Consider the following 288,358-nt stretch of genomic DNA (forward strand, 5'->3'; position numbering starts at 1 on the left):
TTATTCATCCTTATAGCTGCAACAATATTACTACTAATGAAAGTAGGGCTCTACATCCAAAACAGTTTAACCACCTTTTCCTGAATAAAGAACACAATAGAAATGTTTATCACTAAACCACACAGCCAAGCACCTTACCCTGTCTAACCTTCATTGCCACCAAATACTTTATCACTAGGATTGCCTTCCAAGACAACAGATCAAAGACACAGAGGGCACGCACCCTGGTGGCCACAAGAATGGACTCCCTAACATCCTTTAACAGCCTGTTTTTAAAAGGGAAGGAACCAAAAAGAGAGAAAACTAACAAAACATGACTGTCAGCCTTAATGGCATTGACATGTTTTCATAGGAAACTCCCTATCAGCACATGGCATAGCATACTGGTCACAAGAAATTCACATCAAATATCAGTGGGTTCAGATTTAAGTTGACAGATATAATTCACCTTTTGGAAAAAAAATAAATATAGTGGAATGAAAATTGAAATGAAGGGGAAGAATAATGATTACCATCCATCAGACAGCACACGTGTGTGTGCACTGAAATAAATCAGTAATTTGAAAGAATCCTTGAAAATTTAAAAAAAAATCATTTGTACTTATTTCTGGTCAAACAACCTCACAAAACCTCACTTTTGGAACTATTCAAATTGAAACTACACACTGAATTTATTAATACAGTATAAGTTTCTTTATGTAAAAAATCTTTATACATAGTAATAAAAAAGATAGAGGCAAGATGCATCAAACAGAAATCCGCTGGTTGTTTTTCCTCTGTTCTTACAGAGCCACTGATGACTATCTGTGCTAAAAAGAGAGTTGTATTTCTGACTATCTGTCTCAAGCATCTTCGCCTTTGCTTGTGGTAAGGATTGTTCTGTCCAAGCATCCAGAAGGACAGATGCTGGTGATGATTTTTGGCACTTACGCTGGCAAACTGAGCTTCTTTCCTTTTAGTACTAGGGAAAAAAGAGAAAAGTTACTAAACACATAGATGTATCCATGGACACATTGTTGAAGTATGTGAAGGAACACAATTTATTCGACAGAATCACTTCTTTGTAAGGAATGCTCTATAATCAGGTCCTCCTAACTCTCATCGCCCTGCCATTAAATTCCCGGGGAGAGTATATGGAAGGAATAGACTGTTCCAATCTTCCCCCTTGTGTACACATGGGAATTCTTAAATTCTAGCATCATGAATTTTGCCAGGCTATGGTATGCTAACATCAATGAACCAGTAGTGGTGATCTAACAGAGTGGGCCTGACCAAAGTAATAAGATTCACGATTATGCAACTTTGGGGTGACACAATGGGGGGAAATACGAGGAGGGGCAGAACAGATTCTACAGGGCTGATGGTTTCTTGGATCAACATAAAATACACTCAAATCTTATTTGTTCAGGAGGTGTTCTCCATCTTGAAAGACACTCCTTGGGACTTGTACTACCAGTTTAAAAAGTGTGGAAGAGCTGTGCCGATTCTACAGGGTTCAGGAAGCAGGGATGACTTTTTTTTTTTTTGGAACAAAGTGTAATGTGGATACACTGAATTACATTAGTTTGAGCTATGTCCGAGGGGCTAATCAGAACCATGGTCCCACCTGTAGTGCAGACAGGCCATCAAAAGGCCCAGAACTACCAAAGAATGTACTGTAATAATTTACACATAATATTAACAAGTTCGTGACCTCAGTACAGAGAATCAGTAGAAAAAAGTCAATTTAACCATGCCTGACACTACAGGGTATTATAATACAACCTGATGCTGCCAGTTCCTGTACTACTTACCTTTTGTAACATACAAATAGAAGAAGTCGCAGTAAAGAATGGTCTGGACCACACCAGCAACAACAGCTATGAGGTCAAAGAATCCTTCAAAATAGTAGCGCCAAATCCAATTGATTAGGTACAAGGCACGGTACAGGCCCAAGAAGAAAAGATAGTGAGTGGTGATGGTCTCTGCTTCTCCAGTTTTACTAATCATAAAAAGCTGGGGGAGGATAGCAACTGATTCAAGATAGATGGAGAAGGTCCACAAGATCTGAAAGAAAAAAGGCAGGTACATTCAATACCACTAATTTTGCTCCATTCCTATGGGTAAGGAAAATGTTTGGTTTGACCTCAGCTTTTACCCTCTAACAATTTTATGAATACAGTAATTTGACGAGTCCTCCTTGTCACAAATCCAGACAAAACCTTCTCCAATCAGGCCAAGTAGGAAAACTGCATACACTTGTTCCCGAGATGAGTCACAGCCAAAGTGACTGTAGACAAGAGAATCTCTGAATCAATTACCTAATGAGCTTGCAGCAGTAGTTTGCAGATGAAGTCAACGTTTCCTAGTATGTGCCTTTCACTTAAAGATTTGCAGCACCCTGAAATCCATTTAAGAGACTTGATTCTGTGAGATGCTGAGGGCTTTCTACACCATGCAGCTTTTAGCGACAAGGCTGTGTCGACATAGCCTTGTCCCTAAAAGTCAGTGTGTGTAAACACTCCTTGTTTGAACTTTGTCAGCACTTTTGCTGACAAAATACTTCCAGCCCCGCGAGCGGCGTTAGCTTTGTCGGCAGAAGAGCACTCCTGCGTTCACACTGCCACTTGTGTCAGCAAAACTTTTGTTTTGCGCATGCGTGTGGGGGGTAGGGGTGGGATGCTTTTTTAAGTACCCGTGAAAGACAGAAGTTTTGTCGACAACTTTGCAGTGTACACATACCCTGAGGGTCTCCAAATTGTTGAGGCCATTTTTCATCTCTCTGGATCAGCTTTTAAACAAAGACTCTTAGGCTAGTAAATTGAGAGTAAGTTCCTCCTATTTTCTTTCATCACCACCACCACACAATTAGGGCCTAATCCTGCACAAACTGAAGACAGTGGCAAAACTTCCACAGACTTCACTTGTTGCAGGGCAAGGCCCTAATTGTGAAAGAAGTTTAAAAAAAAAAAAAAAAGGAGAGAAAAAATGTCAGTTGACTAGAAGATAATTCTTATCCATTTACCTTATAAACTGAGGAAAGCAATTATCAATCTACAATTGTTGTGTGCTCACCAGATAAAAAGCAGACAAAAAGGTAAAATTCCATTTTATGCCTAAATGGAAAGAGCATCCAGCCTAAAGTTTTGCAACATCAATGTAAATCAAAATAATAGAGTATTTTAACACTGGCTGAAAGCTCACTAGTCAACAGAAAAAAAGAAAGATTTAAAAACAAAACGTTGCAATGAAGGCCATCAAGATAATATTAAGACACTTTCCTTAATGAAATCTGCCAACTCTATGGTCTAGAAAAATTCAACTTCACTCCAATTAAAATATACACAGGAAGGTATATTTTATACTATAATGGGCACAGAAAATAAATGCTTCAGAAATGATAAACAAATTTACTGTATTTCTAGTGTGGCTACAATTCCTGCAAATACTCTAGAAAGTTTGCAATACAGTATAATGATGCAAAATTTCAGAATTTTTGCAATTCTTTTTGGTTTCACCAGATGGCACCAAATTCTCACCTGCTGCCAGTCTGGTAAGCTTGAAAAATGCCCCAAAACATAAGACAAATGATACTGCTGGATTAATATCACAGCCATGAGCATGAGGGAAACAATATATGCTTCTGTTTTATAAAATAATGAAGTGACCATCAATTTGAGCACTACATTCAGTCTTTAAAGTGCCATAACCTGTATTCTTTATACACACCACATTCTGACTGAAGTTCAGAGAGTTTAAAGGTGTGTTAAGGGTGCAAGACCACCATATCTGTCACAGGATGTATTTTACGAATGGGCTTTTTAGAAGCGTCTCTTATGTCCAATACACCCTCAAAATATTTTTTCATATTGAAACATTTCTAACTGTTGAAAGCATATTTTAAATAAAATTACATCATCTTTACATTATTACAGAAAACCAACAAACTTAAAATACCAGAAATAACCTCAACCAACCTCTAGAGGGGAGAAGTCATGATTGACAAGAAACGAGAGTCCACCAACAGGAACCACCAGAAACTCCACTCGGAATGTATCATGGTTTCCATCGTAGGTAGCCTTAAATTTCATGTAGATCAGGTATACAGTGGCATATGAGCAAGCGACGTAGATAAGCTAATAAGAAAAAAAAACCAGAACATAATTATGATTGTGCAGTCCCTAACAAAGAAAAATACATTACTGTTTATAAAAAACCCAAGCTTACTGTTTGTCTATATGACACTGCAAAAGAATACAAGGAGTGAATGGTGTTTTGCTCCTCTTGGTAGAGTACTAATTCAAAAGCCAATAACTTTTGGTTCTACATTTTTAACCTAAATAATTATGCAAGTTATAACCTGCTGACTTCTGTCAGACAGGATGTAAGGCAGTTTCCACTATAACCCTCTATTTTCATATTTCTCCTTTAGTTCTACATTTTTCCACACCTTACTTCTGGCTAATGGGGACTAAAGGAAGTTTCAGCAAAACTCTTTCAGATGTTTGGGTGGAGAGGATTGGAAGGAAAAATACATTTTCCCTCTTGTAGAAAAATTGTGAAGGGGATACTAAAAACTGCCAAACATTTAAACTTAAAATTGCACATATGCATAATCCATTACTACTATGTGCTTTGGGACTTCTGAAAAATATGAAGTTATGAATGGTTGAAAATTACAGTGCAGCATGCACATGGATATTAGAAAGCGATCTGAAACACAGGTCTGATCCTCATGTATGCTCTGTCATGTAGCTATAGCATCATGCTTACTCAACAGAACCGATCTAACACTTTAAAAGACACATAGCCTGGAGAAAGAGCACATGGCTAGGGGCCCTGAACTGTTGATTTCTATTTCTTTTTCCTTTTTCATCACAGACTAGCCATAATACCATACATAGTATGCTTTGTTCCACTGCTTTGTCAGACTCTATGCAGAAAATAACATGTAAAAAAAGGCAAAATTTACATGATAAATATATTCAAATATGCCCAGAGTAACAAAACATGACTCCATCAATGTCCAGAGTCCACACATCAAAGTGAACATGAAATTTGAAGAAATATAAGCTACTGCTGGTTAAAGTGTTGGACTGGGACTTGAGATTCCGGGAGTGTGTTCCTGACTCTGCTGTTAACTTCTTGAGCAACCTTGGGTAAGTCAATTTACATGTTTGTAAAAACAATATATGGTTTATCTTACAATGTTGTGTTAACTGATGTTCATAAAGCTCCAAATACCATGATGAAAAGTCCAGTTTATTACATAGCTTTTAACAAATTACTCCTTTTCTATAGTTGCAGCTTCATCTGATCTAGATGTCGTATTTCCTCATATTAACAGCTTATAGAAGGTTTCTTTGGTGGGAAAGAGTATTTGTACGGAGTGCAAGTTTCCATATACTTTGTCTGAAGCTCCTTTGTCCTTTAAGTTACCAATGCAGTAGACCATCACCTACCACAAGAGGCTTATGTTAAGGGAATTGTCTGGGCAAAACAATGACTAGCCTTTCTCACTTATGCAGTATACTGTACCTTCATAGATGTGTTATACAATGAAATGAATGAAGTGAAGAGATCCAGATAACGGGTAGTGAAGACCAGAGCAAAGAGAAGCTGGCTTTTCCCAGAAATACCTAAAGCAATAAATGAAATAATTATTATATATATCAAAGGACAATGTTTGCTGATAAAGGTGTAGAAGTAAATGGTGAAAGTGCAGGAGTGGATTTCCCTGCACAACTGGATTTCCCTACACAATGAGGACAGAGACTGACTTCTCAGAACTAAGAGAAGCACCAACAGTGTCAGGAGCTTGTGCATGTTAGTGATATCAAACTAACGTGCACTGGCATCACTAAACTATGCAGTGGAAAAGGTGCCAGCATGATACAAGAGTTAGTTAAAGTTATTAGAAGCCATACAGTTTGCAGATCATACTTTTGGAGGTTATGCCATCTGTTCAGTATCACCACTAGTAGCTTATATATAGCAGAGCTCAGTTATACTAGTAAGAATTAGCTTTGTATTGTAACCAGTGTTGTCACATGCCCCCCTATACATTAGCTACATACTGGATAGCTCCAAAGATGCAAGGATAGAGCATGTAAACAAGAGATACTGCATATTTCAGGGATCAGAGAAGCACACAAACACCAGTTGCTTAGTGACTTGAAAGGAATTAAAGCTATTTTAACAGTGAATATGGCAATCTAATCTTACAGTTGAATTGCTCCACATGATTAGGCAAATAAATTTTATATGGAATAGTCAGAAAGTGTGCTTAACAGTACATACAGTAACATTTATGAAAGGACTTAAGTGACCTAATTGCCTAAATCTTATTTTAAAAATGGGATTTAGGCTTGTAAAGCCAATCCTGCAAAGACCTTGCATGTGCTTCACTTCAGGCACTGTGAGTAGTTCCACTGAAGACAGTAAGTCTCAGGTTCTTTTGAAAATACTCAGGTACTTTAGTGTCCTTGCCTGATATTACCATTCTGATCTGATACTCTGATGTGAGCAGTGACACTACCTGCTCTACATTTCTCTGACCATATGACTAGCCTCATTTCTGATTGTTTTGGGTGAAAGTAGTTTACCCAATATTTTAGCTAAACAGATTAATCTGTTAAAGGCTCAGAGACAGAGGGTAAGAAATATCTAGCATTTATAGATCTGTCCTGTTTTATGACTTGCTATAAAAGTTAAAACTTGGCACTGCAAATCTTTACTCCTCTTTATTAAGGTCCATGAAATTAATTTCCTAGTAATGGCTTTTAGGATCAGGCCCTTAAAAAATACAGAGAAAGGTCAACCATGATGCTCTCCATGCAGGGAGGAAATGCTTTGAGTAAAGTTTCCCGCAAAAATGGGCATTTAGAATATTTTGAATATAAAAGTAAATCCATTTATTTGGCCCCTGAAGTCCAGACCAGCCAAGAATACCTGGCATCAGACCAGGTACAGAACCTACTGTAGACTTGAATCAGCCTACTGTGAAAAGTCAAGATTTGCAACAAACAAACAAACCCAAAATAACCACCTCCAAACCGCTGTAGGGTTTTGTTTTGTTTTTTAAAAATCTTTCTAAAATGGCATTTTTTGGAGAAAATTTGGACTTGTCTTTCCCATATAAGTTGGCTATAGCCTCTAGTAAGGTTCAGTGATGAGTGTGAAGTCATCAGCACAGTGTAGCAGCTGGTCCCATGGAAGGTATTGATTCCAGGACCTACCAGATGAAAAAAGGTCCATTTTATATTAAAAATGTGCATAATGCCCCACTTACCCTGCTCATTTAGGGTATATACATCATGTAGTTTGATAACCTGTAATTGCACGGGCTATCTTTAACACTTGGCAAGGGATATTGCAGAAGACCAAATCAATTTCATAAGTTAATTTGCAGAACAAACAATCTAATTTGAAATGGATTACAGAAAACAATCTGTACATGACAGTTTTACTCCTGGGAAATTCTGTGCCAAAAAATTAAAAATTCTGCAAAATTATTTGTCAAAATAACACAATATAATCACGCCAGTTTCAATTATTTTGGCAATTTATTTCAAAATATCTGTCAGCAAGTATGTCTGTAACAATATAGACAGAAAAAAAAAATACAGGAAATGTGGGGTTTTTTTGTTTTGACAAACAGATTTCTTACTAGGCATATTAATACAGAACTCTAAGTAATACATTTAAACTACAATCCAGAAATGTATTTCCCACATCCCTCAGAAGCAGTGCAAAGGCTTGGAGGAGTGAGGGGTAGTGGAGGAATTGAGGGAGACGGAAGGAGCCTGGGAGGGAAGCTGGAAGGCTGCTGGATGTGGGTGGGAGAAGTATGGCACATTTTTGAGTGTGTGTGGGGGGGCGACTGTTAGGGAGCATCCCCTATGCAGACTCGGACTGACCTCTAGCCCCTCCCATTCAGTCATGCACATCTGCCCTGTCCCCATGTGTCCCTGCGCCCCACCCCCTTCTGTCCCTGCAGCCCTCTACCCCCTGCACCCTGGGAGCTTCCCTTCTCCGTCCCCATGTGGCCCTGCAGCCCTCCTCCCATTTAGCTCAATACAGTCACCTCACTAGCTCCTTAGCCTGCGCCCATCTATCCCACACCACTAACCCTTCTGAACCCCAGAAACCCCACATGCCACACTGTCTGTCCCCGCCTCCTCACCTGTCCCCACAGTGAGGACTGCAGCCTCTTTCCCCTCCCTCTCTGCTGGCTGCCCTCTCTTCTGGTGCCACAGCAGCCCCTTGTAGGCAGAAGTGTAACTGCAGTGCCTCTCCAGCAGAATCTATATTCTGCAGAGGAAAAAAAAAATCTACAGAGGACATGAATTCTGTGCCTGCGCAGTGGCATAGAATTCCTCCAGGAGTATAGTTCATGGAAGCACGTTATTTAGCATGTTATATTGACTTTCATGTAATAAAAAGGAAATTTATAATGATATTAAATAAGGTCAGCAGCAACTTCCTGTATGGAATTCAACACAAAGATTCCTAGTAATTATTTCTGTGTTGCTGTTTGGTGTGGTAAATATTTTTCTGAAGCCTTAATTCAAAAGCTGAAATAACCAGTTTGGCGATCCAAAATCTGGATTGTTTTTCTGCCAAAGCTCTAATGAGCAGCACTACCTGAATTAATTTGCTATCCCCTTGGACTCCTTCCTCTAACTTAATCTAACACATTACCAGAACAATTTAAGGCAGGGGTTCTCAAACACGGACAGTGTGATCCACTTCTCATATAAAGAGATTGTCTTGTGGTCTCCCCTTTCCTATCACAAACTACCTCTTCTTTGTGGCCTCAATCCCTCCAGTGTTCTCTTAGGAATCACTGGCTCAGAGTAGAGGTACATAAGCTGTCTCCCCCTCATTTCCAGCTGCTTTTTCAGGACTTCAAGCTCTTCTTGGAACACAGACCTTGGACACACACAGACAGAAAAGAGTAATCAACACTATGACTTGCCAGCTCTCCATGGACCATAAACTACAGTTTGGGAATCACTCATTTTGGGGCTTTTGTTTAATTATTTCTAATTTTCTCCTTACTTTGGGGGCACACAGTTAAACCATCTGTCAGTTTGCTCACACCCTTCCTTAAAATCTGAGAAAATCATAGGGTGCATGCATGTTTGGTATTACGTTACAAACAGCTCTAATAAACAAGCTTTGTAAGTGATAGCATAAAGCCCTCAAGATGACAGTTGGGTATTCATCAGTGACTGCTGAAGTGTTATCTGGTACCATTATAATGGGTGATGTGCTTCTGGAATGGCCTTACAGACAAATTTGTGTAAACTGATATTTACAGAATTCTTAGAATATAACACATACTGATATGACAAACTCCCAAAGGGAAAAATCATAGAATCATTGAAATGTAGGGCTGGAAAGGACCTTGAGAAGTCATCATGTCCAACCCCCTGTGCTGAGGCAGGATTAAATAAAACTTAAACCATGCCTCACAGGTGTTTATCTACCCTGTTCTTAAAAATCTCTAATGATGGAGATTCCACAACTTCCCCTGGAAGCCTTTTCTTGGTCTTAACTACCCTTATAGTTAGAAAGTTTTTCCTAATATCTAACCTACATCTCCTTTGCTACAGATTAAGCTCATTATTTCTTGTCCTACCTTCAGTGGACATGGAGAACAACTGATCACCATCTTCTTTATAACAGCCCTCAGTCTTTTTTTCCTCAAGACTAAACATGCCTAGGTTTTTTTTAAACCTTTCCTTGTAGGTCACATTTTCCTGAACGATTTACCATTCTTGGTGCTCTCCTCTGGACTCTCTCCAATTTGTCCACATCTTTCCTAAAGTGTGGTGCCCAGAACTGGACCCAGTACTCCGGCTGAAGCATCAACACTGCTGAGTAGAGCGGGAAAATCACCTCCCATTTCCTACATAGGACAGTCCTGTTAATACACCCGAGAATGATACTACACTTTTTTTGCAACTGTATCACATTACTGATTCATATTAAGTTTATGATCTATTATGACCTCCAGATCCTTGTCAACAGTACTACCACGTAGCTAGTTGTTCCCCATTTTGTAGTTATCTATTGATTTTTCCTTTCTAGGTGAAGTACTTTGCGCTTGTCTTTACTCAATTTCATCTTTTTGAATTCAGACCAATTCAACAATTTGTCAGGGTCATTTTGAATTCTAATCCTGTCCTTCAAAAAGCTTGCAATCCCTCCCATTTTGGTGTCATCTGCAAATTTTATAAGTGCACCGACCACTCCAATATCCGAGTCATTAATGAAAATATTGATTAGCACCAGATCCAAGACTGATTCCTGCAGGACCCCACTAGATACACGCTCCCCATTTGACAGCAAGCCACTTAAAACTACTTTTTCAGTAGTCTTTCTACCAGTTGTGCACCCTCATAGGAATTTCATCTAGACAGCATTTCCCTGGTTTGCTTATAAGCATGTCATGTGGGACTGTGTCAAAAGCCTTACTAAAATCGAGATATAGCACATCTACTGCTTCCCACATCCACTAGGCCAGTAACCCTGCCAAAGAAGGAAATTTTGCCATGGTTTGACATGACTTGACAAATCCATGCTGGCTATGCCTTATACCCTATTAATCTCTAGGTACTTAAAAATGGATTGTTTAATAATTTGTTCCAGTATCTTTCCAAGTATCAAAGTCAGGCTGATTGGTCTATAATTCCCTGTGTGCTCTGTTTTCCCTTTTTAAAGATAGATACTATCTTTGCCTTTCTCCAGGCCTCTGGGACCTTACCAGTCCTCCAAGAGTTTTTAAAGATAACTGATAACAATTTCAAGATTGCTTCAGTTCATTCCTTATGTGCCCTAGGATGAATTTCATGGAGCCCTGCCGAGTTGAATATTTTTAACATATTTAAACATTCTTGACCTTGGTCTTTCCCTATTTTGGCTTGCATTCCTTCCCCTTTCTTGTTTAATATTAACTGCATTGAGTATCTGGCCACCATTAACCTTTTTAGTGAAAACTGAAGCAAAATAGGCATTAAACACATGATGTCACCAGTTATTAGCTCTCCTTCCCCACTAAACGGAGGACCTACACTTTCCTTCATCTTTCTCTTGCTCATAATGTATTTAAAGAACTTATCACCTTTTATATCCCTTACTAGGTGTAACTCATTCTAGGTGTAACTCATTTTGTATCTTAGCTTTTCTCATTTTGTCTGTACATTCTTTTGTTTTTCTTTTGTACGCATCCTTGCAACTTGTCCATGTTTCAACTTTTTGTAGGATTCCTTTTTGATTTTCAGGTCATTAAAGAGCTCCTGATGGAGCCATATTGGCCTCTTCCTATCTTTCCTTCACATTGGGATAGTTTGCAATTGAGCCTTCAATACTGTCTCCTTGCAAAACTGCCAGCTCTCTTGAACTCCTTTTTCCCTCAGATATTCTCCCCACATGACCTTACCAGTTCTCAGAGTTTGCTAAAGTCTCCTTTTTTGAAGTCCATTGTCCTTATTCTAGTGCTCTCATTCCTTCCTTCCTTCCCTTAGGATCATCAAATCTATCATTACATGATCACTTGCACCCAAATGAACCTCAGAAGAGATGAGCCTCTGAAGACCACGGTGAATTTATTCTTACTCACTGTTGTTAGGGCTCAGAGGCTAGAGCCCTGAGAGAAGAGAAAAGAAGGATCTGAATTCCTTCTCCGAGTCCACCTGACTTTTCTTTAAGAATATAAACCCTGGTAAATATATCCCCATCTCACAAAGAGGAATAGATAAGAGCATAAAGCAGATTTTTCCTACTAAAAGAGCTAAGGAAAAGTAGGCAATTAATTTCCTTTTAGAAGGGCATTCTGGGAGTGGAAGGAGTCTTGGGCCCTATAAAACACAGGCTATTTCACTGCTTAGTGCTAGAAAAAGCAGCCCCCAGGAGAGATGTTACAACTCTATAACTTACTGGAGACAAAGTTTATTTGTTTCCAAAAACCTACTAACTCTCGAAAAAGTGACTTTGGGGAATTGATAGCATTTTGATCATTAAGCACCTAGGGAGATGGGACTACATTCTATTTTATATTATCTGTTTGCTGATATAATAAGTACCCCAGTATTCCAAAAAGATCACATAAGTAGTCCGGTGGATCAGAGAATTGAATTGGGATCTTCTGGATATCAGGTCAGCACCTTAACCACTCAAGCAGTAGAAAATACAACCTTTCATCTTAGTCACTGGTTTCAATATAGCCCTTCTTCAGCATCTCATATGCCTGGGTTGGAAGTCTTTTTAAACTCCCAAACCATAAGCTTTTCTCTGCATTTGTTTCTTGACATTGGGCCCAGTACTCCAAAACTCTTATTTGTATGACTCTCATCAAGAAGGATTTGTAGAATTGGGCTCTTTGACTGTAAACTCTACTGGTAAGGATTATATTTTAAGTAACATTAACCTGTAGGGCCCTTTATAAATAGTTCTGAACTGCTGTTCTATCTACATCCTAAGTTCACTGCTAGATATCCTAATAAAGATTGTTAGAAAACAAGTTACTTTTGTATTGTGACAAATACTGTACCTCAAAATTGGTAACTTTAAAAAACAGTTTCCCCAAACTACCAAATGAATAGTGACTGTAGCTGACACAAAGTATCAGTATTTCCATATTCTTCACCTTTCCACATCTAGCTTGCTTGTTTATAGACTGCTAAAGAAAAGCTCTATAACCTACCTGCACAGGGTATTAAACATTTTTTAATTTGGTGAGCGTGGCTTATAGATGCTTCACAACATACTACCTGTACCTTAAGTCATTTTATTTCCCCATCCTCAGGCCCTCTGGGGCTCTTAATTTACAATAACTCTCCAATTGTACTTTGTTAGTCCAACATCTTAGCCATTCCTGCTTCGCTATAAAATTAGTACCTAGGCAATGCTTCCTGCCAACAAGTGACAGCAAGGACTAGTTACAGGAATACCTGCTCTCACAGAGGGCCAAAAGAAGCTCCAGTTGAAGGCCAGGCTTCTTGGAGAATTGGTATTACATATAGCTGCTGACTGGGCAGATTATTTAATACATGTATATGAACCACCTAGATTGAATTACTGGAGCAGCAGTAGTTCTAGCTTTCTGGAACAATGTTCAATGGTAGAAAACTGCTTCCAAAGCTATTTCCAGATAGCTCTACTGTTCACTGAGTGAAATAGTAGAAGCCTCATCACTTTTCTCTATGGATACATATTCCATGGTGATAATTTAGTCTGACCTCCTGTACAACTGTCCCCAAAATGATTCCTAGAGCATATCTTTTTAGAAAAACATCCAATCTTGATTTAAAAACTTCAAGTGATGAACAATCCATCATGACCCTTAGCAATTTTTTTTTAAATCATCATCCATGGGATCCCTCCACACACTGGGGTTCCCCCTACTTAAACACACACCAGTCCAGGGAAGCCCCACTCTGTAGCAGCAGAGAGTTAAGACTTGACTAGACAAAGCACTAATACATGTACAATAGGAATCACGCCTTTCCACAATGCAGTGATAGTGAATCGACACAGCTAAATTACAGACGCATGAGAACAGTGGTTCTGAAAAGCTGACACCATACAGCCAGAATTCAACATCATCCCTCTTCCTAGCAGCTCAATCCACCACACCTTCAGTTAGCTGCCACGTCAGACTAGGCCAGGAATCCCAATTGAGAGCCTATTCTCAAGCCCGGATTCAGTCATTCGCTTCCAATTTTCTATTGCAGTTGGCAATATAAGTGAGAGACCGCTCCAAACCCTCGAATCTAATAGGATGGCAACGTAACGCCATTTGAAAAAGGAATAAAGAGTGCAGATTAGTGTGATTATATCTAAAATACAAAGACTGCAAGAGAAAATTCAGGATTTGCAAACTGCAATGTCAGCTACTCCAAACATCAACACCAAAGCCTGCCCTTCGAAAATTAGATCTGTGTTGCAAGAAAGAAAGCATACACAGACAGAGAAAAATTTACGCTGGACACTGCTAGAGAATGAGTACAGCTCGCTTAAAATTAAGAAACTAATCTTATCTCTGCAAGTCTGATTTAGTTGTGCAAAGTGACACTTGCCTGCCTTCCAGGAGACTCATTCCTTCCTCCTCCAAACCAGCCCCCCATTCATTCGCTTTCCACTGGGCAGTTACATAAGGAATGAGCTGCACAACTGTAGGATGGAGGAAAGTACTGGTGCTTTCTGCAGCGCGTCAGGGGCTGAAGCATGAATAACTGCAACTGCTTAAAGCCACTAAATCTTTAACATGATCAGAGCTGTCACACGAGGCGGCAACGGAAGCGCATCGCCCTTATTTGGAGCTAGCCCAGTCCTAGGGTGTTTTTCGGGGGAGGAAAGGCAAGGACGAGTGTCTCCCTGATTCACATCAACCCAAGCCTCCCACATTTGGGAAGGGGAAGTCTGCATGTTGTCTACACGCGGGACAGCTCTTCAGAGAAAACTCCCCCTTCACCCTGCTGCTGGGGATTTTGTGAGTACCCCATGAAGTCAGGGCTCTCTCTCCAGCAGACAAATACGCCCCCCGCGAAGAAATCCCCCCTCCTCCCATCCCCAGCAAAGGCACCGCTCCTCCCCTCAGTGCCCCAGGGGCGTGAGGGCCAAAACGCCCTCGCCTCCCCATCCCCGGCAACTGAGGCAACTCCTGGGGGGAGCGGGGTGTTGCCCCACACCAGGAGGGGAGGGCAGAGGCCCCCGTGGAAAAGCGGGTTTCCCCACAGAAGGGGCTGAGAGGAGACCGCGAGATCGATCCACGCCCCCCCACCCCCGGTCGGTCTAGTTCCCTCCGTCCCCCTCCCCGCAGCGGAGGATCAGGCCCCGCTCCCCCGCGCAGGGTCGGTCGGGTCCTCCCAGGGAACATCAGGCCCCGCTCCCTCTCGGGTCGGTCTGTTCCGCCCAGGGAGGATCAGTCCCCGCTCCCTGGGGTCGGCTCTGGTCAGTCCGGTCCGGTCCGCCCAGGACGTATCAGGCCCCGCGGGCACGCACCGGCGCAGGAGCGGGTCTTCCAGATCTTGAGCAGCAGGATGATGATGGCCGCCAGGTGGGACAGGTCCCCGGTGAGGCGGAAGATGTTCATGGCGGAGGCAGGGGGAGCCCGGAGCCGGGGACCGAAGATGGCGAGAGCTCAGCGGACACCGAACGACGTGGCCCAGAGACGTGGCCAGACAGCCAGCGCGCCCAGTGCACCCTGGGAAACCGGAGCGGGAGGCCCCGCCCCACCCACCGCGAGGGACACACCCCCTCCCCGCCCCCGCCTCGGGGGCTGAGCGCGCTCGCACGCCCCTGGGTCCCCAGGCCCCGGCGCGGCGCGCGCGCCCCGTGAGCAGCGGGCCGCAGGCCCCCTCGGCGCGCTGTTCGTGGGGCCCCTCCAGACGCGTCACTCACGCCCAGCAGTAGCTCTGGCCGAGCAGTGAGGAGCCGGGTGCACGAGGTAACCCGCTCCCCCAATACAGCCCTCACACACCTGTGTCCTCTGCCTGCCGCCCCCCACCCCCTCAGCCAGCAGCTTAATCTGCACTCCGGGCATGACTAGCGCTGCCAAACACTAGCTCGGGGCTGTGCTTGAGCGCCCCGGGGTGCAGGTAAGGGGGGAGGGGAAAGAGCTTTTGCAGAAGACTGTCCCCATCCCCAGGGGTGCTGGACAAGACATGCTGGTCTTGGGCCAGGGACTGTGCCTTTCTTTCCCTGTGTTTCAGAAAGTGCCTGCCCCCATTGGGGCACTCCGGCACTCATCTGTCTCGCTCCCTGTATGGGGCACATCACTGGACTAGCTGACTTGCTTGGAGTAGGTTTCCGTTGACTTGGGGCTGACTAGCTTCATGCTGATTTTTAGGGTCCGGAGTCGTGCAAGTCAGTTTAATTGCAAGTGCAGCATTTGTCATAGTCACTAGCACTCCCTGCAGCGGGGTAAGGGTATTACCCTTGTGTAAGGCTTGATCTGTTAGCCACTTACATTGGGAACTCTGTGGCAGGGAAGACGTTCCAAAGTAGAGAGGTCATAATTAATCTTGGTCCAGTGGTTAGGGCACTAGCCGAGGATGTGGGAGACTGTTCAGTTCTCTGCCCCACCACAGACTTGTGTGTGACCTTGGGCCAGTCATTTGTTCCTCTTTGGGCATGTCTGCATTGTCCTTGCCCCAGAAAAAAAACATGTTCTTAACTCAGTTAGCTAACCCACATCAGCTAACTTGGGTTAAAATAGCAACCTCAGGCTCCCCAAAGGTTGAACTCAAGCTGCTAACCTGAGGTAAAAGCCAAGTTGCTGTGTCATCACTGCTATTTTTACCTGAGTTAGCTAACTATCCAGAGTGAGGAACACACCTTCTTTTGCAGTGTAGACATTCCCTATAAGTGTTCCCAAGCTGTAAAATGAAGATAATAGCACTTCCCTACGTCACCTTTTATTGTTGTGACAATAAAAACATTAAAGTTTGTGAAGTACTTTGAGATCTACTGATGAAAAGTGTTTTTAAGATTTAGGTATTACACTTACTTGAAGCAATATTAGGCCTCTCTCCTATAGGCTAGACTCAGCATGACAATAGAGGTGGACAAATAATTCACAGCAGATAACAATGATTTTTGCTTTTGTTTACAAACTGTCCAGGAGCAGACTGACTCTTGCACTTATTAATCACAATTATTTTGCATAATTTTTGTGAATATTTCTGGGGCTGTAGTTCATTCATTAACAGCTTGTGAGTACTCAAAATTTAAGCTGTGGCTGGCAACATGTTATGTTGCCCATCTGCATTTGGATGACTATAGCCCCAGAATTGTGTTTTTGATGTGAATATTTGCTATTCCAAACCTAAATCTTACTTCCTCAGAATGGTGAAGACTAAGCTTAAACGGAAGGGGGGCAGAGCAGTAGGATCAGAAGTCAAGGAATAAAAGGCTCCTCAAAATGATTTGCCTGGTTTGAGAGGAAAACACATGGGGATAATCTTGCCCTTGTAGAAACTGGTGAATAATCATCTAGGGCAGTGGTTGTCAACCAGGGGTCTGGGGCACCCCTGGGGACTGGGGGGGGCTACAAGCAGGTTTCAGAGGGTCCGCCAAGCATGACCGGCGTTAGACTTGCTAGGACCCAGGGCAGAAAGCCAAAGCCCCACCACATAGGACTGCAGCTCAGGGCCCTGAGCCCTGCCACCCAGGGTTGAAGCTGAAACTTGAGCAACTTAACTTCACAGCGCCCCCTGTAGTGTGGAGCCCTGGACAGGTGCCCTGCTTGCTACCCCCTAATGCCGGCCCTGGCTTTTGTATGCAGAAAACCAGTTGTGACACAGCTGGTCCCTGGAGTTTTTATAGCGGGGGAGGGGGAGGGTCAGAAAATAAAAGGGTGAGAACCCCTGATATAGGGTTTCATGAAATCATAACTGGAAGTGGAAAAGACCTTTTAGGGCATCTAACATCATCCCCTGCCAATGCAGGATTGTTCCCTGCACTAATAACTCTTTCGTCTTCAAAGTGCTTTACAATATTGGATACCACAGTCATGGGTGCTTTATACATATGCTTAGATTGAAGTAGGCTTCCTAGTGCTTTGTCCTTATTGTGTCTAGTCTCGCACATTCTTGGCAAAGACCAAGCCAGTCATGCTGGGGTGATGTAATTACCAGACAGTTGGACAACATATGTAGATAGGAATCTCTTTTTAAAAAGCTCTATTTGTACAAATGGGATGGGGGCAGCTTTCCTCACTTTCTAGAAAACCTGTTCAAATGTCCATATTCTGACTTCTAATATGATGTATGGTGTACTTGATAAGTATTTGCATAGTGATGTTTGTTTTCTTCTTAAAGATAAAGTTGGGGTTTGATTCTAGTTTAATGGTGCAAGGAAGAGAAAACTCAGAAACCTTTTATGTGCCTTTCAAGTAGACTAGTGATATTGTCACCTGCAACATTTAACATTGCAAACTTTCACCTAGTGTTTTGGAAGAAATGAAATCCTAAACCTGAAGAAAGGTCCTACCTAGGCTCTTATGACATTCATCACCATGTACGTGCCCAATATCCAGATCAAAGATACATCTACTCCAAAGTAGTACTTTCACTCTTTCCAGCTCTTGCTGTGAAAAGGCAGTCAGGCAGGGGACAACTGTTCCTTTAGGCAAAGTAATCTAGGGACGCTTTCATATGAGTAAGTTGTCAAAAGACTACTGAGAAATAGGAAGTAGGTTCTCCCAGCTAATTTTTTTTTTTTTAAGTCCTAAACTCATGGAAGCTTTTCAAGAAACATATTTTGCACTCCAGTACACTCACCCTGAGAAAATAACATAACTTCTTTATTATTGTAGAAAGCTGATATCTGTTACAAAAGGGTTGCCATGCTTGAGAAAAGTCAGAAAATTCTTCAAGCAAAATATTTGTATTTTCAAAAAAAGAAAAGGAGTACTTGTGGCACCTTAGAGACTAACCAATTTATTTGAGCATGAGCTTTCGTGAGCTACAGCTCTCTTCATTGGATGCTCACGAAAGCTTATGCTCAAATAAATTGGTTAGTTTCTAAGGTGCCACAAGTACTCCTTTTCTTTTTGCGAATACAGACTAACACGGCTGTTACTCTGAAACCTGTCATATTTGTATTTTGTCACTTGAAAAATAGTGAAACGATTCTAACTGCAACTTTTTGCCTTTTCCATGTTTATCCTGAATAAATTGTAGTTAAACTCTTTAAAGGGTTTACTTAACACCTGAGTGTAAGTAGAATGATGATTTCATGTCAAATTATAATTGAGTTTATTATCCTTCATTATAAGAAGCACCCATGTTGTGACAGGAACATTATTACATATTTTCAAAGATGCATTATCAAGACAAATAAGACTGTTGTCATGCTCTAAATACCAAAACTCTCAAGTCCAGCATTACAGCCCTTGACAAATTCCTTGATATCTTTAGCCCCTCCCTTCCTGTAAAGTGCCTCAGGAAAGATGGGCTTAGAAGTGTTTGGAAAGCTATTGGATTTGGGCAGCCATCCTAAATAGGTGGTCAAGTAACTTTTAGGCACCATCAAATATGTTTGTGTAGATGGCAGCAAGTAGGACCACATTTGAGGGCACAAGTCTGGTGTTGGTTACTCAAATCTAATATTTGAAGAAACATATTGAAATTCCCATGCAAATGGGACTACAGCAATCATGCTAAGTGATAGCAACCATTCCATAGAAAAACAATGTAAGTTAGACCATCGGTGTCTGGAGTGGCACCCTACACCTGTTTTACACTGATGTTAAGAGAATCAGGTCTAGTAAGTACAATTTTCTTTCTTTCTTAGAATGATACTTAGTTGAGCAACCAGATCTTGTTGATCCCTGGAGAAGCTGCTTGATCCAGGATTAATTGTATGGTATCTGGCATTCTAGGCATTGATAATTCTCTGTTCAAATGCCTCTAAAGCTATGAGTAAAATAAAAGTACTTAAATGTACAACTGGAACTGGAGGCACAGCTGGAACAGATAATAAATGTATCAAGGACACAGAACTTACATCCTTCCTCTAACTGTCAAATATTCTCAGTTCATGCAGTATGTATGGAGAGCTTGTGTCTAACCCACTTTTTTTGACATCTGATAAATATTCAAATACACCAAAACCCAAATTAAAGATGACCAGGGGCAGCTTGAACTTGTGCACCAACCCATAACTGAAGCAACATTTAATCTTAACCACATTACAAATAAAAATTGTATTTATCTAACAGAAAATTCTGTGGAGGATTGTACCACCAAAAAAAGTGTCCCATGGCTATTTGTGAAAGCTTATGTTTAGTGCTTCTGTTTTTTCAGGGTTTATTAATTTAATTTTTCAGGATTTATTTTCTGCAATTTTTGAGTTGCGTGTAGATGTCCAGAAATTGTTTTTCCCAGGGCTTTCTTTGTATACGCCGTAAAGAGTAATGTATATAATTACTCATTTACAACTTAAACTGCTGTAATGAGTAATCTCTTTGTAACTTTCCCTAGTGCACTTTAACATCATAGTGCTGTTTGAAACAGCAGTGTGTTAAAGTGCACTAGGGAACCTTTAGTGTGCACCAGCAGGGTCTACTCTACACAGACCAGTTAACGCACTTTAGAAATCATATCCTGAAGTCCACATTACTGCTCTGTGTAGACAAGGACTTAGATACACGTAACCATTTCTGGTGGTTTTTCTGGTGTTTACAGGATAAACACAGGAGAGGTTTTCTGTTTTTTTTGGTGTGTGTGTGTTTTGTTTCAGGGGTATTAGGGTTTATCAGTTAAAACCGAAAATGAGAAGCCCTATTTAGTTCTTCTGTTCTCCACCTTTTCCTCTGGCAGTAAAAAAATAAAATTAAAAACCCCAAAGAGACTTCAGAATATAAGTGAGATGCTGTTAAAACAAAGGTTTTAAGGTTAATAAATACCCGCTAAAATCTTGAAGGTAAATGTGGCATGCTGCCATTGCTAGCCAACCAAGAAATGCTCCTGCATTTAGTACATAACTGCACAATCATTCTGATTGTGAGCCCTGCACAACAGGACTGAATCACGAGAAGAAGAAAATCGTCATTAACCGGGATTACAAAAACAGACTGAAACTGAAGTACAGCTGATGGTCAAAAAGAGGGGGGCAAGCACATAGACAGTTGTATATTGCCTGTTTGCTAAAGTAAGGAAACAGATTTGTTCTGACAACTGCAATGATTTATCGGCTTCCTGGTACAAGTAAAGGATCAGGTGTTAACTTTGATAAAGCCTTACATGGTGCAAGCCAGCTGTTGTCCCTGATTTCCAGTAAGGCAGTTGGGGTCAACTGGAATACTTGAGATAAGACCCTTGATTTAACTGTGTAGGGGCTGAGTAGAGATACTAAAGTCATTCATGACAGACAGGACACTTGACATAATAAAATAGAGCTATGAGCACTTGGAGGGTACAAAATACTTACCTTGTTCTTGGGAAAGTTTGCTGGCCATCTCTATACTGTATTTCAATGGAGGCTGTATATGCTGATCCACAAGAGAGCCTCTCTTTCTGAAGAAAGCTTAAAGACATTGTTGGGCCTGAGTGGGTTTGGTTAGAAGCTCTGCTTGGGTATGTCCACATTACGAAATTAGGTCGATTTTATAGAAGTCGATTTTTTAGAAATCGATTTTAAACAGTCAATTGTGTATGTCCACACTAAGCGCATAAAGTCGGCTGAGTGCGTCCTCACTACCCTGGCTAGCATCGACTTATGGAGCAGTGCACTGTGGGTAGCTATCCCACAGTTCCCGCAGTCTCTGCCACCCATTGGAATTCTGGGGTAAGTTCCCAATGCTTGATGGGGCAAAAACATTGTCGCGGGTGGTTTTGGATACATGTCGTCAGTTGCCCCTCCCTCCGTGAAAGCAACGGCAGACAATCGTTTCGCACCTTTTTTCTGTGCAGATGCCATACCACGGCAAGCATGCAGCCCGCTCAGCTCACCATCACCGCCGCTGTTGTGTCCTGGGTGCTGCTGTCAGCAGATGGTGCAGTATGACTGCTAACTGTCATCATCCACCGCTTCCGCTGCAACTCTGCTTTCCTGGTGCCATGAATCCACCTCACAGGTCCTCTTGTCGTTCTGTATAAATATCTATTCTCGTGCCATCTGTCATCATCCACCGCTTCTGCTGCAACTCTGCTCTCCTGCAGATGCCATACCACGGCAAGTATGGAGCCTGCTTAGCTCACCACTGCTGTTGTGAGCATTTTAAACATCTCGTGCATCATCCTGGAGTATATGTAGAACCGGGCTAAGAGACGCCAGCATGAGGACAATTTTGATGAGGACATTGACACAGACATTCCTGAAAGCACAGGCTGTGGCTATTGGGACATCATGGTGGCGGTGGGGCTGGGGCCCGGCAAACAAGCCCAGACTGGTGGGACCGCATAGTGTTGCAGGTATGGGATGATTCACAGTGGCTGTGAAACTTTCGCATGCATAAGGCCACTTTCCTGGAACTCTGTGAGTTGCTTTCCCCCACCCTGAAGCACAGGAATACCAAGATGAGAGCTGCCCTGATAGCTGAGAAGTGAGTGGTGATAGCCCTGTGGAAGCTTGCTACGCCTGACTACTACCGGTCAGTTGGGAATCAATTTGGAGTGGGCAAATCTACTGTGGGGGTTGCTGTGATCCAAGTAGCCAATGCAATCATTGACATTCTGTTATCAAGGGTAGTGACTCTGGGAAATGTGCAGGTCATAGTGGATGGCTTTGCTGTAATGAGTTTCCCTAACTGTGGTGAGGCAATAGACAGAACTCATATCCCTATCTTAGCACTGGACCACCTTGCCAACCAGTATGTAAACCGGAAGGGGTACTTCTCAATGGTGCTGCAAGCGCTGATGGATCACAAGGGACATTTCACCGACATCAACATGGAAAGGTGCATGACGCTCGCATCTTTAGGAACTCCAGGCTGTTCGAGCTGCTGCAAGAAGGGACTTACTTCCCAGACCAGAAAATTACCATTGAGGATGTTGAAATGCCAATAGTTATCCTTGGGGACCCAGCCTACCCCTTGCTCCCTTGGCTCATGAAGCCGTACACAGGCAGCCTGGACAGTAGTAAGGAGCAGTTCAACTATAGGCTGAGCAAGTGCAGAATGGTGGTAGAACATGCCTTTGGGCATTTAAAAGCTCGCTGGCGCTGTTTGCTGACTAGGTCAGACCTCAGCACAACCAACATTCCCATTTTTATTGCTGCTTGCTGTGTGCTCCATAATATCTGAGAGAGTGCATTTACCAGCACAACATCCTTGTGAGGTAGACAGTGATATTCTCCTCATTTTACAGAAGGAGGACTGAGGCAGAGCAGCAAGTGACTTGTCCAAGGTCTCAGAAGAAGTTCATGATTAGGGCCCTACCAAATTCACAGTGCATTTTGGTGAATTTCATGGTCATAGGATTTTAAAAATCATAAATTTCATGATTTCATCTATTTAAATCTGAAATGTCATGGTGTTGTAATTGTAGGGATCCTGACCCAAAAAGGAGTTGGGGGTGGGGTTCATAAGGTTATTGTCAGGGAGGTTGTGGTACTGCTCCCTTACTTCTGTGTTGTTGCTGGCAGCGGGGCTGCCTTCAGAGCTGAGCAGCTGGAGAGCGGCAGCTGCTGGTCGGGAGCCCAGCTCTGAAGGCAGAGCCGCCGCCAGCAGTAGCGCAGAAGTAAGGGTGGCCTGGGATGATATTTCTGCGCTGCTGCTGGTGGGGCGCTGCCTTTAGAGCTGGGTGTTTGGACAACAGCCATTGCTCTCCGGCTGCCCAGCTCTGAAGTCAGCGCAGAAGTGAGGGTGGCAATACTGTTACTCCCCTAAAATAACCTTGTGATCCCCCTGCAACTCCTTTTTGGGTCAGGACCCCCAATTTGAGAAACACTGGTCTCCCCCATGAAACCTGTATAGTATAAGGTAAAAGCCCACAAAAGACCAGATTTCATGGTGGGGAGACCAGATTTCACGGTCTGTGACATGTTTTTCATGGCTGTGAATTTGGTAGGGCCCTATCTATGGAGGAGCAAGGGAATTGAATTTGGGTCTCATGTTCCAGGCTAGCATCCCAACCACTGAACCATTCCTTCTCTCTCCCCACTTCAAACTTTTTTTTACCATGAAACCAGAGTTTAAGAAGCCATGACATTAAGCCTGGTTTAATAAATCACAGACCTCACAATCAGCAATGGGGTTTAACTTCTTTCATGCAAAATATTAAAATGGTGGTTAAGCGAAAAGGGATTTTCTACCTGTTAACATCCTGGATTTAACTATTTTACTTATATGGGCGTGTCCTCTTTTACAAGAATACTCAATAGTGGAAAGAAGAAGTTACTCACCTTGTGCAGTAACAATGGTTCTTTGAGATGTGTGTCCCTGTGGGTGCTCCACTTTAGGTGTCGGTGCGTCCCTGCGCCGGAGATGGGAGATTTTAAGTAGCAGCGCTTGGTCAAAGCATGTGTGCGCAGCAGCTGTCTCACGGTGTTGTTGGCGCCTCTTGTAGTGCGTGCACGACCCAACTCCTCAGTTCCTTCTCTACTGTCCTCGGCTGCAGTCAAATGATGACTTCGCTAATTATGGCAAACTGCAGGAACTCTTAGGGGATCTTCCTGAAGACAAACATCCCCAGCTCAAGGCTGTCATGACCAGGGGACAAATAATAGCCTGCACAGCTCTACAGGCCTCAATGGATGTGGCAGACACAGCCATATGAACAATGGCCACAGCATCTCTTAAAACTGGGTGAGCCTGGCATTGTGTCTGATGACGTTTCCCGCAACTGGGAAAGGAAATGTGAAGAAAAATATAGAAATTGGTTAAAAGAAAACTCTATTTCTACTGCTAAACTAAAACTGAAGGGAAAGAGATTTTTTTTTTAAATAACTGGCTAAGTAAAGTCTAATCAAACTACCTAAGAGCTAAGAAGCTAAAATTACGATGTAAACGATTTTCTTTTCTAGAGATGTTCGAAGAGGCAGCACTGCCACTAAGCTCTGTCGGCAGCAGAGGAGGGCAGAGAAGGAACTGAGGGGTCGGGTCATACGCGCGCTACATGAGCCGCCACCAACACCGTGAGACAGCTGCTGCGCGCGTGAGCCCTGACCCAGCACTGCTACCTAAAATCTCTGGCGCAGGGATGCACCGACACCTAGAATGGAGCATGCACATGGGGGCACTACTCAAAGAAGCAGCAGCATTCAGCGTCAGATGCTGATCTTATGGCTGGAGGTACGCTGACTTTACGTCAGTGTAAAACATCAGAATGTGGCCCATGGTTTTGTTGCCACAGGCCATTTTTATCTTGCAAAATGAACTGTAAAGCTTAAGGACTGCCTAGAAGCATGAGTACACTGGCTGTGTGAAATACATGATTCTCATTAGAATTTATTTGAGCACTGGTTGATTTTAGGTATAGTAATGAGAAGGGAGAAGCACCCATCTTGACAATGCAGTCCTCATGCTTCCTCAAAGTATGTATTATTGTACAATGACTTCATGAGCTATGTAGTTTGAGCTGTTAGCCAGGATGGGCAGGCATGGTGTCCCTAGCCTCTGTTTGCCAGAAGCTGGGAATGGGCAACAAGGGATGGAGCACTGGATGATTACCTGTTCTGTTCATTCCCTCTGAAGCACCTGGCATTGGCCACTGTCAGAAGAATGGATACTGGGCTAGATGGACCTTTGGTCTGGCCCAGTATGGGCGTTCTTATGTTTCTTGTTTTTTATGTCTTTAAGTGTATTGGGTGCTGTGTAAATGACAGTGACAACTTAAAGGAAGGGATTGCTATAGAGAAAATTCCTTCTTTCTCAGCTTAATACATAAAACCTCACTCTCACTGCTTTATAGTGTAGCTTCTAGTGTGTGGTAGATTGGCTGTACATATACAAGTGTGATGGTGACACTTCGTTTGATGTTCACAGCAGAGGATATTCTCAGACACCAAGTCAACAAGCACACTTGGAATCATCACACGTTAGTCACAAGCCAAAAGGACACCACACTCAGTAATTAAGTTACTAGCGTGTTGAATGGAAACTCCTATGAATTCCATTGTTGAAGACCTGTTCTACAGTAGTGTTCTCTAAAAGGGGTACACTGGGGAAGAAAAACTTGCATTTCTCCAGAGCCTTTCATCCAAAGTGCTCATATTACTTTACAAACAAAAATTATGCCTCATGACCTTCCCTTGAGATAGATATTGCTGTATCTACACAGTTGGTACTACTACTCTACCTAATTTTGTTACTATTAAAATGTATATGCCCAAGTGTTTACTGTAATACCAAAGGTATCAACTACTGACTAACTTCACAAAAATGAATCAAGGATCTTAAGGTTTTAAAACCATTTGCATTTAAGTTTACTCCACAGACTGTACAAAACAAAGAGCTCAGTTCCACTCTGATTAAAGTTAAAGGCTGAACAACTTCTGATGTAATTGGAAGCAGAATCATGCCCAGGCACCTGGGCAGAGGAACCGTGTCCTTCACTAGTACTATAGGTATTTGAGGTTCGTAGTGTGGCTACTCTTTCTGTGACTTATTACCTCTAAATGGAAGTGCCGACTGTCATCTTGAATATAAAAACATTTTCTTCTGCAATTTAATTGACATGCAAGTGGAATTCCACTCGGGTAAACTGTGGAGCTCAAACTTTTAGTGCTTTCACATCTAATTGAGACAGGAGTTTTTAATAAGACTAAACAGCTGAATCTTTAAATATAGTAGTTGATCCACTGACACAATTTAAGTGCACTTCTGGGGTTGATTAAAAAATAAGATCCTTTATATTTAAATAAATGCAACAATCTTCTTTCATACAGAAAATGAATGCAATGGGATAACTGGCATCTTAACTACTGCAGCAGAGAAATAGATGTGAGAGAACCTTTCACAATGGTAGATATGTTCATAAAGCAATACCAAAGGACATAAGACTGCCCATAACACTGTCACATTTGAAAAAAAACAAAACGGACATGAACAAATATTTGAAATATGATTTATTATACTACAATCTAACAGGAATAACAGTATTTTCTAGACTGTATTGTCCTATCTCTATTTCAATGTACTTAAACAGAACACTGTCTTCTTTTTCCACAAACTTTTGCAATTGCAAAATGAATGTTTGTCTTTTGCTTGTGTTGCTGACAAGAATCCATAACAATTATGCAAAGCAAGAGGTAAAGGATTGTTTATTTATCTGTCACTGTTTAAAATATTAGGACTTGCCATGAAAATCTTCCTATTTTAAATACTGGACACAATCTATATGTTGATAAAACACAATGTTTTCTGGATTAATTTTTTTTAAGAAGTGTGAACTTAGTGTACTGGGAAGCACTAGCGTGCCTCTTCTGAGAACTGAAGTTCTTTTTCCCACAAGAACTACAGCATGAGAAGCAGCAGAGCAAGTTTACTCTATGCTGCCCCAGCCATATGCTTCAACCCTAGGCAGGAGTGGCACTTCTAGGGATGAGGATAGCGGAGTCTCCATGGCCCATTCAATTCTCAGCCATTGAATGGTAACAGCCTGTCACTACTTATGTGGAGAGGATTCAAACAGCAGCCTAAAGACGAAAGACTCTATATTGTGGTAACAACTAGGGTCCCATGGCACTGTACAAGGACAATCCCTACCCTGAAGAGCTTACAATCAAAATAGAAGAAGAAACAATAAATGGCTAAGGCAGACAGGGAAGTACAAGGAAGCAATGAGACTGAACTGGTCAATATGTAAAGCCATGGCCACAGCACACTGGCTGCCTAACAATCTATATCGCTGTATCCGTCTCCTGAGTCAGTGAGGCTCCTCTGTAAGGTGTATAAATCTGAAGCCTTCACTGGTCTTTTCATGAGACACCAACTTGTCATGAAAGGATTGGAGGAATCCTAAAACTCTTTAATCTATGGCAGCAAAATAGCAGCTGCTTTCTATACTTGTATCATGAAATTGTGTGCTGGATCAGTTTGTTGCTTTTTAAGACACTATTATGCTCAAGCATCCCAGAGAGACTCAGCCTCCATAATTCTTGCTGAGCTGCAGCTCTTTATCCACTGAATTTTCATAGCTTGATTGGCTTTCTAAACGATCTGTTCTATCAACTCCCATGTGAGTTCTAGGCTTCTGGAAAACAAACAAAAAAGCAAATTAGTGCTACAGAATGTTAGCATTTTTAAACAATGGGACAATCGGGCAGATATTTGCTAAACTACAACTCTGAATTTTAGTCTGTCACTGTTTTGGTTCAATAACAATATGGAAAAACCAATGAATGTTATCACTAATGCTTAAAACAGGAGTTTGTGTGGCAGGATATGAAAGCAGCAGAAATTGAAATATATATATATAGATATAGATATATTTCTCTCTCTATATATATATAATATAAGCAAATTAACTTTAGGATAATAGTGCCTGCTGCTAATTTACAAATTACTTGAGTGTGTGTGTGTATATGTGAGAGAGATCTTAAGTATTCATCCTATCAAAGGTCATATTTACAGTAATGGGAGTAAGAAAATGCTTTTTGATACTAAACTAATCTACCTCTAAGACACAAGTAATCACAATAATTAGTAATAGTATTCAGGAACTTTATTCTTTACCCCCCTCCCACTTCCCAGATAAACGATTACTGCCATGTTTAACTTCTGTCTCTGCTTCAAAGAGCCATATATTGAATGCACAAGGCTGTGCAGTGTCAAAAAAACCAACTGCCCTCCCCCCACAAAGCCCCAAACCTCCCTATTGATATGCTCATCCTTCTACAAAGAATTTTTTGTCATTCTCCCACTCTTCAAATGACTAAATTAAGAACATCAGAATGGCCATGTTGGCTCAGACTAATGGTCCACTTAGCCCAATATCCTCTCTTCCAACAATGGCTTGTGCCAGATGCTTCAGAGGGACTGAACAGAACAGGGCAATTATTGAGTGATCCATCCTGTTGTCCAGTTCCAGCTTCTGGCAGTCACAGCCTGGGGTTGCGTTCCTGACCATCTTGGCTAATAAGTCCATCAATGGCTGTCTTCCATGAACTTGTCTAATTCTTTCTTTGAACCCAGTTATAGCCTTCACAACATCCCCTGGCAATGAGTTTCATAGGTGACTGTGCATTGTGTAAAGAAGTACTTTCTTATGTTTGTTTTAAACCTGCTGCCTATTAATTTCATGGGATGGTTCCTGGTAAATGACACTTCCTTATTCACTTTCTCCACGCCATTCATGATTTTACAGACCTCTATCGTATCCCCCCTCATTTGTCTCTTTCCTAGCTGAACAGTCCCAGTCTCTTCAATCTCTCTTCATATGGAAGTCATTCCAAACCCTAATAGTTTTTGTTGCACCTTTTCTGTACTACTTCCAATTCTAAGAATCTTTTTTGACATGGGGTAACCAAAACCATGTGCATTTGTTCAAGGTGTGGTTGTTCCATGGATTTATATAGTGGCATTATATTTTGTGTCTTATTATCAATGCCTTTCCTTATGGTTTATAACATTCTACTAGCTTTTTTGACAGTCACTGCACAGTGGGTGGATATTTTTAGAGAGCTATCCACAGTAACTCCAAGATCTTTCTTGAGTGGTGACAGCTAATTTAGACCCCATCATTTTGTATTCACCGTTGGGATTATGTTTTCCAATGTGCATTACTTTGCATTTATCAACACTGAATTTCTTAAGCCATTTTCTTGCCTAGTGACCCAATTTTGTGACATCCCTTTGTAACTCTTTGCAGTCATCTTTGGACTTAACTATCTTGAGTAATTTTGTGTTGTATTGTATTTGTCTGCAAAGTTTACTACCTCCTTGTTGACCCCTTTTTCCAAATCATGTACGAATATGTTGAACAGCACTGGTCCCAATACAGATCTTTGTGGGACTCCGTTATTTACGTTTCTCCACTGTGAAAACTGACTATTTATTCCTACCCTTTGTTTCCTATTTTTTAACCAGTTATTGATCCATGAGAGGACCCTTTCCCCCCCACCACCATCCCATGACTGCTTACTTTGCTTCAGAGCTTTTGGTGAGGGACCTTGTCAAAGGCTTTCTGAAAGTCCAAGTACACTATATCACTGGATCAACCTTGTTCACATTTGTTGATGCTCTCAAAGTATTCTAATATATTAGTGAGGCATGATTTCCTTTTACAAAAGCCATGTTGAATCTTTCCCAACATATTGTGTTTATCTGTGTCTGATCATTTAGTTCTTTGCTATAGTTTCAACCAATTTGCCTGATACTGAAGTCAGGCTTACCAGCATGCAGCTGCCACAATCACCTATGGAGCCTTTTTAAAAAATCAGCATCACATTAGCTATCCTGCAGTTCTCTGGTACAGAGGCAGATTTAAATGATAGGTTGCATACCACAGTTGGTACTTATGCAATTTCATATTTGAGTTCCTTCTGCACTCTTGGATAAATTACCATCTGGTCGTAGTGACTTACAACGGTTTAATTTATCAATTTGTTCCAAAGACGCCTTCTACTGACACCTCAATCTGGGACTGTTATTCAGATTTGTCTCTTAAAAAGAATGGCTCAGGAATGGGAATTTCCCTCACATCCTCTTCAGTGAAGACCAATGCAAAGTATTAATTTAGCTCAGGGGCGGGCAAGCTTTTTGGCCTGAGGGCCACATCGGATTTCCAAAATTATATGGAGGCTGTGCCTCCCCAAACAGCCAGGCGTGGCCCAGCCCGCACCCCCATCTGACCCCCCCTGCTTCTCGCCCCCTGATGGCTCCTCCGGGTCTCCTGTCCCATCCAACCCCTCTGTTCCCCGACTCTTGCCCCATCCAACCCCTCCATCCCCTGACCGCTCCCGGACCCCCCGCCCCTGACCGCCCCCGGGACCCCTGCTCCCATTCAACCCCCCTGTTCCCTGCCCTCTGACCACCCCGCCCCCTGATCACCACCCTAAACTCCCCTGCATTCTATCCAACCCCCCGTCCCCTTACCGCACCGCCCAGAGCACCAGGAGAGGCAGCTGTGCCACCCGGCTGGAGCCAGCCATGCCACTGTGCAACACAGAGCACCGGGTCAGGCTGCGGCTTTGCAGCTGCGCTGCCCGGCAGGAGCTCACAGCCCCACCGCCCAGAGCATTGCGCCAGTGGTGCAGTGAGCTGAGGCTGCGGGGGAGGGAGAACAGCAGGGAAGGGGCTGGGGGCTAGCTGGCTGGGCAGGAGGGTCCTGCGGGCTGGATGTGGCCTGCAGGGCGTAGTTTGCCCATCTCTGATTTAGCTTCTCTGCAAGAGCCCTTGTCTTCCTTGAATGCCCTTTTAGCACCTTTATCGTCCAGTTGACCCACTGATCAGAGGCTGTTTGGCAGGCTTCCTATGTACTTTTTTTTTTTCTGTTAGTTTTTGTGTCTTTTGCTGGTTGCTCTTCAAATTCTTTTTTTGGCCTGCCTAATTATACTTTTACACTTGACTTGCGAGAGATTATGTTCCTTTCTAAATTCCTCAGTATGATTTGACTTTCAATTTTTAAGGATGCCTTTTTGTCTCCAACTGCCTCTTTCACTTGTTTAGCCATGGTGGCATTTTTTTGATCCTCTTACTGTGTTTTTTTTTAATTTGGGGTATACATTTAGTTTGAGCCTCTCTGATGGTGGTTTTTAAAAAGTTTCCATGCAGGTTGCAGGTATTTCACTTTTGTGACTGTACCTTTTAATTTCCATTTAATTACCTTCCTTATTTTTGTGTAGTTTCCATTTTTTAAGTTAAATGCTACTGTGGTGGATTCTTTGCTATTTCCCTCCTACCAGGCTGTTACAGTTAATTACATTACAGTCGCTCTCACTGAGCACTTCAGCTATATTCACCTCTTGGACCAGACATTATGCACTACTTAAAACTAAATCAAGAATTGTCTCTCCCCTTGTGGATTCCAGAATTAGCTTCTCCAAGAAACAGTCATTAAGGGTATCTAGAAATTTTCTCTTTGCATCACGTCCTGAGGGGACGTACCCAGTAAATATGGGGATAGTTGAAATCTCCCATTTATTATTGAGTTTTCTCAGAATAATGATTCTCAGAGTTTTGTAGGCTCTCTACTCTCCCTGACCATTTCATAATCAGTGTTGCCGCCCTGGTCAGGTGGTTGGCAATATATATCCACTGCTACACTTTGATTATTCAAACATGTAATTTCTATCCATAGAGATTCTATGGTACAGTTTGATTCATTTAAGATGTTCACTAATTTTGACTCTCTGCTTTCTTTCACATGTAATACCATTACCCCACCAGCATGACCTACTCTGTCATTCCTCTATATGTTGTATCCTGTATTACGGTGTCCCATTGATTATCGTCATTCCACCAACTTTCTGTGATGCTTATTATATCAATCCTCATTTAATACCAGTCACAAATGTACTATCCAATAATGTTTAAGTGAAAGGATCATGCTTACAGTAAGTTTAACAATCACACTTCAGGAAGTGGGACAAAGGATGTACAGAGCACACAGCGAAATGCTGAAGCCACTGGAAAAGTGAGCACCTGGAAAGTACAAAGCATTATGTCTTAGTGTCATCTGGAATGTGTACAGTGCTGTCTTACTTTCCCAACTTCACCCACTAAAACAGAATTACAAACACTTAAACAAGCAGAAAAACCCCAACCCACAGTGAAGCAAACTGCAAGAATCTGAATATTCAGTTGCTCAGAAGGCTCCCCTTGCTATGGCAGCTAGAAGATTCAATTTAATATCCACACATCCAACAGAGAAGAGTCTCAAATGGGTAGCTCCTGCCACATTTCTGTTATAGCAATAAATGAATGAAAAGCCTGAGTAAGTAGGTGAGCTTTATGCCATGTTGAGATCATCAGGAAACTCCTGCCTCTGGTAGAACCACAGAGGGAGCAGATTGCACAGGTGAGGCAGTGGTGCTGAGAATAATTTTATTGGGTCTAAGAAGTTCAATTCCTGAGACAACAAAAGCAACCTAGCAGCTCTTACCTCCCTGCAGCGCTCATGTGAACCCCCACGCCCTGATAACAGCTACTGTTCCTCACTGGGGAGGGTGAGTAGTGGCAATAAGAGCAGTACCTGCCCTCTCTTGGGATGACTTCCCTCAGGAGTGCAGAGATCTGGGCTGGAGATGTAATTTACACCCCACTGCACCAGCTTGTGTAAATGCAACCTACGACAAACTGAAAGATGTTTGTGAGCATTGCTAAAACTTTGATCAATTAACTTTCAATACTGAGGATTAATAATCCAGTCACTGAAGCTCATATCCTGGATGGCTTTTTCCCTATGCAGGAGACAGAAACGGGAAATGCTACTGCAATGGCCCAAACTCTCCTTGAAGGAGGAACACTAAAGCAACAGGCATGATCCCTTCCTCACTTCCAGCTCTGCAGGACAACCTTACCCATGTGATCTCTGCACACTGGGACTCAGTGTCTTTTTAGGGGAGGCTAAGAGAGAGCAACTGTCTACAGTGCATGGAAGGCATGCTTTGAGTTTAAATCTTTCAGGGAGGGGGTATGAGAAGGAATCAGAGAGGGAAATGACGCTGTCTGTGGACTGTATTTTACACCAGCTAGTGGTTCCCATTTGTTAGCATGGTGTGACACGGCCAGCTGAGTTTGACTGCTAACACCACCCCATGCTGTCCCTCTATTGGCTCCTGTTGCTGGTGAAATTCATGTGTTGCATCACCCTGATTGTGTCTACAGAATCCTAGCCCACACTACTGCTCTTCAGTGATGGAGACAGGGTAAGATTTACTCTTGCAATATGAGAGAAGATGGAAATACTGCTTTCCACTCTTGTTTGTGTGAGAGCAACTGGGGACTGTAAGGGGGTGAAATAAAAAACCTGGTAATGCACATGGACCAGTTTCCCAGAGTTTAAGCCAGTGGTCACCAACCAGTAGATCGCGATCAACTGGTCGATCGCGGTCTCTGGCTACTAAAAGTCTGGCGGCGCAGCAGGGCTAAGGCAGGCTCCCTGCCTGCCCAGGCCCCATGCCGCTCCCAGAAATGGCCAGCATGCCCCCACAGCCCGAGGGGAGGGGAGACGGGGTCTCCGCACGCTGCTCCTGCCTGCAGGTACTGCCCCTGCAGCTCCCATTGGCCGGGAACAGGGAACTACAGCCAATAGGAACTACGGGGGTGGTGCCTGCAGGGAGGGGCAGCACACAGAGCCACATGCTGCCCCACTCCCTCCTGGGGTCACAGGGACTTACTACTGGCTACTTCTGGGAGCGGTGTGGGGCCAGGGCAGGCAGCCTGCTTTAGCCCCACTGCACCGCCAATCGTGGTAAGTGCTGCCCGGCAGAAGCCTGCACCCCTCACCCACTCCTGGCACCCCAACCCTCAGCCCTGAGCCCCTTCCTGGAGCCTGCACCCCAACCCCCTGCCCCAGGCTCAACCCAGAGCCCTCTCCCACACGCTGAACCCCCCAGCCCCAGCCCAGAGGCCACATCTCATCATGCACCCCAACCCCCTGCCCCAGCCCAGTGAAAGTAAGTGAAGATGGGGGAGAGCAAACAATGGGGGCTGGAGTGAGCGGGGCGGGGCCTCAGGGAAGGGGCAGGGTAGATCCTGGGTTGCAGTTAAATTCAGAAAGTGATCTTGTGCTTAAAAAGATTGGCGACCACTTCAATACTGACAATAACTGTCATGTCTGCTTGGCTTGGTTCTGGTAACTAAATAGAAAAGGAGTACTTGTGGCACCTTAGAGACTAACCAATTTATTTGAGCATGAGCTTTCGTGAGCTACAGCTCACTTCATCGGATGCATACCGTGGAAACTGCAGCAGACTTTATATACACACAGAGATCATAAAACAATACCTCCTCCCACCCCACTGTCCTGCTGGTAATAGCTTATCTAAAGTGATCATCAAGTTGGGCCATTTCCAGCACAAATCCCGGTTTTCTCACCCTCTACCCCCCCCCCACACACAAACTCACTCTCCTGCTGAGGTCACTTTGGATGGGCTATTACCAGCAGGAGAGTGAGTTTGTGTGTGTGGGGGGGTGGAGGGTGAGAAAACCTGGATTTGTGCTGGAAATGGCCCACCTGATGATCACTTTAGATAAGCTATTACCAGCAGGACAGTGGGGTGGGAGGAGGTATTGTTTTATGATCTCTGTGTGTATATAAAGTCTGCTGCAGTTTCCACGGTATGCATCCGATGAAGTGAGCTGTAGCTCACGAAAGCTCATGCTCAAATAAATTGGTTAGTCTCTAAGGTGCCACAAGTACTCCTTTTCTTTTTGCGAATACGGCTGTTACTCTGAAACCTGGTAACTAAATGCTACTCTGTCTTTTATAACTGTAAAAGTGGAGGCCAATATTTCCGAATATAAGTGCATAAAGTTAAGCATCTATATGTAAACTTATAAAACTGAAGAAATGGTCCATTTCCCCTTCCGCCCCCTCCCCCAACAGCTGATTACCCAAAGCTCCCCCTCCCCCAACAGCTGATTACCCAAAGCTCCCATTTTAGTTGGCTGGAGTAGTGTGTACTTGGCATCTCGGGGTGGGGGAGAGGGAGGGGCGGGAAATCAGGCTACTTATTTAGGTGTTTGATTTTAGGCACCCATGTTCAAACATGTTGCCCAGAATTTTCATTATAGTACAACTCCAAAACAAGGGCCTGTGCCTGACGGGTGTTGAGCCTCTGCAATCCCTACTGACCTCAGTGGGATATGTTGATGCTCATTATCTCTCAGGATCAGCTCCAAAGTGTTCTACTCACAATTTGAGGCTGGTGTATGTGTTGACTGAATGGTGCTTGCATTAGTTTGTGTATCTTGGACACCTGTCCTTGCGCCATCTAGTGCCAGCTGAAGACTCTGTAGCTGTAATGCATTCAGAAGGTTTCTCTGCGATTCAGTAACCATGGCTGCATTTTCAGGGCCAAGGTTTGCTATTTGTTCTGGGGACAGCACCTTGAGGAATAAGTTCAAAAAAACAAAAACCCCTGCTTTAGGATGTCCGCTGCATTACACAAGTAATGAATCAGAGGTCCAGACTGCCTTGTACTTAGAGTGAGGAAAATAGCCACACTCTGTATTGCTGGAAAAATGCTCAGTATTGTTTTATTCTTTTTAAATATCTGCATATCTGTTTACCTGACTGGCCATTCATCTAGCTTTCAGCCTTCTCCTTTGGTTGCAACAGTACCTAGGTTCTGGAGACACTTTCTGTGCTACCAGTGCATTTGTCAACCCTCTGATATTGGAGTCTCAGCTTTAGTTGCTTTTGGGGGGGGGGGTTATACCCTACGACTGCCAAACTATTTTTTTCTTTCCTCTTGCATCATCTTCCAAACCTGCCCCATTCTTGCCTGCCTGTGATATAGACACAGGATTCCACTATCTATACAGCAGCAAGATGAAAAGATGCCGTCGTTCCACCCCTGGATTTTTCCTTCTAGATTGAAAATCTTCCAACTGTGGTCACATTGTCTTGTTTTAAAAATGGAACAAGATAATTACTGTATGGTTATGATTATCTTTCAGTACGTGGTGATTAAACCAATTTGTAAAACAGGCATCTACAATGCATCCTGTATTGCCTTGATTATAGTAACATTCAATGTTTAGCTCCACCATGGAGCAAGCTCTTTTTGCTGCAGCAGCTATGCATCCAGGTTTAATTTTAATAAAGGGCCACATTTTAGTTTAAAAGTAGGCCCGGTGACAGATCAAAATTCCATTCCATATTAATTATAATTGTCTGTCTGAGACTTTGTCTACATAAGCCAGTTGCATTTGTTAAATAAAGGTTAAGTAGGTTTGAACCTACTTAATTAAATTGGTGCAAACCTCTGCATAGAAGTGCCAGTAAATTTTAAAATAAACCCCTCAAACGAAACTAAGTTTCCACAAAGTGATAAATCTGCTTATAATCAATACCTTTAGTTAAACTGGTATTACTTTTTCATGTAGAATGCCTTAAGATAAAACTGTAGCTACACAAAGCCACAGTAAAAATAAATGCCACTTCGAATTGCTAAAGAAGAGCATTAAGCTCTTCTGGGTAAGGATTCTGTATTTTTTGTGTAAAGAACTATGTCGATCTAGAAATTTCATCACATGTCCCTCTCTCTCTTCTTGTGTACATCTGCTGAATTTCTGTTGAGAATCTCTAAAGGATACCTTCAACCCTCTGCTTTGTGGATTTTCCCGAGCACTGAAAAGTGTGACACAGTGAGGCTGCAGACTTATTGGAGCTGTCAAAGGTGCAGCATAGAACACTTTTTTGCAGCTTGTGGTCAAGGAGTTTCTCCTTTTATGGAAGCTGACAGTTAAGTTGTCTGGCTCATCTATCCATCACTACATTGAGTGACTGACCTCATGAGTGTCTGAACCAGAGGTGGTTGGGCAGAATTTTAATCTTCTCTCCACGTCAAACAACGTCTGGGTCAGAGACTTCAAAATCCATGTGCTAGTCTCTGGGCCATATTCAGAGCTGACATAAGCAGGATGAATTCCAATGAAATCAGAGTGTAGCTGCTTGTACCAATTCTGAATTCAGCCTTTCCCCGTCTGTCTGTCTGTGTCTTTCAGAAATGCTGCATAGGAGAATGCTATCAGAATTTAGGGTTAACAAAAAAGCCCAAATACGACCAAGGGGGTTGCTTGTAGCTGTGATAGTATGGATGAATGCGTTCACTGTCCTTAATAAAAGAGAAGAAAAGGAAGACCTCAACAGAATATCACTAGAGACACAGACCTTACTTTAAGCCATCTGCCCCTATGTACTCAGGCTGCAATTTTAGAACACTTTCTTAATGCTTTTTCCCTTGGGACACATTTTGCACTGAGCATAAATAAAATAAACGGTTTGACATTTTATGTGCATCACAAATATAGATGAGATAGCTGTGAGTTAATGCTTCATACACTTAACTGCCTCTCACTTAATAATCAAGCCAGAAAGGGTCTTGCAGAAACCCAAATTGAAGCATAAATTAGTATTGCAGTTTGTTTATAATAGAGTAAAAGTGATGGAATATGACTTCTTCAGTAACCGAGCACTTACTTTGAAAACTTCATCAGGTATATGTCTTATGGCTGCTGGTTGGAAATATGGCATCACATCTTTGTCAAGAGCTGTCAACTCTCTCTCATTTAAACCAGCTTTTAAGACAAAATAGGAATAGAGCTTAGTTCACACATCCTTTTCATTATGTTACGTTTTGACTAATTTACATTAATACATTATTTGGCCAATATTTGTCTCTGAACTCTGTTCCAGTAAAACATGAGGAAATCAACACTCTGAAATTAAACAGAAAAAGAGACCCTTTTGTGCACTTGAATGAATGCTCAAGTTTAACAGACATAAGAGGTAATTAAGTTATAAGTAAAGACAAATACACAATTCCTTTTCCTGCTTTCTTTCATAGTAACCACCACCACCAACCAGCTTACAGACAACTGTAGCACATAAGAAACAAATATACTATGACTGAAGTCCATTAGTAGTATTCTTTGCAATACAAAATTAGACAGTAACCTCCCTCTCCCTGAAATCCTAAATACAAAACACAATGTGGACTCTGTTCACCAATAAAGGGAAGCTTCTGCTTTTGCAGAAGGCTATCCCTGGAACACACATACATCATATTAGTGCCATACAACATGTCACTATTAAACTGACCACATTCTTGGAGTAAGCAGAAGAACTTTAATATTGACTTGGCATGCCTGCTCTCTAAAAATGGGTTCCATGAACATGCAGGGAGCAGATCAAGGGCCCAGTCCTCCAGATGCTGAACACCCTCAACTCCTGCTGACTTCAGATGAGACATTCAGTCCCTTGCAGGACTGAACCCTAAGGTAGGATTCTGGGACCCTGTAAATGGAGAGACAGAGCAGCTGTGGGCAGTGCAATGCTCTGCTGGATAACTGTATGCTGGAAAGCTGGTAGGCACCTCACTTAGAAGGAAGATCAAGAACTTAACGGTGAAAGGAAGAATAGTCCCTCCAGAGGGGTGGCCCTGAAATTTCAATTTGACTCAGCCCTGCTTAGCCAGGTTAGCTCTCTGAAGTATGTACAATGCCAAATTCACTCCAGTCTGCCCCAGCAGAAGCTGGTGCAGATTCTGGCAGAGGTCCCCCAGCAGTGGAAAGTCAGAGCACCCTGTGGAGACTAACAGTGTTTTTCTTTGGTGGGGGAAGGATGTTAATGGAAATGCTGCCTGTCTTTCCCCGGAGGGGTGACTCCTGTCCTGTCCCTGCCAGTGCAGAGAAGCACAATATGGGGTGAACCTGTCCTGTAATGCTTTTAAAGATGGTGTTTCAGAAATGTCACTGATAGAACTTGGTCTCATTACCTGCTATGGTACCAATCTCATGTATAATAGAACTGTTCCACCCTGCAGCAATTCCAAATACAGATTCTGCCACCTTCTTAAACTCTTCCAGAACAGGAGTGCTACATGGCAACAAGCCAACTCTTGCAATCACAGCACTGCAAAAGGGCAATGGGGTTAGCATGACATACTGTCATTACACCCTACATTTAAAATGTTTGAAATATGCTTAATCTATGCCAACAGAGTTGTAAACACAGTTTCAGGCCCAAATATAGATGAACACATTGCAAAGAAGTTAGAACGGTCAGCCTTAAAAAAAAAAAAATCTACAATGCTTTAAGCAACAAATTTGAGTTTCTCACTTCAATAGCTACAGTGGATCACAGTGGAATCTGTCTTAAACAGCCACTCAAGGCTCCACTGAAAATCAGTTGCTTGATCCAGGTGTTTTCTAGCCTAAGGGCTGAACAAATTTATAATTAAATATCTGGGAGTATTTTAAAGGGTCACTGAAGGTGGCAAAGTTGCCTATTCCAAATGGCCCTTCAAGCAGATTTTTCTGGGTACATGGCTTTCGTTAATGGAGGTGGCCTCAGAGAAAACGTTAACAGAGCACAGTTCAGTGGCTATGGTTTGACAGCTTCCCAAAGATTACAGAATGCCCAAAAGCTTTTGAAGTGTTGGAAAAGAGCTCTTTAGACATAGTGCTTCTGGAAATCCTTGAGGGGAGACAAATTTCACCACTAATATCATTAGCAGAGACTTAAAAATAAAACTGTATTTAATTTTGGTAATAAAGTATTTCTACCTGAATTCTGTAGCCTTTATGGTCTTGATGTCTGTGGTGTTCAGAGCACACAGATTAGCTCCTAATCCTGCTAAATCAAAGCTTTTCAGCCCATAGACTGTCTGACCAGAGTGTTCAAGAAACCCTTGTAAAATGGATTTAGCCTGCAGAGGCAATGAGATGAAGAACAGTTATAACTGTAAAATAGGGGTCTACAACTGGAAGCTGCTACTGATATCAGCTGTTACGAACTGATCTGTAATTTTACTAAACTGAGCCTGAGCCTACTCCCGCTGAAGTCAATGGGAATTTTGCCATGGTCTTCAGTGGGAGCAACGTCAGTGCCACTTATGGGCACAGTGCCTCCTGAGAAGTGCTGAGCGCCACTGCCTACCAGTACAATCAATGTGACTTGAAGGCATATAGCACCTCTTACGAAAGACTTGGCACCTCCCATGACTGGACCACAAATGAACACTTTACCAGAATAATCAGCTATTGAAGCATCTAACACAGGGGTGGGCAAACTTTTTGGCCTGAGGGTCACATCAGGGTTCCGAAACTGTGGAGGGCTGGGTAGGGATGGCTGTGCCTCCCCAAACAGCCTGGCCCCCACCCCCTGACTGCCTCCCTCAGAACCCCCAACCCATCCAACCCCCCCCCACTCCTTGTCCCCTGACCGCCTCCTCCCAGGACCCCCCCACCACAACTGCCTCCTGGAACCCTACCCCCTATCCAACTCTCCTGCTCCCTGTCCCCTGACTGCCCCGATGCCTATCCACACCCCTGCCCCTGACAGGCCCCCTGGGACTCCCATGCCTATCCAACCACCCCCTGCTCCTTGTCCACTGACTGCCCCCCAGGACCCCCTGCCCCTTATCCAACCTCCCTGCTCCCCGCCCCCTTACCATGCGGCTCAGAGCACCAGGACTGGCAGCCATAAGTAAGCAGCACATTCCTAAGGGGAGCAATTTAATATACTACACCGGTGGCTCCCGTAGCCGCGCTGCCTGGGCAGGAGCTTGCAGCCCCGCTGCCCAGAGCGCTGGGGGCACGGCGAGCTGAGGCTGCGGGGGGCTAGTCTCCACAGCCAGGAACTCAAGGGCCAGGCAGGACGGTACCTTGGGCTGGATGTGGCCCGCAGGCTGTAGTTTGCCCACCTCTGATCTAACAAAACTTCCCAATTTCAACTTAACTGAAAAGAGCTAAATCATAGATAAGTTTTTCTCTTCCATAAATGGTCAGTATGAAGCATTGCAAAATTAGAGCCTTCCTGTACTGTTTAAGTGTCTTATGTAGATGCTAACCTATGCTTAATCAGTATCATTTATTAAAATACAACAGGAAATATCAAAAGTGAAGTACTGTGTTAAAACACGCCAGTTCCTTCTGTTTCCTTATAGTGCCTCTTCAGCATAAACATCTGTTACATAGATTTCTGACACTGAGCCAGTGCTAGCTACCATCAACCTAATGTCATACGCTGAAGAGAAGTGATGGCAAGACCACATGGACAGAAATTTGCTGCTAGTTGCATATGCAAATAAAGGATTTTAATCTTCTTTTATTCACTATGTAAATCCTACTGGCATTAATGGGAGTTATTCAGGCATACTGAGAGAACAGAGTGAGTACTCGAGCATCTGAATGGAATAATTTGTAAATAACAGCTCATCTGTACAAGTGTCTGGATGTATTTAATACTCCTGGGGGCATTCTGTGCCAAAAAATTAAAAATTCTGCACATAATATTTTAAAATTCTGCACATTTTATTTGTCAAAATAACACTACATAATCACACCTGTTTCATTTATTTCAAAATACCTGTCAGCAAGTATGTCCGTAGCAATACGGATACACAAATTCCCCCAGGAGTAGAGAGTTAAAGAAACCCATATGACAACTCAGTTCCTGTTTCTCTGCCGCATTTCCTCCTCCCCTCCACCCTGAGCCCAGCTGCAGGGCCCCTCCTTGCCCAGATACCCAAACCCCCTCCCCCCCCTCAGAGCACAGCCTTGGCTGCCCCCAGCCCAGCCATCCCCATCCCCTCCCCCGAGCCCAGGGATCCAGAGGGGGAAACAGCCTGATGCTTGGTCCCAGGCTTGTATGGAGTTTCCTGTGTGTTGTCCTCTCCTTCCCTTAGGGGCCAGGGCATGCTGGGAATTGCAGCTGCCATGAACCTTCTAGCTCCCTCCCCCTCTCCCCAGCAGCATCTTCTGTGTACAAGCTGGGTTCTGCCGGGTCCATCAACCCCTAGTGGTGGCTAGCAGCACTGCAGCCCATTTCTGTGGGGGAAAGGAAATTCTGCACGCGCATCAATTTCTGCAAAATTCTGCATTGCGCATTGGCACCAAATTCCCCCAGGAATAATTTAGGGTGGTGGTAGTAGCAATACAGAATCCAGCCTTGGTCAATAAGGACTAATTGTTTTTACCAGTTTGTGTCTATTCAGAGACCTGGGTGAAATGAGTTGATGGTCTCATTCTAATCCCTAATGGGCAAGTGGTCAAAGCATAGTGAACATTATCATAATTGGTACATATTGCCACCCTCCTTGGTCCTCTCACCAGAGAGGCTTAGGACCAAGTAGGCATGAACATTTAACTACCTTCTCACCCTTAGAGGTGGCACTGGAGATCCTGGCTGAGAAAAACTGGAAGGGCAGCATGGGGAGCTGTATTTGTTCTGTAGGTGATTTCAGGTCTTGGAGGGTCATTCATCCCATGCCTTTTCACCAGCAGTAAATTTAATAAAATATTTACCTGGACAAGAGTCCATTCTGTTTGTTGACTAAGTGCCGCAACGGTGTCAACAGAACTTAAATCCAGTGCTTCTATTTCACGCTCACTCAGAGCTAGGGCAATACGTCCAAGGGAAACGATATGGTAACTCTTCCAGCCCGGCAATGCACCCCAAACCTTTAAAATAAATTAACATACAGCATCTATTAGTTCATAACGAACACTCACTTACATGCTCCATTGTCTCTACTTCTGATTTTAAAGTAATAATTAACAAAATAAAACTCTATGGGCTGGATTGTGTGGTCTGCTAATCCCATTCTTCACTGTGTAAGCAGAGGTTGGACAGTGCAGAGAATTGAGCCCTTCATATTTCTAGGGTGGTGACGCTCAGTTGATCTAAAAATACTTACATTGTCACACAAGATGACTTCTGGTTAATAAGTATAAATTGGTTGAATAAGCGGGTATGATTTTCCCTTTGGTTTTTTGTTTGTTTGTTTGTTTTTAAATCTTTTTTCCTCAAATTCCTGGGTTTTAAAAAAGCCATTATTCTGATTTTACTGATTTTCATCCGAATTTTGGAAGTGCTGGAACTCTCCAGATGTGGCTCCCTGCTCTAGAAGGAGAGATGGTGACCTGGTCTCCCTCTCACAGAGTCTTCTGACCTGCTTGAGGACAGTTTGTGGCTGCTGCTTCACAGTAAGAGGGACAGGGAGGGAGGGAGAGGGACAGCGAGCTGGGTCCTGGCAGCTGAGACTGCTTGACTGCTGCAGCAACAGGCTCGCAAGGAGGGAAGACTTGGTCACTGCTACATTGTGGTGAGTAGCAGGCACCCCTAACCCACTTCCCCCGCCACAGATACTGGGCACTCCCTCCCACACAGAGCACCCCACACCGCCTGCCCATCACTGCCCCCCATGAGTACCAAGCATTCCCATCCCCCCATGCTAACTAGGAGTTTTGGAATTTACAGTGAAGCCCCTAATATCAAGCATAAGTCACCAATAGTAAACTAAAAAGAAAAGTTTTATTTCTTTAGGATTAGAGATAATAATAGTTTTGTAAACATTTTTGTCTCTCTTTGTTGCTTTTTTTTTCTGTCCTCCCATCCCTCAGTATTAATGCCAATATTTATTTGGAAAACTGAAGAAGTTACTCGCCTTGTGCTGTAATGATGGTTCTTCAAGATGTGTGTCCCTGTGGGTGCTCCACTCTAGGTGTCGGTGCGTCCCTGCGCCGGAGATTGGAGATTTCTCACAGCAGTACTCGGTCGGGGAAAGGGCACGCACCGGAGTCGTCTGGTGCAGCCGTTGGCACCTCATGTAGCACGCGCTCCCCGACCGTCCCCTCTGTTCCTTCTCTACCGCAGAGCTTGGCTGTGTGAACTCCGAAGTAGAGGGGAGGAGGGTGGGTAGTGCAGCACCCACAGGAACACACATCTCGAAGAACCATCATTACTTCACAAGGTGAGTAACTTCTTCTTCTTCAAGTGGTGTCCCTGTGGGTGCTCCACTCTAGGTGCTTGTAGAACAGTACCCCACCAAAGGTGGTAGGGGTTCGGAGTTATGTATAAGTGTGTGATGAGAGCACTGTCAGGCCAACGACAGAGTCTGAGACAAGGCCTTGGGTGATAGCATAATGCTTTGCAAAAGTGTGCTCTGATGTCCAGGTTGCAGCTCTACAAATATCTATTAAGGGGACATTGTTCAAAAATGCAATCGATGTCGCCATGGATCGCTTCGAGTGGGATCTGATGCTCACAGGGGGTTCTTTGTGATGCAGGTGGTAGCAAGTCTGAATACAGGTAGAGACCCATTTGGAGAGTCTCTGGGTCGATATTGTAGAGCCCTTGGAGTGCTCTGATGTAGAGACAAATAGTCTTGGTGACTTGCGAAATGGTTTAGTTCTGTCCAAGTAAAAGGCTACAGCCAGTCTGACATCTAGCATGTGCAACGTTGCTTCTCGAGAGTCGTTATGTGGCTTGGGATAGAAGGCAGGTAAGTGTATGGTTTGATTAATACGAAAATTTGTAGCCACTTTGGGCAAGAATTTTGGGTGAGGACGTAACGTGATTTTGTCTTTGGTAAATACAGTGTATGGTGATTCAGCTATCAATGCTCCTATTTCACTGAAACGTCTGGCAGACGTGATTGCCACTAGGAACGCAACCTTCATTGACATATGAAGGAGCGAGCAGGTTGCTAGAGGTTCGAAGGGAGGTCTTGTGAGACATTTGAGCACAAGATTGAGATCCCATGGTGATGCAGGTTGGTGTACTTCTGGGTACATGTTCTGTATACCTGCTAGAAAGTGCCGTGTAATCAGGTGAGTGAATATTGAAGCCCCTTCTATCTGTTCGTGGAGGGCTGTGATGGCAGCCAGGGGTACTTTAATAGAGCTTATGGCTAACCCCATTTCCTTCCGTTCTAGTAGGTAGTCTAGGATCATAGAGAGAGGCGCCTTGGTCGCGTCCAGCTGTTTTTGGTGACACCAAAGGGAGAATCTTCTCCACTTGTGGCAGTAAGTATTTCTAGTGGTGAGGGGACGGTTATTTAGTAATACCTGTTTTACTTTCCCCAAGTTGGAGCCAGAGAGGAACCACGCTTTGAGATGGAGTTTCGCTGGGTCTGGATGGAGCGTCAGGCCCTCGTTCTGGACAGAAGGTCCGTCCAGAAAGGCAGCGGTTGTGGAGCACAGACGTAAGAGGTACGGAAACCAAGTCTGTCTGGGCCATGTGGAGACAATGAGAATGATGTATGCTCTGTCGAGTCGTATCTTGTGGATGACCCGTGCGATCAGTGGTATCGGCGGGAAGGCATACATGAGTGACACGTTCCACGGGATGAGGAAAGCATCCCCTAACGATCCCAGTGCCAGGCCTGCCCTGTAGCAAAATAGTGGACATTAGTGATTTGTTGCTGAGGTGAAAAGGTCGATTACTGGATGACCCCATTTTTGGAATATTGTGTAGAGAACACGGTCATGGATTTCCCACTCGTGTTCCTGTGAGAAGTGCCTGCTGAGGTTGTCGGCTGTAGTGTTTTAGCACCCTGGTAGGTATGATGCTGTGATGTTTATATTGTTATGGACGCAGAAGTTCCATAAATTCATGGCTACTACGCATAGCGAATGAGACCTGGCTCCTCCTTGGCAATTGATGTAAAACATGCACACCACATCGTCGGTGAGAACAGAGATTGAGGTTTCTCGTCTGAGTGGGAGGAAATGTCGGCAAGCATTGTGTACCATGTGGAGTTCCAGGAGACGGATATGTAGCCGGGTTTCCGTAGCAGACCACTTGCCTTGAACATTGTGGTGACACAAGTGGGCGCCCCAACCTATCAGGGAGGCATCTGTTGCAATAGTCACTGATGGGGGGGGTCTTGTTGAAAGGGAACCCCGGAGCATGCATTCCCTGGCTGTGTCCACCCTTGGTGGTAGTGTCACACATCTGTTGAAAGAGTGTCCCTATCCTGCCCCGACCACCCCCCAAACTCCCCAGCCCTCTATCCAAACACCCCCCCATTCCCTGCCCCCTTACCGTGTGGCCTGGAACACCAGTGGCGGGCAGCACGGCTGCACCAGGGCAGGCAGCCACGCAGCATAGAGCACCGGGTCATGCCAGGGTCTGCAGCCCTTCCACCCAGAGCATTGCGCCGTGCGGTGGCGGGGGGACAGCCTCCTGGGCCAGGATCTCAGAGGCCAGGCAGGACGGTCCCGTGGGCCGGATGTGGCCCACAGGCCGTAGTTTGCCCACCTCTGCTCTAAAACAATGGAGCATATTATTTTATGACTAATCTTAGATTATTTCCCCAATAAGCAATGGATATTACTGCAGCAATAGAGATTATTACAGCAATGGTGGCTTTAGAAATGCACATTTTAATAATAGTAAATTAAATTATGTATTTATGTTTCTTTCACAGACATAATAGCTACCTGCTTAGCTTTCTCCTTCAAGACAATAAGCTGGGATCTGTTGAAACTCATCACAGTCCCAAGGAATTCCACATTTTTGATAAAAGTATCTGTATCCAGGCACTGCAGTTCCTGAACTGACCAAAAGGCATTTGCTTCTGCTAATTTAATTATCTCATCTGAAGAGGGAGCTGTGATTCCTGTGCAGTCTGGGAAGAAATCAAAACACAGACTGAAAGGACGACTTCTTTCCTTGAAGAAAACTAACAAAAATGCAAAGCAGCAAAGACTTTTGCTCTCTCGTTACGATGTTGATGTATTATGTATTAACTGGAGCCAGAACAATCTTGACGTTAACTTAAGCATAAAATATTTTTGCAATGAAATAAAAATGCATTTTTTAAAAGTACAAGTGCAATTAATGTTCTTGCTACAAAATTAGTGTTTACCTAAATTTAGGTAAACATTTGCTCTGACCCTGTAAGGCAGCACATGCTGGAAAGGAAAGGAGGAGCAAACACACTTTTTAAAACTGTTACCATATAAAGGTATCTTAATAAAATGTAATTTGCATGCAGCAGCTAGAAAGCATCTAACTGTCCTACGCACTGCTCAAAAAAATGGCACCCTACATTATTAAGAGTCAAATACTGAGATAAAGTCTTCCATTGACCTCAGTGGGAGTCTTGCTTGAGTCAGAACTCAATTAAGTTCCTTAGTTTGGCCTCAGTTTAAGTTTCCACATAGCTGTAGCTATGTACTTTTGTTCACACTTTTGTACTATGTACAATAGCTGTATTGTACTTTTGTTCACACACAAATTTCAGCTGAATAAACCTGCCTATCTTTGTTCAAACAAGACTTGGTGAAGTCCAGCTCATTAGCTATTACATACAGTAGCAGGCCTCTTCAGTTTGAAAGGCACGGTCAGAGATGTATGACTGTAAGCGTTGCCTGACATTTAAACAAGGCAAGTAGATTGGTTTCCAGAACTTAAATGTGAGAGAAATGCAATACTCATGTCAAGCATGTTGTTAAAGTGCCAAGAATTAGGAAAATGCAGAAAGGGATGCTTATTTACAATAGAAATGTTTGGTCTGCCAAATTGTATTGGTTAAATATCTGATATAAGGGCAGATTCTGCTTCTTTTTTTATTGTGCATTTTGACAAACTCAGGTCTCTATAGCAGGGGTGGCCAACCTGTGGCTCCGGAGCCACATGTGGCTTTTCAGAAGTTAATATGCGGCTCCTTGTACAGGCGCCAACTTTCCAATGTGCCCGGGGGGGGGGGGCTCATTACTCAACCCCTGGCTCTGCCACACGCCCCGCCCCCTCCCCGAGCCTGCTATGCGCCCTTGCTCCTCTCCTGGGGCCCCCCGCCCCAGAACCTCCTGCATGCCACGAAACAGCTGATCGGGAGGTGCGGGGAGGAAGCGGGAGGCGCTGATCAGCAGGGCTGCCAGAGGGTGGGAGGCACTGGGAGCGGGAGGGGCAGGGCGGAGCTGATGGGGGGGCTGCTGAAGTATTACTGTGGCTCTTTGACAATGTACATTGGTAAATTCTGGGCCCTTCTCAGGCTCAGGTTGGCCACCCCTGCTCTATAGGCTTAATATCCCTGATACTGATGCAAGGGAGAGCCTAGCATCCTAACATGGTCTCTTATTAGCCACTCTCCTGTCCCTAATTTAGCAAACGATTGTTCAGTCATTATCTAAACCAAACAATCTCTGAATGTCTTCAGATTTGGCCATCACCAGTAAAAAGCAGAACTCCACAGATGCTGCCTCTGAGCTGAGCTTCCAGAGCTAAACAAATTAAAGCAAGGACGTACAAAATAACTTTGTACTTTAAAAGGAAGCAGAGGACAGATTTATTTGAATCAAATAAAACTGCGGCAGTGGGTAGAACCCTGAGAAGGATGAATCTGTAGGCAAACGGAAAAGCTGTTTGACTTCTGTACCAGGAGACATTACTGCTTTCCCTTTGTCCATAATAGAAACTGGCCTCTTGTAAAGCTAGATTGTTTCACTTTCCTCCACTGCAAAAGGTCAGTTTTTCTTATGTAAATGTTGCCCACGCAGAGACAATACAGTTCCATGCCCTTGTCATGAAAACCTAATGTTTTTGGTTCTTGGGAAAAAAAGCCTTAAGGAGTTCATTTCTTGTAACACACCAGCTCTGCTGGCAAGTTTGCAGATGGCAGTATTCATTACAATCCTGGCAGCATTTCCTGTGTTTGATGCTGATTCATTCTTGTTGTTGCTGTAATCAGATTTCACACTGATCAAGCATGAATGGGGCAGATATGTGAAAATGCTTAGATCTGAACATACACAATAGTATTTCATGACGCTGAGCCAGGAGACCTAGCTTTTATTCCCAGCACTGCCGTTGCTTCACTGTGAAACCTGGGGTAAATCACTTAATCTCTTTGCCTCGGCTCTCCCCTCTGTAAAAAATGTCATAGGACACTCACTTTTATTTTAAATAATATTACTGAGAAATAGAGATTGAAAAAAAACTACAGTCCTAAGCATGACTGTTGTTATGACAAATCCGCAACTGGATATTTTGAAAGGCAAACACTGGGCCAATTAGCATGAAGTTTGAGGAGCAACATTAGACCACTGCAATCCTGAAGGTGTTTTCATAATAATCCTGTTTTTCAGGGATTTAGAAGTCAGTCACTGTAACAGGGTGGCTTCCCCCGTTAATGGCTAGAGGCCTGGGGCCAACCAACCCTAGTTACAAAGTAGACACACCTGAGTCCTCTAAAGAGCAGTAGGAATCTGCAAGAGGAGGGATGCTCAGAGAAAAACAAGCAGAGTCAGTTGTAGCTGGGAGCAAGAAGGCTCCAGCCAGGACCGGCTCTAGGCACCAGCAAAGCAAACACGTGCTTGGGGTGACACCATTCTAGGGGCGGCATTCCGGCCATCCGGTTTTTTTGTTGCTTGGGCAGCATTCTGTCCACGCCCCCGTCCCCCCTTTTTTTTTTTGCTTGGGCAGTTGTGCTTTCGGAGTTTGGGATGGCAAAAACCCTAGAGCCGGCCCTGGCTCCAGCAAGGCACCCAGCAGGAAGATTGGAGCAGAAGCTTGATGGGGATTGGAGAACTTTTATTTTGAAATGTTATGTTAATAAATGCAGCCGCAGGAAGGAGTGTGCTGAATTTAATAGGAGTTTGTGTGTGTTTAAGAATCCTCTTGAAGGGGGAAACAGACGCAAGGTGCCTGCAGAACAATCTCAGACCACAAGGGTACATTAGTGAGGCAGCTGACCTGATGACAGCCATAAAACTTCACTTCTGGCTGAAACTTGCTACGTGAGCTCTCTATAAACTGTGTGTGATTATGTTGCAGAACTTCATTAAAATTAATTCAGTCTTTCTTTCTTGTGTGTGTCTGATGACAGCACAAACTCTACACTTCAAGGCTCTCCCCCAGCCAAATTATTCATATTTGTTGAAGAATGAAAGGCCTCCACGGCACTGGAGCACCATGATGGTCTTCGGTGGGGAGCGTGGCAGCACTGGGGGGTTCTGCATTGGCTGCTCGTTGCCCCTGAATGCAGAGGGGGCCACTGGGGTGAGCCAGAGTGGCTTCTAGATCCATGTTACTCATAGACTTTAAGGTCAGAAGGGGGGACCATCGTGATCATCTAGTCTGAACTCCTGAACCTCGCAGGCCACAGAACCTCACCCATCCACTTCTGTAATAGACGCCTAACCTCTGGCTGAGTTATGGAAGTCCTCAAATCATAGTTTAAAAGACTTCAAGTTACAGAGAATTCACCATTTATACTAGTTTAAACCTGCAAATGACCTGTGCCTCATGCTGCAGAGAAAGGCGAAAACCCCCCAGGGTCTCAGCCAATCTGACCCCGGGGAAAATTCCTTCCCAGCCCCAAATACAGTGATCAGTTAGACCCTGAGCATGTGGGCAAGACCCAACAGCCAGACACCTGGGAAAGAATTCTCTGTAGTAACTCAGAGCTTTCCCCCATCTAGTGTCCTATCACCAGCAGCTGGGGATATTTGCTACTGGCAGTCGTAGCAGTCCCATCAGACCATCCACTCCATAAACTTATCAAGCTCAGTCTTTAAGCCAGCTAGGTTTTTTGTCCTCCATTGCTCCCTTTGGAAGACTGTTCCAGAACTTCACTCCTCTGATGGTTAAAAACCTTCAACTAATTTTGAGCCTAAACTTGTTGATGGCCAGTTTATAGCCATTTGTTCTTATGTCCACACTGGCGCTTAACTCCTCTCCCTCCCTGGTATTTATCCCTCTGATGTATTTATAGACAGCAATCATATCTTCCCTCAATCTTCTAGTTTAGGTAATCCCAAAACACTACAGATACTTCAGTACAGGTGCTGTGACCCAGTAGCCTGAAAACTATGTTCTAAATGACATAAAGGCAGGCTGCACTGCAGACTTGTGGCCACTCGCTGGGTTACTTTAAGCTCGTTTTATGCCATAAATCACTACCTGTGCAGGGAGGGGTGAATTTCATCCACACTACACAATTTCATCCACACTACACCACAAAACAGTAGTGTTTTGGTACCTGTAGTGTTTAGACTACCTAAACTAAAACAGATTTTGCTTTGTTACGCCAGTGTAAATCTGGAGTGACTCCACTGAAGTCAGTGGAGTGGATGGGGGGAGGCAGTGTACCCTAGAGCACTGGACTCGGTTCTGCATTAGGTTCTGTTTCTGACTCTGCTACTGGCCTGCTGGGTAACCTCAGGCGAGCCACTCAACCGCTTTGTGCCTCAGTTTCCCCATCTGTAAAATGGAGATAATGATACTGACCTCTTGTAAACTTTTTTTGAGCTCTACAGATGAAAAGTGCTAAATAAGAGCTAGGTATTATTATTGTTTTGCTGTACTGAGGCAAGAATACATCACTCCAAAACTACATTTATTGTTCCTCCTTTGTATATAAATATAGTATGATAAGGGCCAAATTCTGATCTCAGATACACCATCATAAATCTGGAATCACTCCACTGGATTTGAGTGGGGGTCCATGCAGATCTAAAGGTATCGAGCACAGAGCTCCATGAAAGATAGGGGCCTATACTATATTAAACAAAGAACCCAGGGTGAAGCTTTCGAAGATGCAAAAGGCAGGTAGGCATCCAACTCACAATGAAAACATTGGGTGCCTAATCCACATGTATGCCTTTGAAAATCTACCCATAGCAGGAGCAGGTATGTCTTTCAGTCCATTAGACTACATAGTTTAAATATTCTCCCTAGGTCATTGCACGTGATCTTTTAAATTGCCAGAGGTTACAATGTAGTTATAGACTCACACATAATCAAAGTATGTGAAATAAATACATGGGATAGACTTCATTTGGCACAAGAGTTTCTGATAAGCAAACAATTGTGTTTTTCCTAAAATTTATTTTAACCTGTAGCAACCAATATAGTCTGTTTAGACAGACCACAGTACACTGATGTCACATTTAGAACAGCTGAGTTAATCCTTTATCAGACATCAGTGTATGTTAACTGGACAGTATCTTTTGGCTCAACATTTTGGCTCTCTGCTGTCTTTCTATTCATTAAACTTTCACTTATACTACAAGTCAAGCAAAATAATTCTAAAATGCAAAATCTGTATGCAACCAGATATGTTTCAGCCCTTGTTTAGTAGTGTATTTTTAATGAAGTAAAGCATTTCATTAGTTGATCATTAAAAAAGATAAGCATGTTAATGGTGAAAGTCTTTGCTCTAATGTTTCTAAAAGACTGAACCTCTTTAAAATACTTGGCATTTTGCTTTTTGTCACACTGCCTCTCAAAACGCATTTGACAACAAAGCAAAACAAAGAGACCATTCAGGTTGCAGCAGCATAGTCAAAAATGTCATGACTGTCAATCCAACACATTGACATTGGACAGGTACCTGTGACATACTCACCAGTTGTGGGGTCAGATGCTCTAATGCTATTAATGGAGTTGCGAATAGGTTCAAATATAGCAGATAGAAACTCTTCAGGTGGAGACGCTGGCCAAGCCATCTTTGCTATTTGTAAAATTGTATTTGGGAACTTAAAGAGGGGAGATAAAAGCAGTAAGACATTTTCAGAACTCCCTCCCATTTGAAACAAAGCAGTTAGGATGTGACAAGGGGCAGGAGCACTGCCTAGGCTCCAGCGAACAAGGGGTTAACCACAACTCAGCACCCTCGTCTTTTGTTACAGGTGTTCAGGGGAAAGGACTGTAAATTGGCTCCTCGCAGATAGAGGGAGCATGATTTGCGGGAGGCTCCTGTTACATGGTCCCATGACCGGCATGAACCACAAGCTAGCAGTTTTCAGTAACACTTCTTGCTGATTTCAAACTTGTCATCTACCTATATAACTCACAAGGTGGGTGAGGTAATATCTTTTATAGGAAAAATTTCTCTCACCAACAGAAGTTGGTTCAATAAAAGATATTACCTCACCCACCATGTCTCTCTTCTATCCTGGGACCGACATGGTTAATACTACACTATATATAGTTCACAGTATGTGCCCACTGTTAATAATGAGTTAGGAAGAGTTTTAATCCAAGCAAGGTGACTCTTCACATTTGGATAGCATGATGGGGGAGCAGGGAACACTGCACTGTCTGAAGCTTTGAAAGCATGAATGTGTACAGGCTGTGTACAGATCCATAAACATATAATCTCTTCCTATATAACAGTGTGCACTTATCTATGTACAAATACAGATAACTCTTTACATTACGTGCTAAATCCCAGGAGTTTTGACTGAGTAAGGAATGCAGGACTGGGCAAAAATATTTACAAGGTTCCTTGCAAGTAGAATTAAACACCCACTAAGTACTAGAATGCACATATTTTAAATTGAATTACAACATTTACTATAGCAAAGCTTTAAAATGATCTTCTAGAAATTAAAATAAGAAGATACCTTTTCAGCAAGGACAGTTAATTCATCTTTTGACAAAAGAGCTACGAATGGTCCAATATCCTGTGTTGTTTGAGCCGTCCAGTTCTTTGGGGTGCTGAGAAATTTTTTTGGAAAATTATACACAAAATACCAAATGACTGCAATACCATCCTGACTCATAATAGTACTAAATCTGCATGTGTATCTTATACTGTGTACAGTCGCAAAGATAGATGCCTATTTACCAAAGTGACTTTTTGGGTTTTAACATCCGATCACATTTTCCTGGAATTCCTTGATTTATGGTGAATCTACAAAGCTGTCTCTCCCTCCTTAATCAGAGAGTGCTTTCCCCCCTCTTCATACATCTCTCTTAGTATTTATTGCATGCCTATTACCATAATATCTGATGAAGGATGAGTCTCTCTCCTTTTAAAACCTCTGTTCTTTTTCATTATAACAGTCTATCATATTACACAGCACCAAAATTGAGTTAAGAACTTTATAAAACAAAAATAGACACATTCCCTGTCCCACAGAAATTACACTAAGGACCCAATCCTCCAAATAATTAACTACTTGAGTAACTTTACTCACATGCTTAAATATTTGCAGGATTGGCCCCTAAAGGTACACAGGCCTGATTTTAAGAGATGATGAGCACCTGCCACTTCCTTTGACTTCAGTGGCAGTTGTGGGTACTCATCTCCTCTGAGCATCAGGCCCATATACATTACAAAAGCTAAAAAAAACCCTAGTGTTCAGTAAAACTGACATTCAACTTACATTTGAAAAATAAAGTAATTTTTAATACTTTCTTTAATATATTCAAGTTCCAAGCACTTCATTACTAGAAAAATACTGACATCTTGGAGGAAATTCAAAGAGGAGCAACAAAAAATAATCAACTCAAGTGACTGAATGTAAGGGGAAAAGACTGCAAGCACAGCTTAGCTAAGTGATGACTAAGGAGCAATGACTTTGTTTTCAGGCTCTGCCTTCAAACATGAGATTCTTCTAAAGGGAACGAGAGACAACAAGAGAGAAATTGTGTATTCCTGTAAAGTGGGGATTTGGGATAGTTTTCTTTGTATAACTGATATATGAGTTAGGTTCAAATTAGTCTTCTAGTATGACAGCTATGAATTAACATTAGTGGGGCTCACACTTTGTTGCTTCTTTAAACTGTGCTGATTGCACACACTTGGGGCTCCCCTTGCATCCCACTACTCCCCTGCCCCAAGCTTCCTGTGTGCTACCCTCCTGATCCCCTTTTTCCTTCTATTTGGCATAAGGGACTTGCTGCAGCCTCCCCACCCCTCACTCATACCAGGAGCTCTGCATGCCCCCCCATTCTCTCCTCCTCCTATTCCAAGGTTCCCCCTTCTCCCCCAATGCCAGAGGCTGACTCTGTGCACTCTGATTCCCTCCTTCCTCCCATACTAGGGTCTTCCATTCTCTCCCTGCCAAGGAATCTGTCTGTCCCCCACTCCCGCTCCATGTCAGGGGCTCTGTGTGAAACCCCATTCCATCCATGCCAGGAGCCCTGTGCTCCCCTCCCATTCCTGGGGCTCTGTGTGCCCCCCTCCTTTTCCCACCCTTCTTATTTCTCTTCTTTATGTCCAGGAGGCAAGTCATTCAGTGTCAACATGTTCAACGCTATTGGGAGGATAAGCAGAGATGAGCAGGGATATTGTGCAAGAAGACATTAACTGGTGCCATCAACCAATTGTGATCCTCACAATTCCAGAGGTGCTTGAAGCTGGGGCTCTGATGAACAGAAGGCAGGGCCTCTCTTCCATTTTCCCCCTTCCAATTTTCCACTTCCCCCAAAAATGAGTAGGGTTCTGCCCATTGGTTTCTAGAACAATCTCTGAAATGTTGGAACTGATGCATCATTCAAAAGTTATCATGTTACAGCCAAACAGAGAAATGCCATCAATTGAGTGTAGGGCCTTGCAAGGTCAGACAAGTACATAGGGTTAGGATTTTTTAAATGCAGGTTGGTTTGGACAAAGCAAATAGCGAGTTTTTATATGGATTAACCCCAGCAAAAGCAAAACTGCATGTCTAATATCTTACCCATATAACTCAGTAAATCTGTATTTAATTTCAGTCTTCTGTTCATGGCTGAGCCGTTGGCAGAATCTGAATTGGTGAAGGGCTATTGCCATGGCCCGCAGGGATATTCCATCACGTATAATTGCCGGAGGTAAATGGCAGATTAGATTTCCAAGTATGTCCACATCGTATTCATCACTGATGGAACCGTTCTGAAACAAAGAGGCCACAGTTGATGTGTTTACCTCGCTGGTAGAGTTAATATCAGGTATTGTACTGCACAGCCCAACAGTACCACAGTATGTTCAGCCTGGGAGTTTCAGTAACTGCTTGCTCACAAAACAATGGCAGATGCGCAGGTGGGTTAATCCAGTGGCTCTCAACTTTTCCAGACTACTGTATGCCTTTCAGGAGTCTGATTTGTCTTGTGTTCCGCCCAAGTTTCACCTCACTTAAAAAATACTTGCTTACAAAATCAGACATAAAAACACAAAAGTTTCACAGCATACTATTACTGAAAATTTGCTTACTCTCTCATTTTTATCATATAATTAAAAAAAATAATCAAATTGAATATAATATTGTTCTTACATTTCAGTGTATAGTATATAGAACAGTATAACCAAGTCATTGTGTGAAATTTTAGTTTGTACTGACTTTGCTAGTGCTTTTTATGTAGCTTGTTGTAAAAATAGGCAAATATCTAGATCAGTGGTCTACACACAAGATCACTTTATGAATTTAAGTGCAACCCAGGATCTACCCTGCCCCTTCCCCAAAGCCCTGCCCCGCTCACTCCATCCCCCTGTCTCTGTCGCTCACTCTCCCCCACCCTCACTCACTTTCACCGGGCTGGGGCAGGGGGTTGGGAGTGTGGGAGGGGGCTCCAGGCTGAGCCAGGGGCAGTGGGTTGGGGTGCAGGAAGGGGTGCAGGGTGCAAGCTCTGGGAGGGAGTTTGGGTGCAGGAGGGGGCTCTGGGCTGAGCCTGAGGCAGGAGGGGGTACGGGGTGCTGGCTCCGGGAGAGGGCTCAGGGTTGGGGTGCAGGGTCCCGCTGGGTGGCACTTACCTTGGGCGGCTCCTGGTTGGCAGTGAAGTGATGCAAAGGCAGGTTTCCCTTCCTGGCCTGGCCCAGCCACACGCCACTCCCAGAAGGGGCCTGCGGCCCCCTGGGGGAGCATGTGGCTCTGTGCGCTGCTCCTCTCTGCAGGCACCACCCCCACAGCTCCCATTGGCCACAGTTCCCCGTTCCCGGCCAATGGGAGCTGCAGGGGTGATGCTTGCAGGCAGGAGCAGCATATGGAGACCCCTGGCTCCCCTCCCCTGGGGCCGCGGTGGCATGCTGGCTGCTTCTGGGAGTGGCATGGGGCCAGGGCGGGCAGGGAGCCTGCCTTAGGGGCAGCCCGACTGCACCACTGGACTTCTAACAGCCAGAGATCACGATGGAGTGGGAGAGTCTCCAGGATCGACCAGTCGATTGCGATCGACCAGTTGGTGACCACTGATCTAGATGAGTCGATGTAGCTCCTGGAAGACCTCTGTGTACCACCAGGGATACACGTGCCCCTGGTTGAGAACCACTGGGTTAATCTATGGCTTCTCTCAGGGTTGCTTTGCACTCTTTTCCATTACTAACAAATGACAACAGACATCTGGCAAAGTTTAAGATGTTTTGTTGTATCTTTATGTATAATGTTGTCCTTTAAATACTGAACCAAGCAAAACAACACACACAGATCTCAATTAGAGCAAAATCCTGCCCCCTCCTCCATATCCACTGAGCACCTTCGATGCAGCAAAACTGGTGAAGCTCTGCCATGTGGAGACCAGGTAGCAGGGTTTCCTGGAGTCTGTGCAGGAATGGGTGGGCACAAACCCTGGGTGCCAAAGAGCCTTCCTCTGCAGGGTCTTTCCCTGCATGCCATTGCATTGAGGTTTATGGTGCAGAGCAGTACTGTGTGATGGGATGAGCATCTGCTGCTATATGGATCAACCAGCCAATTTCCCCCATCCAGCTCAGATGCAATAGCAGCAGGACTGTTACAGCCTCAAGGTTTACAGCAGCAGTCACAGAACAGTACTGATGCAACTTTGCAGCCTGGGAGAAAAGACCATCCATTTCCCTCTCCTCGGGAATGCCCTGTGCCTGGTACAGCTGCTCAGGATCAGCAAAAGTTAGAGAAACAGGATGTGTTTCTTGGTGTAAAAACTTTCCAGGTCTATGCTGTCCTCACCAACTCAATGCATGCGGCAATGGCTTCTCATGAAATCACTTTGGTCATGCGGGGGATTGAATATAGCTTTTAAGAAATGTTTACATCTTGGACGGAGAAGAATAAACATCATTGGGAAGCAGAGAACATAAGAATTCATACAGTCTAGAAGAGAACACAGCTGAATAGATACTGATATGCTTATAAGAAATACAGTACTAGCTACAACAGAGAGGAACAAGCAGGAAATATAGGCTTTATTTTGCTTTAAATTTTATTTGCTGAGCTAAACAGCTTTAACCCATAAAAAAGCATGAGCAATAATCCCCCTGAGCTGTACCGAAAACAACTCTGCAAAATCAGGGAGTTGCAGGAATTTTTGGCCCTTCGCAGCCATCTGACCTTTGTTCTGAACGAACTGGCAGCCTGCTAAGCCAGTATCTACAGTCTGCTATGGGGCTTGATGGTCCAGATCATCACACATATTTTGCACTAGCTTGGTCCTAAGACTAAAGTGGAGCTCTAATGCTTGGCTCGACTGGAATTTCTAAATGGCAATTTCGCTTACTCCTTAAATATAAATGCCTCTTTTTTTCAGCATGTGTAGACACGGACCCAATTCTGCAGTCCTTACTCATGTGTGAATCAGAAAGATCCTGACTACACTACAAAGCTAAGCATGTGTAAATGTGGTTATGGAACAGTTGTGGCCTAGCCTTATTATAACATATATCCTGTTCCTACCCATGTGGATGAAAAAAAAAATAACGTTATGTTATTATTACTATTCAAAATTATTTGTATTATGGTAGGGTCTAGAAAGCCCTAGGCATGGCCCAGGACCCCATTGTGCTAGGCACTGTACAAACACAGAAAAAAAGACAGTCCCTGCACCAAACAGCTTGCAATCTAAGTATAAGACAAGAGAAAACAGGTGGATACAAACCAATGGAAGAGCACAAGGAAATAATGAGACCTTGTTATAGATAACAATGTTTAAACCCTGGTAGAAAGCCTATGAGATATGGTTCTCTAACATGGTTATAACACGTATTTTCTATCCACTTAGCATCTAATGCAGAGAATTTCCAAGAAGTCTCCCACCATATGGCTAACACCAATGCAGCTCCCTAAGTGCTAGCAACGATGGGAGCACTAGCCTAGACGAGCTGCTAGTGTCTATACCACTGTATTGTCTAACTCTGAGGTCTAGAGGACCATCCCTAAGCCATGTCTACTCTAGCTCTACCACCACTGCTACCGCGGGTAAAGCTGCACCTCTGAGCGATTTCCTGAAAGATGCCAGTACAGACAAGGCCATAGACAGGAACAAGCCATACTGTAACATGGTTTGGCCATACCATGTGTCCCAGCCATGTCTCAATATGGTTATTTCTGTAGAGTCCATGGATTATAAGATCAAGCACAATATGAAATTGCAAGTACTGTGTTACAGTGAAAACACAAATCTGACAAAGCCACAAAGCAGAACTTCCTATGCAATGTTAAAGTAGCACTTATTTTACTTTGTGAGGCAGAAACCATCCCAATTTATGGTAATTGCAGAAGTGGCTTTTGTTTTGTTGCACTTTTTCCCCACCCAAAAGAAAAGTACCACGCTTACCAGACACTCCTGTACTTTCTGTAGGACTGTATTCTTTTTGTGCGAGTCTAGAATCATAAGATCCAGTTCAGTCTTCCCCAGACTTATCAGGAAAGGGACACACGAAGTGCCTGAAATGGATTCCAGATACTGAGCACTGGAGAAGGAGTTACAAAAAAACAACAACACTTAGTTTGTAAAGCTGGATTTCAGCTCAACCTAGTACTGCATGTGAAGTGAGAGGGCCACATTCAGAGACGGGTAAATTGGCATAACTTACATACTGAGGAGCTAGAAAAAGGTGTAAGTTAAAGTAGTCTCCACTTACACAGAGGGAGCTGGAACAATTTTTATAGTGGGGGTGCTCAGAGCCATTGAACCAAACTGTAAACCCTGTATATAATGGAAACCACTTCAAGCCAGAGGGTGCGGCAGCAACCCCAGCACCCCTACTTCCAGTACCTATGCTTACGCCTTCTTCCAGCTCTTCAGCATGTAAGTCAACTTATCTTCCCTTAAACAATGCCAGAGTGGGCATAAGCAGCTCTGAGGCAATCTGAGTTTAAGGGAGTTGAACTCAGGGGTTCTCAACCTTCTTCTTTCTGAAGCACCCCCACGACATGCTATAAAAACTCTATGTCCCACCTGTGCCACAACTGTTTTTCTGCATATAAAAGCTAGGACTTGTGCTAGAGGGTAGTAAGCAGGGCAACTGTCTGGGACCTCATGCCATAGGGGGTCCCCGCGAAGCTAAGTTGCTCAGGCTTCATCCCCAAGTGGCAGGGCTCAGAGCCCTGGGCTTCGGCTTTCAGCCCTGGGCCCCAGCAAGTCTAATGCCAGCCCTGCTTTGCAGACTCCCTAAAACCTGCTCTCCCGGGGGGCCCCGGATCCCTGGTTGAGAACCACTGGTCTAACTTACATGTGGCTTCTGAATTTGGCCCACAATTATAAACTTATTACCACATTCAAGCAGCACTGTTCATATCCTTCTCTGTAAAGGGGTTCTATGAAGTGGTGTTGTAGGTTCTTTGAGATATTTTGATTATATCTAGAGAGGAATTTGAACTAGACCCCTGGATAGGAGCTCTCCAGAACATTGGAGAAGTTCAGACCGCATCTGTACTTGGTGGTTGGTCCAGTTCTCTAGAATGGGCCAAACCAAACTCCTGGATTTGAGCGCTCTTGAACTCTGGGGAAGTTTGGATCCCAATTTGAACATTGTAGCTTGGACCACTCTCTCATTATAAAACTTACATTTGAGGGGTTACATCAGTAACACAGGGAAGATCACAACCGAAAAGTAGGTGTGTGCATGTTCCTATATGCCAGTATCTTATCCTGAGCTGAACTTTTGCAGGTCATTATTCCAAAATGTAAATTAATCCCTGTAGGTATTTTGGAAGCCTCTCCTCAAAGTCAGACACAGGTTAAGCAGTTACTGTCTGTGAACATTAACTTTCTTTAACAAAAATACCTCCCCAAAACTCAAATATGCCTTCTTACCTACAAGAAATGAAGTGTGTGTGTGTGTGTGTGTGTGGGGGGAATAATATACTGTTAACTCAAGGTGTACATCAAAGTCACCATGTGAGCTTTTCCTGGTCAGCCTTGTCCTTCCCTCTCCCTCTCTTTTCATCAGTTCTGCTTGACCCTCACTTATTGTCATGTCAAATCTAGATTGTGTGCTTTCTGGGACAGGGATTATGTCCACACTCTCATCTCTACCCATCTCAGTACTTCACATCTTCCCCAATCCCAGGACAGAAAGAGCACACCAGATCAGAAGACTTTCTTCATGAAAGGAAGGCCAGCAGGCCTTGTTCTTGTTTTAGGAACTTTGTTTCTCATCTGAGATTCCGGAACCCAGTCCTCAGCCCATCAGTGGAGATACCTAATTACCTGCACTGCAGGGGTGCATAAAATATCCTGTTCGGTTTCCCTTCCCTTTGTGTTACTTTCTGCTCCCTTATTTTCTCCTATAATATCTCTCACTTTCTTGGCTTTTCATTAGCTCTTGAAATCAACTGCAACAAATCAGCACAGTGAGATGAAATGACCACAACCCTGCCCTGTCTAAGGAAAAAAGGCCCAACCAAATGACATCTCTGACTGGAGTGTGAGCCAGGATCCAAGCACCAGGTGTTGTGGTTGACTTGCCAGCCAAAGCATCCATTCGTAACCCTGGTGTAGATGTGCAGGCTCAGGTTGGAGCGCAGGCTTTAGAAACCTGCAAGGTGGGAGGGTCCCAGAGCTTCGGTTGCAAACTGAGCCCTGGAACGTTTACACTGCCAATGAAACAGCCTTGAGGCCAGAGCCATGCAAGCCTGAGTCAGCTGGCATGGGCCAGCTGCAGGTGTTGCAGTGTAGACATACTGTATTGCAAGAGGAACGAGCGCTGCTGTTGTCAAAGGACTTGTCTCCTCCTCATTTTTATTTTATTTAGAAATGGGTAAGACAAATGCATGAACATAAAGGTTATAGAAGGTTTCCACACTGGCAGCTCTCTTTACTGGTTACTCATTATATAGTGTAAAAGAATGGGTGCAGGCTCTGAAAAGACTCCTGGGTTGGCAGAGGGATTGCTGGAGAGCAATGCAAGCCTACCACAATCACCCTGTCAGGAGTAGTGCGTGACACCGCTAGAGACTCAAATTGCTGACCACTGACAGGCCACAGAGACAAGTTTGAGAACCACTAATCTGCTGTGCTCCCAGTCTCTCCCTATGCTGGAGCAAAGGACCAAACATCATCCAGTTTTGATTTCCCATATGGCAATGTGCTGTGCTATCTAGACAACTGGGCTCACTAAGAAGCTTTACTACATAACGACCATTGTGATAAAGTCAGAATACATTCCAAAGTCACCCTTTGCAAGTGAACTCCTCAAAGGTAGTTTTTAATTTATTTTATAAAATAAAATGCAAGTATGTAGCAGAGCTTGACAGCACTACCAATGCAGGCATGGCCAACACAGCTAAGTGAACAGAATATTTTATGGGGGGGCGGAAATACTCCTGTAAACTGTTAACACAAAAACAATAAATCCTCCAGCTGGCACCTTTTAGAGGACTATAAAGTAAATATAGCTTCAAAAACGTACAATAGAGGCGAGCATTTCTCATCTCTCTAATGAGTCAAGATGCAGTGGGTGGATTACTGATAAGAATTTTTGGAACATGTCACTCTTTTACAATGGTCTAAGAAGGGCTGCCAAATGAAACCAAAGTTATGTGGTTTTCCATCTGAGTGGCAGACAGCCTTTTAGAATTGAATCCAATCCCAAAGCTATACCAGCCATGCTCTCCAAATGTTTCTGTTCTCTGAATGAGCAGTCCTTTGAAGCCAAGAGCATCAGAGTATACCAGCTGTTTCTGATGGAATAGAAGAAGATGCAGCATAAGGGGGTCTCTGTCAGACATTCCTGGTACCAGAGTTTATTCAAACATTTCCATCAAAAGTTTTTTTCCCCTGATAGAAAGCCCTCTTTCAATCAAAAGGAATGACTTACATTTAAGTCAGAAATTTTAGTTCTTCATTACACATTTCATGGGTGGGAGGAAGGAAGGGAGAAATGGACCACTGATTTTTTCACCCTGCTCTTCCCCCGCCCCCCAGAGAGAGAGAGAGAGTTTTCCCAGCAGGACAAACAGAAATGTTTTGAAAAATTAAAAAATCTTTTTTTTTTAAATTTGTCACAAAATTCCATTTCACTGAAAATTTCAAATGAAATTAAAAAATTCGTTTTTCAAATTTTTCCATGAGGCATACTAAACTCCGCCACCCCCCAACAGCTCTACTTGGTAAGTTAGGCATCACAAAATGTCTGTATCTTTAAACAAAAAATAAACAAACAAATGTAAGTGAATTTAGCAACTATGAAAGGTGATGAACTGAAAGGCCTAGAGAATTAAGTCCTCTGTTCATCCATAGAGCAGGTAGAGTGCAAGCTGTCCACACAATACCCTGTCAATGTGCCTCAGTCCTGCCTGGAGAGAGACCGCTTCAAAAGGGTGAGAAGGCAATTTAGTCTTTATAACAGTCCTCCATGTACCAATAAATTCCAAGTGTTATGGTTCTCATGAAGTGAATGGAACCAGGGATTAAAATTGACTTGTTTCACACAAATCCCTTAACACACATCAAATGGTAACAACTTTTGGTTGATACTGATTTGGCTGGAATCAGGACTTACGTATAAAACTATCATTTGCTTGAGTCATACACTTTTCTGGCACTAAATGGTTAAGTAAAAAAAGCTGTTGAGGATTAAATGGAACATACTGCCATGCATACTACAAGAAGAACTTACGGAAGCACTGATAAGAGGAAGGGAGGGATAGATGTGTTGGAGGTTTTCCAAAATTTCCAAGCCAAACAGTTAACCTGAAAACAAAATATTTAGAATCTTAGGCACTTATGAATTCTGAGGAAGAATGCAGATATGGTGTTTATTACATTTTAAAAATGAGCATATGTAGGATTATGCTTATCCTCAGAGAGTTTTTTCATGTACACAATTTCTGCAAAGTTGTTTGTAGCTTCCTCTTCCTGTGTGCCAGAGATGAAAAGGCCCATGCTTGGGTGCATATCAGGGTTTGTATGAGTTTTAAATAGATTATTCATGAATTAGCTCCAAATCAAGAATGAACTGCAGAAATTATTCTGCAATTAATTCTTGAACAGCAAATGAAATAGTGAAATTTGAATCTGTTAATGGACAGTTCACACAGAAGATTTGAAATTCCCTGAAAAAAAATTATGAATTCACCCTGCCCTGATCACCCTACAGTTTGTGTATTAGATTATGTATATAGAAAAATATACACACACTATTATGATTCCAATTTTACCTGATATGGAGAAAGCAACTGGAGATTCTTTTCAAAGAATCTGAAATTATTTAGAAAAGAGTCGGTGTTCATACGCTCAATCTGCTGGCACGTTACTCCTTTCACCAACTGCCCTATACTGATAGAGAGAACATTGCATGATCTCATGAATTTGTTAGCATGCTTCAGGGCAGAGGATCTTCATCTCTTTCACTCTACAGACCAAATCCCAAGAAAGAACCTCTTCTGGACCCCTCTTCATTCCTCCCCACCTCCTTGTGCTCTCCTCTTAATTTTACCTCCCGCTCCCCCCCGCCTCTTTGTGTCCTCTTCATTTCATCTCCCCTCCCCACCTCCTGCCTCTTCATGGCCTTCTCTGATAACGAATCATTAAAGCCATCGGAAAGCAGAGCGGAGCCTAAACTAAAAAGTGTTGATCAAGATCTTTGGGGGTCTTTTCATATATGTTTTGAGCTTAAGGGCTCCTCTTTATGAGAAAGATGAAGGGGCTTGGGGTCCCATGAGATGAAAGGTGTTATATAAAGTAAAATATTTTGAGAGTTATAGAAGACTGTTTGCTTCATTGCCACCTGATGATAAAATGAGGCTTCAAATGCATTTAACCTGGGTGTGAAACAGTGAGACTAGTATCCATACCTTAAGAGGTCAGCAGGAGCTGTTGTTTTCTTAGACAATAATTCATACAGAAACAAGGCCTGAAATTAAAAATACATGACAGTGCATCCTGGGTAATTTGTATGATAGCTCAATGAAATACTGTAGTATCTTTCTTATGAATTTTAAAGGCATTAAACATGATTGTGAGGCCCCAGCCCTGCAACCCCTATTCACAGGAATAGTCATTATCACTGACTTAAGTGATGGCATGTAGGTTAAACGACAGTGATCATGATACCTCTATGTATAGACCACAGGATTGATTTCAAATGCAAGTGGCAATTACACAACGTGCAGAAAGAAGAAATATGTGGCAGAATCTTGACAAGCTGTGTGCCTATTATATTAAAGAACAGTTTATCCTTATATAAAAATTCCTTATAATGCTGACCAGGTCAGTGAGACCTTTGGTTGTGAGTGTCCTCAAAGCATATTTGGATTGATTCTTTCCTTCTACCCATATTCTCCAATCTCATTCTGAATATATGCTTTTCCATCTCTACTCTCTTCCCATTCTCCAGTAAGCATCAGAACACACCTCTGAAAATGGAGTAGGAAGGGAAAACAACAGTAATGACAACTTTTTTGGTATTGGGGAAACGTGGCCTGGGATCCTAATCAAGAGAGGAGCCCCTTTAAAAATTAAAAAAATTGCCTTTGAAGTGTTTCACTGTGTTTTAGAGGAAATCTGTTTTTTGTATTTATAAAGGCATCAATCACAGCTGAAATGGAAATACGATAACTACTCAATACCTGGCTCTTTCGTAATTCCTTTTCTTTTACTATTGAAGAGTTAAAACCGGTTTCCTTCCATAAATCAGAAAGACATACTTCTTTAAAAAATGCTCCTTGTATATCTGTGACTGCTGAAGAAAGCTCTCTAGATGCAAGCATCTAATAAAGAGGAAAAAAGACATGGGACTTAGAGCTTATTTCCAGATTCATAGGATTTGACTAAATTCTTTCAATTCAATGTAATATGCCTTAAGAGACTGCAGGTAAAGAGTTACTTCATTACTCAAAATTAACATGTACTGAATGACAGAGAGTAAAGTACATAACTTTTTAAGTGTGTTTGGTGTTTGAGAGGAAAACAGAATACAAATAGGAGGTAATTATTTCAGCCAACAATTAAGCCAAAATCCACATGTAATTGACAGTATTTAGAAAAAATCATGTTCTGCATACAAGGTCATTGTGCTTTGGTGTACATGGAGAGGGGGATTAAGAATTTATTATTACCTTAGTGAGGATACCTTGTTGTTGTGCAGGTGATAAATCAGAAGCATACTGGGATAAGGTGCCTCTAATAACTTGAGAGAGCTCCTTTGGATTCATGTTGTAGAATGATGGAGTACTAATTCCAGTCACCAAAGAACCCATTTGACTAATATTATAAAATGATAAAACCTATCCAGAGAGCAGAGGAAACAAAAGGGGGAGTTTACAAATCCACATATAGCAGAAATCTTTAAAGTAAAATTTCAGAACCATTCATATTAGATGTGCAATATACGTTTCTTGGCTAAAATTCATCTTTCAACATCCTACTCTTTGGAATGGAGAGCCTCCAGTAATAGTTTTAACATTTCTTAAAGTTCAGCTAATTGTGGCAGCAACTCAGAACTGAAAGTAAAATTGTGTACTAAAAATGCACATTCTTCCTATATCAAGTGGTATCTTAGGCACTATATTTTCCTATTGTGTGTTAAAACACTGTTTAAACAGAATTTTCTGATCAGCTCTGTCAATGACAGAATTACAGAAATCTTGCACTGAAAATAAATTACAGAGTAAAACTCTGGATTCCAAACTTTTCAAAATCAACAGTTGCAGTTGAAAAAAAGGTTGCTGCACTTCGTTTTTATCAAATGTGATAAAGTTGTATCAGAAAAACCCAAATGTACCTTTTCGTAAGTGAGGTATTTGCTGGATAAAATCATAATTTGGCTTTTTGCCCATCCAGAGACTTGGTTTAATGTTGAAATAGCATTATGCACGGCTTCAGGTGACAAAGAGTCCAGCTGACTTGAAGTCAATCCAATCACCGCGTCTGACAGAGACCCAAGGGTATCATTCAAGGTCTGGTTTTGCATGGCAATGTCTAGGAGTTGAGCTTTGAGCTACACCAAGAAAAGGCAGATGCAGAGCATGAATTGTATTTAAGAGCAGGGAAGCTTGCCAACAGTTAATTTCCATTGTTACCTAAACATTATCAGGGGTTGTTTGACTAACCATCAGCACCAGAAGCAAGCATTTAGCAAGAAGCCACTTCACAAAAATCCTGAAGTAGACCCACAAATGGCAAATAAATATGAAGAGTGAGGAAACAGGCTAAGAGGACTAAATGCTGTTAAAAGCGTCAGTGGGCTTTTATCTTTTGCATTACTTATTCAAGTACTTTTCTATGTATTTCTTGGAGGTCAGTGATTTGTCACTCTTTTCTTGTTGGATTCTAAAGATGAAATTTATCCTAGCTAGGGGAGGGTGGGAAACATATTAGCTGGGATAGTTCATGCAAGAGTGAACAAATACGCACCTTATAAACATCAGCCTGGAAGCCTCTCAGTTGATTGCATTTCATCATTTGATGAAGTAAAACCTGTGCCACAATGGCATCCATTTGTTCCATATTATCATAAAAACAAACCAACAAGCCTAACCTGTATGGGAGACCAGAAATGAGTTAGCTAACTGCAAATACATGAATCCAGCTCCTGTGCTCAAAGTCTTTAACTAGCTTCCTGATCACTTCTAGTTGTCACCAACACCTTGAATTACAATCTTTATAGCTCTGAATGGTCTGAGACCTACACTCTCTTGTACTCTGTTAAAATCAGTTGGGAAACACTTGCTGTCAGAACTTAGGTTAATGACTCAATACGTTGTAGCAGGATTCTCTCAGTTGAAGGACTCCAGTTTTGGAATCTGCTCCCTTTGGAAGGATTTTGGGTATAATCCCCACTTTAGAAAGGATGAAGGGGTGAATAGGAGTCTCTGTAGGTGTCTGATAGGCTGAGTTCCTGTTGGAATTATTAATTTAATGCTGCTGGGATTTCACTGTATTGTATAATTAATTAATGTGCTGGGCATCTAGAGTCTTGGATAGGTTTTATTTTATAATTTTAAATCTAAATAAATAAAAATCTACCATGTTTCACATCTAGCATAGCTCCCTATCCACCACACAGCCAGAGTTATGTGGCTGCCCCACTGGACGTAGATTTGTTCAACAGCAGTTGTAAGAAAATCCAGTTGATACCCAACAGAATGACTGTAGCCATTTACAATGCTCTGTTGTACTATTTACCCTCACAAGACAACCATTTTCAGAGGCGGGGAAGGCGGAGGATATTTGACATGCTATGTCAAACGTGCCTTTGTTTCCTAGCATGGGCAGAGCACACAATTGTGTGTATGGCTGAGGATTACATGCCTAATATCCTTCTGTCTTAGTCGACCTGGCAACTGAAACTATGTTAAGAACACAATAAAGTTCAAACACAGTTACTACAAGCAGGGATGTGGTATGTTTTCTGTAACTGTGATAAAGAGGGATATTTTTCTTAACTGTTTTACAAAGCTTCCCTACAGACTATTTCACTCAGCACCCTTCTGATTAAGTTTATAGCAGAGTTTCATAATATAGAAGGAAAAAAAGCTGTCCACACTGGTTAGGAAAATAGTCCCTCAACAGCAAATTGTTTAGCAATGTAACAACCCACTGTTTTAGTGGCCCAACAGAAGTCATGGGACATCATCATCAGATTAACAGGAAAATCGACAAAGTATCTATAACTGCATTTGTATAACAGTTACCATCTGATGCATTACTGCATAGCCACCAAAGGCTCCTAATCTCCCTTGGGATTAGCAGCAATAAATAATGCTACTTCTTAAAAGAGCATTTTAAATTATTAATAGAGTTAAAATGTGTAAAATAAAATAAGGGTGTTGTAAAAATGGAATATATTAAGGACTTTGGAGCGTGACATTCCTCCAGTTTGTAAGAAGTTGGCACCTTGTATGGGTAGTAAAACTATTTGTGAGGTTTCTTTTCCTCATTCTTGACACAGAAATATACATGGTGGGCCTGGTTCTCCTCTCACTTACCACCAGTGTAATTCAGGATAACTCCACTGAAGTGAATAGAGCCCCACTGGTGTAAGGAGAAAAGAATTGGAGCCATAAAGCCTATTCTTTATAAGTTTGAAAAGTCCAAGGAAATGCCTCAGGGTGCTGCAAACAATGCCAGATAGTGGTGTTTTGGGACTAACTAGGATCATTTATGTGACAAAATGTAATATAAATGTAAAGGAACAAAATGTTCTTGCAGGTGGTTCACACTGAGTATTCAAGGGAAAGGTTCGTTTTCTTTCGTATTGCTATTATTGTTAAAGTGAGTTTAGTGCTGGTTTGACAGCCCTGAAGATGGAGGTCCTCTGTTTATCAACAAAACAGCCACAAGATGGTCAACAAGGCATGCAAATGTGACTCACTGCTATACTGAGGGCACAGGCTGTCTTTATGAGTTGCTGTGGTGTGCTCAACCCCTGCTCCACCTCTCCACTACCCCCTCCCCCAAGTGCGCCCCACCCTCACTCCTCCCCTGCACCTCCTGTATGCCGCTAATCCAAGGCAGGCAGGAGGTGCTAGGGGGCGTGGGGGAGAAGCTGGTCTGCAGGGCTGCCGGTGGGTGCTGAGCACCCACTATTTTTTTGGAGCACCCACAGAGTCAGCACCTATGCCTCTGAGGGCTCACTAAAGTGGGGAGGCTAGAGCATTCTTTTAACCTATTTCCTCCTTGGCCTCTCTGCTGCAACTGGTAATGTAGGTATCAATTAATGACACTTGTGGTGGTGGTGGCTAGTGTCGTGTGATTCCCTCCTCAAAGTCTATTCTGCCATAATGCCTACAGATTGATATCATCAGGCAATGGTTAGGCAGGTGGCTAGCTGAGTCGTCTTTTCTGGTAAAAACTAATTTGTTTTATTGTAACTTCATCCTCATAACCTACCCCCCCCCACCACCACACACACACACTTTTTTATCCACCTGTGAAATTATTCCTGACATATAGGTTGCAGACTCTCTCAGGCAGGGAATATCTTATGTTATTTGTCTATATGATGCCTAGCACAATGGAACCCTGATTCTTGGGTGCTACTAATAACATGGACACCTGTCCACAAGGAAGCTGGAGTAAGACCATCAGGTTATTTTAGAAGCACCTTCAAAAATTCATCAGAGGGCAACAACTCTTGGTTATTACTAACCAGTGGCAGTTTTCAACCAGCAACCTAGAAGCAAAAGACTATGATGTTCTAACAATCCCATGCGGCATCCAGTCTCTCCCTTCCCTTCGCTCCACTTTGCTCCAGAAAAGCATTTTCAAAGACAGCTAAAAATGAAAGTAAGTCTTGCTTGCCTGTAGATAGTTGAAGTGTTTCTCAGATCAAATCCCGATGAGTTTATTCTTTCTAGAAAAGCTTGCGCAAGTTCTGGTGTGATGTCATACACTGTATCCAGCTGCTTTGTTGCATTATCATAGCTTATGAATAGTCTCATCTAATTAGTACAAACAAAAGCATATTATCAGGAATCTATACAAACTAAAGACATTAATATACATGTTGGATACTATAAACAATCATCTGCCTCCATTCAGATTACACAGATGGCACAAAGAGCAATTTGGATAATACAAAGTTTAAGAAGGCAAAGACCAGTAGTTCTGTATCACACCTAAATAATTTGAAATCTAACATGGGCCTGATCCTGCCTCATCTGAAGAGCTCCCGGTGCAGCTCATGGAAGTTTTGATGCAGATAGATTGTGGGAAAGAGACAACGACAAGAATACGCATCTTATTAAGTACTTATGAATGTTGTACATTTTTCAATTTTAAAAGAGGCAGTGGAGTGGTTCATTAACAAATGATCAACTGAACATTCGGATTTAGTTTGCAACTAAGTAATTTTAATACACATTAATCTTTCATTTTTAAGTTTGTGCTTGTGATCATTCTAGCTGTGCATCACATCATTGGATAACTGATACATCCAAACACATTTTTCTACTTACCTCATTCAGACTAATTTTCATAATTTCTTCTAATGGAAGATGGACCATATATCTTCCCAAAATCCATAGATTTTCTGCACTGACCCAGGAGGATGAATCATTTAACTCTGTTTTATACAAAAATACTCATTCAAATGTAAAGAATGTCATTGTGATTACACAAACATTATACTCTATACATCTTCATTGCTGGATAATCAAAGGATCTCTAAAATCATAACACTACTAGGTCCTGCTTTTAAAAATGGACAATGTCAGATAGTTTAAATCCATAAATGGTGGAGAGGAGATGAGTTATAACCAACATTTTACAAACACTATAATAGAAGTATATTCATTAATATTTTAAATGTCAATAAATCAGCTTTGTTTGCTTTTAAAACTTTCCACTAAGGTTTGTGCACCCATCTATTGCAACTTCGTGCTAATAATGAGAATCAGAAAGTGAAAATGACTCATCTGTCTGTACTGTCTAAACTGAACAAAATGGAAAAGTAAAAAGTAGTCTGAAGTAGCAGTTTTTCTGAAATTCAGTTTCATAATCAGATGTGTTATTTGGTAACATAGGTAAAGCACTTTATAGCTGTATATTATTAACCTGACAAGGTTCCTTTAAACGACTGATTATACACTATGACTATACAGAACACTCTCATTGTTAACTGAACTGATATTAACCTCAGAGAAAGTAAAAAATATTTAGTACAGCCATAAATTAGGATAAAGGCTGAAGAAATACAATACTGTATTATAAGAAGAACAATCATTTGCATTTATATAGCATAATCCAAGGACCTCAAAATGTTTTACAAATAAACAATCACCACAGCCCTGGGAAATAATTATCCCCATTTAACAACTGGAAAAACTGAGGCACAGAGTAGCTAAGGCTTAAATTTTCTAAAAGTGGCTATGAATTTTGGGTGTCTCAATATTTGCATGCTCAGCTTGACACTTCTGGGGCCTGATCTGCAGAGATACTGATCACCCACAACCCTAGTTGATTTCTATTAATAGTAATGAATACACTTGAGGAAGTTTTCAAAATCTCTGAAAAATCAGGCCACAGGTTTCTCAAACTGAGGCATCCAAAATTAGTGGGCATTTTTGAAAACACAGCTCTTAAGTGACTGCCTTATGATGGCTGACATGGTGAAAGAGTTCAGAATAGACTCCAAAAGTCCTTGTGTCCAGTCACTTGCTTTCATCATTAAACTATACTATCTCCCACGACCAAGCACATTAAGAGACAGAAAGGGAGAGAGAGAAGAGGAAAGAGAGGGGGAAGGAATTTTCACAATGTTAAGATCCTGACTGCACCGTTTAATAGAAGAGGAAACTTGCTTTTGGCAACACTGGAGTTTAGGGTCCCTGGAACCTTTTTTTGTTCTTTAAAAAGCAGGCAGAAAATATAAAACACATCAGCACCTGTTTTTGTAAAAGCCACCAGAGTTTTTCATCTTTTGAGAGGTTGGTATTTTTAATAGGAAAGAAATGAGAATTAGCTGAGTTACTTAGAAACAAATCTCTAGTCTAGAGAGACGTTTTTGAAACATTAAAACAACGCGTCATCTCATGTTGATCCTATGACCTTGGCACAATTGGGCAGGAAGACATGCTGTTATGAAATAGCTCTCTGCTTTTCCACAGGCACAACAAATATACAAATGAGGAAATATCTGTAACAAAAACTAGCAAAAATGTCGGGAAGGCAGCCTACTACATAACATAGATATGTGGTATGTTTCAAGATCCTTGCATTGCTGAGTTGCAGTGGAAGGAGGGGATACTGCAGATGGGTGTGAAAGCTCCCTGCTTCCTGTTGTCTTCATACTGTTCCTAATCCATAATGGTCATGGGAGCAAGCAAGAGACCATGACAACCAAGACCATTTGCCAATGCTAGAACTCTTAGGTGGGGCACTGTAACTTTCAGTTACTTCTTGGCTGTATAGTCACTTGTTAATTAAGGGAGGATGTGTTTGTATTTAACGCACAAATCTGGAAGTCAGAAGATCTAGACTCTTTACAACTCTGGCTCAGACTTGCTGTGGGCAAGTAATATACCTCTGTTTCTCAATCTGTAAAATGGTGCTAATCAGAGGTGAAAGTAAGCCAGTACGGTATGCCGGTAAGAAAGAGGCCGCCGGTACAGGCTGGTACACAGCTGACGTTAAAGCGCTGCCATGGCAGTGCTATTAGCACTGTACTGGCAGGGCCACCAACTGATGGGCGGGGGGGGGCAGTTACCCCAGGGCCTGGCGGTTTAAAAGGGCCCAGGGCTCCTGGCAGCGGCCGGAGCCTTGGGCCCTTTAAATTTCTCCCAGCCACCACTGCCGCTACCATGGCAGCCGAGAGAGCCCTGAGCAGCGCAGGCTGGGCAGCGCTGAAGGGCTGGCTGGGTGAGTCTGGCCCCAGCCCCGCCCCTTCCGCCCAAGGCTCTGCCCCTTCCGAGGGCCCAGAGCCACCACCCCACCTTCCCCAGGAGCCCAGCCGCCTTGCATACCAGTAAGTCCTTTAAGGTACTTTCACCCCTGGTGTTAATACCTACCTATTTCTCAGGGGTGTCTGAGGCTCATTCATTGTCAATATTTACAGATTACTCTGATATCTTTAGATGGAAGATTGCACAGGAGCTTGATCCTACTCCACTGAAGTCACTGGGCATTTTGCCATTGATTTCAATGGGAAGAGGATCAAACCCTGGAAGAGCAAATTGCTACTATTACTCGGGTGACCAGACAGCAAATGTGAAAAATTGGGACAGGGCTGGGGGGAAATAGGAGCCTATATAAGAAAAAGACCCAAAAATCAGGACTGTCCCTTTAAAATCGGGACATCTGGTCACCCGAACTATTACTACTAAAGGGCTGCTAATGTGGTTAATGAAGTGTAAGCGCCTTCCTGATGTCTTGTTGCTGTTGCTTTGGTGCCCCCTAGTGGAACGTGTGCTGTACTGTTGGGCCCTGGAATAAGCACCTCATCCACAGGAGATAAACAGCTGCGAAAGGCATATAAAATTGGGAAGGAGGTACATTTATTTTACTTTGCTTTTAATTTTGTAATTTCTCTGAATGAGCCAGTGCCCCAGTGGTAGAACCCTCATAGCCTCCTGTTGTGTTTAAAAACATGGTAGCTAACATTTTCAAAGATCACCTATTTTCCTAGTGTAAACAGGGTACCACAGTGAACTTCACCTCTGTGCAGAGAGCCTGTACTAGGATAATACACCACTTAAATCCCATATAAGCCTTAGAAACAGGACCAAAGGGGCACACAGTCCTTGTGTATGGCCCTCTGCACAAGGGTGGAGTTCACCTTTAAGAATAAGCATATTTTATAATTTTATCTGCAGTGCAGTTCTAGCAAAGGACATATGTTTACTGTATGCTGGAGAGATGTACAGTATTTAAGAGGGCTACCCTTAACACAGCACTATTCATAATGAGGAAAAAAGTTCACTAGGAAAGATTAACCCTTTCCTGGCCATGTTTTTAGAGAGATAAGCAAGTCCTCCTTTTAATGTTCAACATACCATTGGTGATACAGGATTTTTGCAGAATCTGCTTCATCCAGTCATACACAGTACTTTGTGCATTTGCCGTTGTCTTGTCATAGAGGTCCTTGAATACTGCTGATCTAAATGATAAAATGGCACATGCAAATTAACTGATAAGTGGAATTTCTTTTAATGGTATAGATTAGCATACATGCATTTATAGCATCAGAATGAATGAAAACTAAATAGAAAATTGTATCTTGATGCCAGTATAGAGTCCCTATATCAAACTCTTTTTTAAAAAAAGTATATTTAATCAGAAGACAATAGAAATGATTGTTTTCATTGGGAAATAAATGGCTTACAAGTTTCTGAAAGTGTCTTGTGGAAGATCTTTAGGGAGGCTTCTAATGACATCAGGTTGGAGATAGCTCACTGACGACACCCGCAGAACTTGGCTTAGTATATCCACACATTCCATAGAGCTCAAAGCTGGAAAGCATTTCTCCAATGTAACAAGGAACAAAGTCCTATTTCCTCCTGGGCTTTGGAAAATTCTCTCCCTAATCCTGTCCAGATCAATAACAATATTTCCCAATTCCTGCAGGTATCCAAGAGTTAAGAGAATATATTTACTTTCATCATTAATTTAATATATATTTTAATTTGAGGCCTGAGAAAAAGAAGCATTGATACAATATTCCACTATTTCGAAATAGAGCAGCAATAAAATACTGTGGCTGATTGCATAACTGGAGATTATTCTTTTCTCCTATGGGCCAAAAATCAGCTTGAATATCTCAAGCAAAGTGAAAAGCAGAAAAAGGCTACTAATGGCTGGAGATTACGGAGTATTTGCCCGGATATGAGGGAAAATGTGAAGATTTGTGGCAACCGGTGCATAAAGTATGTATGTATGCAGATAGATAATCACCTTACCCTTCCTGCCCCCCAGAATGGATCTTTTCCACATGCCACATTTCTTGCAATGTCTATCCAAACATACGTCCTTCAGAAGACTGGACAAACACTTAAAAATATATTGATAGAGGGATGGACTAGAACTAATAGGGCCATTTTCCAGATTAAATGTCTGTGGTTCAGAGGCAGCACTTTCAGGCCTGATGTTTCAGTACCAGTTCGAGGGATGGTGATTTGGCACCACGATCAGTCCTGGAGGTGCCTGGGAACACCATGTGAGAAAATGCCATTTGCAGCTCTGATTAGTATTATTTACATAGCTCCCAAAGTGTTCTAGGCACTTACCTGTGCGCTCTGACAATGCAATCTGAATCGCAACTGTCTCTGTCTGAATAAAACAGACTCTACAATACACTGATGTCTTATAGATTCATAGATATTTAGGTCAGAAGGGACCATTATGATCATCTAGTCTGACCTCCTGCACAACGCAGGCCACAGAATCTCACCCACCCACTCCTGCAAAAAAACTCACACCTATGTCTGTGCTATTGAAGTCCTCAAATCATAGTTTAAAGACTTCAAGGAGCAGAGAATCCTCCAGCAAGTGACCCGTGCCACATGCTACAGAGGAAGGCGAAAAACCTTGAGGGCCTCTTCCAATCTGCCCTGGAGGAAAATTCCTTCCGGACCCCAAATATGGTGATCAGCTAAACCCTGAGCATATGGGCAAGGTTCATCAGCCAAATACTACAGAAAATTCTTTCCTGGATAACTGGGATCCCACCCCATCTAATATCCCATCACAGGCCATTGGGCCTATTTACCATGAATATTTAATTACCAAAATCATGTTATCCCATCATACCATCTCCTCCATAAACTTATCGAGTTTAATCTTAAAGCCAGATAGATCTTTTGCCCCCACTGCTTCCCTTGGAAGGCTATTCCAAAACTTCACTCCTCTGATGCTTAAAAACCTTCATCTAATTTCTAGTCTAAATTTCCTGGTGGCCAGTTTATATCCATTTGTTCTTGTGTCCACATTGGTACTGAGCTTAAATAATTCCTCTCCCTCTCCTGTATTTATCCCTCTGATATATTTATAGAGAGCAATCATATCTCCCCTCACCCTTCTTTTAGTTAGGCTAAACAAGCCAAGCTCCTTGAGTCTCCTTTCATAAGACAAGTTTTCCATTCCTCGGATCATCCTAGTAGCCCTTTTCTGTACTTGTTCCAGTTTGAATTCATTCTTCTTGAACATGGGAGACCAGAACTGCACACAGTATTCCAGGTGAGGTCTCACCAGTGCCTTGTAGAACGGTACTAAAACCTCCTTATCCCTACTGGAAATACCTCTCCTGATGCATCCCAAGACCGCATTAGCTTTTTTCACGGCCATATCACATTGGCAGCTCATAGTCATCCTATGATCAACCAATACTCCAAGGTCCTTTTCCTCCTCCGTTACTTCTAATTGATGTGTCCCTAGCTTATAACTAAAATTCTTGTTATTAATCCCTAAATGCATGACCTTACACTTCTCACTATTAAATTTCATTCTATTACTATTACTCTTGTATTATTCGGGCACTCATCACATGTCTCCAGGGGAGTATCCTCCATTTCTCCTGGTTTGCTCTCCCCCATGTCCATGTCCTCCTATGTTGCAGGCCTTTCCTCCCATCACGGAAGACCCTCTCTTCCCTATCCATAAACACCATGTAATGGCCCTAGTCCTGCAAAATGATACATGTGGGTGGACCCCAAATGCCCATGTGAAACCCCACTGATTTCAACAAGACTCTGTGTGGGCGTAAGGGTCTCTTGCATGGATCAAATTACAGTATCAGGTCCTATATTGGTAGAAGAGAGTGCTCTGTCCCCTACACAATTGTTTAGTGCACTGTTCTCATATTCCCACACCCAATCAACAAGGGATGTCAAACACCACACCTGGGAATCTAATCCATGTCTGCTGTGTTACAGCGTGAAACATTCACAAAAACCCCCACAGTCTGGCCTTCTTTCCATTTCTATTTAAACATCAAAAGGCAGCTCTTACTTTTCACACAGTGAGTGCAAAGTGACTTACAAAATGGTTCTTTTTGCTCCTGAAGAGATATTTCACTGCAGTTTGAAACTGCTGATGATTAATCTGTTGAAAATCTGACAGCAGCTGTTTGGGCTGGTATAAAAGGTTCTCCAGGTAGTTTTTTATAGACATCTGCAGACAGGAGGGGAATAATAATATACATATACACACCCCCACACCCCCTCCCTTAATCTTTTACTCCCGGAAACTCTCTATTTAAACGCTCCAGGCTGAAAGGATAGGAACTCACAAATTCTAACCCTGGGTCCGACGATGACTCCCTCTGTGCCAGTGTGTAAGTCATTTTACATCTACGCCTCAGTTTCTCCATTTGTAAAAAAAAGGCAATAATAATACTTATCTACTTTACAGTGGGCTGAGATGATTAATCCCTTAAATCATTTTGAAGATTAAGAATACTGAGCACTATTAATAATAATAATGCAAAACCAAAAGAAACATGCAACTGGATGGGAGGGAAAGTACATGCCAGGTCCTCAGTCAATGAGGCACATCACACCCCACCATTAGTGTACAAAGTCCTATGTGTTTTGGAACTCAGAGGGAACAGATAACATTAAGAGAAACCATTATAAGTGTGATTAGCACTGGCATCTCACCTTTACTCTTCCCTGGACTGGAGTAAGAATTAATACTACACTGAATTCCAACAAGACTATTTCAAAACTAGTTTGAAGTTGTAATTTTTTTGTTGTTTTCTTTGCTTAGGGTGGAAAACGATCCGCATTTCAAACAAAATACATTTTACCATGCTTAGACTTCCTGGAGCAGAAGGTATTTGCAATCTCTAAGGCTGACTACACTGCTTGGAAGTGTTAATGAAGCTAATCAGTATAAACTGATTTTAAAATAATTAGAAACAGATGGGAGAAGCCTTCCTTATAAACAGAGCAATATGAGTGACATGATTATCTTTTCAGTTGCTAATGATATATTATGACTGAATATTACTAAAGCCATTTTTCCTGTACCTGTTACTGGAATACAGCTGGCTCTGTGTGCAATATAAATCCTTAAAATACTGTATCCTTCATACCCAATATGTACAAACTGCTTCACAGTTAGCCAATTGATTTACTAATAATTCCTAGAATAGATTCCTAAATATTTGATATCAATATAATCAGCTGAAGGCCTAACTCCAGATACAACTTTAACCAGAACTTCATCTGATGTAGATCTACATAGCTCTATTGACATCAGCTCAGGATCTCTAAATGCTCCCTACACTGATGATTACCTTACGCATTAAATCTTTTTTGTAACTTTTATTTCTACTTTAATTCATATCCTTTTATATCTACTTAAAATCAATAACCCTTATGCCTGTGACTTTTCACAGTCATCTAAGACTACTTCAAACTCATATCATAGCTCTCCATGAAAGCCTAAAAAAATAAAATTAAAAGCAAAACCTTAATGTAACTCTCTATAGTTTTGGAAGAGCTATGATGATGAAATGGAGTCATGGGACACTGATTCATGTGCTTCTGAATGGCCATGGGCTTTTTGAGAAGGTTAAGAATGCAAATTGGACATTAGATGTTTTTTATTATACAGGGGGGCCAAATGCAGATCTGGTGTAAATGGTGCAGCTCCACTGATGCTGATGACATTGCTCCAAGTCTGAACTTGGCCACCATCATTTGTAATGACTGTGGATAACGAATGGTGTGAACTTCCTGCACTACTTATGCTGCCACAAGAAGTTTTGTTTTTTTTTCTAAACAAAACAGAGTTCGGTGAAGTCTTGAAAGGAGAGAGAGTTTTGTAGGAAATCTAGCATCCCACATTCCGTAGAAGTAATGCAAAGCACAGCCAGGCCTGAAGTATGGGTAGGGAAATCATCTGTTTTATGGAGAAACATGGTGTGGCTAAGTTACTTGGCTAGCAGTTACCATACCAAACAGCGCATGCAAGCCCACAGTGCAAACATTCAGGCCCTGCCTTGCCTCCAAAAGAGGAGCAAAAGGACCCTTTTCTTTATTATTTGTGTCTTAGTTCTTTGCAAACTTCTGAAGGCTATAAAGCAAAGTACTCTATCCTCAATTTAATACTGACCTGCAGTATTATGCAGACTTATTGGTCAACTCTATAATTTAAGGTTTCAACTTAGACAACAGACGCTAGTTTTCTTAATATTTTCTCCCTCTCTCTTTAGTAAGAAAGTTTGGGCTCTTAAAAGGGTACTAACCTGTAGGCTGCTAATAGTAAATATAACATTCTGAGCATGGAAATATGCCATGATTTTTTTAGGCATATCTGTTGTCCATACATTAGTGCTACAGCAGAAAAAAAAAAGTAAAATACAGGTAAAATAATAAACTACTTTTGCTTACAAGAGAAAATAAATACGACAAACAAGTACTATTACCAATAAGACAGTGATGCAAGGATTTAGTTAATCTTTTTGCCAAAACAGATTTACACTTAAACCCATGATTACAGTGGAAAAAAAAGAACAAAGATAACTACCAAAAAGGTTTTGAAATACAGTAATGTAGCATGTATTTATTCCCAGCCTCATTCCATGTATATTTCTGTTTTGGCATGAGAAATTGTTTTATACTTGTTAAGAGGAATTAACAATTTTAATTGTAGTTCTGAATCATAACAACTAGATGCACCTATTCAATGATTTGGTGGTTTAGAATTCTGTATGCAGAGCCTGTAATAATGCAGGTCACAGAGCTAATAGTGTATTTTCTGTACATAATACGTTAATGTTCGTGAACACTAAATATATATCCTTTGATTACACTTTTTTTCCATAATGTTCTATTCTAGTGCATACACATATACTATCTACAGTACAGGATGTCATACATTACCCCTGAAAATGGAGTATATCAAGGAAAGCTAAACAAGAAAATAAAGCAAAAAGAATTAATATGTTGCATGATATTTGAAAATGTTTTCAACACATAGGTAGGGACAGTTCTATACATTACCATGCAGATATTTTCCTGCTATTACTTCCTCCTAAAGGGCATAAACAACAAATACATGTAATAACACAAACATTTTTAGATTATATTACAGAATTTTGGAAGATGGATAAAATAAAAATACTCACCGCAGCTTTTTGTAATAATGGAGGCAAATCTGTAAGAGATTATCCAATTACTAAAATTTGATTCAACAGCCTTTTAAAATAAGAAAGTATAAACATAAAATAAATGCATCATAAGTAAGCTAATTTAAAGAAAAGCTGCTTTGATCAAATGTACCTACAGTGGATGTATAGTGCTAATAAAAGTTGCTTAATGAAAGGTCTTTGCTTTTAAACAAAACTTTTATTTATTTATTTATTTATTTGGCCAAATTCTCAGCTAGTATAACTCATGAGTTATGCCAGCCGAGAAACAGACCCCATATTTCTCAATTGTACTTAATCTATTTTACTACATATAGCATTTTCAATACACAAAACACTCTTTCCTCTACACAAGATTTCTGATCTTACCTTTATCAGACTTCTGACCACTTGTAGTCCCTGCATGATTCATTAATATCAATAAGAAACATATCTTCAGATTTTTGGACATTTCTTCTACTGTTTATTAGAGTCAGAAGATATTTGGATTGCAAAAGAAAATAAAAAGACAATGTCAAAAGACAATATTTATCCTAAAGATTCAGCTATAAATTAAAGATGGCTCTGCGATGCAAAATTCAGATTGAGATCATAACTTCTCTGAGATTCAGGACTGTTTGGACCACGGATTTTAGTTTAGACTTCTCTACAGCATAATAATAAATAAAATAAAAATAATAATAATATCCCCCAAACTTGATGTGTGCACAGTCCGTCTTACTTCCCTTGTATTCGGCAGTTCTTTTAATTTTACTCTCTGTGGTATACATTATAAACAATATTCCAGCTAAAGGATTAACCCAGTTTAGTAAAAAGGAAATATGCATCTTTCTTTGAAATTATGTAATATTTTTATTTTATTTATTCTTTTTAAAGCTATGGAAAAGTAAAGAGAGGCATATTGATGTAATTAGGCTCCCAAATAAAAATGAGAATGTATCAGTCCTATAACACTTCCCTAGAACAAAATGAGCAATAAAATTGTATAAAAAGAGCCTAAGCCTGTTGCTAGCATTAGAAAGTTGGACTGTCCTGATGGTTACTCCAATATCCCCACAGGATCTTTGTATTCACACAATCCCCCAGTATGGAAGCCCTTCACAGCACTTGCTGATCCCATTCCAGTAAGAGATGCTCCAGGCAGGGCAGGGCACGGTTCACGGATCACAGGGAGACCGTTGCTGCAAGTATGAGGAGGCAGGTGCTTTCCTTTCCTCAGACATCCAATGTCATCAGTCTTCTAGCAGGAGGGTTAGCTTGCATCATAACTAGAGGAACATCTTAGCTACCACAGGGCTCTGCTTGACAGGTAAGTTAGGTAACAAGCTTCTGGAAATGGTGTCTATGCAAATGGAAACATGCAACTTCACTGTCACACACTGATTCTGAGTCTCTGGATAATGATGATGATTTGTATTATGCTAGTGCCTAGGAGCCCTAGGCACGGGCCAGGACCCCTTGTGGGGGAAGGGTGGGAACCCATTTATTCACCACCAGTTGGGATACACTGAGCAAAATGTACATACTTTGCTATGCGTACACTATCCCTAAGGCACAGGGCTCCATGCCACAAAGATTATTTGAAAGACCAAGTGGCTCAGGGGCCAGGTAATGGAAAATAGACTTTCCCTGCTATAGCACTGGTTCCTAATGCAGCCAAGACTGATAGTGACCCAAAAATCATCCTATGTGAAATTGGTTTGCTGATCTTAGTCCAGTTCCCAAGGGACATTTATCCACATCACAACAATTAGCACCCTCATCAGCAATCTCAACACCAAGACCAAGGAGTGAAAGGGAACAGTGACTGAACTATCCTCTCGCCTACACACATAGTACCTCCAGATCAAAGTAGGAACATATTCATTGAGCAATGTGGGGAAGCCTGTTCTCTGGAGAATCAGAGGATTTTCTTCTCCAGGACTCTCAATCTGGCACCTAGCCCAAGCACTAACTTGAGCTTCCCAATAGCTAAAAGAAAAGAATGAATGAAAAACATAACTCTGTTTGAGATATTAAATGGTGCCCTCTCCTATAGATTGAATCTTAAAATAAAGATCCGTTCATTATTTTAAAAGTAATAATACAGATGATCATGCACACTGGACCATCCGGCACCTAACTTTGCGAGAGATCATTGTGTGGGTTTGCCTGCCTTGTTTCTGGTTAGTGCTATAGGGTGACATTTTAGCTGCATGCACATTCAAACACCCTGTCCATTTTTATTATAACAGAATTTGGACACATTGTCTTTTCTTCTGCGTTAAATTCACTGTTGCAAATGGTATTCGGATTCTGAAATTAGATGTTTATCTCTTTACTAAATTGCATGCTTCTACATTTTCATTTCTTTACATAGTGTGTATGTGCAAAGATTTATAATATTCTGTTACCATAACAAGTTTCCAGTTGCCTTCTACAAATGCCTCTATTAACTCTGTAACACGGATTATAAAATTAACAATGAACCAAACTTTTGGATGATGAAAGATTTTAAACATTTGGTTTTGAGAAGTTGCAGTCTCATGAGTCCTGTTCATTCTGCACAGACTAAAAAGCTCTGTGCACTTCCCTTTCAGCTATTCCATTCGGAGTTCTACAGGGCACCTGTCTCATTCAAACGTATCCAATTTCCCAGACAATGAACTTTCTTGTGTTAGTTTCTGCATTTGCCCTATTAATTTGGCAGTAAGGTTTAGAATTACACTGCACAGTTTAACAAATCATTCCACCACCTTTCTCAATCCTGATTTAGTCGTTCAAACTAACTTGATCTGATGTGTATGATTTTGTTTTAATTAAAGCATGTGCAGTAAACCTATAAGGAGGCTGAACTGAACTGGACAACTAACAGTTGCATGAGAAAACACTGCCATTAAATGGCCTTATTTAATGACAGTTTTGTAGTGTTCTGCTAAACACTGAAACTATCAAACAAAAATCAGTCAAAAAGAGTTCATCTTAAATTGTAAGCAGTTTTTTTATTTTATGGCTATGCCATTCCCGCCTTCCAAGGGATGACATGCAAGAAAGCTGCAGAATGTGTTTTGTCTTCAGATCTAGAATGCTTCCTTTTCATGATTTTGTTACAGGGACCTGCCATTGTCTTTATTTGCCCTTTTTATTCCAAATGGCAGTGTAGAGAAATTCCTGACTTTTTATCACAGTATTATTTGACTCAGTGCCCTACTGAAGCCTAATTGCTTTGTGTTAGGTCAGTGTTACCTCAGATAGCTATTCTCAATACTCACAGGCATGATTACTGATACAGAAACACAATGATAACACCTTTCATCCAAATTCTCCAAACCAGCGGCTCTGAATCTTTCCAGACTAGTCCTTTAACACTTAAAAACTACTTGCTTCCGAAGTCAAACATAAAAATACAAGTGTCACAGCACATTACTGAAAAATTGCTTACTTTCTCATTTTTACCATATAATTATAAACTAAATCAACTGGAATACAAATATTGCACTTACATTTCAGTGTACAGTATATAGAGCAGTGTAAACAAGTCACTGTCAGTATGAAATTTTAGTTTGTACTGACTTTGCTAGTGCTTTTTATGTAGCTTGTAAAACTAGGCAAACATCTAGATGTGCTGATGGACCCCCAGAAGACCTCCGCTGCAAGCCCGCAGTGGTACACCTACCCCTACTTGAGAATCACTCATCCAAACGGTTCAGCAATCTTTGCAAACTATTACCAGCGGCAGCTACTATATAGAGGGATCACTACAGGACCCAGCCGGGAACACAGCGGCATCTAAACAGTGCATGGCCGCACCACCCAGCAGGGTGGGGATGAAGCTGAAGAAACACCTTGCTTATCTGACTGATCTGAGAGGGGATGATTATTAATTATCATTAAGGACGGCCGAATACGGTTACCCAACTGGACTTTAGCCAGAATCCCAGCCTGAACACAACCGGAGACAGGTGCCCCAAACCTGGGCATGTTCCCGCATGTGAAGACGCTCCCTCACCCCTCAACGCGTCGCTACGAACTTTCCCCACCTCCCCCACCAGAGGAGCCCAGTAGCACCGGGTCGCCGTCGCCAGCCGAGGAACTTCCAACGCCCTGGCTTCCCTCCCGCGCTGAGGGCCCCAGTGCCAGCCCCGGCTGACCGGCCCCTCTGGCGGGGGCGCCTCGGAAAGGAGCGTGGGGCGAGGGCGGGACGTGGGCTGGACGGCGGAGGAGGGTGGAGACGGGAGGCTGAGTGGGGAGGGGAACGGAGGGGCGAGGGGCTGGCGGAGGAGGGAGGGAGTTGGCGCCAATGGGTCTCTCCCAGGGGATCCCCTGGCAGCCTCCGCCGGCCCCTTGACCTGCTGCTGCGGCGGGCGGCTCCGCTGCACTGGGCGCCCCCCGGGGAGGGCACGGACGCGGGGCTCGCCCAGGAGGGCAGGGAGGCGGCGGCCTCCCGGAGATGGCGGGAGCCAGGGCGCTCTGCTGCAGCCTGGCGGGCCGGGGGCTGGCGCCGGCTCCCTCGCAGGGAGCCCTGCCCGGCTCGCCGTGTCCGTGACCTGCACCGGGGCCCTCCGCTGTTCCTCGGAGCGGGGGACCTCGGGCTACTCAGCGGCGGCTGGGCTGCTTTTTCCCGTTCACAGCTTTTTCTCTTGTTCTAACCCGTTTTAATTTGCTCCCCAAACCATTCAATAAAAACCCTTATTTGAACACGAACCAAAAATGAAGAGGTAGACAGAATGATAATCTATTATACAGTGCCTTTTGTCCCGAAGGATCCCAAAGCAATTTAGAAGCCGAGCGCCTCCCTGTTTGTTTATTACACGTTAAGGGCGACACTTTCACATCGTTAATATATATAAAAGCAGCTTGCTAGTTTTAACTTTACCAATATTCGCACCCCAAAATGTACACAACCCCCTTTACTCTGCCAAAATTTAAACAGCAGACGCTTTGCTAAAAGCTAAATGCTGTGTGGTGTAGCTATAGCCTTACAAAAGACTTCATTACTGTTACAAAACATTTGCTACTCCATGGAAAAAATTAATTGCCATTAAGGTTGTATAATGAAACCTTGCCAACACGGAAGGTACAAAAGTGAAGGTAATGAACAATTACATAAAGATTACAAAGGTGGCCTGAAATGTCTAGAAACTGCTTAAGATTCCCAATCGCTAATTGAGTTTGTTTAGACTTAAAAACCAACAACAAAAGACACTAGATAAGTCAGTACAGTAGAACCTCAGCGTAATGAGCACCAGAGTTCGGAACTGATCTAACCACCCATCTCATTTGGAACGGAAGTACAAATCAGACAGCAGCAGAGAAAAGAGGGGAAAAAAGGCAAATACTGTGTAGTACTGTGTTAAAGGTAAACTAACAAAAAAGGGAAAGTTTAAAAAAAGATTTGACAAGGTAAGGAAACGATTTCTGTGCCTTTTTCATTTAAATTAAGATGGTTAACAGCAGCATTTTTCTTCTGCATAATCAAGTTTCAAAGCTGTATGAGGTCAATGTTCATTTGTCCTCTTTTGAAAGAACAACCATAACGTTTAATTCAGAGTTACGAACAACCTCCATTCTCCAGGTGTTCCTAACTGAGGTTCTACTAATTCTTTTACTTACTTGCTAATATTAGAGTTCTGAGCTCTGTGTTCTCTCAAAAGAGTTAGACACACCGTTTGCAGCAGAAGGTATGCAGCTGCTGTATCTGTATTTGGTGTTGGGGAAGCAGCTAATTGCTGCAATGAAATACAAAATCCTAAATGCCTGAACTTGGCTTAGTAGATGGCTAGCCTTTTTGTTCACCTTTTATTATAGTCAAGAATTGTGCCAAGTTAGTGAGAACTTTTAATTGCCTTATTTGAGAGGTCATATTTTTCACCAATGCTGCTCTCAAAATTAGATGTTCAAGAAGTAAGATTAATATAGTTCTAGAACCATTAAATAATGACCTAGGAGGTGAAAGGCTGCTGCCTCTCATTATCCAGCCTCTGAACTGTGCAATCCTCCACTAGCTTTTTTCCTAGCACACAATATACTTTAAACTGCAATTTTTCATATTTGAAAAAAAAACCAACTCTACTTAACTAGCATTTCAAACAAAGCTCAGATAATCCTCCTCTGAGGCATTCTGATGTGGCAGTTCTGGTCTCAACCAGCAATGAAAACATGGCTCTGAAAAACAGACAAATCTGTTTTTACTATATTATACTATATATACTATATTACAGTGCAGCTACCAGTCAGAGCCAGAAGTCCCATGTACCTTAGAAACAAAAGTTTCCTTTTGATACAATTACATATTTTTGGGGGTATTGTATCAGGTTTATTAAAATTAGTATTATACAACTCAAACTGGATACCATCAGATTAGGCCTGAATAAAGACTGGGAGTGGTTGGGTCATTACAAAGCCTAAACCTAATTTCCCCAATACTAATTTCTCCCTACTATTTCTCACACCTTCTTGTCAACTGTCTGTAATGGGCCACTCATTACCACTTCAAAAGTTATTTTTCCTCCCTTGGTATCCTGCTGTTAATTGATTTATCTCATTAGATGGACCTCAAACTTGGTAAGGCAACCCCCATCCTTTCATGTAATTTATGCCTGCTCCTATATTTTCCACTTCATGCATCTGATGAAGTGGGTTCTAGCCCACAAAAGCTTATGCCCAAATAAATTTGTTAGTCTCTAATGTGCCACAAGGATGCCTTGTTGTTTTTACAACTCTATATATAGTCTTCCTATATGTCAATCAGATTCCAGATGATTAGGAATATTAATCAGTACAATCTATATAGTTCATTATCCAAACTATTCTTTCCCACATAAATGATATCAGGACAACATAATCCAGTTTCAGCAAATCAGGGCTTTCAAATCAGATGTTTGGATAAATGAGGTTCTACTGTAAGTGAGATTTTGCCTTGTGCAGTTAAGATGATCTGTGGCCACCAGGAACCAGTTTCTAGGGCCAGATTTTAAAAGGTGTTTAGGCACCTCAAGGTGCAGATAGGTACCTGTAGGAGTTACATGTCAAAATTCTGCATCGTTAGGCACCTAACTTCCTTAAAAAATTTGGTCCTAAATCAATTAAAACAGCTTAGTTTTTATTTCAGCTTTCCCCAGGTAGGGTGTGAAACCTGAGATGGCAGATGTTGGGTGAGTCAGTTTTAATGGCTTGAAACTTCAAAATCCTTTTATTGCTAAAGTAACTAACTTCATTTATAAATAAGTTTAATGTAAAATCAACCTGAACTGTAGAAATCCAAAACACACAATGCTTGAGAACAAAGAGGAAGCTGGCAGAATAGGCATCTTCAAACTGTGGCCTGCATTAGATCCAATAGTGACATAGGACAAGACTGTACCCAGACCCTGCCTGGCTGCAAGGAGCCACTTCTATCGTCTGCAGTGTCAGTGATGTCGGTGTCAGTCCTTGTACCCTTAGACTGAGATTTTGTGAGCTACCTGAAAAATTTAGACACCCAATTTCTGTTAATGAAAATCCCTAGGTAGTGTTGAACATCTCAGCTTTGAAGTGGAAAGACTTTATAGAGCTGGTGTCACTATCTTCTCCAGCGGGGATAGGGAGAAGAGCCATGGTCCCACCCTGGTCTGCACAAGCGGCCAGGGACAGTGGGTACTACACCTTCTTCAGGGGTGCCACACCAGCTATGCCCCTCCAGTGCTCCTTAGACTCAGGGAAGCATTATTGCTACTGCAGGTACAGTGCTTTCCAGAGCTCTTGCCAGGGTGGCTGGATATCTACACTTCCCTTATCAAGAAGCTATGTCTACATGCCACGATCTAGTTCAGAGACTCTTCCAATTCATACAGCCAGCATGTCAAAGACAGCTTCTGGAGAAGCTTTCTTTGACAAAAAAAAAAAAAAGCTGGAGCTGATCCCTTCTTGGGCAGATTAAATTAAAATTTTAGTGAAACTCCCTGGAAGGGGAAGATTAAACTGTTTAATTTAAACTAAATGTTCAATCAAGCATGTGGAAGACTCCAAACAGACACCATAACAATGTTGCAGGGAAGGTAATTATCCTAGCATAAGTGTGTGTATATGGAAGTGGTGATGGAGGATCTCAGGTGAAAATTCCTACCTTAGTTCTTGAGTTGGAATTCTTTGGAGAAAATTTGCTCAACCTGTGGAAGTCTGTCATATCCATCAGTTTAAGGAACAGCTTTCATAAGTCCTGACTAACCCTCCTTCGCTGGAAATTGGTGTGTGCAAAAGCAAGGAGGATTTATGAGAGAGGAACATGGAAGAACCCCTCCAAAAATGATTTTTTAATATTTGATTATATTAGTCTTCTACACAATAGTTAAATGCTTTTAAATGAATTCAGTTGTACTGCTACAAGGTTCTTTTCTCTATATACGTAACAGTTTGTGCAAACAAGCATGGCTATGTTTACATAAATGAACACAAAAATTAATGCAAAGGTCATCTCAAAAAAAGTTTATTAGCATGATTAAAAAGATGTGTTGAAGAATGACAGTCAGAGATAAAATAACTTCTTAACATGGAAGAATATCCATTCCAACTCTATATTCAACAATGTTCTGAACTGAATGGACAGCTGTATTGCCAATTTTCACTTGATATCTTAAAGAACAATCCATACTGTGTATCGGTTCATGTATCATCATAACTACTGCTTTTGTCTGGTTATGATCCCTACTGCAGTTAAGTATAAAAAATATCTTCCATTAATGTTGGAATGCAGACTGCATTGTTGGGCTAAGAGTTGGTAAAAATTCTCAACTGAAGTCTGTTTTAAAAAAACTGTCCTTTTTAAAGATACTACAAAGAAATACATTAGTATTTTGGCCTTTAAAATTCTTACATGATATTTATTTAGAATGGCAATCCCAAAATTCCCTCCCATTAAGTAATCATAAATCAGACACCTCTATCAGAGGCTGCTTCTTGGGTTTGACTCTGGAGACTTCTACTTCGTATACGCTTACATGGGCTTGAGGACGAAGACAGCATCATCTAATACATAGTAGTCATTATACATATCACCTTCACATAAGTATGGCAGTCTGGTGAAAGCCTCTATGGCAAAACCAGCTTTTCTGAAAACTTCTGGCAGGCTATTCACCTGTTCTTCCCAAGTCTGCCCCTTGATTTCCAAAACTTCTGAGGGTTTTTCCCACTTGCCACCTACTGAGAAAACAAAACAATTGTATTTAAATTTTAAAAGGATCCTTTTCAATGTATGGCAGTCTCTTAAAGAAAGCATGCTATGCTGCTTACATTCCATTTCGGACTTTATGATCCATATTACCCAACACATGGTGGGTAGAGCATTTTCCAGGTCTACCTGAAGACCACAATATTCAGGGGTCTTGTTTGAGTATAGAGAGGGTTGCCACCCACAAAGCTCAGATTTTTTTTAAATCCTCTACTAATAGTTCTATGTGCAGGCCCACTTGACCAAATAACTATTTGACTAACAATAGTAAGATCACCTAGTGAAACTCAAATCTGGCAGATGTAGTCTGAGAAACTCTAAAATCTTGGCTAACATTAAAATGCCTTCTCATACTTATCTGTCATACTTCCGTGCTGGAACTGGCTTCAATTAGTTATAATAAATAAAGCCAGACGCTAACCACCATAATTTGTTATGAATTCTTCAGGAATACTGTGGTCATACTACTAGCTAAAAACCAAAATCAATCCCTTAGCCCCTCCCCCAAAAAATCCACCTCAAAAGACTCCACACCAAACTAGGAAAGAAATCCTAAGTCGGTCCTGTGGAACAGCATCTACAGAACTTCTGTTCATTCAAGGGCCATTTTGATAAGTGAGAAGAGAAGGATTATTTGTTTAGGGTCCTCTCAAAGAGGAAATGGAGTTCTGGATAATTTTATATAATAAAAAATAAAGTTGTCATTTGTTATAGCCAATGAAATCATCAGAAGCAATCGAGCAATGTAGTCGTTTTAAAATTTAAAAAAAAACAACTCGCTGTCAAAAAAATAGATTTTTACCAATCCCATCTAACTGAAAAGTGTAATTGATTATGTTTTAAATACATACTGTATCTTTAAGAAATTTACTGAACACAATGTTTAATTCCTGTAAATATATGCAAGTAGGAAGTATCTGAGCATGAAATTTAGAGCATTATGTAACTCCTAAAGTTTCCTAATTAACTTCCTCTTTTTTTGAGCAGAAACATTTCTGGACAAACACACAAAGAAATGGCAACTTTCAATAAATGCAAAGTCGTGCTACTGTTGGAATTCAACTGGATTCTATACTATGTCGGTAAGACTTTTTTCCCCCCCCCCCCAATTTACTGTCTTCTTCACCTGTTTTAAAAGATTCATATGTATTTCTTACAAATAAGATTGAAAATGCAGTGCTCTCATTTGGAACAAGTCTGTAAGATAAGAGGGGCAGGAAAAAATTCTGCTTTGGAGTTAGCTAATTTCTGCTGTCTTCATAAAGTTTCCTAATCAAATGAATATTAATGAAAGATTGTTCTTCCAAAGGATTATACAAAATGCCCTCATAACCTATGACCATCAGTCCAAATCCTCTGCCTCTTGTATAGCAGACCCCAGATGCAGCAAAATGGCTGCAGGTATGCTCTATGGAGTTGGTAAGAGGAAGTTTCTGGGAATCCAGCACATGGTGTCTGCATCAGCTGCAAGTCACAGAGTTCTGCTCCATAGGGGCATCCTCCAACCCAGTGAACAGTGGGCTTAGGGCAGGGACAGAGAGATTAGCTACTTGGTGGATATACTGTACCAGCCAATCAGTACCTTTCACAGAGTGGGAGTGCAGCAGCTGCTAGGGCTACTGCAGCCTCAAGGAAACAGTTGTGACCATGGGGTGGCTCTGCTGCTGCTTTGTGGCACAGAAAAAAAAGAAAGAGAATGCCCTCTCTCTGTTCCTGTGGAACCCCTATGAACTCAACCTGCCTGCATTTGGTCCACCAGGAGCTCGGACAGTACAAAGATGAAGAGTCACATAAGTATCCAGACTAAGGTGACCAGATAGCAAGTGTGAAAATCAGGACCGGGGGTGGGGAGTAATAGGCCCCTATATAAGAAAAAGCCCCAAATATTGGGACTGTCCCTATAAATCAGGACATCTGGTTACCCTAATCCAGACAATATTAAGTAGTAACATTCTATGCTACCCTAACTTTACATTTTTATTGTATTGATTACATACAATACATAATTTGTAATAATCCAAATCTGATCAAAGATGAGTCCACTTCAACTTATTTTTTGTTTTGTAATTTGTTTGCTAAATACTTTCTTGAAAGTAAAACAAAATAAAAAATGTTGGTTTAGCAATCTCTCATTTCTAGAGTGTCCATTCCAATTATCTAAATTTTAGGTATTTAACCATTACTTTGATATAATAATTTTGTCATATTTAAGTTTATTAAAGTTATTTATTTCTATAAGGTCTTGGTAAAAAAATGCATTTGTCATAACAGTTATAGTAAACAAAACTTGTAATTTGCTGGTGATTCAGTTCCTTAATTGAAGTTCTCTTTCGTGTTTAACCTTCCCTTGCCTTCTTTTTTCTGTATATTGCTTAATTTTAAAATGTCAGTATCAGCAAGTGGCACTGCTGACATGTGAAACCCATGATCAGTTAGCAATCACATTCATATTTTCCTATGTATATGAAAAATAATGAATAAAGTTCAAAATAGTATTTAGCCCATGAGGCAATCTTCTAAGAAGAAACTTAATGAAAACAACCGAAAGAGGTCCCACAGTGGAAATATCACCGCTTTCTCTCTCTTCCCCCCCTTTCTAAATTCAAGGTCACATATTTAATTTGCAACATCCCTTACTCTTAAATTCTCTCTCAATCAAGTATGTGTTTATTCTCAACAGGTCATGTTGTAGATACCTGCAAAGTTACCGTAAAACAACACCAATTTAAGGAAGTAGACGACAGTGTCAGCACTGTGAATGTAACATGCAGTTTCTCTGCTTCCGGATGTCATGGCTCCCCTCAAATGCTATGGTTTCGCTATAATGATTTTACACATGAGGCTTTGTGTACACCTCAATGCATAGAGAAGTTCCAAGTGATTGAATCACTGTCCGATCATAATGTTTTACTTCAGATCAACAAACTGACTGTAAATGACAGTGCCATTTATATCTGTGGAATAGCATTTTCAGATTCAGATACACACACATCCAAGCAAACCGGGGGAGGAACGATATTGGTGAAAAGAGGTCAGTCACTACTTCCCATGAACAATCGTAAAAAAATACATTATTTTGTTTTCTAAATATTTCTAATTATTTACACTTGCAAAATATGGTACGTTAATAGTTTACTGGAAACCTTGTTGATTTTACTATCAATTTGAACAGCAAATAAGACCCAATGTCATACTCTGGGTATGTGTGTTAAAGTCAAACTGACATGAACTGGAGTTCCAGGTGCAGAATTAAGATCAACTAGGGAGATACTTTGTTAACAAAGCTAAAAATCAGCAACTTTGTATGGTTTACTAACCAGATGCTGTACTATCATGTAATGCAAGTGACCCTTCAGAGATGTTCTATAGTAATCCAGGAGATTGGATGCTGTATTTTCCTTTTTGTTAACTGTCAAAACTGAACATACAAATACTCCATGTCAAGCTTCATGGAGGGTTTTGGGACTGGCACACAATAAATCATACACCAACAGTAATAGTCACAAACAAGTAAATGGCTTCTGTTGAGAAACTGCCATATTCAGGAGGGACTGTGTCTAGCAGACAGAGCAGGATTCTGGGACTCTGGGCTGATTCTCTGCCACTGATTCATTGTGTGAACTTGAGCAAATCATTTTACTTTGGTGTCTTTAGTATCTCCACCTATGTAACAGGGATAAAGATATTCACAGGGATGAGGAGGCTTAATTAACTAAATTTCTGGTTACATGTGCTTCAATAACAAGCTCTAGAAATATGTACAAAAGTTAAAAAAACCAAAACCCTAACTAATGGACTCTCTCTCCCCCTAACCGAGTTCCATACTCTCCCTGCATTCACCCCACCACTCACACTGCTAACGTCTGAACAAATACATGAGCCTTCTTCATACTTGTTACTTAAAAGTTAGATTTTAGACCAGAAGAGGGCTATGGTGGGAAGAAAACAAAATCCCAAATCAAGGGCTCTCCAGTCCCCAGCTGTTTGAGTCTAGTGACCCTTATCAAGTGAGTTCCTCAGATGAAAGTGGTTATAATACAAATATTATTCTTACTAAGAATATGATCAAAATAGAACAGGTTCCCATTATTCTAACAATTTTTTATTATGACTAAAGGGTCTGAGAAGTACAGCACTGAAGAATACATCCCCATGATAGTCCTCTCATCTTTGCTGTTTCTATACAGCACTGCCATACTTGCAATCTTTATATTCTATAAGGTGGGTTTAATTTTGACTTTTCTTATTTGGTTGTTTTCATTCTGACTTCTCAATAGCTTTAATGTTTTCCTCAGGATCCAAGGGTCATCATGGATTTTAATTACTTTTGCATCACAGACAGCAAACGAGTTTTACAAAGGTTGTGGTTGATGATTACATCTCATATGCATCTGCAGACTCTCACACATAGATTCAGATTAGATACTCATTACATCTCACACACATCACTTACCGATTTTTTTTTTTTTTAGAGAGAGTTTCAAGAGAAAAGCAGCAGAAACCAAACTATCCTTGGAACAATTTACAGCAAGTTTGGTATATATTGCCAGAAGTCACTTTGTAAATGAGACAGACTATCAAAAATACAAAAATATGATAAGATTCAAATATTTTGAAAGAAAAATAGTTATCAAATAAAGAGCATTACTACCAAATACACAGGTTGCAAGCTCCATGGATTAATGTCTATTGATAAACAAATAATGAAATTTATATAACACTAAATGCCAAGTGCAATGAAATTATTTCAGGCAATACTCTTACTTACATAATGAAGTCCTATTCAAATGATTGTAGGATGCATGGAAAAGGGAGTTGGAGGAGGGTTACAGGGCATCCTAAACTTGGAAAAGCTCCCCCAGAACCAGAGAGAGGATGTTTGCATGTTTAAAATGCACCCAGTTATTGAAGACACTGACATTGGTCTTTATTAAGAAAGTGTGGTGGTTTTTTGTGTGTTTTTGTTTTTAGAACAATCATCAATATTTGGAACCCTTAAATGAACTTGATAAATAATGAGATATCCCTAAATGTTATGAGCAGGCAATACATTTTGCTACAGTACCTCTTCAGTTATTATTTGGCATGGAGGGCTATGTAAATAAAGTTGATTTTTGTTTTGCAGTCAAAATCCAAACTGGTAAAGAAAACCAGGAAAGGAGATGTGAAAGGAGAGCACCATGTATGTTAATATTCACTTAACTTGTCTTGGGTGTCTTTGATTCATAGATTTTTTGTTTTTTAAATATAACCTTGAACACTTCCAGGGACATTAAATTGGCTAACTGAAGGCTCAGACAAAGGGGTTACCTGGGCTGGAAGTATATAGAGCTCAAACTGTAGATGTAAGTGATTAAGGGCTCCTGTGCTGAAGATTTATAGAAAACTATTTGCTGAATTTAGAGTCGGAGTTTAAAGATGAGACGGTCACCAACACCACCTAGCCACTCCCACACCAACCCCAACAACTAGAATTATATCAAAGTATCCTTCAGGAGACTAGGCTGTTATGTGCCACAGGCAGAAAACAGGAGAGACCAAGGTGCACCAATGCCCAGGTCCCCTATAATGGCAGGGAACTGATTAAGTAAGATATGCCCAGATGATCTAGCAAGTGACCTCTGCCCCAAGCTTTAAAGTTTCTGTTCATCGGTCCTTTTTGGCTAATTGGACAGTGAGAACTAAGCTAAGGGCCACCTCCAACAGGCAACTTCTTGTCTTAAGTGATGGCTTTTCAGTAACATCAAGATTACAAGTAAACCATGTTTGAACTATAGTTAAAAAGCCAACCTCTGCCATGCAACTGATTTTTCCTGGTCCCTTGGATGGTGGCTTTGGCTTTAGATGGGTTCCACCATACTTAAATCCTGTTTAGAATATATACTGCAACACCCTCTTGGAAAAAAAAAATCCACAAGTTAAAGAAGGAATTTAACTCGACAGTGAGAAATCATTACTGTTCTACAGCCAGGGCTCCCTTTGGCCACGAAACTTACTGTTTTGAAGTTGTGGTGACATCTTGATTAAATTTTAAAAAGTTAAAAAAAAAAAAGAAGAAATTAGCAAAGATATATCATAGAGGCAAGTGCATTTTTCCAAATCTGTCTCTAATGTAAAATTGTTGTTAACCACATTTTAACCACTGCAGAAAAATACGAGTGGGCGAACAGTTTGTCGAGCAATTGTACAAGAACTGTACAAGAAGAGATATGCTGAAGACCATCATCAGCCTGTGAGTAATGAGTAACATGAAAAGGGGGTTTCCAAAATCTTGTGGCTATTTACTGTAGTTCATTGTATGTGGAAAAAATGGAGAAGCAAATTTCAGAACTATATTACATTTTCTACAGAACTAGACTTCTTCGCTGTCTGAGTGTCAGGATTGGCAAGATTTAGTCCTGAACCAGCAATAGCTTTTCTATACTTACAATGCTAAAAGTTTCAGAAGTCCAATACTGTGCATCCCAGCAGGGTTAAATTGGGATCTACATACTGTTGCGGAGTGGAGATACCCCTCTTTCCAAAGGGATTTTGAACTCATTTTATGTCTGAGAAGGCCTGAGATGCCAGTCTTTAAAGCCATGACATATTTTAGGTATAGAAAAACATTGCAGTTCACTTTTGGAGGCATTTTAATTTAATTTTAATTTCTCTCCCCCTCTGAACACTGAATAGTTGGACCCATGGTAATGAAGGCACATGGCTTTACAAGTGGAGAGTTACAAAAAGTTACAATAAAAAGTTTTTTAAAAACCTCAAACATTCCTAAAACACTTATTGTAATATATGCAACATATACAGAATACTTCATGGTATTGTATCACAGAATGAAAGTTATTTCATCCTCCCAAATTTATAACAACATTTTTTAACCAAATCATAGTGTATTTTGCCATGTAAGTTACAGGAGAACTATTGTAGAAAAACTCACCACTTTCAAGTTAAGAAAACTACTCTTGAATCTACACTGCACAAGCAAAACAGCTCCTTTCTTATTCTAATCAGGGAGCAGAACATACACTTCCCAGATTAAGTACAAAAATGAAACAGGCATTCAGCACTGACAGGTCAAACACTTGCCCTCCCATAAAGCCTGTATTTTAATATTCTTACCCCTGACAGTTTTCCTCTATAACTGCCCTCCATAAAGCCATCAAACCCCTACTGATGTAATCCAGGACCTGGCAGATGTGGGCATACACATAATGTAAACATGACTGTCCTGCTGACTCTTTGTGCTCCCCTGGGAGCTGTATTCAGGGTAGTCAACAGTGAACGAAAAAGGTTAAGAATCCTGCAGATGCCACAAGTATGAAGGCATCTGGATAACGGACAGAAGGAAGGGGGAAGTATTCTTCAGCAGTAGCAAAGGAAAGGAAGTTTGCCCCACTAAGGAAATCTTTTTAGAAAGCCAACTATTACACAAACATTGTAACCTTTTACAATATATACTTTTTTTTTTTTTTTTTGCAGGAGTGTTTGGAACCAGATGACACCATCTATCAAAACAGATGATAAAATTCAAAGTACACACATACTCAAGATCCTTTATGTGAAATACAACTGAACATGTCTGAGACTTCAAAAATTAATTTTCTGAAAGAGTCGTACCTTGCTAAAAAAAATATGAATCCTCACTGAGCAGTGCTTTTTTTTTTTTTTAAAGTGTTTTGCAAATAGATCATCAAATACAAATGACAGTATTCCAGCTAAAGTGTGAATATTAATTATTACAGTCCTATGTTTAACATTACCAAGCCCTCTCCCTCTGAAAAATAAAAATATTGTAAAAGGACTTTATTTTCCATTGATGAACTACTAATACTTCATGGAAATTTTCATATTTAGGGTTAGTTCTACACAATTTTTTTTTTAATTTCTTTTGTGAATTTAATGCTTCTGAAAGGTTTGTGATAGGCACAAAAAGAAAATGATGCCTTGAGGTCAAATTCTGCTCTCACATTGGTGTAAATCAGCTATAACTACCACTGATGTCAATAGTAACTCAGGATTTAGACCAGAGTAAGAGGAGAATCTGGCTGGCTGTACGCAGAACAGGTACAAAAAATAGGCAATATAAAAGCATACACACTAATGTAATGTCAAAACTGATCCAGAGGGACCGTATGGCAGGTTAGGAAGGTAGCTTAGTCTACATGTCAATCCAAGGACTGCTCTTCTTTCAATGTTTATATGTATATGTGTTATGCAGACAGTATCCCCAAGTGCTAGCCAGAAGCAGTGCCTCATTCCCCATTAGAATGACACCCAGTCTCTACAAGGACATGAAGGGCATTCTATGAACCCTCTCCTTCTTCCCTTTGTGCATCTGCACAGAACTGGATATAACTTAGACTGTTGGACTACAGTCACGCTTCACCAGTTCTCACTTAGCTAATCTGCACACCTCAAGAATCTTACAAGATACCTGCTGGTCTCACCCATCCTTTCAGCAAAGAGTTAATTGTGTCCCGTAGTGAGGCCTCATCTAACATTTTGCAACTTAAGAACACTGGAACTGCCAGACTGGAGCAAAGCAGAGATCCGTCTAGTCCAGTGTCGCCTACATAGGCAAGTACCAAATATTTCACAGGAAGGTTTTAAAATGCACAAAAATCCACATTACATAATGGACAAATATAGGAGCAACATGTCTAATAAACTTTCTTCCTAATCCCAAGCAATTAATGGCTAGCTGCTTCTCTCTTCAAGCATGGTATCTTATACATTTTTATTCTAGTAACTAAAGTTATTCTTATTTGTATAAATATCAAATCCTTTTTTAAACCCTAAGCTTTTTGCCTCAATGATACACATAGGAGTGAGTTTCACAGATTAATTAGATAAGAAAGCATTTCTTTATAACACTCATTACAAAATACCTACTAGTGAAGTATAAATATTAAAGTACAAATGAACAGAGTACGTTTTGTAATGCACTATGATTAACTTATTAGTAAGATTTCTGCTTGTCAATTCATAAAATTTTGAACTCCACAATAACTTTGTGTTAGGGTGAATTAGTGAGGTTTTATGTACTTTGGAAAATAAAAACAAAGGTGTATTTCTCTCAAACTCTTTGGTAATAACTTGTGAATAAGCTACTTTGGACTCTAGATGTCATTGTAATTCCAGAAACATTTGAAAGAACAAAGTAATATTTCTTTTGTTTCTTATAGTTTTATAAGAACATTTGTTTCGGTCATTTAAAAAAATTAAGAACAAGGAAACAGAGGCTGTGTCAAGCATAGCAGAGTATAATTCTCATTAACAGTATAGTTAAATTATTCCATTTTCAGGCTCCAATCGTGCCATTGGATCCACACATAGGCTGACCCATTTGCTTACACATATGAGGTCTGAATCAGAGCTCATATCTGTAAAATAATAAAAGACTTTTCTAAAAGGGGTTTAAAACTCTTTAGTACAGTAATTGAAATACATGCTTTCTAGGATCTTCCACATGTTCCGAGTGTTTGTTCTTGTTTACAATGTACATATAGTGAATTCATTCTTTGCTTCTTTTAACATATCTTGTAAAATAATAAAAAGCTTTGATATCTTAACTACAACGTTTAGAACACTACTTGGTCTGACACAGAGCTTTTTGCATGACATACAATGTCATCCCAGTCTTGCACTGGAGAGTAGGTTAGACGGTTCAATGGGGAGAGTTTTAGTGGAGTATCTTCTGCTGATATTGATTTAAAATTTTCTATAAAAAGTTGTGTATGGGTCCAGAGTTCTGGACAGCCGGATTTACAAAATGGAATGAAAAAACCTTTGGAATGTGGGGAACCACCACTACATATAGTGGTGACCCCAGTCTATCATAATGGCATCTCTCTTTAAACAGAATCATAGACATCTGAGTGAATCAAATGGTACAATAATGTTTTATGAAATGAAGTTAATCACATCAATTAAGGAAGTCAGATTCTTATTTTGTGTTTGACATTTTAACTCAACTAAACATGTACAATGACATGATTCAAAATATTGACCTGGCCAGGATGGGACAGGGGATTGGATTGACATTTAAGTGATTATATAGTTTATGGTTAGTTTGCCTCTTAAAATAGACAGTTAAAATTGAAATTTAAGTCTAATTCTATTTTAAGGACCAGCTTTACATTAAAGCCATTGTTCTTTGTCTACTCTGCAAAAGTCCTAAGAATCTAGTGGTCCTGTCTGGTGCTTGCCTGATTTGATTATCTGAAACCACATATATAAGAGATTCTTCTTTCATCTGGATTTAGTAAGAGGTTTGTGGTTATTTAATTGCTGAAAAGAAGGAAGGCATTTCTTGTTAGAAGTTTGTAACAACTTGGAACAGGTTTTGTCCTAGCAGTTTGCATAATCTGAAGGTACCAAATTCAACTTTTAGAACATAAAGGTCAAAATTAATCAAATGCAATGGCTGCTTCACTATTACCATCTCCATTCCCCCAAGCAAAAAAAGTGCTCTTTACTTATTTGCTATTGGTCAATGTCTCATCAGAAATTGCTTTTAATACAATTAAAATATATTGAGAACCAGGCATGTTCAAAACTTAGAGACAGATAATTACTTCTTTAAAAATATCCAGATGTACATATACACCAATGGAGATATCCACTTTCAGATAGACAAAACTGGAATATCGAAGTGCTGCTGATAGCCAGTCTATAGCAGTGGGTAACAAACATGCTGGATGTGTTTCAAGATAAACAAAGGGTTCCCAAACTTGGATTGCGGCTTGTCCAGGGTAAACCCCTGGCGGGCCACAAGACACTTTGTTTACCTGAGCATCTGCAGGTACAGCCGCTTGCAGCTCCCAGTGGCCGTGGTTTGCTGTTCCCGGCCAATGGGAGCTACAGGAAGTGGTGCGGGCCGGCCCACCGCTTCCTGCAGCTCCCATTGGCTGGGAACGGCGAACCACGGCCACTGGGAGCTGCGAGCGGCCGTACCTGCAGATGCTCAGGTAAACAAAGTGTCTCGCGGCCTGCCAGGGGCTTACCCTGAACAAGCTGTGAATCAAGTTTGGGAACTTGAGATAGACACTGCATAACTGGAGCAGCCTTCACTGATAAGGGCTTACCAAAGCTATCATGACACACCACCCTGCAGGTCACACAAGACCATCAGGGAAAGCATTGTGATCTGATCTGAGATTAGAGAAAAGCAGCAACAACAAAGCAAGGGAAATGAAGCTGTCTGAAACAAAATGTCTCGTTTGCCACTGATCACCAGCACAAGCAAAGCTTCTTTCTGGTTTACAAGATGCCATACAGAAGATTCTAACAAGAAATGTCTTGAAGTTCCATATGCAGAGAACATGTTTTCAAGTCCTAGTGGCTTATTAGTCCAATAGCCAATTCTCCTTCCACTAGATACTAGGGGATTGAACCATGAGAAAGTAAAAGTGGATTCCTCAGATTTCTCTCTCTGTTTCTCCACCATCTGTTTTGCTAGAAAGTTGCATTAATTTTTTTTCAATATTGTTGTTACCTAACATGATGCAGGACTCGGAAAGAAAAAGACAGGAAAGCAGGTCCTGGATGGATCAGTGATTGCAAAACAGAGAAATTAAACTTAAGTGTATAATTATAAGGTACACAAGAAACAAGATAATATACAATCACTGCATATCACAGACTTTGCTTATATTTTTTCAATGTAGAATATAAAAGACACTGTTACACAGGCAGAACTGTATTTTACTATTAACTTGAATCTTATAGAAAATTTAGGACAGGAAGAAAATCTTTTCCATATTAAACAGAATAAGAAATTGTATCCAGATATGTTTGAAACATTGTATAGGTTCATTAAAAAAAATCCAGATTGGGACTCCTAACAGGGGCTGGATTTTTAGAAGTGCTGAACACCTATCCTCTGAAAAATCAGCCCCAGAACTAAGGCACATAAAACCACTAGTAACTTTTAAAGATTTAGGCCATGATGCTCATGATACTCATTGAGGGAAAAAACAGATATATTTGAAAAGTGCTCTCAGATTCTTCTCCAAAACTTAGACAAAGGGATAAAAGTTAATGATCAAACGTGAACCTCAAAAGAGATATGCTGGATCATTTAATACAGAGTAAAACAAACATGATCAGGTATTTATATATATATCAGTAATACTGTTTTAATTACTACTCACTCTGATGAATTTCTTGATGCAACTGAAGTCACTGACACTGAAGTATAGCGCTGTAAATAGTTTGATCCTAGCTACCCAAGAGACATCTCACCCTATGCACTACTGCACAGCAAAGATCAGTTAAGGTACTCTTGTTCACAGTATCTAGATCTAGATATCTGGGATTGCTTGTACCATGAATTCAGTGGAGGTCCCTTGTCTGAAATTTGCTTCCCGCATTGCTCCAACAGAGCCCAAGTATGAGAGCCTTCAGGATATGGTATAGGACCCATACATTTGCTCAGTCTTTCACTGATGGTAGTGAAAGGAGGGGGGAGGGGCAGTGAACAGTTTCAGTCCAAGTGCGTCCATCTACTTACAGTATATGTTTTATGTACAATTCTAGGAATTTTGAACATGCAATTAAGAGATATTGATCAGAACATTTTAAGTCTGATAAATATAAAGTTATTTTAGACAGTATTAATTCACAACACTATAACCTAAAACACCTTTCCCCTATGATCCCAAGTATCTTTTAATCTGTATCTACTTACCATTTTCCACATATGGATGAAAAGGCAAAACTAGTGCAAGAATGACTCTGCCTCTAGTTGGCTCCAATACACTTCTAATATCTTTTAATACAGTCAGTGGCTGATCACAGCGATCAAGCAAATTCAAGCAGCTGATAACGTCATACTGGAATCCTGTGTTCTGCCATTCATTTATACCGAGCACTCTAAAGAGAGAGAGAGAGAGATGGAAAGTGTTACAGTTAAACAACTGCAGGCTGAGTGCAGAGTTCTCAGTACACAGCCTGCCTATAGCAATTAGGAGAAGGAGATAATTCCCTACCACTGAGGCTGACCTTACCTTTATCAGACACTCTCTTTATACTGACAGGTTTCAGAGTAGCAGCTGTGTTAGTCTGTATCCGCAAAAAGAAAAAGGAGTATACTGAGAGCACATAGGGCTTGTCTGCATGGGGGACTTAGTTCGCACTGAGGGGATACACTGGTTGGTGTGCAATACGTAAGCCACACTAAGAGCATGCAGATGGGGTTGCTTTGCCCTCTTTTAATTTGCATCATTGTGTGTACACAGCAGGAGCTGGATGTGCATTAAGCATGCAGTATACTGTGTGCATTCTGGGATTTTTCTTGCTGAGCATTGTGAGATGCATAGCAGAAACCAGGGGAATTCTGGGACTTGGGGGGGGGGTCAAACTCCAAAAATCCCATGCTTTTACTTCTTCCATTCCATACTTCCCCTCTTTCTGGGTGGGCTAGCACCATTTTTGAATCACTGTCAGCTAGCATGGATTCAAGAATGCAGTGCATTACTTTGCTAGTACCTGGAATTTGCAAAACACACAGAAACTGTTTGTGCTCTATCTGAACTCTCAGAGCAAGGTAGCTTCAGTTTTGGAAGCCAACAGCAGCACCTGCAGTAACACCAGCAGGTGGAGAAGGATGATGACGATGACGACGACACTGAGGAAGAAGAGGTTACTTACCTGGTACAGTAAATGAGTTCTTCGAGATGTGTCCCACTATGGATGCTCCACTTGAGGTACTCATGTGCCTTTGATCAGTTTTTTTCAGCAGCAATGCTTGTTTGGTCCACACATGTGCCCTAGCCATCCTCATGTCCATACTGAGGATATAGGTCGGCATGGCACATTAGCAGCTGCACAGCAGAAGAGGATGCAGCCAGAAACCCAATTTAGAAAGTCTAGGTGGACACTGGTGTTACTTTAGCTCTCTGTGATAGAGAATAATAGTCTTGGAGAAATTTTAATAGGCTAGGTCCTCTCCAAATAGTAAACTAGCACCCTCTAATGTCTAAAGTATGAAGGGCAGCATCCTCCCTAGTCTGATGGGATTTAGAGTGGAAAACAGTGGATGAAAAGTCTGATATGTAAATTGGAGACTATTTTGGGTAGGAACCATGGGTGGTTGGAGGCATACGTTATCCTTGAAGACCATATAAGGCAGATCAGCCATCAAAGCCCCTAATTCACCAACTCTTTGAGTGGAGGTAATTGCCACTAGAAGGGCTGTTTTCATGGAAAGGTTTAGAAAGGTACACGTAGCTAGCAGCTAAAAGGGAGTTTTCATCAGAGAATTAAGAACTAAGTTCAAATCTCAGGCTGGGATGGGCTCTCTGACATTTAGGAAGAGGTTTGATAATTCTTCGATGAATCTCGAAGTTGCAGAATGAGCAAATACCAAAAAACCTTCCACAGGAGAATGAAAAGTTGTGATGGCCTCTAGGTGGACCTTAATGGAGCTTTAACAAAAGACCTCCTTTCTTCAGAGTGAACAGGAATTCCAGGACCTCCAAGAGGAGTGAGTCGACAAGAGACAGGGCAAAGGTAGGCGTAACAGTGGTAAAATCTCTTCCATTTCTGAAGGTAAATTTTCCTGGTGAGTTCCTTTCTGCTGTTCGAAAAGACTTCTTGAATCTCTCTGAAGCAAGGGAGTTCTAATCCCGAGACCTATCTAGGTACCAAGGCTTGAGCTGGAGAGCATCCAAGTTGGTATAATGAACGTTTCCCGAATCCTGAGGGAGAAGGCTGAATGTCAGCAGGAGATTGATGGCTAGCTGGGATGAGAAGTGAATGAGGTAAGGAAACCATACTAGTTTTGGCCAGGTTGGTGCAATCAAAATTACTGTGGCTTTGTCCTGTTCTGTTTTGTTTAGAACTCTGAGGATCAGAGTTGGAGGGAAGGCATATAAGGAGACTCTTTGACCAAGAGAGGAGAAAGGCATCCCCCATTTAATGGCAACCAAGATCTCCCCTTGGCAGAATTCACACATTTCCTTTTGGCAGCAGTGGCTGAAAGATTTATGTTCAGAAGACCCATACTCTGACAGATTTTTCTTACTTGGGCTCTATTGAGTTCCCACTCATGATCTTGGGTGAAGTGTCTACTGACGTAGTTGGCAATAGTGTTTTGGAGTCCAGGCCAAGATAAGGATACATTGAGCTATGCATTAGTTCCATAACTTGATTGTCTTTGAGCAGTGTGTGTGTGTGTGGGGGGGGGGCGGAATCTAGCACCCCTTTGTCAATTTATGTGGTGCATACTCAACTTGTTGTCTGTCATTATATGGAGCGATTGACCTATCATGGAGAAGAAGTGCTAGCAAGTATATCATATTGTTCTGAGCTTCAGAATGTTGATATGTAGAGTAGACTCCTGGGCAGACCATCTTCCCTGGATAGTGTGGCCCCATAGAAGAGCTCCCCATCCCAGGAGGGATGCGTCCAAAACCATTGTGAAAATGGGAGGAGGAAGACCGAAGTGAACCCCTGAGCACATGTAGTCCAGATTCTTCAATTAGTTGAGAGAGACTAGCACACAGCTAGGAATAGAGAACAACTTGTTTAGACTGTCTCTGTTGGGAATATGAGCTGTCCTGAGCCAGGCTTGGAAGCAGCATAGATATCAGTCTGTGTGCAATGTGACAAAGGTACATGCTGCCATGTGCCAGAGGGGCTGCAGGCACAATCTGTCAGTGACCTGTGGGCTCATTTGGACTCATGCTATTTAGTGTGTCAGAGTGAGAAACCTGTCCTCTTGGTGGTAGGCTCCGGAAGTCCTGGCATAGAGAGTGGCCCCTATGAACTCTATCAACTTTAGAGTGAAGAGGGAAGACTGTGCAGTGTTGAGTTGAAGGATGAGCATGCAGAAGAGAGACATAGCTTTCTTTGCAGTAGTTCGAACTTTGATGTAGGAATGCCACTTGAGATGTTTGTTGAAATGAGGAAGATAATTACTTCCCATTGGTTAAGCTGTGTGGTGATTAATACCATAATTTTTGTAAATATTTTGGTAGTAGTAGGGAGTCTGAAAGACAAGACTCAGTACTGATAGTGGTCCTGACACTAGTGGTAGGCATCTCTTCTGAGAGAGATGTATTGTGACACGAAAGTATGTGTCCTGAAGGTAAAGGGTTGCAAAACAGTCCCCCAGATTCATGGACGGAGTGATAGCTGCAAGTGTTACCATCTTTAACCTCTGTATCTTGACAAAGGATTCAGTATTGTGAGATCTAGAAATGCCCTCCCTTCTTTTTGGGAATCAGAAAGTACTTTGAATAGAATCCCCTTCCTGTGTACTGAGTGGGTACTGGTCCCATGGCCCCTATGCAGGAAGGAGAGAACCTCTTGTCTCAGGAGAGGTTTGTGAGATGTGTCCCTGAAAAAAAAAGAGATGGAGAAGTGGGGTTCAAGGGGGCTATGGAGTGGAAGTGGATGGAGTAGCCCGATGTTATAACCTCCAAAACTCATCTGTTGGAGGTAATCTGCTCCCATGAGGTGTGAAAAAGGGAGAGATGATCCCCAAAAGGTGGGAGGAAGGAAAGGGCAAGATAATTCAGCATCAAATCCAGATCATGGAGGTGTTTGAGGCTCTTGACTGAGACATCAAAACAAGCACTATGTAGATGGTGGCTGTTGCATCGATTCAAATTCAGCTGTTGAGAATTGTTCCCTCTGCCTTCTGGGTTTCTTTTTAGGCAGCTACTAGGCCTTATAGTAGATGGAAAACTGAGCTGGGTGGGATCTCAACTGTCTGAGACTAACAATCTCCTCTTGTTTGCCTGATGCAATATGCCCAGTGAACGAAGGGTCACCCTGGAATCCTTCAGAGAATGCACAGACTCACCTGTGGATTCATTAAATAATTGAAGACCATCAAAGGGGAGATCCTCTACAGTGTTTTGGACTTCACGCAGAAATCCTGATGACTGCAGCCATGAGGCTTGACACGTAACTACAGCTGTGGAGATGCAGTAGTGTCAGTGTCGACAGAGACCCATAAAGCTGTTCTGGCTAGGAGCTGTCATTCCACAATAATGGCCTGAAATTGCTCTTGTGAAAGGTGTTCAATACAGGAAATAAATTTCATATAACTAAGATAGTTGTATTTTTCCAAGATCACCTGATAATTACCAATTCTGCACTGCAGGACAGCAGAGGAATAGCTCTAATGATCTAAGCACTTGTGATCCTTATGTGAAGCCTCTGAATGGTGCTGCCTCCACAACCAAGGAGTTAGAGGTAGGGTAGGAAAATAACAATTCTGAACCCCTCGTCTGAACATACTACTTTCTGTCTGCCCTCTTGTTGGGGCGGGAGGAAGTGGGGTAGAGTACAGTCTGCTAAATTGTCTTGGCAGATTCAAACAATGCCTCATTTATGTGGAGAACCACATGGCCAAAGATGGTATAGAAAGAATGTCCAACAACTTAAGCTGTGTCTCTTTGAATTCTTCCAGCAATATTTGAAGAGTGTCTGCCACTTTCTTCATCAAGTCTTGAGACTGTTTGAAGTTGTCCACAGCAGATAGAGGGGGCATAACAGCTTCATCCAGGGAGGATGAGGAAACATTTGTCTGAGCAGTAGCAACCTCACCAGCCCTCGTCTCTTGCTCTTCAAACTTCTCCTGAAGTGGGGAGAGGATATTGGGGAGTATTGACCCTGCCATTCCCCATAAGCACTGGGTATCTCGGAGAATTACTGGCAGTATAAGAACATAAGAACAGCCATACTGGAGTAGACCAAAGTCCATCCAGCCCAGTATGCTGTCTTCCAACAGTGGCCAATGCCAGGTGCCCCAGAGGGAACGAACAGAACAGGTAAACACCAAGTGATCCATCCAACGATGCCCATTCCCAGCTTGTGGTTAACAGAAACTAGAGACATCATATCTGCCCATCCTGGCTAATAGCCATTGATGGACCTATCCTCCATGAACTTATCTAGTTCTTTTTTTGAACCCTTTTATAGTCTTGGCCTTCACAGCATCCTCTGGCAAGGAATTCCACAGACTGACTGTGCATTGTGTGAAAAAATACTTCATTTTCATAGAATCCTAGAACTGGAAGGGACCTCAAGAGGTCATCTAGTCCAGTCCCCTGCATTCAAGGCAGGACTAAGTATTATCTATACCATCCTTGACAGATTTGTCCAACCTGCTCTTAAAAATCCCCAATGATGGAGATTCCACAACCTCCAAAAGGCAATTTATCCCAGTGCTTAATCACTCTGACAGTTACAAAGCTTTTCCTAATGTCCAACCTAAACTGCCCTTGCTGCAATTTAAGCCCATTGCTTCTTGTCCAATCCTCAGAGGTTAAGAAGAACAATTCTTCTCCCTCCTCCTTGTAACAACCTTTTATGTGCTTGAAAACTGTTATGTCCCCTCTCAGTCTTCTTCTCCAGATTAAACAAATCCAATTTTTTCAATCTTCCCTCATAGGTCATGTTTTCTAGACCTTTAATCATTTTTGTTGCTCTTCTCTGGACTTTCTCCAATTTGTTCACATCTTTCCTGAAATGTGGAGCCCAGAACTGGACACAATATTCCAGTTGAGGCCTAATCAGCGTGGAGTAGAGTGGAAGAATTACTTCTCATGTCTTGCTTACAATACTCCTGCTAATACATCCCAGAATGATGTTTGCTTTTTTTTTTTTTTTTTTTTGCAACAGTATTACACTGTTAACTCATATTTAGCTTGTGATCTACTATGACCCCCAGATCCCTTTCTGCAGTACTCCTTCCTAGGCAATCATTTCCCATTTTGTATCTGTGCAACTGATTGTTCCTTCCCAAATGGAGTACTTTGCATTTGTCCTTATTGAATTTCATCCTATTTGCTTCAGACCATTTCTCCAGTTTGTCCATCATTTTGAATTTTAATCCTATCCTCCAAAGCACTCGCAATCCCTCCCAGCTTGGTATCGTCCACAAACTTTACAAGTGTACTCTCTATGCCATTATCCAAATCACTGAAGAAGATATTGAACAGAACTGGACCCAGAACCGATCCCTGCAGGACCCCACTCGTTATGCCCTTCCAGCATAACTGTGAACCACTGATAACTACTCTCTGGGAATGGTTTTCCAACCAATTATGCACCCACCTTATAGTAGCCCCATCAACGTTGCATTTCCCTAGTTTGTGGATGAGGTCACGGAAGACAGTATCAAAACTTTACGAAAGTCTAGATGTACCACGTCTACCACTTCCCCCCCAGCCACAAGGCTTGTTACCCTGTCAAAGAAAGCTATGAGGCTGGTTTGACACGATTTGTTCTTGACAAATCCATGCTGACTATTATTTATCACGCTACTATCTTCTAGATGTTTGCAAATTGCTTAATTATTTGCTCCGTTATTTTTCCAGGTAGAGAAATTAATCTGACTAGTATGTAATTCCTCAGGTTGTTCTTATTTCCCTTTTTATAGATTGGCATGCCTTCCTTACTTTCTCCACAACCAGTCATGATTTTATAGACCTCTATCACATCCCCCTTAGTTATCTCTTTTCAAAGCTGAAAAGTCAGTCTTATTAATCGCTCCTCATATGGAAGCCATTCCATACCCCTAATAATTTTTGTTGCCCTTTTCCAATTCCAATATATCTCTTTTCAGATGGGGCGACCACATCTGCACTCAGTATACAAGATGTGGCTGTACCATGGATTTATATAGAGGCAATATGATATTTTTGGTCTTATTATATATCCCTTTCTTAATGATTCTCAACATTGTTTGCTTTTTTGCCTGCTGCTGCACATTGAGTGGATGTTTTCACAGAACTATCCACAATGACTCCAAGATCTCTTTCTTGAGTGATAACAGCTAATTTAGACCCCATTGTTTTATATGTATAGTTGGGATCATGTTTTCCAATGTGCATTACTTAGCATTTATCAACATTGAATTTCATCTGCCATTTTGTTGCCCAGTCACCCAGTTTTGAGAGATCCTTTTGTAGCTCTTCGCAGTCTGCTTGGGACTTAACTATCTTGAGTAGTTTTGTATCATCTGCAAATTTTGCCACATCACTGTTTACTCCCTTTTTCCAGATCATTTATGAATATGTTAAATAGGACTGATTCCAGTACAGACCCCTTGGGGACACCACTATTTACCTCTCTCCAGTCTGAAAACTGATCATTTATTCCTACCCTTTGTTAACTATCTTTTAACCAGTTACCAATCCATGAGAGGACTTTCCCCTCTTATCCCATGACAGCTTACTTTGCTTAAGAGCCTTTGGTGAGGGATCTTGTCAAAGGCTCTCTGAAAATCTACGTACACTATATCTCCCTTGTGCACATGCTTGCTGACCCCCTCAAAGAAATCTAGTAGATTGGTGAGGCATAATTTCCCTTTACAAAAACCATGTTGACTCTTCCCCAACAAATTATGTTCATCTAGGTGTCTGGCAATTTTGTTCTTTACTATAGCATGCAGCCCAGGATCCCAATGTGGTCATTTGAGAGGCCATATGGGAACAGGGGAGGGATCCAGGATTCATCATACCAAGGAGGATGCTGAGGAAGTTGGGGCCTCGTGAGCCTTGAAGTATCCCTTGATGGAGTAAGCTCAGGAGAGTCTAGTCTAGACAGATAATCATAAGATCCCTGAACAGATATTTGAGAGTCTGAAGAACTCTCATCTACAAAGTCTAATGGAGGAGGAGATGAAGGAGGAGTGATGGTTTGTCTCTCTGTACACATGAGTAAAACGGTATTAGGCAGTACTGGTGATAGGCAAGGTACCAAAGATAGCAGAAGTCTAACTGAGTTCAATAAAAGGACATTCAGATTTACAGGAGATTAACAAATCCCTGGAAAATCTGAACTCCTGCAGCATCAGGTGAGGTTGCACAGGAACCTGGTGAACTGTGAATGTAGAGGCCTGCAGCACCGAGGGCAGCGCATATGGTGCTAATATTTGCTGCTCTGTTGGTCAAGATATTAAACATGCTGCAGGCAGTACTGACTTCTTTGGTGCAGAGCCCATAGAACCTCGGTCATGCTTCTTTGGTACTGACCAATGGGTACCTTGTGATTTAGATGAGCTCGAGGACTTCAATTTAGTGCTCTTGGCTTGGGATCTCCAATACTGCAGATCTCTTAGAGCTGTGTTTTTTCTGAGGAGATTTAGTACTCCTCTAGATAGAAGTCTTTCCTGCATCACTTGCAGGTCTGCCAGAGGCTGACAGAGCACTGTGGTCGCTTAGAGGCTGCTATACCGGGGGCAGGCGTTGGGCTCCGTAGTGGCATGACAACTAAAAATCTTGTCCGGCTCCTCAAGAAATAGGAAGATTGAAGAGACAGCACTGGATTTTCTGTTCTATCTTTGTAACATTTGCTTTAGCTGTTTGGTTTTTATATGGCACTGAAAGGCGTTCCAGCTGTGACCCTTTTTGGCCATCTGTTTGGAGATCTCCTTGAAGAGTTTCTTATTGCTGTGGCTTGTCACAAGAGCTACTTGCACTGCTGATTGTCCTCAAATGGTGAGGAGATCAAGGACTAGATCATGGTTACAAGCAGCTGCTTGAGGAATGTTGTACAGCTTCTGGATAATATCACATTAATACTGATACATTTGAATCCAGCAGCAAATGAGCAAATTCTGGCCCTGGTCAAGTTTTTTAAACAGGAGAGGGGACATCTGGTCAATTTGACCCCAGAGCAGCAAAGGGTACACAGGTAAACAGGCAGGTGGATCACAGATGCCCACAAAGCAGTGGGATAGCAGGTGGAGGATTGCCAAAGTACTCCACAGCAGCATGGCGTCCACACAAACAGTCCACACTAACTCAATTTGCAACAAACTTTGTACACTTTGCAAGAGGACTGCAAAATTCACACCATACAGGGGGTTAGTGCGCTTTAAGCATTTGCATCATGTGTATGCAAGCTTTTTCAATCCATACTAACTCGAGTTCGTACGAACTAAAACCCAAGTGTAGCCATGCCTATAGATATGGTCTTTCCACTCCTCTAGGCAAGAGGGAATTAACATTCTCCCAGCCAACCACTGGACAGCTTTATATACCCCACCACAGAAACATCTGAGTTTGGACCTTCTTTGGAATTACTACATAAAAATATTTACAGAAATGTGCTACCCTGGTATTAAATTTGATACAATTTGGAGAAATAGCAAAGCTCAAGTGTCACAGTAGCTACGTCTTGGTCTCCTCTCAGTCTCTGAGAGTGCGACCCTTCAGGTGTTAGGCCTCTTGCATTCACCTGTTCTGGGGTGGAACCTCACACATCCCCCATTCTTTAGACTGGCTCCTGAGATATAGTACCTTGTGCACTAACTGATTACTCAGCAGGCCTGACTGGATTCAGCTACCTGCAAGACTTCCTTTCAAGAGCTGTGATTACAGTGCCACAAACCAACACTTTCAAAACAAAACAGTGTTTAATCTCAACACTACAAACAAAGCACAACAACAAAAGCAAACACAGCACAACAGTCTTTAAAACAACAAAAAGTCTACACGCATAACTGTCTCACCTAAAGCTTAGATGTGCCTCACTTATCCAGACATTTCCACTTCTCAGAATTGGGGTTCAGTCTGTTTCCCCGAAATCCCTGTCTCTCTCATGTCTCAGAGCTGTCCATTTATCGGTTCCAAAGCTCTTTGCCAGTCTATATCTCTTGAACCTGTTTGTCACCCTGCATCTCTTATGCACCCCATCGTGGGGGTCAGGATAGACTTTAAAGCCGTTGTTCTCTGCACTGCATTGATAAATGGTGTTTGTCTGCCTTCCTATCTATGTGCAGGTCAGCTCATGCCTCAACTATCATCCCCTGAAATCATATAGCAAGCAAGACAATAATAAAATAGATGGAACACATAATAGTCATAAAATATTAAAGGCAGTTGCTACGTCCTTCACATCAAGTATTACATCAAGTCAACCTATGTAGTACAATACCTGTATTTCTTTTTCTGAAGCTGCCATATCATAGTTTCAGACAACTCAGTGGCATAGATTTCTTCAAAGTGAGGACTCATGACTTTAGTGACCTCTCCATCTCCAGCCCCTAAATCGAGAAGTCTGTGGGATTTCCACTCTGGGTTTATTTTGAGTAGTCTCTGAAATTGTTCTGGTGAAAATACAAACATTGAGCCTCTTCCCAGCAACCTGAAATGTAAAGATGGCAGTGTCTGATTTTGTGCAAACTTAAACAGGGAAGACTTTAAATTCTTGATGCTCCTATTGCACTCTGTAAATTATTTCAAACAAGTAACAGATAAGGTCCCTGCTCAGAGGAATTTGCAATCTAATTTAGACAAATGCAATACGCAGGTTGAAAGATCAAACAACAAATGCATGCAGATAGCATTGGTGTGGGCTTTACGAAGAAATCTGATGGGCAGAGGGAAGTCATTTGGTTCCTGGAAAGAGGGACGCAGTTCTAAGAGAAGGGAGTCATACAAAAAAGGGACAAAGCCAAGAGCGGGAAGAAGAGACAAAGCCCAAATCCTGCTCTTTGTACTTGCATGAGATGACTCTCTGGCTTCAACAGGCAACTGACCTCATGTGAGCACAGCAAGTGGGATTTGGCCCTAAAGGACCCGATAAGAGGAAATAGGAGGTGAAAGCAGAGATGTAGGTAGGCACAAAGCATGAAGAATTTTATGTGGAAATGGAAAGGAAGCCCGTGAAGAAATGTGAAGAGCAGACAGGGTAACATGTTTGGAATAGTGGGAGAGAAAAAGGATTATTTTTAGAACTGTATGATGTAGTGACTCAACTTCAGTGGTCGAGGCTGCTAGATGAAGCTCCTATATGTGACAGAAAAGGATGTGGAATAGAAAATGAGCAATTCATTAAGGAATTGGCTGCAGGTGACAATTGGATTCTCTACAGATCATGTCAATGACATCTCCACCTGTGACTGTTTGAAGAGTATATATTGTAAGATTACAGCTGTTGTGACAGAAGTTCAGAGGATGAAAGAGTTTGGACAGCAGATGGGGAAGAAAGAATTGGTCAGTAACTGATGCAAGGGGGAATAAAGAATATTATTTCTGTCTACCTTGAGGTATGAAGTCAAACTTAGGAAAGACAATGACTAGTACAAATAGGCCATAGCAGTATACAGATTTATGATCAAGAGCAAGGGCAAGGAAACTAAAGAGAATAAGCAGCAAAGATGATGTAACAGGATGATGGGTGAGAAAGAAGTCACCCAGGAAAGGTAGAATTTATTAGTAATGGATACACACTGAATTAAGTGAAATAGAAGAAACCATCAGTTAAATTTCTAGCACAGAGGCTAAGGGGGGGGGGAGTGTTAAATGTAGAGTACAGCCCATATAAGCAGAGCCCTCTTGCAGTACATTTATATCAGTCTACACTGTATAATTGGCTCATGGCTATTGTTCCTAAAGTCACTGTGAGGTGTCATTCAAAGCACTAGAAAGTGTTCGAGAAAAAGAAAGATGGAGGAGAAAGGAAAAAGGGGAGACCAAAGGGACCTATATATAAAGCTACAAGTAACTAAGAACTCCACAGGAAAGCTCACTTGAACATCTGGTTGGAAAATAAGGTGAAAGATAATTTTTCTAGCCATAGTAACGAGACACTATTCTCAGATCATACTGTGTAGCCAAACAAGGGAAGTTTAAAAAAAAAGGTCAAGCATGTAGCTATAATAAAATGCATTCTCCACAAAGTATCAGACCTGAGGTGAACTTGGACATATGCCTGATTGTGGTGGAGTGGGGTGGGGAAGGGAAGAGATTGTAATAGTAAGGGAATTTTTGTATAGTCTGCAGAAATGAGGATACCAAATGAACAGCCTTCAGAATCTGGAATTTGGGTTCACTGTGTAATTTTATGTCCATCTGAAGCCAATCAAGGAAGAGACCAACAGAATAATATTGGCCAAGCTTGCCTGTTTAATAAGCTTCTCTTCACTCACTCTCTCTCCCCCCAGCCCTAGCCAAGATACCCACCAGTCAAGCTTGACATCTTGTTTGGGATGGGTTCCTTGACTGCCCAGAAACAAAATGATACACAAATAGATTTTATATTTTAAAGCACGTGTTCCCAAACTGGGGGTTGGGATCCCTGAGGGGGGTCATGAGGTTATTACATGGGAGGTTGCGAGCTGCCAGCCCCCGCCCCAAACCCTGCTTTGCCGACAGAATTTATAATAGTGTTAAATATATTAAAAAGTGTTTAATTTATAAAGCGGGGGGGGTCGCATTCAGAGGGTTGCTATGTGAAAGGGGTCACAAGTACAAAAGTTTGAAAACCACTGTTTTAAGGGTTAGAAGATAGCACTGAATATTGTGCTGACCAATTTTACAAGCTTAAGTGTACCACAAAAGCTTTAATATAGCTTTAGGCCTCCAAGCATCCCATGTGGTGTATAAAATTAAATTATCAAAACATCACTTTTTCGGTTTGAATTTGTTTCATCATCAAGTTAGTTAATAAATGTTAAATAATAAAGTTGAAATCAAAATGAATTTAAACAAAATGTTTCAATTGACTAGATCTGAAGGTTTTTGCATGGTGGTGTTTTTTTACACTATCAATTCATAAAAGTTTGAGATTTTGACTTTTGTCCCGATTCAGGAGCGGAAAATTATTTTAAATCTCAAAAATTCTCATGGGACAAAATTTTTTTCCCCCACTGAGCCCTAGTGGACACCCAAAAAGACTGATTTCCAGAGTGGGGTTTGAGTCTAAGCCCATGGCCCTGTGGTAACTGTTCCATATTGTATTATGCACGAAATCTAGGCTAGGTTTCTGTATCTTGTCTCTTGCTCCATTCCCAGTAGAACTACAGAGGCAATGCACGCAGCCTTGAAAGGAAAGTGGAAGAAGAATTTTCAAATGCTCTGCAGCAATCTCACCAATAAATGCAGGAGCTATCCTCCTGGGTTGTGCTGCAGAGATGGTTTCATACAACCATCTTCAATTAGAATAGTCACCACCACATATGCTCTCTAGAGACGGGAAGGTAAGTAAAAATAGTGGGGGGAAATAACTGTTGAAGCACGAGGAGGGCACCCCTACTCTATGGTAAATTTGGGAGCAAACGGAGAAAAAGTAGCCCTTATGTTCTAATTTAGAGTCCCATGATCTTCTTTTGCCAATTTTTTTTTTAAAATAGGAGGTAGGATTCTTTATCATTTAAAAAGGTACAGGCTTTTCTGACCTGCTAGATATTTACATTTTTCTTTTATCACAGCCTAACTGAAATTAGTAAAATGTCATTGAATACATAGATCAAATAATTTACATAAAGGTAGTTTAGATGCATTTGACAGAATGAAGAAAATGAAGCTAAGTGTATCTTGGAAAAGACCTGATTACTCTCTGCATGGCGGGGCATCAAGTGGCAGGACGGAGCACCTGGTAATCCAAATCCAGAGTTTTCTTATCCTATCTTCGTTTACAAAAAACTGAACTAGTACCACCTTTTCACTTACCCATTGATAGATGTCCTAGACATAAACAGGCTAAAAACTGAGGACACGAAAGAGTGATAGAGCTGGATAAAGAGCCAGCCTGATTTCTCAATGCTGTTGTTTAAGAAGATCTGTGTTCCCTGGTCAAGGTAACTCTGGACAAAGATAGGTTGAAGAGATTCACACAACTGCTCTGTGTTGCACATGTACCACTACAGAGAAAGAAAGGAACAACATTTTAAAACTTAAGCAATAAAAAACAGTAGTTCAAAAAATAATGAAAATCACATATGACCAAAATCAAGCTGTTCTATAAATAACAGGAACTCTATAGACTAATAAATTCAAGATGAATTTAGGTTTGGATTGTAATCAAACGCAGGCAGACTAATCTTGAAGAAATAATACTTTAAAACTGCATTTTACATAGTATTCTGGACAGTTATTTCACAAAGTATCTTCTATAAAAACAGCTGAATGATTAGACTCCACTGGGTAACTTCCATTTTCTAACTCAATCATTCAGCCCTTCATGGGGCCTCCTACCAAACGGAATTCAGGAATACACCTGCAATGCCTTCCCTGGAAAGAAAATAAAGTATCTAATCTATATTGCAAGCCAATACCCTTCCTCTCTCCACTGACTCTATATGTTACCTTTGAACACTCCTTGCAAAACTGACAGTTTCCTGCTATTCTGGTACCAACAAGTTGGTCCACAAATCTTGCTAAATGACTATTGCTATGCTATACAGCTTCTTCCTGACATCACTATTAAAAACACTAAATAGATAGGTAAGTTTTGCCATGCAAAGCAAACATTAGCATCAGGTAAATGGCAGCACTATCCTTTCAGCCTGGTGGACAAATGAAATCTGGATAGGAGAGCTCCTCTCATCATGTGCTATTTAACAACAATCATTTCCACACAAACTGTATAAGACATTTCTAGTTGCAACCAGGGCATTGCTTCTCTGCTTCAGTGACATCTCTGACTGTATTCTCGATTTTTGCCTTCCACTATTAAATTAACAATCACCGATTTATTTCCCCACTACTTTTGCTCATTCTTCCATGCCATTAAATATTTATCACCTACACATCCACTGGCTCTTTACACCTCACCATGCAATTCCATCCTTGCTAATCACTAGCTATTTTGTATTATTCTTCTTGTCCTCCATTCCTACTTGAGTCCTCCAATGCTGTCTTTGTCTAAACCTTATTTCTCATACTTCCCTGTTAATAATTAAGATGAATGTAGCCAAAAAAATAAAATAAATAAATAAAGGCCTGCTAAATAGGTCATTTGCACAGTCTAGCCAGGACCTACTATGAGCAAAGTAGAACCATTAATAAAAGACCTCAAGACAGCAGTTGTTTAGAGGTAGTGCACCACCAAACCCAGGGAACCCTGGGTTTGAATGCTGAACTAAATCCAGCTTCTTGTGCCAGCAGGAACAGGCAGCGCTACAAGACAGTGCTCTCAGATGTGAAAGTGAACCTCATTTAATGATCACCACCACCACCACCTTCCAGCCAATTAGGATCAGCATTATGTCTAGAGAGCACAGTTCAGCCTGATCATGATTCCAGTTGCACAAGCCTAGGGAAAATGGGGAGATGGGAGTGACAGAGGAAGGGAGCAGCATCAGGGAGAGATTAAACAAAGGAGGCGTGCTTTTCAGTCTCCCCTGCTCAGCTTTATCCCAGCTCTTTCTTGGGCCCCAATTTCATGGCTCAACCCTGACTGCACAGAAGAACTCCATTCTAAAAGAAAGAGGACTCAGTGGGCTGGAAGGGTAGTTATACCACTGGGAAAGACAAGGTTGCTCCTCCATAGCTTGCAGCACCACACTTAAATCCCACACCCCTTAATATGCAGATGTTGCAACAATTTTGCCAAACTCAGAACCTTTACAATACACGGCCACTAGGACAGATTGCTCTGCATATTTTGGTCTTGTTTACTTTGATCAGGGTGACCACCTTTACCTTCCTACTGTATTAAAATCAAGGCCTGGTGATAGCCCTTAATCTAGGAATTCTAAAACCTGTGGAATCGGTGACTTTAAGTATTATTCCCTGTGACCAAACCGCTCTTCTGCTAAACTTTCCATTCAGGATGTGCCTACAAATAGATCCAAGAATGAGCAGTTTTCAGATGGAATTTTGCTTTGGTCTCTCTTTTAAAGAAGTTAAAGTCTCTGGGGGTAAAGAGTCATTTTCCTGTTAAAAATTACTGCAAACCCTCAGCAAAGCCAATTACTGGTATGAAAATCTTTGTTAAGACCCTCAGAACTGCTGATACACCAAACTGTGATGAGGGAAATTTTAAGAACCTCCTGAGGCATCAACCAATCAGAATTTGTAGGCACATATTTGCCAGATCCAAAGAAGATATCAAAGAGTTTCCATCACAAAGTTAGCAAATTTAATCGTTCAGCCTTTTCATGATCAGGGTTTGCTTTAATACTCTATTTGGGATGGGGGACAAAAAAAAAAAAAGAGCACAGTATAACCCCAAGAATGTCCAGAATTAGTTCTGCTGTTCTTATCCATTATGAGCTAAATTTGAGAACGATGCAAGTCTTTCTTGCACCTACATCTACTAATTTACCAACATGTCTAAACTGATGTAATTTGCAAACTGAGGAGCTGGAATAAAGTGTAATTCACACCCTCTTACTAGTGATTTTCTTACTTCACTGTTTTCTTTTGGCCTTTCAGCACGGACGCTGCAGCCTTTTTACACATGAAAATTAATCTGGAATAAGAAAGGGTGTGAATTAAAAGTGGATTAATTATTCATTCCTCATTAACTAATGTGTGGATGCTCTTATACCAGAGTAAGAGTCTTTTTCCAAATTAGTTCAACTCACATCCAAAGTGGATTAAACTAATTCTGGAATAGGGCACTAATTCTGGAATAAGAGAATCCACACATCTTGTTAATCAGGAGTACCTAATCAGAAACAGCAAATCCTGAAAACCTCCAAATGTAGATAAGCTTTTAGATTCAACTGCCCAAGTCCAAAAGTAATGTGAAGGGGGAATGCAAGTTTCATGGTAAGGTGATACAACGATAAGGTCCCAATCCTGAAATAACAATCGACAAGAGTGCAGACTTGTGCCAATGTGGTCCCCTGCAGAAGTCAACATGGCTCTGTGCAGATCTGGCTACAGGAGTGAGGCCTAAGCAAGCAAGCCAGAATTTTATGTTAGCATAAAAGACATGGGAGTAAATTATGCAAACTGAGGGATTCCCTGTTATCGCTCTGAATTTGCTCTGATGTTATATTGTTGATTGGCTTCTTTATTAAATTCCTTAGTGGGGGAGATTGATGGAAATATGACATGACAGAGACGATGTCTCTCAATAACATGGGTCATGAAGGTAAAATGAAGGAAACTTACTAGCAGCAGATGGCCTGTAATTAGTCCTACCAGTTTTTATTCAAAGTACGGGTCTACGTCTTTCAAAAGGGACAGTGACAGTGACTCAGATATTTTGTGTGCGTGTGGAATAATTTCTGCTGATTTAATTTAATCATCAAAGTTGAGGATACTTTTCCCATCTTGTGCATCATCAAGATTGTTTACTAAGGGCACATCTACACTTGCAAAGTTACATTGCCAGCAGTTACAGCGCCGAAGGAAAACCGCTGTTGTGTGTTCACACTGACAGCTGCCTGCGCAATAGCATGTTCACACTTGTGGCACTATTCTGAGTGGTGCACTCTGGGCAGCTATCCCACAGAGCACCTCCTTCTCTTTTGCCGCTAAGACTTGTGGGAAGGCGGAAGAGGCCACAGGGCATCCTGGGTACTGTCCCAATGCCCCGTGATGCATTGCTTCGCATCCCAGCTTCTTTCCACATGTGCTTCCTTCCACATTTGGCGCCATCTTTCAACCATTTGTGTACTGTGCGCTCTGCCCTGCCTCTTTCGGGCTGCAGGAATGGATCCCGAGCTGTTGACCAATATGCTGCTCGCACTGACCAACACATCACAAGTGGCAGTGGAGTTATTCCTTAAACTACAAAGACAAGAGGAGTGTGACATTGATCTCACCATGCATACTAGCTACAACATGAGTGTGCTTGTGGCATTCACGGAGGTGCTGACCACAGTGGAATGCTGCTCTTGGGCTCGGGAAACAAGCACTGAGTGGTGGGATCACATTGTGATGCATGTCTGGGATGACAAGCAGTGGCTGCAGAACTTTCGCATGAGGAAAGCCACATTCATGGGACAGTGTGATGAGCTCGCCTCAGCCCTGTGGCGCAAGGACATGAGAATGATAGGTGCCCTGTCGCTGGAGAAGCGTGTGACAATTGCACTGTGGAAGCTGGCTACTCCAGACTGCTACCAATCAGTCGCTAACCAGTTCGGAGTGGGAAAGTCGACTGTTGGAGTCGTGTTGACGGCAGCGTGCAGGGCCATTAATCTCTGAAAGACCGTGACTCTGGGCAACGTACATGACATTGTGGATGGTTTTGCACAAATGGGCTTCCCTAACTGCGGATGGGTGATTGATGGCATGCACATTCCAATTCTGGCACCAGACCACCTAGCCACCGAGTATATTAATCACAAGGGGTATTTCTCAATGGTTCTCCAGGAGCTTGTGGATCACCGTGGGTGTTTCACAGACATTAACACAGGCTGGTCCGGAAAGGTGCATGATGCAAGCATCTTTCAGAACACTGGCCTGTTCAAGAAGCTGCAAGCAGGAACTTTCTTCCCTGACCAGAAGATCATGGTAAGGGAAGTCGAAATGCCCACTGCGATCCTAGCAGATCCCGCCTACCCCTTAATGCCATGGCTCATGAAGCCATACACAGGGCGACTTGACAGCAGCAAGGAGCAGCTCAACAACAGGCTGAGCAAGTGCAGAATGACTGTGGAGTGTGCATTTGGCCGTTTAAAAGCCCGCTGGTGATGCCTGTATGAGAAGCTGGACATGGCAGATGACAATATTCCTATGCTTATGCTCCATAATATTTGTGAAGAGAAGGGTGAAAGCTTCACTCAGGGCTGGACTGCAGATGCTCAGTGCCTGGAGGCTGAGTTTGAACAGCCAGAGACCAGCCCTATTAGAGGGGCACAGCGCGGGGCCATAAGGATGAGGGATGCTTTGAGGCTGCAATTTGAAGCTGAAAGCCACTAATGTTTGTTGCTGTGCTCTGGATTGCAGTGCTTGTAATGCTAGGAGGCGATTGGTGCACATGATGCAAGAAGGGGCCTTAACATAATTGTATGTTGCTTTGCAGTGCTTTTTGCTTTCACTTAATAGAATACAGATTGCTTTCAAACAAACACAATTCCTTCATTGAACAACAATAACCAGAGGAGAGAGTCAAATGAAAAAAAAATCATCAGCAGGGAGGAGGATGGGGGAAGGGAAGGTCTCAAGAGGAGGAGGGGTCCCGGGACGGCTACAGATTTGTGTATGTCCAGGGATCATACCCAACCTTCTCCTTTGGAGTACGATGCAGCAGGTGCTGTACTTCAGCATGGGCAAACTGCAGAGGGATGGGTGTTGAGTGCCGTGGGAGTCCACACTGCTGGATTATGAGGAGGGAGGAGTGGAATGCTGCGGGGAGAGAGTAGAGCCAGGAGGTTGATAAGAGTGTGTTGGCCATGGGGGGGGGGGGGGGGGAGAGGAGTTTTGCGACAGTGGCTGCAGGGGAGGGCGGGTGAAGAGCTGCTTGGTTTGAAGAGCTAGTATGGCCTAGAGCATGTCTGTTTGGCGCTTCATAACTGTTAAGAGCCGCTGCGTGGCTTCTTTCTGGTGTGCCACGTTCTCCTTTCGGTCTCTCTTCTCGCTGTCCTGCCACTCCGTCAATTCCTTTTTCTTGGTGGCAGAGTGCATCATAACCTCACGCATAAAGTCCTCCTTAGTTCTTCTTGGACACTTTCTAATTCTGTGCAGCTGTTCTGCCACCGATAACAAAGAGGGAGGCTGTGCTCCCAATGTCATCTCTGTTAAGTTTAAATGCAATATTTTACAGAAACAGTATTGTTTGCAACACAGACAAAGATGGTTTCAGTGCTTTAAAACACAGCCAGTACTCACACACCTGTCACTAACTGGCTGACCCCAGGCAAGCATACATGAGCCACAAGACCCCCAAATGGTGAGTAGCTGCAGGGGCAGGGTAAATCACTGTTCCCAGACCCTGCTGTACACTGGGGACATGGCTCTTGAGCACTTGGGGAGAGCCAGCACCATAGGGGGGACTTGATAATCATTCCTGTCCCCACACTTTCCACAGGAGGTGATCATTATGGAAGATATCTCGCTGCTGAGGTAGAGCAGGGAATCAAGGGAGGGTCTTCTCCAAGCCTGTGGCTTCTGCCCTGGCACCTATGTGGCTAGCTGTGTGCAGCAATGGTTCCCCCACCCATCATGGCAAAGTAGCGCAGGAAAGTTACCGTTAATGGAGCAAGAAACAAAGCAGCTCTGCTGAGGAACCTGCGGCAACGGATTGCCTAGTATTTCCACAAGAATTTTCTGGAGATCTCTGAGGGAGATTCCTGTGATGTGAGAGAGTGTATCAACAGCTTGTTCCACCACTCAGACTAGACATGAGGTGGGAGACAAGCCTGCTTCCTGCAACTCTCCTGCTCCGAACAACCTGCTTCAACAGTTCCCAAAATCAGATCCACTTACCAGAGGCATCCTCTCCTGTTTGCACTTCACCAAGATCCGACTGCTGTGACTGGCTAGGCTCCTCCGGGGTAGAAAAGAGCTCCTGACTGCATGCATCTCTGGCCTCCGAGTCATCCTCTGCTTCTGGATCCCCCTCCCCCTCTTCGTCCAAAATTGCCTCCTCCTGGCTCGGTCCACTCTTGACTGGCACGCAAGCCAACGAAGTATCCACAGGGTCCTTTGCAGTGGAGGTGGAGTCACCACCGAGTATTGCGTCCAGCTTTTGTAGAACCAGCAGCTCGTGGGCACAGCATTGGAATGGCTGTTTGCCTCCCACGCCTTGTGGTAGGCGTTCCGCAGCTCCTTCGCTTTGACCCTGCACTGCAGTGTGTCCTGGTCATGGCCCCTTTCTATAATGCATCTAGAAATCTGTCATGGCCCCTTTCTATAATGCATCTAGAAATCTGTCCATAGGTATCATAATTCCAATGGCTGGAGCACAGCTGGGACCGCACTGCCTCCTCTCTCCAAATACCAATGAGGCCCAGCAGCTTGGCATTGCTCCAAGCAGGAGATCGCCTGGTGCATGAAGCAGACGTGGTCACCTGGAAAGATGTGCTGAGACCACTGCACGCATCACCGAGCAAACAGGAAGGGGACTTTCAAATTTGCAAAGGAATGGGGAGCTGATGGTTGGTCACCTGAGGACAGGGCAGTAGAGTTCAAACCGATGGCCAGAGAGGTGAGAACAGGCATTGTGGGACACCTCCCAGAGGCCAATCGCAGTGCTGTAATCACCACAGTGTCTACATTGACACCGCAGCACTGTATCCCCAGTGCAGAAAGTTCTACGCCTCTCATCGGGGTGGTTTTTTTTAGAGCACTGCATCTGTGCAGTTTCTGCGCACTAAGTGGCTTGGCAGTGTGTACACTTCGGGAGTTACAGCGCTCAAAGCTGCATTACTGTGCACAAACTTGCCAGTGTAGACAGGGCCTAAGTTCCAATCATTTACATCAGTGCCGCACCACTGAAAAAAAAGGGCATTGCTCTGGTGTCACTGAAGGCCTCATTTGAAGATAGTGTAGTTGCAGAGATGTAGAAAGGTAATTTGGCATGCAGAATCTTTACTACTGTTGCTAATGCATCAGAAGGAAAGAAGCTAGCTTGATTTTCAGAGTTCAGACTGAATCTGCAGGAACCAGCAATTAGAAAAGGCATCTTTTTATTTGTTAACTGAGCAAATTTGATATGGAAACCACTGAGAAACAAACACTATACCATTTTTATAAGCAAAAACACACTGTAATATCACTGCACATATTTATGTTTTGCTTATTAGCTCTGCTGTGGTGAAATTATAGGATACTGATGTGCACTGTCTATACTAAAAATATAACCATGTTGGGAGATATAACAACACAATTAAAGGGGGATTGCAAATTACAGTGTAGAAGGGACTTTTTACGTTATCATGGTGCCTAAGAGCTCTAGTCATGGACCAGGACCCCACTGTATTAGGCGCTGTACAAACAGAACAAAGAGACAGTTCCTGCCACAAAGATCTTACAAACCATGCCCCAAAGTCTGCTAAAGCCTTGAATTATCCAAATTGCAACTGAACTGTGTCAGGGCTGCCATGTTGCAACAGAATTCCATAATGTGATTCTATTTGTAGTGTAGATGGGGTCTTGCAAGGCTCTCATTTAAAAGCTGAAATGTGTAGTGTAAATAGGGTCTTACAAAAAACCTACACAGCAGCACCAATTGATGATGATTAGGCAAGTGGCCAGCTGGGAGAGCCGACACTGATACGTTTATTTTAAAACAAAACAAAAAACAAACACAAACTGTCCTAACACCTAAAATTGTGCAGGTAGCAATGCTATGCAAAAACACATACATATCCTGTCCCACCTCACCATTTGTTCGTTACATTAACTTGCTGAGAGAGGAACTGTCTCTTAATGTATATTTGCACAGTGTTTAACACAATGAGACTTCTAGGTACTACTGTAATACAAATAATGATACAGGATTTATGTTTCAATATCCTGCTGGCTCACAATAACAGTGCCAGCAAGCAGACAGCTGCAACAAGGCAAATAGTCCAGCTTCTCAAGTAGTGACTCCATCAAAACAAAGACCCAGAGCAAAGAGGTGTTTTAGGGTCTTTCCACACAGAAGCGAATTCTACACTAGCTTCAGAATGTTTCATAAGCTAGGTACAGTTCTAGTAAAATCATGTTTCAAATAGCTCTTTCAAATATGTTTGCAGGTAGCATGGTTTGAAGCTTCAATTCTTATCTACACTAAGCTTTTTTTCTTAAAGTTTTCTGCTGTTGATACCACCATTGTAGCTCCAGCAGTGGTAGAAACAGTGAGAGCTCGATTGTGGAGAAATTGTTGGAAGCCAAGAGCTTTTTAACTCCTACCCTGAACAAATTAGAGGACAGTGATTAAAACAATCAGCGGCTGATCTACTCTAGCACTTTGGTGGTAACAACATGGAAAATTGTAACCAACTGTAAAGAAAGAAAGCCTCATTCTACAGGTTTTTTTTGCAAAATTATCTGCTTGTACTATTTTCGCCTTTCTCCTATCTATAGAAATGTTAGTTTGGGCCATCAAGTTAGACGATGGAGAGATCTAGTATATCACAGACATATTACTGCACATCATAGAATACAACATGGTAGGTCCTTCTTGTAAGCTTAAAGCCTTGTAGCATTATTCTAAAGAAAAAGGATAGAAGAAGAGACCATGCGAAGTATGGTGCAATAAAATCCATAACTCTCCATTTCAATCAGCTCCTTAAAGGGATCAATCATGGACAGCTTCACAGGATATGAATGCAGCTGACAGTAAACTTTAATATCTATTAATGTAAAGGTCTTAGCAGAGCTGCTACCTTGAAAAATTATCTAACATTTGAACCCAAAAATTCAGAGGTAAGACCAAAGCATATTATCATCAGCTTACAATACAGAACCACTGCAGTTCAAATTACCTTTGATCTGTAGGGGAGCAATAAAACATCAGAAACCAACAATTTGGCTATTTTGTATGGAAAAAAAAGTCCAAGTTCCTTATTCCATCCAACTAAGAAGATATTTCAATACTAGAAGACAACACTGTACACCATTATGCAAGTTTCTAACAAAGCTCTGAAAAAAACAACTGAAAGTTGTTGTTTTTAACTGCTTGCACATGAGCAGAAATGTTAGCTGAGTTCCAGCCTGGATCAAGTTTTTGCAAATGATTTATAAACAACTGAAAAATAAGGGTTTGTAATGGAACAATAAAAAAACCAGTAACTATAATTACCAAAAGAAACTTTCAAAACTCTCTATTACTATTATTGCCAAAACTTGTTAACAACAAAAACAAAACCTGACTGGTGAGTTAACTACTTTACATAAGAATGAAAAGCCAAACAGTATAATTTAAAAGTAAGGCCATGTCTACACTAGCACTTATATCAGCTAAACTTTTGTCATTCAGAGGTACACTGCTGAGCAATGTAAGTTTTGCCAACATAAGCACTCGTGCGCACAGCGCTATGTCGGCAGGAGACACTCTCCCACTGACATAGCGATCGCTGCTCGTTGAGATGGTTTTATTATGTCAATGGGAGAGCGCTCTCTTGTCAGCATCACACAGCTACACTACTGCTTGTACAGCAGCACAGCTGTATCAGTACAGCTGTAAGCTTGTAAGTGTAGACATGGCCTTAGATAGTACTTAGGACCCCATCATACTGATTCACGCAAGAAGCCCCATGGAAATCAGTCAGCTTTTATTCATCATAATTTCTTTAGGATCATAGAATCATAGAATATCAGGGTTGGAAGGGACCCCAGAAGGTCATCTAGTCCAACCCCCTGCTCAAAGCAGGACCAATTCCCAGTTAAATCATCCCAGCCAGGGCTTTGTCAAGCCTGACCTTAAAAACCTCTAAGGAAGGAGATTCTACCACCTCCCTAGGCAACGCATTCCAGTGTTTCACCACCCTCTTAGTGAAAAAGTTTTTCCTAATATCCAATCTAAACCTCCCCCACTGCAACTTGAGACCATTACTCCTCGTTCTGTCATCTGCTACCATTGAGAACAGTCTGGAGCCATCCTCTTTTGAACCCCCTTTCATGTAGTTGAAAGCAGCTATCAAATCCCCCCTCATTCTTCTCTTCTGCAGGCTAAACAATCCCCGCTCCCTCAGCCTCTCCTCATAACTCATGTGTTCCAGTCCCCTAATCATTTTTGTTGCCCTTCGCTGGACTCTCTCCAATTTATCCACATCCTTCTTGAAGTGTGGGGCCCAAAACTGGACACAGTACTCCAGATGAGGCCTCACCAATGTCGAATAGAGGGGGACGATCACGTCCCTTGATCTGCTCGCTATGCCCCTACTTATACATCCCAAAATGTCATTGGCCTTCTTGGCAACAAGGGCACACTGCTGACTCATATCCAGCTTCTCGTCCACTGTCACCCCTAGGTCCTTTTCCGCAGAACTGCTGCCTAGCCATTCGGTCCCTAGTCTGTAGCTGTGCATTGGGTTCTTCCGTCCTAAGTGCAGGACCCTGCACTTATCCTTATTGAACCTCATCAGATTTCTTTTGGCCCAATCCTCCAATTTGTCTAGGTCTTTCTGTATCCTATCCCTCCCCTCCAGCGTATCTACCACTCCTCCCAGTTTAGTATCATCCGCAAATTTGCTGAGAGTGCAATCCACACCATCCTCCAAATCATTTATGAAGATATTGAACAAAACCGGCCCCAGGACCGACCCCTGGGGTACTCCACTTGATACCGGCTGCCAACTAGATATGGAGCCATTGATCACTACCCGTTGAGCCCGACAATCTAGCCAGCTTTCTACCCACCTTGTAGTGCATTCATCCAGCCCATACTTCCGTAACTTGCTGACAAGAATACTGTGGGAGACCGTGTCAAAAGCTTTGCTAAAGTCAAGAAACAATACATCCACTGCTTTCCCTTCATCCACAGAACCAGTAATCTCATCATAAAAGGCAATTAGATTAGTCAGGCATGACCTTCCCTTGGTGAATCCATGCTGGCTGTTCCTGATCACTTTCCTCTCATGCAAGTGCTTCAGGATTGATTCTTTGAGGACCTTCTCCATGATTTTTCCAGGGACTGAAGTGAGGCTGACTGGCCTGTAGTTCCCAGGATCTTCCTTCTTCCCTTTTTTAAAGATTGGCACTACATTAGCCTTTTTCCAGTCATCCGGGACTTCCCCGGTTCGCCACGAGTTTTCAAAGATAATGGCCAATGGCTCTGCAATCACAGCCGCCAATTCCTTCAGCACTCTCGGATGCAACTCGTCCGGCCCCATGGACTTGTGCACGTCCAGCTTTTCTAAATAGTCCCTAACCACCTCTATCTCCACAGAGGGCTGGCCATCTCTTCCCCATTTTGTGATGCCCAGCGCAGCAGTCTGGGAGCTGACCTTGTTAGTGAAAACAGAGGCAAAAAAAGCATTGAGTACATTAGCTTCTTCCACATCCTCTGTCAGTAGGTTGCCTCCCTCATTCAGTAAGGGGCCCACACATTCCTTGGCTTTCTTCTTGTTGCCAACATACCTGAAGAAACCCTTCTTGTTACTCTTGACATCTCTGGCTAGCTGCAGCTCCAGGTGCGATTTGGCCCTCCTGATAACATTCCTACATGCCCGAGCAATATTTTTATACTCTTCCCTGGTCATATGTCCAACCTTCCACTTCTTGTAAGCTTCTTTTTTATGTTTAAGATCCGCTAGGATTTCACCATTAAGCCAAGCTGGTCGCCTGCCATATTTACTATTCTTTCGACTCATTGGGATGGTTTGTCCCTGTAACCTCAACAGGGATTCCTTGAAATACAGCCAGCTCTCCTGGACTCCTTTCCCCTTCAAGTTAGTCCCCCAGGGGATCCTGGCCATCCGTTCCCTGAGGGAGTCGAAGTCTGCTTTCCTGAAGTCCAGGGTCCGTATCCTGCTGCTTACCTTTCTTCCCTGCGTCAGGATCCTGAACTCAACCAACTCATGGTCACTGCCTCCCAGATTCCCATCCACTTTTGCTTCCCCCACTAATTCTACCCGGTTTGTAAGCAGCAGGTCAAGAAAAGCGCCCCCCCTAGTTGGCTCCTCTAGCACTTGCATCAGGAAATTGTCCCCTACGCTTTCCAAAAACTTCCTGGATTGTCTATGCGCCGCTGTATTGCTCTCCCAGCAGATATCAGGAAAATTAAAGTCACCCATGAGAATCAGGGCATGCGATCTAGTAGCTTCCGCGAGCTGCCGGAAGAAAGCCTCATCCACCTCATCCCCCTGGTCCGGTGGTCTATAGCAGACTCCCACCACTACATCACTCTTGTTGCACACACTTCTAAACTTAATCCAGAGACACTCAGGTTTTTCTGCAGTTTCGTACCGGAGCTCTGAGCAGTCATACTGCTCCCTTACATACAGGGCTACTCCCCCACCTTTTCTGCCCTGCCTGAAAAGGTGAGGCTTACTAAACATTCAATAAATCCATGCTAAATCCTAAAACCCAGACCAAAAGTTAGAGATGGAAAAGACCCATTAGTTCATTCAATCCATCTATCTGCAAATGACAAATTGTTCCCTATCGCACATGTTCTTGATCTATTGTTGTTTCCAGATTAGTTTTAAACATCTCAAATTACGGAGCTTCCAAAGTCTCCTTTGTTCCACCGTGAGGAAGTTTCCTTTGACACTTAGCCTATATTTTATCCCTCAGTCTCATCCAATCACTCAGACTAGTTATACACTCATGAGTCACACGAAGACCCTGATCCTGCAAAACCTTTGTGTCCACCTCAGTGCAAAGGCATTGATCCTGCAAGTCCAAAGTAATTAATCTCCCTCCTCTGTGTTTGTACCCTTCAAGTATTTATAGACTATATTTCCCCCAATAAAACAAGATATGTATATTATACTCAGTTTTTCCTCTGTAAGTCAATTCCTTCAGTATCATGATAATTTGTATTTCTCTTTCTTGAACTCCCTCCAGGTTTTCAGTATATTCCAGGTGCAGTCATATCACATAAGAGCTGGACTGAAAAGGTGTAGTCCCTTCTTCCTCCATGAAATGACCAATACACATGCCTATGCAGCCCAAAAACTGAATTAAGTTTTCATTGTAGTCATATCATATTGCAAACTCATATCTAGCTTGTTGTCCACCATCAATCCAAGTGTCTCTAAACTTTGTTGCTGCCCAGTTTCTCACTCATTATATTTCAGATTATTTCCCCCCAGTTATATTAGTTTTCATTTCTTGGTCTTCCTATTTGTAACCCCACCAAATTTAACACCATCTGCAACTGTCATTAAGGTTCTGTTTACTCCCTTATCTAGATCATCAAGAATTGAAATAAAGATCCTAACATGAATCACAAAAGTGCAGGACTGGAAGGGACCTCGAGAAGTTATCAAGTCCAGCCTCTAGCATGGAGGTAGGACCTCAGGAATCCTTTTTAGACACCTTTCTGCAACTTGAGACTTTATTTATTGTTACTATTTATTTTCAACCTTTGAGCTAATCTTCAATCCATATGTTGCTATCCTAGATTATTTTAATTAACATTTACAACTGTACTGAAGTGCGCTGTACAATTTAGTAAAATCCACATATATTGCACTAACATTTTTCCTCTCTATGCTGCTTTTCTCAACTTATATACAGTACTAAAATTTCCTAAATATCTTTTACACAGAGAACAAACACAAACTTTCTAATCAATAAGAATCAGCTATCCACTCCCTTTGTTTCACGCAAGCAGACATTTGCCTGGACTCTCTGCTCTGGGTCCTTCTCACTACACTCCACAAGCGTCTTACTCCTTGTACTCTGTGCCCCACAGATCCTACCCTCGTGCACTTCCCTGTGCTCAGTGCCCCCATCCCCGTTATACTCTGTGCCCCCCCATATGCACCCACACCCATCTAGCCCTGTTCCCTGGGGGTGGGCAGCTTCTAAGGGGCTGGATGGGGGCAAGAGTCCCCGTGCATGGTGCTCTCAGCAGAGTCCCCCCCGACCCCGTTCCTTGGGGGAGGGGTGCTGCCTCTCGGGGGCCGGATGGGGGCGGGGAACCCCCGCCCCTGAGGGGGAGAGGTTCTGCCTCTCGGGGGTCGGATGGGGGCGGGGAGTCCCCTGCCCCGATGGGTGGCGGGGGGGGAAGCTGCTGCCTCTCGGGGCTGTACCTGGTGGTTCTCCTTGGTGCCCGGGGCTGGCTGGCTGTGGCTGCCCATCATATTCATGTAGAGGGACCTGGATAAAGGGCTCCTCAGGTACCTGGCAGGGCCAGACCACATCCTCCTCCTCAGCACCCACAGGGACAGGGTGTAGCAGCCCAGCCAGGCCAGGCACAGTCTCATCGGGGGAAGGTGCGCGGAGTCACCCCCTCCCGCAGCCACCGCCTCCTCTCTCCATAGTGGCGGCGGTAGCGGCGGCAGCACAGATCTCGCCCAGCCCAGCCAGCTCCCGTTCAGGGCCCGCACACACTGAGAGTGGAACTCAGAAAGCGGGGGCAGCGGAACCGGCCGGACCGCATTACCGGGACACGCCGGGGCCTGGCACGAACCAGCCCCCTCCCTGCCTCTGGACCAATCACAGCGCGGCGTGGGCGCACGGCGGGGCGCGGCTTTCAAACCAGAGCGGAGCACAATGGGGCGGTGACTCCCCCCCCTTCTTTCCGGTGGGAAGGGCTGCGAACTCCCCCGTTCAGAGACCCACCCCTCCCCCAGAGGGCACATGGCACTCCCCTACCGCCCCTCCCTCGGGGCATGTGCCACGCCAGGCAGACAGACCGACTGCCCCTCCCAGCAGACAGAGGGCATGTGTCTCCACCCCACTCGGAAAGGGGGCATGGGTCACTCGCCCGCAGACAGATCCGCTTCACTGTCCCCTCCCTTTCCCCACTCAAAGGCCATCTCCCCCGAACAGGTGGGAGCATGTGCCACTCACATCCAGGCAGACCCACTGCTAAAGGGCATAAGTCACTCACCCACAGGCTCAGACAGATCAACTACCCTTCCTTTCTCCTCCTCCCCCCCCCGAAACATAATAACGGCCACACTGGGTCAGACCAAAGGTCCATCCAGCCCAGTATCCTGTCTGCCGACAGTGGCCAATGCCAGGTGCCCCAGAGGGAATGCACCTAACAGGTAATGATCAAGTGATCTCTCTCTTGACATCCATCTCCACCCTCTGACAAAAAGAGGCTAGGGCCACCATTCTTTACCCATTCTGGCTAATAGCCATTAATGGACTTAACCTCCATGAATTTATCCAGTTCTCTTTTAAGCCCTTTTATAGTCCTAGCATTCACAACCTCCTCAGGCAAGGAGTTCCACAGGTTGACTGTGCACTGAGTGAAGAAGAACTTCCTTTTATTTGTTTTAAACCTGCTACCCATTCATTTCATTTGGTGGCCCCTAGGTCTTAAATTATGGGAACAAGTAAATAAAGTGACATCTCTCTCCCCCACACAGACAGATGGGGGCATATCCCCCATGATTACTTGTTATGGAGCGTGGTGGCAGCTGCTGTGTGTATGTGTTTTTGTACACTTAAACCTACTCCCTCTACTTCCTTCACAGAGACCCATCCGTCCCTCCTACCCCACAGGCACAGGGGTGCTTCCCGAACCCAAGCAACACATTGCCCACTTCGCCCAAATGAGATGAGAATCATAGAAGATTAGGGTTGCAAGGGACCTCAGGAGGTACCTAGTACAACCTCCTGCTCAAAGCTGGACCAACCCCAATTAAACGTCTAAGGACGGAGATTCCACTACCTCCCTAGGTAACCCATGAGTGTGTTGTATAGAGCTTTCCACATACACAGTTACGGCCCTGCCCCCTCCTTTGAGCAGGAAAGCAAGACATCATCCCCTTCCATCTTTTCATACATATCCCTGTTGCCATCAACATCTTTAATGCCTACACAGAGCAGACTCAATTCTTAAAGTAGCATCGAAAAGCAGATAATAAAAAGAACGAGGAGTACTTGTGGCACCTTAGTCTCTAAGGTGCCACAAGTACTCCTCCTTCTTTTTGCTGAGACAGACTAATGTAGCTACCACTCTGAAACCTGTCACAGATAATAATATGGACCTGAACTTTATCTCAGAATTACAAAACTGTTAAGTCAGCCCTGCCAAGTTTTTGAACCTATGATGCCAGTGAGTTCAAGACTTAATCCGTAGACCTTCCAGCTTTATGGTTCTAAACTTATTTTTAACAAAATATGTTTACAACTGTACAACAGCAATCTTGGTTTCCCTAACTTGTCCACTGTTGGTGACAGCGCTTTCTCTGCATCTCCCACCATCTAGAACAGCCTTCCTGTTCTGCTCTGCCTCATCAGCTATTTTACAATCTGATCTTAAGGTATCTTTAATCTTTTGCCTATGCTTCTTATTTCTCTCAGTTATTAGTTTTGTAACTGAACACTAATTTAACCATATCATACCTTTACAACAATTTTTCTATAGTTTAACATATACAATCTGTGGAGTTGTGAATTTTATTTCTGAAAATACTTATGGGGCAATGTGTATATGAAATGTGCTACACTTGGTGGAAAGTTGTACTGTATATAATGTCTTACCGACAGATCCCAAAGAGCTTTATAAACGAACTACACACAGAATCACTTTACCTAGTAGGACCACTAGGGGGGAATGCAGCAGATATTTAACAGCATGCAGCAATGCTGCATAACTGATAAGGGACAGTTGTAACCAGTTGGTCTTTGGCTTTCTTGACACCACCTTGCTCCAATCTATTCCGATTTTGCTATCAAACTCATTTTCCTCACTAATCACACTGATCACATGGCTCCCTTCACTGGTTCTGCATTCCCTTCCACATCACCCCTCTCCTATTTATCCATGCCAGCTCTGTCAGTTTTATCTCCCTTCAAGCCCCCTTTGTTCCTTTCTCCCATGCCTGTAACCTAGCTTGTTCCTTCTTGGCTCTTTCTGGTCATAGTTGTGGCTGCTGTTCAGTATACCCTGCTTCTACTTGATAGCATGGGTTTATTTAATCACCATCCCACAGCTAACACTAGTGTTGTTTCAGGGGTATCCAAGGGAATGGCACCAGACCACATTGCCAAAAACCTACGCATTTTAACTTCGCCAGAGTCCTTACACAGCAGTGCCTGCCTCACCTAGAGCCTGCAACCATCAGGTCCATCCTGCCAAAAGAATGCTTTGTTCAGTTTCCATTCTCCTGCCTCTCTTAAACTAAACCCACCTATTGAGGGATGGAAAGGCCATCATGAAGTCATAGTAGGTTCCTCAGGAAGTTCTTCAGGTTATAACAATTTCAATACATTTATTGGCTTGACAAGGTACTCGCTACAAGTGTTGCAAACAGGTGTCTGTCTATAAAGAGATAAGGAGTACTTGTGGCACCTTAGAGACTAACAAATTTATCTGAGCATAAGCTTTCGTGAGCTCCAGCTCACTTCATCGGATACATGCAGTGGAAAATACTGCATGCATCCGATGAAATGAGCTGTAGCTCATGAAAGCTTATGCTCAAATAAATTTGTTAGTCTCTAAGGTGTCACAAGTAATCCTTTTCTTTTTGCAGATACAGACTAACACGGCTGCTACTCTGAAACCTGTCTATAAAGAGGTTCACATTAATGATGATGTCTTATTTAGTAGACCTTGAATTGTTGTCCATTTCTGATTTGGTAGAAAGCCATCACTTGGGATGTTACTTCAGGCTATTAGAAAATAATACTTTTTTTGTATTCCCCATAGAAGTTTGTCCAATAAAATATATTACCTCATCCACCGTGTGCTTCAATATTCTACCCAGGCAATCAGAGCATCAGGGGATAGCTCAGGACTATACCAAGAGTGACAATATATAAGTAATGACAGGTTTCAGAGTAACAGCTGTGTTAGTCTGTATTCGCAAAAAGAAAAGGAGTACTTGTGGCATCTTAGAGACTAACCAATTTATTTGAGCATAAGCTTTCGTGAGCTACAGCTCACTTCATCGGATGCATACTGTGGAAAGTGTAGAAGATCTTATATACGCACAAAGCATGAAAAAATACCTCCCCCCACCCCACTCTCCTGCTGGCAATAGCTTATCTAAAGTGACCACTCTCCTTACAATGTGTATGATAATCAAGGTGGGCCATTTCCAGCACAAATCCAGGGTTTAACAAGAATGTCTGAGGAGGGGGGGGCGTTAGGAAAAAACAAGGGGAAATAGGTTACCTTGCAATAATGACTTAGCCACTTCCAGTCTCTATTCAAGCCTAAGTTAATTGTATCCCCAACACCGCTTTCTACAAGCCATTACCCTCTGATCCCACTGAGAGTTACCAAAAGAAACTACAGCATTTGCTCAAGAAACTCTCTGAAAAAGCACAAGATCAAATCCGCACAGACACACCCCTGGAACCCCAACCTGGGATATTCTATCTACTACCCAAGATCTATAAACCTGGAAATCCTGGGCGCCCTATCATCTCAGGCATTGGCACCCTGACAGCAGGATTGTCTGGCTATGTAGACTCCCTCCTCAGGCCCTACGTTACCAGCACTCCCAGCTACCTTCGAGACACCACTGACTTCCTGAGGAAACTACAATCCATCGGTGATCTTCCTGATAACACCATCCTGGCCACTATGGATGTAGAAGCCCTCTACACCAACATTCCACACAAAGATGGACTACAAGCCATCAAGAACACTATCCCCGATAATGTCACGGCTAACCTGGTGGCTGAACTTTGTGACTTTGTCCTTACCCATAACTATTTTACATTTGGGGACAATGTATACCTTCAGATCAGCGGCACTGCTATGGTACCCGCATGGCCCCACAGTATGCCAACATTTTTAGAGCTGACTTAGAACAACGCTTCCTCAGCTCTCGTTCTCTAATGCCCCTACTCTACTTGCGCTATATTGATGACATCTTCATCATCTGGATCCATGGAAAAGAAGCCCTTGAGGAATTCCACCATGATTTCAACAATTTCCATCCCACCATCAACCTCAGCCTGGTCCAGTCCACACAAGAGATCCACTTCCTGGACACTACAGTGCTAATAAACGATGGTCACATAAACACCACCCTATACCGGAAACCTACTGACCGCTATTCCTACCTACATGCCTCCAGCTTTCACTCCGTCCACACCACACTATCTATTGTCTACAGCCAAGCTCTGCGATACAACCGCCATTTGCTCCAACCCCTCAGACAGAGACAAACACCTCAAGATCTCTATCAAGCATTCTTACAACTACAATACCCACCTGCGGAAGTGAAGAAACAGACTGATAGAGCCAGAAGAGTTCCCCGAAGTCACCTACTACAGGACAGGCCTAACAAAGAAAATAACAGAACGCCACTACCCGTCACCTTCAGCCCCCAACTAAAACCTCTCCAATGCATCATCAAGGATCTACAACCTATCCTGAAGGATGACCCAACACTCTCACAAATCCTGGGAGACAGGCCAGTCCTTGCCTACAGACAGCCCCCCAACCTGAAGCAAATGCTCACCAGCAACCACATACCACACAACAGAACCACTAACCCGGGAACCTATCCTTGCAACAAAGCCCATTGCCAACTGTGCCCACGTATCTATTCAGGGGACACCATCACAGGGCCTAATAACATCAGCCACACTATCAGAGGCTCGTTCACCTGCACATTCACTAATGTGATATATGCCATCATGTGCCAGCAATGCCCCTCTGCCATGTACATTGGTCAAACTGGACAGTCTCTACCTAAAAGAATAAATGGACACAAATCAGATGTCAAGAATTATAACATTCATAAACCAGTCGGAGAACACTTCAATCTCTCTGGTCACGCGGTTACAGACATGAAAGTTGCAATTCTTCAACAAAAAAACTTCAAATCCAGACTCCAGCGAGAAACTGTTGAATTGGAATTCATTTGCAAATTGGATACAATTAACTTAGGCTTGAATAGAGACTGGGAGCGGCTAAGTCATTATGCAAGGTAACCTATTTCCCCTTGTTTTTTCCTAACGCCCCCCCTCCTCAGACGTTCTCGTTAAACCCTGGATTTGTGCTGGAAATGGCCCACCTTGATTATCATACACATTGTAAGGAGAGTGATCACTTTAGATAAGCTATTACCAGCAGGAGAGTGGGTTTGTGTGGGGGGGGGGGGGTGAGAAAACCTGGATTTGGGTTGGAAATGGCCCAACTTGATTATCATACACATTGTAAGGAGAGTGATCACTTTAGATAAGCTATTGCCAGCAGGAGAGTGGGGTGGGGGGAGGTATTTTTTCATGCTTTGTGTGTATAAAAGATCTTCTACACTTTCCACAGTATGCATCCGATGAAGTGAGCTGTAGCTCACAAAAGCTTATGCTCAAATAAATTGGTTAGTCTCTAAGGTGCCACAAGTACTCCTTTTCTTTTTGCAAATATATAAGTAATGTAATTAGACAGCTTTCAATCATGCAAGTAACCCTTATTTTGTCTAGATGTGGGGGCATGGGCCTTCTGAAGTGTGAGCCACTGCAGCTAAAACTGAAGGAAGGGGCAATACCTTTAAGCATTAACACAGCTCACAGAATTCCAGTCACATTATTTCCTATAGTGAAAGAGGAACTAGGCAGAATGATAAACCTGCAAATAATTGCAGCCATAACAGAACCTAGAGAATGAAGCACACCTACAGTTCCTGTCATAAAAAAGAGCAGAGTGTGAGAATGTGTGTTGATTTGATTTGTATTTAATCAGCTAAAAGAAAAAGATATGTTCTTCCCACACTAGGGGATATAATCCCCAAATTAGCATATGCACATATTTTCCTCACTGCTTAATTCTGCAAGTGGATTTTGGCAGATCCTGCTGCATCCAGATAGTGCTAAACTCACAGAACCTGATTTTGCTCTCAGTTGCACCAGTTTAAATCTGAAGTAACTCCACTGAAATCAGTGTAGTGAAACTTATGTAAAACCTGTGTAAGTAAATTCAGAATCTAGTCTGCTATATTAATTACTTAATTCAGATGTTACTGTTTCCAGCATTTATCTTTCGGCATTAGCAGTTCTCCTGAAATCTTCCAATGCAAAGATGGAAGGATTGCAGGAGGTGGTTGTACATGTGGAAAGTATTTTGATTTAGGCCAGTACAAAGCCAGGAGCACAAGAAAAGGTTTTTAAGTGTCCTGAGTAATATATAGTCTATAGGACTAATGCTGAACAAAGAAAATTGTGTCCTTGGGGAGAAGCAGCTACGTTATTTAGGGCACCACATAGATTAACACAGTTTGAGCCCAGATTCTGAGGAAGACCCCACCCCAATAGCCCTTCCCATCACTTTACCTTAAAAGCATCCCCACCTTCTTTATCTCCCCATCTACAAATCTCCCTCACCTACACTGGGTGAATCACATCCCAGAAGGGCTCAGACAGGGAAAAACCCTTTGTTGTTACTTCACACAATAGGGTCCACAAGGGCCTATCACAGAGGCTCTTGAGAGCTTTGGGCAAGGGGGTCCAGGCCTCTGTGTCCTGAAAAGATGACATTCCTGCACCAAACAAGCTGTGTATGGCTTGTGGAAACATAGGGAAAATTTCTAAAAGAGAAGAAATTCCTCTATGCTTTACCCTACCATTTAATGGCCAACATGCCCTCATAACAACCATCCACCACTGCAGCTCATCCACACCAAAATACACTGAGTTCCACCTCAGCTTCTAGGCCTGTAGCTACTAAACAGCTTTACTTGCAGCCTCACCACCAGTTTAGGGCAAGGGAAGCCAACTCGCTATGTTTCTCTTGAAGCTACTGAGGCTCCATTTTACTTTAAGTACAAGGCATCTCATAGAAGAACATACAAATATGATACCAGTAACACAATCACCGTGATTTGTGTGAGGTTACACTAAAACCCAGCCTCCCTTCCCCACCCACAAAACACATTCACATATTTTAATTCATTAGGAACCTCATCTAGGAGTCCTGACCTCTCAGGATTTAGCAAATTGCTTATGGAACAGAGAATGTTAGCCTCAGTTGTGCAGTTATGACCAAGGTTCTTCTGACTAGTTCCCACAGGGCAACTCAACTGACACGTTGTGTTTGCTTTTTGAGGAGGCATCTGCTCGGTGTTGACTATGGCACAGAGACGTCACTCAAGACTTACCCAAGACCGCGCAGTGAATCACTGGTTCAGAAAAGATTAACATCAATCCAGAGAGACTCCTTGTACTTACTGCCTCTTGTGGCTCCAGTTAAGGTCCAGAATTTTGGGGCTTGATCCTCATCTGCAGCAATTCCTAGCTGCTATTGCAATGGTAAAAATTAAAGGAGGAAGTGGTACTTTTTTATATTTTTGGAGGAGATTTGGAGTTATATTTTGCTTCCATTCCCTATTGGAATGCAAGTTCTTCCTGCATACAGAAATCTAAAGTAAACAAGTGCAGCGAACAGTCCCATGAAAAAGGCACATTTAAAATGGATTGGTCATCACAGGCCTCTTCAAAAAGGGCCTTCAGATTAAAGATTCCACCTCTGCTAAATATGAGATCAGGCTTAAGGCCCTCAAATTTGCATTGTTATCATCTCCTCCCTTTGGTAATGGCTCAAAATATACTTTTATAGTGGGTTGTTACTGTAGGATTTTGTTTTAATAAGGACTCTTGGGATGGGAGTATGATCTTGTGATTAGAGTGGGGAGGCTGTGGAGGGAGGGCTCCTGCGTTCTACTTGCAACTATGGGATGCATCTTGTGTGTTAAAAGCACAGGAATCTGGGAGTCAGGACTCCCGAGTTCTATTCCTGGGTCTGGGAATACAGTGGGACCCTATTAGGATAGAGCACGGAGGACTGGGAGCTGGAATTCCTAGTTTCTGTTCCCAGCTTATACTCTGTCTTGCTGTGTCACCTTTGGCAAGTCCTTTTCTCATTGGTCCTTGTTTCCTCATCTGTAAAATAGAACTAACGATACTCATCAGGGACTGAATTAAGGCATAAGCATTATAGATGTGTACCTGGGGCCCTGGCTCCTGGAGTCATATGGTGACAGAATCTAAGCTTCAATGCAAAAATAGTTTCTAGCCTTCATAACTGTGACAAAACCCATGGAAATGAGGCCTGTGCCTAACCAATGCAGTGATGTATGACTAGGTTTGCAGATAGCCTGAAATAAGAGCTCTACAAGGCAAGAGCTGCCCCTTTCATCTTACTAAGGTCAGCAAGTTGTTATTACCCCAGTAGCATGGGACCTTGCTGCTGCCACCCCCTCATAACTCTCTGGGGTGATGTTGGCTGGCAGGAGATCTGCTACCACTTCTCCTTGGGTAGGTTGGGGCTTTCCCGATCATCAGATCATTATTCCCTGACTTCAGACAGGCTGGGACCCCTACCAGAAGAGGGAGGAATCAGCCTCCACCCACCCATAGTCCTCTGCTTAAGTGCGTGGAGGCTGATTCCTCCCTCTTCTGGTAGGGGTCCCAGCCTGTCTGAAGTCAGGGAATAATGATCTGATGATCGGGAAAGCCCCAACCTACCCAAGGAGAAGTGGTAGCAGATCTCCTGCCAGCCAACTAGATGCCTCATATATTGGTGGCTGGGCCCCAATCACTGCTTCTCCAAGTAATGGTGGGGCAACATTGTGGGAATGGGGCCACAAGCTGCTCTGTGTGGAGTGGTGGGGCAACAATCTTCTTGGCTTACATGTATGAGCATAAATCTTTGCAGGTCCAGAGCCTTAGACTGTAAACTCTTTGGGACGGGGATTGTTTTACGTGTCTAGTACCATCATACACAGCTATGGTGCTATATACAATGTTACTGATGACAGCATTTTAGGAATGAAAGTGAAGAATACCTATCTAATTGAAACAGCAAGAGAATTTAGACAGAGCCCACCTAACTGCTTAAACTAAACTCTGACTGTGGCACCAGGGCTAATACCTTTAATCTTGCAGAACGTGCCCTAACTTTAATGACCCCAGTAGTTTGCACCTTGACTTTAGATCTCATTTTAAGAGCTCTCCAGCACTCCCTAACATCATGTTTGGGTTCAAGCCTGACTCATTGTTAAGAAGAGCACTCACTAAAATCAACACTAGCACTTCACACTGCATCCTAGGATCTTCCTGGAGGCTTTCTAGCCAAGTACCAATCAAATCCAATGCTGCTTAGCATTATAAAATTCTAACAAGACCATAACAAAAGCATTGCTAAACAATCTTTTTGTTTCAGAGTAACAGCCGTGTTAGTCTGTATTCGCAAAAAGAAAAGGAGTACTTGTGGCACCTTAGAGACTAACCAATTTATTTGAGCATGAGCTTTCGTGAGCTACAGCTATTACCAGCAGGAGAGTGAGTTTGGGGGGGGACGGGGGGGACGGAGGGTGAGAAAACCTGGATTTGTGCTGGAAATGGCCCAACTTGATGATCACTTTAGATAAGCTATTACCAGCAGGACAGTGGGGTGGGAGGAGGTATTGTTTCATGGTCTCTGTGTGTATATAATGTCTTCTGCAGTTTCCACGGTATGCATCCGATGAAGTTAGCTGTAGCTCATGAAAGCTCATGCTCAAATAAATTGGTTAGTCTCTAAGGTGCCACAAGTACTCCTTTTCTTTTTGTTAACTTGACTATCGTTTATGTTTAGCCTCTTTAAGGAAAGTTTTTGATGTGAGAGGTTTAGACATTTGCCAGTGGCAGGGTTTTTTTTGTTTAAACCAGATATTTTTTTCTCCCTTTGCTATTTACAAAGACTTCAGCCTATTCTGCCCTCAAGGAATAAAACAGCTTCACAATCAAAACTCCGAATGACAATAAAGTTAACTTTGCTGCTTTTGAACAGACATCTGCTTGCAATGTATACACTGCCAAATAAATTGCTCCAGGTTAGTTACATGTAGTTTTACAACCCTCAAGTCTTTTCCTTCCTGCTTGTCTTTCCCAACAGCCCCTCTATTAAAATACACCAACATATTCAGACAATAAATATCCCACTAATCAGCTCAACATACAGTATTCATAAATTACAGCAGGCACCTGGGGAAGTAAATGCTATATTTGCCAAACACCTTCCATAAAAGACTGTCCCTCTCTGTTTGCCTATTTAAATGAATTCTTGCTACCCTTTTTAGGTCTTAACATCTTGATGTCCTTTCTGTTGTACCACATGGCATACCACACTTGAACCCTATGGTCTAAATGTGTTCTAACAATTCTATACTATGTAAGGAAAAATTAATGAAAGCTAATTATCTCTGGCATACTGTAGGTATTTAGGAGCTGAAGTGGGAATTGTCCCGTAACAGAAAGGAAGAGCATCCTCTTTAAGAAAAAAAAAAAGAAAAGAAAAGAAAATACACATGAGAAAAAAAGACAAAATACTACCAGAGAGAGTATAAGAAAAGAATATTTGTAATATAACTTCTTTATTACCAAACTGGAAGGAGTAACCAAGAAGAAAACTTAGATGTATACAGTGAATCACAGGTAAAAGTCATTTAGATTTCTTCAGGTTTTCGCCTCAAAAACTATGTCCACAAAACAGCAGGACTCCTAATCCTTCTCAATTGGAAGGCAAGTTATACAATTTGTTTTTTAATATAGACTTTTATCAACAGACAGAAAATCCATGTATATAAACAATGGTGTATTATAAAAGACAATTTAAGAATACAGATCCATGGATAACATTGTTTGTTAGGATTCTTTTGATATATAAATATAGAAGACTTTGGAAACATTGATATTAGCATGTAAAACACAAGTAAATAGAACTGTTTCTCTGGCATGACTCAAAAAATGTAGCCATAACTTAAGACTTCATTATATCTCTGATTTCTTGAACTTTAACTTAAGTCCTCAGTTTCCTCAACTACACATGCATTCACTAAATAATATTTAGCTCTTATACTGTGTTTTTCATCTGTAGATCTCAAATTACTTTACAAAGATGGATAAGTATCTTTGTTCCCATTTTACAAGTGGGGAAACTGAGGCACAGAGCATTGCTGTGACTTCCTTCAAGGTCACACAGCCCATCAGTGGTAGTGCTGGGAACTAGGTTTCCAGTCTGGTGCCATATCCATTGCTCCATGCTAACTCCCCTCAAAATCCAGTAATATCTATACACAACAGGCATGCCTTTATCTCTTTAGCAATGGAGTGAGTAAAGACACTTCCTCAGTATGCTCAGTAGAGTCCCCTGGAGATTGCCAGCATTCCTACAATTGCCATATGTATGGTAACTGAACTAGAAAAGGCTACGTATAGGCTGTGTGTTAAGGCTGGGAATGCTTTACGATAGGTTTTACAGCCACCATAGATGACTGATTTAATGGCTCAGACTGCATTTGGTCTAATAGTCCATTAAGTACAATTCTGCTTTTTCACATTTTAAATGTATTAATTCTACTGTGCACAATTCAACCAAAATCTAAATCCTTCCTGTATAGACTAAGTGTTGAAGATTCAATGTATGCCTGTCATATGACTGTTCTGTATGGAGAAGGGAGTCCACATCAGAATCTGTATAACTGCAATGCAAAGTGGAACCAGACAGATCAAATAGAACATAGCATCATGAAGACCTAAAAACAAACTGGAGAAGAAGGTAAAAATGTCAGTTTTCCCAAGATGCAGTTTTCACCCCGTTTAATCAATTCTTAATAGATTAAAAAAATAGTTCTGATTATTCAGCACAGTCAATTTTAAAAGGAAGTATATAGCAGGTTTACTTTGGAAGAAAAAACATGAAAATAACCATATGGATTCTTGTGAGTAAGGAATAAAAATCCCCATGTTTTTCTGTATTTTACCAAAAGCTCAATGTATAGATATTCAGCTTGTTTGATTCTGATTAAACAAGCTTTATTAAAAGTAGCATATAAATACAAATTGTGGATGAAAATAACCCAATGTTTTTGTATCCCCAGTGTCACAGTGGGAATATGGTTTCTCACTATTCACAAACATAAAAGCTATTCCCAAATAGAATCAGAAAATTAGAGTTGAATGTATGTACTGCTCTATCATTCCCTTAAACTTATTTATGCCCCCTGCTCCTCCAACACGAGGTAGTTTGTAGAAAATAAGCTATTAATAAATGAGCTGAGTTAGGTAAGTAGGGTGCATATTAATATGCTATAGACAAGCTAACAGACCCGTTAAGTAATCTATTACACAACGGTGGTAGGTAATATAAAAATTAGTATAAAACAATATCACCTTACAGAGCAGGAACTCCTATAAAGTTTTGTATGATTAAAGATTTTTTTAAAGGGAATGAATAAAAGAATGGGAGAAAGTAGAAAATACAACAATATGGACATACTGGTATTTTTAAAAGTTAAAAATCTGAGACATTAACTATGTATAATGTACTTATGGCTGGTAAATGTTATGAACAGGTCACGATTAATGTATGGAACTCAATGCATTTACCAAAATATTAAGATTAATTCAGTTTTATTATTTTTTAGGGGAAAATAAAGAATTAAACCATCCATATATATTACATGTTAAAGGTACATTGAGATTCTGGCTTCTGCATCCTTAAACGTGCAAAGATACTTCCTAATCTAAAGCTCTATTAAGGAGTAATACATAAAGAAGCAGATCAACAACTATGTATTACAAATTATAATATATAATTAAAATAACTGCTTTATGAACAGGCTGGTTTCTGACAGCTTGAAACACATCTAGGCATTTGTCTAGCAGCTGTGATAATTATCCACTGGCAATCTGTTAATTATTGGATTCTAATTAAGAAATATCAAGAAACTGAACTCAAGGTGAGACAGTCTCTGAAAAAATTCTTCAGTCTCCAAGAAGAAGAGTACGTTATTTTCTCTTTTTCCTTAGCACTGTGAGATGTGATGGGAGATTAACAGAATGGTTGTGAAAGTTGACTACTATGGGCCTCATCCATAGCTGATTGAAGTCAGTGGAAAAACTCCCATTAACTTCACTGGGCTTTGGATCAAACCCTATGAGTCAATCAAAAAAGGCCGAATCCAGGCCTCATTGACTTCAATGGAACCAGGATTTGGTCCTAAATGTATAACACAATGCAATCACAGTTTATTCCAAGTTAAACAATTGTTTTAAATAAATTGTGCACATGTTAATACCAAGTGACAAAGACAAGGCACAAGCTTAAAAATTAAAGTAGTACTAAGGGAATTACTTAACTGCTTAGACAATTGGTTACAGGAGATGGGACTTTTCACAGGTAGGTCAGTGGTTCATATTCAGTATTTACTGTTAGTGATCACAATTTAGCATCTGATAGTTATTTACTGGCCTGGGTTCAATGGTGCTTTCCATTTCCAAGTAAACAAGTATATGCATCACAAAAACTACCACCATGGTTGGCATTAATTAGCCCTCTTGTTGGCAGTTCCAGCAGAGAATCCAAGAAGTGAATGGGTAAACTATTTACCTATATAAAGTTCCTTCAGGAAGGGGCTAAGGCAAATTTGGCAGGGTGCTATAGTGAAGCTACACAGCTTTTGCCTGCATTTTACCTTTCTGTATATTAAAGAGGACTGCAATTTTCAGTATTAAGAATGTCAACCTTTAACAAGTATTTTACCTTTTTCTAAAGGAAAGAAAAAGATTGTGCCAAGTCCTACCTTGCCTTTGTACTGATGATATCTTGCTTTGGTTTAAATACAATTGCACTGATTTAACAAAAGAATATGGATTAATATTTTATTCTAAAACTTGACATTTACAGGAATTATGAAAAGTAAAATAGGTGTATTCTACAGAAAAATGAACAAATATTAAATATAATTCTATTGAGGCATTGGGATATATCAAGAACAATGCTCAAATTACATCACAGTGGTGGAGAAGATGCCTTAAAAATCTTTAATTATTTTGTGCATGCAGTACAAAGATGCATATATTCAAAGACACGCTCTTGCTAAAATATAGTTCCTCACTATATCCAGCACATTGTTTACCCTGCTACTAGATCATGTGATATTTCCAACTGTCAGATGCACTGACAGCTTATTTATTGTGCACCATCTATATATTGTGCATCTATTTATAATCTGGTAATTTGTTTCTAAATACAAGGAAATAATAATAATAAAGAGGGCAACAAACTACTGCCAGTGTGTTTTATCAGTATGATTGACTGTAATTTCAGTGGATCTCCAGGAGAGGGAGGTTTAAAACTATATATTTCTTATAGAGCAGAAAAAGGGATCTAATGTTCTAGGGAAAACTATTTAGGATAAACCAAAAGGAACAAAAATTGACCCTCCAATCCTGTAAATTACCAGCCACATTTTCATTAGTACAGTACTATATATATAAAAAAAAACCCAACATGTAAATTGGTTTCCCTTGATAAAAGCTTTACTGATGCCTGACAATGAAATCCCTTGGGACCCATGTACAATATACAGAGTAGCATTTTTCTTCAGCGATAACAATGATTAACACTGAATGAGACAAGTGAAGCGTCCTTAACAATAAAGGCTTAATAAACAGAAGAGAATTCCTCCAGTGTGCCATGTGTAAAAGTCATTTGTCTCCTGTCTGAATGACTAGTTCTTAAATTGATTTTAATTAGATACATTAACACTAAACACCATTTGATAGCAGACAAAATGTTACTGCCAAAATCATCTTCCCCTCCCATTGTTGTCATCATGTAGCTACCCTCCTCAAATCTATGTGCTGATTTCTCATCATCATCTTTTAAATAAAATTAAAATTTCTCCCTTGCACTTTCGAAACTCTGTACAACACCTTCACTGCCTACATTTCAGCCTTCATTTTCTCAAACTCCTATGCTTCTCCCAAGCCACCCACCTTAAATAGCCCATATGTACCTTACCTTCCCATTCATTTCTATGCCTCTTCTATGCCACTCCCTCTTGCAACTCCCTTCCTATCCTCATGTACCAAATGACTATAGTCGTAATTCAAATCCCTCCCTAAAACACACATCCACCAAGCCTGTCAATGAGAACAATTCATTGTAGTCAGTAGTATGAATCCACATAAAAAAAATATTCACAGTCATTGATCCTCAAGTATAGTGTGTGCTTGGAATGTTCTCTATGTGTATTCAACTGGAAGCTCTTTGGGGCAGGGACTGTGTTTTCCTGTATGCTTTAACAATGTTCAATAAATAATCATTTGGGCCCAATTGTACAAATCCTTGCTGAAGTGAGCAATCCTTGTTCATGCATGTAATTCAGTGGGTTCAATATGATTCTTTGTATGACTAAAGGTTTGAAAGATCAGACCTTAATACTGATTTCCTATATGGAAACCTCCCTTAGCACTAAGTCAATACGTTTACTGTATCACAATATGGCAGATATTACTTTAAAACTCATCTTAAAAGTTAAAGTTCATAGGATTACGCCCTCAGGCATAAATTATGAAAAACAAAGTTACATATGGGATATTTTATTTCTTTAAAGGGACAGGTGATTTGAAATAGAGTTATTTAGAAAAAAGTGAAAAGTGGTTTCAGGTATTACACCTGCTAATGGCTTATGGTTTTAAATTCACATTTTCTTTTTAAAATTTTCCTTTCCCCTGTTGCTGTCTGAAAGATTTATACAAATAAACAGTGTACAGTGGAAACTGTGAAAGGGGGGAAAATCAAGAAAAATATTTTTTTGCTAACCTTTCAGTAATAGTCATCGTAGATGTTATTTGTAACAATAGTAAGTAAAATATAACGGAAAGTAGTGAGTTTTTTAGCTTGATTGTAGGCCTATCAGTGTTTTAAAAACGACAGGATATCAGTTATGATTATTCCCTGATAAAAATGTTCCTATTCTGCTGCATAGTATACATTCAGATTCTGAACTGTGAACAACAAGTGTTAAACTGAGGTATTTTCTATTATTAGAGATTGGACTGGTAGCACTGCCTACTATTAAGATTGCTTGACACTTCCAATTATAAGACTCCATTTTTGGTTGCCTATTACTTTACCAAACTAACTGTTCAAGCTGAAATTTTACATGCCAGGGGTCTGCCTGAGTCAAAAAAAATTTTTTTTTTGATGTTTAGTTCCACAATTTGTTTATTTTTGTTCACAACTTTTGTTTACTTCCCTGAGGGATGAGCTAGGATTTATAGGAAGACATGTGTTTTAATGAGAAACATAAAGCAAGAGAGGGTAAAGACACAGTAGAATGGGTTGGTTCGCTAATAATTTCCTTCATTCATTCCAGACCACCTTAGAATATATCAAAAAGATACAGAAATTGTCTAAGTCAGTGGTGAGGGCTCCGGCTGGGGTTATAGCCTTTGGGGTGGGGCTGGGGATGAGAGACTTGGGGTGCAGGAGGGTGCTCTGGGCTAGGATTGAGGGGTTTGGAAGATGGGAGGGGGATCAGGGCTGGGACAGGGGGTTGGGGCCCGGGAGGGACTCAGGAGTGCAGACTCTGGGCAGTGCTTACCTCAAGCAGCTCCCAGAAGCAGCGGCATGTCCTCCCTCTGGCTCTTAAGTGGAGGTGCGGCTAGGTGGCTCTGCATGCTGCGCTGCCCCTACAGCTCCCATTGGCCACAGTTCCCAGCCAATGGGAGCTCCAGGGGCAGCGCTTGGGGTGGGGGCAGCATGTGGAGCCCCCTGGCTGCTCCTACACATAGGAGGAGCCGGAGGGGGGACATGCCACTGCTTCTGGGAGCTGTGGCACACGCGTGGAGCGGTCCATGAACCTTCTCCCCAGCTGGAGCACGGGAGTGGGGCAAGCCCCAGACCCCACTCCCCAGCAGGAGATCCCGGGCTGGATTAAATTGGCTGGCTGGCTGGATGTGGCCCGCGGACTGTAGTTTGCCTACCCCTGCCCTAAGTACTTTTCACTTTACTGACGCTGCTTTTCTGAATGGCCCCAGCTTGTCCTCCTTCCAAACCTACCTCTATGCCTTTCTTCTACAGTTCATTAGGGTCAGGAATAGGATTCCAGACACATCTGCCACATCTCCACTCTCTTTTCCTTAAAGGTCCTTCCCCAAGGAGGTTTTATAAATGATTGTCCTCTCTGTATTTTTTAAGAATTTTCTTTAATTAAAGCAAAATTTTAGGAAGTAACTAAAATAAGGCCATTAAGATAAGAATGGGAAACTGTACTCTAACCGAAGTGATTTACCTAGTTGAGCCAAACCCCTCTTCCTCCTATAATTGTATCATTTCTCTCAAAAACAAAATACATTAGTCACAGTCCTACTGTACTAAATATGTCTAGTAACTATATTTATGAAATAAATACACTTTTGTGGTTTTGGTAATAGTTATAGTCAAAGTTGGAACATCACAGGTTTGACTGTTTTTTAATTTTGCACAACAGAATGACAAAAACAATCATACACTGAAATGAATTTTTCACACACCCACAAATGCACGCACACCCACCATGTGGCAAGTTTTCCCATGTCTTCTCTTTAAAAAGTACATTTTTCAGACTAAATATCTACTGGGACAGCCTTTTTATGTCAGTGAGATGAGGACCAATTGAAAATTTATTGAAGCAAAGTCGCAACACATCTGATGCAAGCTAACTGCATATTAATTTGTAATAATTGTATAACATTATTTAACTTGTTGTGACTTAAAACTTCACTTTTGAACTCACCTTGGATCAGGCTGAGAAAATTTATTATTCAGGTTCTCATATCCAAATTGATTTAGTATTGTAACCACAAGCATAGGAGCCAAAGACTGGGCTGGCTTAGTAAATAAAGCATTGGTACCAAAAACCATGGAGGAAAGTGGTGATCTGAAATATTCAAGACACGTATTAATCCATATTACATAGTATATAAATATACATCACTTACAGCACTTATTATATTCATTATTTAAGTACTGTTCAGACTCAAATATTAACCATCAGGATACATAACTGCATAATTACCATCAACATTCTAGTCAGTGAATGATCCAGATATCATAATGAAATGACTACATTCCAGTTAGATAAGTAGTTTTTTTTAAAAAAAAAATCTATAAACATACCTTTTATACTATCTTAGGTCCCCACAACTACCTTACTTGACCATAAATAAAAGAATCAGGGATCTAATAGAACAGTGTCAAAGGGCCTAATCCAAAACCCGCTGAAGCTAACTGAAGGATTCACATGGACTTCAATGGGCTTTGGATCAGGCCCATAGTCTGGTGATTCAAGAGTTGCGACTGCATACAATTAACAAGGAAAAGAGAAAAATAGGATAGACTTATATTTGTAAAAGACGTGATTTGGTACTAGAAACTGATTTATTCAAGTGCTCTTCATGTATTAAGTGTTCTTCAAACAAAGCAATCTGATTGTTATTCAGAATAATTTCAAGTCTTGTATATGGACTGGGGGAACGTCGTATCAAAAATATTTTTAAATTGTAAATTATACCACTTCACCTTCAAGTTACTGAAGAAAATTCAATGTACCACTTATGAGATTTGGTCTACATAGACACTGACCGCAATCCTGCAAGGACTTATACCCAGGTTCAATTTTATGCATTGGAATAGTCCCACTGAAGCTAATGGAACTATTCACAGGTATAAAGTAATATACGTGCTCTAGTCTTCGCAGGATTTGCCCTTAGAGGGAGCCTGATTCTCCTTCTCCCCCTCAAACAGCACTGAAACCAGAAACCCCACTGGTATAGAAATCAGTATATTTGTGAGAGCAACAGGAAGTCAATTGCACTTTGATATAAATCAAAAAGATACATGAATCACAGTACAGCATATCACAGCAAGTTTTATCAATTTTTATTTAAAAAATTGAACGGCAGCTACACAGACTTTGAATTTTGCTTGTTAAATGGTATAGTTCAAACATTCAGATACCTTCTCTATATTAGAAAGGCTGTATCCTGCCAACTCTTAAGCCTCTGAGTAATATTAGACATGGGAGTATTTCTACTGAAATCAAGAGGACTAACCATGTGAATGTTTGTGGGACTGGGCTCTTATAAATATAATAGAGTTTACAATGGAAGTGTTTAAATTCATTCCTTTGTTAAATTTACTCAGGGCCTAATCCTGCAGACATTTATGCATGTGCTTACCTTTACTTGTGTGTGTAAATTAAGCCCTTAAAGCAAGTGTTTGCAGGATTGGAGCCAAAGAATGTCACAATAATTTCTGCATTTATTTGGACATAATCTGGGAAAAAGTTATTTAATAACATAAAATTTCAAAAGACTTAAAGCAATGTACAGTAATAATGAATTCCCATTCACTTATCATATTAAAAGTAAATATAAAGTGAAACTTCTTAAAAATAGTTGTAATTTAAAAAAAATAGAAAACTTTTTTTTTTTACCAAATTAAGAATCCTTTTTAGATTAATATGTTCAGAGTGTTCAGTGTATGAAACTTAACTTTGGTATAGAGAATTTGATGACACTAGCTACAGTTCATTTTGTGAGCAGTAGTAAGATCAACATACCTCCGTTTGTGTTTTATTAAGTCTGCATCAACAATATCTGCCAAGGGCAGGTTAAACAAACTGAATGACGCTTGAACAATTACCCTATAGAAAGACAAAATATTTCAAAATGTTGATAGATACTAAACATACTTTTTTCAATAAGAAAACTGTATTGGATGGTTGTGTGTGTGTGTGTGTGTTTCTCTCTCTCTCTCACACACACACTTTACTCTCTCATCAAGTAAATTAACACAGTATTATTGCTTCAAATTAAAAATGGCTATTAGATCTATTTAAAGATCAGTTCTCCAAATAAATATTAGAGCTGTTACTTTAATCAAGAATTAGAAACCTGTATACAAACCTAAAACTTTCTCAACTCTTTTTGGAATTTCAAGATAGCAGTTTGGCATTGAAGTGAAAGAGGACACTTACTGAGGTTAATACCAACTTAAACTGACTTGAATGGAGAAAAGGAACATCTCAGAAGAAAAAACTAAAATTCTCCTCCAGAAATCTGAAAAAGGACATGCAGAGGACTGGAAGGGAAAGATAGGAAACAAGCTTAAAACAAGTGACAGAATTAGAATGATAAAGGTAAACAAATACATTTAACACATGATCAATAGAACCAAATGAAACAATAAACAGGATGATAGATTTGCATGTATTGCTAAGTTTTGGTAAAATTAGATTCAAATTACAAAAGTCCTTTTTGGGCTAAATAACCTTCACATATCTTGAGAGATTTTTTTCCTAAGGAAACTTGAATACTTGAAATGAGGAAAATATATTACTGGATAATGTAATTCAGTTGTCACATAGTTCTTAGTTACAATAGCCCATGACTGAAATCCTGGAAGGATTGGGGCTGTGGGTGGGGGGGGGAAGGGGAGAAGAGAGAGAAAGAAAATATATGCAAAGAGGACAGGCAAGGTAGGAAGGGAAGACCATGAAATTAACACCATCCTATTCTAATTGAGAAGGCTGTTTTTAAAAATGTTTAATGAAGTATTTCCTTTTGAGGGTTTTCCACACCTCGCTGATCTACCTGTTCTGTGAAATAACCTTGAGGTTTCATGCTATAGCAGTACCAAAGAAAACAAATTTAATGTTGTTTAGCCAACAGTGACTTGAATTGCCAGCATTTTTGTGGGGTGGAGGGATCTAAAATCTTTAATTTTTCAATATTAAAAGAAAAGGGAAAAGGAATAGTATGAATCTAAACAACAGAAACTCTACTAGCTATTCTGTAAACTAAAATAAAGTTTAGAACTGAATTTCTCTTGCACTCTGCTAGTACTCAGTTTCAGGCCAAAGGCAGCTGAGAAGGAACTGAGCGCAGTTCTTCCGCGCAGTGCTAGATAGCCTCGAGACAGGGAGAGCACGTGTGAGCCAAACAGACACTGCTACCTAAAATCTCCAATCTGAGGCACAGGGACTCAGATACACCTACAGTGGGAACACCAATAGGGACACTACTTGAAGAAGTGGTGGGAAACTGCTGTTTGGGTAAACGGGAAAGTCTGTGTCAATGGAATCTGCATTTGACCAACGTTAAAACTGATGTGGCTGGAGACAATGCTGCAAACTCTAATTATTGTATATATTAGATTGTTAATTTTAAAAAGAAAATAGAAGCAGTAACTAAAAGTTGAAATACTCTTAAACAAGAGTTGCCATTTTAATTGCAGCTCCTTTTCAGACCCATGAAACAGAACAAAAGGAAAAAGAGCAAAACTTATCGTAGGAAATTCTTCAAGCTACCACAAGGGTATGACAAAAAGAGTGTAAAAACAAAGTGACCTCACAGACTCCGTTCACAAGGCGTAGGAAGCTGTTAATTTAAAAAAAAAAAAATAGTATCCTTGAAGGTATATATTTACTTACATGTTTGTTGTGAGATAAACAGCCAGCAGGTAGTAGTGTTCTGGTCCTAGAACAAACATGACAGCGGCAGCTATTCCTTCTAAGTAAAAGGAAAACAAGATGATCCTGTAATATCCAAACTTCTTCAGCAAAGTATGACTGAGAAGCACAAGGCACTGAAAAGATAATAGATACATATTAAGTATATACTTAATACAGTACTTCAGTACTTCTTTTAAGAAAACAGAGTTTTGGATGCTATAAATGGTTTACTGCTACACAGTACTTCTTCTAATTAGCAAACATGCATATTTTCTGAAAGGGGAAATCTGAATCAGTAACATTTTCAAATGCGCTCACAAATTAAGAACATAGGAACTGCACAAACAGAAAAGAATGATAGGACCAGTGGGATGGTCCTATCTCTGTTTTAAAACAGATGCTTCAGAGACAAATGCTCTCCCTTCACCCAGAATCAGTCTGTGCACTACTCTACATTGGGGTAAATATTGCTTCCCACTTCAGATAGCAATTAGCTCATACCATAGAGCATAATGTCCGATATCCCTTATGCAGTTTATTTTGCAGTGTGTTCATAGTGAAAAGTGTTTCTTACCATTTGAACTTAGACTACTGGACTGAACAAAATGTGTGGTTTTCTTTTAAAGCTTGTGGCACCTTAGAGCCTAACAAATTTATTTGGGCATAAGCTTTCGTGGGCTAAAGCCCACTTCATCAGATACATGCAGTGGAAAATACAGTAGGAAGATAGATAAATTTGTTAGTCTGTGTATCTTCCTACTGTATTTTCCACTGCATGCATCTGATGAAGTGGGCTTTAGCCCACGAAAGCTTATGCCCAAATAAATTTGTTAGGCTCTAAGGTGCCACAAGTACTCCTTGTTCTTTTTGCTGATACAGACTAACATGGCTACCACTCTGAAATCTTTCAAAGCTGTAATTTTTCATTAACATCACAATGGCTCTGATATCAATGGACATATATGGTAAACTTCTACTACCACTATTACTCAGTGCCACTTTTGTAATTGATAAAACAGTTTCACTGGGAAATCCTATCGTAACAGATTACTAGTTTTGCTTCTATTGTAGAAAAAGGTATTGGGAAAGGTAGATACTGAATGCGCAGTACTCATAGTTCCATTTCAAGTTTCCAGATTTCAACATGCAACAATCTACACAAAGTGCTAGCAACAATAAAATATCAGCTTTTTGGATGTGTCACATCCAGTAATTCACTTTTGACTGCATACGCTAATAAAAAGAATGAAGAAAACCAATTCACAACCTGGAAATGTTAATTTATAAAAATGTTGTTTTTCTACAGAACACTGATGTTTTAGTCACAGATTGTGCTAACTTTTAAATCTAAAGCAAGTTATAGTTTGAAAATGTTGAGCAAAAGGTCTATGTGAATCTAAAGAAGAGAATCAAATCCATAAATTCAGTATTGAAAATTATCCTTCAATATTTTCATATTCGGGCATTAGAAATCCACACATGCATTATGTCACAAAAGTCTGAATTAATTAAAACACTTTGAAATAAAAACATCCGAAAAATGTTTAGTCATGAAGCCCACAGAAACAATTTAGACCAAAACTGACCTTTAGATGTTGAGCCCCTAAGTAACCTGAATAGTACCAGCAAAGAAAGATACTACTGCTACATTCCAAACCCTTTAAAAGCTTGGGGAGTTCCCTATGTCCTGAGGTAAGAAACTGAGACTCAGGGGTGAAAATCAAGCACAGATACCACCCACCTTTAAGGAAAAGTCTATCACTATTAAAAAGCAAACCCAGTACAGCTGGATTCCATTCTTTCATACATTAGCAAAACTGTCAACTAAATTCTAGAAGCAAAATCTTTATTACTAGTGACATAAGAGGTAGAAAGAACATAGCTCACAGTACAGAAGTGGGACTGAAAAACTTGGCAACTCTCACCTGTACTGTGAGGGAATAAATACAAAATTCCACAATGTCATTTTACAGAGTCACTTTTCTGATGATATGGTAATTGCATTTTAATAAAACACAGAATGCTGTTTTTGCAAAAAGTTATGATAAAGGATAGTTTAGAGTTAGGCCCACAGCAAAAAGAACGGTTAAAACACTCCATAATTTGTATATAGAATTTTTAAGATCAGGTAGAATCATACACTAGAATTTTTCCCCATGATGTTTCCTGATTCACAACTCCTCAGGATTATCATCCTCACTTTATGGTAACAAACATTTTATTGAACTTATTTTTGGTTAAAATATTTAAGATGTTGTTTCACCCACATTTGCCTATTGTGAAATTACATTTGGCTTCTTATCTTGTTCTCCTTGCTTTTGAGAAATAGTTGTTTATTTTCTGGACACTCCAAATAAAGAATTAAATATCTTAAACTATATATATATATATATATTTTTGTTACAATAGGAAGTTAGCAAATAAAAACAACAGATTGAGGCATACCTTAAAGACAATTGGAGTTTCAGTCTTAAAACATGATTTCATGATCTCTATAATGCTCTAACATATAATCAAAGTAATAGTGTTTTAAGATTAAGATTTAATACTGAAAATGCACTAAAAAGTTGCAGTGATAACAAGCTTTAATGCACAAAAATTAAACTCTTCTTTTCTCTTCCATCCCTCACTTTCCATTTTCAAATGGGAGGACATTTTGAATGTACATAGTGCCTTCTATTTTTCTAATATAATGACACACTATATACCCAGGTATATGGTTCGCATCACTGTCAGATTTGAGCTCCTTCCATGAGTTACAAGATAACAATGCTCTCTTTCCTTCAATATTAATTAGCCACCAAGATTAATGATTTCAAACTCAATAAGCATTTCACAAAAGGAAGGCACTCCCCTTGCACTTTTCTTCCCATACTTAATTACTTTAAACAGCATCAATCCTCATTGTTAGACACAGAATGGATTGAAGATTCAGCACAAGGAAACAAAAGGCAAACACATTTTTGAATGCTCCACACATGAATAGAATGAATCTTAAAAAAGATTGTGGCAAATATTATGAGGTAATTCAAGCTTTCTTCTTAAAAAACTGAGTACCATGCAGAGTAATGAGCAGGTTAAGCAGGGAATTGACATAAGTGGCTGTAATACAAAGAAGTACAAATCTGACTGGAACTATATGTTAAAAAAAATTATCTATTATCTGACACTTTGTGAAAATGTATTCATATTTAGATATAGTAACCGATGTGTAATGCATGTTATTTTAATGAACTGGACCTCCTTTCATCATAATTAAGAAAAATCAACATGCCGTGGGAGCGTCAAGCTCTAGTGCTTCAGAAACTTTGTTGGAGTCTTTCAATAAAAGCCCTGTATTTCCAAGAAAAATATTGAATCAGTTGATGCTTTAGGCTTTAATTTTTAAGTCCTTTGATTGCAACACCAGGGCATATTCAGGATATGCGTCCTATCCCACACACCAACTGCCATCCCTTAATAGAAGCCGTGATCTAGCTTTGTAAAGGCCAGACAAGCATAATCCACAAAGCAGCTTTCTTTTATGTAGGCTGGATGCTTTACAATAAGTGAACTTCAGGACACTGCTGTCGGAGAATTCTCTTGTTATATCTTGAATTTGAAGGGACAAAACCCAAGAAAAATAAGGTCACAGCAAACTTTATACAGTTCAGTGGCCTTCTAAATAATGAATCTTTGGGAAGCAGAGAGAAATGTGTTTTCTGAACGATTGTTCATTTTAGACTGTCATGTTGATTTGATCAGCAGTGATTGGTATATATTGAGTGTAAAGTTACTGAGGCTGTCCTAATTTCTGTAGTTTCTGTCAGATATATTCCTATCTTACTTACTTAGAATAAAGAAGTTTATTACCTAGGTGTTTTTTTGAGTTATAGAAGAGACCTGTAAAATCTCTGGAGGGGCAGGGAGTTTTAATGGTAGATATTTATAAGTTCTGCAGCAAAGAATATATATTAGTTGTATTTAATTGCTGTATGTCAGCAGAAGCTTAAACTATAACAAATTCCTAGCTGTGCATTAAATTACTACTTTTCCATGTCTCCTTTTATATGTTATTAATTTATTTATTAAAAAGAACACAAGTTGTTCACATTAAAAATGAATGGCCTGATTTTCAGAAGTGCTAGGCACTCAAAACATCTGTATATAGTCTGCAGATGCTCACTATTTGAGAAAATCAAACCATAAACATTTGAAGTAAATCTATGGAAAGTTTTTGAAGATCAGCTTTATACAAGTTTTTAGGGGGGCATGAGCAGGAAGACTTTATTTATTTATCTAAAAACAAGAACACTTGTCTTCTCTGTGGGGCATCTTTTTGCATTATTTTTTCTCTCACTCCTCTCCCACTGCTGTCCACATCTAATCCTTTTGGTCCTCTTTCCCTTCCAGTGCAAACCATATTTGGTTCTCTTGGGATGAGATCTTGCTCACCTTCTACATCAGTGGTTCTCAACTCTGGTCCACCGCTTGTTCAGGGAAAGCCCCTGGCATGCCAGGCCAGTTTGTTTACCTGCCGCGTCTGCAGGTTCAGCCAATCGCGGCTCCCACTAGCCACGGTTCCCCACTCCAGGCCAATGGGGGCTGCGGGGGCAGCCAGCACGTCCCTTGCCCTACACCGCTTTCTGAAGCCTCCTGCAGCCCCCATTGGCCTGGAGCCATGATCGGCCGAACCTGCGGACGCGGCAGGTAAACAAACCGGCCCGGCGCGCCAGGGTCTTTCCCTGAAAAAGCGGTGGACCAGAGTTGAGAACCACTGTTCTACATGCAGATGATGAATGAATGACAAAATGAATTAGAAGGCTTCACTCCCTCAAATGCAGGTGAGTTGACAGACCTTGCTTTGTTAGATCATCTAGCCCCTTCATCAATTCCCATGATGATGCAGAGAATGTTCATTTGGGGGAGGTCGGTTATACCTAACATTTATTTTCCAGAGTTCTGTCCCATCTAGTTTTAAATGTCTGAAAGCAATGGGGATTCCCTCACCATCCAGACACATTAAACTAAGCAAAATTAACACCAAGTTCTTCAATACATTTCACTTTTAGGATATTTTTTCCTGATACTGAGCCTATATTCCTTCTCTTATTCTAAATTGTTAAGCCCCTGAAACACAAAAACATTTACTTTCTCTTCTTGTTGACTGTTATTTTATCTGCCTACCCTCCTTCTCTCTGCTACCCTATGCTGCCTTTTTGGCTAGACTAGACGAGACTAAAGTTCTTTTTATAATGTTGGTGCACAAGATTTGTTCCTCAGACTAATAAAAGGTTTCTGCCAGATACAGTATTTTGTCCAAGCAGTGTAAACAGATACTTTAATTACTGAGAACTAGCACAAAAGTAAGCTGCATTTTCCTTTTAAATAAAAGATTAAAAGGATTGTTGCATACCTGAGGACAAATAAAGCCAGCTCCATACATGATGCTTCTTATAAAAGAGGAAAGGACATCCTTAGGGATGAGATTATCCGCAAAGATCATCATGAAATTGTTGCAGAAGGCTAGGTGGAAGACTTGAAAGAAGTTCATGGTCACAAAAAGTATAAAGTTTTTCTGTGTCATTATCTGTTTGGTCAATGAAATTACAGAGGACCAGGAGAGAGCTTTATTATTATTTTCTAAGCTAGTGTTCTCCACAGGAGTTTCTCTCTGTTCATACTGACTAGTGCTATATATCCCAGTGTAACACATACAAGCAGTTGCTAGTGCTGCAACCAAAACAGTAAAGGTTTGAAAATAGGCAAAATTTTCCATATTATCTGATATTAGACCACAAAAAAGAATGCTGGTTGATCCAACTAATGTTGCCACTTGGTTATAGTTAATAAGCTGAAGTCTACTTTCATGTCTAGTTGAAATTTCTGCAAAGAGCGCACATTGTGCTAGCAACACAAATGTAAGCAAGCCATCAAAAGCACATAAAGCAACAATAAGGTGAAGACCATTAAGCCAGTCACCTTCCTGATAATGTTTCCAAGGAAACCAGGGAAGCAGAAAAGCTAAGCCATACAATGGTGCTCCATATAAAATTGAAAACTGACGTCTTGAGCAACATGGGACTTTGGAGTTGTCTTGAATATACCCAAAGAGAGGGTCATTAATGGCATTCCAGATCATAAAAACTACCTGAGAAGAAAAATACAGAATTTCTCATTAGTGATATTTTTCTGTAGGATTCATCAAGACATACATAACATCTGGAATAACAAAAGTGCTGACCTATATGATGGAAAGGTTAAACGTATTTTGTATGTTGTACACTCACAAACAAACATTAAGTATATTTGTATGTAGAGTCATCTAAATTAAACTATTTCTAAATCTCTACTAACAGAGGATATTGATGCACAAACAATGAAGTACACTATGTCATATTTGTTTAATGTACAATTCTACTTGGAAAACAAAAGAGGAAAGCTTGCCAAATGGAAATGGACTAAGGCCATATTTTTAAAAGTACTTAGGTGCTTTAAGATACCTACCGGCACGTAGCAGGATTTTCAAAAGTGGGTGTTAGGCATTTAGGTGCATTTGAAAATCCTACTGAGTGCCTACCTGCATTGTTAGCTGCCTATATACCTTTAAAAATCTGGCCTTAAACCCCAGTCCTGCAAAGACTTACACACATGGCCCTTCATCTTGCAAACCCTTGTGCATATAAGTAACTTTGAGAACATGAGTAGACCCTTTTAATTCATTGGGACTACATACATGCATAAGGTTGCTCACATAAGTAAGGATTTTCAGGATCATGGCCATATTTAACTTTAAACAACAATTTAACATATGTATAAATCTTTGCTGAACAGGGACATAAAATTGGTAAAGAAAAACTTTATTTTGAAGTTTGTCAGAGTAACAAACATACTTCCAACAATGGATTTTTTTTTAAATCTAAAACTATTAATAAACTTTGAATGTACCTACAATTTATTAAGGATCACATATTTAATTATATTTGCAGTATGTCAATAATTGATTCATCAATGAAGCAGAATTATTTCATTATTATTATACAAACACTGTGCACAACAATATGAAAATCCATGTTCCAATGTACTATACCTGTGCTTGATGAAATGCTGTTTCTGAAATCTTGTATTGGTTTAAGAAAAGCTTAACATAGTAGAAATTAAAGATACTGTTCATCATTCCAGCGCCTAGTGTGGTCATGGAATATGCCAGGGCATTAGGATGAATTCCTAAAACAAATTTCATTTTCCAAATTGTGAATGTCTCCTCTTCTTCTAATTATAAAAAAAGAAAAATACTTATAATTACTTATTGATTAAGTACAATTGATATTTATAATCCTTGCTAATAGAGGACTACTGAATTCCATGTTACAGCGTGCCACATTTTAGTTTTACTACTTCGGAAAATGAAAAGCCATTGGAGATTTGCCTATGTTAGGACTGCAAGAAGGGATCCCTAGAGTCCATGTTGGTCAGCTTTATCATTCAGTCTCTTTCCAACTTTCAAAATGTACAACAAAATGTCTATAAAATTGAGTCAATAAGCTACAGTATTAAGAGATCAATGAAGTTTCTTAATTTTGTATGAGTACTTAAAATACCTATGGTACATGTGTATCGAAGAACAATTTTATCATTTGTCAAAAATTGTATCCCTAGACCCCAGTCTTGCACTGTAATCACTAGTGCAAACCCATACTCTGGTACCGTGCTAGTAAATCAAGACTTTTTTTAAAATCTTTTTTTTCTGGTTTCCCCCCCAAAATTTACATGTACATTTTATATTTATCTATACAATTAGATTTGACACAAGGTCTGCAACTGCTTACCCCAAAATATTAGACAACGGGGTCCTCAGTTTCAGAAAGTTTGTGAACCTTATTATTTCCCTCATAAATCCTTTTTGCAGAAACCAAACAAAACTCTAGAGGCATACCTAATGACAATCTGGAATATAGGATCTGAAATAGCTATTCAAACCACTGGCTGAACTTAGTCCAGTGCATTGCCTAATGAACTGGCCAATATATCTAGTGCAGGGGTTCTCAAACTGGGGGTTGGGACCCCTCAGGGGGTCACAAGGTTATTACAGAGGGGGTTGTGAGCTTCTGGCCTCCACTCCAAACCCTGCTTTTCCTCCAGCATTTATAATGGTGTTAAATATATTTAAAAGTGTTTTTAATTTATAAGTAGGGTTGCACTCAGAGGCTTGCTATGTGAAAGGGGTCACCAGTACAAAAGTTTGAGAACTACTGATCTAGTGCTCCATATCAAGGTTGGTACCATATTCCCTCTCGCAAGAAGTGCACCTCTCCAACTGTGCAATGCTGTAAATATGTGTGATGATTCCTTTCTACCTCCCCTTTCGCTGGTCTACCTATATCTATCCTAATCATGAGATTTAACTTTGTATGAATCAGGAAGGGGTAACCAGGTATGTTTAAAGTTCCAAATTTCCTAATGGCAACTAATGTACACGTGAGCTAGAGGATCCCACAGAGCAAAACAGACTGCGTTATTTAAGCAGGTAATAGATGGGTCCCACTGGATTCAGCTGACCACCTTCCCACTCAAATAGACTTCAAGGTCAGAAGGGACCATCGTGATCATCTAGTCTGACCTCTTGCACATTGCAGGCCTCAGAACCTCACCCACTCCTGAAATAGACCCCTAACTTCCAGCTGAGTTACTGAAGTCCTCAAATCATGGTTTAAAGACTTCAAGTTACAGAGAATTCACCATTTACATTAGTTTAAACCTGCAAGTGATCCATGCCCCTTAGTGCAGAGGAAGGTGGAAAAAACCTAGCCAATCTGACCCGGGGAAAAATTCCTTTCTGACCCCAAATATGGCAATCAGTTAGACCCTGAGCATGCGGGCAAGATCCACCAGGCAGATACCTGGAAAAGAATTCTCTGTACCAACTCCAAGTCCTCCCCATCTAGTGTCTCATCTCCAGCAGTTGCAGATTTTTGCTATTGGCAGTCGCCATTGGGCCACTTGCCATCTTAGTCAGTCCCATCATACCATCCCCTCCATAAACTTATCAAGCTCAGTCTTGAAACCAGTTAAGTTTTTTCCCCCACTAGGAAGGCTGTTCCAGAACTTCACTCCTCTGATGGTTTTTTGTCTAATTTCAAGCCTAACCTTGTTGGTGGCCAGTTTATAGCCATTTGTTCTTATGTTCACTTTGACACTTAGTTTGAATTACCAGAGAGGGAGAGGAGTTTTTATCCCTCTGATGTATTTATAGAGAGCAATCATACTGCATATTACTTGCTTCTCTCCAAGAAGCAATGACCAGGAGTAAAAGAAAACTAGTACCCAAGGTAGTGAGATGAAAATGGATTCCAAATGGTAATACTAAGCCCTGTCCAAACTGTGCTAGCTGACAGACACCATGCTCAGATCGCCATATGGAGTCAGAAAGGAATTTTTCCCCAGGTCAGATTGGCTGGGGTTCCCAAACTGTAATCTTTTGGGCACTTGTTAGCAGTCCTCAGAACTGGCTGGTCACATCTTTTTTACATCTTTTAAACCACATTAAAATGTAGCTACAAATACATTATACTTTCTAATGTTGAGTGTAAGCAATTTCTGTAATTGACAGAGATATAACTGCAAATGGAAGGGAAAGAGGTCTGCATGATTTTGAATAGGAGGGAAGGTGAATACATGAAACACGATCCAACTTTACATAAAAAAGTCAGAGAACCCAAATTCTAATGGTTACCAAGCATTGCTCCTTTTTAATACTACAGAACTGTGCTTGACAACCAGACAGAAGGGTCTATGGACAGTTCACTGGACTAGCAACTTGGAGACCTTTGTTCTCTGTAGAGTTGGGCAAGTCACTAGTCCTTCCTCCAACAGTCCTACCCTTCCCCATCTGTAAAGTGTCACCCTTCTTTATAAATATTAAGGGTCTATGGATGAAAAGTACTATATAATTTCTAGGTATTATCATGGATAATTATTTTCAAACATGGTAGCAGCTGCTATCATGCTTCACTGTGGCCAGCGATTCCTCACCAAACAACAGCACCATGGGAAGTTTACAATAAAAAGACATGGCTGACATCTGCGAGCTGCAGTATACAATCCTGTTTGAAAGCATTTTAACAGAATGAAGCATTCATCCCTAAGGACCCCCGGATGCTTTATAGACCATACATATGCACAGAGTTCACTTCAGGGACTATTTTAACAGCATTCACCTATGAGGCCCCTAGACTCAACTATTCCCACCCTCATAGCCCCCCATCCAATCCCACACCCACAGCTCCCCATTGCTCTGTACTTCACCACCATTCCCACCCCCCCATAGCTCACCCATCCTATCCAACCTCCCATAGCTCCCCATTCCTCTGTATTTCACCACCATTCCCACCCCACCCACAGCTCCCCATCCCCCTGCACTTCACCACCATTCCCACCCCCATAGCTCCCATGGGTGCTGGAACAATTTGTATAGCGAGGGAGCTAAGAGCCACTCAACCAAACTGTAAACCCTGCATAGGATGGAAACCAGTGCAAGTCAGGAAGTGCTACAGCACCCCCACGCCCCTAGTTTCAGCACCTATGATAGCTCCCCAACCTCCCCCAAACCCCTTTCCTTCTCCCCGGGAATTAACCCCTCACAGCCTTATCCACTCTGCCCCCACACAGCCATCACTAACCGACTCGTTGTCTCCGCCCTCCGGCCGGAGGCTACGCAGCTCACTCGCGGGGCAGAACTTAATTTCCTCAAACCCACCTTCCCCCCCGCCCCCTCTCCATTGGCTGAGTGGAGGCTTTCTGCACGTGATTGGTCGGCGTTCCGGTCGATCGCTGAGTGGCGGCACGCGATTGGTTATCTGCCGGGCAGGTCAGAGTGCCCGTTTTGAATAATCGTTCCCCTGGTTAGTAAGAAGGCGGTTGCCGATGCCACGTTGCTGGCGGCTGCGGTGTCGGGCCCGGCTTGGAGAGGGGGGACTCGGCAAAATCCGGAAGCGCTCGGCAAAGTCCGGCCGCGGCTTTAAAGGAGCTGAGCGATCCCCGCCTCGCCCTGCGCCGCGGTTCGGTTAGCTGTGAGCGCGAGGAGCCTTCGGGCTGCCGCTACGCCGGCGCCACTGCCTCGCCCGCCCGCCCGTGCAGCCGCAGCCGGGGCCGCGATGCTGGCCGACAGCTTGGTGGAGGAGTTCGAGATCCGCGACGATGAGCCCTGGTACGATCAGCAGGACCTGCAGCAAGGTGAGCAGCCCGGCCGGGCTCCGCGTGGAGGATACCCGTCGGACGGGGCTCGCCCCTCCGGGCGCAGGGCACCGGCTCCCGCTGACCAAGGCGCTGAAGGAGCCTTCTCCGGCGGCGGATGCTTCAGGGGTTGGCGCGGGGGAGACAGATAAGTCTCGGGGGGGGGTCCCTATGAGAGCGGGGGTGGGGGCAGGTAGGTCCCGCGGGGGGCTCTCTAGGAGGTGGGGCAGGCGAGTCGGAGACGGGGAATGATGTGGGGGGAGAGGAGGGCAGAAGGGAACGGGGACCGGGGGAGGGATGGGACAGAAAGCGCGGAGGAGGGGTGTGAGCGCGCGGGCGGCTGAGGGGACCGCGCCGCGGGAGGGGAGGAAAAGGGCGGGCGGGGGGCAGAGGACGGAAGGGTACAGTTCGCCCCGAGAGGCTGGGGCTGGGAGAAGGGGAGGGGGCTCTCTTCGAGAGGGAGGAAATGGGAGACCGCTCCAGGCTGGGGGCGCACAGGAGGAGGGAGAGGGCTCTTCTCTAACAATTGAAGCTGCAGGGCGTTTGCCATCGGGCAGCGCCTTAGGGGTCCGGGGGGGTTAACAGGAGGCTAACCAGGAATAGCAAAGTACCATAGGGCGCAATGGTATCGTGCCACCTTCGCAGTCATGGCTTCTGGGCCGTGTGTGACTGGGTAGGAATACGGATTTCTGCAAAACAAACCCTGCATTTAAAGGGTGGCTTGTGCGCCTGGCTTAAGGACTGGTTCTTCCCTTAACTTCGTTCGCTTTTTAGGGGTTAGACTGTGTGCCACTCTCTGAAAAGCTGTACCTAATACATAAAGCAGCTCGGTCAAGAGAGTGTTTTTGCTTTAGCTGTAGTGCTTGCTTAAAATAGAGTAGTTGTAAATAATACTTAGGGGTTTCCACACCCTGTCTCCGCCTCCTGCCTACCTGTAATTAAAGGCCTTGCAATTGATTACATTGTAAATACTAGGAGAAGTCCTTGCGGTACCTTGGAGACTAACAACATTTATTTGGGCATAAGCTTTCCTGAGGTATAACCCACTCCATCAGAAAGCTTATGCCCAAATAAATTTGTTAGTCTCTAAAGTGCCACAAGGACTCCTTGTTTTTGCTGATACAGACTAACAGGGCTACACCTCTGAAACCTGTCACATTGTAAATACTGGAACATCTTTATTATGTGTAGGTGGTCAGTTACTGCTCTCAGCTCCTCTTTACACATGTCCTGTTTACAACTTACTGTGAACGTTCATTGAATAATTCCAATAGAAATTTGCTTATCTTAATAATATATATGTGGCTCTTATAGTGCTTTTTCATCAGTAGTTCTCTCCGTATTTTATAAAGCTGGTAAATAGGCACTGAGGTACAGTAGTGGACTGAATGTATAGCATTATCAGTTTTCTTAACTTCTTGTAGGCATTAATTGGAATGAATGTAGAATAATTTTCTTTGGATTTAACAATGTTTAAAATTGGTATTTAGACTTATTTTTTAAAACCCTATGTACATTCTTAAACGACCAGCTCAGAACTGGAAGATTGAGAAAAGTGGCATACTCAAAACTAGATTTAATTAAAACTTGATTTCTCTAAGCTCTTCCTCATATAAACTCTTTGGGGTAGAGGCAGTCCTTTTGTTCTGTTTGTACAGTGCCGAGCACGGTGGGGTCCTGATCCATGCCTGGGGCTGATAGATTCTATTGCACTATAAAGAATAAAAGTAGGGGGGAAAAATCACTGTTTTCATACTAAAGTCATGCAGCTAACTATAAAAATTCCATCTCTCTAAGGTCAGAATAAGTCTGGAATTTTGTATGTTTTTACTGACTTTGCTAACTGTTGAATAGCTATTTTTGAGTGCTTCATACTCAAAAACAATAGTTTTCTTGGATTGTTACTTTACATGATCACATAACCATAAATAGTTTGCTGTTGCCTAGAAAAACTGGTGAACCATCTAAAATTATTCTCTAATGATTTAGACCTTTTTTCCAATCCATTGTAAAGCTGTCACTATTCAAAGGTAAACATGGCTGTGTGAATCACCTAAGCTGCCTCATGAAGTGTACTGTGATTCGCTTCTGCCTTATAATGGTGTTCCTTTGGTCTGATCTGAATCTAGTTGAATCTCTTTTTTTTATTATTATTATTATTCCTTGTATCAAACTCTTGTTTTGTGCTGTGCTTCTAAGTTCCACCTCACAAGTTAGCGCATTTAAGTGATGGTTAAGGGATTCTCATATATCAAATAGACTTATATACAGATTCTCTCATTATAAAATGCCCTAAGTATAAGTGATTGTTAGCTGTGCCAAAAAAAGATAATGGTAAAATAAGCACCACTCTATAATATTGGATGGCGCTGCCAAGAGAGATCAGGATGTTTTTGAGGATCCCTTAAAATTAACTAAAACCCCTAACTCCCTTAGCAGTTGAGTAGTTACTTTTTAACTCTTAGGATTTGAAAATTCAAAGTAGGTCAAAGTTCAGACCAAAACTTTGATTGTGTTATGAACAATACACTCCAGAAACTTCCACCTTTAAAAATTGAGAATTTAATATCCAGTCAGACTTCTTGTTAAAGCATAATGTTGCTTGAAGAGAATTTTCATGTTTGAAATATTCAAGAATGGGGAGGAGCAATTCCCTACTTTCGTAGGACTGCATTTTGTTGCAGTGTATTGACCTTCTGAAAAGGCTTGTCTCATATAAGGAAAGTGATCATAATGCTGTTTTTCGAAAACTAGCAAAGGATTGAGTAGATTACAATCTGGAATGAAGGGTACAATATACATTCCATAGTGACCATTGTAAAGCTTGCTTAAAAGCAAGGATCTGGTGCTAAACCTGGACTGCTTAGTAGTCTCTTCTGTTGTTGAAAGTATCATTTTGCTGTACAAAGTTCTCGAATCCTCTTATGTAGAGTATTAAAACATTGAGGGGAGGGGGAAATCTTGACTTTGCCCCAATTATAGTAACAGTGTCAGCATGGTTTGTACTCAAGTGTAATTAAGTGAGAAATGTTTAATGCAATAGTAAGAACAGCTTCTAAGTCTCACTTTAGTGTGAAAATTCCAGATATAATTAAACACGATGAGCAGCAGAGATAGCACTGCCAAAATCTTACTCGCATTATTTTACCTAGAGACGAGTAACCCATAAAGTGACTGACTTTAATTTGCATTATTTAAGTAAGAACGGATGACTGTGGCTCACAATAACTTTAGCCTCATAGTGAAAAGTGACCTTCCCCACACATCTGTTGGGATTTCATTAACACATTGGCATAAATTTACAGTACCTGAGATCACAGCTAAGAAATTGAGTGCAGAGGAACAGCAGCTATATTGTACTGAACCCTTTAAAGACAGAATTTACATTTCTTTGTTTCCTTATTCACCTGGACATCTAAGTCCTATAGCTGATAATTTATTTTTCTTGATTATGTCAGACACACCTTGCACACGCTTAATGAACTGTAATAAATTTGTCAGCTTCCAAGGTGCCACAAGTACTCCTGTTCTTTTTGCAGATACAGACTAACACGACTGCTACTCTGAAACCTGTTACTTGGCTGAGTAGTCCTTTTACTGGCCAAACTCCCCTGGACGTCAGCATACTTAGTTTGCAGGATCAGTTGAGTAAATTAAAAAAGCTAATGCTCTTTATCCCTTGTGCTAATGGCACTGATTATTTTTTTTCCCCCAAAGATGTTATACACTGGTAGCTCCCATTTATTTCACTGGGGTTTATGGGTGCTCAACATTGCTGAAAATTGTTTCATTAGAAAGTAGATCCTTTCTGCAGTGCTTAAAAATACACTGGAGTTTTAGAACAAACCAAAATCTCTCACTTCTTTGTCTGTATTTAAACAATGGGTTTGTTTTTTTAACACGTTTTCTTGGGCTTTTCCACCTGTTTTCCTGCCTATCATAAGAAAGCCAACAGATTCTCTGCGAAGAATGGTGAATATTTCCTACAAGAAAATATCAATGCTTCTGCGAATCTTGTGTCAAGCTAACAGAGTACTGTATGTTTAAATCTGCAGCATGTACGGTTAAATCTGCGGCATGTACTTAGGTGTTCCATATAGACAGGAATACTTGGATATCACTTTATATGTTTGAAGTGCTCAGTAAATACTAAAAATATGTACTGACATACATGCATATGTAACTTCATGTTTATATGCATAGTTTAATTTCTTCTAACTGCACTTCTAGATACTTTTTTTTGTAAAGTATGCTTAGAGCCACAAGTACTTAGAGCTCTAAGGTGCCACAAGTACTCCTTTTCTTTTTGCGAATACAGAGTAACACGGCTGCTACTCTGAAACAAATCCAGGAGATAGATCCAGATCCACAAAGATATTTAGGCTCCTAACTGCCACTGAAATTAATGAAAGTTAGGCGCTAAATACCTTTGAGGATCTGGGACAAAATGTTTACCTTTGGGTGTTCTGAGTAATTCTAAGGGTTATACACATTCTTTGTTTAACAGAATCTTATTCTGTGTCTTATTTAAAGTATAGAGCCTTATGTAATGACAAAGTAAAAGCTGGAACACTGCATTATTTGAGGTAACAGAAAAAGTTGCTACAAATTGTTGAATGGCTTTAATGATTACATGGCTGCTGGATACCCAAGGCTAGTGTGTTTTGGTTTAGAATAGGGGTGGGCAAACTTTTTGGCCCGAGGGCCACAAGTGGGTTGTGAAACTTTATGGAGGGCCAAGTAGGGAAGGCTGTGCCTTCCCAAACAGCCTGGATTCTGCCCCCCCTCCCACTTCCCACCCCCCTCAGAACCACTGACCCATCCAACCCCCCTGCTCTTTGTCCCTTGCCCCTAACCGCCCCCCAGGATCCCACTCCCTATCCAACCCCCCTGCTCACTGTCCCCTGACTGCCCCACCCCCTATCCGCACCCCCGGCCCCTGGGACCCCACCCCCTATCCAAGCCCCCTGCTCCCCGGCCCCTGACTGCCCCCCCGAACCTCCACCCTGTCTAACCGCCCCCTGGAACCCCCTGCCCCTTATCCAATCCCCCACCCCCCTACCACACTGCTCAGAGTGGCAGGTGCTCGCAGCCACACTGCTGCACTGCCTGGCAGGAGCGGCGGGCCAGAGCGCTGGTGTTGCGCTGAGGCTGCAGGCGAGGGGGGACAGCAGGGGAGGGGCTGGGGGCTAGCCTCCCCAGCCGGGAGCTCAGAGGCCGGGCAGGATGGTCCCACAGGCCGTTGTTTGTCCACCTCTGGTTTAGAATTTGTAAAATAGGATTATATTTCTATACTATTATATGGAGGATTATAGACTCACTGAAGTTAGACTGCAGGAATTACCCTGAAGAGAGACATGTGGAAAAATAAAAGGGGCTACTTCTGACTGCCAGTTTAAACTTTATCTTTGCCTCTGGTTAATCAAAATGAAAGTTTACACTTTCTGCCTCTGTAGGTTGCAAGGAAACATCAACCAAAATGTCTTAAATAAAGTTGGTAAGGATTGGGAAATTTGTAGAGAGCCCAGAAAATGAAGCTGTAGCTGGGTTTGCACTTCTTAACAAATGGACCCATGATCAGAATTATTCTTTCAACCCCTACAAGGTTAGAAGAGACAAAAGTTCTCCCTTTATTATGACCATTTTATAAAAAGTGCAGGGATATACCCACTACATGACACATGTATTTTGTGCATTCTAGCACTTTGTATTCATAAACAAAATTAACGTAATATTGGCTTATATAACCTTTGGATGCGGTAAGAGAGACTTCTGTTTGCTGGGTAATGAGCCTTTTAGTTTGAGGAGATTAGCTGTATTCTAAAATGACATAAGGAGTGTGATGCAAGAAGATTGCATTGATGTCACTATAGAATGACATACTAACCTTTAATCGCTGAACTATTTAGCAGTATATCACCAGAGAACAACTTTATTTCTGTTTTCTTATGTACATCAATTAATGCAGTGTTTATTTCCCCACTATTCAATTAAGTTATACCGTGTATTTTGATGTATACAATTTACATAAACTTGCTGGAGTATCAGAATCCCAGTACAATGTTTTGATGTCATGTCCTCTGGCACTGTTTTTCTACAACTAGCAGTTAACTTGCAAGATATGGGACTAACAACTACTATAGTACAGTGGAGTCTTGAGCCCTTGTCTACAGTAGAAAAAAAGTTTAACTTGGATGATTAGCATGTATTAAACTTCTAAACATGGGCATGTTAGTGTGTATTTAATACATTTTTTTTCCCTCCTACTGTGGATGTGGCCTATGATTTACTGCTGTTAGTAGTCATTGGGTGTGGGGTTTACATTTACTTACTTTTACTGGTGCAGATCTTGCCCTTCTTTCTCATTGATCAGTGGCCTTTGTTTTAAGAATCAGATTGCAAGGAATTTTTTTTCTTTGCTATCCTCAAAGTAGGAAACCTTTGAGAACAACTTGTACAAGTAAAGAATATATAATTCATGGATTATTTGATCTGCTAAAGCACTTCAATACCTCTCAGAACACCCTGTTGAAAGATTTCAAGTTTCTGTGCATATCTGTTTGGGAAGTTCTTTGGCTTATGCATCAGGATGTAGTGATAATTTGAATACACTGTCTAAGCGAAGGCTGCCCAAATCAATTTTTAACAGGGTTCTACTCTATTACATCAACTAGATAGAGATAAGCTATCAAACTAAAATGAAACAAGATAAAAACAAGGGCATTTGAACTTCCAACCTAAAGAAATATTGGAGTTCATATTCCAGCCGATTATCTGTACTGCTCATATATATTATACATCCTTTTAAATCCTGGCAGAAAGAATTCTAAATTCTCCTTCGCTTGTCTTTCCTTGTATTCTGGCACTGTACCATTTATGATGATAGTTCCGTATATCTAAAAATTAACTAGATTGTATTGCCAGCTTGCATGTATATGGCAATCTGGTCATGGTCCAAGTGATGTGGAAGAGGTGGAAAATTACAAACTTTGTATAAGGAATTGCAACATAACTATTGGATTCTGCATTTCTCTTTATATGAAATATAGTACCATGTTTAGGGGAGTTAATACTCTAGCAGTAACCTAGATTATTGATCTCCGTTGTCACACAAAGTGTGAGATGCATGCAACATAAGGACTAATAATGTGCTACGTATTGCATATCATTCTTTCATAAGCTTGGAATTTACTAATCCATGCTATAGTTAAAGGAGAGCATCCAAATTTACCTGTAGTCCCTGTATATGTGTGGATTCCTTATTCTTTTTAAAAAACAACAAGAAACAACCAGCTATATTCATAGGAACTCTGGAGGTTGCTGAGGAGGATTAGGTTGAGTTTCAAATATCTTTAAGAGAACAAATAGCGTTTAGAATCTTTTTGAGAAAAGGAAATTAACCATTGTCTGGTGCTGTTTATAAGTCAAGAGACACACAATACATATCTAAGCACATTATCTAACTTCCTATTTCATCAGAAAAAGTGTTTGAAAATCTTCAGCTGATTGTCTAATGGTGCTGCAAGGGCTGAGTTGCCTTTTGGGGTAGTTGGAGGAGTAAGAGGACATCAAATATTGTTCCAGCCTGGCCTAACCAGTACTTAACAGACCTTTTTACTTTTTGCTCCCCTCTCAAAACCCCAACTAACTTATTAGTGTGGGGTTAGCAGTTATAGCTAATTGACGGATCTAGGGTAAGAGCCACTTGGTGGTGCACTACTGGGCCTCGTGTTTATGCTGCTCTCTGCCTACCATGTTAGGGAGTATCATTCCCATTCATCCTCCTCTGCGTAGGGACAAAGTGAATAGTTAGATGTAGATGAGGAACTACAGAAGGCAAAGAGCAATCAGGTGAGGAAAGTAAAACTAATGCGGTGGAAAGGAGACTAAAAATGATGATGGAGTGAATGGAAAATGGAGAATTAGCCTCAGTCCCAAAGAATGTGTATTGGAGCATAAAAGCTTGTACTTGGACACAGTTATAACCCTGAGAATTTAATTGAAATAACATAGTAATGGTCAGATTGCACAAATTGGGTCTTAAATAAATAACCTGCCTGTAAATTTTATTTATTTAGATCTACATCTTGCTGCTGAACTTGGGAAGACATTATTGGATCGTAACACAGAACTGGAGGAATCTTTGCAGCAAATGTATGCAACCAATCAAGAGCAACTACAAGAAATAGAGGTAAATTTTAAGGAGTATGGGTGAGTTCTATTGCAGAGTTTGATAACCTTGTAGTGTGGACATTGAAATCATTTGGATACCATGAAATTTGATTTTGACTCCTTCAAAACTTCATCTTCCAAGAAGACACTCTGAATGCCTCTTGCAGTTAATTTTAGTTTGATTCTAGAATTTCTAAAGCTTGATAACATGCATAGACTCATAGTTTCCTCTCAGTAGAATCTTTGGATCTTCACTAAATTTAACTTCTATAACTATAATGACAAGTGTTTGTATAAACTAGCTGTTTCAGAAATAGATACTGTTTAAAACAAGGGTTTCTCTATCTAAATACATGATGTGGGTGGATTACTTTTCTTAACAAATCCAGAAAATACATGTAGAAGAAATCTCTGTAGGTTTTTGAAAAGCCTGCATTTGAAATAGTATGACTAGCTGTTTCCACAAATATCTTCACACACACAAAAATTGTAAGTTTAACAAATGGCATCAAGCCGTACATCAGTGGTCCCCAAAGTGGGGTGCGCAAGACCATGCGTGGGGATGTGCAAGACCATCTGTGGGGGTGCGCAACAGGAGGAATGCTGCCGAAGGAGTGCTCCTGGACCTTTGATTCTTTGGCGGCACGCTGGCAGCAGTTTGTTTGTTTGTTTGTTTGTTTGTTTGTTTGTTTGTTTGTTTGTTTGTTTGTTTGTTTGTTTGTTTGTTTGTTTGTTTGTTTGCTTCCCCTTTTTTTTTGCTGGCCCTGGGGGTGTGCGATTCAAAGAGTTTGGAGACCCCTGCCGTACACACAAGGCGTCCTGTAATTACACTATAGAGAGCAGTGATATTTTTGCATGCTCTATATTTGATATTTTAGTCTGATCAACAAGTGTTAAAGTCAATTGCAAAGAACTTATTCTATTTACAGAGTTTTCAACATTTCAATCATCCATTGATAGACACTTTAAACTTTTCAATTAATGAAATGAACTGTGACTGGTACTTAAGAAGAATTTACATAACTGAATAGCCCATATGATGCAAGTAGTATTAAAGCAGTAATCAATTTAAAGTAAAGTGTATATATCTGCTTGCAATTTAGAGAATGTTGAAATGATCTTTCAGTACAATAATGGCAGTCACTACAGCTTTAATCCAACATTTGTATTAGGTTGCATATGCAAGCAAATAATGCCATGGCATTTTAAATTCTAGGATGCTTGCAGGTTTCCCTTGTATGAATTTTCTTTTTTTAAAAAAACAGCTAACTGGTGCACAGTATAGACAAAAAGTGCCCTCTTCTAAGGATACCTTTGTATTGCTGATCACTGATATACCTCCCACAGCTTACTTGACTTTTTTCCCCCCTATTAAATCATGGTAGATCTAGTCTCTATATCCAGCTCATTCTGTAATATAAAGGACAACAATAAAGCAAAACAATGCTGGAGTTAAAGCCACCAACCCAACAAACCCAACCTATCTGCATTTGTTTATTCAGAGACCTTGAAATGTCTCCCGAGTCCCATGAGTCTAAATAGTTCACAAATAAGATTGATCCTTAGGGTCTGAAGTATGTAAACTCTTAGAGCAACTACAGAAACTGTAGGTCTCCCATCCCCCCACCATTTTCATTGCCCTTCCCTGCATCTTAATGTACATCAGCGTGGAACAGCTTCCATATGAGGAGAGATTAAAAAGACTGGAACTAGTCATTTTAGAAAAGAGATGACTAAGGAGGGATATGATAGAAGTCGATACAATCATGAATGATGCAGAGAAAGTGTTGTGGTGTTTACCCCTTCACATAACACAAGAACTAGGGCAGTGATTCTCAAACTTATTTGATCATGCCCCCCTTCTTTTTGTCTGTAGTAGTTTATACCCTCTTCTCCCCCTCTACCTCTCAGCCACACAAGTACATATAGCCATATACGCAGCAGCGGTGCTTCACTTGAATCATTGTTTGCTTCTTTGTTTTTCATGGTTTTTTTTTTTCTGCTGCATGAATGAGCCAACGATCCATTGTAATAAGAGCAAAAGCAAAACAGTGATTGTGGTCCACGCTTATAAACATGCACATTGCATCATAGCAAACAGATTAACATGCAGATGGCAATGACTTTGTATAATGCTAAGCAAGCTTAACAGATCTGTCAAAATGCACAGTGCCATCTAGAGTCAAATGCACAGTGCTATCTGATATGTCTGGAGGAATCAGCTTTACCAGTTACTCATTGCTGTGGGTAAAATGTGTGAAGTAAGGTTTTTTTTCCCTGCCAAAAGATTCTCAACTCCCTCCTGAATACATTCCATGCCCCTGCAATTTGAGAACCTCTGAACTAGGGGATCACCCAATGAAATTAATAGGCAGCAGGTTTAAAAACAAAAAAAAAATGGAGTACTTCTTCACAGAACACACAATTGACTTGTGGCAACAAGCATAACTGGGTTCAAAAAAGAATTAGACCTATCCTCCATGAGATTATCGGTCAATGGCTACTAGCCCAGATGGTCAGGGATGCAATCCCATGCTCCAGGTGTCCCTAAACCTCCAACTGCCAGAAGCTGGGACTAGATGATGGGGGATGGATCACTTGAAATTGCCCCGTTGCGTTCATTTCCTCTGAAGCATATGGCACTGGACACTACCAGAGACTGGATACTGGTAGACCATTGGTCTGACCCTGTATATGGCCGTTCTTATGTCCATCACCTTGTAATGTACTCATTTTATGAAGAGATGGCAAGGAAATGCTATAAGGTTGCCAAATGAATAAAACTGAAAGAATCTGTCCTACCCACGTTACTTGAGAGTAGCTATCTAAAGAGACTTGTTGCGTCTGCTTTATTCGTGTAGATTTCCTGAGAGTTTATTTTAAAAAAAATACTAATTTAACCTGATCTTTATTACAGTCAGTTAGTGTTGCGCATAATACAATTTGTGTATGTTTCATTTCAAAAGACAACTGCCTTCTTCACTCAGCGCACAGTCAACTTGTGGAACTCCTTGCCTGAAGAGGTTGTGAAGGCTAGGACTATAACAGGGTTTAAAAGAGAACTGGATAAATTCACGGAGGTTAAGTCCATTAATGGCTATTAGCCAGGATGGGAAAGGAATGGTGTCCCTAGCCTCTGTTTGCCAGAGAGTGGAGATGGATGGCAGGAGAGAGATCACTTGATCATTACCTGTTAGGTTCACTCCCTCTGGGGCACCTGGCATTGGCCAGTGTCGGTAGACAAGATACTGGGCTGGATGGACCTTTGGTCTGACCCACTATGGCCATTCTTATGTTCTTGTCTTCGCTGCATAGGAAGGGCTAAGGGAATTGAAACATGTAGAACAGTTCATAATCCTTACTTTGAAGGTTAAAACTAAAGTTTTAAACACTTGGCATCATTAGGTATTTAGTCTCTGATCATTATATCTGACCTTTGCACTGACATACGTGCTAGTAACTAATCATGATGGATGTAATAAACGCTGCAATGGCAGATTAAAACCACTGCCAGAAAAACTAACAGAGACTAATCTTGGCATCTCTTGTAAATCCAAATGTGGGGCATTACAGCTCTCCTTTTCATAAAGATCTAGTGGAGTGTAAACCTGCTTGGCAGTTTATCACTTGCAGCTACATATTAAGTTTTCCTATTTCCCTTGCAATCGATGTAGATGCTAGTGTGAATTTCTGAAATATCGGGAAAGGCACTACAAACTTTGTTTGCATTTGGGGTTTCTGCTCTCATTTCCTGCATATTTTCAAGTTACCATGACATCAGGCATGCAAGGTGAGATGAAGTGTAGTTTCTTGAGAAAGGGAGGAATCTACTTTCTCCCACATGTTGCTCTTGTTCCATTACACCTAAAGTATAGTCTGTCAGCATAGGCTGCTGTTCAGTGGGTTCTTTATTATGCATTAAAGCACCTAAATTCAGAACTCTAATCTTCATGTTTTATGCTCAGTCACCTTTCACTGTTGAAGAAACCATGAACGTTTCCAATGTCTTTGAGACTAGCAGACAGGGAAAGTTAATCTGAAATGGGTCACACTGAGATTCTGTTGGTTAATCCACATGCTATTCTTGTATGAATCCTGTGTCACGTGCCCGTGGGTTGCAAAAGGATCTAACCAACAGCTATCAGATTGATCTTTTAGTAGTTTGTTTGTAGCAGTGCATAGCCCTAGATGAACTTGTAATCGCTTCTTAAATTACCTAAAATGTAAAGCCATCAACCTTCTAATGCTGTAAAAGATTAAGTAGAATATTAGAAGCTTTGATTACATAATTAGTAGGCCACTTACAAGAGTAATTGCTCCTAATCTAGAAATCTTTCAGACAACTTCGATGTGGATGATTTTGAACATTTAGCATCCAACTGTGTAAAATGTGGTTAAATTTAGAACCTAATACTTCAAGAAATATTCTATGTTCAACTTCTTTACAACAAACTAGTTCACAATAACGTGAACTTGATTTTAAACTTCTTCTAAAGATAATGAAGCAAATAACTAAGCAATCAATTTGCACACACTTATCACCTTATTTTCTAGGTAACATTCAACATGGATTTGGCGAGAACAAACCATGTCAAACCAACCTAATGGCTTTCTTTGACACTGTAACAAGCCTAGTAGATAGGGGAAGCAGTAGATGGGGTATAACTTGATTTTAGTAAGGCTTTTGATACTGTGCCACATGACCGTCTCAAGCAAATTAGGCAAATACAACCTCGATGGAGCTACTTTAAGGTGGGAGCACCCCACTGGTTGGAAAACTGGTCCCAGAGAGTAGTTATCAGTGGTTCACAGTCAAACTGAAATGACCTATCAAGTGGGGTCTCACAGACATTAGTTCTGGGTCTGGTTCTATTCAGTATGACAGAGAGAGTACACTTACAATGTTTGTGGATGATACAACCCTACCTCCATGGTAAGTGCTTTGGAGAACAGGAATAAAATTCAAAATGATCTGGAGAAATGGTCTGGAGTAAATAAGATGAAATTCACTAAGGACAAATGCAAAATACTCCACTTAGGAAGGAACAATCAGTTGCACACATAAAAAATGGGAAATGACTGCCTAGGATGGAGTATTGCTGAAAGGGATCTGGGGGTCATAGCGGATCACAAGCTGAATGAGTCCATGTAGCACTGTTGCCCAAAAAAAAGCAAACATCATTCTGGCATGTATTAGCCAGAGTGATGTAAGCAAGGCCCAAGAAGTAATTCTTCCGCTCTGCTCTGATTAGGCCTTAACTGGAGTATTGGGTCCGGTTCTGGGTGCCACATTTCAGGAAAGATGTGGACAAATTGGAGGAAGTCTGGAGAAGAGCAACAAAAATGATTAAAGGTCTAGAAAACATGACCTATGAGGGAAGACTGAAAAAAATTGGACTTCTTTAATCTGGAGAAGACAACTGAGATGAGGCATCACGCTTTTCAAGTACATAAAAGGTTGTTACAAGGAGGAGGGAGAAAAAATTGTTTTTGTTAATCTCTGAGGATAGGACAAGAAGCAATGGGCTTAAATTGCAGCAAGGAAAAGAGACAGCTAAGGGGAGATATGATTGAAGTCTATAAAATCATGACTGGTGTAGAGGAAAGTAGATAAGGAAGTGTTGTTTACTACTACTCATAACACAAGGACTAGGGGGACACCAAATGAAACTTATAGGCAGCAGGTTTAAAACAAATAAAAGGAAGAATTTCTTCACAACATGCACACGCAACCTGTGGAGCTCCTTGCCAGAGGATGTTGTGATGTCCAAGACCCTAGCAGGGTTTAAAAAAGAAATACCTAAATTCATGGAGGATAGGTCCATTAATGGCTATTAGCCAGGAATGGTGGCCCTAGCCTCTGTTTGCCAGAAGCTGGGAATGAGTGACAGGGGATGGATCACTTGCTGATTACCTGATCTGCTCATTCCCTCTAGGGCACCTGGCACTGAACACTGTTGGAAGACAAGATACTGGGCTAGATGGACCTTTCGTCTGACCCAGTAGGGTCATTCTTATGTAAGGGCAATTTAGGTTGGACATTAGGAAAAACTTCCTGTTGGGTAATTAGCACTGGAATAAATTGCCTAGGGAGGCTGTGGAATCTCTATCACTGGAGATTTTTAAAAGCAGGTTAGGAAAACACCTGTCAGGGATGGTCTAGATAGTACTTGGTCCTACTGTGAGTGCAGAGGAGTAGACTAAATGACCTCCTGAGGTCCCTTCTAGTCCTACAAGTCTGTGGTATTTCTGGTCCAGGAATGACTTAGTGCATATTTGTAAGCAGGGTACCTGGAACTTTGAAGTATTTGTGTGTAGTAAAATCCATATAGACATGCTCAGATGAGGGAAAGCCTAAGGTGTTTCTAATAGCAAGGGACTTAAGATGGTTTAGTACTCTTACATGGGAAATCTTTATCCTAGGCTTTCTAAAAGCAGTTTCATCACTACAAAATAAACAACCTGCTAAGTTTCTTGAATAAAGAGGATTACAGTGAGAACATTTCATACAGAATTAAAAAAGCAGACCTTTGATTGGGATTATATAAACTAGAATACCCCTTGTGGGTAATTTAAGTTTGTACTAATTTGTACTTCCTGATAAATAGTAACCCAAATATCAGTTTCCATTTTTAAGACTAAACTGAAATCAGTCTCCTTAAATTTAGGGCAGCTTCATACACTAGAAATTTATTCTGATTTGATAGGGTTTGCCCATGCAAAGTAAAAACCCAGTGTTGCAGCTGGTACATTGCATAATTACAAACTGGAAGTTGTAATTTAAATCATCCTTATTCTATTTTAAGGAAACCACATGTAGCATGGTGCCTTGTTCTTTACTCTGAGATTTACAAGTGCTAATGGGCTCTCATTTGTGGATAACACTCCAGAGCTATTTAAGGGTACAATGTCTTTCCACAGTCTGCAATCAAAACTAATGTACATTGTATTATTCTTGACATTTATGGGAAACAAACTGAAAATCCTGATTTAAGAATTTAAAGTTAAAACTTACACTAAGTAGAATTAAACATTTTTAGCAGTGTGAAGATGGTAACTGCAAATTATTTTATAGTACCTTACAAAGCAAGTGGAGCTCTTACGTCAGATGAATGACCAGCATGCAAAGGTCTATGAACAGCTGGATGTTACAGCAAGAGAACTGGAAGATGCTAATCAAAAATTAGTTGCGGATAGTAGAGTGTCACAACAAAAGATATTAAGGTAACTAAAGTTTTGTGGAACAACTCTTTTTATATTGAAGAAGTGGAAAGGAATACTATTCTGAATGTATTAGTTATCCATTGTCTAATCAGTGGGCTTTTGGATTGAGTATGTGGTTTTGTTTCTCACTGGTAACTGTGGAGCAGTTTCCAGAGGAAGAAACACCAAAACTGAGTGGATAGTGACTGAGTTTATGCTATTGGTTATGCCCTTGACTTAACATGACTGGCTTTAACAGCTTTATATGTTCATGAACTTCAGCCTGACAGAGACTATTGAAAGTCTGCAAACCCATATAGATGACCTTCAGAGACAAGTGGAGGAATTGAAGAAATCTGGACGAGGCCATATGAACCATGAGAGATCTGAGCAGCCACGATCAGTGCACAGCTTCTCGTGTTTGAAGGAGCTGTATGACCTTCGCAAGTAAGACACTAACTCAGTTATGTCATTTTACTTGTGCAAGCAGATTTAAAAACTTTCATCCATTTGTTTGCAGCAGAGCAGAGAAATCAGACGTGCATTTCTAGAAAATCTGTCAGTGTCACTCCAGACAAATGAGTTTAAGACCAAAGCAGTCATCACAAGCCTACTTTTTCCAGCTTGTCTCATCACTTAATCATACAGAGAATGTTAGTGTAAACACTTTGTAGCCTTCCCTATTCTCTGCTACTTTTTCTGACAGTTCCCTAGAATGCTACCTTTGGGATTTCCTTCTGTTCTCTTCCTTATTCCCCAGGCAGAATAGTTGTCAGACATGTAATAAGACTAATTTGGAACAAATCATGCAACATCAATAAAGCAAACATTGCACAGAAACTTAACATTCAAAGGGGCTGATTTTAGACCAGCAGAAGTCAGAGTTCAGGATTACGAGGAGCAATTGAATCTTAAAACTTGATCTGCTAGACGTAGTTACTGCAATATATTCTCTGTTGAAGATAGTGCAATACTTAAGCATGATATGGGATAAAAACTGAAATTTAGCCTTGACCTCTTAACTTCTAAACTCTAGTGAGTTAACCTAGGCTACTAATATGGGTAACTTAAGAACAGAATAACATGAGTCAAGAGCTGATATAAAGAAGCATACTCTATGTACCATGGTGCACAGTAAAACTGTCTTTTCAGTTATGTGCACTCATAAAATCTGCTATCCGGAGCTAAATATTGTAATTGCTAATCTACATTATGTTCAAGTTAAAACAAGTATGTCAAGCTATTACATTTTTAAGCTTTAATATTGACACTTCTATAGTGTGTACTAAAGAGGTTTTTTTTAATTAGAATTACAAAACATGCTTATATGAAACTTTATCAGATTTCTGACAGTGGGTTTTATGACCATTCTGGGCATTAAGGTTTTATAGTGGAAATGCTGAGACTTTTAAACTACAGAATATGGATATCTTATAGTTTGCAGATCCATTTCATTACGAGAATTTGTACTAGTTAAAGGGGAAAAACGTATTGGATCATCATGAAGTCTATCTTCTCCCAATACTAGGAATGTTCTGTAGAAAACTGTATTTTGTGGCCTCAAAGAAATACTCTAGAAAGTCTCAAGAATGCTGGTTACACATCTGCTTGTACAGTAGGTTTTATATCTACAATTTGGTATTGCAATTAAGGACCTGCCATACCACCTGAATTGGGAACCATGTATCACTGGGTAGTGAATTTACTACAGCCCTGTAGAAAAGCAGTCTGTTTGATTATTGACGCATTGTAACTTTGTACAAATAGATACTTTAAATTACCAAGCTGGTTCCGTTTGGAAACCAGTTTTCTTCAACAGGGAGTTTTAAATTAAATCTCTGTATTATTCAGAAGAGGCAGCCTAAAAGTCATAGGAAATCTAAGCTCTGACACTTTTTGTTTCTGCAGGTATTTTGTTTACGATCATATTTTTGCAGAAAAAATTACTTCAATGGATAGTCAGCTGAGTCCCATAGAAGAAGAAAATGAGAACTTAAAAAAGGCATTGACTGTATTAGAAGCCCAACTTAATCTGGAAAAGGAGAAGAGAGTGACAATGGAAGAGGAATATCAACTTATGGTAAAGGAGAACTGTGACCTTGAACAGAGGCTGGTTGATAAAGACTTATACCAGGCTCGGGCAGAAGAGCTTGAATTGGAAGTGGCTGAAATGCGGCAGATGTTTCAGTCTGAAAACACATTTGTCAACAGCATGGAGAATCTGGTTCCAGAATCATTCTTTATTTCATTTAAAGAGTCTTTAGAAAGGGAAATTAGTCAAAGCCCTTCAGAGGATGCATCCTTGACTGTCCCCCAGCTTGATAAAAGGGCCCTAAAAAGAAGTAGCAGTGAGACCTTCCTAAGCAGTGCTGCAAGTGGAGACCTTCTAAAGGGCCATGAAGAAACCTGTATTAGAAGAGCTGAAGCTGTGAAGCAGCGAGGCATCTCCTTGCTTAATGAAGTGGATGCTCAGTATAATGCTCTGAAGGTTAAGTACGAGGAACTTCTGAAGAAGTGTCAAATGGATGAAGATTCTTTGAAACATAAGGCTGTACAAACATCAAAACTGTGTTCCAAAGACTCTAGTGTGGGGAACATCCAGTCTGACCGTTCAGCTACTGATCAAGAGTATGGAAATGTTGAACTCACTGGCTCACCCACAAATACTATACCTGAATATAAAGCTCTCTTTAAGGAAATTTTTAGTTGTATCAGAAAAACAAAGCAAGAAATAGATGAACATAGAACAAAATATAAGCGTGTCTCTTCTCAGCCCTAACACTTGTTTGTATTAACTATGCTGATGACCTGTTTTCCCACTGAAAAGTTCTCTATTAGTCCAGAAGGGAAACATTAAGGGTCCCTCTGGTGTTTGTACATATCTTGCAGTCATGTGTACTCTCCCTTCAACTTGAATGTATGTTCACTTTACCTGTAAATATGTATGATATGGTCAACCCATATCATTCTCTGTTGTATTCTCTGTGCACGCAATGACCCCTACCACACAGCAGAAGTTATTGTTCAGTGGTAGTTGTTGGCAGTCTTAAAAGTAGAAAAATTGGCTTAATTTTTGCATACTGAGTTTGTCCTCTCCACAGCAGCAACTGACAATCTAGCTCACTATGCCCAGTGTGCTACAGAAGCTGTAGACCTAAGGAGAAATGATTGTATTATACTTTTTCCACTGAGAAATTTGGAGTAAATTTTTTCCTTATTTCACAAAGGAAAAAGGTTATGTTCAGTCTTAGCCTTATGGCTATTTGTTTACTAAAATACCACCTGTGGGAAACCTCTGCTTCAGACTCAAATTAGTAATCAGTCTAAACGGATGTGCCCTGGCAGAGATATTGGGGAACTGGCACAGCAGCCTGTATTAGGTTTAATTTAAGCCAGTACTAGGTTTTCATATGCAGTAAACTCTTTCCCCTTAGCATAAATGTCTTTATATTAAAAATGGATTAGGTGTAAAGGTATGAATATTTGAGATAGTTCAATGTTTTAAGGCAGGATACTGTGAACTATGTATATTGTCTCTGATGTACTGTTCCTTATTAGTATGCCTAAAAGTGCATTTTTGTCATGTGATAAGATGGAACATTACAAGTTGTGGTAGTTTTGCCATGAAGGAATGGCTTCCTTTAATCTATAAAGCCTCCTACTCCAAGTGTTTAAGGAGACTGGACAAGGAAGCTTATCAGATGTTCATCGCTTTACACCATTTTAGTTCAAGCTTGTGTAGACCTATTTAATATCAGCAGTAAAAACAAAACAAAAACCACCCCCAAACCTCTTTAAGAACCAGAATACAACGTGTAAGAGATGGCATCAAGATATCGTTAAATCCTCTTTGCTCCTTCCTTCTCTTTCCATCCCTCCTTCCCAATAAAATAGATTGCAAGACCAACTTCAACTAATGAAAATGCAGAATATGAATGAACACTGCCTCAAATGGGAGGAGGAAAGGCAGGACATGGTAAAGGCTGAGAAACCAAGAAGAAATGGAAGCCAGATAACCAGCACTAAAAGGTGATCTGATAATTTTACAAGAGTAGGAATGCAACTTAACTCTTTAAAGTGTTGACTGTTGTTTATCTATAGCAAACACTGACTGTCTACTTGAGTTGTCTAGATAAACTGTTGGCATATGATAAAAGAAACTTTACAGCTGTAGTTAAGTTGCTGCTGCTATTATAAATTCTTGTCTGCCTCCTACAATGTAAGTTAGGCTCCAGTTATTTTATACTTGTCCTTCAGTAAGACAGTATTCCGTTTTATAGGTTGGACACTTACACTGTAAGCAGTTGTGTACTGAAATAAACACCTATTTAAAAAAAAAATTCTAAATTATGCATACTTTTCTGAAAGGCAAATAAATCCCTGCAGCTGAAGTTAGTGGGTCTGTGCTGCTAATTTTGTCCAAATGTGTGAAACTACCACCAATGCAAAGAAGGGGTTCTTAAAGTCACTGTGGATGGCATCTTCATTTATATAGATTCACTTCCCCCTCTCAGCAGGGATTTCACAGACTTTCTGGCCTATACCACCCTTGCTTAGATGAAAAAACTAATTAGGGAAATAAAGACTTGAGGGATGTGTCTGTGTGTGGGAGGGGAGTAGACTAATCTCACCTTTCTTCTCCTCCTCCCTCCCATTCCACAATCCCCTCTAGGTGAGAAAGTTGCTTCCCTGTACCCTTGGGGATGGCTGTCTGTTGCAGTTCCTGTTTCGTGACTCATTATGTAGCAAGGGCAACTACTGCAGGCAGCAATGTTGGCAACTTGTTCCCCGCTTTCAGGCTGGGGGACTCCAGAAGCATAGGGAACCTGCTGCCACAAGTGGTTCACCACTCATTTGTGTTACTGTAGTGCCTGAGAATGGGAACCCTACTCTGAGCAGGCCTCTACTGGGCTAGGTGTGTATAAATGGAACAAAGAAAAGCCCCAGCCCAAAGAGTTCATAGCCTAAAACCTAGGTCGACTTACCACAGTAGTGTAGACATAGCCTATGCTATGCAACTCCAGCTACGTACCTTAGGTTGAGTTAGTGCGGAGTCTACACTGCAAGAGTTGACAGGAGAAACTCCTGTCAACTTACCTTACTCTTCTCATCAGGTATAGTACAGGGGTCAACTGGAGAGTTATCTGCTGTTGATTTGGTTGGTCTTCACTAGCCCTGCTAAATCAACTGCTGGTGGATCGATCTCAGCATTGATCCCAGCTGTAGTGTAGACATAGCCGAAGGCAGACAACAACTAGCTTGAGACAGAGTATAAGGAAACAATGGGGCACTAGTGGTCAGTATGATAGGTTGTGGCATCAGCAGCCAGCCATTATGCTGTCTGTAGGCATCACAGAAGGAAGGGTTTTGAAGGAGGATAAGTTTTGCAGACATATACAGGGAAGCTCCTCCCACCTGAGGGGCAACATTGGCAAAACACAAAGGAGCTTGTTTGAAAATTTAACAACTGGGTGATGGAAGCACAGGCTGAGCTAGTAATAGGAGTAATTTTAATACTGAATGAGAAGGGTTGAGAAGGAAAAGGCCCAGACCAGTGTTTCTGCCACTTCAGCCTCATTTTCTACTGTACCTGCTTAGTAACTACATAATCTGATTTGTCAATCATGTCTAATTGCTCCTAATAGTTGCCCAGCTATTGATTGTTAAATGGCTCAGGGTTTAACGAAGAGTTTGGTATACAGCAGATATTTGCCTCCTTTTTCTAAGCCAGTTATCAGACATGGCTATAACAACCTCTTGACATACACAACAAAATTAATCGGCAGTACAGAACTACAGCACCAAAGCATCTGCTGTCACTGGATAAGTTTTTTTGTTTGAGTGACTTCCCCTTTTTAAAAAACAATCTAACTTTCAAATACTTGCCTATTATATACAGCGTCATAAAACACAGGGTGCTAACAGTACAAATTCAGTTAAAGACAGAGGGGGAAGGCAAAGATGACTGTTTTTTGGATAACTGATGCTTGAATATGTTTTGTTACAGCTTAATTCTGAAGTGGGAATATGTTGGAAAAGGTGAAACATATATAAATACTAATCTTCATGAATGCTGCTACATTTTAGAAACTTTATGGATACAGTTACAGGAATAGATAGAATTGTCATTGTAGCTATATTGATTGTGCTCAAACCTTACAAGCATTCAGAAAAATACCTGAGACTTCAGAGGCAATAATCAGTTTGAAGCTAGTTTGCTCTCGATGGACATAAAACAGCATCTTCCTGTGCTAATAATGAAAGATAAACTTCATGTGAGTAAACTAGAAAGTATGTTTTAGTTATTCAAAAACTTGGGCAGTAGGATGTTGTCCAAAGGAAGATGGAGATGCTGTGTAAATACAGTAAGTTAGTCAACTAACCAAATTAATCCTAATTGCTAGAACAAACTTACTTATTTCAACCAAACAACCCACTTAACCATAAGTGAGGTTCTGAGGTAGTCAGTTGTTTTCACCAGATAAGCTGAAACTACAGCTGCATGCTCAAATCTTAACTTCAGCACAAGCAGAGTGAAGAGTAAACACAAGAAATGGTAAAAATATGCCATACTCATTGATTAAAAGATTAGTTAGTTCTCATGTCCCCTTTCCAATTCTCACACCTGCTCTTAAACGTAAATCTTAGATAATAAAATCCTTGTGGCAGAGTACTATTTATTTTGTTTTAACAGGGCCCCCTACTCTTACTTGGAGGGGAGGGGGGCTCTAGATCAGAGCTGGGCAAACTATGGTCCATGGGCCACATCCAACCTATGGAACTGTCTTGCCCAGCCCTTGAGCTCCCGGCCCCTCCCCTACTGTCCCACAGCCAGGCTGGCAGCACTCTGGGCAGCAGGGTTGCGCGCTCCTGCTGAGCAGAGCAGTAGCGTGTTTAGCTCTGGGCAGCACAGCTGCCAGACATGTGGCTCTGAGCAGCTTGGTAGGGGCCAGAGGATTGGATGGGGTGGAGGTTCTGTGGTCAGGGGATGGATAGGATCCCAGGGAGCGGTTAGGGGATGAGGAGCAGGGTAGGTTCTGAGGGGGGCGGGAGGGGGATAGCCTTCCCTACCTGGCCCTCCATACAGTTTTGCAACCCCAAATTGGCCCTCGGGCCAAAAAGTTTGCCCACCCTTGCTCTAGATGCTACCATAATTAATACTAAGTGATTTGTAACAATATGTAGTACTTAGCTGAGGAAGGGGAAAGGGGTAGGTAGGGATAAGCTAAAGGTCAGTCTCTGTTAACGTTTTCTAGTCTATAAAAGATTACATTGCTTCTATCTGTTCATAGACAAACACATGGGGGTCAGAGGCTGATGCCATAGTCCATCTTCAAGATAAAATTTTATTTGAAAAAGTTACATAAAATATAGATTTTACATCACCAAATGTGATAACTACAGTTGGACACCTTTCAGATGGTGCATAAGATTACTTACCTTGTTATACCAGCATCTAGTTATGCAAAAAAAAAATCAAGTAGAATACACTACATCTGCTTTATATGTAATTACTTTTGAAAACAACTTGTGTCATGTAAACAATTGGTGAGACTGTTTTTGCTATGTATAATTAGTAAAATGTTAGACAGGGATTTTTCCCCTGAAACCCAGGTGCATACAAAATTTTCATGAGCATTCATAGGTTTGTTTAAGTGGGAAGAGGGAGTGCTTTAACACACAGACTACATCATGACCTGCTAGGCATATAAGAAAAGTTGGATGTTTGTAAACAAGAGACTTACCATTTATTGGCATTAATTACAAAATAAAATATTAGACCATGATATTCCATCATGTCTGTGTCAGTATATGTTTTTATTTTATTAGAATGAAATAATGAGAAGCAAAATACATTAGGAATCCCAAATTCATCAAATTGCAGATAGGGTCCCACATTTTCTTCCTCGATGCTCTTTGTGTTTAGGCGGCCATGCAAACAAGTGCGTGAATGTTGACATCACTAACCGTCTTTCTGCAGTGCCCATGTGGCCACAAGTAGGTCAGATTCTCCCCTTGCTCCCTGAAGCAAAGGCATTATTCTGTCTATGCCCACTGCAGTTTTCCTCTTCTGTCCTGGAGATAACGGAATGAAAAGCTCACCACTGTTGTCAAGACTGCACTGTCCCTTTAAGGTACCACATTCCAGCGTGGCTTACACAGCAGTCCTGGGGAGAATGGGAAAAGCAGTTACTAATGCTGAAAAGTCTAGTGTTAGAGTATTACTGATAAGCCTTAGAGGCAGAAAGCTCCCAAATCACAACAGATTCCAAGAAGCAGACACAAAATGTAAAAATCAAAAGTGTATAGTAGCAACATTGGTGCACATAGTGTACCCATTTACAGCAGGGCAGAATCTGGCCCATGAACCCTACCTTAGCTATGATGGTACTAGGAATACTAGACCAATTAAAACTTTTCCCATGGCTCAGAACAGACTAGTTAAACCATGGGATGGGATCCAGCAATCCTAATAGGACTAATTCCACAAGTCAGGGTTGCAAGATTGCAACCCATTGGTTGAACGGGGCCTTTTAAATCTGTAATTTGTTATGATTGTCCCTAAAGACCAACCAAGAACAGGGTCCCATTGTAGTAGGTGCTATACAAACACAGAGTAGCAGACAGTCCCTACATAAGAATGGCCATACTGGCTCAGACCAATTGTCCATCTAGCTCAGTATCCGGTCTTACGACAGTGGCCGATGCCAGATGCTTCAGAGGGAATGAACAAGGGATCTATCCCTTCCCATACAATCCCAACGTCTGCTAATCAGAGTCTTAGGGACACCCAGAGCATGGGGTTGCAACCCTGACCATCCTGGCTGATAGCCATTGATGAACCTATCCTCCATGAACTTTTCACACAACGCCCAGTCAACCCGTGGAACTCCTTCCCAGATGATGTTGTGAAGGCCAAGACTATAAACAGGGTTCAAAAAAGAACCAAAGTTCACGGAGGATAGATCCATCAGTGGCTATTAGCCAGGATGGACAGGGATGGTGTCCCAAGCCTCTGTTTGCCAGAAGTCAGGAATGGGCAACGGGGGATGGATTACTTGATGATTAACTGTTCTGTTCATTCCCTCTGGGGCACCTGACATTGGCCACTGTCGGAGGACAAGATACTGGGCTAGATGGACTTTGGTCTGATCCAGTATGGTTGTTCTTATGTAATTCTTTTTTGAACCCAGTTATAGTTTTGACCTTCACAACATCCCCCAGCAACAAGTTCCACAGGATTGACTGTGCCCAAAGAGCATACAATCTAAACAGACCAGACAGACACACAGTGGGTGGTAAGGGACAGAACCACACAAGCAGAGTGAACAACGTGATGGGAACATGTTAGTTACACAATTTGTGTGTGTGTGTTTGTTGGGGGTGGTCAGCCAAACAGAAAGGAAAGAACAGCCAATCACTAAAGGCAACAGTGCAGAATCAAACCCTTTCAGAGTTAAACTGTTAAACCACTGGATTATATTTTGACCAAATTATTAACTACACACCTGACAAATATTTTCAGGATACCTGAGGCATCTACATGAACTAAGTGTGTTTTGTTTTTAGTGAGCATCAACGGTGTTGAATTTTCATTTTACACACACTCTACGGTAGGTAAGTTCAACAAGAGCTGATGTACCCCTTATGACTGAAAACACACAGCTTTAAGGGAAAGGAGTTTTTGTTTTGTTGTAAGTTACTAGACCGGGATGGGCAAACTATGGCTTGTGGGCTGGATGCAGCCCGCAGGATTGCCACGGGCCCCGGGCCTCTCACCGGCACCACATCCCTGCAGAAGGGGGCAGAGGGCTCCATGCCTTAGTCTTGCCTGTGAGTACCTTCCCCGAAGCTCCCATTGGCTGGGAACTGGGAACCACGGCCAATGGGAGCTTTGGGGGAAGTAGCCACAGGCAAGAGCAATGCACAGAGCTCTCTGCCCGCCCCCACCAGGAGCCGAAGGAACACGGTGCCAGCCGTTTCTGGGAGCGGCGCGGGGCCGGGAACCTGCCCTAGCCCCAGTGCATGCAGCTGCCACCCCGGAGCCACTCCGGGTAAGCGGCACCGGGCCAGAGCCTGAACCCCTCCCGCACCCCACACCCCAACTCCCTGCTGCACCCTGACCCCAACTCCCTGCCGTGAGCCCCCTGCCATAGCCCTCACCCCTCCCTGCACCCCAATCCCCTGCCGCAGCCTGCATCCCAACCCCCTGCCCTGAGCCCCTGCTGCACCTTGCACACCAACCCCTTTCCCTGAGCCCCCTCATACAACCCGCACCCCTCCTCTGCCCCAACCCCTTGCCCTGAGCCTCTTCCTGCACACCACACCCCAACCCCCTTCCCCGCATGCAATTTCCCCACCCAGATGTGGCCCTCAGACCAAAAATTTTGCCCACCCCTGTACTAGACCTTTCAGACCACAGAAGCCTAGTACACTGCAATTACTCAATGTTAAAGAAAGGAAACTAGCAAGCTGAAAAGAGGGGTTGACATATCTGCAGACCAAGATTTTAATCATATGTTCCAGACTTATTCCTGATTCTTTCATGCACTGCTCTGACTCACTTGTATTCAGGGGAAAATGAAGACAGACACCACCCCGCACCAGTTCTGGGCATGTGATACAGATGTACAAGCTGCGTGGCTTAAAGTGCATTTACTTCCTACGCAGATACACTCCTTAAAGAGCTGCATCATGAAAATGTGCACATATGTTGTTTGGGCACACCTATCTTCTTAAAAATCTGCCTGCACCAGCAGTGTGTGTTAAACTGAACAGGCTCAACATGCTTTAGGTTTATCTTGAATATTAAGACCAGATTCTTCTAATCAAGACCAGAGACACTGAATAAAGCCAAACTGCATATTATCAAAGCAACAGAACCCTAATCTTTCCAATGCACAATTAAATCTACAATACAGGTCTGGATTCTGCAAAGCATTTAAACACATAATTTACTGAAATTAGGGCCAGAGTGACCCAATTTCTAGCAATAATTATTTAAAAGTTATAGGAGTTGGTGGATTTCTATTTAGCAACACCATACCACTTTAATACATGTTAATCAATGCCTGTATTGCCCTCCAGACATTCCCTGTATGTCTCGCAACACCTTACAAACAAAGGGTGGCTCTTCCAAAGGCAGAGCATACATGAGGGTTAAACTGGTAAACATTCTTTCATAAAATATTTTAACTGATAAAGGGTTTTGTTGTTGTTGCTGATTGCTGCTTAGGTAACTGTAAGCTCTCCTTGAGAGTAAGAGGATGTATTTTTAATTTGATGTGTGAGGACTGTTCTTACCAACTTCCGTTAATGTTAATGGAAATCCCATGTCTAAGCTCACAACAGGTCATGCTGAAAATTTTCCCCTTAACGTTTAACACAATACCATTTAATAATAATCATGAAAGTACATTTATTACACTTTGTATTCATTGTTAGCCCACATCAGAAAAAGATTTGTTGGGATAACATCATATGATGATGGATTCAAAAGTCAGTGCCCTTTGGTAAAAAGGAAGACTGTAACAAGTATATTTTATATCAAACAGATTGAAAATAAGGCCCTATCCACTTGAAAACAGAAACCACGCTAGCAATACCATCATTTTGTGTAACTCCAGACAGAATATGGTCCTTTCTGTGAAGCCAATATATTAAAAGCTCTGGTACTGACTGTATCAAAACCACCATTAAACAGGAGCTTTGTACATGATTTTTAAACCTGATGAATTACCTTTATCACTCTATCCACATCCTGTTTATTTAGATCCTCTCCACATTCTTGGCTCAACTGATGCTGGATGATGTTCCTGCGCACTCGATAATTTTTGGTAAAGATTTTAAGCAAAACCTGCCGATGCTTTAAAACAAAAGTTTATTTTAACACACAAGAGAAAAATTATCTGCATTATATTTCCAAACATGAAACGAGAAAACCACGGTCGGCTCCAAACAAGCTTTGAGGTATATCATTTGGCACAATACGTTCGCTGAACTGTGTTAAAGAAATCTTCCTTAGTAAATCCCTCTCCAAACAGTCCCATACTAGCATGCTAGAACTATAGCAAGTATAAGAATGATACTTAGCATGTACAGTGTATTTCTGTATTCAAATCATTGTATAAACGTTAGTTAATTAAGTCCTGCAACACCCTTCTGAGGAAGGTATTATCCCCCTTATACAGAGAGAAACTGAGGCAGAGACAGTTTAATTAATGGAGCTAGAATTTGAGCTAAGCTTAGAACTCAGGAGTTCCTGGCTTTCTGCTCACTCCACTGGACTAGATTCTCTATAACGAACATCTAGAGCATGCTGCTGTGGGTCTTTCCTGTGAAAATTGTTTTATATTGTGAGCATGGACTTTCTGCTTCCTTATGTCCCATTACTCTCAATTTACAGTAGTAATTAAAAAGTCAGTGGATGCCCACAAGTGCCACAGTTACTTCCCATTCTAGCTATAAGGAAATTCAGACCTCTCATGTACCGCCATAGGATAACTATTGGATAATGCTGACTTTTTAAACAGCAAGGAACAGTTTAATATGCTCTAAGGCCTGGTTTGAATGGAGCAGCAAACTGGTGCTACTCACGTCTACAAAGCTATTTACACTAGTGTTTAATGAGCAGCGTATGTTATTGCTTCTGTCCGCTCTCCCATACCCCAGTGAAGCAATCATCACTACTGTGGACTGAGCACTGCCTCCCAGCTTGGAGTAGCTTGGCACTGGAAACCACAGACTCCAAGGGGGGGGAAGAGGGGGGTCATGGGAGAGGGGGAGACAGCCCGTTGTATCACTTTTAAAAGCAAGAATGCAAATAATACCAAGCTCCCAGCAACCAGTAATCTGGGAATGACTTGGCTAGATTTACAGCCATGTTTGCCTTTACCTGGTCGTAAATGTCACCAGCTTCCCAAAGTGCATAAACCTTTAATTCATCCGGTGAAACAGCATGAATCTGTGGGGGAAACTAAGAACAGTTTGCACCAGTCAGGGTGGTTGCTTTAATTTTAGTTACAGGCTGTTAAAACACATCATCTTCAATGAGTGAATGTTGGAAGCTCCAGGAACACTTCAGCAGCCTTATATTGCCCCAATTAAACCAAAGCCATGTTTGATCAGCACCTTTATTCACTATTAGTGAAATTCACTCATGCACTAAGGGTCCACCCACAGTGCCTATGAACTGCTTAAACTTTGTTTTGAGGGTGTAAGTGGGAATTAACTAGCACACAGGGCTTGTGCAGGCTCTCTGCCACTGAGGCATGGGCAGTGGGGGGATTTCACCCTTTGGATGCAACTGCTAAACACTGAGAGAGCAATGCCTGTGCTTGAACGTTAAAGGATATTTCACGGCAACAAAACATTTAGTTCTCTCTGTAAGCAGCGACTGACACACACATTTGCTTCTGTGCTAAAAGTTGCTCTGAGCTGTTCTCTGCTATTGCACGAAGTAGGATTTCACTCTTTCTAGAAGTTTTTACATGGACTATGGCAGTTTTTAGGGTGCCTAGGTGCTACAGTTATACACATATATAAATAAATAGATAGAGAGATACAGTAGAAAGTTTAGATTAGACAGATATTCAATTGTCACTCCTGGAGCCACCAAAAGCATGGGAAAACTTTACCCAACACAGGGTGAGGGAAAAATATGGCATTGCTGAAACACCCATCATTTCTGTCTTGTGGGCAGGCTACACAATCCCACAAGAATGAACAGTAAACTGCTTGTGAAGCCAGCAGACTCAGAAAATGAAACACGTTTAATTTCAAGCACCCATGCAGGGAAACAAGCCTTTGGTTTTTCTCAGCTGCCATGCCCTCATGCCGCTCTCCACCTCACAAGCGACGCAGCAGCCCCCACCTCACCACTCACACACCATACAAATGCTTACATGGAAAAATAAAAAACCTCTCTCTTAGCCCCAACATCTTCCCTCAGAGCATGCTCTGACTCTTGACACAGTTCCTCCTTCAGGTCACTAATAATTCATTCCTTGCCAATGACAACCTAATTTTCAAAATCAACCATCAGAGGCGAACAAGCCCATTCAGATTCCCTACCCTATGGCACAGGGATGATCATTTGTTCCATTCCATTTCTTGTCACACTTAATGGTTAGCCGGTACAAAACATACCTTTCCTCCCATCCCTCACAGGCTTAGATGAAAGCCCTGGATGACTGTGCCAGAAATCCTAGTCTTTACATTCACACTTAATTTATACTCTTACTGTAAAGAGGAAAGTTGTTGTTTGGAAGGAGCTACCTGGTGAGATTAACAGCTCAGAATCCTGCATTGCTCCAATATCGTGAGACACATCATGTACATTTTAACAAACTTTAGAATCTCTTGACACTTCAGACTTTTCTCTCCTCAAAGGAACGCTGGCTAATAAAGGCTGGCCTCCTATGGTATGCATATCCCACAGATAAAAGCAGACATCAGATTCTCACAGGAAAATGAATTATGATCAAGGCCTGAGAGAGGGACAATGCGTGGAGCAAGAAGTGTTTACTCCAACACTGTGTTACTTATCACTTGCTCTCCTTTGTCTGACAGAGCTCTGAAACAGACCTGTACTGCAAGATGCTCTTTCCCTGACCCAATCACATACTACCACGCCTGCATTTATCTTGGCCATTCAGGAACTCTGGTTCTAAGCCAATGTGGTTTTACCAAGCCTCAGCAGCCGGAATGCCTCCAAGGAAACAGATGACTGGGAGCTAAAAATAAATAAATAAATATAAACTTCTCATCTTCCCCCTTCATGAAGCGTCTGCAAGACACTATTACCAAGATCATCTCACTCTCCTGCTAATCCCAGTACATCGACCCGCCTCAGGATTTGGGCAGAGGCCAGCAGTCCTTCCTACAGGGCTTCCATCAAGACACAAGGAAGGTGGAGTGGCCCTCCAGTGCCCTTCAAAGACCTAGGAAAGGGATCCTAGTGAGGGAAGGCAGCAACCCTAAGAGGGGGAAGGGTGCCACTACTCAAAGAGGTTAATGGATTTTCCTTGTGTGCAAACATCCTCCCCATGGCACTGTGGAACTTCAAACAGAGGCTCACTCCAAGTGTGAGTGCTGAATGTGACTATGCAGCAAAACTATTTGTTCAAGGCTTCCTTTCCCTTGGCCTAGCCTGTCCTGGACTGCCAGATTGCCTGGAATCTTAGGTTAAAGGAAACAACAGCCAATTGCATTCAAATGTAGGTCTACCCAAGACTCGCTCTCTGGATCCCACCACAGTGCTAATGACGGAGCATTTCTTTTGGCTTGAAGATATTACAATGCTACCAAGTATGAGCAAGCAAAGTACCTCCGCAATAGGTGCCTAACGGCTTCGATTGCAGCAAGCAGCGTCTCAGTGGATTCTAGTACAAAGACACAGCAACCATTAGACTAACTTGCACTCTAAGCGCATTGGGTCAGAGTCAGTAAATCCTTCATTTCTATGGGAGAGAACTGGTAAAGGCTTTAACCAAGTTTTCAGCAATGCATTTTCTGTGATGTGGCAGCTTGACTGCACCCCTCCTGGAGGGCCTTGTTTTCAATGACCTCAGTTCATTAGTTTTTAATCACTGGAGCAACTTCATTACAGAAAATTAACATGTAATTATTGCATCAAGTGATAAAATGAAAGGTCCTTGCACTGCTAAGAAGGTCTTGGGTTCCAACGGATCCACCAAGGGACGCAGCCCATGCCCAAGAAAGCCCTATGTCCACATGGAGTGTTTGGTGAGTGTAAACACACCACAACTAATCTCAACCCCCTCTGCGAGAGGCAGGGGAAGGGGCTCCTGGTGGAAAGGATTTATGCTGGTGATTGCAGCAGTGCAGGGTCCCTTTATCTAAACAGTGGGATTTGTAACAAGGCTCATGATAAGCCGTGTGCTTCTAGGAATGACCAATGCGCTTGCAGCCAACATTAGACAACAGATGCCAAGCTCTGGTGGGCTGGATGGGCCTAAAAGCCTCCACACTGTCCCTTCAGTAGGGAATGTCCGGATTTAAGTCAGGTTCTATATTTAAAGCTTCTGTTACATGTTCCACAGGAGAGAGGCAATTCCCTCTCGCTGTCCAGCTTCCTCGGGAGTTGTTTTTTAAAAAACAGTATGTTCACCTCCTTCCCCATGAAGTTTAAGTAATAATATAATGAAGTAATTTACAAAGTTTCAAAACCAACCCAACCTGAAGAAATGACCGCACCAGCAATGGCCTCAGCTAATTGACGTTCGCAGTATGTGCAGCCACATCACATGAAAGAAAGCGAGACCCTGAAACAGCCACAGGACGAGGCTCCAGGTGGAAAACCAGCCAGGATGAGCAGGGATTTAGAAGTCACCGGGCAGAAGGGAGAAGAAATCATTTAATTGGGGACTTTCTCTAGAAGCATTTCAAGTCCATTACTTACCTCCCAGCTCCCACACTGTATACCTACCATGCATGCATGGCCACCATACTATAGTATTCCTACCTCCCCGCAACAGGCCTTGTTCCTTAGCTGAGTCTTAATTCCCATGCTCTAATACTACTTCTGAATTATTTCCTGCTCCCCTCACTCAGTCCTCCTCCTGACCTTTGTCCTGCCTCCTCCTTCAAGCAGCTGTCCCTTCTCTTTTTCTCTCCCCCAAAAGGCAGTGGACTGCAAGTTCTCTCCCTAGCTGCAAACTGACCAGGACTGCTACCTGGCTTGTAAACTGGTTTCACCCTTAGACTCTCTCTGCACTCACTACAATGGTAGCTCTCTTCCCTCCACTAATTGAGCTATTTTCACACAGTGCTGCAGGAAGTCCTAACTCTCAAACATACAAACATTTCCCTGTCTTTATAGCAGCCACAGAAACGCCTACAAGAAAAGGAAATTTAACAGCCATTGACCAAAGGAACGTGGCACAGGCACAGCATGTGACTCCTGCTATATTTTTCCCAGCCACTGTTGTATTGCCAGGTGTGTCCTGCGCCCCTGAGATAACAGATACCATTGTTCCTTCCACAGCAGCCCTGAGAACAGGGAGCTTGTACAGCCCTGGCTACAGCAAATGGACCTGGGATTTGGATCACTTCAGACTGCTTCGTGGAATCGTGAGGATAACAACTAGTGAAGCACTGGGGTCCAGTCCATAGGAAGCTGTACCTGTGAGTTTCTTTATGTGGACCAGGAGAGCACTGTAGGGGGCCAGCACTCAAGCAAGGATTGTGGGAAGCAGGAAGTCAGCCAGCCAAAGCCCCATCTTCAATGGGCCGAGAGGCAGCTGCTCAGAGGGATATCTGTCCCAGCCACACAGTGTGGATGCACTGTGTAGGTCACAGTATGTTTAAAAGCACCCCAGCCACTCAGCACGTGTGCCCTTCCCGACGTGTACAATATAAAGAGGATACTTACAGGCACCAAAATCTGTTTGCAGCCAGTGTCCAATACCATGTCTTGTAACATTTTGTCTGAAATGCCACTAAACAACGTGTGTCCCGGGGGCAGACTGGCTAAGTGAAGATTAAATAACCGTTTAAGCTCACTCAGAGTGAGAACAAATTGTTTCTTAAACGTCTTCATCACAAATGCTTTCAGTTCCTGTGCAACTCGATCCATGCACCCGCCTGGCAAGTGGCCGTTTAACGAGTCCATGGAGTTTTCCTCTGAATGGATCCCATTGACCAGGCCATTGTTCATACTCTCATAGGTGGACGCGTCCATAGGCTCCTCGTCGCTCAAAGGCTCCTCTTTAATGCAGACATTGGAAATATCCATCTTGGATGGAGAGTCATTGGCTTTGCTCTCTGCCTTTTTCTTTTGTAACTCTTTCTCCAGCAGCCCATAGTTCTGTTTGACTTTTGCTTTAGCCATATTGACCCTTTGTTCCCCAGAAACCAGAAGTGGGTGAGCTAGTAAGATATAAGAGTAAAACACTGTTAGAGAATCTTGGACATTAATTCTACAGTATATTTATTAAACAGACCTTAGTGAATTAACGGCACTGAACAAAGTTTACTCCAGAGATCCAAGACCCCAAAGTGATTTCAGACTAGATTTTGTTTTTAAAATAATTGAACAAGCAGAGAAAAATTTCAATAACTGCTAGCAAGATACTTAGGGCTTGACTTTTCAGAAGTATCAAGCCCACGGCCACGGGAAAACATGCTTGTGTGAGTCTTAGAGCCCTGTGTGAATCAGGAATTGCACATACAACTGCACACACATTTCTGCTTGCACCCCTAGACTCCCGACATCTTTGTAAGAGAAGATTTTTCAAGAGAGGCTGGATGCCCATAGAATTGCTGCAAGGAGAAAACCAGCTGCAGCCATTGCTATAGCTACTACACAGGATGTTGCATGCTTGCAAATGGGAGAATGGATGGGAAAGTGATTTGAGTGACCGCTGATCAGAGGGAAGGTGGTGAATCCAGCAGACCTTCTCTATTAGGATATGGTCCATAGCACGAAAGAGATCGAGAACCCCTTTTCTGTAGTAACTACAGAGTCTGGAAATGGGGAGTCCTCTCCCTCCCTAATCCCGGCCACCTTTGTACATCCATTCTCAGCAAATGGGGGTGTGACAGAGGAATTGCAAGCTTCAGTACCAAGGGAGTAAGATAAAGTACACTATGTTTTATAGTAAACTGCATGCACGTACTCAGCACATACTTATCTTCTATGCCATTAGGCCTACTAATTCTTTTCCAAATAACCCAACACCTAATCCTTCTCAGCAGATAAGATAGAGGGTATTGACATGTATTCATGTGTCCATTTGTCAGTTCTGCTTGCAGTCTCCATGGACTCCAATGTCTGGTAAATAACCAAGTACTTAGCTCAAACTCCCTGGAATCTCAAGTTTTCATAACCTCTTATGATTACAGAACAGCTGCTTTAAACTTTCACTGGCTGCAAATGGTGGAGAATCACCTTGAAAAGAGAAGGCCTTGTACCTCCTTAGACCCCCTGTTAAACTAATTCTTCACTAATAGCTTAACCATCACCCATGGCAGAACAGAGTAGGGGAGCTGCTAATTTCCACGGGTTTATAAACTATGGGGCTATCACAATGGTGAGAATAACTCTGACAACTGTGCTGCCCTTAATGAGGAAGTAGAGTCTATTACACGCATGGATTCTCTGCGCTGGGGAATCCTCAGTTGTGCCTATATGGCAGTTTTAAGGTTGCCTTGTCCCACCCTGGTGGTTTAAGCTCACCTTAATGTAGCCCAGAATCTGCCCCAAACAATCAAAAGGGAAACTGCAGACTCATCCCCCCTCCCCCCCAAAAAAGAAGTGACACACAGAAATTACACTAGAAACACAAACAGGAGAGTATATTTCATAATGATCTTAACCATTAGTATACCTGATTGTCCATCTTGTTTCTTTGGTGTCAAATGTTCCTTTAATAGATTATAGACCTTTTCTAATCTGAAATTCAAGAGAAAATACACAAGAGTATTTTTTTTTAGTTTGGCATTCCTACACCCGAACACAGACATTTTGGCTTTAGCTCCTTTGGCATTTTTGAAAGGCTAAAGCATTTGGAGATGGTCAACGGCCCAGTGAAATTGGGAACCATGGAACAGTCCCATCATACAACTGCCCTTTAAAAGGGACATGTAGAGAAAGTGCAGATCAAAATACTACCATGCTACAATCTATAGTCATGGGACAGTTGGTACTTGTACATCTTTAATTTATCCCCCAGAAGAAAGCAAATCATTTACTTGGCCTGAATGCCCATCCACAGCATATTCTGCCTCTGAACCACATCTGGATGCTTTTTAACAAAGTCTTCATCATAAGGGAGCAAGAATTCCCAGCCTTTGTTTATTCTTGCAATAGACATGTGCTCTAAGAAGTCCTTCACATCTTCCGGGCAAAGCTGAAAGAAAGAAAGAAGTGTAACAGGTCAGGGAAACCACACCTGCAGCCATACAAACCTGGGCTGTGATATCACCAAATAAGAAGAGTTGGGCTGGATTAAGGTTTGGGTAGGAGACTGCCAAGAAAAGCAGTCTCCCGGCAATTCAACAGGAGATGGTCTTCCCTCTGAGTCAGTACCAGGAGGGACCATATTTCAGAAGGGACCTAAAGCTAAGAAGTAGTTAAATAGTCTGCAGCACTTTTTGCAAAACTAGGGGAGTTATCCCCAATATCCTGAACAAACTGCACTGTGGATAATTATATTCCACATATCTAAGCGTTCTCTGAAGTTTAGACTTCTCGGTTGCTGTTAAAAGCCCAGAGGCGGCTGCATTTCAGCTATAGGTGAAGCAACCCTCTAGGTACACATCCATCTCCACCGCTGGCAAAGTGCATTAGAAAATTTCAGAATGTAAGATTATTAAATCCCTACATAAAATTAACTCATTCTGTCATTTTATTTTGTGTGATTTTTTTTTTTAATCCTTACAGTGCTTTTTCACTTTTAATCCCATTTACTTTACAGATACTAACGTGCTTGAGCAGATGATTCAGCGATCAGGTGCCTGAGTTGCTCTTAAGCAATTAAGAGCTACCCTCCCTTGAGGAGGATGAATGTTTTGATTCGTCATGCATTTGTGGTCTCCACTATGCAGTACACATCTGAAGCAACACTGTCCTAGGTTAGCAATAATGGGAATTAGCAGTGAAATGTGTCAGGTAATGTCCTAAAGTCAGCAGTAAAATGGGTCACCACTGTGTGCGGTGCTAGGAGGAAAGGCAAGCATCACTGTGAATTAGCCACAAATGCAGCTATTGACAATTCCCACTGCTTATCATATGCCCCTGGTTTAGAAAAAATTGTTACTCACTTTTGTGACTGTGGCCACTTCCTTTCGCACGACCCAGCGATCCTGTGTAAACTTCCACATCTGGGGGAAATAAAGAGGGGGAGGGGGAGACATATTTTAGGAAGCTGCATTACTAAAGAACAGATGCACTGTTGTGACAACGGCATAACCAGAAACCAGGAACCTTTCAAGAATGCAGGGGTGGGCAATTCTCAGCCAGGCAAGTGGGTCAACTGGGCCAAATACAGACCTGGCATGGTCTATTCCTGTAGACATTTTCCTTGAATGATAAGAAAGGACACAAAAACAAAAGTTCTAGCGAAATCCAAGATTTGCCTTGGTGAAGCTGTGGCGGAAATTGCACTTAGATCCTCTGAAATTTACATTAAACATGGTTTAAAAAAAAAACAAACAAACATGACAAAAACCTAACGAATATTGAGGAAGCTCATTGTTATTCTGTGACTTTACAGGCATCATCAGGGGTAGCACTCGGAATGTTCTGCTCCAAAACCATGTGTTTTGCCACTTGCCCAAGAGGAAATCTCCATGAGCTGTCACTAACAGTGAAGTTTATATCCTTTTTATATGTCAACCAGTGCAGGACTCCCATCCTCTCTCTTAGTCCTTTCTACAGCACCCATCACCGTAAAAGGAAGTGTGGTGAGCATGCCTGCACCAGTACATTACAATCACTTAGATTCCTACCCACTGCCCCCTCTCCACACACACACACACACACAAGCTTGGGCCAGTTCAGTTTATGGAGGTTTTAATACATTTTGGAGGGTTGGGGGCAGGAATTTAAACCCTCGTTGCTACCAATTCCTCCCTCCCCACTCTCTGCCCTGTCACAGCCTAGGGCGTAAAAAATCACGAGCAACTGGGCTGTTTCTGTATGTCCTTTCACCTTCTTCAGCTTCTCTCCCCCTACATACTAATCGACACAGCTGCCCCAATGCACTAGCACACACGTCTTTAAAACCACAAGCTATCACTGACTCCAGTAAAGGAGACAATTGAGAACATACCCTTCTTGCAACTATTCATACACCAAAACTGCCAGCTTTCCCACAGGCCACTCTCTATTCAACCAGACTGCTGAACATGCCACCTCCTCTGGGCCTAGCATTACTGCTGCTCCACTACTCAGCTAAGTGCAGTAGTGGTTTTGGTCCCCAGAATCCCCAAAACTTCAAATGCAATACTCTCGGGCACTGCCTCTTTCCCATGCCTCCGGGAATAAGAGTTACCCCTGAATCTGGGTCTCCTATATGGCAGCACATTGAGCAGCTTTCAAGATGTGTCAGAAAGTCAATTTTAATTACCGTCAGTTTGGGCTCACACAGAGACTAATCTTACAGCAGCTGACTGCCCAGGAGAGAAACTAAGCAGAGTGCAAACATCAGAGTGATCAGCTCTAATAGGAAAATGACAGGGTCACACACATGCTTGTATCTGTCCATTAGAGATGGAAGCCACAGAGCATGGCAAATGTTGAAGTTATTTTGGGATTAGTTCTCCTTAGATTGTTTGTAAAGACAAACGCGGTCTCTAGTGTCTGTTCCCTGCTGGGGTTTATAGATAGATAGAGTGTGTGTGTGTGTCCTGTACTCATAATTTATATTTGCACTTATTGTTCATGAAAGGTGCTAGATCAGCAGCTCTGGGAGCAAAGCCCTTTTACTGAACAACAGGGCACGCATAGCAAGTACAGTGCGTCCCTAGCATCTCCCTGCAAAGGTCCTTCAGTTCTTCCCTAGCGGGACCACCTCTGAGGGTGATAGGCTGTTCAGCCTCCATCAGCCTCTCTGCAGAGCCTGCCATTAAGTGGGTTAGCATGATGGCGGCTTTGTGTCATATTTTAAAATGTGATAACTGTTATTAGGTAGATGATCTGACACCTAGATCTGACTGACACCCGTCAATCAATCACATGACTAGCAAGTGACAATCAATATATTTCCATGTTGATTCTCTTAACTCCCTCAACAAAATCTTCAGGAGTAATTTAGAGATTATTTCTTTGGAACAAACCTCAGATCACAGAAGAACAGTACAGATTAGCAATGATGTGGTCAGTTATGCCAACTTCATCTTATTTGGGTTTTGGCACTGGAAAACAAATAGAGCGTATCTATACTTACAACAAAGTCTCTTCCCCTGCAAAGCACTTCTGCAGGGACTCCACTGTGTGGGCTAGAGGTATCTTTTGGATAGAGGACATCGCTGTTAATTAAAAGAGGAAATAATTAATTAATTATGATGCATTGCAACTAAATATTATCAGTGAGGATTTTTAACAGAGTGTATATGCCCTGTATACGCGTCCATTCATTGGTCAAAAGACACCTTTCATCCAGCCAAGTTTTCAGGCTTTACACAAATTCCAATGAAGTTAAAGCCCTGTCTGCATCAAGAGAATTCACACTGGAGTGGCTACATCAGCGCAGTTCACACTAGTGCAAAGAGGGGCTTAGACCAGTGAAGTTTTTTCTGGTAACAAACAGAAATAAGATGCACAGATGTAAACACTATGCTGGTACAGCACATCTACGTTAGGGGTCTGCCCCAGCTTAGCTACATCAGTGTGAATTTCCTTAATGCACACATGTACAAAAGTGTGTCATCACATGCTTTGGGCTACATGGCTTCCCCACACAACCCCAAAGGTAACATGAGCCAAAACATTTATATACCGGACTTAGTTTATTTTTATTCTAATTTAATACTCAAGTATTTTAAGTAAGAGATGCTATAAATTCCATCAGCTGGGGCACTTAACACGCCATCCCATTCAGACTGGGGGACTAATTAAATTACATCCACCATCATAAGTGCTCTCCATAGCCCCAACGTCACTCCTGATCATGGGTTTCATGCCACACAGCTGATCAGGGCAAAAGCTGTTTTTCCACCCTCACAATAAAAGGCTCTATTAGGCTAATCTTACACTTCCAACACTTTTTTTCTGTTGGAAGATGAAGGTATTGTAACAACCATGGACACACATAACACAGTACTAGCAACTGCCACAACATAAACACCCTCGTGCCATCATTCTGGGAGCTTGTATACAGCATTATCCGGCTCACAGCATTCCTTTCTGGAGTGATTTAAGATAGAGTGCATCTGTGTCACTTTACAGGCTATTCTGCAGCAGCTGCAGCCCCAGGTCGTGGGTGGCCAAAGCATGGTCCACAGGCTAATGGGTGCCAATGAACGTGACTAGTGTTCACCCTCATCTTTATTACAGATGTGGCCTAAAGATGAGGGTGCAATTCCCAGCACGTAATATCCCATGTCGATGAAAAGGATATGGCATTTGAGACCTGCAGTGTTGCTGGGATGCCCTACTGTATTAAAGATTAAGGTGACTACAATAGGATCCATTTTATGAACATGAGGTGCACCGAGCAACCTACTCTCAACTTATCAAATGGATAAACCCTTCCAGAGACCAGCTCTCAGTGACAACAGCAATAAACCAGTAATGACTCCTATACTGAGGGAATAAAGATTTTTCTTCCCAAAAACTGACGTGGCTCAATACACAAACAAAACAGATCTTATCACACAGTTCAATACAATTTTAGATAGCTCAGCCTCTGCCCTGTGATCATTTAACATCAGCCCTTTGTCTTCTGCATAACAGACTACTGTAACAAGAATTGTATTTAATCAAGTATTTAAGTAACTTGGGTTTTTGAGCTCAGACACTGGTGCTTTCAGCTACATTACAGCAGCAAAATGTTAGTAAAGGATACAAAGTCATTGTTCTGATCTACTCCTAACAGGAACGTTAACATTTGACGACAACAAAGAACAGAAGGCGTACCTTTTTACCACCCAGTTTCCCTGGACCAGCATCGCCACCTGCTGTATACAGCGTAAAACTGCAGTAGAATCGATCCCAGAACCCAATAAACTCATGAGGTTTGCAAAAGGCATTACTTTCACTAAAGGAAAAGATAAAACACAGTTGTTTTAAAGATGCTTTCAATGTTTTATTTAGATTCATAGAAGGACTTCTGTTTTTAAAAAAATGGATACACAGATTTTATTTTTTAATATAAAAGACTCCCATCTGTTTACACTGAAATCAGCAATCAAAAATATTTCACAGCTCTCGAAAAATAAAAAGCACTTTGAAGAAGCACTCCATTTCAGTCAGTCTGTATATTCACTGAAAACATGCCAGGGAATGTTGTATGTAAGTTAATTGGCTTAACTGATCCCAAATTAATACACTGATAAAAGAAACCATCTATACCATTCTATTTTTTGCAATAGATTGAGTCATCTGACAAGACAGTAAGACCCAGAGACAAAAACTTTAGCACTTGCTATTGTCACATCATTAGCAATTCCAGAAAGATGGGCTAAAGCTGTCTCAGGCTACATGCAGAAGGCACATATTACTGAAAACCTTCCCGAGAAAGGACAAAGCCAAAATGGCAGGTTGCTGCATTAAACTCTGAGCTAAAATTCATGCTTAGTCTCCACTACCCAGCAGTGGATCAACAGAGACAGGTGTGTCCTGGAAGGAACAGCAGTGGTCTTAGAGTGGAAGTTATTCCAAGGAGTACTCCTTTGGCTGCACATGCCCAGATCGCAGGTGTCAGCTCTCCAAGCAGTCATGTGTCTATCTTCCCTTCTAGATCAATGGCATACTCAATCAGCAGTGGAAGAGATGCTATTCAGAGCCTGAGACTTAGCCCTAGAAACAAAGGGCCATAGAGACTCTCAGCCCTGTAGGACGACAGCATAGACACTGCCAGGAAAGGCTACTTATTTTAGGGAAAAGGAGGTCTGAGGTCATGAAAGGACATGAGGAAGTGAAATGTTTTAAAAATATCACATACCATTCTTCATCAGGATCTTAATCTGATCAGCAAGGGGTAAAGTTCTCAGCTGTGCCATAGAAAGCACATTGCTTGGAGCCACAGGTTTGTCTCTGTAAATAAACAAGCAGAACTGTAGCCAATGAACTACAACATCCAGCCAACGTGAGGTTAGGACATTCCATGCAAACACTTACTTCTCTTCTTCTACATTCGGAGGCATCAGCATCATTAAGTATTCACTAATGGAAAAGAAAATGTATCAGCCTTAAAATACTTGCATTAGGATTTTCTAGGCTGAAGTACAATGATTTCCTGCTTAGTGCAATCTTATTTATGTGAAATCTACAAAGTAAATATTAGCTTCCAAGGTCATTTTTCCTTTCCAAAGAAATTCAGTGCTGGAGAAATGTATGAAGACTGTAGTTCTATCCACTGAGAACATTTGCTTACAACTGCTTTCTACGATTTTTAGCATGTTGGAAGAAATCAAAATCACTGAATTCATGCTGTTACCAGTAACAACTGATAAAGATTTTTAGTTCACGTTCCTTAAATTTAGTTAAGGTGAGGAAGGATGGTGCAGTCATCGGTGCACTAGACTGGGACTATGGAGACCAGGATTCCATTCCCTGCTCTGCCACACATTTACTGACCTTGGGCAAGTCACTTACCCTCTCAGAGCATGTCTACACTGCAATTAGACACCTACAACTGGCCTGCACCAGCTGACTCGGGCTTGCAGGTCTCAGGCTAAGGGCTGTTTAATTGCAGTGTAGATGTTTGGACTCAAACTACAGCTCGGTCTCTGGGACCCTGCAAGGCAAAGGGTCCCAGAGCTAATGCTGCTGCCCAAGCCCTAGTATCTACACCACAATTACACAGCCCCTTCGCCCAAGTCAGCTGGCATGGACAAGCCGTGGGTTTTTAATTGCAGTGTAGACACGCCCTTTGTGTCTCAGTTCCCCATTTATAAAATGGGGATAATAGCACTTCCCTACCTCACAGCAGTGTTGTGAGGGTAGTACATTAAAGACTCCAAGGCACTCAGGTACTACAGTAAGTACCTTAGATACCACAGTAATAGGCCAGGTTCTTTCCTCTATTCCACCTGTGCAGTACTCATCCACTTCACTGTGACTGAGGACAGAATCTGGCCCTAGGAATTTTTCATAGACAGGACAGTTCAATGAGATGCCAAATTTTAAAAATAACCCACCAACACCATGAGTGCAAAACACCATGTCCTGCTGCTTTCCCACTATTGGGCCTTGCTTACCCCAGATTACAAGAAAACCACATTAATTATTGCTTCCTGAACAGATTCCTGTAACCACCATATAAACCTTTCCCCCATACAGCTACCAAAAAGCAAATCTGAAGCTGAAAAATAGTCACTGTCAAGTACTTTTAAGTCTCTATTAAAAATCATAAAACAGGTTTTGTAAAACTCATTATTAATAAAGTTCTTGTTTGTTTTTTTTTAAATTTAATAGTTTCTGGTTTTGATTTAAAACTTCCCCAGCTGCGTTTGTAATCCTTGCATTATAGAACTGTGTTAGCGCATAAGAACTAGAGTTAATCTGGCTTAACAAAAAAAAAAAGTGGCAATGACTAGTTTCACTCTCTGGCCTGAGTGAAATACAAAAAAACCCAAAACCCCCATCAAAAATTATGAGAAAACAAAATGATCAATTTTTTAAAAATTATTTCCGTCATAACAACCTACTGTTGTTAATAATATATATGACAACCTGACAAATATTCAAACATTACTGCGACTTGTGTAGGATACTAGACCAAAGTTTTTACCTGGGAGATTTAATTAACTCGGTATTCTCTGCCATGCCATGTCCCTGACTGAGTAAATACTGGCGCTCATGTTCGGAACGGCTGTCCTGAGAAATGTGGGGATGGAAGAGCAAGACTCACTGCAATGTACAGTAAACATGCCATATCTCAAACAGTTTAATTCTTCATTCTCAGGCTCTCCAGCACCATTAAAATCCCACACTCATTATTCTAACATGTAGCTAGTGCACTATGTAAACATCACATCTCAGTAACTGATGCATTACTTTCACACAGTTGCGTTGACATTGATGCAACATGGGAAAGCTTGAGTGTGTATTATTTTAAAACACGGACACATTTACACTTTTTGTTAGTTGATTATCACTCCTGGCATCAAACTGATTTGATTCCCCTGATCAACACCCTATCTAATGCCTTAAAGTGCCCAGCCCGCAAGCAAAGGTCTGGGTTTGATCCTCAGACTCAGGCCCCCCCGCATGTTGCTGACACTAGAGTCTGCTGAGATACATGAGTATTCAGGCCTCCAAAGCACCCAGAACATACCTACCCTTAAACCATAATAATGCAGATGGACCCAATGCTCTTCAGCTTGTCTCTTCTGCAGGAATTCATAGGACTGAACACGTCGCTGACGAGCTTGTTCAGTCTCTGGTCGGGAGAATCTTACCTACAAGATTTGATTACCGTTAACTATAGTCCTCAAATCTCTCAAAATGACACAGATTAAAATGGCACAGGGAATTATATGCAAAAATGTGTGCGCTATATAAAGAAAACACATTGAATGGCAAAGCCAGGGGTAGACAGCTAGGAACTAGCTGAACTAGAAATGCTCTTTTGCAACAGCCCCACCCTTCTTATTTCACTTGTTGACTTAACTAAATAGTCAACTTTCCCAAGTGGGGGTGTAATTGCTGAGCACCAACTGCGGTGTAAACCCTGTCAGCTCAGTATGGATTGTTATACACTGATTGTGCACAGTTTCTTGAACTACCAGTAATAAGGAATCTCAGACATACAGTAATTTGCTTGATGTCGTCTTCAGCTTCATCCTGGGACGAATCTCCCGCTGACAAAAAAACAAGCCAGGAAAATGAAATTAAAAATATAATCAAAGATGAAGCAGCCACAAGAGAGTTTATGACTGTTCTGAGGCTTAGTCCAGGAGAGAGGTATGGTCCAAAACACAGGACCAGCGGCCAGCCACCTCAGTTCTATTTATATAAATACCTGGGTAGCTGTATCTCTCGTCACCATGCTATATGAGCACCTCACAAACAAACGCTCCTGCTAGATATGGAAAAATTACCACCACCAGAGGGAATTGAGGCACAGAGACCTGAAGGGGCTGACCCAACATCACACAGGAAGCTTGTGGCAGAGCTGGGAATTGAACTTGCTCTGATATTGAGTCTATATGTCTTTGGGTAAGTTATTTAACCTATGTATCTTGGCTCCCCCATTTGTTAAATAGAGATATCAATATGGTAATATACTGGTTAGTTTGCATATATGTTCCACTGCCCTCTACTGGATATAATCAGAAATGCATCACTGGCATAGGATCTACAAGGCAGACATAATGGAGACTCTCCTTTGACTCTCGAGGTAGGGGCCAGTGCTTTTGGAACACGTAGATCTAGGTTCAATTCCTGTTGATGCTATTATGTTCCAAATGCCCATGGAATGCAGCACAGTGACAACCGTGAAGACCTAGGTGGCTACAGATTTGTTACAACACTTAACTGACAGGGGTCTTGAGAGGACGAGCTAATTGTGCAGCACAATGAAAAAAGTACTGTAAGTTTTATTATTATATTCTACCATCCCGGTGTTCACAGTCTCATGTTCTAGACCTTTAATTCATCTGACGGTTAAAAGGAACAATTATTTCCTCTGAGCCAATCATTATACATTATTTTATTTTAAAACACGCTCAGTGTTTCTTCAGCTATGAATAGCTCTTTCCAAGAACACCATAAAGTCAGTATAACAAAATCTAAAGAGAACTCAAATTGTTCCGTAACAAAGAAATCACAGCTTGTAATGTGTTCACCTTCATTAGCAGCTTCTCTTTCTCGGTGTTTGGCATCAGCTTTGTCCAAGTAGGAGAAACTTGGCCTCAGTTGTAGAATGCCATATAATGGAGTTAGGTGAAGTTCACCTGAAAAATTACAAGTTATTTTCCAAGGCCTACAGTTGGCAATTTCATTTTCCTATCACCTTTGTAATGTCACAGTTTAAATTTAAGATAAAGATTTATTAAATTTAAATGTAAGATGAGAATCTTAAATGGAAGATTAATCCAGTCCTTAGTATTTCAAAGAGGTATCAGATTTGAACCCCTTGGTCCAAACCTGCCGCTACAATTTGTTTTTTGGTAGGATCCAAGCCTGGAAGAGGCCCATTTTCTGGATAACATATGGCTCAAACTCACATTTCACAAGGTCAGATGATCTGACAAGATTTCTGCCATTTGTGGCCAAAAATCTCAGAACAGCAGCTCATGAAAGATCAGTACTAATCCAATCCCAACCTGTGATTCAGCCTTGAAGACCACCCCCAAGCTCACAGCCTAAACCGAATTTCGACATCAGTAACGCCTCTTTGTCCCTTCTCTAAATAAGTATCTCTGCCACAAACAGGAGAACAATACCCAATCCTGGTTCCACAGCATCCAAAGTTTACAGCAGCCCCTGGCCTTCCACACCAATAATGAGTATTTATATCATTATGACAACAGCAAACTCTGAATAAGGTGACATAAAAAAACGTATAGAATACCAATCTTGAAATTCTTGGGACATCAGTATTCCCAGAGGTTTTTAGAATACCAAGCAAGAGAGGGTTTGGGAAACAAATGAAGGAGCAGAACGTGTGGAGTAAGGGAGAACAGCAACAGAGAGACTGAAGTGAATATTAAAGAATATCCCCTTCAATGTATATGGTTTCAGTCTATAATTCAATGGTAGAGTTCTGGTTGCATCTACAAGCCCTACTAACTGTTACCTTGTTTACAATGTCATTAGAATACCCTGATGGAATCTCAAGGACTTTAGAACACTCCAAGTAGTTAAGTTCTCCCTTACAGTAACTTACTTATAAGGAATTGACAGCCACTAAATAGGAACAGAGGCTGCTGGAGACAAACACCACAGTTTTTTCATTTCAAACCCTGCATATTTAAAAACCGATTTATTTCATAAGGTTGCGGGAGGAGAAAAAAAATAACCTTTTCTATAGATAGCAGCAGCATAACGGGAAACGTTACTCGCAGCCTGTGAAGAGCAGAAAGTTTGTCTGTCCATCAGCTTCCTGTAAATAAATTAAATTTTTATGACTACAGTCCACAGATACCACAAAACATGCAAGCCTTAAAGGGCAGAAACAAAGAGTTGTTGCTCTCTAAAATTGAGTACTGTAATTAAACTTGCAGGTCTTTTAAAAATATATATTTATACATGTATTTGCTGATCTCCCACGCTGCAGCATTATTTACTATGGGTACTGTGGAAGTCACAGCACCCCATCTACAATATTATCTGTCCCATGTGCTCATTCAATTAGGGGCTCTTTAGAAAGTGCTGAGTGGTGGCTTCCCAGCTATCCAGAGATGCCCTGATGGAATTAAACAGCAGAAGACACTCTACAGCATAGGGCACTGGAGCAGCTACTCTGCTTCCTTGATCCTTCCTCTGGGAGAGCTACTGGGTTACATTAACAGGTACTGATGGCCCTGAGAGGCCTTAATTCAGCAAAGTGTTTACGCTTGTGCTGAAGATTTACATATGTCTCTCATGCTTTGATGGCTCCTGGCTAGAATTAGCACTGAGGGACATTTATTTGGTTTAGATGTTGTTTTGCCATTTTTCCAAGGGACTCAGGCATAACACTCTCCAATGACAGAAAATGCCACCAACTTTAATTGCACACCTGGCCGAGTTTTATTTTTACCTGCTGTCATTATAAGCTACCCTTAGACTATGCAACTAAAAGAGTAAGACAGAAAAAAATATGCCTCTAATTTTTGCACATCCAACAGTAGCTTGTGAATAGTCACATTCACTGTTTCCCCGAATAGCCAGCCAGCCAGTTTCCCCTATTATTTGCGTGCATCCTTCATGATGCAACAGGGGAGCAAAAAACATTTTGAAAAGTGGGATTGTAAAAAAATTCACAAAAATCAGTAGCGAGACTCCAGGACAGGTGAGATACCTGAACCTACTTTTAATTCGTTTTTTTTAAAAAAACTGACAAATTTCAAGTTGACAGCATCTCTTAAAATGCAAAATGTATAGACCAAGATTTTCATAAATGACGAGTGATTTCTGGGTGCCCAAGTTTAGACACCATACAGTGGCTATATTTTTTTAGGGTGTGTGTTCAGCATTTCCTGAAAATCAAGCTCCTTAAAACGGTCTTAAGTTGGGCACCCAAAAATTGACCCTCCCCCCCCCAATCACTAGTTACTTTTAAAAGTCTTGGCAATATATTTTAAAATGTCTAAATTTCTCCATATTTGGAAGATTGTGATTACTGGGCCAAAAAGTTAACCCTAATTGTAAGCTGAAATGTAAAAAGGATGTAAAAGTTAATAAGATGTCAGAATAACCTATAACATTTTTTAGCCTGCATGGGAATTTACCATGGAAAATAGGTCAAATTATTTTCAGTAATGATGTTATGAACAAATGCAAGAAAACCAGAGAGAGATTAGTCCAAACAAACAAACAAAAATCTACTGACATGATGCAAGGACTGTGCTGAGACTGGACCTAATAAACAAGATATGGGATCAGGAATTAATGGATCAAAATTGGTGTGAAGGATATAAAGCCTAATTGATGGCAAAATATTGAGATGAACTATGCCGCCCATTTTTCTCATCTTTGGGTTCTTAAAAAAGAAATGTTGGGGGGAAAAAAATCTCTTTCCCCAGTGCATGTCTGCTCAGCACCCCCCAGCTCAGCTAGTCTCGTCCCACCTCACCTTCCCCAACCCCAACAGAAGAAGCAGACCAAACCAAAGGACATTCTTCCTGAGAGGAAGGCCAGCAGGCCTTACTCCTCTTTAAGGAATTTTGTTTTTCACCTGGGAGTCCTGAAAGCCATCATATCATCATGACATCCAGTCCTCAGCCCATCAGTGGGGATACATAATTGCCAGCACCATAGAGGTACCCAATATTCTGTTTCCCTTCCCTTTGTGTTACTTTCTGCCTGCCCCTGCAATTCCTATCTCTCATGGTTTTCCACTGAATCCTAAAAATCAACCACACTACATCAGCACAAAAGAGATGAGATGTCCATAGCCTTGTCTTGTCTAAGGAGAAATAACCCAATCAGAGGACATCCCTGACCTGAATGTGAATTAGGGTCCAGGCACCAGATGTCACGGTCACCTGCCAGCCAAAGTATCCACTGACCAGCCATCCAGTGTTCCAAAGACATCAACAAAAGCTGTATTTCCCCCACCTTTTCTATATTTTCTCTTCTTCACCTTCTGTTTGTTAAACACAGAAGAAGTGAATATCCTTTGCACATCAGGACTGACAGTAAAATTAAACCTCCCTTTTAATCAAAGAATGGTTGTTAATGAAAATAAGAGACTGATATTTTGTCTGCAAAAGGAGAGAGACTTTAATATGCTTTATTTAAGTTTGTTTTGCATAGTCATTCAATTTCAGTATAAATGCCTATTTTAATTTCTTGTTCTTCCTTGTGTTTGATCAATAAACTTTCAACTTTACAAGGCAAGGTTTTGTGTGTTTGCCAGAAACTGAGTAAACCAAGGCCTCTGTAGAGAAAACCCCGAACCTAAGTGTCACTGTTTTAATGCTGGACAGAGAAGGAGTTTACAAACACCTTTAACTTTTTTGGTCCTTGAAATCACTATACTCCAGGCCTTGAGATTGCATATTTGTTTGCTCTGCCCCTTCCCTAAAAGTTTGGTGGGAAATCTGACCATTTACTAGAAAAGAAAATCAGAGCAAAGAGGATACCTACGAGGAATAGGTACTAGTTTCATCTGTGCAGGTGCCATCCACATTGAGAGCGATCTGTTCTCCTTTGCTGCGACAGTAGTTGGGATTCAAAGTATCAATGGCCATTTCAAGTTCAACCTAATCACCAATAATTAAGAAAACACCAATAGTTAACATAGCATAATCACCAAATATTCAACCAAACTAAGGCTCCAGTCTCACAAAGATTAACGTATGTTTACCATTATGCCTACAAGCAACCCCGTTAAAGTCAATGGGACAAATCACATGCATAAGATCAAGCAGGTGCTTGAGTCTCTGCAGGACTGATATACACTGTCATGCTGTATATCAATGCCATTTGCAGACGCCCAACGAAAACTACCAAATTTGATCTGTACTTCAGGAACCCTTTTTAAATGGATTTTGAAGATGTATCATTTACACTGCAGGTGGAGCACCAAAATTCAAGACTTTCCCTTTACATCACCAAAGATTTAAAGAAAAGAAAATAGCACACGAAAGATGTGCTATTTACAGCTGCCCTGCTGCTCTCAACATGTGTCAGCAAATCTATTATAAAACACATTCTTTCAGGTGTTTACCTCACACTCCTTTCCAGTGCATCAAACCCAAGTTTAGGCGGATGTTTAACAGCCAAACTCTGCCTCTCATAAGCAGCTCGTAATTCTCATCGACATCAATGGAAATGCACATAGCCACTGGAGGGCAGAATTTGGGCATTATGGCTGAGATTTTAAATGGGATTTAGATGCACAATTTCCCATTCGAATTAATGGGAGTGGAGAGTCTAAGTGCTCTTAGGCAGCCTTGAAAAAAAGTGTGTGTGTGTTCTGACTATGCTGTCAGATAGTTTTGTTTAAGAATACCATGGCCCCCTTTCCTCTCTCCTGCCACCAGGTCTATTCAGAAAGTCTGAAGCCCAATGCATTTCCGCAAGACTTGGGCAATGAAACACCACACTATATTCCATCTAGAGGCAAAGAGCCCTGTTCTGATCTTACAGTGGTTTTATGCCAGTGTAATTTCAGTGGAGTTACTCCTGATTTACAGCTACGTGAGAGGAGAATCAGGGTTACAAATGGCTCCTTGCAAAGTGTGAGCCTGACCCTGCAAGCTTCCAGAGGCATGGGGATCTCCCACAGATCTGTGACCTCACTGATTTAGAGTTACTCCTAATTTACACTTCCTAAGGGAGAGCAGCACCAAGCCCTATCACTAATACTAAAATACAGAGCACGTCACCAGAACCCAAATGTGCTCTAGAAATAAAGACATGAAAAATGCTCTTTAAAAATATGGATTATTAGCACAAGCATCCCCAACCTGAACTAGAATTATCACATGCTCAGCTACAATGTCTCTCAGGGGTGGGATTTCAATATTTTTATACTAAAGGAGTATCCTCTCCATCACAGCTTCACCTGCTTCTCTACAAAGCAAACACCATGCTGGAGAAAGCCCTGTTTAAAATTTCTCAAATTTTCTGAAAGAACTAACCTAAGAGATGCAGTACCACAAGTGGCTGCATCACCACAACAGCTAATTATTAATAATTATATGTATAGCGTTAGCACCTAGCAGCAGAGCACAATTCATATTTCCTAAGCACACAACGTACAGCATGAAACAATCTTTTCAGACTAGCATGACATGATACCTGACCTTTTGCTGCTTTGGCTTTATCTTTGCCGACAGATGCGTCACATCATCATATGTCATGGAAGCTGGACGAATAGGATACTAGAAAACAAAAATGTTTCACAGGGTGTCTTTCATCTAAAGTCTCAACATGCTTCAAAAAAAAAAAAAAAAAACTAACTAACCTTTCCCTTCCCCACCCCACCTATTGTATACCCACTTCCCAGATGATTACAAGTCACAGAAGAATAAATGACTTGACTGGTCTGGTGAGTCACTGGCAGAGCTGGGAATAGGGCCCAGAAATCAAACTCCCAGTCCTTTGCTCAAGCCACTACACAACACTACCTACCAATATACCATGATATACAGAATTTTTTATACAAGAATCTCAAACTGCTTTACAGAAAGGTGGGTGAGTACCAATATCCACATTTCACAGATGGAAAAATAAAGCATTGAAAGATTAAGTGACTTGGCCAAAGTCTTCTAGGAATTCAGTAACAGAGTGAAGAATTAGAACCCAGCTCTCTTGACTCCCATTTCCCAGCTCTAATCACTATGTGATTCTGCTTCCTCCATAACACATAGGAGCTGTTTGCAGTGTTATTGTAGCTGAATCAGCCCCAGGATATTAGAGAGACAAACTAGGTGAGGTAATATCTTTTATTGGACCAATTTCTGTTGGTGAAAGAGTGCTCTCATTAACTGGAATTATGAGCATAAATCTTTGGAGCATCCATACAGAGTTAAACTGCTTCACAGATGTAAAAATAAATAATTTCAAAAGCAGAGAAGCCAAAATTCTTTTCAATACAAGGAGGTAAGCAACTCTCTATACTACCCACTGCAGTTTCTCTTTAGTGGTGTTATCAGGGCTGCCTTTCACTCCATGGGATTTAAACCAATGAGGACATGCAGCAGTTTACACGGAGATAATACCTAAGGTCAACACTGTCCTGGCAGTGGTTGAAAGGGTGTGTGTGAAGGGGTAACAGCTGCCCTGTACTACCACCAGCCATCCCCTCTTTTGGCACTATACTATGTGTTTGAACGGCCCAAGGCCTAAACGGACCCACCTAAACCCAACCCCCACATAAATCCAAGGCCGAGACAGGTCTGCAGCTCCATGCAAGAAACTGCATTGGGAAATCCACCAAATGCTGCCACGCTAGTGACAAACCCTTGCACTGCCAATAGGTGCTAACACACAGGAAACAGCATAGTAAGTGAAACTGCCCAGCATCATCCAGTAGAAGTCGTACTAGGGCATGCTAGGAGCTGTTAGGGTCTATGTTAACAGTAAGAGAAGTTACTGCTTTATGAAATAATTATTCTTTAAAAATTATATCCAAGAAGTCATCTGGAATACCTGGAACATATACAGCTTCTCCGACAGGCTTTTGGCCAGGTACACGTCAATCTAACAAAGCAAAAGAAACAAGTTTAACCAGACCGAAAGCTACGATTGCTGGTGCTCTCAGACATTACTGAGAATGCAGCCATCTGTTCTCAAGTTACTAGAGATGGGAGAAATTTGCCTAGTTTCGAGTTTCACTATGAATGCTGAACCTAGGTAAGGACCATGAATCTTTTGACAAACCCAGCCTCTGCTAGTTTTCCACACGAAACTCAGCAATTTTGTATATTTTTGCCATGACACAAGGCAGAGGTCAGTGACTTTGGCCGAGTGTTGGGTTCTCTCAAAGCAAACTCAGGGCACGGCCAACACACCTCTCTTGGGACAAGGGAAAATGGCTCTCATTGGGCTTTCTGTGAATCTAATACCACAATATCACCCAGCTCTAGAAGAAACTCATGTCTCTCTTTGGTAACAGCGAATGTAAGGTGAGTATCTAACTAATACCATGTCACAAAGGCAATGTTAAGAATACAAAATTAAAAATGAGAGATGGGATGAACAAGCTCAGAATCCCATATCTGTCCCATTACCAGCTCTTTGCCACAAACACCTAGAATTCATGGAGGTTTCAGGAATATCACAAGTGGGCACTGCCACAGAATGGCAGCCATTTTGGGTACTTATGTGATCCTGTCAGCTCCCATTCCTGCTGGCCACATCCCCTCCCCCAATACCTGCCCTTTCCTGGCACCTTCATAGTGGCCTGTGTGTGTGAATTCACATCAAATATCAATATGACACCACAGCCACTATGATGATCCTTTTAAAAGCCGAATGGTCCGAAACTCCTTTCAGACTAGAACCAGATCTCAACTCTTTGTTTTAGCAGAAGCAGTGAACACATTTACCAGTCATTTCATTTTTATAACCTTCTAATCCAGCAAAATAATTCTATTTAAAATTGTTCTAACTTTCCAAAGTGAAATTTAGTGCACATAAAAGATGCCAGATGATAAATCTGGAGACTGATCCTCTATTTATCCACTGAACAGATAAAGCAGTGGTGCTAGCTTCTCAATGCTGACCCACCAAGGTTCTTCATCCCTGACCTGGAACACAAGCTCAGGGGTCAAAGGCTAGAACAGTTCTCCATGCCAACTCTGCCCACAAGAGTGCCAACTTGTTTTGGCAATGAGGACACCTGTACACTTGACCACCTATTTCCTTCAGGTACTGTAGGTTTTTGAGCATCAGATGCCAGTTAAACCCAGGGAAACATTCTTTCCAAGTGCAAAAGGCTAAGAAAAACAAATTTCAAGAAAACCAAACACTCACTAATCAACCAATGTCAATTTACCTCTTGTATAATTGGGTCATCTTCTTCATTTGCCATGCTAAAATGGGAAAAGCAATGTTTCAGGTCCTTCCTTAGCACAACCTGAAAGAGAGGAAAAGCACTGTATCAAGGATTGTTTTGTAAGAGCTATAGTTCCCCCATTCGTAATTTCCATCTTGTGTACCATGTGCAGCCTAGGATCCTTCCTTGCTCACATTGTTTTAGTTCCTTTTAATAGAAGGGAATTTTATTTTTTGGAAAGCAGATTATGGGGAATACATTTGTGTGGTCTTATTTCTTCCTTCCTCCTCTTTTGCTGGCTATGACACTTTTGTACAGTATGTATTTTAATTAGGCTTGGTAGAATTTTTTCCCTAATGTTGACAATTAATATTGATTGTTATTTAAGATTTTTTTTAATTTTTAATTATTTTTATTTTATAGCTGCAGGAAATGAAGAGAGGGGTAAAACCAGGATTAGGGCAGCACTGACAGCAGGCTACAGGGGCTCCCTGCATGGCCAAGAGGCTCAAGACACCAGCATGTAATGTGAGGGGGAGGCTGTGGTCCTGGCCTTATACAGCAGAGACCCACAGCCAGGACTACAAAGATGACAACAAAACCCTGGCTGCGAGTTGCTGCTGAACAGTTCCTGTCCAGGGACAGCTCCTAAACTCCTGGCTGGGGAGTGAGTGAACAGGGACTTGACAGCAGAGCTGCACAGGTTCCCAGCATGGCTGCAAGGCTGGTGATCTTTGATGGTGCAAGGTGTGGGAGAAACTGCGGTCTTGGTGGGTCAAAGCAGAGACCCCCCTGGCCAGGGCTGTGAGGAGGAGGGAAAGTCCTGGCTGCAGAGGAGGATACCCCGCCATGGAACGGCTCCTGCCTGGGGACAGAGCCATTCAGCAGCATGGCGGCTTCCCCCACAGCCAAGGGCTCAAACTCCTCCTCATCACAGTGCTGACCTGGGATGGTCTCTGCTTCACCAGGCCAGGATTGCAGCCTTCCCTACAACTTATGCCTCCAAGGACCAGGTGTCACGAGCCCTGTGGACATGCAGGGAGCCTAAGGAAGCCCTCTGTCACGGGATTGAGGGAGGGGGACTGTGACAGCAGAGCTGCAGAGGGCCCCCTGCACTGCCACTGGATCTGTGACACTAGATCCCTGCAGGTGCAAGGGGTGGGGGGTAGGCTGCACTCCCAGTGACTGTTACCCTCCCACATATTTCAGCTGAAATTGACATTTACTGACATCTATCGATTTATATCGAATCCTGCCAAGCCTAATTTTTAGGTTATGAATGCATTGTAACTGACTGCCACATGGACAATGCACTGCATAAATGTCCAGCGACTATATGTATTTACCGCACTTCAGATGGTAGGAAATTAAAAACTTAACATGTTTGAATGAGAATTCTCAGTCTGAAACATTTCTCAGCCTCTCTTTTGTGCCTTTGAAAAGATCTGTTGCCCAAGGTCTTACCACCTCACATCTCTGATCTTATCAACCCAGACGTACCCCATGCAATTGTGCAAGGAGAATTAATTCTGTGTGTCGAAAGGAGCAAAGCAAGACCAGGGATGGAAAATGAGAACTCACAGCAAGCTTCCCCCAAAAAGAGAGGCAACGATAAAATGACACTTCCAAAGGTGTCATTCAAGTTCTTATTCTGCAAGATACTGAGCTCCCTCTGCTCCCGTTTAAGTCACCGAAAGTTAAAAAAGCGTTCAGCACCTGGTAGCATCTGGCCCTTAGTGAACATGAATGTTTATGGGTGGCCACCTGAGGGGAATCAGAGTTAAGATCTTGAGCTCAGTAGAGATCTCCAGGCTGGTATAGTCAAGCAGGGCTGTTGAAGGAGCCAGGGCCCAGATCTACAAATGGATTTAGATGTCCGAAACACTGGACTAGATTCACAGTCTCTCTCGCTCAAGGACTACATAAGTATTTATCTGCAGTGGATCAGTCATTGGCCCAGAGAGAGAGAGAGCGAGAGACTATGACGCTGTAGTCCAGGGCTCTGGGCACCCACTTGGGAGGTAGGAGACCCAGAGAGTAGGAGACTGCCATGTAGCGTAGTTGTACAATGTTAAACAGCTGCCACTTTCCATTCCAGAAGTGGCTGCGTTTCAGTGATAGGATACTTAAGCCCACTATATCTCTTACTTACCTCAGCACTATTTGAGACTTAACTACTTAATATTTGGCATATTTTCAAATATTACAGAAATACAAAATGTTCATGATCATTCTGCATTCTCGGTTACTGTATTCTTAATTAATTGGAGTCTTCTTGGCACAACTGTCAGCATGTGATGTAAATTTAAAATGGTGTCTATTAGATCAGATTATTAGAAACTGGGTTCCTTTTAAAAAATGTAAGCATGAGTGTATATTTTACAGAATTAGAAATGAATATTTCCTTTCCGCTTACCCTAGCTCATGGAGTGACTCAGTTACTAGTGAAAATATCAGATAATCAAGACACCAATTTTCCAATTCCTTTAAGGATAAAAGACGTCTGTCTAGAGGGTTGCTTTTAATAGAATATTAGAATGGCAAGCATATAAACAGGAGGCATTGTTACCTGATATAGCTTATAATATTCATACAACTTTCTACAATGAAGGAAATTAAATGGAATTAGATTCAGGCATTTAGTATGGGAAGACATACAGAGATATCTGAGAGAGACCTTTTCAGCAGAAATACAGTAACCAGAAGAGCTCATGAACCGTGGAAAGAGTAATGGAATGAAATTAAGATAAACACTAGGAGAAATAAAGCATACAACTTACAATTTAGTAGATGGCTCAAATAATTTTATGTAGGTTTTGGATTGCTGAAGGGACTTCCATTTAAAGAGCTCATTGTTATTAGTTAATTAAGCTTCAAAAAACCCTGAATACCTGTAGGTAATACATACAAAGCTCTCACTTGGCTACCACTGAAACACTGCTAACTGGGATGGAATGAAGCAGCTGGTTAACAACTTCCCAATTTAGAACAAGTGAAGAGTCTGTGCTGGTTTGAAAACTGCAGAAAGACAACTGAACTGAATGTTTACAAGGTTCTTTACTTCACCTCTTCCTCCTTTTGCCCATCCATAAATAGTTTTGCAAAACCACATTCTGTTAATTAACCAAAACATTGGGACTTCCTGTGTTCCAAGGCTTCTATTTCCAGTTCGGGTACTACAGCCAGTCAGGCTGATGTAGTCAGGATTTAAAGAGGCTGCGCTGTAAGCTACGTTAAGCATGCATCACCTTTTAAAACCTTAACATTTCCATAAATATCATTTGTGTACAAAGTGTTAAACCTGTTCTTTCAGCATCAGGTTAGATGAATGAATACAATCAGCAAATAACTTCCCCCTAACGACAGCATAATTGATTAAAACAAACTCAGTACATAGAAAAACACAACTCTATGTACTGATTTCAGAGCAGTAGCTGTGTTAGTCTCTATCAGAAAAAATGAGGAGTCCTTGTGGCACCTTAGAGACGAACAAATTTATTTGGGCATAAGCTTTCGTGGGCTAAAACCCACTTCTTCAGATGCATGGAGTGAAAAATACATTAAGCAAAATATATATTCTAGCACATGAAAAGATGGGAGTTGCCCTATCAAGTGGGGGATCAGTGCTAACGAGCCAATTCAATTAAGGCGGAAGTGGATCTCTTGTGTGGACTGGTCCAGGCTGAGGTTGATGGACCAGTCCTCACAAAAGAGATCCACTTCCTGGACACTACAGTGCAAATAAGCGACAGTCACAAACACCATCTACGGACCGCTATACTTACCTACATGCCTCCAGCTTTCATCCAGACCACATCACGTGATCCATTGTCTATAGCCAAGCACTAAGATACAATCACATTTGCTCCAATCCCTCAGACAGAGACAAACACCTACAGGATTTCTATCAAACGTTCTTAAAACTACAATACCCACCTGCTGAAGGGAAGAAACAGATTGACAGAGCCAGAAGGGTACTCAGAAGTCACCTACCACAGGACAGGCCCAACAAAGTAACAGAATGCCACAAGTGGTCACCTACAGACCCCAACTAAAATCTCTCCAATGCATCATTAAGGATCTACAACCTATCCTAAAGGACGATCCCTCACTCAGACCTTGGGAGACAGGCCAGTCCTCGCTTACAGACAGTCCCCCAACCTGAAGCAACTACTCACCAGCAACTACACACCACACAACGAAGACATTAACCCAGGAACCAATCCCTGCAACAAACCCCACTGCCAACTCTGTCCACATATCTATTCAAAGGACACCATCATAGGACCTAACCACATCAGCCACACCATCAGGGGCTCGTTCACCTGCACATCTACCAATGTGATATATGCCATCATGTGCCAGCAATGCCCCCTGCCATGTACATTGACCAAATCGGACAGTCTCTACGCAAAAGAATAAATAGACACAAATGAGACATCAAGAATTGTAACATCTGTAATAAAGGAGAACACTTCTATCTCCCTGGAGACTCACCAACAGACTTAAAAATGGCAATTTTTCAACAAAAAAAACTTCAAAAAGAGACTCCAAAGAGACACTGCAGAACGGGAATTAATTTGCAAACTGGACACCATCAAATTAGGCCTGAATAAAGACTGGGAGTGGATGGGTCACTACAAAAAGTAATTTTCCCTCTGCTGATACTCACACCTTCTTGTCAACTGTTGGAAATGAGCCACCTTGATTGTATTGGACTTGTTAGCACTACAAAAGTAATTTTCCCTCCCTTGGTATTCACCCCTTCTTGTCAACTCTTGAGAATAGGCCACTTCCACCTTAACTGAATTGGCTCGTTAGCACTGCCCCCCCCCCACTTGGTAAAGCAACTCCCATCTTTTCATGTGCTAGTATATAAATTCTGCTTACTGTATTTTTCACTCCATGCATCTGATGAAGTGGGTTTTAGCCCACGAAAGCTTATGCCCAAATAAATGGGTTAGTCTCTATGGTGCCACAAGGACTCCTCATTGTTTTTGCTGATACAGACTAACACAGCTACCACTCTGAAATGTATCCGATGAAGTGAGCTGTAGCTCACAAAAGCTTATGCGCAAATAAATTTGTTAGTCTCTAAGATGCCACAAGTACTCCTTTCCTTTTTGCGAATACAGACTAACATGGCTGCTACTCTGAAATCAGTACACAGAGCAGGTCACCTGGTCAATGAGTCAGTGAAAGCTCCACATCACAAGTACACAGTGCCCAGCAGCTGCCGAGCCAGGCTGGGCCCTCGTACAGACTGCCACTCTGCTGGCATAGAGGGTTTTTTTTTTTCCGTTATTATTTTTGTCAACTTGTAAACCTACTTCCTCCCTGCACAATGATACCAGTAAACAGGCAAGGAAAGGCAAGCTCAAAATCTTCAGCCAGGATTTAAAATACAGGTTCAAATTACTGACTGCAAAAATCCTGCTCTGAGCAAGAATGACTTGGTAACTTGTTATGAGACAGGATGAAGTGTTCTTCCTAAATAAACCACAAAACAGATGGCCAGAAAGAGATGCATGTACTTGGGCAATTCACCAGTCACTCTTCGAGGATACTGGGAGTAGCTGGAAGGACCGGAGATTATCAAACTCTGCTTACTTTTTGGGGATTGGGGTGGGGAACAAGTCTCCCCAAAGAGACGGCTGATGTAACCACGTAACCTCAGGGAGTAGAGATTCCACACCCACCCAAAACCTCACATTAAACCCAAGTCTCTCATATTTCTTGGATACTTTGAGGGCAAAGAGGGTGCCAACTCTTTATTTAATCCTCGCCTTAGAACATAACTAGCCTTTGGTGTCAGGCTGTGACTGAGATGGCTGATGTAACCATGCAGCAATCTCGAGGACAGCAGACTGCAAACCACACACAGGAGAGAGGCGGGGGGGGGGGGGGGGGGAGAAATAAAGATTATAAGTGAACAATGTGGATTTGTTCAGTCACCCTCGAATCAGGCCAACTCCTCCCGCGGGGGGGCTTCGCAGCACACACCCAGCCCCTGGCCCTAGCCCTGACCAGCTATTCCCAGAGTCCACTCCCCAGGCGCTTTTTACATGCAATGAGTTCGGACTCCTCGGAGAGTTTTTAGCTCGCTCACAGGAACTGCAGCAGGCAGAGCGCACCCCAGCCCAGGCCCTGCTGAGGAACGCGCCCCACAACAGCTGCATCGCCCTGTGCTGCCCTCGGGCGTGGGGCAGGGATAATGGGCCACCACACATGCTCCCCCTACCTCGTGGCGCGGACTCCAGGGGCAGTGGGGGCCACCGACACCCCCCTTCGGCGTGTTGCAATGTGTGTGCAGGTCCCGGGGGCTCTCATGCAGCAGCCATGTTGATGTAACCCAGCAGCGGACACGTGGGGAGACTAGTTCCTCCTCTTACCCACAATGCTTCCCAAGCGGGGTCCAGGTTCTCATCTTAGCACCAGGCGGCGCTGTGCGATCCCTGTAAAACACTGAGGGGGGCAAAAGCGTTGTGGCAGCGGTGGGATTCGAACCCACGCCCCCGAAGAGACTGGAGCCTTAATCCAGCGCCTTAGACCGCTCGGCCACGCTACCTACATAAGCAATAGCGGCTTGTATCCTTTATTCTTCTCAGCTCTTCTTTTTTCCTCTTGCTTTTTGTCGTTAACTGGTGTATGCTCAGTCATGGAGAGGTCTTTTACACAGAGATGAAGGGCTGAGCTCTTGCTTCCATTATAGATCCTTTTTCAAAAGAGTCTTTTTCAGAGGGTAAGCTACTTTGCAACTCAGATACATGGTTAAGATCAAAGCAATGACCATGGTAGTAAAAAATAATATTAATTAGCAATAGGTACTAACAGGTAAATATAGCTAATCAGTATTTTTGCATTTACATTGCATTAATTAGTGGAATTATTCCACAGCCTCAAGCAGATGGAAGTTCTGAAGGGATGTCCCAATGCTCACTAATAATGTGGACATTCCACTGTTCCAATGTGGCACCTAGGTGAGGCAATGGAACATCACAATGCAGTGTTAAGCCTTCCCAAAACAATATCCCAGTACAGCATTGTAATATGATGTCACCATACATATCAGATAATTGCAATACAGTGGAACAATGCAGCTATAAGCTTCTGTGCCACAATGCACCAACCCACTGCTTTGCAACATTGCAATGCAAACATCAAACCTTTGCAACCTCACAATGTGAAGAGGTTCATTGCCCCACTAAAGAAGGCCTGCAATATGGCTGAAGAAGCCTAAATTGCAGGCCTCTCTTGCCCAGGATGTTAAATCTATACAAATAAAAAATAGTTTGGTGTTTTTTTTCCTTTCCTGACCATCTCTTGCTAAACAAATCGAAGCCTGGTTCATCTGAACAGCTGACCCTCTAGGCATTTAGAGTTTGATTTTTCTTCTCACTGCTGTGCAGCAACACAGCAGTAAGTTCACCTACGTTCATAGTATTACAGCAATGTGACCCTAATGCAGGGAAACAGAAAGAAGAGGGGCGAGGTGGGGACTGGTACTTTGAGTTGGTGTCTGCTGAGGTTTCTCTGTGTCCCCATTAGTGCGCAGAGGATCTGGAGATATTTGATGTCGTTTCGGTGGCAATGGGGTGGGAGGGAAAATCTGTTGGACCAAGACCACTAAATTGTAATCCACCATGATTTAAGTCTTTAATTTGGACAGTTCATTTAAGTGAAATTTTGACAATGCAACTGCCAGAGCTCTCCCATTGCATGGCCCACCTGACAGAGTCTTAAGTTCCTTTTAATGTCCTGAAATATGCCACTTCCTAGAACCAGGGTTGCCAACTTTCTAACTGCACAAAACCCAACACCCTAGCCCTGCCCCTTCCTCAAGGCCCCTCCCCCTGCCTCGCCCCTTCCTTGAGGCCCTGCCCCCACTCAATACATTCCCCCTCACTGGGCGGCTTGGTCTCCCCCACCCTCACTCACTTTCACTGGGCTGAGACAGGAGGTTGGGGTGTGGGAGGTGGTGAGGGCTCTAAATGGGGGTGCGGGGTCTGCGATGGGGCCAGAAATTAGGGGTTCAGAGTGTGGGAGGGAGCTCCAGGCTGGGGCAAGGAGTTGGGGTGTGGAAGGGGTGAAGGCTCCGGATGGGGGTACAGGCTCTGGGGTGGGGCTGGGGTTGAGGGGTTTTGATTCAGGAGGGGGCTCCAGGCTGGGTGGAGGGGCCGAGGGATTCAGAATGTGAGAGGGGGCTGCAGGTTGAGGCGGGGGGTTGGGGTGTCGTAGGTGTGAGGGCTCTGGCTGGGGGTGCAGGCTCTGGGGTGGGGCTAGGGATGAGGGGTTTGGAGTGCAGGAGGGGGCTTCAGGTTTGGGAGGACTCGGGGTTGGGGCACAGGCTTATCTCAGGCGTAGGGTGACCAGATGAAATGGACAAAATATCAGGACACATGGGGGATGCAAAAAAAAAAAACCGCCGGAGTGGCCAAAGCCACAATATCAGTCAGGACGCGAGACAAAGAACTAAAAATTGGGACAGTCCCGATTTTATCAGGACGTCTGGTCACCCTACTCAGGCGGCTCCCAGTCAACAGCGCAGCAGGGGTAAGGCAGGCTGCCTGCCTGTCCTGGCTCCATGCTGCACCCCGCCACATAGGAGCCGGACCTGCTGGCCGCTTCTGGAGCGCAGTGTGGTGCTTCAGGACAGGTAGGGACTAACCTGCCTTAGCCCCACAGCACTGCCAACCAGGCTTTTAACTGCCCAGTCAGCGGTGCTGACTGGAGCCACCAGGGTCCCTTTTTGACCGGGCGTTCTGGTCGAAAACCGGGCACCAAGTCACCCTACCTAGAGCCCACCTGCTTCTCTCTCCACTTGATCTCCTGTGCAACTGCCTCAGTGCCCGCCTATTCATTTCTTTAAGTAGCCTGTTGCTTGTTTTGGGCTTTCCGGGGCGGAGGGAGGGGGCTTCTGCTTTTTCAAGCCTATATTGGCTTGTTTGTGTACGTAATTGTTCATTCGTTTAAATTAAATAGCCTGTTGCTTTTCTTTAAGTAGGTTTGTCATTGAAGTATGTGGCTTGTTTTTGGCTTGGTGATTGGCAGTAGGCGATGCCTCCAAAATGGGATTGGCTTGTTTTGGGCTTGCTGTGAAAAGACAGTGCAGCTTTTTTTTATCTTGTAGACCTGGGAGCCTTGCGCAGTGCCGTCCCACAATGTCCAGTATGCCCAGTCTCTCCGCTGCCACAGATCTCTTTCTCCCTGCCCTACACACTGGCCTACCTCCCGGCTTGGGGGGCCTTCTTTCTTCTTCAGGAGGTGCACTCAGTTGGAAATGACCCTGCTCTGGGCTGCTGAGGCTTTTGCCAGACTAGCTAGACACCTGACCTGACTGAAAATATTCAGGAATAACATAATAACGGCCATACTGGGTCAGACCAAAGGTCCATCTAGCCCAACATTTTGTCTTCCAACAGTGGCCACTGCCAGGTGCTTCAGAGAGAATGAACAGTACAGGTAATCATTAAGTGATCCATCCCCTATCGCCCATTCCCAGCTTCTGGCAAACAGAGGCTAGGGACACCATCCCTGCCCATCCTGGCTAATAGCCACTGATGGACCTATTCTCCATGAATTTATCTAGTTCTTTTTTGAACCCTGTTATAGTCTTGGCCTCACAACATCCTCTGACAAAGAAGGGTTAACCAAGATGAACACAGGTATATTGTGTTATACTTGTTTTCAAAACTGCAACAGTCTCAATACACTCTGTTTAATTCCTGAATACTCTTTAAAATCCTTTATCCCAGGTGCTGATGCCTCTTTCACTTACACTGACTTCAGTGGGGTTACTCTTCATATCCGTGTGAGAGGAGAATCAGGACTGCAGGCTTTAACTGGTAAGACAGAGCAATTCACCAGGTCCCTCATCTGCTTAACAAACTGGCAGAAGCATACATATGGAGACAGACTGGACTACTAACCTTTCTGTGATAAAGGACCTGTATGAAGCATGCATTTATATTTCTCAAAGATGTCTGGAAGAGTCCAGACCAACAGACAAAAGTGCAGATCAGATTTGTTCTCCCGGTAGGAAGGACCATCAACATGTACAATTTGTTCAGGATCATTATATGAAAAAGTTACTTATCTATTATTTTATACCTATTGTGCCATTCATCAGCAACTCAGCTTCATTTCACAACACAATGAAGGCTGGGCTTTTAGCACTAGGGGCAGTTTTTGCTCAAGGACTCTAAGAGCAAAATGGGACCACTGGCATATTGACTTAAGCTGTGCTCTCATCATCTTTCCCAAACTAAAAAGGATTGGGCTGTACCATTGTCAGGAAGTGGCACTGAGGATTCAGTAAATGGCACTCTTCACGGTGAATCAGCACTGACCCAGTGTTCCAGCATGGTATTGGGAGCATACTGTCCTTCAGAAGAGATGTATAACTGAGACCCTGACTGAGTTGTTATTAAAGATCGATGGATTTCTTGTACAAGTAGAGTTGTTAGCCCTACTCCCCTGCCAAATGAGTAATTACATTCTGCCTCCCTGCATTCATAGAATCATAGAATCATAGAATATCAGGGTTGGAAGGGACCCCAGAAGGTCATCTAGTCCAACCCCCTGTTCGAAGCAGGACCAATTCCCAGTTAAATCATCCCAGCCTGGGCTTTGTCAAGCCTGACCTTAAAAACCTCTAAGGAAGGAGATTCTACCACCTCCCTAGGTAACGCATTCCAGTGTTTCACCACCCTCTTAGTGAAAAAGTTTTTCCTAATATCCAATCTAAACCTCCCCCACTGCAACTTGAGACCATTACTCCTTGTTCTGTCATCTGCTACCATTGAGAACAGTCTAGAGCCATCCTCTTTGGAACCCCCTTTCAGGTAGTTGAAAGCAGCTATCAAATCCCCCCTCATTCTTCTCTTCTGCAGGCTAAACAATCCCCGCTCCCTCAGCCTCTCCTCATAACTCATGTGTTCCAGTCCCCTAATCATTTTTGTTGCCCTTCGCTGGACTCTCTCCAATTTATCCACATCCTTCTTGAAGTGTGGGGCCCAAAACTGGACACAGTACTCCAGATGAGGCCTCACCAATGTCGAATAGAGGGGAACGATCACGTCCCTCGATCTGCTCGCTATGCCCCTACTTATACATCCCAAAATGCCATTGGCCTTCTTGGCAACAAGGGCACACTGCTGACTCATATCCAGCTTCTCGTCCACTGTCACCCCTAGGTCCTTTTCTGCAGAACTGCTGCCTAGCCATTCGGTCCCTAGTCTGTAGCTGTGCATTGGGTTCTTCCGTCCTAAGTGCAGGACCCTGCACTTATCCTTATTGAACCTCATCAGATTTCTTTTGGCCCAATCCTCCAATTTGTCTAGGTCCTTCTGTATCCTATCCCTCCCCTCCAGCGTATCTACCACTCCTCCCAGTTTAGTATCATCCGCAAATTTGCTGAGAGTGCAATCCACACCATCCTCCAGATCATTTATGAAGATATTGAACAAAACCGGCCCCAGGACCGACCCTTGGGGTACTCCACTTGATACCGGCTGCCAACTAGACATGGAGCCATTGATCACTACCCGTTGAGCCCGACAATCTAGCCAGCTTTCTACCCACCTTATAGTGCATTCATCCAGCCCATACTTCCTTAACTTGCTGACAAGAATACTGTGGGAGACCGTATTCCTAGGTGTTTGGACTAGGGGAAGGAGCAGGCAGGCCTGTGGTGCGTAATAACATTACAGTTTGTTTGCCTCTTCTTTCCTTAAGCAATCTCTTAAAGTGTTACAGATCAAGAATAGTTTTAATAGAACACATAGCCCTGCATGGATTATTCAGTCCGGTGGAATGGAGGCTATGCTGTCTTTTTGCTGTCCGAAAATCAGTGCAGGAAGAGATACTACACAGTAGCTGATCTGTAATCCTGAATTGCTTTTAGGATTACAACAAGCTCAGGATGAAATTTCCTCAGGTTTTGAGTGTAGTGGTACTTTACAATAGGTACCTGAGACAAACCTATTGCTCAAAGAGGGATATAAAGCCCCACATTCTCTCAGACAAGGGTTATGTGATCAAAGTTTCTCCTTCCTTGCACAGACACAGCAGAGCTCTTTACCTACCATGAATCTTCTTCAAATGTGACTGCAAAAATAGAGTACTGGATGTGAAGTGTGGGTTACACTGGTAGAGTTATGCTGAAGAAACTTGCATAGTAAATCTATGTCTGGGTCAAGCCATGTCTATTAGTTCCTTGGGTTGTTCACCACCAAATTCACTTGTAAAGATCATGCCCCTAGTTTATCTTTTTCCATACTATGCTCCCATCTGCCACCACCAGTGTACAAATTAGCCCCTGAATGGTAAATCAGTGAAAGTTACATTACTTTACCACTCACACCCATTGGCCAACTTAGTCCACCCTTTATGGTATGCCACCATTGAATTTAGAACAAAGACTTCCATAGAAGATGCAATCTTCACCAAATCTGAATTTTTAAAAGCCAAGGAAATTTCATCCTCTTGATACACACTTCAGTGCCTGCAGGAAACCTGTCACAAACAAATACAGATGCTGAGATCTGACACAGGTTTCTCCGCCCAGCTGCTGTCACAATGTGAGACCCATCAAAACACAAAGAGCCATCACCAGTTGGCTTGTACTGGATCATTTTTTGTTGAAGTTCCAGCTGAAATAGCAATGACAAAAACTCTGGATCCCAGGGGGCAAAGTTTAAAAGCCCAGGAGGGGTTGCAATTCCCTTCTTGGTCCGAGCCTCTGAATTTCTTTACAGGGAGACAATCCTTAGATTATTAGAATTCAGACCATGTAAAAGAAACCATCTTTTCACTATAAAACATTTTATTTCCCATGAAACAACATGAGAGCCCTGTAACATTTCACAGTACATGTTAGCAGGGACCTCCTGGAGAGGGTGCTTGAATTACAAGGTAATACTGCCTGCTTCATGTGATGCTGAGTTAATTAAAATAAAATATATGGCATGCAGTTACTTGTTTTATTATGCAAAGTCAAAGAAGGCAAGTCAGGCCTGATCAAAGACATGTTCATTGATAGTAAAGCTTTTCCTGATTCTGCTCCTACTGACTTAAGTAAGGATGGCAAGATCAGGCCCTAAATCTTATTATCATTCTGGGCTGAATTTACACAGAGATATTTCAAACTGTGAAGAAGGTGAAAGCAGGTTGGATATCAGTAGGTGAATGTGGGCTGTACGATGGGGAAGCCCTCCCTCACTCCACCATCTGAGAGAGGGAAAAGGGGAATCTGTCGTCTCCTTGACTAAAGGATGCAAGAGAGCTTAGGCTGGGAAACTTAGACCTGGCCTACACTACAAAGTTACGTCGACATAAGCTGCCTTGCATAGACCTAGATGTGCATCTGTTTATGCTTAGATTTGTCTCCCACCCCGATGTAAGTGCCCTGTTGCAGCGACACAGTAACACCACCTCAGCGAGTGGCCCTGAGACATGATCAATGTACCATGTTGCCTATATCAACTCTAGCAGTCCTCCAGCAACTGTCCCACAATGCCCACTGCCGACTGCTCTGGTCACAGTTGTGAACTCCGCTGCCCATGGCTCACATAAACCGGAAAGCACCACCCTCGCTCCCCCCACACTTTTAAAGCCCAGCAAATGTTTGAAATGCCTTTTCCTGATTGTCCAGCTTGGCGAACTCACCTAGAAGCTCTCTATTGTTGTGTGCTACTGACCGCTTACCAGGCTGGCTGCATGCTTCAGATGTGCTCCAGCTTGGAGTAGACAGGAGATATTGCAGGGAACAGCAGCAGTGACACGTGAAAGTGAGGAACTGCAGCAGCCATACCAAAAGGCCAGAGAGGCCAACAGTCACTCTGGTATCAAGCTGCAGACCCACTGCTTTTACAAAGATCTGCATGGCATACTTGTCAGACTCCACCACCACCCTGGACGCCACCATGAATACCTCTGAGGAGCCTGAGTCGCAGGCCCTGGCATGAACAGCGAGGATGAGGAAGAGAAGGAAGAGGGGGGCCATGCATGAGGGTCCAGCTATGCCACGAGCCAGGACCTGTTTGAGACTCCACCACACTCCAGTCAATCCTGGCAGTTGAGCACGGGTGAGCCCGACACAGGGGAAGGAATCTCTCTGGTAAGTGTATAAATGTATTTCACATTACTATGAAGTACTGATGGCATCCCATCTGAACAGGACATAGCTATTGACTTTTCATTAATTTACTCATACTAGAAGAGGTAGTGGTACAACAAAGAGGTAGAGTTGCTATTTGCTGGGTGAGCTATGTGGAGCAGTTTGTTTATGTGCACAGGGATGTCCCTTGAATCCTTCTGTGAGATCTTGATGGAACTTTCATGGAAGTATACTGCAGTCTTCTCCTGAAGGTTTCTAGGGATGACAGCCTTATTTCTTCCTTCCTGGTAGGACCCTTCCCATACCAGTCGGTGATAACTTTGGCAGGCACCATTGCAGTAAACAGGCTAGCAGCACATGGGCCCGGGCGGCTTCAGGACACCAGCAGCAGCTGGGCTGTCTGGGCCTTTGTCACCCTCAGGAGTGAGATATCAGCTAAAATCACCACTGCCTGTGGAAAACGGTGCCAGTAATCAGTGTCTTTACCTGGTATTCATTGTTTCATGCACCTGAGCAATTCTCTCCGCATTGCCCTCACCCCAGTGTGTCATACTTATCATGGCTGGTTTTGTGAGTGGCACCATGCACAAGCACTCCGAAGCAGAAGTATCAATAAGCATGTCTTGTTTGATAAAACTTTAGGGGAGCAAGGGAAGGGCGTTCTGAAGCTTAAGTTTTACTTTCCGTTGTGACTATACCGACAACGGTACCTCTGTGTGTTTTATCTGTAGCTGCTGCTGTTGCGTCCTTCAGGGGTTCCCCCTCCACACCTATGGAACACGACTCAGAGAAGGCAGAGAAAGAAGAGGACTTGGAATGACATTTTCATGAAATCATGCAACCCAGTGCTGCATTGGTGCATGAGCAGAGGGCTTGGAAGGTGAATATTGCAGACTTTATGAAGAAGGACAGAGCAGACAGAAGAAAGGCACAGGAAGGGGTACCAGGACATAATGGGGCTTCTTTGGCAGCAAACACTGATGCTGTAGACTCCAGGATCATGACTGGCATTTCAACACGCCAATTGTAATCTGCTGTTTGGGAAATCACTGCTTGTAGCTTTCTGAACCGTTCGTATTCTTAAAGATGCAACCTTCAGTCATCTGCCCTGACCAGCCAACACTGATATCAGTGAACTGTCCCTGGGGATCCACCAATGCTTGCATAACCATAGAAAAGTAGGCCTTTCTGTTAACGTACTCTCTGGCAGGGTGGTCTGGTGCCAAAGAAGGGATAAGCATGCCGTCTACTGCTCCACCAGTTCGGGAACCCCATTGCTGCAGATCCAGCCACTATGTCCCGTACTATCCACTATGTCCCAGTTACCCTTGCACAACCCATTTCTGCCCCACCACACATTGCCAAATCGTCCCAAAAGACAGTGTACTGGAGGGTGGTAGGTTGCACACTGGGATACCTACCCATTGCACACTGCAGTGTGCATTGATGCAGACACTCCAGGTGAGTACGCGCAGCACTGACGCAAGAAGCCAAGTACCCATGTGCACAAGCAATGTACTAACTGCAGCGGCTTTGTGCTGACCTAACTTGCGTCAGCAAAAGTTTGTAGCGTAGACGTGGCCCTAGTCTGTTGCAGCGTGGCCACTTTTAAATTCTTCTTTGACACATTAGAGCAGTGGCTCTCAACCTGCGGCCCATGTGACATCCTCAGGGCCATAGAGGTAGTATTGGAAGTGGCCCACATAACACATTGTGGGGCCACATATGCGGCCCACAGCGATAAATAGGTTGAGAACCACTGTATTGGAGGATAGTCAGTGCTTCCAACTGTATTCACATGAACCATTCATGGCAAATAGGCTCAGCAGAGCAGAGACTCCACCTCTGGGGTTAAACATGTTCAGGAGTGATTGTTCCCCCCTTGAAAGAGGGTATGATGGGGGGAAGATATGTGGTATTAGATATTTTTTAGCTAAATACAGAAGCTTGCTTGGAAAATTCAAATGTTATAATCAAGCTGTCTTCTTTGTTAGACTGGTTTACTCTTCCATGATTAGTTAAAGCAGAGATGGTCTGAGCAAACTCATATTGAGATTACATTGAGGCTAAAGTCCAGGTCAGGATTTGACCAGGTAGAACTCTTATGAGCTAATCTCATGAGATTTGGGCCCCAAACGGTGGATATCTCATGAGGTCACCTTTTTCTGAGAGATACCCACCAACCTGGACTGAAGAGCCGACCTTCTTGCCCACATATGAACTGAAACTAGAAAACAGGGTAGATCTACCTCACAGCCAAAAGCCCAGGTTCCGACTCTCATCCAGGGATTCTAACCTGACCCATCTTCCTGAAATCCAGAGGGATTCAAACGTGAGATTCTGATTTTGGCCCATCTCCAAACACTGGTGTCAATCAGGAGTAACTCTATGGAGAGCAGTGGAGTTACATCAGAGTAAACACATCAGAATCAGACCCAAGGGAGTTGTTCAGTCCATGTAATTAAGAGATTGGCAGTATTTCCATTTATATTGCTTAACTGGACTTTTGTGTGCCATCACTGTGATATGAATAAACGTCTCTGAATGAAAACATCTATATTTTTCTTGTTGCACTTGCCTACTGCTCATTAAAAAGATCTGATACCAGCTTCAACTAAAGAATAGATATCTAATGCTGAATTCTACCATTCTTAATCCAGCAAAAGTCCTGCTGACAGTGAATTTGCTTGATTAAGGAACACAGATATAGGCTCCTATGCTACAAAGTCCCATTATTTTAACTACTTCCACCATGGGACAGAGTTGTACTGCTTGAACTCTACTGATATATTTCAGAGTGGTAGCCGTGTTAGTCTGTATCAGCAAAAAGAACGAGGAGCACTTGTGGCGCCTTAGAGACTAGCAAATTTATTTGAGCATAAGCTTTCGTGGGATAAAACCCACTTCATCGGCTGCATGCAGTGGAGAATACAGTAGGAAGAGATTATATATATATATATATATATATATATATATATATATATATATATATATATATATACACACACACACACACACACACAGAACATGAAAAAATGGGTGTTGCCATACCCACTATAACGAGAGTGATCAGTTAAGGTGAGCTATTATCAGCAGTGTGTATATTTATCTTCCTACTGTATTTTCCACTGCATGCATCCAATGAAGTAGGTTTTAGCCCACGAAAGCTTATGCTCAAATAAATTTGTTAGTCTCTAAGGTGCCACAAGTACTCCTTTTTCTACTGATATTGTTCCCCTAGCGTGGATGCAGTTATAATGGTATAAAAGTGCTTATATAGGTATAGCTTATTACTGAAGGAGAAGGGGGATAAGTTATATTGGTAGAAGGCACCTTTATACCTGGATAACTGCATCCACACTAGGGGTTGTATCAGTGTAACTATATCAGTAAAAAAATTACTTCTCTATCCAAAATAGTTATACTGGTACAAAATGTGTGTGTAGACCAGGCCTAAGATCCTCCATTCTTCATTCAGACAAAACCCCCATTGCCTTCAGAACTGCACAAAGGTTGGATTACTGCATAAGGATACCTTAGTGGGCATTTTGCCCAAGTTGGGCCTTCAGTATTGGGTCTTAAGTCTCTTACTAGTTTTTCTACATCACATGCAGATATAATTGCATGTAAATGTGACTGCACACGATACATTTATCCCTTTTGCGAAAACATTCATTTTCTTGATATACACAGTGTGGTTTTTTCCCTACTCATTTATTACTGACTGTCAAAAGTAGTTGGGATCAGGGATAAATAATAAAAATAATGTAGAGAATATTTCAGAGCTTGCAATAGTAAATCATAATTGAGGCAAATCAAAAACAAAAAAAATGCAATGATGTGACACAGAATGTGACAAAAAGAAAACTTTATTTGGTAAAGCAAAGCAAAACCAATAAAACTGAATGACATGAATAAGTGATGCAAACAAGCAATTTCTGCATTTCCTACATGCAAAAAAAAAAAAAGGGGGGGGGGGGGGCCCAATTCTGCTGTCCTGGCTCAGGCAAAATTCCCACTGAAGTCAATGGAATTTATTGCCTAATTCAGTTCTGCAGGTCTGGGCCCCATATTTATTTTTTTTTACATTTTTAAAAAATATATTTTATTTGTTCATTGTGAATAGATTAAAAATACAGTATGCAGCAAGATCATTCCAGAAAGTTTGTCAAAAAACATACTTTTCTCTTTAAAGGAATTGCATAAAATAAGTTGTGCATATTTCTGTAAACATAAGTTTAACTAAAAAAATTGACTGTCATGTCTGTTGTACACCGAAATATCTGTAAGATACCATATTTGTGCCAAGAAGTAAACTAAATCACTAACAAAATGTAAGATTTTGAAGACAAAGTATTAACAATGACAATATTTTGCCTGTTGAGTTGTATAACTTGATATGCCTCAAATCTATGAAGAAGTTTCTGTAATTATACCAATAACACAATTCAGTGAATTAATCTGCATGCCAAAAGGTGTTAATAATTACCCTCTTTGAGCCCTGTGTTTATATTTTGAATTTTAACACTCAAATCTCCTCCCCTTTCTATAGAGGGCAAGTGTTTGTAAGCTACATCAACTCTTCTTTGCAAAGGAAAACCACAATGATTAGCTTTTATATCTTTACAATAAAAACATATATTATTTATTTATATAGTGCCTACAGTGGGCGAGCCACTTGTAGACTGTATGCACATTTTTTCCAATTTTTTCCCGTAGATATACGTAAATGCCTGTCACTATTCCACTGTTTGCAAGATTGAATGATGCAGTTGTCTCTCAGAGCTGACATTTTCTTGCAACTGTGTTTCCCAACAGGAGGGAATGAAGTCACTAAGGAAGCGTTGCTCGTGAGCATGCTCACCCCTATCTATGGGTATTACCCATTCTGTGCACTCGCACAGAACTGCACCTGTTCCATTTCAAATGGAGCTCTGTGCATGCTACAGAGAAAGAGGTAGGATTTGCCCCTTAACAATCTCTGCAATTAGATGATGAAAAGATGCCAAAATCTTATACCTAAACTGCAGTTTCCCATTATGAACATCCCAACTATCTGACTTTAAGTAACAATTGGTAATTCTGAGTGTATACTTCCAAGATGGCCCCAGGGAAGACCCACTGTACACACAGAAGAGAAAGGCGCAACACTTTACTGACCCAATCCATCAAATCATTTAACCATGTGCTTTACTGTAAGCATGACAGAAGTCCCATTGAAATCAATGGGCTTCAATGAATCATGTGCTTAAAGTTAAACATGTGCTTAAAATGCTTTGCTGGAGCAATAGTAAATATTCAACACTCTCTTCCCTTAATAATGACACTGTCATCCTAACCCTTGTGTGTGTCAATATGCACTCTCAGAAGACGGTAAAAAGATCCACCTTACAGCTGCATGTCCCATGATGACAGTAATCAGTCAATCACCTCAAAATCAGAACTAAATAAATAAGACCAATAAATAGATCCAGTTGCTGTACAGATGGCACCGGACTCTTGACATAAAACTATGAGCTTAGTCTAAGATTCTCTCTTAAATGGTATCTAATGAGGTGGGGGGGTTTTGTGTGTTTTTTTTTGCAACCAGCACAAATACATTTTTAACAAATAGGTATATAAGGTCTTTTTAATATGTTCTCATTGACTCGTAAAAAACAGAGATCCTTTAGGATATCTTAGCGTGAACATCAGAGGGGGCCAAAACTCAGGTGTGCAACTACAGACTGTGAATCACTAGTACAACAGAAGATGAACTTTGTACCTTTATGGCTATTATTTAGAAAATCAGTACGCTCAAATTTTATTGAGCTGCTGAATAGATTATTAAGCAAACAGCTTAAATCTTTTGTACAGTAATTATAGTCTGAGTGCTTTTTACATAACTTACGCACAAGATTATTTAGAATAGAGGGGTAGTAAATGTACATGCATTTTTGGTCAGTTTCTCTAACCTCTTTAAATGTCCCTATTTAGAAATGGTTGGGAAGGGTATTTCTTAATGTTAAGTGCACTGCGAATGGAGATTTCACTGTAAGAACTAAATGATACCAAGAAATCAGTAGACTACAGACTTTTTTATGGTACCTTTTGGGAAGCACATCATAGGTCCAGTAGGGTGATATGCAACTTAGACTATTGTATTAGGACAATAAGATACAATACAAAATGTTGCAAAAAAAATCTCCATTTACTATTGTGCCTGGTCTACACAACGAAATCAGCTTGACCCAGCTACATCAGTCAGGAGTGTGAAAAATCCACACCCCTGACTGATGTAGTTATGACCTAACCCATCGGCATAGGTAGTGTCTACAATGAAGCATTACAGCAGCAGCTGTGCCACTGTAGCATTTCAAGTGTAGACTAACCCTTGGTGAAATCTTGGCCCCATAAAAGTCAATGGCATTTTGCCACAGATTTCAACAGACCCAGAATTTTACCCCAACACTTTTAAAGTACAGGCCTACTACATAAAAATGGCACTCCTATATTCAATGGATCTGCTCTCCCTGTGTGTATTCAGAGTTATGACTGAAATAAGTTTTTACCTCTTTTCAGAGGCCACACAGATATGGGAGAGGGAGCTGGAATGCCTCATCAAGAGAATTGTTAGCTAAGTTCTGATTGCGGAATTTGCATTGTTGGTGATGAGCGACCTGAAGAGAAACCATTTTGACTTTCAAGACCCAGCTTGATTTTCAGGGTGAGTACTTAGAAAAAGCATTTTTTCATTTGCAAACTGAGAAGACGGCATCTGGAATCAATAAAGGAAGAAAATAAACATGGTGCCCCCAATGATACCATTTTTACAGAGAACTGCATTGTAAAGAGTATTATTAGCATAATTCCATTCCCGATTGCTCCGGTTCTTGGGTTTATTTCACAAGGGGAATTAAAAAAGGGAATTTCTGCATGTATGTTTACATGGAAAATGAAGAAGTGCCTGAAATAAACCAAATACTGATGTAAAAGTGCTTTGAACTTAGAAATGTGTGTTTTTTGTGGGGAGTGGAAGAGGAGTAGAAGTAGTAAGAAATAAACACACTGATACTCTGCTAAAACAAAAAAGTGTGCAATGCAAGCTGACATCAGCTTCATTTTTCTGAAATTAATCAGGGTCCTCACATCTAACAGTTAAAGGTTATAAAAGATCAAGTTCGTAGATACTGCAGCTTTGAAATATAGATAAAAGTACATTATAGCACCCCCAAAATACAACCTACATTTGTATACTTTTCCCCTCAGAATAAAGTTAGAAAATTAAAATATGAAAAACATAAATCAGTAGCAACACTTAAAAATACTTTTTTTTTTTTTTTTTTGGCAAAGTAACAGTCTATAAAAAATTATTTTTATATACAAGAGCTGCCTCATTTGAAGTTTCATTCCTCCATCATTGCCCAAGCTTCTTCAGCTTTCTGGTAGTACTGATTTGCCAATCTGCCCTTCATGGCTTGTATTGCTGCTTCTGCTGCTTCTGTATACAACTCTCCTAGGAAAAGCAGTTTGAGAGTCATGTCAGTAGGCCAAAGAAAAAAAGTTTCTTCCTCTCTACAAACAGTACAGGTGCCGGAAGTTAAAGAAGGAAAAAAAGAAAAGAAATGGAGGTCAAGTTACAGGGCCAGACCTCAGCTGGTATAAATCCAGGTAGCTTCATTGACATCAACAGAGTTATACTGATTTACACCAGTTAAGAATCCGGCACACAGTGTTAAAATTCAGAGACAGGGCTAACTACTGATATGGCAACAGAGTGACATTTTCCGATGTCCTTACAAGGATCAGGCCAGTAACCAGCTAAAAATGCAACAGGCCAGTAACCAGCTAAAAAAAGTCTTATGAATTTTATTTGCAAACATCAAGATTACACAGAACCAATTAGCAGGTCATGCACTGAGAGTCAAATGTCTGCTCCTGTGAGGTGCTGAGCACCCTAAACTCCCACTGAAGTCAAGGAAGCGGAGGGTGCTCAGTAATGCCAAAAGGGATTTGCCACACTGGACCGAACCAGCTCTGATCTTCCACTGTCTAAAGTATCAGCAAAATATCACTTGACAGTTTTGCCTCACATTAGCTGGAGCCATTACAGTTTCACCTATAATCCTACAGCAGTGTTCTTCACTGCAAGGCCCACGAGCCAGTGGTGACTCCCATGGATCCTAAATCCGGCTCCCTGTCGATCGCGCTTTCCGGTGGCAGAGGGCCTGCAGCTAAGGCAGGGGGTGTGGGCTCTGGGAGGGGGCTCAGGGCTGGGGCTTAGTGTGCATGAGGGGGTATTGGGGGCTGGCTGTGGGAGGGGGCTCAGGGCTAGGGGAGGAGCTTGGGGTGCAGGAGAGGGTGTGGGGGGCTGGCTCCAGGAGGCTGCAGGTTGGGTGGTGGAAGAGCTATTCAGAACTTGCCCATTGAAGGGACGGCACTTACTTTGGGCGGCCCCAGCCTCCCGCTGCTTCTGGAAGGGACTAACGCGCCCCTGCGGCCCCTGGGGGCATGTGGCTCTGTGCGCTGCCCCTCTCTGCAGGCACTGCCCACGCAACTCCCATTGGCCACAGTTTCCAGCCAATGGGAGCTGCGGGGGCAGTGCTTGCAGGCAGGAGCAGCGTGTGGAGACCTCTGCTCCCCGTCCCGTATCCTCCCGGGGCGTGCTGGCTAACACACAGCTGTTTTATAAGTTGAAAGTAAGCCAGCTCCTAAGTGGTTTTGGGGAGCTGGTAGGAGGAAAAAGTTGCTGGCTCCAGAAACCAAATCAGGATTCTTGCCAGCAGTGAGTCCTGACTGAATCTGCCTACCCGTTCCTGGCACACTCTCTCTGCCAATGGCTTCCACTTCTTCTGTGCCCAATCTCCCACTACTACAGAGAAGGGGACACAAATGAGATAGAGAGGGACCAGTTTAGAGCACAGAATAACTACATGCAGGGAGAAAGGCTGTCGGGCTGGTGGTGTGAAGCTGCTGGCCTGCTTGGGTGAGGCCTGGAGCGGACAGTTGGCCCACTCCACAGGGATCCACCCGCGTTCAACAGGGCAAGGTTAGGGATCATTCAGGTGAGAGGGGAAGTGGGATTCCTTCTGGGTGAGGATGCAGATGAGGAGAGGGACTTGATGCCCAACTCAGGACTCAGAAGACCCTGAAACTTGAGAGAGCAGGGTTCAATTCCTGCTCCACCACAGACTTCCTGTGTGTGCCTCAGCTCCCCATCTATACAATGGGGATAATAGCATTGCCCTACCTCACAGCGGTCTGGGGAGGATAAATACATTCAATACAGTGAGTGCCTCAGATACTTTTGTAGGTGGGGAGGGGACACATAAAAACCTAAGATGGATAAAGAGCTTAGAGCCCTCAGGATGAGTATTGCATTCTAAGGCCTAGCACAGCAAATCCATGTCCCCTAAACCCACCCTTCAAAGACCTTTGCAATGGCATGTTAAACATCACCCAACGTGTACCTAGACTCATTCAAATATTAAGGAAAACGGACATACACGGCACTGCCACAGCACACCAACAGGAATGGACCAAGTCAACATCCTACCTGATCTTTGTGGATCCTTGGCCAGGTGGAACCCTCCTGTCATTAGCATCTCAGCTTCCCTTGCCAGGAGCAGATACCGAGGCTCATCCTGAGTTCCATCGTATTCACCCCCTTCGTCATAATCGGTCATGTTCAGTGCAGCATTGTACCAGTGCAGGGCTTCCTTCCAGTCTTGGATTCTGATTTTTAAAATAATTTTTAAAACAGGTTACCCTAAGAAATGAAGAAGTTTTACTTTGGAGCTATAGAGCTCAATCCTGCAAAGTGCAGAGCACACTGACCCAATCCAGCAAAGCACTTAACCTTGAGCTTACATTTAAGCAGGTGATTAGTCCCACTGAATATGCATTACAGGATCCAGCCCCCTAATGATGAATGGGGCTAAATTCACTTTACATCCATTTGGGATTCACAGGGATGAAATGATGGATTGCAATGGCTCAACAAGTTCATATTGTTTTTGGAGGCTGCATTCTTGTACTCTAGAATCTCAGTTTTCTTTTAAAAAAATAAGCAAGTCTCTAGCCTGTATGCTTGTAAAGATAACATTAAAACTGCAAATCAAGTAAAAACTGATGTCTGTCTGAGCCTTAAGAAATAGCTGTGGTGTGAATTGCCCCATTCATTTCAATATGATGTTAATTCTTAAGCCTAATGATAATTTAATATCAGTTTTGTTAAGTGTTTCATTGCTGATCAAAACATATAAGAAATAAAAGGGATGATTATTATTATTATTAAAAGGGATGGTCATATTATGAAGAACTGTGCAATCGACTGAGTGGCATCTTGTTTTGGCATCTCAAGTGGGCAGAGTTTGGTTTGAGGTTGGATCTTGGGAGAGTATCACAAATACACACACATGATCTCCCTGGATTCTGAGCTGAATGGCTATATTAATATGTCCCATTCAAAGTTGGCATTACCAATAAGACAAAAGGAAGAAGGGTGTAATCCTTTATCCATCACCTGGTATGTTTGGTACTTAGGAAAATTAATCTAATGTTGTAATTTTTTAAAAATTATGTCATTTTAAAATATACAAAATTAGTGAACAAGATGTTATGTAGTTCTTGGCAAACCACACCTTGTATTTTTGAGTCACAGCCATCCTGTTGTAATTTTGGCTGTATCAGCCTTTTCCATTATAAACTCTGAATTTCAGAGGCTTGCTTAATAGCTTAGCTATAAAAGTTGTAATTAAACTGCTCCAAAATGAGACCAGCCATTTTAAAGTTATAATTAGAGCAGTGGTTCTCAACCAGGGGTACGTGTACTGCTTGGGGTACGCAGAGGTCTTCCAGGGCGTACATCAACTCATCTAGACAGTTTCCTAGTTTTACAACAGGCTATGTAAAAAGCACTAGCAAAGTCAGTACAAACTAAAATTTCATACAGATAATGACTAATTTATACTGCTCTATACAGCTCACTGAAATGTAAGTACAATATTTATATTCCAATTGATTTATGTTATAATTATATGGTAAAAAAGAGAAAGTCAGCAATTTTTCAGTAACGGTGTGCTGTGACACTTTTGTATTTTTATGTCTGATTTTGTAAAGAAGCAGTTTTTAAGTGAGGTGAAATTTGTGGTACGCAAAACAAATCAGACTCCTGAAAGGGGTACAGTAATCTGGAAAGGTTGATAACCACTGAAGTAGAGTGCTTGCCACATGAAAAGAGATTTGCCAGTTTAAGACATTTTTCATACATCTTAAAACTTCAAATCATCCTTGATTTAAAATAACACCAACAACTTAAAAATCACACTCTTCTCTGACATTTTTTGCTATCATTATTAAAAGTAACTAGAATGACTGACTGAAAGTGATTAGAAAAATGATTATTCTTCTATCTTTTTCAATGTATTTACTTTGTACATTTTAGAGCACATTGTTTACAGGAAGTTTCAGTACTTCCCCTGTGTCAGTCTGTCTGTTTCCCCTATTGTTTGGGTCTTTCACAATGCAACAGGGAAAGAACAATAATGTTTTTTAAAATAGGAAAATGTAATGGTAAAACCTCACCTGAAGTGACTTTTAACTTAATTTTTAAGTGACTACATTTCACACTGACAGTTTCTTATACTCATTTTTTCACTGACCCTTACTTTTTGAGGACCTGGCCCTACTCCCATTAAAACCAATGGCAATTTTACCATTGACCTCAGAGAGGAAAGCCTCAGGCCTTACCATAAGTAAGGCGGAAAGTCATCATAGAATCATAGAATATCAGGGTTGGAAGGGACCTCAGGAGGTCATCTAGTCCAACCCCCTGCTCAAAAGCAGGACCCATCCCCAATTAAATCATCCCAGCCAGGGCTTTGTCAAGCCTGACCTTAAAAACTTCTAAGGAGATTCCACCACCTCCCTAGGCAACGCATTCCAGTGTTTCACCACCCTCCTAGTGAAAAAGTTTTTCCTAATATCCAACCTAAACCTCCCCCACTGCAACTTGAGACCATTACTCCTTGTCCTGTCCTCTTCCACCACTGAGAATAGTCTAGAACCATCCTCTCTGGAACTACCTCTCAGGTAGTTGAAAGCAGCTATCAAATCCCCCCTCATTCTTCTCTTCCGCAGACTAAACAGACTAAAGTCGCTATAGTGCAGCGAGCTTGTGCAAGCCCCACATAAGCCTTAGTGGAAAATCCTGCCTGCTCCTTTGTGGCGAGGAGTGCCCCATAAAGCAGCAGAAGTGGTGTGGTTCCAATGTGCAGGGACAATTAGACTGTGTCAAGGTTCCTCCCCCACTCTGAACTCTAGGGTACAGATGTGGGGACCTGCATGAAAACCTCCTAAGCTTACTTTTACCAGCTTAGGTTAAAATTTCCCCAAGGTACAAATTAATTTTATCCTTTGTCCTTGGAATAGCCACTGCCACCACCAAACTAACTGGGTTTACTGGGAAACGTAGTTTGGACATGTCTTTCCCCCCAAAATCCTCCCAACCCTTGCAACCCACTTCCTGGGGAAGGTTTGGTAAAAATCCTCACCAATTTGCATAGGTGACCACAGACCCAAACCCTTGGATCTGAGAACAATGAAAAAGCATTCAGTTTTCTTACAAGAAGACTTTTAATAGAAATAGAAGTAAATAGAAGTAAAGGAATCACCCCTGTAAAATCAGGATGGTAGATACCTTACAGGGTAATTAGGTTCAAAACATAGAGAATCCCTCTAGGCAAAACCTTAAGTTACAAAAAAGACACACAGACAGAAATAGTCATTCTATTCAGCACAATTCTTTTCTCAGCCATTTAAAGAAATCATAATCTAACACATACCTAGCTAGATTACTTACTAAAGTTTTAAGACTCCATTCCTGGTCTATCCCTGGCAAAAGCAGCATATAGACAGACACACAGACCCTTTGTTTCTCTCCCTCCTCCCAGCTTTTGAAAGTATCTTGTCTCCTCATTCGTCATTTTGGTCAGGTGCCAGCGAGGTTACCTTTAGCTTCTTAACCCTTTACAGGTGAGAGGATTTTTCCTCTGGCCAGGAGGGATTTTAAAGGGGTTTACCCTTCCCTTTATATTTATGACAGACTGCTATGTGGATTCATGAGCCATTGCCCCTGGAGAGTGAGGGTATGCATCCCAGGGTTACTGCAGCTACACTGAAGTCTGGGGGCAGCAATCTCTTAGCCTTATTCACATATACATCAGTGTGTCTTGAATATCAGGGCCAAATTCAAATATGCACACACAGCTCCCATTCACATCAATGAGACATGCAACCCAAGTATCCAAGAGCAGGATCTGTCTCTCAATCTGTGTAACTCTTCCCTTCTGTGGTGATATAATATTATAGTCCAAATTCTGCTCTCACGTACACCAGTGTAAATTTGAAGTATCTCCATAAAATTCAGTAAATAATAATAAATAATAAAAAGCATGCATGTAAGTGAGAGCCCTGCAATTAAAAAAAATCTTTTGCATGGGCAATCAAACATTCTAACCTACAAGTTATTCATTCTCTCTCACACACACACACACACAGTACCTGTTTGAACCAAGATTTACACCTGTGTCATATGCTCTTGCTACCAGAATCATGGAAGGCCGGTCTCCAGCTTCTGCTGCTCTCAGTAAATAATCAAATCCTTTTACTCGGCTTTCCTCTGTGTTCTTTGAAAGCAAAAGCAGAAACAAATACTAAAATGGATACATCTAAAATGCCATCATTCCTTCCCTTAGTTGTAGGTACAACCCACACAACCCCAAATGAAGTCAACAGGAGTTGCAGGTCTTCAGCACTTTTTGAAAAATCAGGTCCAAGGCCTCCAAGTTGGGCACCAAAAAGTGAAGGACCCAAAATCAGAGGCCAGTTTTGAAAACATAGGCCTCAATAACTTATCTAGAGCCATGAAATTAATCTGTGGCAAAGACAGGAATAGAAGCTGGTTATATTGTTCCTAGTTCTAGGTCTTAATCACAAGACCACCCTTCTTCCCTCCAAATGCATGCCTGGGATTGTTGGATATCTCAATGACTATACTATTAGTATTATCACTGGGCAGGATGATTTGCTGCTCCTATTCTAGACAGGACACAAACAATCCTAGGATGCTTTACTTTGTATTTTGGTATTTTCAGTATTTCTATACCTCTGAAGTGACCTCTGAAAGAATGTGATGTGGCAGCTGGGAATATATGAGTCCTAACCCAACGATGGCTTCCAGTTCTCCACAATCAGCAGCATGCACCAGATGAAAAAGAGCGGATTCCTGATCCCACTCCTGATCCTTCGCACAGAAACGTCCAGCTTCGTGGTAGCGAACCATGGCCAGATGGACCTACAACATAGCATGAGTGACATTTTATTTAGAAAATTTAAACAGTCATACCAACTGTGGCTCTAATGCAGTGGTTTTCAAACTTTTTTTTCTGGTGACCCAGTTGAAGAAAATTGTTGATGTCTCGATGCAACGGAGCTAGGGATGAGGGGTTTGGGAGGCGCTCAGAGCTGAGACAGAGGGGTGGGGTGCGGGGGTGAGGGCTGAGACAGGAATGAGGGGTTCAGGCTGTGGGAGGAGGGTCTGGGCTGGGGCAGGGGTTGGGATGCAGGAGGGGGTCAGGACTCTGGGCTGGGGCCAGATATGAGGGGTTTGGGGTGCAGGAGGGGGTTCCAGGTTTGGGGGGAGGCTCAGGGCTGGGGTGCAAGAGTGGGTCATGGCTCTGGGCTGGAGGTGCAGTCTCTCGGCTGGGGATGAGGTGTTTGGGGTGCAGGAAGGGGCTCTGGGGGGGCTCAGGGCTGGGGCTTAAAATTAACCATGTGCTTAACTGCTTTGCAGACAAGTATCTGGGGGAGGAGGGGGAAGGAGGTGAAGAAAGCAAGTGATTGTACATGAGAGTGAATTTAGTGCTTGTGAAGGGAGCCAGTTCGATAATCCCGAGGACAAATAGCTCTGTTTTGTCTATAAAACAGACATAGGCTGACCAGCAGCAACTGTAAACCCCACTTACACAGTGTCTTCCTCTAGTGGCTAGACCACATAGTAGTTTATGAGTCTCTACTGCCTGAGCTCAAAGATCCAGGTCTGCAAGGCGGCAGTTGTCACAGAAGCTTCCACCACTTTGCCTCACCAATGTGCCTTTAACTGTGACCTGGTGGGACTATAACAGAGCACTGGGCCTTGGGGTACATGTACATGTCCCAGTGCACTTATTACGGCCCTTGGGCCCTTTAAAACAGGGAGCTTTGCTTGCAGGGCACATGACTAGGAGAAAGCACTGTCCTACAGGAAATCAAATATAGGGCTTTTTGCCATGTATGTAGGGGCAGCAAACAGGAGAGGCCCTAGCACACAGAATCTCTAGTCTGGAACACTATAGTAGCTAACAAAGGTCTGTCTGGGGAGGGGAGTGCAGAGGAGAGGGAGATGTGTCATCCCCCTCCCCATCTGCAGAAAGTGGGAAAGGTCTCTTACCAAGATTGAAACCCTGGCTCCACCAAAATCAAGGGCAAAACTCCCATTGACTTATATGGGGAAAGGATTCCACTCCAAGTATTTTCTATTATTTTGAGCTGTTTAAAATCTTCTCTTCAGTAATAAACTCCATTTGCGGAAAGGGACATGGAACTGATCTCAAGCATTGGGGATTTTTGTAGACTGCCCCCACCCCATCTGCTCAATGGCTTATGGACTGACTCTCCTGAATATATCAACATTGCTCTTTGCCTGTCTGCACAGTTGCCAGCTCATTGAGGGGGCGTTTGTTACTATATAAACAATAATAAAATATACTTCTCAAGTTGAAAAGAACAGAATTAAAAGAACCATTAACACCTTCCCAAGGATGGATTTCCCAATTTTCTTTTCAAGTTCCAATGCATTGAGTCTCTGAACTTCCACTGCAACACAGGATGGTCTATGGACGTGGACTCTGGAAGAATTGTAGAGATTCCACTTCTCCACACTGACCTAATAAAACCCACAAACTTGTATTATAACTTGTATTTTAAATAAAATGGTGTCAAGTCATTTAACTATGTTACCCCTCAGAAACTGAAGTGTCTGTTAAAACTATTGTTTTGCTAGCAAATCTTTTAATTTAGGGTACTGATTTAAAAAGGCATGTTAATAGTTACCCAAAAATATAATCACTTCTCTCACAAAAATCTCAAAGCAGCTCTCTCTTTCTAAGCACACTAAGGCAGTAAACAAAATTACCTTCACATTTTGCAGCCTTAAAATCACAGCAGCTAAAACAAGGCACCACAGCTAGGCCCAAGCCAGCAAAGCCTATGCTTAATTTCAAGCATGTGAATAGTCCTGTTGCAGTCAATGGGGCTACTCATGCTTAAAGGTAAGCATGTGCTTAAGTGCTTTGCTGGACTGGGGATTTAAATAATAGCATTTTAGATATGGCTCATGCTTAGCAGTATTGGGGAAAATTGAAAACATCTCAATCAAAATGCTATGGAGCCTGGGCAAACAAACGTGTGTTGGTGTTTGCTGGATTGGTCCAATTCAAACTGTAACTCAATAGCTGTAATGCTTCTTAATAAACTGCATTTTTCACAACTATGGGTGGATGGGAATCACTAGCACAATACAACACCATGCAAAATTATCCCTATTAAAGAAAATCTCATAATATATGTTTTATATAGAATTTCAGTCCATTAAAGTTGCTTGAATTTCCTCCAAAAAAACACACTGCAAAAACTCTGAAATTCTAATTAGAACCTTTAAAGTAATTTTTGATTGCTGTCAAAAATCTCTTTTCCTTTTTCTGCTCGGTATAGGACCTTGGTTTTATTTCCATAACCACAGAATACCTTTAATAAATGGATTATTCTAAAAGTTACATTTTTAGAAAGTGTGAAAACAGATACGTTTTTTTAATCTCAGAGAAAATGCATAGCACCGACAGCTATTTCAACATTCTTCAGGAATTGTAGGCTTTACAAAAAAGATCATCCAACCATGTTTAGGGCACATTGCAACAAATATAGCACAAAAAGGAAATCAAATCTTGTTATGTAAAGGAAACAAAAACATAATAATTGTGTAAGTGAGAAATTCAAGCAGAATCATTAGTTTACTCAAGGGATTGTTTTTAGTGGTCACAGAGGGTTTATTTACAACCATGTTTTTCTCTCATTGAAAAATTTAGAAAAGGGAAACAACATAGGTGAAAATTATTAATATAAAATTTTATTAATCAATTAAAAGGAAAGAAAATTAACTTTTGATGTAGTCATGTGAAGTTCGGTGACAGATAAAAATTAGGCCAGAATGGTAAACTATTGTCTGCAGAGATTTCTGCTCTATTTACCCTTGCAGAACTTCCCAAACTGTCTTCATCAGATTCACGTCTTCGGTTGCAGTTTGAATGGCCCTATGTTAATGTAAAGATTTGTATCATTTAATTTATGCCTGGTGTGTTCCATCCATTGCTAAGGAACAATTTCTTTTTACCAGCAAAATCAACAGTGACTATGATGAAAAGAACTTAATTTTGTTTTCCCCCCCCAATTACGTTGCAATCTACGAAAGAAACCTGTTGAATTGATAAAACTTACAGTTCCAAAACTTTAATCCTATAAACTGAATTATTCCATTAGACAGACAAAAATGTTATCTTTGTCTCCTCAAAGATGACATTTTTGTTGCAAAAGATCTGACAACGTTTTAAGCACAGTCATATTTGCTCTGCTCTGCACCAATCAAAAAGGTATTTAAAAAATTTAAGACAGGAAACATTTCTTTAAAAGTTTATGATTCATCAGAGTAACCAACAGCCCCACAGAAATTCTGTACAAGTATGTTAACAGTTGACTGCAACATTAACCTGTGTAATGCCTCAGGTTATATAACATGCAGCAGACCTGGAAAGCAGGTGGTCTTTGAAAGTGAGCCATACTCATAGATCTTCATTCTAACAGGTAACCTGTCCCAGTGCATGATTGTAAAGCACAATACAGAGCACCTCAAGAAACAACATGCAATCACACAGACTATTTTTAAGGCGATACTGGAAATACTCTTTCCCGGCAAGCAACTGCAATAACACATTCGAGTTGAACAATCTATTTTAAAACATATGGGAACGTCTTTCCAATTGTTGTCCATTCACTCACTGCACAGGTCAGATCAACAGGATGAAAAGGAAATGCAAACTCTTTTACTAAACTGCGTTCAGTTGGGGTGGGGACCCCATGGGGCCTTGTTAAATCCAAAGTAAAGATCCTTACCCTTTCTCGATGATCCATATCTTCCAGGTCACTTCTCTTTTCACTGGGGCACCCACTGTCTCCACCATTTTCAGAGTCCTACAGACCACCAAAATAAAGGCACTGCATCGGAGTATCAGTACATTCTCTTGTAAGGGTCTCATCCTGTAGACCCTCACTCAAGCAAAACTTCCACTAACTTCAACGAAGGCCAAGAGGGAGGTTGACTTTGTTTTTGTATGTTTTGTTTTGTTTTTGTGTGTCCTCTCTTGGATACTTTGTGTCCAGTTAAGGAGGAATAGCAGTCTCAGTTGTGAAGGCCCTGCCTAGACTATGGAAATATCCTAAAAAGCCTATAGTTGTTCCTTCAAGTGAGTTTTTCTAACTGGCATTCACAGAGACAAAATCCATGAGGATTTTATCTGCCTTTCACACCACAGAAGCCTGCACAAGCCCCTGAAAGATGACATTGGTTCAAGGAAATGGACAAACACCTTTACTTTGCATTAAAATGTGTTGGACATAAATGAACTTCTAGAGGAACAGAGGGAATAAATGTTCATATTTTTGATTAGAATATGAAATGTCCTCCCTTGATTATGGACAGCTGGTGCATACAGCTTATGTGGCTTTCTACAGCACTGAGGACAGGCACATAGCTTTTATTGTTTTTACTGAATGATGCCCACAGGCAGTCCTTTAAAGAATCATTTACTGAAGCAAATGCAAACTTATCCTTTTTCAGAAAACCACTTACCCTTTGGTTATCAAGACGGTCATGGTCTTTGTGAACCAAGTTATCCACTTCATTGAACACAGGCCAGTCTAAGAAGAATAAATTTTTGTTTGTTATTCTGGAAACAGATGATGATGTGGCAGGAAGGAGCTCTGGGTAATGTAATCTTACTTCTATTAAAGGGTTTTCACGAAAACTCCTCATTAAGATGAAATACAGACATATTTTGGGTCTGAGCAGAATTATGTTACTGAGCAGAAATATTTTAGACATGGCAATGGTGGAAGAGGAGATTTTAGCATAAATAAAACGTGACACTCAATAAAATTAAAATCAGTTTTTGTTAAAACACCCAGGAGCCCCAGACTAACTTTCATAAAGTTGTATACAGAGAAGGCAGATGGCTCACTCACAAAGCATGTCCATCTTATGTGGTGTTGCTGAGGAGGGAGAAGAGGGTAAGGAGTCAAATGCCACATCACTCATGCTCTCATCTCCAGAATTTTCAGACAGGCGGAAAAGCAGAGGAGGCCGACTACCAGAGATTGTTCTCACCCGGCTACTGCCACATTTTTCCTCTGTGCCACGTACAATTGTCTGAGCAGATTCCTTGGTAAAGGAACATGAAAATCCTATCACTCATGCCTTCCTTCACTATATTCTGAGTATGGTGTATATAAGAACATACACAAATATTTAGTAATGGGCTTATACATATAAATATATGTATATATGTGCATGCATATATGTATGTACAAATGAAAAACAAACACACAACGGATGAAATCCTAGCCCCACTGAAGTCAATGGGAGTTCTGCTATTGATTTCAGTGGGGCCAGAATTTCACCCCAAAACTACAGTCCATATTCTGCAGTCCTTAACCAAGTAAAACCCCTGTAGAAAACAATTGGAGTTTTGTTCAATTAAAGAATGAGCAATTTGAATCTTTGTTCCCATAATTATCTGTTGTCACCATGATCTTCTGAAACTATTAATGGTTTGGGTGCTTTAAAATCTATTTTATGAACATGCTATAGGGTTTCATGCTCATATCTACAGCATCAATTTAGGAACCAGTAGTGGATAACTCAGCTTCAGACTACTATATTTTAAACTTAGCACAAAGAAACTTACAAGCAGTTTGTTACTATGATCCAAGACATGCTTCTCTTTAGGTGAAAGATCAAAAGGTGTAAGTCCCATACTTCTGCAAATCTTGTTACAGGCATGAGAATGAAAGAACAAAGCCATACCCCGTACACCTGGGGATAATAAAAGAATTTAGTGAAGAAAGATTTTATTAACAAGAATTTAGATTTTAGAAGCCCTAAACGCCTTCCTTCAAATTATTCATTCAGCTATGCCACAATATTCTGGATCACCTTTCAATTTTAAAATACTACAGGCCTAAAATGGAACTACCCCAAAACAAACACACACACACACACGCACTTTCTATTTTAAAATCTCTGCTAGCTTTTCTCTATCATCCCTTTAAATCAATGTCTTCAAAAATGTTAAAATCTTAGAAGCTCTGGCTGTAATGCATGTAAGATATATTGCAATAAACAATTAAAAAACCAGGGCAAAATTCAGTCCCATACAAAAGACTCACACAAACCCTAGGCAGATCTGAATGAGAGAGCTTAAATTGTAAACAAGGTTATTCCTCCATCCACTCTGCTGGATGCATTCTAGTGATTTGGTGGGGAATTTACTGCTCTCAAACTGCAGGAAGCTTTTACATAACATGAATCTATAAGACTGGAGCTGGCAGGATGTGGAAAATGTTTTTCTTTTTAAAATAGGCATCCTGAGTCAAGACCAACTTTTCTATTTTAAATCCACCATTTTGCAGAGCTTCACATACGGTTGGGGTACCTTCCGATACACAATGACACAAATTAACAGGCACTGGAGGTGGAAATTTCTCAGTTGTTCGCATTCTGATCATCAGGAGTTTGCCTGCTCTCCTCATTCCCAAGTTCGTGCTGCTTAGAAGGAGAAAAAGCGTTCATAAAAATATTAACTAGCATTATTGATTTCACCTAGGTTGCCGTCTCCAAAGTCTGTGCCACTTTCTGTGTGGATCTGAGGGTCTGTATAAAGATCGCCAACTCCCTGGATATCAACAATAATGAGCTGGTGTCCTGAACGCTCAAATGTGAAGTGACTAAAGGCCTGTAGGGAAATTGTAAAATAATTAAGCGATGGAGAAGGAAATCAAGACAATATAAATGGGCCAACAGGAGGTGAAGGAGGAAACTTAATCCTCATTTTATTGAGAACAACAAGATACCTCACTTTATTTTTCTATTTTAATTTTTTTCATTGACACTTTAAGGGCAATTCATTAGGATATCCTGGGCCTGATGCACCGCTGATAAACCTGATAAACCAGTGTAAAGTTGGAGTAAGCCACTGTTGAATTAGGCCCAGTGTAAATAGACGGATAATAACAGCTAGAGATGGAAAAGTCCTATTACATCGGAGTCCATCCCTTGCAAGTGCAGGGTACAGCCCTCCGAGAGGGAATCAATCCAAGACCACACTTGGTGGCAAATCCTCGTTGCCTTACTCATGGGAAGTCAACAGGACAGCTTGTGTTGAAAAGCCAGAAGGATTTGGCATGTGGCCTTTAATTTTAACTCAAAGGCCAGAAAGAAGCACAGTCTATTGTTGGCAAACTATCTGGCTGAACATTACTCTGCAGATTGTATGTGAAGCTGCATTACCTTCAATGAAAAATATTAACTAAAAACAATGGTGTAAGCCTAAAATTAAATACTGGGGGGGGGGGTGTTGTTCCCCAGGAGCCACATGGGGAGGGGACCCTTTGTAAGCAGATCTCTAACATGGAAAAGGGGAGGAGGGGGTGTCTTCAGCCTGGACCCCACACAGTAGGGAGTGGATGGGCTGTGGGGCAAGAATAGGAAGGCCAAGTGGGTGAGCTGAAGGGGATATGCATCATTCCCTCCCCCCATACTGGGAATTCTATTTTCCAATGGAGCTCCACTCCTTTAAAAGTGGAATTAAGAGACCGCTATTATGAAGGACAGAACTAAGGAGAGCAGCAGCAGGATGTGGAGTCACAGAGGCTCAACACAAACAGCCCTCCACCTCCCAATCTCAGGACTATGGAGTTTGGGGGCCAGACCCCTGTGTCTTCTGTGGATAGGCAGACCCCAGTCCCCAACTGCCAAAGGGAAATGTAAGCATATTCACATAGCTTTCCTTTCTCTAGGGCCTCCTTGTGTGAACTGTCCTATAAGCTGCAGTGATCTGGCTCTAGGAACATAATTAAGACTGCAAAACGTATGACTGGGCTCTTTAAATACTGCATTTAAAGTGTGCCAAGCACAAAAATAATCCTGCTCTTTTGCATACAGCTGGGACATTTGGCACCTCCTGGGAAGGCCTCCAGAAGGGCTCTGTATTTAATTTTAGGCTTACACCATTGTTTTTAGTTAATATTTTTCATTGAGGATAATGCAGTTAGATAGACACTTTTAGTGCAGCAAATCTTATGAAATATTTTGTTCCCAACCTCTGAAAGGATAGTGCTGATTCCACAACGTGCAAAAAGCCAATGAGGACATAAAACCCTCCATCCACATTCAAGCAAGGAGGTGAATATAAGAAACATTTAAAATGTTGCTTGTGTGGTGCTTTCTACCATTTGTTTTAATCCTTTTATTAGAACCATGAGATTTACATATATCACATGGATTGTTTGTCTATTTGAGTAAGCTGCTTTATTGCTACAGAAACACAACTCCTGGTTCACTTATTCAGAGGCTGAAATTAATGGACCAAATCCTCAGCAGGTGTAAATTGGAGAAAGACAATAGAGTTAAGCTGATTTACACCAGCCAAGTATCTGGCCCCTTGTTCTTATCTATTGTACTGATTTAGTAGAATACCTTTCAGAATCTACAGCTTGATCCCTTTATTTCTTTAAAAATCTGAGTTTGCAAAATCTGCCCCTGCTAAGGTTGGATACTAACTAAAATAAGGCTCAATATTACAAGGTGCTGAATGCTTTCACCAAGGTGCTGAGCACTCTTAACTCCCACTGAAGCCTGGGTAAGATGAGTATTCTAGGCAATCCTCATGAAGCACTCAGAATCTTGCAGGATCAGTCCCTAAATGACAAAGCCTGTGCTGTAACTGGATACATTAATTCTGCACCATCCTTGAAAATCTGCAATGTCTTTTCTTGGCAAAAACAAGTGGATCGCTCAGTAAAGCCAAGCAAATCCCGAGCAGCGCTAAAGTCTCACTTGTGGGGTAAGGCGAATGTTGTCATCTCGTACGAATCCAGAGTTTGAGTTGTATTTGATGTATTTGCCCTCTATGTAATGTTCCAGATGGAAGAGGGGCTTTCCAGGTCTGTTTTTCATTTCGATAATGCTGGTCTGCACTATGTCAACCTGGGAAAGGAAGCAAGAAACTTTGACAAAGGAGCCCTTCGTTCAAATCAAGAAAAAAGTATGGGAATTCTGCAGCTAAGCAAACTTTGGCAATGAACAGTTGCAAAGACTTGTTTATTTAACAATGAGAGTGGAGAGTCATGTGCTTTCGGGGTTGCTGGCAAAATTACAAAAAGCAGCAGCAGTCCCTGAAAAACAACTCACTTCTGTTTTTGCTTGAAAGAACAAAAGACAAATCCTTCGAATAAAGCTTTTAGCAGACATTGATTTTTGATTTTTACTGGGGACTTCTGAAGTGCAGTATGAACAATCTGTATACCCGCACACCCACACGTATGGACGTGGCATACAATTTGCAGTAACTACTGCATGCACTACAGGAATGGAGTGACGTCCTGCCCTTTGTCTTTTAGCATTCACAAATTCAGGGTGATTTTAGAAATCCCTGCCTCCAACAGAGAAACCATTACAGGTCTCTTTAAGTGACTGGATCTAGCGGATTCATTTGCAGAGGCTGAAGAACCTCCTGATGGCCAGTGTATTTGCAGCTCAAAATGAAGATCACTTGGAAGTATGGGGGAAAGATTTCTTTAGCAATAAAGGGCTATTGCACCCTCAGATATGCATGATCTACTCCTCAAAAAGTAAATTCAGAGCCATACATGTGATTCCAAAGCCAGAAAATGACTCTTAATTTTCATTGCTGGTAGATCCTTTTTCCATTTCTCAGACATCTATGTTTGGGAAGTTCTTGCCTCCTCTGAAATACCATCTATTAAGTATTTGCTAGGCAAACACAAATGTATTGCAGCTGGCAGTACATTTTGCAGCATCCTGGTTCTCGCTAAAGCAGGGATATCCCTGGAATACGTGTCTAGAAATCTTAACTAAAATGCCTTAACTTTGCTTTCAGCTGTTCTCTGTTGGTAGGTTAGGTATTTGCATACAATGCCCTTAGAAAGCATGAATGCAACCAACAATATTGCACACACATAGCACTTTTTGTTGAAATTCAACTACCATAAAACAATTAATGAAAAATGCTCAGCGTGGGCCACACGGCTTCATCTGAGCAATTAATTGGCATTGACCTTAATGGGATTTGCACAGATCAATCCCTGTGAACTGGATTTGAAAACTCACCCCTTAAAACAGAAAAACTGAATTTCTTGCTCATTGGTTCACTTGGTGCTTTGTGGTACCTGTTTTGGTGGCTTGTGCCGGTTATACTCCTCTCCCCAAAGTTTTGCTTCCATTTGAAGTCGGACATCCTCAAAGTATACATCCCTGTCTACAGTCTCGATGTATTGCTTGGCAACATAGTTAAATGCACCTCTCCAGTTTTGAGTGTGTAAAAAATTGGACAGCTTTTTCCTGCAAGGCAAACCAATTGCAGATAAAAGGGAAACTCAGAACTTTGATTCAATATTCCCCATTCCCTCACCTCCCAAAACACCAAAATTCAATGTGTCAAATTCTTCCCTCAACAGCAACCTACAACAGGATCTGACTGATGAGACTGAACAGATATTCGAGCTGAAAAAGACGTCTGAGCACATATCAGGGAGGAGGGAGAAAGAAGCATCTTGCATGAATGCTTTGCAACTTGCTAAAAGACAGCCTGTGACACAGCAGAACAAACAGAGCTCGGCTGCTGTAATGTAATACTTGTCCCTACCCTCTCACTTCCCTTCTGATCTCACACCAATGCATGAGTCAGTGCTGTTTGTCTCAAGCACTTGTTCTAAGCCAAATCGCTTTGGCTTGCAGAAAATTAAAGGTGATTTAAAAACTTTAATAGAGAGGAAACAGCCCTTTTCTCCTCTGATAAGGGTAGACTGCTACTTATATAACACAAGAGTAGCTACTCAATCACCCTATGGCAAGGAACAGGTGTTGCAGATCAGAGTCCTTTTGCTTCACCTCTGAAGCTCTGTCAATATATATAAGAAGTCCTTAAGACATAAACACTTAAGAGTGAAGAAAGAAAGACTTTGACTGCAGAGGGACTGCTGGATGCCAACTAATGCAAGTTGGGAGGCTGCAAGGGTGCCAAAATACAGGTCAACTAGAAAACAATAGGTTTCTATACCTCAAAGGCAATACTTTTGAGTTTGGGGACCTCTATTCCACTCACTCTCTCCTTTCACCTTTCCCAGCAGGCCGGAGTGAAAGTACCTTAAAGGACTTACCGGTACTCTGGAGTCCTTAGGAGGGGGCGGGGCCTCAACCAAAAGAGGCAGGACCTTTACATTCCCAGGCCCTTTAAATCACCCCAGAGCTACCAGCTGCAGAGCCCCAGGGCTCAGGGGTGATTTAAAGGGTCTGGGGCTCCAGCTGCTGCTACCACAGCGGAGCCCCAGACCCTTTAAGTAACCATCGGAGCCCGGGGGCTCCTGGCTGCCACTGCTACCCCGGGCTCTGGCGGAGCTTTAAAGGGCCCAGGGCGCTGCTGCAGTAGTGGCAGCCGGGAGCCCCTGGCCCTTTACATCACCAGGGCTCCAGCAGCGGGGCTCAGGTGGTGATTTAAATGGACCCGGAGGGTAGCGGCAGTGGGAGCCCCAGGCCCTTTAAATAGCTGCCGCAACCCCTGGGGCTCCAGCAGCAGGGCTCCGGGGACGATTTAAAGAGTCCGGCGCTCTGGTAGCCGCTACCGCCCCAGGTCCTTTAAACCATCCCCGGAGCCTGCTGGAGCCATGGGGTAGCGGCAGCGGGGCTCTGGTGGCTGTTGAAAGGGCCCGGGGCGGTAACAATGGCCAGAGCCCCTGGCCCGCTAAATCATCCCCGGAGCCCAGTTGCGGGAGCCCTGGGGAGGCGGCAATGGGGCTCCAGCGACTATTTAAAGGGCCTGGGTCAGTAGCTGCGACAGGAGCCCCGGGCCCTTTAAATCGCCGCCCGAGCCCCGCCGCCACTTCCCCAGGGCTCTGGCAGCAGGGCTCTGGCGGCAACTTAAAGGGCCCGAGGCTCCAGTGCTGCTGGGAGCCCCAGGCCCTTTAAACTGCCACCTGGGGAAGCCGAACTGCCCCGGTACAACGCACAGGCTCTTGCCGGTACACCGTACCCGGGCGTACCGGCTTCCTTTCACCTCTGCCAGCAGGCCAACAATAGGGCATGCTCTGCCTATTCATATGGGGCTTAGGGAGAAAGAAAGTGCACATGGTCTTTCTGTTGGGTGATTTAATTTAGCAGAGATGACGACAAAAGCTCTGAAGACAGACCAGAAGCAGAAGCCCCTGGCAAAATTGGGGCTGAGCAGCAGCAGTCTGGAGGAGGAGGTGGGAAAGGTAAAGTAGTGTCTGAAGTCGTGTCCATCTAGCTCCCGGTGGTTCTCAAACTATGACCAGTGGTCAGCAATGGTACAAAGAACCTTTTTTGGTGACCTGCAGAATGACACTTTTGGGAACCAAGCAGTGCCAGTTAAACTCCTCTCCTTCCCAAGACATTGGGAGTGGAGGGGAGCCCACGAGAAGATCGCCTACTTGCCAAGTAGTGCAGAGCGAAAATACTGGAGAGCGACTGCTGCCCAGGAAGGGAGCCCAGCACACCCCTGCTGGGGCAAACAGACAGTGGCTATGACACAGGCCCTCAAAGGAAGGGGTAAACAGGCAAAAATGAAAGATTCTAAGAGTTCCAACAAGGATTTTAGAGCAGCTTGGCTCTCCAGAGAATCAATCTCTTCCTCCAAAGAGAAGCCAGCTCCCGTGCTCTCCTGCAGCCAGCGCTCTCCACTGTTTGCTAAGCACCTTGCAGCCATTCTGCTGAGTGAAAATTTGTGGAGGGGAAAGAGAAGAGATCTCCATGCAAGTGCACAGCAATCAGAAGAGACACCGCTGAGTCACAAGGACATAATAGAGGAGGAGGCGGCTCATGGATGAGAAATATCAACGAACCACTGTAAATGAACTCTGTACAATCCAGGAGAAAGGAAGCTAAAGAAACACACGTGAAACTTGTTTAAGTACAAAAGTTTGAGGTAATGACATAATGGTGTCATTACAGTATCTTGGGCCAGGGACACAAAGAGGAATTTGGTCATTTACAAACAAGAGCTGAAAGCAAACAGGACAAACTAAGGGTTGTTGCTTTAACACTGCATCTGGTTTTGCATGAACAGAAACTGTTTTGCTTCTAAATCCACTCAGGCCCAAGTAGTGGGCTTAATGGTTACTTTGTCCTATTTACCGGGATATTCAGTACATTGGGCTGCTACAATTCAGAAGCTTCTCTCCCTTCCCATAAGTGAAACCAGATGTTAAATCCCACTCATCTGGATCCAGGAGTCAGAGAGAAGGGGGAGCTGCTTGAAGCATGCACATGTGTACTTTCTAGGAGACTTTGGCATCGGGAGACTGGAAAGGGAGGAGATTCTTTTCTAGTGCAAACTGATCTACTGCAAGGTGCTGGTACATACAGCTGTATCCTCAACCATTCGCTGAGCAAAGAGAAACCCTCCCCATCCAGCAATTTCACTTACTGGGAAGAATGATTCTTCTTCTTCCAGTTCCACCTTGCTTAGAACACAGTCATGGTGATTATTCTCTAGCGTCTGATTCATGTTTAACTCTCAGCAGCATAGGCTTCTGGTAGAACTGGGCATTTCTGGTATCTCTTTCACCTGATTGCAGCTATTCCTCCCCCTTATATCTGCATACCCCTGGGCCTGCATTTGGCCCTCCAAGAGTGGCAGACCACTGTAGTCCCATCACATTCAGGACTGTTCCAGCAAACTGGTAACCCACTGTTCTAGGAACATTTGTGTGAGCAGCTGAGCTACAGCAGATGGTGGAAGAGGCAAGTTCCAGCCCTAACTTTTATGGATCTAAGTATCAAGCAACTGATTATGTCTTTTTGGGACTATTCACAGCTACTGTTCCAAGAGTGCTCCAGGAGAGATCATGTCTCATCTCCCAGCATTCCCCAAGCACGCTCATGCTACTATTCCTGAGGAGAATGCAGCATGCTGTCCCTTCTGTGGAGTTCCCTATGCTGTGGCTAGTACCCCGGCGGGATACAGGGAGAAAGAAACAACTGCAGTTGTGCCTGGCCTCTGTGAAAGAGCATAGCTGGGAGTTCCTTGCATCCTCCTTTCCTTGCACATCCATGCAAAGGCCAGGCACAATTTGGCCCACACACTGGGACTTTAATGTGGTTCTCCACCCAGCCATGCTCTCACCCAGCAGGGAATTTTACTCTTTCCCTGCGTTCCTTCCCCCATGTCAGAGAGAACAATTACATTCAAACTGCTGCACTCACAATGACAGGAAATACTACAAGAAGGCCAAAAAGAAAAAGCCAGTGGACGCTTACGTTCTGAAGCACTCCCGCATTGCTCCACGGCCAAAGGGCTGAAAAAAATCCAAAGACAGTCACTGCCATAAAGTTAATCTTTAACAGTATTTGATATTTCCACAGCCCCTCTCCTCCTGCAAGATACCCAAGCACCTCACAAATTACCCACATACAATACAGCTTGAAATGCATCCTTCTCTGAAATGGAAGGTGGTAACCAATTGGCTCAAAGTAGAGGGGAAGGGGAATTTGGGGAAAGGCACCTGGGGCATATAGGTTTTTACACTTTAAGGTCTGATTCAAAATATCTGTCCAGGCTTGAGTTCACTTTTTTGTGATTGCCCAAAACTTCTGACTTCAAAATTCTCAAGCCCAAATTTAGCTCTGAACGTCCAATGTGACCTGCAGACTGACACCACTCTAAATACGTGCACTTCTGCAGTAACATGTACCAAGCAGCTCCTAAAACTTCTCAAGTGACTCCTTGTTTTAAGCTGCAGGTGATGGTGGTCCTGCCCTCATCAGCAGAAAACCCAGGCAGTTTTTTCCTTAAGAGCAGGAATTATCTGGAAGCCTCAAAAAAACAAGGCTGGCCAGACTGCCAGGCAGAAGCCTGTGGGTTAAAGTCCTAAGCACCCATGCCAGCAGGAGCGGGGAGTGCTGAGGAGGCAGCATGCTGAACTCCTGGAGAGGAGTGTATGCCTCATGTCACTTGTCTCTGGTTGGCATTTGCATGGCTGCTGCTGGTCTGGGGAAAAGCTGCCCCTACATGCTGCTTTACTCCAGTGAAGGGAAGGGTACTGTGCACAGACCCTTAACGGAAAAGCAGAGGAATAAAATGAAAAAAGAGAAAGATCCTGAGGCTTGGAAGCCTCTGTTAAAAAACCTCTGTTAGACACCTTCCCCTAGCTTAGTCTATATTAAGAAGGAACTAATAAATACCCCCACTACTAATAATATTAACAGAAAAAACAGAGACAAATGTGCTTTTACTTGTGAAGCCATTTTGATGAGAACTTCATCTTCGACCCACTCCCCAGTAACTGCATTGTACCTGCAAAATTAGAATTCACACCTCTTAGTAAAATGCAGAAGGAACCAAAGACTTTCCCCCGTGTCACACCTGATCCTAGCTGACTGGGGAGTTGATGTAAGGTTCTTCTCTCTGCTCTATCCTACAGAACTCTGAGACTCTCCAAATCTACATGGCTGCCAACATACGACTTAGGAAAGAACACTAGCAAATGGCCTCCTAAGAGGGCAGCCCTGAGGCCACCCTGTGGCTTGGCCAGCAAAAAGCCCTCTACTCCAGAGCCCATGTCAACTCTGCAGCAGAAACTAAGACCCTGTCCACACTACAAAATGTGCCTGATTTGCTATTATGCTAAAGCTCCTCCAGGCTGCTCTTGCTGTGTAAAGAGGGTGGAAATGGTCCTCCGAGAATATCTGCTGCACAGGGGGCCTCCCTGGCTGGTGCAGAGCTGGCATAAGATCTCTACACCAGCCCTGCTCCCAGGTCTTGGCATAGGGGTGGATTGGAGGTATGATGGTGGCACGACCTGAGTGTACTACATTATGGATATTCTCTGCCTCCCAAGGACCATAGGGGGCCTTAAGAAGCAAAGCATAAATTAGAGTAGCCCTGAGGCTACTAAATCTTACACCAGGAGCTGGGCATGCCTCTGCACAACCCTAAAATATAGGGAGAACAAAGGTGGTTTTGCACCTCCTGTCCTCATCCCTTTCCCAAGCACAGGAATGGACTAACTAAGAATCAAAACTGTTGTATCCATAACACACGATTGTTTCTAGCTTGCCTTTCCTGACAAGCATGGATAGATTCCCTCCTCCGCCCTCAAAAATCATGCCAGCCCAGCTATTCTATCTACAAATTGCTTCCCTCGATAGCCTGTACAGCACAGGTTTTAGGGGAAGCAAAACCAGACCCTGCTCTTTTTATTGGGCTATTTCAGTAACCCTAAAGCAGCACTTTCATTATTAAAAATGCACGAGTAGTAAATAAATGTCAGTTCCTCAAATTTCAAACATACAAAACACACAAAACACTTCATGGCTGTGCAGTGTAAATGCTTTAGGAAAGCATGTGCCCAAAGCACCGAATGCAGGTCAGGGGCCAGGACTGGTTTCAGCAGATATACTATGCTGTGCTATTCTGTTCCTTTTAAGGGTTTACATTCCAGCCTCATGGAGCACTGCCGCACGTCCACATAAAGAAACTGCTATTTCAGGAAAGGCACAAAGTGTTACAAACAGGCAGAACTGTTTATAGCTTCAAATGCCATAATGATTTTGTTTCTTTCCTTATTGGATTAATTCTACGGAATATTTATAAATCAATCAGCAACAGCCTTCTCATTTACTTCCTGTCCGTTTCTTGCAATGCTGGAACTTTTAGACATGGCTAAAGTGGGAGAGATTCTAAAATTTTACACTATTTCTTGAGTGAGTATAGTCTTTATAAATGCTAGTTTGTGTCTAAAATGAAATTTTCTTGCCATGGATATTGATTGCACTTATTTACCTAGATAATTATGCAGACTGTATGAAAAAATGAACATAATCCTTTGAAATATACACATGTAACCCAATGGAATCTGCTTAATATCACTATTAGAAGTAGAAACATCTACAGACCTATAACGTGTGGCATATTCTGTTTCAATGTCCTCAAGATGAAATTCTGCCCAGGGATCAGGCATGTGTTTAGCTTTCTGAATGGCATGTTTCCAGGCTTCCTAGAGAAGTTAAAAACTAGAGGTTATTTATATTGAACAACCACCCAATGATTACAAACTTTATAATCACATTATCTACTGTACCTTTGGACCTCAGTGTTCTAAAGGAAAAGATACAGGCAGATTGCTGTGCTCTCGTTGAATCAATGAGCTGGGGTGGGGGTGCACGGACCAGTCTGCATCTCTCTCTTTAAAGGATGAGAGCCATATTTTCTAGTTTCATTCCCCTTCCCTTTCTCTAATTCAGTGGTCCCCAAACTTTTTCCGCCATGCTCCCCCTTACCCATAACGGATCCTGTACATGCCCTCCCCTTGGGAACTGTGGCTCGGAGCTGAGGCTGGAGTTGGGGCCACAGTGGGGGCCAGGAGTGGGGCTGGGTGATGCCCCCTCCCCACCTGCCATGGGGGCTGGCCTAGGCCTCGCCCCCTGAATGTTCCTCTAGGAGGGCGCTCCCCACTGCTTGGAGACCACTGCTCAAATTGGTATTGATTGGGTACAAAACACCATTCGACATTTTACAGTTTCAAGTGCAATGATAAAAAGCACAGAAATGTAAATCAAATCAGAATCTGGTGCTTTACACCACTGTAAATCCAAGTGAGAATTTGGTCTAATACACACAGATATGAACTGAGCATAGCTTGCACAAAATGCAGTAATTTTATAATTTTCAGTGTTTATAGCAGCTATCTACAATCACATTTAGTAGCCAATGTTAATGTTAGAGAAATTTATATAAAGAGAATTATATTTTAATTGGAACTAACATGTCCTATCAGTGCAAATAAAGAACAAGCCTGCTTTGCATAGTAATATCAAGGAAAAAAAAGCTTTGCAAAAACCAAGGCCTCAAAACTGAGCTCACCACAAGATGCAAAAGCAGAAGAAAGTAGTTATGCAAGGAAAATGGATGATTATTATAGTTCCAGATAAGTAGCTATTTCAGTCTCTGTCAAGTCACAGTAACTCTGAAAATGCATATGTTGAAAATTTGATAGTTGTTCCACAAACCACTCTAAATGCTTTTCTCTTAACACTTATCCTGTCCCCCATTTTCACATTACACTATGCCCAGAGCCCCTGAGGCCCAATCCTCCAAAGTGCTGAATGCATTCTGCAAGATGCCAAGTACCTTCAATCACTACTTATGTGAATGAGTAAAGGGTGCTCAGCACCTTGCCAGAGTCACTCAGCACCTTAACAGCCGGGGTCCTTTGTGCCAGCTCCTATCTGAATTTGTGGTAGGGAATACTGATTTCTGGACCACGGTTTATCACTTCTGCGACTGAATTTGCAATATTTAAAAATAATTTCTAAAAAAAATTAAAACTAAGTATCAATAAAAGCTAAACAATTACAATACAAATATCTATCAACACTGAAATTCCTTTACAAATGCTTTATATTGTATAATAGAAGGGACCTTTATAAAATAATTTACATTTTCAACAAGCAGGTCCATTCTATTACAAAGCAGCATATTCTAAAAGCAAATAAAAAGCCCCACCATCTCCACCCATAAAACCCAGTCATACACAAAACACATTAAATGAAATCAGACACCTGAGAACGTGGGGCTGCTTGATGTCACATGATCTGATGAGCTACATGGGAGTTTCCATTTGTAAGCTATGTATAGGAACAAGTTGAATAAAAACAGGGACACACCCTTATGCTTCACTGAAATATACCTGATAATTTCCAAGGAATCATGTGGTCATGGGGTGTATGTAGAAAACTGGCCTTTTTGTGCTGTTTGGAGAATGGCTTTATCCCCTTGTCTATGGACTTCACCCTGGAAGGTGCTGAGAGCCCCTGAGAGGTACTGAATGAAATTAATGGGAGCTGAAGGTGCTCAGCACCTCATAGGTTTGAGTCCTACACTTGTATTCTGGTTTTCAAAACAGAGAATCAGCATTAAGAACACCAATTATGCAAGCATGACATTTCTTGGGTTTTAGATTACACAAGGGTGACAAGTTAGAAAATATAAATGAAATAAAAATACTTTAACATCCTCTTTGTTCTTGTTAACAATAGGAAATAATGTGAAAAAACAACGACGTACACACTTTTAAAAGTAAATGACTATTTATGATGGTGAACAAAAGATAAATTACAAAGAACAAAAAATTCTTAAAGGTGATGTTCTGCTTCAGTGATTTCTATGAGTGGAGATGCATCAGTTCTTCTAAAGTATAAAATAATGAATCAAAATACCATGTTTTTAAAAAAGTCTTACAGCATCTACTATGAAAGGTTCCATTTTAACCTACTCGACTACAGTCAACCACAGAGCCCTGCTTAGATTGTTGCTGTGTGTTAGTCTAAAGAGTTCATGAGAAACATTAAAATAGGAAAATGTACCTAAGAAAAATGATCAGTTAAGCGCTTCCTTTTCTGATAAATGAAAAATATGCCTTTCCCACTTAGGATATATCTACAGTGCAATTAGACATGCAGCTGGCTTGTGCCAGCTGATGTGGGGCTCAGGCTGCCAGGCTGTTTAATTGCGATGTGGACATCAGGCTGGAGCCTGATCTCCGTGACCCTCCCACCTTGCAGGGTCCTAGAGCCCAGGCTCCAGCCTGAGCCCAAAAGTCTACACCACAATTAAACAGCTCCTTCGCCCAAGCTCCAGAATCCGAGTCAGCTGGTATGAGCCAGTCACAGGGTTTTAACTGCAATATAGACATACCTAGAAGAAGCTGTTTTTCAAAATGTGCATTCCGGAGTAAAATACAACTTAGAGTATCTGTGCACAAATCTGTTCAAGTCAATGGAACAGCATATGTAAGTACAGGTTAAAGCACTGGAGACATTATTTGGTAGAAAGATTGAGGGGTCTGATCCTGAGAAGAACTGCATTAATTTGAAGTCAATGAGAATCTGCCATTGACTTTGGTGGGAACAGAATCAGGCTCAATGGGAGTTGATGTTACTTTGCAGGATCAAACTCAAAATCATAACAGATTTGGGCTCAATATATTGTATATACATGGAAACAACAGCAGCGTTAAAATTCCCTCACCCTCCGCAATCACCAAATGGCAAATGATTCTATTACCATTTTTGTAATAACTGATATCTATCTAGCTTGCAAAAATGTCCACAGTATTAGAACGTCAAATACATTACACTTAATCAGCTGTGGTGGGTAAGTCAACATGTCTACCATGTTCAGAGCCATAGCATATTTGTACATACAGATCCTGTTAGCTAATTATTAGAGCCCTGCACAGATACAAAATTTGTATCCGGATCGGATCCGTGATCTGCAAACATGGTCTGCAGATATCTGTGGATATCCACTGATTTGCAAGGCTCTACTAGTTACACACGGCCAGAGCATACTTTTTTTGTACGTTGCTGACTGCAAATTTAAAGGAGGACTTGTGGCACCTTAGAGACTAACCAATTTATTAGAGCATAAGCTTTCGTGAGCTACAGCTCACTTCTTCAGATGCAGATGCAGATGCAGAGTAACACGGCTGTTACTCTGAAACCTGCAAATTTAAAACGTCACAAAACAATGTCTATTGAAGAACAATTTGCACCAAGCATTCTACAATGCCTACTCAGTTTGACCTTCAATACTTGAACCATGTAGCCCACTAATATTACTATTTTCTGTTACTAAACCAATTATATTATAGGCTAGATTTAAAGATCCTGGAAGATGACAGGTACCTCTTGTGAGGTGCCAAGTGACCTCACCTTGTAAGAACTTCAATGGAGGCATTCAGCTCCTTGCAAGATTAAATCCTCAGAATGGAATTTTACATATAATCTTTTGCCTGAAACACCTTGCACTATTCGCAAATGTTGAATCTTCTGGGATGTTGAATCTGCTAGTGGTTTCTGCTTATTCATGGAGACAGATAATTTGTTAGCCCATGTAACTATACAGGATGTGGGAGTGGCTCAATTGAAAGAGCATGAGGGTGTAAGGCGAGCAGTTTTGGGGTAGGAATCTAGTGGCAACCAAGCCTGGGGAGCTGAATTTGATATTATCATCGTTATTGTTAATTACTTTGCTAATAAAGCTAAGCACCCAGAAAGCGTGTGGACTTTGTTTTAGAGCAGGTTGGGAAGGACAACTCTTCATACCTAGCTAGCCTATCAACTAAATGTCATGCTCAGGATCATTTATAGTTCAGTAAATATCTATTTGACCATAAGCTTATTAAACTATCTTCAAATCCCAAGGACAGTATTATTGCCAAAAAAAAAAAAAAATCATGCTTTGTTGAACCATCCTGTTTTCACCACCCAGTGATTTATCACATATAAAATTATATTAATGCAAAATTACAGCTAACATTTTAAATGCATAAAAATCAGGAAATTCAAAGTTATGGTTCCTACAGCAACTTCAGCTGACTTCCTTACCTGTAGACAGTATTTTGTATTACTGCATACAGTGTTTAATGCTTAATGCTTAATGCATACAGTGAAGATGGGTAAAAGTAGAAACTCAAATTCAAACCTTCAGTTTTTGGAGATCAGGGCATTCAATCTGAATCCCTGAATCTGAACCTGTTCTTCTGGTTTTAGTTTCAGGTCAGATCCAGTTTCTTTTTCAGGTGAGGCCAAACTCTTCCAAGAATTGCCATTCCATAAGATTTCAGCAGCAGGGGGTGAGAAGCATAAAATAACAGCTGATCTGGCACTATTTCTGCCATTTTGGATTGAAACCGTTCATAAACAGCCTGCGAGACTTCAGCAATGTCAAACCCAAAACCCAAGCCCTAATCCCATACAAATTTTACTCTGGATGTGGACCTGAACACTGATTCCTGAGCTCATCTGTAATATAAGTAGAATCTTTTAAACTGACACCAGCCTAATGTCCGGATGAAGAGGCCATTAAAAATAGCGTGAAGAGACTTATAAAATGTGCTGAATAAAGTTTATACACATTTCATTTCATCTTCACTTGGCAACTTCTTCATTGACAGACATGAACGAAAAGTCTTTCACCAACTAAATTTCTGGTTAAACACCACTTAACCCAGGGGTGGGCAAACTTTTTGGCCTGAGGGCCACATCGCGATTCTGAAACTGTATGGAGGGCCAGGTAGGGAAGGCTGTGGCTCCCCAAACAGCCTGGCCCCTGCCCCCTAATTGTCCCCTCCCACTTCCCACCCCCTGACTGCCCCCCTCAGAACCCCTGCTGCTCCTTGTCCCCTGACTGCCCCCTCCCGAGCTCCCCCAGCGCCCACCTGCCCCCCTGGGACCCCACCCCCTATCCAACCCCCCCTGCTCTCTGTCCCCTGACTGCCCCAACCCCTATCCACACCCACGCCCCTGACAGGCCCCTCAACTCCCACGCCTATCCAACCGCCCCGCGCCCCCCCCCCGGACCTCCTGTCTCTTATCCAACCCCCACACTCTCGGCCCCCTTACCAGGACTGAGAACCAGGACTGGCAGCCGTAAGTAGTATACCGTAAGTAGCACATTTATATGGAGAGCAATTTAATACACTACACTGGCGGCTCTCGCAGCTGTGATGCCCAGCAGGAGCTTGCAGCCGGGGACTAGCCTCCCCAGCTGGGAGCTCAAGGGCCGGGCAGGACAGTACCTCAGGCTGGATGTGGCCCGTAGGCCATAGTTTGCCCACCTCTGACTTAACCACTTGGCACTGAACAAATGGGTCCCCCACTACATGGATTTTATGCTAATTCTGTCTCATTGAAGCACCAGTCATTGAAATTTGCTACCACTGGGTACCGAAGGCTTTGTCTAAACTAGGATTTAAAGGTGTGGGGTTAGGATACGTTAGCTGACATGTGCTAACTAAAACGTGGAAGGGGGGAAGCAGCAGACATGATCTATCTTGATTTTATTAAGGTGTTTGACACAGTTACACGTGATATTTACATGAGAAAATGAGGGAAATGTGGTCTTTATTAAATTACTATAAGGTGAGCGCATAAGTGGTTGAAAGACCATATTCAAAGAGCAGTTATCAATGGTTTGCAGTCAAACTGGAAGGGCATGTCTAATAAGGTCCTGGGTCAGGTGCTTTTCAATATTTTCATTAACAATTTGGATAATGTAGAGGATAATACGCTTCTAAAATTTCTGAATGACACCAAGATGGGAGGGGTTGCAAGCACTTTGGAGGACAGAATCAGAATTCAAAATGATCGTGACAAATTCGAAAACTGGTCTGAAAACAACAAGATAAGATGAAAATCATTAAAGACAAGTGCAAAGTACCACCCCATGGAAAGAAAAATGAAATGGTTGGGATAACTGGCTAGGTGGTTGTATGGCTGAAAAGGAACTGGGGGGTCATGGTGGATCACAAATTTGTACAGGAATTAACAATGTGATGCAGTTGCAAAAAAGGCTAACAACATTCTGTATGTATGACAGGAGGTAATTGTCTCTCTCTATTTGGCACTGGTGAGGCCTCAGCTGGAGTACTCTCTCCTGTTCCAGGCACCCCACTTTAGGAAAGTTGTGGATAAACTAGTGATAATCCAAAGGAAAACAACAAAAATGATAAAATGTTTAGAAAACCTGACCTAGGAGGAAATTTTTAAAAAAACAGGCAAGTTCAGTCTTGAGAAAAGAAAACTGAGGGGGATATCTGATAAATCTTTAAATATGTTAAGGGCTGTTATACACAGGACAGTTCTCAATTGTACTCCACGTCCACTGAAGGAAGGAAAAGAAGTTACGGGCTTAACCTGCAGCAAGGGAAATTTAGGCTAGATATAGGAAAAATTTTCTAACTATAAGTGTAATTAAGCTCTGGAATAGGCTTCCAAAGGAGGTTGTGGGAATCCCCATCATTGGAAGTTTTTAATAACAGGCTGGACAAATACCTGTCAGGGATGGTCTAGGTTTAGTTGGTCCTGACTCCTGTCTCAGTACAGGGAGGTGGATGTAATGGACTCTCGAGGTCCTTTTCAGCCCTTGATTTCTATGATTGTATGTTCTGAAAGTCTACTGTAGATAAGGCAGTGTTTAACCTGTGCTCCCTCCTACGCTTCAACTCCACCAGTTTAAACACACATTAAAATTCTAAGCTGCATTGTCCACACTAGAATTTTAGGTCTTGTCTTCACTAGAAAAAAAAAAAGTAAATTTTTAACATTAACACATGTTAAAATACTAGTACAGACAAGGCAGTTGTAGCTGGTTGAGGTTAACCGTGTTTGTGAGCCGAGGGATTACGTCAAATTGCAAACATGTTAAAAACATCGACACTAGGATTTTAACATGTTGTCATTGGGTGCCCGCCTCTCAAGCGTGCCTTCATAGCCCGAGGTCAATTTGCAGGCAGCTTGCTTCTGTTCCCCTTTCAAGGGGCTTCTTGAGTAGACTCCACATGCAGGCTTTCTGTCCAGTACCGCCCCTCCTTGGGGTCTGGTATTATTAACAAAACAGTTTGAAATAAGAAGTCTCCTCAAGTCCATTTGTCTACCCTCTTATTGGTTACTCTCAGGCCTTTCCTGCCTGTAATCTCACTTGTCCGTAGTCTCATTCTCCAGTCCCAGGCTCGCTCTTGTAGCATACTTGCTCCCAGTAGCCTCTGTATTCCAGTGTGGTCTCCCTGAACATTTTCCCCTCTTCCCACATTCCTGCTGCTCTTTATAGGGAAATCAACTAATCCCAGCTCAGGCAATTACCAATTGCCTCCTTGGTAATTAGGGTAGACTGGCTCCAGGCCTCTACCGCTTAGGGACAAGCCACCCTGTTACACACCTGTTAGCTAATGTGTGTTAAAAATACACCCTTTTTCCTAGTGAACACAAGGTCTTAGAAGGTGTTCGCTAACACTTGTGAACAATACACATTTAAATGCTGGTCTAGACAAAGTCTAAGAAGTGTCCCAATTTAGCAGAGTCCTCAGTTAAATGGAGTACATTAGGAGGGTCTATAACCTGAGGACAGACGACAGTTGTGGTTCTCAAGGCTCTGAACTGTGACACTATCCTCCCTGCCCCATCCCAAGGGCAATCAGGAGGGCAGCTATGGAGACTCTACACCTGCTAGGGAGCCTCCAGATTAGAGGGGTCTCCAGTAGGAGACTTACAGGTGGATTGTGTTCCCTTTGCATTGTCTGATTGGTGCGAAGGGAGCAGAATGGGGCAGAGGATCTGCCCCACAATACGCACTGACTTTGAGGTTGGGGGCAATGTAATATGTTTGGCCCTCATGCGGAAATGGTTGGATACTACTAGAGCACACTGTCTGGGGCTGGTGGTGGAATTTATCGCAAAATTTAACATCAGAGCTCTATTATCAAAATGTAGAGTGCCCACCAGAAGAAACACATCTAAACCCAACTGTCTAAATGATGTTCATTTATGATGTCTCAAAAATTATGATTGGTTTGGTTCAAATAAAGATACTCAACTCAGGCACATTGCTTTGCTTGATATCATTCATGACAGAACATCTAGTCTTACAGCCCAAGTTTTTACATTAATAATATTGCATTAGAGTTACAACAAAAACAGCAAATCCATCTGTTTGGGTTTTTTAAAGCAGCTGAACTACATCAGCTGTGCAGTCTTAGACTCAAACCTGCTCGTGTTCCAGGTATGGAGTTCCCACTGAATTCAAGTGGAGTTTTGTAAGTGAATCAATGACAGGATCAAGTTACTGGCTTAACTGACTTAACTACAAGTCTGAAAAAATAAAAGCTGTAATTTTCATGGAAAACTGTTAGTTACAAGAAATGAAGCAGCTAGAGAGAGAAATGAGATTAGAAGCCTATTTAGGCTTGAGTCCAATGCTTACCTTAAAATTGAATGAGTTTCTAGGAGAAGAGGTAGAACTGTAATGTTCATCTTTTGCTAAGTTGCTGTAATAATTGGCGACTTTGTTGTTTGCAGCCTTGTTAGATACTGGATCATCTGTTATCGGGCAGATGTAATAACTATCCTCATCCTCACTATCAGTATCAGGATAATTTCCAGAGACCGCTTTATTTGACCTGGCATCATCAATACCTTCTATACGAAAGATAAGGTCCTCGTCCGCCATGTTTGTGGGAGGTTGGTTTAATTCGTGCAATGATTAAAGTAGCCAGTATTACAATACGCATTTGAAATGAGGGAAGAACCTGGGAGAGAAAAAGAATGAAATTAAAGAAAATCAAAGGTCCTGTTCTTTTAAAAAAAAAAAAAAAAAAAAAAAAGCATGAAGCCAAAACTTATGCTGGCCAGTATTAGCAAAAATTAGTCAATAATCTGTACATGGGTGTGTAAAATGGGTATCTGGACACCTAAATATGCCTCTCAACACCCAAATGCAGGATCTGAGCTCCCAATTTAGGTACCCAAGTTTAAAATTGTCATAGGATATAGAAAAATTGGCTCAGAATAAGAATAGAAATTTAATATAAAATCTTAGGGACTGCAAATAAATTTGGATTACTCTAGTTTACCTTTAGTAGCATTCTAGGCTCCATTTATCAGCTTCCTTCTTTGAACATATCTACTCTTACTTGTTCAAAAACTTTGGGCCCGATACTACAGTTTTTACTCAGGCAAAACTCACACTAACTTCCCCATAACTCTGTATATTTTGCCCAATCCAAGGACTTCAGGATCAGGCCCTCTGTTTTCCAAAGGCAGCTTTTCCATCAGGGGATTGCGTACAAATGGAAAGCACAGAATAAGATTAGCACAGAATAGGATTAACAGATTCCAGAGAAAGGGGCTACAGAATATTACTGGGAGTGGATGGGGAAGGTGAAACCAGAAAACACTTTCTGTGCCAGGAAGGTTTTGTATTACTCGGCCCCCAGCTCACATGGGCTAGTCAGTCCAAAGTAAATCACTGTGTGTGTGCAGCCAGGATGCCACAAGTGTCCTCTGAAGTGAGGACAAATGAGGCTGTCAGACAGTTGCTGCTGCTCTAGCCATTAAAGTGAATTAAAGGAGTCTAAGTGTGGAGGGAATGCACAGGAGAGTCACACTTCAGTGCTCTTCTCTGGCTTCAATCTCATTCTGATTCCCTTCCCAATAGGGATGCTCTTGCTGTCAGTTCCTGTAACTGAAACTCTCCAGAGAGCTGGCTGGCTTGCTCAGTGCTAGGCCCTTCCCTTTGGATGATCCACCAGAGCCTGGAATTGGCAGCCTTCAAGTAAGAATATTTATTTACATTATTTTTTCTTTCCTCTCTTGATTTTGTTCATTCCCAGCTGGTGACAAAGAGCCTTATCCAAAACTTATTGAAGGCAACAGAAAGGTTCTTGCAGATTTCAGTGGTCTACGGAACAGGTTCAGAGTCTGGGATGACACTAATTCACACATACCAAATGTCTCTATCTGGCAAAGACTGGCCCTGTGTTGAAGCAAAACAGTCAAACTTTTTCCACTCTATCCACCCAAAAAGTTGTCCTAATCCAATTACTTTTAAAGGCCAATTTCTATTTTCTCCCCAGAGCTCAGAGGCTGGTAGACAAAATGGTATATTTTAGCAATCCCTCTTTGTTAGCCACTGTAGGTAGTTTTCAGAGTAACAGCCGTGTTAGTCTGTATTCGCAAAAAGAAAAGGAGTACTTGTGACACCTTAGAGACTAACCAATTTATTTGAGCATGAGCTTTCGTGAGCTACAGCTCACTTCATCGGATGCATACCGTGGCTGTTTCCACGGTATGCATCCGATGAAGTGAGCTGTAGCTCACGAAAGCTCATGCTCAAATAAATTGGTTAGTCTCTAAGGTGCCACAAGTACTCCTTTTCTTTTTGTAGGTAGTTTGTGCATTTTATCATAGAGACATAGGATGGGAAGAGACTTCCTGCCTCACTGAGTCCAGGACCTTGCTATTGCAGGCAACCCTGTCATATAATCACCTTCATAATTTTAATCTGGAGCTTGATAAATTTAAGTAAGTCTCTTTTCCCTACCCCACTCCTATTGGATGGCTGTTCCAGAGCCTCCAGACCTATCTATCACAGTGTTTAGACACAATGCATCAATAGGCACTTCAACCATAAATAATAAATTGAGCTAGTTCTATCAACTCCCTGGTGCTCCCTGCTTCAGGAACCTACTCCATTTGTTCATTATGTGACGAAACCATTAGCATCTAGCTCATATTCCCTAATTCCTGCCCCTGGTTTTGTATTCTTTTCTAATAAACAGGCCTGGGAGACAATTATCAAGCTCTTTTATAGCTAAAGAGAAAATGAAACAAAATGACACCCTGCTGGAAGATCACTATGAAGTCATTTTTGTTTTCTCCCTAGTTCCATGATCTTTCTTCATAACTAAACTCAATGGTCCAAAATCTTTGCAAAACCAAGGAACCTTCCTGAATACTTATCAGGATCCCAAGGGGTATAGCTAGCTTACATAAAATGGCATAGTCTGCAGACCACCCTTAGTCTCCTGGGCACAGATGTAACCCCACTACAGGTATCAGCATGTAATAGGCCATCTTTATCTGAACAGCCTCCACTCAGATTAAGATGGAGCATCACACACTGGCTTAGACTCCACTCCCATGTGAAAGATGGGGTGATGGCAGGATAGATCATAGAACTCTGTCTGTCACACTGAGCCTGGGAGATGCATTTTGGCCACACCTGACTTAATTTTTTTAATATTCCAGTTATTTAATTTCCTCTGCATTGTCTCCATAACAGGAGCTCTGTCTTTTCTAAGGTGAAGAATACAACATGAATCTAATCTACTGTTAATTTTTATTACCTTCTAAGTAGGAAAACTCTGGTTTCAAAGTTTCAGTTACTTCTGCAGAACTGTGTAATAGAGTAACTGACATCACAACAGCACATGCAGAGCTGGAATGCACAGTGATCTACTTCTGCCCACAGTCTGATTATGGATTTGGGGTAAGGGCAGATCATCTCCCATCTTTGCTCTTAATTTAGCCTGTTTTCTGCAAAACCAGGGGTGTTTTGCATGAAGAACAAACTTATTTCAAGCCTACCTCCCCCTTTTTAAAACTTTGCTGCATGTTTTAAGAACACTACCCATCGCAGCACCTGCTCCTCTTCCTAATAAGCTTACACAAATTGTTGATATTCTGAAACAATAGTAAGGCTCTTTAATTATGTCCATCAGAAATTTCAGAGAAGGTAATTATTCTAGAGGAAAATAACTGTCCGTCCCATAATACTTTCCACATGAGCTCTCAGGCTGCAAAAGACTGAAATTGTAACTCTCTCACTGATACACACAGCATAACCTTCAGGAGGAAAGATTTAAAATGCCCTTAAAATTAATATAAAAAGGTCCAAAATGTGGCATATAGCAGTTGGCCTGTGTAAGGAGCAGTGTGAAGCCACACTACCCTTGGGGAGCTCAGCCAGGCACAATTGCTCCTGATGCACCATCCTTTGGGGCTTGTCTACATGGGAAAGTTTTACTAGTTATACCAGAATAATTACACTGATATAGTTATACTGGTATATCATTTTAACTTAGTATTATTCCCTGGATGGATACTCTGATGGCATTTTTCAGTTAGCGCAGACTCCTTCCAAAGTGACATATGCTAAACCAAAAAAAGACCATCTCCTACTGCAATAAGAGTGTCCAAACAAGGAGTGATATCAATAACTGTAGTGGCTTAAATTCACACCTTAGCTTACACTGGTATAACTTTCCTGAATAGACAACATTTAATCTAGTATGTATTAGGCATGTCACAATCCAGCCTGAAATGAAGTGTCTTTCCAAATGAAAATAAGAGAGAGAGACTGATTTTTGGAAAGTGCAGAGAATCCTGCCATATTTTCATTCATTTTAAAAGTGCAGACAAATGTAGACAATAATTTAGTCAACAGCAATTGGAATAGGTCAAAAATCAGAGCACTCTTTAACAAAGTATCCTTTGTTAATTTAATTCATCACTGTGACATGGTCACTCTCCCCATTTAACTCCTATGTTCTCGACTTCCTTACAATTCCCTGCTATAACGTGGAGACGTTTCCTGAAAAATTGGCCACAATCAGCACTGAATCATTCTCTCCGTTATTAACTGCATTAGTTCAGCAATCCAGGCCCTTGCAAACAGTGGGGATAGAGGATGACACAAGGTAGCACTGAGTTCCAAAGTTATAAAAAAGCAGGTACAATCTGATCCATCACTCTTGGGACTAGGAATCAACCTGCTACAAATCTTCCTGTTCTGACATACTAAAGCACTTCACCATCTGATTTCACATAGGTCAGTCACTGACTAAAATTACAATTGGTCTACTTCTATTGCAAGCTATACTGCATGTATCTCAGTTAAAAATATTCCGCAACTAGTTTATTACAGCTCATTTAATGGGACTAGTAAAATGAAATAAAAATATGACACTTCCTCAGTTTTTAAAAAACTTTGGTAAGTGATTGTTAACATTTTAAAAGGGACAGAACAAGTAGGAGCTGGATCTTACTGTACTCACTACTAACAGAACAGTGCAGAAATCAAAAATTCAGCAACACGATGCAATAACATCACATGTTTATATTAAAATTAGTTAATCCTTTTCTTATAATTCCAGAACGAGTCAGAGCAAGTGTCTCTCAGAGGCTTTCTATACATATAACTGCTTCCAGAGCAAATAATAATGGACATCATGTGCACATCAAAAAGAGAAGCTATGTGTGGACTCTTGTCTTACTATAACTTCACATATCCAATTACATCAATTCTAGAGAAACTGTATGTGGACGGCTGAACACTGGAGCCCTCAGAGCTGCGTTACCCACTAGAGCAATAGTGGAACAATGGGAAGCATGTTTCCTGAGGCTCAGGTTCCACCCACAGCAAGGGGTGGAGATTTTCATGCTTATCTTCCTTGAGAGACTATTAATGATGATTCAGCAGAACTCAAACAGATACATTGTTATTAATTCAGCTCCATGTTGGGATAGCTGTGGATTTCACACTCTTAGGTGTAGAAGCAATGCACCAGGCAGGTTTTACTGCCCTTGATGATACCCTGATGATTTTCCATGTTTTCCTGGCTTTACGCCCCCCTCACCCTCCACATACGCACTCTTGAAGTCCCATATTAGAAGACTCTTTTCAAAGCCCACTGACTCCAGTCCTCAATAAGCCTGAAAGGGTCATTCACGCTTCTGAGCAATGTGAGGTACTCAGCCCAGGCTGCTTGTGTCTCTAGAATGACAGAATGAGACCTGGGATCCCTCATGGGAGCGCAGGGACACCTCTCGGGGTGATATTGTGTCTACTCACTAGCTGCAGTAGCGTGCCAGTTCCAAGAGTCTATAAGGGCCAACCAAATATAGCTTCTAAAACAGAGAAATTGACATTTCAGGCCTGGTGTCACAGGGGCAGCTCCATTGCACCTGTTTCTGCTAAGGCTGAATTTGGCCCATCAGATATATTTGTTGCCCAGCAACCCCAGATTAGGAACATGCCCCTCATTATACACGATCAGATTTCCTCCTGATATGCCAGTTTGTCTCCCCCTCTCAACTTCCTGCCTTTTTTTTCCAATACTGCTTCTAAACTTAAAACAGATTCCCCCTTCCCATGAGCTAAGAGACTTCCTGGCCTCAGTGAAATTAACAGGAGTTTTTTCCACTGACTTTAATGGGGCCAGGATTTCACCCCTAGTTCCTGCTCTACCCTAGCTCTCATCCGGTCTCAAACTGTCCTCCCAAGCGAAACTGACAAAGTTGATGCCCAAGATGCAAAGATCTGGAACAGTGCAAAACAAGCTTCCAAATGTTCACAAGGGGATTAGCTGAGTTTAAACAAATATTTGTTGGTAAATTTGTCAGTGTGAATTTTGGCAGACTCTTCCAGCATAGGCTGAAAGGACACTGGGCAGGCAAATGAGCAGCTTGTTCTATGCACATTTAGAAGGCAGAGGTGAAATACACAAAGTAACTTCCCTCATCTTCTTCCATAGCTGGAAGCCCCTTGGGTACTAGAGTAATGAAAGTGACAGTGGTTTGCACTTACACCATGTGGTGCTTTATTCATTCAAAATGCTTCATAAACATTAGGTAAAAAATCCTTAAAACACACCTGAGTTACGTATTCCATTTTACAGACCTGGTAAGCAAGACACAGGGAACAGAGATTATCAGACACCTGAGGGATTTAGATGCCAAATTTCCCATTTATTTTCATGGGAACTGCAAGTCCAAATCCTTTAGGCAGTTTTGAAAACTCTCCTAGGGGAGTTACAGCCAACATTTTCAAAACCTGATACTGATTTTGGGTTGAAGCTGCTCTTCAGCTCCAAGTCCCCTTTGCTCACACAGCCAGTAAGAGCCACAAGGCTCCATGGCTGGCAGAGCCCTCGGGGAGCCCTCCTGGCACACAGCCCCAAGCTAGCTCTCTCCCTGCACACAGCCTTGACCTACCCCTCTCTCTGCCTGCTGAGCTACCCCACTGCCCACACACAGCCCCTAGCTACTCCTCTCCCTGAGCTACCCCCCTCCCACACACAGTCCCTAACTACCCCGTCCCTGCCCGCTGAGCTATCGCACTGCCCGCACACAGCCCCTAACTACCCCTCTCCCTTCCCCCTGAGCTACCCCCCTGCCTGCACATAGCCCCTAGGTACCCCCTCCCTTCACTCTGAGCTGCCCCCCTACCCACACACAGCCCCTAGCTACCCCTCTTCCTTCACCCTGAGCTACCCCCCCGCCCACACACAGCCACTAGCTACCCCTCTCCCTGAGCTACCTCCCTGCCCACACACGGCCCCTAACTATCCCCTCTCCCTGCCCCCTGAGCTACTCCACTGCCCACACACAGCCCCTAGCCACCCCTCTCCCTTCATCCCGAGCTATCCCCCTGCCCGCACACAGCCCCTAGCTACCCCTCTCCCTGAGCTATCCCCCTGCCCGCACACAGCCCCTATCTAGCCCTCTCCCTGCCCCCTGAGCTACTGCCCTGTCCGCACACAGCGCCTAGCTACTTCTCTCCCTGCATCCTGAACTACCCCCTCCCTGCATTGTTATGTTTCCTTCTAAAAAGTAGATCACAACTTTTAAGTGTGCTTTTCAATTAGATTCCAGATATTGTATTATTAGGTTTAAACTGAATTATATCTGTTCATTATTGTCTGTAATTCTACCCATCCTTTTTCATTTAAAAAAAATCTTATCATTCTATGTACACCAAAATCTGAACTGTTTAGTGGCATTTTCTTTTTGTGACATTTTGGTACAGTAATACAGCAAGAGTTTAATAATTTCACTGTGCATACAGCACTCTTCCCCCTTGTGCAAGACAAAGTGTCACATCTCTACGTTGGCAATAAATCTATGTGTCAATGGGAATTTTTTCCCCTCCATCTGTTTGATTTCCCCCCCTCCATACTGTATTCCTTTGGCTATTTGAATAAAGCAGCATGCACGCTGTTGAGAAGGAAATCTGCTGATTAGTACATTTTAGGGTCATTACATCAACAATCTACAGTCAAAACAGTCTGGTAACATCTCATCCTCTACTCTGAAACAGGCAAAAAGCTCCTTGTGAAAAAACTGTCATCGGAAATACACTTTTACAAAGAGCAAATTACCACTCCCTGATCACTGACAAATTTAACCCCACCCCAACCCACAACAGGCCTTTAATTTCATTAGCCATCAGACGTTTATGAACTTTACATCTGTCTATATAACCCCCCCACCCCCTGCCTTCTACAGTAACAGGCAGCCCTTGTAAAAACATTACAGTATAGTATTGGCCTCTGTAAAAAGGAAAGATATAGTATTCTACAGTAATGGTCCTGGTCTAAATACTACAACATATCTGCCAACATTCAAAAGCTGTAAACTGGGGGCATTTACAGAGAAAAACCTTTTAGTGCCATCATGGGAAATTTTTGCAAGGATCGAGTGGGGAAAAAAATAATACTCTAGTATGCCGAATAAGAGCAATCAATTACTACCAAAAATGGGTGTTGACAATACAAATGTGTCCATGTGTAATGTGCCACACTGAGCGCTAGAGCGGGCACGCAGACTGAGCAGGATTTCAGGCCGAGCCGTTTGCCAGCCCTGCCCAGCGAAGCAGCCTCCTGACCCCTTCCCACCGTGCACGGAGAAGATATGCCGCTAACCGGGGAGCCCGGCAAAACCAAGGTGCAGAAGCGGGCTCCATTGCAGAGCCTGGCCTACCTTGTGCAGACGGACACACGGTGGAATGCCTGGCCTACCTTGTGCAGACACGCGCGGCTCCCGGAGCAGCAGGCCAGGAAGCAGGGCTCTCTCCCCGCCGCAGCTGCACACAAACTCCGACGAGCGCTTCCCTCCGAGGGTCGCGCGCCAGCTGCTTCCCCGGGGGAGCGCACGCGGACAGCTCGCCTCTCGCCTCGGAATCAGCCCCCTCTCGCTCTCCCTCCCCAGTCCCCGCGGAGGCTGGCTGGCTGAACCCTCCCTCCACGGGCTGGCGGAGGGCGGTACTGCAGCAGGCAGGCAGGCATGGTGCGTGTCTGCCTCACGCACAGCGGCTCTCTGCACGGCGGCGAGAAGCTACAGCCTGCAGGGAGTGTGAGCTCCCCAGAGCCTTGCAACAACTCTCCCGCCCCCCCTCCCCCATGCCCTCCGCTTGTTGCCGCTGGCATCGGCCCAGCCTCAGCACCCACTGCTTACGATTGGGGGGGGGGTCTCCTGAGTGTTGAAACTAGAGTGTGGCACCCAGGAAACATGATCCCTCCCACCTGGTCTCGTGTTTGGAGGGACTACTTGGGGACACATGAAAGACAGGGCTTTGGGACCCCCAAACTCACAGCATGCCTCCTCCATTCCAGCCAGCAGAATAGTGGGGGGCGGGGCGGGTCATCAGCCGTTGAAGCGACTGCAGGACCCCCAAGAGTCTTTTCCTTCTCATTTTTTAATTTTCTTTCCTGGGGATAGTGCTACTGAAAGGTACCAGACAGTTATTGGAGACCTACTCACAAGGCCCAGAGTTCAAAGGACACATTGTGTCCCACCCCTGTTCTGAAGGGAACACCCAAGATAAAGGGGTTAGAATGATCAGTTACATGCCCACTGTTTATCTTATCTAGCTGCACAAGGGTTTACACTCTTTTTACATTAACAAATTTATTTGAGCATAAGCTTTCCTGAGCTACAGCTGTAGCTCACGAAAGCTTATGCTCAAATAAATTGGTTAGTCTCTAAGGTGCCACAAGTATTCCTTTTCTTTTTGCGAATGCAGACTAACACGGCTGCTCCTCTGAAACCACTGGTTACATTATTAACCATAATGGGAGCTACACACAGATATTTTACACTATAGAATATTCACATATGTCCTTAGGTGTATGTTACTGCCACTGAGATAAATGAGAGTTCTGTTTGATCTGGCGGCCTCTTCACAAACAAGTAATATAGGTTACATATTTTCTAGCCTATAGTTTGACTTTGCATAATGGTTCACTTGGTGAGTCTGCAGGATATTACTGCCCAGATGCAAAAAACAATGCACAACAGTACATGCTGTTTAAAAGCAACATTTTGCCATAAATGTTCCTGAAGAGCATTGTAAACAGTATAGAAGGGGGGAAGGAAAAAAATCCAAAACATCTACTTTAATGTTAGTCACCAGTCACAATAGCCACTCAAAAATCAGGTAGGAATACACTGTAATTGTAACAGTAATGAAAAGGAAGGTCATGTGCTTACATAAGGATGTTTCTAATGTGGCAGTTTCAAAAAGCTTCACTTTTTGCTTTGACTAAACCCAACAGAAAAGTATAAGTTACTCTTGACAATGAACTGAGAGACGCAAAGTAAATCCTTGTATGCAATATTAAAATAACAATATTATTTCATATATAAATATATACAAACATTTATATTCCTGGAATATTGCAGATGAATTCTTACCTGAATTGGAGTCAGTGAAATTATGTATTAATTCTCTTTACCCACTTTACTTGCAAGAACACATCGGAGAAAAAACAAATAGACACAAAAGTCAGTGAAATGCAATACAGTCTACAGAGATCAGTGTCCAGAAAATATTTTCCTTTATATCTCAAATTCAACAGCTGTTTAAACAAAGTAGGCAGATTTATTCCCTGTGGCCAATTCTTGTACAGATTGGTTTTGTGGAAGAAAGTCCTAAGTAATGACAGACATGAATAATAATATTGGTATATTTTAACATAGCACTCTTCAAAATATTGCAATCCAATTTGCTGGACACAGAAGATAATTTCCACTAGTGGAATGTTCCTGTAGCTTCCTATTCTAAATAGCATCCAGCAGGTATAATCGTGTAATGCAGTAAATAACTAATTAATTACAGCAGATGGCAGATCTACTGCCCTGATCCTATGCATGTGAATTTCTGTGTGAGCCAATTTCACTTGATTCAATTAAGATTTCATCACTGTTGTGCTTGTTTCTGTCCATTAGTTACCTATATTAGTCAATTAAGAGAGTTTACATGCTATGAAACAGTTTCAAATTTAAAAAACACAATTCTTATAAACACAGGGCAAAATATTATTGCTTATTTTCAGAAGTTAAAAATATTATATGCTACTTTAACCATGTACATTCCACACATTTGTATGAAAAGGATGTGTGAAAAAGGACCAGATTGATAACTAATCATTTGTTCACAAAAAGTCATCATTTTGCTGCCTGTGTGTGGAGTTGTAATCCCCCTTCGCAAAGACTAGAGCTGGGAATGATTTATGCCAGTGCCTATGTTAAGCCTCTGAACGTGCCTCCAGGGAAAAATCAGTGTTCCCAGAATTCTGAGATGATTCCAGTCCCAACTGTATGCTTATGTGATTAATAAAATTACTGTGCCTTCTCTGTAATCAACATGATTTCTGAATGCAGCAACCATCATAATCTCTCTTTTTTTTCTAACCATTTCTAACATGCCCTTTACCACGGTTTCTCAGCACCAGAATACAAAGTTACTAATTGCACTACTTTTTGTCTGTAAAAATGACTTTGCTCTCCCTATCTTTAGTTCAATTTCTAAAATGTTATGTGTGTGTGTGCTTTTTAATTTAATCCATCCAAGAGAAATGATACAAGGTTATGCACTCTAAATAAAGTTGCAAAACAGTCTCTATTATAACCCCCAGTACATGCTCACTCATAACCTTCTAAAACATTCGCTTGCTGGGCTGAAATTTTCCATGTTTGGTCACTGTCCAAAGCTGAATTTTGTGGAATGTTTGAGCAAAATCCCATTTATGAGTTGTGGGCCAATGAAAAAAATGCTATTTTCTCCCTGTAAACAAATTCTGGCTTCATTATATTCAGTTGGCATCTGCTAAGGGTCAGATTCTGCAACCCTTACTCATGCTGAGCATTTACTCATATGAGTAATCTTAATAGGCATTACATATCCTGAGTAAGTTACAGAATCAGTCCTTACTGACTTTTGTGATGTCATGTGCAGATGGGGAGAACTGCACAATATCTGTTCTCTGACAGTCCCAGCAGCTGAGTTGACAGAGACAGCACTTGCTGTTCTAATGGTACTGCTGAGACTAATATTTCATTGCAGTATGCAGCGCAGTATCCTCCCCGCAAACACAAATTAAAAAAACCCTACCTTAACTGGGGGACGGGGGTGGAATGTGTGTGTGTATGTCTTGGGGGAAATGGATTTTCTGATTTCAGGATCCCTGCAATTTTGGCTGCAGAGTATGCCTTTTCATATAAAAAGCCAAAAGCAGCAGCAGCTAGATTGTGCCATTAATTGATGCAACCCCCTTACAGCCTCTGGCAATCTCATTTCATGCAGAGCACAACCTTTCATTAAAGCAGAAAAATTTCCAGCACTTCTTGTTTGTGAAGAAAATCTTCTGAAGCCCACCTCACACTATGCTGCGTCTGTGACTTTGTAACAATGTAGAGACCCAGACACCTTAATCACTTACTAGTTAGGCCTTCTGCCATTATAGCCATTGTTTGGATAGCCACAGCACAGCTTCTACTCTGCTACAGAAGCATAGCTGTATATATGCCTTCTGGAAAAACTTGAAGAACAATCCCATAATGCTGGGGAATGAGTGACTAGAGGACATATACTGAGAACAGCACCAGCAGCTTGTTCAGCAATGCACTCTGGGATGTTCTACTGTAGAGGGCTCAGATGAAGGAGGATTTGTCAAATTGATTATAGAGGCACAGTTGTAGGAAAAATATGCTGTCCTCATTGCAATAAAAATAACGTGCTATGGTTACATTATGCCAGCCTAGACCATTGGCAAGGATGAAACAATTAATAACTGAATGTTGGACACAGCCATGTTTAGAGACACCCATGCTAGTAACTGGTTACAAATTTCTTTAAATATATAGTGTGGCTATAGCCTGAATCTGACCCAATGCAGGATATATTCCTGAGACTGCAGACAATCTGAAATAATAGGTCCATGAGAAGAGTGAACTAGGCCACCGTTTCCTCAATCTTTTCAGCTTGGTAACTGCTTATTCAAAGTAAACTGTTGTGATCTCTTTACAGTTATTATAAAAGTAATAGTAAAAATGTATGCTACAACTACTATATTTAACCTCACAAACACTGAATGTTTTGGCCTCCCCAAAGTAACGTCGGACATTTTATATTTTTTGCTTTAGAATGGTAATAAAATTGCCAGGGCCAAACAACCCCCTTTATAGTCTTTCGTGCCTCCTGGAAGGGGTGGGGAAGTTGCAACTCTCAGTTGATAAACACTGTCCTGATATGACCAATTTCTCTCCAACGCTCTCCAGAATAGAGCAACAGCTTAGCCTTCCTTTTGCATGAAGAGGAGAACATCTCTTCATGGATGGATGCATGGATCTTGGGGGACAATCCAACCTAACTGTAGCAGCAAAATACAAAATTCACCCTTCCTCTCACCCCATTCTCCTTAATGAGGTGTGAATTTTGAATACTAATGAGGACACTTTAAAAATAAAATATCAATGCTTAGTAAAATTAGAATTTAAAGGATATCACTCAAATTTGTTTAGTGAAAGTCTGAACAATTAAAATACTCAAAAGTCAAAAACGCAAAAATTAAGTAGCTTTAACTTACCCATGTTGCACACATATGCAGTATTTTTTATTCTTGGTTTTCAGTTTCAATGTCTTAATATGTTATTAGAAAACAATTTTTTCTACTTAGCTTTGCCTTTAATTTATTTGATTCTTTCTTGAGAACATTTGAAATTAATTTCTAGTGGCAGCCTAGCAAATTAATGTCATGAAAGTCTAACATATTAACTCCTTGATCTAATATGTTTAGCAATGCAAACACAACTTGCTATTTTCCAGTGACTGTGAAAGCTGTAGAAATCCAGTGTGTTAAGAGTGAAATTAGGTTTTGTTGAGAAACTGGTTTCTAAGAGGGCAGCATTTTTTACTCATTAAAAAGGAAAACACCTTGCAGACAGTATCAAACTTGTAGAGCAATTTCAAACTACATTCTTTAAAAAATTCCAGGCATGAAATTACCATCCTGTCCTTAAGGATGTGTCCATCAATTTTTCTAAGCAAAACATGCTGGTCCATAAATCTCACTTGATTAATAGGAAAAGCAAAGCATATAACTTCACTTGGTATTCATTTTTCTCTCTCTCACTCTCTTTCACACCACATTCATTTATGCATTTAACGTAGTGGAATTCAGACACTGAGAATACAGACAGATGGTATAGGGATACAGAGAGCTGGTATAATCTATATCCATTTAATGTTCTAAAACTATGGCATTTAGTTACAGAGTTAATTGTTTACCCCCCTAACCACAAAAGAATAGTTGTATCAATTCCTACTGGCATCACAGCAATCACAAAGGTACAACTGCCCATGTTATGGAAACTGAAACTTCCATCCACAAACCACATTCAGCTCTGGTTATATTTGGCAAAACTCTTACTGAAGTCAATGGGAGATGTATCTGCTTACATAGTGGCTAAATTGGCTCCCCAGGTGAAGATAATAACTGGTGAGGTGCCACAAAATGTCAGATCTTGTTCTGTATAAAACACAGCAGTTAACGCTACCATTTTAATAGGTTCCAATCTGCATGGTTGCTCCAAGGCTTTAGTTGGATCTTCTTGATTCCACATCTAACAAGCAAACAAAAACCCAGTCAAAACCACCAGTTTTCACCCAGATTCAGGGGTAACCCTGTGAAACTGTGAATTTGCCATGATTTTGATGCAAAGCCATCAGCTCTAGACCACCAAAAGATAGTGAACTTTAGCAAATCTTTTGATGAGCCTGGTATGAGTTGCAAGTGTGTAAAGAGGTATGGAAGCTGATGATTTTAACTGGTTATGAGTTCAGTTGTGAATTTGCCTAGCTGTAGCGAGGATATATAGTATTCTATAGTGCATCTTATAAAACTTCAGATGTGGCATAATTCTCCAGAGAAAAGCCAAAAGGATAAACACTACACGGAAATTAAAAAAATGGTAGAAATTTACATCTGAGGAGGAGCAAAGGGTAACAAGTGTTGTAACTGCACATTATATATAAAGCATGTGTAAAAAAAGTGTGGCTCAAAGTAATGAGTGGTCATGAAAATATGCATCCGAGAGACTGAAAATACAAGTTTTTAAATACATACATACATACATATTTTTAAAAGGCTTCTGTTTCGTTGAGAGGGACCAAGATGGATTTTAAAGCTACGAGGGGGAGAGAAAAAGAGAAGCATTTCTGATATTCCAGCATACAATAGCCTGATATTTTGCTTCAGTTACTCCTACGGGCATTATGTGCCAAAAAATTAAAAATTCTGCAAATTTTATTTGTCAAAATAACACTACATAATCATGCCAGTTTCAATTATTTTGGTAATTTATTTCAAAATACCTGTCAGCAAATATGGAGTAGGGAGTAGAGAGTTAAAGAAATACCTATTGCAACCCAGTTTCTGTTTCTCTGTCTCCCCAAGCCCAGCTGGGGAGTCAGATACCCACAACCCTTCCCCCACAGAGCCCACATACAGGGCCCCCCCCAGCCAATATACCTGAACCCCCTCCTCTCCAGAGCCCAACTGCAAGGGCCCCCAGCCCAGATACCCACATCCCATCCACTGCCTAGCTGCTGGGCCCTCCAGCCCAGTTACCTGCACCCCCTCTCCACCCCCAGAGTCCAGAAATCCAGAGGGAGAAACAGCCTGCTCAATCCCAGGTTTATACAGAGTTTGAATTTCTTGCTTACTACCCTCTCCTTCCATAAGAGCATGCTGGGAACTGCAACTGCCAGAAACCCTCTAGCTCAGTGGTTTTCAAACTTTTTTTCTGGGGACCAAGTTGAAGCAAATTGTTGATGCTCATGACCCAACGGAGCTGGGGATGAGGGGTTTGGGGTGTGGGAGGGGGCTGGGGCAGGGGGTTGGAGTGTGGGAGAGGGTCAGGGCTTTGGGCTGGGGGTGCAGGTTCTGAGGTTTGGGGTGCAGGAAGGGGTTCCAGGTTTGGGGGGGCTCAGGGTAGGGGACTGGGGCATGGGGTTGGGGTGCGAATTTACCTCCGGTGGCCCCGATCAGTGGGGCAGCTTGTAGGTATATTCTTAATATTTGTGATTCTGTTCATAATAAATTGTAAACCTCCAATATTGATTTATAATATTTGTAAATCTGCATTTATAATTCTTCTATTTGACATAATTATAAATCTGCAATATTGATTTACAATTCTGTATTAAAGCTTGCAAACCGTACCTTGCAAACCGCTCATATGGACTCTAAATTGATACTTTCTCTCACTTGTTATTAAGATTGACAGTTGTAAAACTAAACTGCCCAAATTGGCTCTGAATTGATACTTTCTCTCACTTGTTATTAAGATTGATGCTTGTAAAACTAAACGGCTTAATTGATTCTGCTTTCTCTGTATTGATGCTTTCCACTGATTGTAATTGAGATTGACGCTTATAAATGTAAACCAATCAATTAATGTTACTTTCTCAAATGGTTATGTTCAATTGGCTTTACTTTGCAAACAGATACTTTGTGATAGAGATTGACATGCTTTTTAACTAAAAACTTCACTTTATGTTCAATTGGCTCGACTTTGCAAAGGGATACTTTGTGATGGAGATTGATATGCTTTTTTGTAACACCCCTAAGAGCCACGAATTGAAGCTGCGCTCATAGAAATGTCACATAGCGACTCCCACCCTCTATAGTTTAGATCAGGAATGTTAAAAAACGGGGAGTCTCAAATAAAAAACACCTTTGTATGATAAAAGAAAGTCATTACCGAAGGAATGTTAAGAGACAGGGAGTCTCAAATAAAATAACAATACTCGGTGAAATGAGAAATGTGTTTTTATTCAAGTAAGGAATGTATGTGAATGAATGGTGGGTTTTGGAATAATCAGGGAAGTGCCAGCCTAGGAATTTAACATCAAGTGGCCAAAGAAGACGCCAGGTGGAGACAACCAGAGAACCCCACCAAAGGGCAAACTGGGATCCACCCGACCAATTCAAAGGATGAAGAAAGCTGATGAGCACCTGACAGCCGTCCTGGAGCAGTCATGACTAACAATATGAAAAAGCAAATTCCAGGGACTGGCATAGGAAGAAATTCCTATAAAAATGGACACTAAGGACTGAGAACTTTGAGTCTCCAGTTC

The 288,358-nt window shown here is 41.9% G+C and overlaps 8 protein-coding genes, 1 long non-coding RNA gene and 1 other non-coding gene across 16 annotated transcripts; 3 read left to right on the top strand and 7 right to left on the bottom strand.

The window, feature by feature from the left end:
- Window positions 1-840: 840 nt before the first annotated feature.
- KDELR2 (KDEL endoplasmic reticulum protein retention receptor 2) lies at window positions 841-15,221 on the bottom strand. The gene is made up of 5 exons (XM_073362179.2): window positions 14,992-15,221; window positions 5,518-5,618; window positions 3,957-4,115; window positions 1,794-2,046; window positions 841-961 (listed from the first exon to the last, which is right to left on the bottom strand). Exons 1-5 carry the CDS (start codon window positions 15,080-15,082, stop codon window positions 927-929), a joined length of 639 nt encoding a protein of 212 aa, XP_073218280.1. The 5' UTR covers window positions 15,083-15,221; the 3' UTR covers window positions 841-926.
- A 22-nt stretch (window positions 15,222-15,243) lies between these two features.
- LOC144930910 (uncharacterized) lies at window positions 15,244-46,616 on the top strand. The gene is made up of 3 exons (XR_013636391.1): window positions 15,244-15,436; window positions 44,922-45,046; window positions 46,267-46,616. It is a non-coding gene; the product is annotated as an uncharacterized LOC144930910 (long non-coding RNA).
- OTOA (otoancorin) lies at window positions 26,558-80,719 on the bottom strand. Its single transcript, XM_073362180.1, has 29 exons — window positions 80,638-80,719; window positions 80,248-80,276; window positions 80,123-80,153; window positions 80,003-80,030; window positions 79,366-79,453; window positions 77,151-77,282; window positions 74,500-74,735; window positions 74,171-74,274; window positions 70,637-70,743; window positions 69,981-70,120; window positions 67,092-67,215; window positions 66,460-66,675; window positions 65,795-65,962; window positions 65,306-65,446; window positions 64,532-64,590; window positions 63,896-64,013; window positions 63,355-63,428; window positions 59,067-59,202; window positions 55,253-55,443; window positions 53,192-53,285; window positions 52,192-52,321; window positions 46,280-46,467; window positions 42,359-42,514; window positions 39,617-39,759; window positions 38,827-38,963; window positions 37,530-37,627; window positions 35,239-35,431; window positions 31,932-32,020; window positions 26,558-27,629 (listed from the first exon to the last, which is right to left on the bottom strand). The coding sequence occupies exons 1-28, from the start codon at window positions 80,717-80,719 to the stop codon at window positions 31,953-31,955; spliced, it is 3,411 nt and encodes a 1,136-aa protein (XP_073218281.1). The 3' UTR covers window positions 26,558-27,629; window positions 31,932-31,952.
- A 7,976-nt stretch (window positions 80,720-88,695) lies between these two features.
- On the bottom strand, window positions 88,696-131,050 carry METTL9 (methyltransferase 9, His-X-His N1(pi)-histidine). Of its 2 annotated transcripts, none has more exons than XM_073362182.1 (5): window positions 130,731-131,050; window positions 115,867-116,057; window positions 112,349-112,558; window positions 102,138-102,322; window positions 88,696-89,421 (listed from the first exon to the last, which is right to left on the bottom strand). In XM_073362182.1, the coding sequence occupies exons 1-5, from the start codon at window positions 130,902-130,904 to the stop codon at window positions 89,219-89,221; spliced, it is 963 nt and encodes a 320-aa protein (XP_073218283.1). In that variant the 5' UTR covers window positions 130,905-131,050; the 3' UTR covers window positions 88,696-89,218. The 2 variants fall into 2 exon arrangements, with proteins under 2 accessions (XP_073218283.1, XP_073218282.1); XM_073362181.1 differs by having other exon boundaries at window positions 88,696-89,424.
- Window positions 90,439-98,405, top strand: IGSF6 (immunoglobulin superfamily member 6). The gene is made up of 6 exons (XM_073362183.1): window positions 90,439-90,534; window positions 92,133-92,483; window positions 93,570-93,673; window positions 94,578-94,634; window positions 95,601-95,684; window positions 96,926-98,405. Exons 1-6 carry the CDS (start codon window positions 90,468-90,470, stop codon window positions 96,965-96,967), a joined length of 705 nt encoding a protein of 234 aa, XP_073218284.1. The 5' UTR covers window positions 90,439-90,467; the 3' UTR covers window positions 96,968-98,405.
- A 10,918-nt stretch (window positions 131,051-141,968) lies between the features above and the next one.
- On the bottom strand, window positions 141,969-163,753 carry LOC140918246 (transmembrane protein 180). The gene is made up of 7 exons (XM_073362187.2): window positions 163,541-163,753; window positions 159,952-160,133; window positions 158,278-159,012; window positions 152,862-153,016; window positions 150,990-151,073; window positions 149,163-149,306; window positions 141,969-143,140 (listed from the first exon to the last, which is right to left on the bottom strand). Exons 2-7 carry the CDS (start codon window positions 160,102-160,104, stop codon window positions 143,011-143,013), a joined length of 1,401 nt encoding a protein of 466 aa, XP_073218288.1. The 5' UTR covers window positions 160,105-160,133; window positions 163,541-163,753; the 3' UTR covers window positions 141,969-143,010.
- Window positions 163,754-163,766: 13 nt separating this feature from the next.
- CDR2 (cerebellar degeneration related protein 2) lies at window positions 163,767-187,295 on the top strand. 3 transcript variants are annotated; one of them, XM_073362188.2, is made up of 5 exons: window positions 163,768-164,093; window positions 172,172-172,284; window positions 179,341-179,489; window positions 179,751-179,915; window positions 181,377-187,294. In XM_073362188.2, exons 1-5 carry the CDS (start codon window positions 164,015-164,017, stop codon window positions 182,245-182,247), a joined length of 1,377 nt encoding a protein of 458 aa, XP_073218289.1. In that variant the 5' UTR covers window positions 163,768-164,014; the 3' UTR covers window positions 182,248-187,294. The 3 variants fall into 3 exon arrangements, with proteins under 3 accessions (XP_073218290.1, XP_073218289.1, XP_073218291.1); XM_073362189.2 differs by lacking the exon at window positions 179,751-179,915 and having other exon boundaries at window positions 163,767-164,093; window positions 181,377-187,295; XM_073362190.2 differs by lacking the exons at window positions 163,768-164,093; window positions 172,172-172,284 and adding an exon at window positions 176,746-177,722 and having other exon boundaries at window positions 181,377-187,295.
- On the bottom strand, window positions 186,792-223,623 carry POLR3E (RNA polymerase III subunit E). Of its 2 annotated transcripts, XM_073362184.1 has the most exons (21): window positions 223,500-223,623; window positions 217,259-217,339; window positions 215,911-215,961; window positions 214,563-214,640; window positions 212,899-213,014; window positions 210,126-210,208; window positions 208,950-209,057; window positions 207,913-207,962; window positions 207,441-207,560; window positions 206,891-206,976; window positions 205,276-205,320; window positions 205,100-205,191; window positions 204,073-204,193; window positions 202,382-202,463; window positions 200,256-200,315; window positions 199,185-199,342; window positions 198,821-198,885; window positions 196,864-197,360; window positions 192,364-192,444; window positions 191,209-191,334; window positions 186,792-187,636 (listed from the first exon to the last, which is right to left on the bottom strand). In XM_073362184.1, the coding sequence occupies exons 2-21, from the start codon at window positions 217,292-217,294 to the stop codon at window positions 187,580-187,582; spliced, it is 2,112 nt and encodes a 703-aa protein (XP_073218285.1). In that variant the 5' UTR covers window positions 217,295-217,339; window positions 223,500-223,623; the 3' UTR covers window positions 186,792-187,579. The 2 variants fall into 2 exon arrangements, with proteins under 2 accessions (XP_073218285.1, XP_073218286.1); XM_073362185.1 differs by lacking the exon at window positions 215,911-215,961.
- Window positions 223,624-223,744: 121 nt separating this feature from the next.
- Window positions 223,745-223,826, bottom strand: TRNAL-AAG (transfer RNA leucine (anticodon AAG)). Its single transcript has one exon. It is a non-coding gene; the product is annotated as a tRNA-Leu (tRNA).
- Window positions 223,827-235,188: 11,362 nt separating this feature from the next.
- On the bottom strand, window positions 235,189-280,190 carry EEF2K (eukaryotic elongation factor 2 kinase). 3 transcript variants are annotated; one of them, XM_073362193.2, is made up of 18 exons: window positions 279,957-280,190; window positions 271,580-271,904; window positions 262,714-262,814; window positions 261,052-261,112; window positions 260,077-260,114; window positions 255,972-256,143; window positions 254,620-254,769; window positions 252,385-252,517; window positions 251,471-251,598; window positions 250,749-250,944; window positions 250,357-250,424; window positions 249,621-249,698; window positions 248,702-248,764; window positions 247,207-247,341; window positions 245,524-245,712; window positions 244,920-245,044; window positions 240,913-241,091; window positions 235,189-238,872 (listed from the first exon to the last, which is right to left on the bottom strand). In XM_073362193.2, the coding sequence occupies exons 2-18, from the start codon at window positions 271,823-271,825 to the stop codon at window positions 238,763-238,765; spliced, it is 2,172 nt and encodes a 723-aa protein (XP_073218294.1). In that variant the 5' UTR covers window positions 271,826-271,904; window positions 279,957-280,190; the 3' UTR covers window positions 235,189-238,762. The 3 variants fall into 3 exon arrangements, with proteins under 3 accessions (XP_073218294.1, XP_073218292.1, XP_073218293.1); XM_073362191.1 differs by lacking the exon at window positions 235,189-238,872 and adding an exon at window positions 240,068-240,228; XM_073362192.1 differs by lacking the exon at window positions 235,189-238,872 and adding an exon at window positions 240,068-240,228 and having other exon boundaries at window positions 279,919-280,190.
- Between the last annotated feature and the right edge of the window lie 8,168 nt (window positions 280,191-288,358).

Source organism: Lepidochelys kempii, chromosome 10 (assembly GCF_965140285.1).
Source record: "Lepidochelys kempii isolate rLepKem1 chromosome 10, rLepKem1.hap1, whole genome shotgun sequence".
NCBI classification, from domain to species: Eukaryota; Metazoa; Chordata; order Testudines; family Cheloniidae; genus Lepidochelys; species Lepidochelys kempii.

Bases quoted from the DNA above. Each gene is read 5' to 3' on its own strand.
- KDELR2 (XM_073362179.2), bottom strand. From the start codon at position 15,082: ATGAACATCTTCCGCCTCACCGGGGACCTGTCCCACCTGGCGGCCATC. The intron at 2,047-3,956 runs GTTGGTTGAGGT...TTTTTCTTTCAG, and splicing joins ATGACTTCTCCCCTCTAGAG to ATCTTGTGGACCTTCTCCAT. The intron at 962-1,793 runs GTAAGTAGTACA...TTTTTTCCCTAG, and splicing joins CTATTTGTATGTTACAAAAG to TACTAAAAGGAAAGAAGCTC.
- OTOA (XM_073362180.1), bottom strand. From the start codon at position 80,719: ATGTCCAAAAATCTGAAGATATGTTTCTTATTGATATTAATGAATCAT. The intron at 65,963-66,459 runs GTACATTTGGGT...CTCTCTGGATAG, and splicing joins AATACCTCACTTACGAAAAG to GTTTTATCATTTTATAATAT. The intron at 64,014-64,531 runs GTATGGATACTA...TCTCTCTATCAG, and splicing joins GCTCCTGCTGACCTCTTAAG to TATAGGGCAGTTGGTGAAAG.
- IGSF6 (XM_073362183.1), top strand. From the start codon at position 90,468: ATGGCAACTTTCAATAAATGCAAAGTCGTGCTACTGTTGGAATTCAAC. The intron at 90,535-92,132 runs GTAAGACTTTTT...TATTCTCAACAG, and splicing joins CTGGATTCTATACTATGTCG to GTCATGTTGTAGATACCTGC. The intron at 95,685-96,925 runs GTGAGTAATGAG...TTTTTTTTGCAG, and splicing joins CTGAAGACCATCATCAGCCT to GAGTGTTTGGAACCAGATGA.
- METTL9 (XM_073362181.1), bottom strand. From the start codon at position 130,904: ATGAGACTGTGCCTGGCCTGGCTGGGCTGCTACACCCTGTCCCTGTGG. The intron at 102,323-112,348 runs GTATTGTACTAC...CTCTCTCTTTAG, and splicing joins CTTCAGAAAAAGAAATACAG to AGTGCTCGGTATAAATGAAT. The intron at 89,425-102,137 runs GTAAGTAGATAC...TTGTTTTCTCAG, and splicing joins TCATCCATATGTGGAAAATG to TAGGTGGCAAGTGGGAAAAA.
- LOC140918246 (XM_073362187.2), bottom strand. From the start codon at position 160,104: ATGAAATTTGTTTTAGGAATTCATCCTAATGCCCTGGCATATTCCATG. The intron at 153,017-158,277 runs GTATGCAACAAT...TTATCTTTTCAG, and splicing joins CTGGCTTTATTTGTCCTCAG to TGCCTTGTGCTTCTCAGTCA. The intron at 151,074-152,861 runs GTAAGTAAATAT...GTCTTTCTATAG, and splicing joins GTTTATCTCACAACAAACAT to GGTAATTGTTCAAGCGTCAT.
- CDR2 (XM_073362188.2), top strand. From the start codon at position 164,015: ATGCTGGCCGACAGCTTGGTGGAGGAGTTCGAGATCCGCGACGATGAG. The intron at 172,285-179,340 runs GTAAATTTTAAG...ATTATTTTATAG, and splicing joins AGCAACTACAAGAAATAGAG to TACCTTACAAAGCAAGTGGA. The intron at 179,490-179,750 runs GTAACTAAAGTT...CATGAACTTCAG, and splicing joins TCACAACAAAAGATATTAAG to CCTGACAGAGACTATTGAAA.
- POLR3E (XM_073362184.1), bottom strand. From the start codon at position 217,294: ATGGCAAATGAAGAAGATGACCCAATTATACAAGAG. The intron at 207,561-207,912 runs GTATGTCTGAGA...CAAATCTTGTAG, and splicing joins ACGACATCAAGCAAATTACT to GTAAGATTCTCCCGACCAGA. The intron at 205,321-206,890 runs GTAAAAACTTTG...CTTTTCCATTAG, and splicing joins GAGTTAATTAAATCTCCCAG to TGAATACTTAATGATGCTGA.
- EEF2K (XM_073362191.1), bottom strand. From the start codon at position 271,825: ATGGCGGACGAGGACCTTATCTTTCGTATAGAAGGTATTGATGATGCC. The intron at 252,518-254,619 runs GTGAGACTTTAG...ATTTCCCTACAG, and splicing joins ACATTCGCCTTACCCCACAA to GCCTTTAGTCACTTCACATT. The intron at 248,765-249,620 runs GTAAGGATCTTT...ACATTAACATAG, and splicing joins ATATGGATCATCGAGAAAGG to GGCCATTCAAACTGCAACCG.